General features: G+C 38.8%; 1 protein-coding gene across 5 annotated transcripts; it reads left to right on the top strand.

The window, feature by feature from the left end:
• The first annotated feature begins 26,283 nt into the window (after positions 1-26,283).
• Positions 26,284-265,454, top strand: MID1 (midline 1). Of its 5 annotated transcripts, XM_063392823.1 has the most exons (12): positions 123,525-124,947; positions 168,529-169,244; positions 200,981-201,064; positions 221,404-221,499; positions 234,701-234,808; positions 237,890-238,038; positions 241,301-241,428; positions 249,731-249,874; positions 258,251-258,412; positions 260,405-260,612; positions 262,175-262,540; positions 263,181-265,454. In XM_063392823.1, exons 2-11 carry the CDS (start codon positions 168,585-168,587, stop codon positions 262,521-262,523), a joined length of 2,088 nt encoding a protein of 695 aa, XP_063248893.1. In that variant the 5' UTR covers positions 123,525-124,947; positions 168,529-168,584; the 3' UTR covers positions 262,524-262,540; positions 263,181-265,454. The 5 variants fall into 5 exon arrangements, with proteins under 5 accessions (XP_063248891.1, XP_063248893.1, XP_063248890.1 ...); XM_063392821.1 differs by lacking the exon at positions 123,525-124,947 and adding an exon at positions 26,284-26,480 and having other exon boundaries at positions 262,175-265,454; XM_063392820.1 differs by having other exon boundaries at positions 262,175-265,454.
• Positions 265,455-268,822: the final 3,368 nt, after the last annotated feature.

Raw genomic sequence — 268,822 nt, 5'->3', positions numbered from 1 at the left:
AACAAATTTTGAAATAATGTAATATCTTGCATAAACTGAAAGTGTAGGGCAAGAAATGTAGTCAAGGTGAACCCTGCTATACCATTTCTCTGTTATATTGTTGTAACTCTCCCATCAGTCAGGGAATGGATTTGTTAGGATTTCCCTGCCCTTGAGCAGCTCAGGGAACTATGTCAGTCAAGGAGGTCATTCCCTTGGTTTGGCTTGTAAAATGCACAAGAAGACACAGAAAAAGAGGGAAAAAATGAGGGAAAAAAAAACAGGTGACAAATATTATTGTTGTTGATGTAACCTATTTGAAAGCGTTGGGGTTGTTTTTTAGTTCTTTGAAGATGTATTGTGGTGTTCACAGGTATCAACTTGGACAAAAATTATTAAGGTGCATTTTTATTAGGAGTTAGTGGAGTCTGACTCCACCACTACAAAGTTTTCTGCTGGATTTTTTGTAGGTTTACTAAAACACTGTGTTCAATCACTTAATTCATTACAACTGAGCAAACATCCAGAGCTGTACGTCATCATTTTATTGAAGCATAACAAAAGTGAAAGCAATCTGTGGAAGCAAATAAAATGACATCTGTTTGCTGACCCCAAACTTGCAAAAAAGGGAGTTAAAATTAACTACTAATTTGTTGAGTAAATGCCTATCAACTTCTAAGTATAAAAGCAATAAGACCCAGGATGGCTGACAGGAATTAGCAGTCCTCTCACCACAGAAATAATAAATTAAAGAAGCATAATTCTCAAGTTCTGTACTATGGTATTATTAAAACATGACCTGCAGTATTTAACAATTTTGAGTGGAGGGAAAATGCTTCTGCATTAGTAGTTGATTGCTCATCCGATTCTGAAGTATTTACATATTTCGGATTTCTGTCTCGATCTGCTTAGGAAGGCAAAAAAAAAAAATATTATGACTAATAAATAGATCCTTGTTTGTGCAGGTTATACTCTTAAAAAAGTTGCTCACCCTTGGCATGCAGATGTGATGGGATGTGCTGCAATCCTGTTATACCCTGCTAGCAATATTGACATCCAGGTGACGGTAATAGCAACAGTGCCTTGCCTCCAACTTTTTAAATGTGCACACATCTACCATTCTGCAACCATCAGGGATGTAACCAGAGGTTTTGTGTGATTTCATTTTGCCTGCATTCATCTTCATGAACTAGGGCAGAGAAAAGCATAAAGAAATCTGGGATAAGATGGTGGAGTTGGAAAAGGGGTTAACTATGTTTTGCCTGTATCTCCTGGTACCTCTAGTTTATAACAATGGCAACATCTACTCCCTTTATGTTCCTCATTTTTGAAGCTGTACAAATATCCCCAAGTTCATGCCAGTTTGAAATTTGTGTGCTTGAGTCACATAAGAAGATCAGCGTTGTCTTGTCATGCAATGTCTGTCACTCAGCCTCCCTCAGCTTGGAGTCACTATGTCTGCTTAATGCAGCAAATTATTTCAGCCACATTGTCCTCATCTGTCCTCAACTTCTGCTGCATCCCCTTTGCTGGAGACAGGTTAAAAAGCTGAAATATTGCTAACTGTTGGCAAGTTCTATGTCCCATGCATGAATCAGATCCTCTGCCCTGTTCAGTGAGTTGTGTCTCAGAGTTCCTCTTCCATATGAGGTAATGAAGGGAAAATATTATGAAACCATGGATACTATATCATCTATATCTATATCATCTATACATATATATATCTACATCTACATATAATTTTAAAAAACCAATTATACTAGTGCATGAATGGGACAAAAATTTTCCATCTCATGCCTAGAAAATGGTATGATAAGATGCTTCTCCATAATCTGTTAAATTCATCTCTTTCCTGAAAGAATCAATACTGAGAGTAAAGTTTAGTCTTCATAATTTTTTTAGTGTGTTACTTTTTTGCAATAATGAAAATTGAATGCAGCAGGGAAGATGGAGTGCATTTTCAGACAACTGAAATGAGCCATTCCTTGATATTATTTTTAAATTACTAATGAGTTTTCCCTATTTTCTCAAAATTATGTTACAATAGAAAATCACTGTTACTTATGAAAGTTTTTTTCCTCTCAGAGACTGAAATTTGCTAGAAAGACTTAAGAAAGATTTCCTATTTCTAGCAAATTATCCACCTCTGCTTTTGCTATTTTGCATTACCAGTTTTTCAGATTTACTTAGCAAAAAGTATACCTGTAGTGTCTGCTTAAAAACATAGAGTAATTAGTTCTATCAAATGTATGCAATTTATCCCACCTGCTGAAAATTTTTAAAGTTAAAGTTTTAAAGAAAGGTATAGTTCTCATATTAAAGTAATGGGGGAAAAAGTCATATAAACTAAAGAGAACAGTATCTTGACTCAGGTGTTTATCAATGACAGCTACTTCTATTAAAAAATTAACTCCTACATTCATCTTTGTATGTTCATAGAATTGTATAATAGTTGGGAAGAATCTTTTAAAGGTCATCTAGTCCAACACTCCGGCAAGGATCAGGGACTTCTTCAACTAAACCACGTAGCTCAGAGTCCCATCCAACCCAATATTGAATGTTTTCAAGGATCAGGCATCTACCACCTCTATGGGCAACTTGTTTCAGTGTTTTACTGGAACAAGTTCTGAAGAACCTTCTGAGAACATTTTTGAGGACCTGGGACAATAATCAGGAACTGAGAGTTCTCAGCAAATGTAGAAGCAGCAGTGTTTTAGGTGTCCTGCTGTGACCACTGTTTGTGCTGTTTACCCCTTGCATATTTTGATTCTCTTCAAACGCTTACTTTGGAGACAGCAACAGCAATAATGTTCAATTCTGAACTAGAGCCCAGGAGGTTTCTCCAATTCTTGTCTGTTACTCTGGAGCTTGCCTATGAAGAGGGAAAAAAGACTGTGCTCAACCAGTGAGGTTGAGGGCAGGTTTAAAGGCTTAAAGGTGAATGAAGACACTCTTAACATGCAGTTCTGCAAGTATGAAGGTACATGTTAGAGCACAACTCTAGGTCAAAGGACCTGCCATGTTTCAATTTGGTCTGAAGCTCTTAATCCTAAATCCAGTCTGCTGATGCATACAGGAACGTAAGCAAGTTCAGGGTGTGGGACCAATGAAGGGGAGGAGATGGATAGCCTGAGCAGCAGTTCGCTTTATAATTTGTTGCACATTATCAACACTTCAGTTACACTGATTAAGACTCTAAAATTGATTATGATGGTCTAAAATGGCAATATAACAATATTTATGTACTAATTATACATGTTTATGTCTCTGCCTGTTTTAGTATCTTTGGCCCTTGTGGTCTCAAAAGTTATGCCCAGCTGAATTGATTTCCTCTCAAATTTGTGATGATGGAATGTTTTTCTAAGTACAGTGTTGGGAAAAAGAATCAAAATCTAAAGATTTGTGTAACTCTTTGTTTTAGAGTCATATATGTGTAATACACCTGTCCATTTTTTTTTATCAACTGTTTGGAAAATACATTTATATTTACTTTTTGTTAAAAACATTGATAGCACTTCAGAGTAAAAATACAGCAACATTTAATATGGAAAATATTGTCTGGTGGGAATGATGCCTATAAAGGTTTCATAATGTTCTCATTGTCTGAAGATCTAGTGCAATATCATGTTCAGGCAACACTTTCTATGTAATTCAATGTTCAATGTCCCAACATGGTATAAAAACTCCCCACTGGGGAGGAAAAAAATGGCATTGCATAACAAATTAGATTCACATACAAACTGTTTTTAAAAGGTCAGGGAAATGGAATCTATGCTTGGTTTAGGTGAAAAAACAGGTAAAAAGCAGCAGCTAATCTTGAGAAGGTTGCCTGAAACAATTAGGAAACTTAGACTTTACTGCCAATCAGTTTGACTAAAAAACCTGACTTAACATGAGTCAGACCAAAATATGCTTGGCTTTCTTTGCACCGTGGTCCAGAATTTTGTATTATTTGTACTGTGAGAAAAAGGGTTGTTTTCTAATGCAAAGTACAACATCTCTGCCCTGGCAACTGCAAGGGTAATGCTGTAAAAAGCATATTGATTGTACAATTTGCTCTCAGTAACTTCTGGGGTTTTTTTCTTGCTTCAGGATATCAAATAAAGACATTGTGATCATAGGTGCAGATTTGCTGGTGGAAACCAAGGAATTCTGTTGTGGGATTGCATTTTATGGAAATGGTTTGCTCTGGCTCACCCTTGGAAAATGTATGGTTTATCCCCAGTCTGTACCCTCCCTGCAGTATCCTGTATCTGTAACCTCATTGGCTGGAGAATGTTACCGCGCCCCTTTGAACCTCTGTGATAAGAATGCCAAGGCAGAAGGCTCTGCCCCTCTTGCCCCTCTACCCCTGGAGGCGTCCGGACGCTCCTCTCTCCTCTCCCCCCCTTCCCCCTCCCCCCTCCCCTTTCCCCTCTCCCTCAGTGAATAAACCCTCACCTCATCAGCATCCCACCGGCATCTGAGTCTCCTTGCCTGCCAGCGCGGGAACACCAGGACCCCAAAAGACCCCGGGGGTCTCCGGGGGGCACTCCCCGGGGACCCCCCATAAATTTAAACAACAACATTCTGTCTTTCTTTTAATATTACCTCTTGTGTCCTCTGACTTTTTTGTGACTGAAAATATCGTTACATACCTATATGCTCAAGAAATCTAAATGATGAAGAAGTTTGCCAATGTTGCTCAGCACATGTGCAAAGATTTGGTTTTGTCCAGATCTATTTTTTTTAAGCATGTAAGGTGTCTACCTAGGCCATTTAGTAGTCACACATGCATGTAGTGTTTCTAATTCATGTTCCTTCTTTGGCTACCTTGGATTTTCCAAGTGGAATTACACACAAGATGTGGTCCAGTGACCTCTGTCCCTTAACACAGCCCATCTCCCCCTCTGCCATTCAGACTGTGACTGCATTTTCCCTGATCATTGGCACAGACTGGCTCTCAGCAGGAAGAAATAATGAACTCCTTGGCTTTTCCAGGCTGTCTGTATCCCAAATGCACACTTACTCCTCAGCCACTGCCATCTTGTAGCATATGCTCTTTTTCTTCCTCAGAGTTTCTTGATGTGATCATACAGGCCCCCTGGGCCAAATACTGCAGCTGTTTGGAATGATCTTTTGGGCACAAGGGAAGCCTAAGAGTGATTATAAATTTGGCAGACAAATCCAAGTCATAGCCAAAAATGCTCCAGACCTACATTTTGTTTGGTGAGCTATAAAAATAAGTACCTATGTCCCAAGGAAATATATACAAAAATCAGTCTTCTTCCCAACACTCTTGATTGTTGCGTTCCAAGTTGATACCTCCAAAACATAACAGGAATACAAGAATTGACTGTGTATACATATTATTTAGTTTCTATAGGAATAGATCATGTGAATCAGCAAGGAGTGGTAGATCAAAAATTCAGCCTTAGTACAACACTTTTGCACCATTCTCACAGTGCCTGCAGGTTGGAAGAGTTCATTGAAGCTCATGAAATTTAGTGTAGTGAGTCTCCAGCTTTTTCAAAGACTTAATTTCTAGTGGCCTAGGACAAAGGGGAATGACCCAGAAGTGAGGAGCCAAGTCAAGCTGGAGTGTAACCAATGTCCTGTCTTCCCTATAGGAAATTAATTTTTGTGGAACAATATTCTACTGCTAAAGAATAAACAGCATGATACATTGTACTGAAGTGCTCTTACAGGGCGCTGTGGAGTGATTGGATTCGGGCTGTAACAAGGAATTTACTCTGTATATTGTACCTGAATACTTAAACAGTTTTCCTAAAATACATTTTAGCAGCTAGGTTGTTCAGCTTGAAAACTGCTAAAGGAATTTACGTGTCTGTTTCTATGGTTTACAAAAACACATAAATAGATTTTCCTACTGCAAAACTGCCTGTCAATTAATTCTTCCAATTAAACCTTAATAACATATACTTCTTGAGAATTTGCATTTGTGCCTTAGGCGTGGGACTCATGCACAGTAATTTCATGGACTATAATAGTCCTCAGCCTACCCTGGGATCAAAGTTGTGTCTTTATTTTTCCCCTGTGTTTATTGGAAGCTTTTGATTCCATCAATCAGACCAAGGCAGAGTCAGCTTCGAAAAGGCACTGCTGGGTTACCACAAGTACTATTTTGGTATGTTTGGAGTAGTCTCAGGCAGAGCTCACCAATAGTTATTCTGCTTAATCTTTTTTTCTTCTTATAGCTCTTCAGGGTTCCATCTTCAGACCTTATTAGTCTTTTGTTGTTTTCTAAATGCTAGTATCTAAGTTACAGTAGCCTTTTAAAATATTAGATGTACTATGCAGATGACAAGGCTTCCTTTCTGAGCTGTCCCTTCCAAACTTGGTTTGGTTCCTGAAGTTTCTGAGCTACCCTGAAGACTTATTTCTGAGTTTCAGCCAAAAAAAAGCACATTATTTTGCTTTTGTGACAAAACATAAGCTGTGTGTGTGGAACCCACTATCATGCTGGACTCTTTCTTCACAGTCCCTTTGAGGCTAATTTTTCCATTTCCTGTCACTAGAGATTGCACTCTTGGAGGCAGTTTTAAATCAGTAATGTCTTTGATGTTTTTCTTTCACCATGCCAGGAACATTCCCAGAATGACATTGATGCTCTCCCAGGCTGTCCAAATGTGTATTCATGGCAGGCTTCTGCTAAGCTGCTGTAACACTCTCCCGCTCTGTTTGCTAGCCTGCCAGATGTGAATAAGCTCCAGTTAATTGAAAATACCAGATTTTGAATAGGTTGCAGTTAATTCAAAATGCTATGGCTGATACCAAAATATGATGTGGCTAAACTTTAACCATTGCATCTCTCTTTAGTGAAAATCAAATGACAGAAATATTTGTCAGATGTTTTGAACCTTTTCTTCTTAGGCTTCCAGTACCCTTAAAGAAAAGTGTACAGAGGATCTTTCCAAAGAAGGCTGAGTGCATCTGATGTAACTGGGGGTCAGGTAGACTAAATGGATTTGGTGTTTTTAAATGGCAGCCCAAAATGAAGTGCTAACATGGTGAATTGTTTTCTGATACTGCTGTGGAGTTGCATGCCTACAGATGGGAGGCATTAATGTTCTGTCTGTCACTCCAAGAGCTTCTTGTCTTTTGCTTGTGCCCTCTAGTATGTTAAGCTGGAATTCAGACTTTTTGCATAATTGTACTTTTGTGGTTATGGCAAAAACATCTTAGAAAAAAGATTTCATTTTGTTGTCACTGTTTATCATACATATACTTTATAGTATATATATTCCATCCATTTTGAAGTTGAGTGAGGCTGCTTGCAAAACCAGGTATTAATACTTACACTACTGTACCTTGAATAAAATATTTCTGTGGCTAGGATTCTGAATAGTCATTCTACATTAGAATTTTTGCATGTGCTAGACCCATAGCAATTTTTGCTTTCCATGATGCTACTTCAATTAGTAAAACAGCTATTCAGAAAAAGATTTTGTGAAGAATATGGAAAATCCCATGCATTTCATTATAACTGGATGAATCTATTAATATCATATGATTCAAATAAAACCCCTGAGTAACCAATCTGATGGCAAAGAGGCTCCAGGCAACAGGGTATGTGCTAAGGCAATACAAGTAGCTGAAAAGGGCAGGCAGAATAACTGAAGGTATTACACCAACCAGGCTGACATCAGTCCTAGACAGCAGAGTGAACATCAGAATGCTGATATAGGATTTAATTCTTTACAATTCAAAAGATGGGAATATGAGTCAACCAGCCTTTATGGCTTGTGGATCTGGTTTCATTCCTCTGATAAGTTTGCTTCATTAAGGCAATTATTTAAATACCACAGAAACTGCCTATCATAAAGCCCTGAACTGCACATTGTTGTGATTGGAAGTCAACACTATCTGATGTTGATTAAGTGTAAATTAAATGGATTTAGACACTTGGTTGCTGGTATACATCAAAGAGGTGTCACAGAAGATTTATCATTGAATAGAAGTATTTCAGATAGGATTTTGCTGAGATGAGTTACAGGTCAAGACTACGAAATACTGTTTTATAAATAACTGAAAAAGTAAATATAAAAGCAGTGTGAATAAAATTTATGAGTGATATAAAGCATGTCAAAATACGGAGAATTGGGTGGCCAGGTTAAGCAATCTGGATGTCTTAAACTGGTGGGATGCAAGCAAAAGGAGAACTCAGATGTCAGAGTTCCTGCCCATAGAGACTCTTGCATGAGAAGCTGCACAGGCTGGGGTGCAGCTCTGCTCCTGTTGCTCACAGTCCTCTTGCTTGGCATGCTAGTTTGTCTGAAGAAAACGATGTTCTGGCTCTGCTTCTGGCACCTGAGCCAGCTTCCCTGCCTGGCTGCTGCTGCACACTGGGCTCTCTCTGCAGTTATCCAGTCCTCCTGCAAGTGTGGTTACAGACCAGCAGAAGTGGGTCCCACAAGTTGGACTGAGGTTTGCTATTGACTTCAGAATCATTTGTATGAGCAGATTATGAAAATCATATTTTGAGGTCTTAAGTTATGTCATCATATTAGCTGTAATTTATTTACCAACACAAAGCCTAAAGAAAAGCAAGAGAAAAAAGTTTCATACTGTGTAAAATTCACTATGGAAAACTGAGTCTACAGACATTACAGTGGTTGCACAAGTTGAGTGGGTTGAAAAAGGAATTTTGAGCTGAAGTTGGTACCTATTTTTCAGGATTCATATGAGTTAAAGATGAAGCATTATAAAATCAAGATATCTGGATTTTCAATGTCTATAAGATGTTATGTGTGTATATCCAGAACTACGTATGTGTTTATCTGTCTGTTTTCTCTCTGTCTGGTATCAACTTTTACAAAGAAGAGAAGGAATTTTTAAAAATTCCAGCCAGTTACTGGTTTGTGCAGTCATTTACCGTAGGATAGATCCACACAGCTGTTAAAAGGAGGGTGCACAAATCCTTGTTTCCACTTAATCTCTGTTGTTTGCACCAGCTCATGTGATGGTCCAGAGTGAGGGAGGGTCAAGGAACACTTCTTTCTAAAGCAAATTCATCCAGGAGCATTGTCTTCCAGCTGAAGTGCTTCCCTGACTTGTCCCACTGCGAGGCCATTCGGGCTCTAGTTCTGGTGGCAGGTAAAGCACAAGGGCAGCGCTGCCTCTTCACGGCAGAGCTGCAGACTTGTGGTGGAGCACGGCCTTGAAAAGCCTCAGAAGCTACTCAAAATTGGCTTTGCTGTTCTCCTTGTCATTGTCATGTTTTGCTGCTGCTCTCCTTCCTTACGTGTGGGATTTCCAAACCCGTGGTTTACTTACCCATCCCTTACGTTTTCACACCTGCTCCTCTTGAGGTTGATAGTTTTATTTCTCGAGTGGAACTCAGCTTCCAAGAGGTCAAAACTGTTGTGGGCAGTGTTAAGGGTGACATGCAAGCTTTACAAATAGAAATGGAGTGGGTTTTTGTCTGTTTGAAATGCTCCAGAATAACATAAAGAGAGATTACACCAGAAATGGATCATCTAATTTTCTTTCAGGTTATTACACGTCTGGGTTGTCCTTGTCACATGTGGCAAATCACTCATTCAGAAGAACAAGAGTGAAAAACGGATGGTTTGACTCCCTAAAGCAAATGTAGCCCAAGTGAATTACTATATGGTACAGCGCATGGAGGTATCAGATGAAAATTCTCATCCCAAAACCATATGAAACAAATACCACATTGGCTTAAAAATACATTTTAGGAGATCTCCATATGGAAAACCTGACTAAAACTACAGCTGACTTCATATGTACAGGAAGGTTTATAATTCACACTTGTTGAGAAGTTTAATCCAGCAGTACTAAGACAAATTTATGGTGTTCTGTACGACAGAAACAACTTGCAATAATACTTATTATAAGTAACAAAGAAATTATGGAGACAGGGAAAATCGGAGTAATGTTTACAAGCACAAAGTCTGGCAGCAATGACACTCTGAAAATGGCAGTGAGCTCCACATATTGCAAGTGCAAAGAGGCAGCTGGTCTGCTGAGAGATGGATGTTGTTGCAAGGCCAGGGATGTTCCTGTTATCATCTCTGAGATTAATTAGAAACATGTAAAGAAAGTGAGCTGTCCTGGAAAACAAAACAAAACATTTAATAGCAATATACCTATTTTGCTTTTCACAATAATGGAATAACATATTTGGAATAAAATATTGATCCACCTAAAAAAAATTCAGAAAACCATGAATAATTGTCCCATGGAGACATGAGGGAAGCAAACATCAGGTGCAGAGCTTGTTTTGAATGTGTGGGGGCAGCAGATCCTGGGTTCCCCATCTGTGAGAACCAATAAGGGGAAGTGGAGTAGCTGTGGAAGAGGAGCAGGATTTCCTATCATCCAGTCCCTCTCCAAGCTGCTACCTGGGGCTTCCCCCAGGACCTTTGGAGGCTCAGTTATCGTCTGCTGCCCCACCACCTGTAACCATGATGACATAGTCCCAAAGAAGCCCAGCATCATTCTGGCTGTGACTGACCACAGCTTTCCAGGACAGCCAGGGAAGTGGAAAATAAATTTGAGAGAGACAGTGTTACTACTGCTGCAGGCGGTGAAAAATACAGTTCAGTCCCAGAGAAAGGTCCTTTCTTCAGCCACTTGCAACATTGAATGGGATGGGGCAATTTAAATCTAATAATCTCATTGTGGCCTTTCTCCTTCCTAGTGTAAACAGATGAGAGAAGCAGAAAATGAAGGTAAGTAAAGAGAAGTTTGAGACAAAATGAGGAAAGAGCAGGCTGATTGAAGTAGAAAGCAAGTGTAAATAAATGGTTTCTCTTGGCCTCCCCAGGCGTGCTTTCCACCAAGGTGTAAATTCCAATAACATATGTGTAGCTTGTGAAGTTATTTAGTGGAGAAATTAAAGTACTAACAAGTGGACAGTTAGGAAGTACTACATTAACACATTTAAAGACCTCTAAGTAGCTCTGCATGATGGAAGGCTGGGGGAGCAGCAGGTTTGTGCTCTCTGTTCTCAGGTAGCATGAGACCCTCCTGTGCACTGTAGTCTGAGATGGTGTCTGCTCTGTTTTATGAGATTTCATTACTGGACTTGAAGGTGGCAGAACAGGGGGCAAAAAGATGCAGTGAAGGTGAACCAGCACTCTGATGATGGGAACAATTCTTTCAGTGGCATCTGAATGACAGTGGTCTCTTACTGTGCTGCCTATTGCACAGCATGCTGAAATGACTTTTCATGTTAAAATGCAGTGTTTCTCCTCCTGATACTTAATGTAGGTGGCTTTTTCTCTTGCTTCTATATGATTTCCATGCCCCTACAGTCCCTCAGTATTATTTGTACTCTTGTTTACACAAAGGCTTTTCTCTAACCTTCAGTTTATATTGAATTGCTCAGGAATTGCATAATATTTTTTATCACCTAGTTCTGCAGTCTTTCCATAAAATCCAACCACAGCATGGAAATATATATGGTACATTTATAAAGTCTTCCATATGTAAAACAAATTAGGCTCTAATATTACGCCCCAGGCTATTGTGCTAGTGGGAGACCAGGATTCTGCATTTGCACTCCATGGGAACATTGCTGCTTTTTGAAGTGTACATGTAGGCTGATGTATTATCCACCTGATGAGTGTTTGAAAGTGTGAACTATGCACTACCAGGTCAATAAAAAAGGGGATGTTTCAAAGGACAGGCTGGAAACAGTATGTATTGAAGTCTTAATGATGACAGCTTGTCACTCAGAGCTGCTTCAGCAGGAATATCTAGAGAGCCAGTATGCAAATATGAGGGCATTATGACATTATCAAACTCATGGATTGCAGAGGCCACCAAAACCTAGTAACTGAGAAGCTCAGCTTGATGCACACCTTACACACCTGAGCCACCTCGGTTAAAGGTAGACACCCCCAAGAGAGCAATTCTGCTTCATATATGCCAAATGTGTGATCCTACAGGACTAAAATCTGGACTACAGGAACCAATCATGAGAATTAAATCCTAGTCCTGAGATTGCATTTACAGGTGTCAAGGACTGTTTCATCTCTCAGCTCATTCTAATGATGTTTGTAATATTGGCCTGTAATTCTAAAACACAGAAATTATGTTTCTGCACTTGCACATCACACAAAGCAGTCTTGCTTCTGCAGTGGACAGGTATTAAGTGTCTTTTTAGTGACTGGATCATTCCCACAGAGTTTTTCCTGTCTAGATGTGTCCTATCAGAAGATGGCTTCATAAGTGTTCAGAAACTGTCTGAACTGAGAGCAATGTTTCTTGAAAACAAGTGATGGTTTCCTTCTCTATTTCCACCACTCAATAATTAGCTTCATTACAGTCAGAAAAAGCTCCAACTATTTTCTTGGTTTTGGAAGCAAATGTAAAGAACTGCCATTCTCTTCCCCATTCTATTTTATGGGGGAAAAAATCACCAAAAAACGCCCAAAAAACCCCACCCCCACCCAAGAAACACACTTGGAATACATTTTGAGGATGTAAATTACGTGCAGGCCTGTCTCTCTCTTTTAGTTTTTATGTTTTCAATTTCCATTCAATTTTATGAATTCAATTTCCACTCATATCCCTACCCATTAGGCTATGCATTTAGTAACACAACTAATGCTTAAAAGAATGTACATTGAGGAAATGCAAGTGCTGTATTTTGTAATCAAAAGGCAGTAGCTGTTTTTACACTGGTCTGTTAAATTACGAAATCTTTTCTTTCCATCTTTCTCTTCCAATCAATTAGAGTTTTTAAATAGAAGCCAAAAAGATGGACTCAGTGTTTAGTCTGAGACTATAAAAGATATATCTCTTGTCTTCCTAGCTCATAGCAGAGCACAGTCCTTATGATTGTAAAAATAACCAAGTAATTTGGCAATATTCTTGTTTTTATTCAATGAGAATTTCTTCAGGGTAAACCTAAAAGAAGCATTACAAAATCTTGAATCATTTTGCAAAAAGCTCAATACAGTTAAAGAATTGAATAATGATGCTTTATTTGTTCATGTATATCTGAATATAATTCCAGTGTAAGAAAGAAGCAATCTGATGCTCAGATGATCTTTCTTTTTCAATACAAAAATGAGAGGCAAAATACACTTTTATCATCATGGAAAATACAGTGATCAGTATTTTGGATGTTGCAATTGCAGAGAAATCTTACCCGTATTTAGGATAGCCTGTGCATGAATTTGGTATAGAACTCGAAGGCAGAATTTTCATAATTTTAAAGTTTACGTATCCAACCCTTATAAAAACATAGGTGTCCAATCATGTAAGAGATGTATTCTACATCCAAGGACAGGCTGTGGAAGCTCCTCACTGAGCTCAGCTGTACCATGCCAGCTCCCACAGAGTCCCCCTCCTGCTCAGCACAGCACTGCTGTTCTGGCTGCCCTGCTGTCTGCTGGACACCCCCAGGGGCAGCAAATTTGTGCTGCTTCTTGCCAACAGATTCCTTTTCAGAGGAATGTGCAATGGGCATAACATGGATACAGATTTGACAGCTCTGTATTCCCTACCCAGCAGCTGGCTTTTTCCTTTTTTACAGAAGAGTCCATCTGGAGTCTGGAAAACACTTTCCAATAATTTTTTAGTGGATTTCTTTTTGTTTTTTCTTAGAAATATAACTGTTTCCACTTGTGATGAAGACAGAAGATCCAGCCCAGCTAGCTGCCAGCAGCACAGTCTGAGTGTCCTATCACATCAGACAAAAATCCATTGTATGCTACGATCATATCAGATTTCTGTAGCTGCCATGTCTCACAGGTGGGCTTTACATGGCATTCACCTAGTCTAGGGTGCAGATACAAGGGGAAATTAGGGTCCCACCTTGAAGGGACTGAGAAGACCCCACATTCTCAGAGGAACAGCTGGAAAGCCAGACAATCCCCACAGTGGTGCTAACAGCACTGATCATCCCAGGCAGGTGTTCCTGGTACAAGCAAACCCACTGCTACAACTGGCAGGTAGCTGTAAAGGCTTTCAGCAGAGAAAACAGGAGGTGAATGGCCGTTAGATCTGCATCCCTCCTTGCCCCTCAACAACCAGGCTGGTGTGCTGTGCTGTAGACTGATGGGTTTGGCACTTTCACAGAAAGTATTTTTCTGCACAGGCAGAAAAATAAAGACATTTCTGCTCCTGTCTTTTTTTCAGGCATCTCTTGCTATTTGCCTCTTAGAAGCTGTAGTCTGGTCCAGGGAATTGCTGTATATGTTAAAAGTGTGAAGGGAATAACACAGCAAATGTTCTTTTGCATTTCAGTGTTCTCTCTGCTTTCCTGGATCTGTCAGTCTCTCCAGCAGGAAACATAGCTGTAACTCAGGAAGGGTTTCAATTATCTTCTTGTTTGCTGGTAATAGAAGAAACCTCATACTGACATGTTTCTGAAGAATTCCAAGGGGCGCATACTTCATACCACAGAACCACTGAAACCAGAAAGAAAAAAAAAAAAAAAAAAAAAAAAAAAAAAAAAAAAAAAAAAAAAAAAAAAAGAGAAATTCCTAACTAGCTCTAAAGCCTTCACTGGCCAAAATAAGGGGAAGCTGAATATTATTAGCTTTGTTATCTATTTACTAGCACCTTACTGTCACCCATGTCTTAACACTGTAGTATCATACGCACGGGGACACCTTGCTGTCATGCTAATGAGCTGGCTTGTCACATCTATCATACATCTCATACTTTCAAGAAAAAAAAAAGGTCAGACACACAGTTTGTAAATATAGGCACAACCTACTGCAGGAACATGTGGACCTCAGGGAAATGTACGCTGTGAATGATTATAAAGACATCGGAGTTTACCACCTGAACTGTTTTCCCTGGGTTTTAACAGGGAAATTACATCTCAAAAGCTGTCTTCTCTATATGAGTAACTACAAAACACGGTAACACTTCTTTTTCCTACATGTTAGCACCACCATTCTCCAAAAGCAGAGAAACTTCTGCCTTCTCCCAGCTTTCCTGAAGACATTGTCCAGGGATAAACCTTAAGCCTGGACAGTCCTTGAGCTTAATAATCTGTTACTTCCATAGCTTGGGAGCAAATATGACAAGGTGGGTTGGGCCAACGAATCATTTAATATATAAGATGAATATTGGAAAGTGTTTTTGGGTTAATCCATATAAGTTTCCAAAAAGCCATTGTGCAGCCTGTTGCTCCAGTGCAGGATTTCCCCATTGTTGCTGCTATTCATATGCTGTAGACAGCAAAAAAAGTGCTCCCCCTGATATTTTTTTATTTTTTAGAGGTGTTTTTTATAAGTTCTACAGGAAGCCATAATGTATCATATATGTGCCAGCTGAACCCTGCAGAGGTGAAGCCAATGCCAGCACTATCACCTCCTTTCCAAAGAGTTCAGTGGCCTCTCCACACACAGCTGGGGTCACCCTCCCACCAGCGCTCCTACCCAGCAGTAATGGGTGGCTAGTTGTTCCTGTCCCTGCCAGACCAGAAATGTGTTGCAGGTACATAAAAATGTAAGGGCAAGGAGCTGCCTTTCCACCTTGGACCAATAAGAATCTTGAATCTATATATCATCCTCACCCACACAGAAAAACAGCAGCTCCAGCTGATGAGAGAGCACATCAGCTGCTGAAACCATTTGGGCTGGTGTACTGAGGCTGCTCAGGAGAAAGTACACACTGCTCTACTCCTTGTCCTGGGAAAAGGATTGAATGGGAGAAGGGTGCTGGAAATCCCTTCTTGGAAGTGTGGGAGATGTTACAGACCTGGGAGAGAGAACAATATGGTGCAAAGTTTACTTGTAGTCACAACATGATCTGAAGTGTAATTTTTTGAATAATACTGATACAAGATCACATTTTCAAATGTTGAGAGGTGACTCTCCTGCTGATTTTCACTTTTTAGAAGTCTGCTGTATATTTTGTTGGACACGGCCATTGCATACAGTTGCTCAGGTAAAGAAGTGGAAGGTGATTTGGATGATTGAAGAAAATGCCATGCATGGAGCAGATTCAACTGAACTGGAACTTCCTTTGAGATAGCTTAATATTTCAAACCTTATGAAATTATTATAAGTAGTAGTGCTCAGTAAACATAAACAGCTAAAACTTCGACTTCCTCTCTGCTCTAAAATACTTTGTTTCCAATATCACAGTTGCATTTCTTCATTATTGAATGACCCCAAATAGTAGAGTTTCATATACAAATCTATAGGTACTGGTATAAGACTTAGCTTCTTCTAAGCCTATGACAGATGAAAATGTCATAGTATCTCATATTAGTATCTTTCCTATTTCAGACTTTCAACACCATGAAGAATGAGTAATATCTTTTTCCTTTCCTAAAGTGCAAGTAACCTTCAAGCAGCTGCCTTTTGAACAGGAGGGGAGAGGCCATTGAAACATGGCTTCTTAAAGAAGGGCAAGTGTTACTCATCATCATTTTGTAGTGTGTTAACTGAAGTACGTTTAATTACCTCAACAGTGGAATAAATGATTTTTCAAGCAAAATGAAATCAGCATTTAAATATTTTATGTAAATTCTGATGCTTCTCTTTGGAGTGCATGTTTCAAGTCACAACAGGTCCTGTCAGATTTTTTTCAATCAAATTTGAAGACAAAGCATGCAGAAAGTTTATATTCCAACATAGAAGAGTGAAATTTTCAGGCAATGAAAGTTGTATTCATTTCTCACAGAGATTTTGGTCTTGCTCACAGAGATTTCTCAGCCCTTTAAGTTGTTCTGGCAACTCTAGGCTACAGAGAACAGATGCTTGTTTAAATGCCCCCATTTTTCCTGACTTATGGACTCCCAAAATAAACAAAATTAGTTTTTGATTCCATGAAGGCTGTCATTCTAACATTATTTTAAACTCAAAACTCCTGTGTTGAAAACAAAATAGTACTACCTTCAATTCTGAGCACACTGGTAGTATTTCCAAATTCATTTAAAAAATGTACTGCAGCACTTTCCATAATGGGCTGAACAACTTTGTCCACTTCTTCCTTCCAATTACACCTTCGATATTAGTGGAAGATAAAGTAACAAGAGGTGTTTAAGCAATAGAGGAAATAGGAAAGAAAAAAAAAGTAGATGTTGTTGCCAGGATAATGGAACCCCAAGGACACTGACTACATTTTCCTAGCTATAGATCAGCTCACAGACTGAGTTTCTTAATACGTAGATTTAATTAAATTTCTTTTTTCTGTATCTGCCATTAATTGAACATTTATTCCCACCTCTGTGATTAACATGGATTGGGCCAACATTTTTGTGCAATAGTCTGTAGATTTTTTAACAGAGAAATTATTTTTAATTATTCATGCAGCTCTAATTCCTTTTAGAATTGGTCAAGCTGTGGGTCTGAAACAACATTCACAGACCTGTTAGTTTCCTACTTCTTAGAAAAGAGTGCAGAGTGTTTCAGGAGAGCTTTGAAAAAGAAAAACACAAAAAAAATGCTAGCTTTTTGCTTTTCTCTGCTAATAAGAGTTAGAACAGTCAGCACTACTCTGAAGTTAAACAAAAACAAAAAAAAAAAGCTAAAAAGTAAGATAATCAGCCAACTTCTACCCACCAAATACTTACAAATGTGATTATATTTAGTCAAAAGAACAAATAGCTAAACTTTTTTTATTGCACATAATGCCTCCAGGGATCCTGCAGTGAAGAGATGATTGGTTAGAGTTTATTTGATGATTTACTTATATTCCTCCAGTGACAGATCTGCTGCTTTTCTACTGTCTGACCACTTGCCATAGCTGGTAAGGTGATGCCAAATTTTACAGAAAAATAAATATCTAGAGGTGGGAATCAGCTGACAAAGTGTCTGAGCCAACAATCAATATTCACTTTAGAGCCTCCAGAGAAAAATAGGCACTTAGAGGGCATAATTCCTAAAGCAGATGCCTAAAATAGCTGAGCTAAACCGAGCCCTGGAAGCGCTGATTTCAGAGACAGCAAGAGGCCGTAGCTCAGAAGTGGAGGCAGCTGTATCAGGGATTCAGGAGTTTCCTATCTCAGGAATCTGACTGTAGAAGATGCTGCTGTAGGATGAGGTGGCCTCCAGATACACAGAGCTGATGGTTGTGCCATGTGCAACACACTCACCTGAGAGCTGCCTTGACAAGTGAGGTTCAGCTTAATCCCTCCCCATCCCAGCATGCTACACCAGGTGTTAAGTGCTGCTTGAGAGAGCGAGTAGCTTGGCAGGGCAGTGGTTTCCCTTTGCCTTGGCTTTGTGACTGGAAGTGTAGTTGGTGTGTGGCAGGGCCAAAAGAGCAGAATAGTGGTGGAGTGGTCTGGCATGATAACACCTCCCTCTTTTCTTTCCTGTGGATCTCCTGAACTTGTTATTTAGCAACATTTAAATCTACATCAGAAGAATGTCTATGGGTAAAAGTAATAAAATCCTTGGGAAGAAGGCTCCAGTTTAAGGAAGTCCAGGTGTCACTCAGCAGCACCCCTTGGGTAGCAGGAAGCAATGGAAGAATGGAGAAGACAGTTCCTTTAGAGTAGATGAAAATTTACCTCTATTGTTTCCTGTCTGCTGGTCTTCAGCTGCAATCCTTTGCTTGCTGTCAAAATAATTTTCAGACAATTAGGGAGCATTTCTGGTCACTCCCTATTATATCTATGAACTAAGTTACAATAAACTGAATTCAGAGAGGCTACTTGCATAGCTGTGGAATTTTAAAATGCTTAAGACTTTTCAGAACTGGATTTTTCCTTCTGTCACTAGCCAAATACTGTAAAAGAATTTTTATATGTAAAGTCCTAAACAAAGACTCTGAAGTATAGGCTGAAAGAAGTCAGTATAGGCTGAAAGAAGCTATCTACTCCAGTCTTTTGCATATTTTACGGGTTTATCAGCTGCACTATTTTGAGTATACTATCTAATCTCCCTTTAAGTATTTCCTCTTCTGATATCCCAGAAGTTTCTCTTGGCAGACTTCTCCATTGATGAATAACTCTTATTTGGAGATTTGTCCTCACATCTAATCTAAATTTGTTGTGTTTTAGGTGAACATTTTCCTTGAACAACCACAATCAAGTCTCTCCCTTTTATCTTGTTTCTCTCCAAAACTTCTTAAAAGTTCCATTTTTTGTTTAAACTACATGTCCTTTCCAACTTGTTCCTTATAGCTTGCAGCTTTCCTAATGCTCTTCATCTTTGCTGCTCTCTCATCTTCACAGTGAGAAGGTCAAAGGATATCCTAAGTGAGGCCTCAGCTGTCATGTGTATGCATGATTTATTACCTCCCTACTCTTAAGTACAGTTCTTTGAATATATGCTCTTTGTATACCAGTATTATCTCTGATTTTCATTTGTAGACACAAAATCTAAAAATGCTTTTTAGCTAGTTATTTTCAGTAAGTTTTGGAACAAAAGAGTGCACTCTTTACCAGAAATAGTGACTGGGACAAATCACTTTTTATTTAAAAAGTTTTATTTTGCAGTACACACACATTTCTCCTTTTGTGCTGATGAATGGTTTCCTTCCTTTTCCTCATCTGGGAACTCCATGACAAAACTTGCTGTTGACCAGTGTTTCAGGTTTTCCACATAACAAAGACCTGTAAATAAAAAAATCCACGTTTTCCTTTAAATACTCCAATCTCCTAGAATGGAAATTTTTGTCTGGTCTTTACTGACTTTTCCTAAGTTTTGATGTTGTTATGCACTGAGTTAGGCTTAAAGATATGGACTGTTTAAAACTAAGGGTCAAACTAGTCCATGTGTTCTACCTAGAAATAGTGCTGTTTGAGCCACAATAATCTGCTCACTATCCATTTTAATCAATGTTTTTTAGTCATGTAACTCATTTTCACATGCTCTTTGGCCAGCAGTCATATCTCCCAATTCAAGGAATGTGACTGGCACTCTAAGACATATGTGCAGCCACCCCTGTGAAGGGTTAAGAGAGGCGCACCTCTCTCAGGTGATCCACTCACTCAGGGTCTGAGAAACAGCAATAATTTTCTTCCAGAAACCACAGAAGAGCTCATGGTGGCTGTGCTCCAATTCTCGATACTTCACCTTTGTAGTCAGGTAAAGTGGATTCATGCAGTTGCCAAGCTGTGAGTCCTCCAAAAAGCACTGGGGAAAGTGTGTCAACAAGCCGTGGGTTTGATGCTGCCCTCATGGCAAACAAGGGAACATGCAGCCCTGCATTGCCTTTCCTGCCCACACCTGCTCTGGAACACCTCTCTGGGCTCATTTAGGATTTTCCAGTACACACAGTTTCTTCCATTTTCTGTAGTATTACATGGGATGAAATATAAAAATATAAAAATTCATCTGCCCATGACTCTTTCATTTGCAGCTTCATCCTTCCCGTCCATGTAAAACTGCGTTACTGGTTTAACTAATCTGATAGTTATGTCAGTTCAAACATTAAGGATATTTCTATTACCCCATCATTAGCAAAGAATGATTAATATGGAAGGTGCTGCAGTTAAAGACATCTTGAGAGGACTCTAAAACAAAGCTTCAAGCACAGCTGGTCAGCATTAAGCACCACAGTGCTTACAATCCCCAGTGTTGATGTTGACATGAAGATATTTTTTTCTGCTGTCTGGAATTCTATGGCATTCAGAACTAAGCGTTTTACAAATGTTCTTCTTAGTATAGGTATTCTAAGGAGTTTTTTTCTGGACCCTAAGGAGTCTGAAAGCCTGTTTTATTGTCTGGTTTATTTTCCAACTGCCATTTAAATCCATCTCTAATCTTCATTAATAACAACACTATAATTGCTCCATTAACTTTTCCAGATAAAGTGTTTAAACTCTACAGAAGCAAATAGCTTTTTTTGCTAGATTGTGTGCTAATAGCTTCATCTAATACCACAGCCTTGAGTTTTAAATGTATTTAATGAAATCACAAAGCTATTGTTTAATGTGTATTACTGAAATCTGAAGAATATGTGGCACAAGGGTAAAGATAGCAACTTGTTGCGTTACATTGATTTAAAGATTCATTTTGAAAGACTGGTGAGGAAGAAAGATCAATTCATTTCCCAAGGGTAAAAATAATACCCTTAGTCATTGGCCTTAACTTGTTTTGACATCTTTGTTTCTGTGTAAAGGTTAAGTAATGTGGTCAAATTTTATAAGTAATGCTTTATTAACGAAGTACTTGCATTAAGGCTGTAAAATTGAACACCAGATCAGGAAATAATAAAAAGTAAGGGTTGTATCATAAAGTTAACTGATCCATACAGCTAGTGTTCCCCAGATAAGGTACATTCTCAGCTGCCCACAGTATGTGCAGTTGTGAGTTACTCCTCCTGAGTAACTTAACCTTTTAGTTTCTTCATTTTTGATAATTTTCATTTTCAGCCTGAAGGTTGAATGAATGCAGCTTCTTACAACAATTTTTAGTTTGCCTTTTCTGGAAGAAAATCAAATCTCTGTGCCTTCTATTAGCTGAGAATAGAAATTACAGTCTGTGGCTACATAGAAATTAAGGTCTGTGGCCAGTGTACCTGCTGACCTGGAAATCTTGTGGTTTTCCCTGAAGTTCCTGTGTGCACATGGTTATAGTCCAGGAACTTGTCGCTGTGACACAACAACTTCACCTGTTTCTCAGATGTGTGATTGCCATTTAGATGCCTCTAGTGCATTTCAAGGTGAAGGCAAATTACTACAGTGGGCCACTGCAGAGGGCAGCATAGCATGACAGATTTTTACTTTTCCATGAAATGAGATGGAAGCATTTACACAAGCTGCTCTGAAGTATCTTCTGCAAGGCAAAAGCAGATAACTAATGAGTAGTACAGAGAAATTTACAGAACTTCTCTGCTGTTAGTCTCTGGACTGGACAGTTCACTTTCTTATCCCCACCCCAGTGAGGCAGGGAAAGAAAATATCAAAAACTCAAGTCAGAAAATCCATGGGTCAAGACAAAGACAGTTAATGGGTGAGTGTGGTGGGAAGCACAGCAAAGTAACACAGTCACCACACTGCAAGGCAAACCAATGCCTAGCCAGTCTCCAAACAATGGTTACCTCGGGTTACCCTTTCCTCTTAGTCTATCTTGGGTTTTAATAAATGTTTGTTACATGTTATGAAACAGCTCTTTGGCCAGTGTGGGTCAGCAGTAGTTACTGGTGGTGTCCACTCCCCTTTCCTTGCCCACACCTGACCTTCTCTCTGGAGTGGGGCAGTGTGGGGAAAAAAAAGCAACTTTACATGTGGAGGTGGTGCAAGCACTCTTCATAACAGCCAAACAAAAGTATTTATCAACACAGTTTCAGCCACAAAGCCAAAACATAGAACCATACTGGCAGCTCAGGAGAAAGTTAACTCTATCCCAGACAAACCCACTCAGCTGGGTTGCTCCAGCAGTTAGCTTGCTTGGGGAAAGCTGCACTCAACACCAGAGCAATTTGTTCATCATTTTTTCAGGTCACAAACTAAAAGTCTGAGTGTATCTGTGTATTTGTGTATACTGCCATAGTATCTTAAAATGCAATGTTAGCATTCTGCATGGATAAATTATTTAATGGCAGTAAGGAAATAGCAGCACTTGTGGACTTGTACATAGAAATGTATTCAGGGGTTTAGGTTTTTAAACTAAAAACCATTTGATGTACAGAGATGCACTGTGATATTGCATATCTTTGAAGAGACTTTTATGTGAAACAAAGGCTGTCAGAACTGAATCTACCTCATTTGTTAGGTACTCACTGCTGCCATTCTAGCTGAGCATGTTACTTGATTTGAGGGCTGGGTAATGTAGCTGAGAACAAACAATAAACTATTGAATGAATGATCCTGTTGCACCCACAAAACAGAACATACATTGTGGGATGTTGGTGATGCACATCTCGGAGGGAAACTGAAGATGTAAAGATGCAGATACCAAGATGAGGTATGAAATCTTGCCTGTATCAAAGTGAAAGGAAGTGTTGCCATTGCATGGAAGAAATCAGAACTTTGAGAATGCATTAACAGCTTGATTCTGGAAAACGTGCAGCCGTAGCGCTGGGCAGTGAAACCTGAGAGAGCTCTGTTGCTTTATACTTACCTGGCTAAATTGAGCCAATTTATTTAGCCACTCAAGTGTGGACAATTTCAGCCTACAAAGAACTTCAGAAGCAAACCTTTTTAACTGAGTAAGAATTCAGTGAAAGGAGACTAAACCTGCTGTGTTTCACTCTGAGTATTTAACAGGGAAAATTTGAAGGCAGATATTTAGAGTCTCATTGCAAGATGATTAAAAACTAGCATTATTTATTTCATACACTTTTTTTGGTGTATTGCTCTCACCTATTCCATTCAATCAAAATTCACCATGAAAATTTACACTAGGTTTCCATTTCTGGTACAAAACCACAAAGAGTGACGTGGTATTACAATACACAAAGAGTATTTTAAAAATAGGCAGAAGTGGGAGAGGGAAAATCCATCAGTCTTTTCATAAGAGAAAGTATTTCTTATAACCACTTTTTGACATGAAGCAAGTATGCCTAGTAAAGCACGCAACTGGAAGTAAAGAGAAACGCAGTAACACATTGATCTGTAACCAGGGTTCTGCCAGGACTGTGATTCTTGGCTCTGCTGGACAAAGGTCATTTGGCTTACAAATAGTTACTGTCTAAACAGCAGGGACTAAACCAACGCCCATAAACTGTTTGTATGGATTGTGCACAGGAAACAAGCTAATGACACGCTGAATGAGAGTGTCTGTTTAATGCTGGGCTTTTGCTGGGGGCAGCCTGGAGCACAGTAGTGAAGACAATAACTCTTCATTGTGAATTGCATTAATTTCTAATGAATCCTTTAATTCCTAGCATTAAACCCAACATATTCTAGAGGTCTGTTCAGATCTGTTCTTATACCCTCTGATGCAGAATACAAGCTCAGATCTACTAGACCTCTTCCTGGAAAAAGGAGAGGATTATTTCAGCGTCATTAGTCTTAGCATTACATGCAGATATATATGTGTGACAGCACAGTAAATGGGGGTAATAACTCTAGGTTACTCTCAGCTTCAAGAATTAGCTGAATTGCTTGAGAATTATATGGAGTTTTCTTAAAGAGATGAACTCAGAAATAAAAAAAGGTCAGACTATGACATGTATTATGATTATTAACTGCTGTTGATGCTTTAGCAGAGACGTGCAGTAAAAATATAAATAAATTTTATTCTGATTTATATTTGAGGAATAAATAATTATTTTACTACAAGTATTTTTTAAGCAAAGAAATTCTCTCTTCAAAAGGTAACATATGCAGGACTCGGGGAAACTTTTCATGCCTTTGCCAGCATTCTAATGAAACCACAGCTTGGGGGCCAGCAAGTAAAGCATGAGATTTTATGCCTGGCTGTAAGAGCCTAGATCCCCTGACTGATTCTCAATATGGTGTTTGGGTAAAGAGATGGAGGTAAGCAGGTATGTCGGGAGGTAAAGGGCTCTGTCAGGTGTAGAGTATGAAAGTTAGTTGAGTTTTCAGCTTGAGACTACGGTAAATAAAGCACATGTATGGGCATTGAAAAAGTGGTGGGAAAATCTTTAACTGAGGGAGTATTTTAGATAAATGAATGTGATGTTTATTGTGAGGTCTGGGTTGACTAATAGAAAAGTGCTAGCCTAAGGACAGACTATCAGCCATACTTGAAGTAATATCTACTATCTACTCTATCTACTATTAGCCTAGTAGCCCTCTTAAAATTCCTTTGTTGTTGCAGTTTTGGGAATCTGATGAATTTTAATTGGCTTGACTCATGTGAAAAACCTGATACTCATTCATGAGCTGGTCATGAGATCACTGGTGGTAAGGGAATACTTGGCTGTGTAGTGCACTGCAAATGCTTTGTCACAGGAGCATGAACTTGGAAAGGCCAAGATCCTCTTAGGCAGTGGAGCCACAAGTGAGTTATCTGCCCCAGAAGAGTTGAATGAAGGTCATTACACTAAGCCCCTGGCCACATATTCCTGATTCCCTACATGCTGTATAGAGAGGCTGTTTTAGATGTATTTATTGAGTGTCTCACAACTTTTATTGGTATTGTTTTTCATTTTTCTCAACTTCTAAGCCAAACTCCTTCAGGATCATGAGGCTGAATGTTTATGCCTCAGGGAAAGAGGAAAATTATAACTAAAGAAGTATTGAAACCATTAGGAATGGACATTTGGAATAGCTTTTCTGTGCAGCATATTATTTAATGATCTTCAAGTCCTATATTAGGCATCAATAAGAAAAGCTGTAGTCCACTGGATAATGATAATTTTCAGCTTTTGGGTGGTACACTGTTGTTTCTAACACTCCATACATCACCAGGAAGCTAAATTAGTGTCTCTTGTGCATTTTGAGTTCTAGACAATATATTCGGGAGACAGAATGAAAAAATATATATATTTTAGAGCTCATTGTATTTTTTTCAAGTCAACCTCTCATAATTTTATCAAATCTTGAAAATTTTCTCATTTTCACTCATATTTTTCTGTTCCTCCATCATGTTTTATTGCTTTTTTGCCCTATCCTCATGCTTTTTGCTATCTAATTCCTGCTGCATATCAACGGTGTTTTGGCTTGTAGAAAAGCCATAACTAACAGTGAATCTTGCCTGATTATAATAAAGTGACACATATTACATGATTTTCCCTGTAGTTATTTATTTTTTTCCTGCTGAAGTTCTTCTGGACAAGCAAGCTGTATTTGCAGAAAAGGGTTAGCAAGTAGTGAGCAGTCAAGGTGATGAAAAAAATACATGAAATACACGTGTCATTGCTCTGCAAAGTGCAGCATGGGCTTGTTCTTGGTACTTCCTCTATCTCTGTTTCCCTGTTTAGGTAGGGGTGTGTCTGTTAATATATTGCAATCACACATCTCTGACAAAGACAGGTCTGTCACCAAATGCTTAACTATTATATTGTACAGAAAATGAACCGGGAAAGAGTAAAACAAGCTTTTCTTACACTGCATCTTTCCATTGATACCAGTAATGCAATCTTCATTTTCCAACCTTTTCACATAATGCTTGATATATGATAGTCTTTCCATGGAAACTTCAATATTGTGGGAATTATTTTAACATTTTTAGAAGGTGTGTGCACAAACCTTTGTCACCTTGCAGTACACGCACATACCTTTGTCACCTTTACTTTTCTAGGATGAAAATGCAGGCTCAACGTTCTGTAAAATGGTCAAGTGTGTAATGTAATGTGAATGTAGTACTCAGTATTGCTATGGCTCTAAGTAATGGAATAACTCCATAGGTCCTAAAGTGCTGCAAGGAAACTGTTCTCCCTCTGAACACCCTGCACCACGCACTGCTAAGCAAACTTCAGCACTCGGACCCATTCGGTATCTGTGGAGTTAACTAAATTAAGCTTACTTCCAGTTAGCCTGTGTCACCAGGAATGCAATTTGTGTTTACCTATATAAGGCAGCCTGCTCGCCCCGGAGGAGCTCGGCGGGGCTGTCGGTGCCTGCGGAGGGGCGAGCGCTCCGCGGCGGGCGGGGCAGCGCCGGGCCAGCGCCGCGCCCGCCAGCCACGGCTGTCCCCTCTGCTTCGGCTCGGGAAAAGAGGAAAACACCGGCAGCGGGAAAAATGGAGGAGCAGGTACGTCAGGAGGATCCTCGCAGCCGGGGGGTGGCGGAGTCGCGGTGCGGGGAGGCTCGGAGCGGGGTTTGCCCCTCCAAGTGTTGCTCCCTCTAAAAGCGCTTGTGGGCTCCGTGGGGCTGCGAGCGGAGCGGGCGGTGCTGGGGAGAGCTCAGTAAAACTTATCTGACACTCCGGGTGCTCCCACGGCGGGCACACCTTGGTTATACTGCAGAGATTCCCAAACTTTCTTAGCGCGGATGGAACACGGATGTGAGCTGAGACTGGAAATAAAGCTGAGATGCTTTGCTCAGTGGGGTGAAACTCTGCAAATCCATGGTGTTATCATCCTGGTGTATCTGGGAAAAGAAATTCTTGGCATGTTTGTAATTTGTTTTTTTTTTTTTTTTTTTTTTTTTTTTTGTAATGTTAGAATGTACATTTTGCAAAAGATGCACTCATTTAGCACGTCTAGGGTTTTGGTGTGTTTTATTTGGATGTACGTGAATACAGCCAAATCACCATAGCTGGAATGTGCTTGTTACAATACAGGGAGTTCTTATAACAATAAAGATTCTGCAGTGAGTTAAAAAATAAACTTCAGGTACTGTTATAGGAAATGTAGGCTAAACAGGTTCTACTACAATAGGGATCACCCAATTCAAAACAAGTATTTGTATTTCTTAGGAAGTATTTGCACAGTGTGATAATATTTTTAAACAGGCTTTCATTAAATTCCTCACAAAAATGGAGAATTTTTTCTCTGAAGATTTTAGTCAAGACATAATGAAAAATGAAGTTAGAAACAGAATTCAAGTAGATCTCTAGCTGTAAGAATACTGGTGTGCAGTCTGTCAGGACAGTTACTTTTAAGTAGCAGCATGTTCACTGTGAAACTTTATTTAAGTTTTCTGCCATTATGGTGAAAAACATAGGAATGGAAAAATATTTTCACTTGATCTCTCAGAGTACCTTCTAAGAAAAAACAAATGCAGAGACCTAGTCAGAAACAGGTGGAGTGCATTTTCAGAATGATTTTTGTTTTTCTGACATTAGAGATTAATAGATATGTGATTCCTTTCCTCTTATTTTCATAGTTATCCATATTTATGTGTGCACAGGCATGTGAATGGACCCATTATGGGACATGTAACTACATCTTCCCTAGCAATCAAAGTGGGAATGTAAAAGATTATTTAAAAACTTCTTCCTTCTAAATGGCTGTAACTTTTATGAATTAATTTCTCACTGAGATTAGTAATACAATATTACCTGGTTAAAATTAATTCAGAATAAAGAATTTAAAGTCACTTGTGCTCACAGAGATTATCATTCATTTCTATGTAAGATTTTTGTTAAACTCCTGACTTTGAAAGTTGAGTGAGGTTTTAATGGGAATGACACAGGAAAACTATAGTAGTTTCAGTAGAGACTTTTACAGGAGCTTCAACACCACAAAGTACATAGCAAGTTCCTGAATATCTATTTCAGGGCTGAAGCTAATGGGTTCTTTGTGATGAATCATCTTTGGTTGTGGTGGAAGCCACCACAGCAAAGAAAGCAAGGCTGGTGGACCAGAACTGTAAATTTTACCTGTCACACTTCTCCTGGTGGTTTTGTGGAATATCTTTATTATTTTGAATTGAATTGGAGTACAGAGAAAGGACTTTTAACAGGGCTGTTAGTAAAGCATAAATTTAAAGGGCAAGAGAAAACTCCAGGGAAAAAAGGCTTTTAAATCACCTTTTCCAAGTCTCTGCAGGAAATTGCATTGCCCCCATCAGTTTGTCTAGCTATGTTGCAATCATTAATGGTATTTTGATTTCCCAGTGCCAAGCAAGGTAGAAGCGTGGTTCAAAGTCTCTGCAGGGTATTCTGGGCTGACATGAGCTTGCTGTGTCCCCGGACCTGGGCAGCCAGCAGTGAGGCAGGGCTGGAGCAGGGCTGGCCTGCCTGAGCCTCGGGGAGCCCATGGGTGTGACCCTTTCAAGGGACACAGGGGAGGGGCTGGCTCTCCTCCTTTCAGACACAGTGCCACCTGTCCCTGCCAGCCACAGGAGATGTGTAATGATGTGGCTTCAGGGGTTGCAGCATCAGGGGGTCCTGCCTAAAACCAAATTCTTTGCAGACCCGAAGTGATGGCTGGGAGATAGATCCCAGGGAAATTTTATCCTTGTTTACAGTGAGAAAAGAATTTCAAAGTAAATAAAATGCAAATTATTTTTATCCCATTTAAAATATAAGATTGACCTTGTGCTATATTGAAAATCACAAGAAAATACAGTGGCTATGACTGGGTGACCATTCTGTGGCCTGAGGTCCTGCAAATCACCCTGCTACCCTAGGCTTGGGCCTCTAACCCTTGTTAACAGATGCTGAGTTTTATTCACTGGTTAAAGAAGAAAGAGCTAAAGGCATTCTGACCCTGTTTAAAGATTTTTTTCATTCATTCAAGGATCCCTTTGTATCAATTTTAATGGCAGAACTGTGTTCATAGTGCAGTAATGGTGTTGCGCTGGACTGTTTATTTTGAGGACGAATCTGTTGAAGCCAGCTGAAGGCAATGAACACATCAAACCTGTGCATACACCTGTGGTGCCAGCTTCAGTTGTGTAACTAAGACTGAAGGAAAGCAGAAATCCTTGGACTTGATAGTATTGATAGTGAAACAAAATTATCTTCTGCCTTCCTGTTGTGTTACTGACGGGTTAATTCATGAGAACTATTAATAATTTGTCACTTTTAAATCAGAAAGTGCTTTATGTATTTAGCATATAGTATCATAATATTTTTTGTTCAGAAATGAGAGAACATACTAAATGTCTTCAATGTTTTTCCACATTTAGTAGTCTGCTCATGCTAGAAACAAAGTCAGGGCACTTTTTTTTGTAGGCTTGCTTGACTTACATCCATCACCTCATTTTTGCTTTCATTTTCTGATTTACATATAATTGGAAGCTGAATGCTCTCACACCTTGTCAGGAGGCAGTTTGGTTTATCATGTTTTTTCCTGATATCTTTACCTCATATCTTTACACATTCAATAAAATTAAAAAAAAAAAATACTAACTTTTCAAAGGTGTAACTGGAGAGCTTGAAATAATAAAAGAACATGTTGTACTAGTTGCATGCTCCCTTTACGATTTTGTTAAAGGCTTTGCCATTGCATCATGGTATCATTTTGTAGTGTAAGCATTTTACGTGGCGTGTGTGATTTCATTGCCCTTAAGTGACCTTAGTAAATTCCTTATTTCCCCTGAAGCACATACCTAATTGAAAATTGCCATCTGCAGTTTAAGAGCTCTAAGCAAGAGCTCTAAGAATAACTCAAGATGGAGATGGGTATCTAGAGAGCAGAGCAGAATCACTTTTTCTGTAGAATTCTGTATTGCATGAAGTAAAATACTTGCTTTGAAGATGAATGATAAGGAATTATAGGAAGGGCATCTTTATCTGTCTTCCCAGTTCATCTGCCTAATGCTGCTCTCCAGAGGTCATGTGATCCACCAGAAAGTGTGTGTTGCCTATTTTTTTTAAACCTTTTTCAAAGCTTGCCTCTCTTCTTTCAGCCTTTGGTAAATGTATTTGGAATTTAAAGTCAAAAATATAATTCCAAATCTGAGCTGGGCTTTCTAGTACAGCAGCTGTCTTCATCCTGCAGTGCCTTGCTTGGCTCTGGTGTGCCACTTTCAGGATACAGTTATGGTGATTGCAACCGCAACCTAAAAATGAGAAATGTCTGGCCTAGCATTGCTTTCATTACAACTCCTGTGAGCATAAGTGCTTAAGAGTCATGAAAATGAGGGAGGCAAAAAGCTGGACAGTGTGAAGCTGAGGAATGGCTTAGGAAGGCACTTTCTTAGATGAGAGAACATTAAAATGTGCTCTGGATTAGAAGTCTGTGACATCCGTGTATTTGTTCACTATTGTGTAACGAAATTGTTTAGGACAGGAAAAATGCAAGTATTTTAATTAAAAAGGGTTGGGGAATGTAAAGCATGAAAAGTCTGTGATGAGGATGTGAAGTTTTTATCCTGTCTTCCTGTGTGTTTATTCATTGCAAAAAGTTGAGAAAATGACTGGACTGAAAATTAAGCCTCCACAAATTCTCTAGTCCTGTGTTATCTCGCAAGTAGTCTTATTTAGGAAAGCTTAACCTTTAAATCTATTTTTTAAATTCCAAGTTATGTTTCAAAACCATTTATCAGCTTCGCAATACACACTTCTTTGAGACACATAAGGGGAAGGTATTAAAAATATGCAACCTGTGTTAAGGTCTGAATTTACCAGCTACTTAAGATGTATTTCCCTGCTGTTTTATTTTTTTTCTTTCATTAAAAATATTAGCATTAAATCTAGGTTTTGATGGTGTAGCAATTAATAAAGGAAAGACAAATATTTTATTGCAAAATTTTGTGTGATTCCATATTTTAATATTTTTTCATATTAAATATATTTTATGTTCAGCAAGATATCTAGAAATATATTTGAGTCTAAAAGTCTATACTAAGGCAGATGCATGCCTAATCTATCTATATCTATGACAGTAACACATCTTCAATTTCATGTGGATCTAATAACACTGCTGAATTTTTTAGTAAAGTTACTATTTTCATATGATTGTGTGCACAGAGACTGGAATAATTGGTACTTGCTTTTAGGTAAATCAGTTCATACTCAGGATTTTTCTTGAACAAATTGACATCTTCCATTTACGGGTTCAGTATGGGGTAAAAGTTCAGTTGCACTCTTTTCTTTAGTAGTTTTACTCAATGGTGTTTTTGTATTGATCCTCTGAAAGCTGGATTTAGGAAGATGGCATATTAAAAAAAAAAAAAAAAAAAAAGCAGTTGCTTTCATCAGATATCATTATATGAAGTTCAGCTTCATTTAGCATTCATGATGTTCACATTCACTGTTATAAAAGAAAGGCCATTTTTGACACCTTGTGCACAGATCCAGTCATTGCAATGGGCTTAGGGTGCTCTGCTTGGTGGCACACTGGATTGCAGAGTGCTCAGGGGTATCAGTCTGAAAGTGTCAGGACTTGTCTGCTGTGTTCCTCCAGTGAAACATGTGGTCCTGCTGCTGAGTTTCTAACATTTCTGCTTTGTAGCTGCCTAGCCGGGAAAATTCCATGTAAAACCTCAGATCCAGCCTCCTGAGGTGGATGTTTTTGGACAAATTGAATTTGAAACAACATGAATGAAACAACATTAATGTTCCTGCTGTGTTAATTCTGTAAAATGAGTAGTTGTTTTACTATGCTGTTCATGTCTTAGTTGTCTCCTTCATGGGAAATTCCATCTAATTATAGCTGGGGAGTTTAGGCATTAGCAGTTAGTTATGAATTTTTACCTTAGGTTCAGCAATCTACCCAGGGTGGTTTGGGGTATCCTGGTGGTTGTGTGTTCAAAGTTATGTAGCTGTGCTTAACACTCCAGTGGGAAGTTCTGGCCATGTTGCATTTTGCCTTTGATATCTTGCCATGCCACCACCATTAATGCAAGCTTAGACTGCAAACATCTGTTTGCTTTTATTGCACATGTGTTGCTTAAGATGTTCAGTTTTCAGATGATGTGAATCACTGGACGCAATAAGCATGTATGATTGGTGTAATAAATAAGCCTTAAGTTGTGTCAATAAAGTGCATGTCCTAAAAAATGCTATGTATGATGTACACAGAAAAGTGACAACTTTTCATAAGTATTTCATATTTAAGTGGGTTTTTAATAGTTTGGAGGAAGTAACATAAATGTCAGTACAGAAGGAAAGATTGTATGCATCCATATGTCAGACAAAGATGATGAGATCAGAGAAATGCACCTGATAGGAAACAAAATGATGAAAGCTCTATATCCTCCATTCTAGAATCTCACCATATTTATGGCATGACTGGAACACTTGTAAGAAAAAACATGCATTTTGGTATCCCTACATATAATCTAGAGTGTTCTCTTTAACGAAAATGTTACCTGGATTTGGAAATAAGTTTAGTTGTTGATTTCAGCAGTACCCCATAGGTACATTGATGCTTCAGAGACCTGCCATGTTGATTCTAGTGTGTATCATTCCACATTGCTGGAATGCACAACAGGATTACTTTGGTTTGGATTAACGAAAGTGAGTGAAATGACTTACAGTTGTTAGCTTGTGTTTTAATTTTGGAGGTTAAGCTAATGTGCCTTGAAGGTTTAATTCATATGTTTCTGTATCATGAGGAGTCCAATTTGGACATTTTCTCTGCCACATGAGAACTAAAGCAACAAAACACAAGGAGAAATGGAAGATTACAGTTGAGCAGAACCATCAGCTGGAAGGTCTTTATTCCCCCACAGACATTTTAAAGTTGGTATGCAGATTTGCTATAATATAATAAAAATTAAAACAAAAAGCTCTCTAGAAAGGGTTTGCAAAACCAAAAAGTTTAATTGATGGAGTCAGTATCATCTGCCAAGTTTCCAGTACAACACCCAGGCTGAGGGAGGTAGGACTAAATTTGAAAGTTATTTCTCTAGCTGGCAAGCTGGTCTGAAATCAAGAAGATATAATTGAATCAAAAGAAGCGTTTCTATAGTCAGAGAAGAAAATATAATTCATTTCTAGAAAATGAGGAATAATTCAGTCAGCAGGAGTATCTATGGGCTACTTCAAATTGGAAAATGAATGCAAGTCACTGATGAGGCAAAATGCTGAAATGTGAAAGCCATTCTGGGAGTCATTACTGAAGGCATTATGAACAAGAGGATGAGAGGTAACCATTTTGGCCTGTTCTGTTGTGATAAACAGAAATCCTGAATTGTTCACTCAGTTTTATACATGATGCTTTAAGAAATACACAAACAAACTGGAGAAAAACTAATGTAAAGCAAACCAAAAATTGTATTAGGGAAATAGATTGCAGGAACTGAGTGTGTTTTATTGCAAATCTGTATTCCCAGTGTGTCCTGCACAAGCAACTTACGAACAAATATTCTGTCCCTCTGCCTTCACACAGAGGTCCAAGGAGGAGCTGAGCTTTTCCTGCTGCCCACTGCTGCCTTCATGATCAAAAGGTGAACACATCCAGTTGCTGCAGCTACCCCCAAATCTGGCAACTCATGGGTTTTCCTATCAAAGTGCTACTTGCATGAGCTCAGCTTGGTGAATTGCTTAGAAATCTCTATAAATGAGAATAAATAACATAGACATGGTTATAAATGTGACATCAATTTATTGTTCTTCGTCTCTGAGGATGGAACAAAAGGCAATTTGCAGTAATGGTGGGTTTCATTAGATTCTAGGAAGAACTCTACAGTGGTATTTAGGCACTGTGATGGGTTACCCAAAGAAGCTAGGTCAGTCTTTGGAGGCTTTTCAGGCTGAACAAAATATTCTCTGTGGAGGATCTAAGTGTAGCTGATCCTCACAGTGAGCAGGAAATGATTCCACAAAGACGTTTGCATACTTACAACTGTAGTTGCTTGCTATGACTTTGGCTGTCTCCCTAGCATGAAATCTGGAAATATTTCCCAATTTCATATCCCAACCTGCCTCATGTCCATGTCCCAACACATTAGCAGTGTTTAAGCTGGGCCTGCATTTTTTTTCATGTCCCCCTTATGCCTCCAGTTTCCTCACTCTAACCAGGTGCCAGCAGATCAGCAGTGACACTGGTGTCCCACAGCTGGCCCTTGCCTGTGAAGAAGAGCTGCTTCAGCCTCTTTACTGATTCCAATACCCACTGCTTTAGAATTTGGGACCTCTGAATGACTGTGTCACTTGAGCTTCTACCCAATTATTAGTCTAAAGAGTTATTGCCAAGACTCCCATTTTAACATTAGCATTTAGTAACAACAAATACACGAGAGATTACATGAATGATTATAAAACCTAATAAAATCATGGTAAGAGTGTGAATAGTTATATGAACAAAAACCACTGCTATTAACTCTAAAAAATACACTCCTTTTTCTCTTGCTATGTAGATCTTGTGGTGTAGCCATGAAAACTGGAACAGCACAATCTCTGTCGATGTAAAGTAAGCAAGAATGTTACTGTAAATAAATGTGGGGATTATGTTAATGGAGGAGAGGAAGCTGTTCTCCTCAGTGGTGAATCTAAGTAGGAGGTAGATTGGATGGTGACATGACAAGGTTCTTGTTGGAGAACAAATTTGGTTTGTTGTGTAAAATGTGTTATTGATGTGCTGTGGGCAACTAATGAGTCCATCTCCTCTGTCTTGTGTGGCAGTGCTGAGTCATTGATTACAGTCAATCGATGCTGCTCACTGCAGTGCTGTATCCATTAATCTCTCTGTGAGAGTACAAGGCATAGCATTCAATCAATAAGGTCCCAGATTAAAGGCAATGATCCAGGAAAAGGAGAATGTAAAAAATAGAAAAACAGGGAAATGGAAGCGAGTATAATTTCTTCTACTTGATACTTCCCCATAACCTTCTCATGAGTCAGTATTTCTAAGGTTAGCTACATTGTGAAATCGTGATTCATGAGGTTTGTTTACTAAATGAATTCCTTAATGATGGTTAAATTAATTTTTTGTGTCTAATTCACAAAAAGGCCAATGCTGAACTGTTGACCTTCCTAAAACTGGAAAATGATCTCATATTGTGATTTGGTGAATGTTTTTAGTAGCACTAAACCTTTTTACTTCTCACAGTCATCCATTTGAAGCAGTTTATCTGCTCACTTGTCTTTGAATACTTCACTCTGATTTGGAGGAGGGTGCAAAGGTGTTAGAGCAGAGGTATCTGCTGAAAGAACAATCTGCTTTCTACCACACTGTTCAAAGACACCTCTCAGTGTCAGAGCCTGAATGTGCTTCACTCCTTGTCCCATAGCTGGGGCTGTTCTTCGGAAGTTTTTTCAGGCCAGTGTTTAGCCAGAGTGGAGAGACTGTCACTGTGAATTTCACAGCTCTCTGGCCAAAGACTGTGTGGTTGACTGGGGACTCCATCTTGCAAAAGGGATGCCATAATGCATTCTGTTCATTCCTGTTGGAAACTTACTGTCTTCCACAGTGGTTTCTGTCTTAATTCAATCCTTATTCTGGACACAGAAGAAAGGAACGTTGTCTCAGGCAGCCAATGTGTAACTGTTAGGAAAAATACTTGGTTTGTGATGGCAATAATTACCACAACCATTAATTACTGTATTTTCAAGAGAGAAGCATATTATTTCACATTCATAGACAACATCACTCTCTTTCTGAGGTTTAGAAATTTTCCATCTAAAAATAATTTGCAAAAATTAAATTCAACTAGGCTACTAAAATATTCAGTAATTTTAAGCAACTGTGTGGCTGTATGTCTATTCTAACCCAGCTTTTGACGTATTGCCTAGAGGGAAATACTCTTTAAAATGTTTGGACAGACTACATCTAAAGGTAAAGCTTGTTTGAAAGATGACATTCTTCTAAACAAGGTTCAGTATTTCTCCTAGATCAGGATTGGGTCAATGGCTTTTCATGGCATTATATTCTGAAAAAGAAAATCTGAACAGTAATGTGCAAATATGGAACCAATATTCAACCAAAAAACATTCTGTACTTTCTAAAGAGCCATGCCTCAGCATTTTTGCTCCACTGAAATAACTTAACACTAGATTGAGAAAGATGTGTACTGTAGCCTAGGTTTTGCTGGACTTCAGGGTGTGGGATGTGTGATGTTAAGCCTTGACTGCTGTGCCTGTTGCAGTCACTTCCTCAGATCAAGACCTACAACATCTCCCTTACAGGAGTTCATGGGCTGCCCTCTTCTCATATCCAGAAACTTCACTAACTTTCTTCAGTGCCAGTGCATTGTTTCATTTGCTTGCAATTTTCTTCCAAGTGTGGTTGCTAGTTACTATTCTCTCAAGAGCTGGACAAAGCTCATTGATTTATAAGCCCAAGAAGAGATGTTTTCGGTTTTATCTATCTTTTTATTTCTAACTTGCCCAGGAAATGCAATATCTGTGCTGGAAACCTTCCCTCTCCTAAAGAGGCAGTGCTATGGCCAGGAGGTGATATATCTGTGTGAATATAAACTTACTCCCTCCTAGAGTGCCTGTGTCACTGGAAGAACAATGTCACAAAAATCAGGACTGTGTGGTTCTCCGGGGTGAGCTGCCACCAAAGGAGGGGGGTACCCTGGCTTGTGGGCCTAACTAATGTCAGTCTTACATTTTACATTATGAGGATGCTGACCCAAAAAGCAAGGATGTTTTTCTGCCCACATGGAGACTGTGAATGTGACAGATGGAAAACTAAGACTAAATTAAAACAGGTTTTCAAAAGTCTTAAAAGCTCCATGTAAAGGTAGGTGCCTCCATAGGTTTCTGGCACTTTCATTAACTTGGGTCTCTTGAATTATGAATAGGTGGAGATAGCAACTAGGTACTGAGATGTTTGTATAAGCATATAACCTAATTTGTCTTTTTCTTGGATTTCTAAAAAACAGTTTTGTCCAAATTAATCAGTCTTTCACTGTAACTGTTTGGTACAGAGTCTGAAGAAGTCACTGTTGTTTACCCCTGGTTCCTAGGCCTTGTGTTTAAGTCACTGCTTGTTTTTAAGTAGAGGGTGAATGGGGAAGTATTTCTTGTGCAAAGTGCTGGGAAGGTGGCAGTGTTACACTTTCCCATCTAGGAGAGACTCTTCCCAAGGCCCATTCCTCTGTGTCCTTGAAATCATGTGCTCCAGCTCCCTTGTAGCATTCTTCCTGCTGATACATCAGCTGTAGCTAAGGATTCCTTTCTCAGAATGATCAGCATTTCAAAGCAGTAATATCAGTCTGCCTGCAATTCCTGGGGGAGAAAGGGTTACCTATGCACTATGGGGAGCAGAGAGTCCTGTGTTCTTGGGACCACAAGATTTCAAGGCTCTGAACACATAAATTAAAAGAACAGTCCATTCTATTGGACTGACCTAATTTTTAAAACTTGCAGGTGATATTGAAATCTCTCTCTATTATCAAAATTCATCAACAGTAGCAAACACATGTAAGAACTGGAGGCAATTTCTCTATTGTTTCCTGTATTCACTTTTGAATATAAATCCCACCACTGTTTTCTCATGCTCTCAGATGGGTAGAACTTTTTTCTTATGTACAGTGGTAACCACTAAAGTTTATGTTGAACATTTGTAAATGAAGCATAACTTTTCTGTTCTCAATTGCACTGATTTAATTTGTCTTTTAAATTTCTGTGAAACTGCAGGGAGAAAGGAGCTTTTAAGATACTATAAAAAATGAAAGGATCTTGCCTTTTTCTGTTATAACTTGTTAGAAGCCCACACTTGGTTTTGGACAAAGGATTCCAGAGAGCTGGCTTCTCTCCAAAGTGACTTCCAACTTTATTCTTAAAGGAAGAGATCCCAGGTGCAGGAGACTGAAGTAATAGGAGATCTAATATTAAGACTGTCAATTTTTTTTCTTCTATAGCATGTTTCTTTTTTCTGCCTAATGTAAGATAACTATAATTACAATCTAATTTACAATTGCAATGGTAAGCACACTTTCCTTTTGACTCTTCAGGTGAAAAAACTGCTGTGCTGAACCCCACTGTTCATATGTCCACAAAAAGACAAAACATTTTTCTGTTTCAAGACAAATTCTTCACCATATATGTTGTTCTAGAATTAAGATGCAAGCTAATAAACTGAAGCAATAGGTGATGTGGTGTTGCTTTTGCAGTGCATTGTTTATCTGCTATAAAGAAAAGTGGTTATAAAGAACACAATCGTCTGAAAAGATTACAAAAGCACAAAAGAGGAATTATTTACAGTATTTCATCCCAGCATGTATCAAAAAGGATGTTGAATGAGTATTACAGAAGCATTCAAACAGCACTGATCAGCACACAGAAATTAATGGTTTATGACAATTTTTTGGAGAGATCTGTATCCAATTATAAATTCCTCTTCAGTTTATGACTAACATTTATGGAGTAGTCTTTCGAGGGAAGTGGTAAAGCACTGTGTACTCAACTGTTGGCAAATGAGGTCTGCAAAATGTTTGAGGGCTCTTCAGAAAGCAGATCTGAGAGGAGCAGTGCTGTGGATGTGATGACATGGTGGAGTTTCCATGTCTCAGTTCTGACTTGCATTTTGACAGTTGTGCTGATGCAGAAGCACCAGGTTGTGCCAAGTTTACAGCATTCAGGGTAAATTAACTTCCCCCTCCAACTCTATTATTAGAGAATTTTCAGACTGAGGTGCTTTTTTTGTTGTATTTGATTTGAAAATAGGTATACATTTGAGATTCAGGGGAATTGTGTTACAGTTTAACCAGGAATGCAATCACTGTTCAAAGCACAAGAAACAACAAACTCTGAAATAGCAAATGTCCCACCAATTACATGACTGATCTGTGTTGTGAGAAAGAAAAAAGATGATAGATGTGGTGCCTCTATTACATAGGATGACATTAGAACCCACTGTGGGCTTTGTAGCTTGCCTAGAAACAACATCTCAGCCAGTTACTTGGAAATATGGCAAATAGCCATATTCCATATTTGCTCAAACCCCAGAGAGTTATTTAGATTTTTCTGGTTTGTGTTGTTCTATTATTTTTTCATCTACTGTTTTTGGTTGAAAGCATGAGTTGGTCAAAACATTTTCTTGGAAGGATTGATTGACAACACCTCTACTGTAAAAAGGCTCTTCAGTGGAGGAGGTGCAGAGAAGCTGGCTTCAAAAGTGCATATGAATTTGCTCTGATTCAGTCTCTCAGAGTCATATCAAATTATTGACAATATGAGATTTTAACCCTGAGTCTGTCATATCTTGAATACATGACCCAGTCCCTTGCTTGTTTGAGTTCCTTCTGACAGCTTCTAATGTATATTTTGTGTAATAATCATACTTATTTTTTTCAGAAAAACTCAAAGCACACATCTCAAGTGATTTTTGTAAGTACTTTATCAGAGTCTGAAGTGAGTCTTCCTTTCTGTTGTCTTTCTCTGCTTCAGGTCATCATAAATTTACCTAGGTGTATGATGAGGCATTTCTGAAAGGAAAATATTTTTGTCTAGTTTTAACTTAGTCCATATAAAGGATTTTGTCCAAAAAGTAATTTTTCCTGTGCCTCCTTTCTTTGCAGTAACTTAAAAAAAAAAAAAAAAAAACCTAGTCTTTTGGAATTATGGCATGATGAAGCAGGCAAATGTGGTCCTATAAGGAAAGTAGCCCTGCAGCAACTGCTCTACAAGGAAACTTGAGGGGACCTTGTTTTATGTCAGACTGGTACAAATGGCAGCTTCTTAAACAATGCTGTTATGTTCCTGGAACATGTTCAAATGGCTTTTAATGTGGGGGCCCTTAACCGTGTGAATTACCAGCTTTACTCTTATGATCTACCACTCAAAAGTGACTGGATTAATAACAGGGCACCGGTGTCTCTTTTGAGCCCTTTCTTTTGAATAGGATGGCATCCTGAGCTATCCACAGCTTCATCAGCTTCTGTCCTTGTCTGGGGCCCTGAGCATTTGTCCTCACTTACACAGATGTTGTTTTTGCTCAGGCTGCGGTTCTCTTTTTTAAGAAACCTGACCACTCTTTGCTGAAAGCCTGCTTATTTGGTAAACTCGACCTCTGGCTAAGCAAAGCTTGTAGCCTGTTAGAAATGAGGTTCTTTGAATGTAGCAGCTTTACCTGTTGTTTTTGAGCTGTGTGCAGGCATGGCCATACTGAGAAAAGTAGCACATTACTCCCACTGCAACGGGGTGCTGTGCCTACAACGAGGGTGTCTGCACCAGCTGCATAAGAGATCTGTGATGAGTTCATATCATGGCCAGTTTTACAGCATTAAAGGACTTTCTCTCAGAACTAAGTGGTGCAGGGAAATTACATATCTTGCACACAAAGTTTCGGTGTTTGATAGTTAGAAAGGACTCAAGTTTATTGTGAATATTACTTAATATGTTAGGTTACGTGGACCAGAACAGGGATCTAAGGACCTGAACTTGCAAATATTTACACACTTGCTTTGCTTGACTGTGTAGTATAGCCCTGTGTAGGTTAGTAGGTCTCTCATGACAATAAAAGTAATCATGTAAGAAGGTCTTCTTGGAACTGAAGCCTCGTATTTAATTCTCAATACATCAGAAAACCAGTGAAGAGTATTGCAGGACAGCTTAACAGACCATATTGACAGCTAGATGATTTTGTTAATCTGAATTTTGGACAGATGGCAAGGAGTCTATATATTGTAAACTGAAAATATCAGAGTAATACCTCCCTGTAAGCATAGCAAAGTGTCACTGCAAGGATGCAGAAAGACTAGAACACAGAATATTTTACAGATGTTCCTTTTCCCTTTTGCTCTTCCCACTGTTCTGATATTGCCCTTCCCACAGTCTTGAGATTGACCCAAAAATATTTTGACAATGTTAAAAGTTGTTCGCCTCCCTTTACCTATCACAATTTGCTAACCAGCATTTTCATGCAAGATTTGAGGTGGAATGTTGTAAAATTATGTGCTTTTAGTCTGTAAAACTCTGGACTCTGTCCAACAGACCGTTTTTATATGGCCTGGATCCTTTTCAGACAAACAGGATCTGTACCAGGGTGCAAAATTGTAGACAACTGATGCATTCTTTAAAATAACTACAAGTTGGCTCACTGCCTTTTCTGGGAGTCTGTCAAGACTCCCCCACTGGTGCCTAGGAATGTATTTTTGAAACAGGAATTGCCAGGAGTGCCAACAAAGTAACAAGTTTAAAGGTAAACTTTCTTTCCTGCGGCAGTTTGAGAATTTCTTTGTAACTTACTGGCCTTCTAAGTAAAATGGGTAGGGCACTTAATCCTTCTCAATCTACATATCTGTTATCTCAGCAAATAAATATTTTTATGATTTATAAAAGGCAAATGTACCACGAGGGTTTTTTTTTTCTCTTTAGTGGTAGACCAGCTTCCTAAATCTGTGATGTCATTGCAAAATTTGCAATTTAGAAATTTGTTACTTGATATGTGCAAATTAGTTCAATCAAAACCTTCTCCAGAAATCTTCAACTGTGGGTAGCAACTCCTGTGTATCCATCTGGGTAAAACTACTCCATCTCCTTGCAAGCATTTATTAGTTGCATTATTTCCCTGCTTCTCCACATTTTTGTCCGGTGTTTTTAAACCCAGAACTTCTGGATCTTCACTGTTCTCTGTCCTTTACCTGATGGGATCACCTTTAGCTCCTTCCATGAGGCATCTGTTCTTCACCTTAGCTGTGGCAGTAGCATATGAAAGGTTTTATCTGTCTCCACTCTTGGATTCAGCTAAGAGATACTTCAGGCAAGGAGAAAAGTACAAGTGCTGGTGGTAGCATAGGTAAGAGGGGGCTGGATATGTTCTTTTTGTTCTCTCCAAGGGAAACAGGCAGGTCTCTCAGCTGTCAGTGAGAAGAGGGAAGGCTCATAGCCAAGGGTCTTCTGCAGAAGAAGAAAATGATGAGTGACAGCTGCTTTTTCCCTGACGAGTTAGCAAGGGAAAATTGTTCTAGATTATCTTCCATCAACGTGTCCTTTTAGACCTCAGGTGGGAAATTTGGCAGGACTCTTACAAATATACCTGCTTTCCATGAAGCAGCAGTTTGACTCAACTCTCCTTGCTCGACAGCAATACTAGGGATGCTAGCAGAGACTGAGTGAACAGTGCCAGTGATGTTGAATAGAAAGGGTGTCATATTTAAACTCATACCATTTTTAAAATTCCAAACTTACCTCAAGGAAATTGTGTGAGTGCATGGTGATTTTTGTCCTGAGGCTGGCAGGGGAAAGGTTGGAGTCTTTGGTACTGTTAGTTCTACAAGTGTCCTGCCTATTAGAGCAGTGAATGGGATGTGGCAGTAGCAACATCACAAAATTATATCCCAAATGTACAGGCATATGCATGACAAAGCTTCTCACAGATAAGAAAGGTTGCCTTGGAGAAAGCCCTCTTTGGGTTTCTAATGATACATATTGTGGCTCTAGAAAAATACACAAACTCAGGTTGCCTTTAAAAGTTTAGGAATGGTGTAATCAAAGAGAACATTTGCAGAAGTGTTTAGGTTTTTTGGTTCCTCTAAATAATAGAGAAAGGTACAGTCTACTGCCAAAAAACTGAGAAATATAACAGCCCAGCTGCTTGCCAGCATTTATTATGCCTTAGGAGACATTCCTTTTTGTTCTTTTTCTTCTGAATATAACTCAGGTTTGATGAAAGTAATTATACCTTTGCACTGGCCCTGGCTAGAATAGAATAGATTTTTCTTTTCATAGAAGCTCTGTGTTTCAGAATTTTGACTGAAATAGAACTGATAACGTTCTCAGTACTTTAGCTGGTGCAGAACAGTTTTGTACAGCAGGGAGGTCTCCCCTGTTTCTCACTCTGACACTCCAGTGAGTAGATTGAGGGTGAGGGTTCACAACCAGGCAGATGACCTGAACCAGGCAAAGAGATATCCCATGCCATATAAAGTCATGCCTCTCAATAAAAGGGAAAATAGGGAGATATAGGGTATAAATCATCTTTAGCTCAGGAACTCTCTAGGCATCAGTCTACCCATGGGAAGTGGTGAGTGACTGCTTTTGCATTGCTTGTTTTCTCCAGTCTTCCTCCCCCTTTTCTTTCTTATTCAATTATATTTTTATTTGTTTAATCTTTTGTGTTTTCTTGGTTTTTTATCTTTTTTCCTTTCTTCTTCCCTCATCCAGTGAGAGTGGTGAGTGAGTGACTGGTGCTTACATGCCCACTGGTGTTAATCTGCAACAGCCATACTTTGTAGGATTGAGCTGCTCATCCCTAGAAGATTTTGGTATCATCCTTATCTTGATGTATCCAAATCTTCTGATTTGCACTCTTAAAAAAAATAAATGTGCAGATGGAAATATACAGGTTTGTGTGTGCATCAGTCAAAGAGAAGGAAGACAACTGCTGAAGTGGAGCCCAGCTGAACAGTCTTTTCGTATTAGCAGTCCTTTTCCATTCAAAAGCACTTTGATAACAATCTCCAGCAAAGGGCAAAACACTTTCAGAGGCTTATTTTAAAATGAGAATGGGACTCCTATATTTATGGAACTAACTTTGGATTCCTTTAAGTCCAAAGGTGCCTCACAAGCAGGCCATCTTCCATACATTTTTATATTTTTCCTTCCACCCTTCAAATTGTTATCTGTTTGGGGTTTTAAAAAATAAAAAAGATTTTGGTTATGTCTGTATTCATTAAATGACATCATTTTGCTCCATTAAACTATAGCAGTTTAAATGGATAAAATCTAGATAAGCAGATTTAAGAGGAACATTTGTTGCTGGGTAGTCATCTTAGATTTCAGCCTTTTTGCAGTGTGATTGTAAGAAAGACAAGGAGAGTCTGAAAGCATATTCTTTAAAGTAGTAACATTAGTCATTTTTGAGCACACTTTCTAAGCACTGTCAAGTCAATGATCTGTTTCAAAGCCTGAAAACCAAAGTTGACAATTCTTTTCATTGTTTATAGAGTTATAGAGGAAAGATATGCTTTGAATTATGTTTGAAAAAATCTTAGAATAAATAGGGGTGTGACTTGGCCCTCAGTTCCATTGAGCAGAAAGAGAAGCTGTGCATACACAATAAAATACAGAATTTGAATCTTTACTTCATGAGGGAGACAAATGAAATTTCCATGCTTCTTTGGTCTTTTACAAGTTCTGTATAATAATCATAACAGGAAGTGCTGTAAGTTTCCATAGGCTTTGAGGATAACTATGTAAAAATAAAATGTAACTGAAACAATATGGAAATCCTTATTAATAAACTTGATTAATTTGATTGCTAATTTTTATTAAAGTACCCTCCAAACTGTAGAAAAGAGGGGTTTTATTTAAATATTTAAAATAAAAACATAATAAGTAGTAAAAAGGATTTTCTGCCTGAAAGTAAAATGAGTATCCCTTTATTTTTTTATATACTTTTCTTTTCCCCTGTGAATTACCCAACATATTAAGCAAGCACAATGAAAGAATGTTTCTTGCAGTGTTTCAGCAGGAAATATGTAGCTTTGGCTGTATAAAATGACAGTGCTCAGGAAGGTGAATGTATTGAATTACTCCATTAATAGAAAGGAGACAGTATTACAGTAGTTTTCCCCAGGGCACCGAGTTTCACAGGTGCTGTAATCATGGTGGGCTACAATGATAGTACTGTAAATGTAAAAATAACAATATGCAATTAGATGAATTTTTGTGTGAAATGTGATAAATCAAGGAGTGGAATTTGTCAGACATCAATTCCCTAATAGCAAGAATGTTTATCTAAACCACAAAAACCTCACAGCTGAAATCACTATTTTTTCATGTTTTCACTCAGTTCACAAGAGAAATATTAACAGCACACTTCAGAGAAAGAAGCCTTTTGGTCTCTTTTTGCAGTCATTAAAAAGCACTTGTTAGGTAGGCATGCTTTTGGCAATATCTATACCCTCATTTGCATGCTTTCTGAAAGCTGTCATTTTATGAGTGAAATGACACTACCTGTCATTTATCTCCCAGTTTGGGAAGGGTAGAGTTGAGAGATAATTAAGGGAACTCTTGCAAAGATTTCTGCCCACCCATCATTCTTTGTCCGTGGGAAGTGTTTCTTGGGAGAGGATGCTGGTGTTAAATGAGGTATACTTTCTGGGTATCACTGCATCTTCTTTGGTAATGTTACAAAATGTGTTGTTGAGAAACTGTAACTCTGCAGTGGTAAAAACATTACCTTAACCATGACCTGATACTGGAAATCACAGTTTTCCTGAGAATCACACTTTCTTCAGGAATTTAAATATTGTAGGTCCTAATTTCCTGTTTGCTAAAGAGAGGTGTTTGTTTTCAAATATAGAAGTAAAATTACCAAATGAGTAAGCACAGAAATGTGTTGTGACTGACCCTTGAGCAGTGATGATCTGGCCATAAGGAGGTGCCCTAGAAGCACGACTGAAGTCCCAGAGAGCTGCAGCTGGGCTGTGCCAAGACAAGATGCCTGTCCCAGTTTGGAGAGATCGTTCCTGCACTGATGGTACAGGCCAGGATGGGACCCTCAGCTCAGGAGCTAAAATGTCTGCAGCATCTTTTTGGGTGCATATAAGTTCAAAGTCTGCAGTGTGCAACCCCTGAGCCTGTTGGAGCCTGTCTTCTTAGCACCTTTCCTGGGCTGAGGGAAATCTTCATACGTGTGACTGCTCTGCAGCTTCCTCTGGTATTTACTCAGTGGGTTGTCAGGTGAACTTGACCAGTGGGGTAACGAGTCCATAAGCACAGATGAGGCACACTGATTAATAAAAGTAATATTTATATTTTGCAGCATTAACACTCTTCAGAGATTGCTATGTTTTTGTCACAAAGGAGCTAAAAATTTTACCTTTTTTCTTTGTTTTCCTTCTTTTTGAACTTGATTCCCACTGAAGAATGAATGATTAAACTGATATGGAAGTTCCCCCTATCAAAACACCAGACAGGGCCTCTCCATTTTGTTTTCCTCTTCATGGTGTGTCATTCAACTACATAACATTAATTTTTGTTATTCTGTTGAGTGCTCTGCAGACTCAGGTTTGCAGTACAGAGATTCAAAGCTTGTTGCTATGTCTCCTGTTCTTGTGACTCACTCTGGCAGCCTGGGCCGTGGAGAATGAGGTGCTCTAACTCTCCAGAGGCTGTATGATGCCAAGAGTGCGGAGGCAGAGCTCAGATCCCACTAGATACAGTGCCCCTGGGTTATTTGCCCCTACAACTATGAGGTGCAGCCCAACCCCATGGTCCATCCTGTAGGTGAGTTCAGGGGAGTGAAACCCCAGGGACAAATAGTTCACTTCCTTGGGAGATAGTCCCAGAGAACTGGTGAAGGAGTGGTTGACCTCGGGCCAAGGTTTACTAGCCTGTGTGCTGCTGTTGCCTGAAGGTGGTTGGGTTTACTGGAATGCAATAAAAACACTTGAACATAAAAGGTAGGTAAAGTAACATGGTTAATATGTGAATTGTTAACCAGAGTCAGACAACAAATGTCTGTGGTGGGTGCAGGACTCTCCAGCCAGTGTCTGCAATGGAAATCAAGTTCCCATTCAGTGTGACTGAGTGACACCCAGGATACAGAAGGAAAACAAACAGTAACTATTATCTTTCTTCTGAAGCAGCTCCAAGTGAATATAAACACTGATTGTTTAGAGACCATCAATTAAGCTAAGAAGTGTTTAGAGCAGGTGCAGGAGAGATAACAAATGAAAAGAGATTTTTATAGTCTTGTGTATTTAAAACAGTTTGGCTTTTTGATGTTGTGTTTACGGGGAGGAGTATTGACTTGATTGTTGGAGCCTGGGACTCCTTTATGAACTGTTTTTAGTTTGATAAACACATTGCAGACATCAAGAGGAAAGCCCTAAATGATGGGACTTTAATGCTGGAGATGTTTTATTTATCACTGCAGTAATATTGAAAGAACGTTTGAACTTATAGATAGAGGTTTATGGTCTTGTTAACCTCTGGTTTATTAGGGCAGAGTTATGCAACCTTTCATATTCTGAACTCCCTAGTAGTGTCTAGAGGAATTGCTGAGACAGTTTGTATGATGAGCTTCCCAAGAACTTGAAAGCCATTTCAGATAAAGGGTAGGAGAAAAGGAAACATCCATTATCTTGACTTTACAGAGGAGAATCTGAGAAATAGAGAAGCAAGGGACAGAGATTTTACAAAAAGGTACAGTGTTTCAACCAAAAGAAAATTTAATTGACTTTTTACAAAATAATTCTGCAGATGAAACAAGAAGCTGAACCCTCATCTCCCAGTAGTAATTGAGGATAAATGTGGATCAATGTAGGTCTTTCATCTCTAATCTTGAAAAAGTCTTTTATGTCCCTTCCTAAAATAGGTAACAGTATGATTTTTATCTTTTTGTTTGTTTAACACTTCTTGTCCTTTATTCTTTCAAGATTTAGCTGTCAATATTCTGCACTTTGACACTCTCTACAGTTTGTTCTCTCACTGAAATTCAATGTACTTTACAATAGGTTTCTTAGCTTCTTTGTTTTCTGGAGGCAGCTTTGCTATTCAGGGCTAAAGGTGGTAGTATGAAATACTTCAGGTGTTAATTAGAAGCATGGCCCTGGCTTACTGAATCACTTAGGGAAAGTCACTTGATCTTCTGGCCAGCTCATTTATAAAATCAGTAAACAGGAACATGTCTTCAGTGACCACTAGATCACCCATCCAAGCCAACCATCCCTTGGTAAATGTATTACCATGTTAAAACTGACTGCTGCTAGCAGAGGGAAGCAGCCCCACCAGCAGTGAGCTTTGAGCTGCAGTGGCAATGCAGAGTGCCTGTGTTCCATGACTGGCACTGGGGAGTGCCCTCACGCCTGGGCTGGGGGTACATTTGAGGTAGCCCGTGGCACAGCCATGCCAGGGCACTGATGCACAGTTGTGCTGAGGCAGGACTGCCTTCCAGCACCCCTGGAAGCACCACCTGTCCTGAGCAACTGCACGATGGCAAGGCTGCTCCAGGGAGAGTTCTGGTGGAAACACTGTATGGTGCATCCTATTCCATACGTCATATCTTGTGAAAACTGTGTGTGGGAAGGCCAGCCAATCTGCTCAGAGCGACTAGAAGATGATGTCCTTGCCTGTGGGAGAGTGGAGGTGTGAAAAGGAGGCTGTGGTGTTTGTGAGGAAAAGCTTTGGTGGTGGATGGCTTCTGTGAGAAGCTGCCAGAAGATTCCACATGTCCAGCTTCCTCAGAGATGGACCTGCTGCTGGCTGAGTCCATCAGTGATGGTGGCAGCACCTCTGTGCCAACTTACTAAGAATAGGAAAGCTGTTACTGCACAGAAGCAATTGCAGCCAGAGAGTAGTGAGGATCTGTGATAGAAACAGACCTGCAGGCATCAAGGTCAGTGAAGGAGGGGGAGAAGGTGCCCCAAGTGCCAGAACAGAGATTCACCTGCAGCCTGTGGTGCAGACCACGCTGAGGCAGCTGTGCCCCTGCAGCCCATGAAGGTCCCTGCTGGAGCAGAATCTGCCTGCAGCCTGTGGAGGACCCCCGCCAGAATAGGCAGGGCCCAAAGGAGGCTGTGACCCTGTGGGAACCCATGCTGGAGCGTATTCCTGAAGGGAAATTCACCTCATGGAAGAGACCTACACTGGGGCAGTTTGTAAAGAACTTCAGCCAGCAGAAAGGACCCATGCTGGGAAAGTGTGTGAAGGGTCCTCCCCCTGAGGAGGAGAGAGTGTCAGAGACATTTGATGAATGGATTACAGCACCCATTCTCACCCCCCTGTGCCCCAGGAGGGGAGGAGATGGAGAGTTCACAAGTGAAATTAAGCCAGGGTCAGCCTACTCATGCCAAGAAATTGATGCTGCTGTGGGTTTTTCTCATCCCTCAATTGACCATCTCCCTGGAAAATCCCAAGAAAACCCTTTTTAGTCCTGATTACTAAGGGAGAACTTTCCAATAATGGGAATTTTTTTTTAAAAAATAAATATATAAAAATCAACTGGTGATACCAACAATGAAGCAAATGTTCCCAGTGGATTCATCCCATATACCAGTGGGGAGAAAATAAATCCCTTGTAGGGGCAACCACAGCCCTTGTAGGGTTACCAGAGAATCCCTGTGCTGACCAAGCGGGAAGGACGATGTGAGGATGAGATTTAGGGTGAACAGGAGCTGAAGCCTCACGGACTGGTTAAATTACTTAAACGTCATCTTATCTCCAACACCATCAGACATGCACAAAGACACATAGGAACATACAGCTCTTTACTATGGCTGAACATATGCCTTTATGAATGTAAAAAAAACAGAGTTCTATTTCAGTCAAGCATAATATAGTTTGCTGTTAAATTCACAATTAGACTGAATGAATTTATACATTTGGTTTTAGTTTGTCTCAAACTGCCTTGCCATTTTTAGGCCTCAAATATTTATAAAATCTGTAGAATTTTTTTAGCCAATGAAATGGTTCTGTGATCCTTATCTATTATATTTTTATGAAATAATTTTTTTTACATGAAAGCTACTTCAAATTATTTCTGCTAAATTCTAGTTTCATATATGTAAAGAAAAAGCCAGAGGTGAAACACTTAAGTTTGTACTTTCATTGTTTTATAAACAAGAGATGTGAAACAACTAAAATGAGACAACGTTTTGTATATATATGTATACAAAGTGTATAATTGTGGAGCTTTGAGTTTAGTTTTGAAAGTAAATACAGATTTAATGCACCTTGAATAAAATGTGACAAATAAATATACTATCACTGGTCTCTAAGGTTCTCTTTGAAGTAAAGAGCTTCATTATAATTTCTAGAAGGATGTGGCAGGCCAGGTGTTTATTACAAATTAGTCACATATGCTGATATCATTATACATCTCACCATAAGAATTTGCAAAATATTCTGCTAACTACTGTGAGGATATTATGCACTTTAAAAATGACAAATTATTTACCCTATGCAGTTATTCTTTAAATTTTGAAACACTAAAATATTTAGGGAATTAAGGATTAAATTGTCACAAAATTAGTCTCTTGGTATCATTCTAATATAGGGGTATTTTTAATGAATCTTCCACTGAGGAAAGTTTACTTCTTATGCTTTTCTTGTATCTGTCACACTAATGTTCAGCATTCTTTTTATTTGTATAATGAACTTAAATTTGTATTGCCTTCCTAATATATCTTTCTAAGGCTTGAGGATTTTGGAATACAAGTACCACTGTAATTTGTGTGATCTATTAAAAATGCAGGCATTCTTTTTTTTTTTTTTTTTTTTTAAAAACTTCTCTTTCACTTTATTTTTGAACCAGCAGCAGTTAAAAATAACTGTTTAATTGTAATGCCCCCTGCAAATCCCCTCCCAGCTATGACATGGTTTGGGTTTGAAAAGCCATATAAGGACTTTTCATAACCATTTCATTCCCACAACTTGTACTTACAGAAAAAGCCACTTTTTTTCTTGATGTAGAGTTACAGTCTGTGGTGGAGCTTGCAAGACCCCAGGCAGAGGCAACCCGTGGCAGGGTGCTGTGTGCTGCTACTGCCTCGTGGGAGGGCTGATTTGAGGGAGAGGAGAGCAACACTGAAGCTCATTTTTCCTCCCCTGTTCCATAGGTGGTTGGCACACGTCCCTTTTTGGGCTGTGTCACCAGCTCGTGTTGGTGTGCTCTCCTTTGGTACCCCGCTATAGCGCACCCCAGAAGAAGAGAATGCAGCCTCAGCCACCAGCTTTTGCTGCAATTGCCCCTACATGCAGCTTTTATTTAAAAATGCTAAACTTAGAGGTGACGTTTCTGTCAGGAATCATCTATTGGCTGAAAAATTCCTCGTGTGCTTGTGGCTTGACACAGACCCAGCGTGGACTTTCTGTTTTTCCATGTTTTGATGCTCAGGTTACACGAGGTGGTTCCTCCCTTAGATGGCACTGTGTGTTTTGGCGGTGCCTCTAGTCACTCCCCCTGTGTTAAATGGAAAGTAATTAACTTTTAGGAGGTGTGTTTGTTATAAAAAGCAGCCTCTCCATGTGGATGTGAATTCTTTGTTCTTATCAGACTGAGGAAAACGGTCTTGCTTTCTCTGTATTTTTTTCCCCCTCACGTTTGAATAGCAGTACTGGAAATGCAGAGCAATAGGAAGTACCTGGAAAGTGCCAGTCAGATCAAAGCTGAAATATACCTTTCCTCCTATTCTGAAATCAAAGGATTTTTACCTTTCTTTGGGTGGTTTAATTTGGGTCCCTGTAATTTGAGAAACTAAACATTTTGACTTTTTTTTTTTTCATTTTAATGGCCATGCTGCAGAACAACTCTTTTCTTTCCGTAAATTTGACAGCACCAAAAATTATAGATCTGGTTATTTCTTGCAAAACTGTGAAAGAAGTATGGATAAACCCCTGATTTCTTAGTGACTGAGAAGGAATCAAGTTATTACATTGCTGCAGCTGCTGTTCGATCCATTGGTGTTGTTAGAAAATTGAGATAGAGAGAAATTATCCTTAGCTGGGACAGAAATTCACCCCTGAAGAAGGGGCCTGCAGGAGGCCAGGGCAGCTCTCTGCTAGTGGGGAAGGACCTGAATATGATTTTGACCTGGCAAACAAGCACTGCCTTCCTTATTCCCATGTGTGGTTTGGGCGCTTGGATGAGCCAGGGATAATCCCTGCCAGAGGTCGTGCCTGTGGCCACCTTGTTTCAGAGCACATGAGAAATCAGCAATGTGGATGTGAGATGTTCCATGCCACTTTGCCTTGGTGCCAGAAGACAATCTCCATTTAATTGACTCATATAATTGCAGGCACTGTGTCCCAGCAAAATGCTAAGCAAACAGTGGAATTCACCCACTCTGGATTCTTCAACCCTAGCAAGGCAATGAAGAGCAGTAGCACACCTGGTGAATATTTTACTACACTGGTCTTTGGAAGTACCACTGCTTTTGGCTGCATCTATAATGGTTGTTGTGAGGGGCAGTAAAAACAACCTTAGTCAGGAAAAAGAACAGCAAATGGGTTGGGGGTTCAATATTGTATTTAACTGGGAAGATAATACTACTCTGCAGGATGGACTGGGGTGAGGGAAACATGGATTGCTACCTGGCTGCATTATTGACTCTCAGGGTGACTTTGAGCCAAATACTCCAGTTTTCAGAAGTGAGTAATGAGTTTTCCTGCTAGCTGGACACATTTCACGGGGTCATAATTTCGTCCCTAAAATGGTGGCTCTCTGAACACCTGAGGCTGTAGATTTTTCAGGTTTGAATCTATAACATGGGAAAGCTGATAAAGGCACACAGTTTCCTCATCCTTTTTTTACTGTTCTAATTTACTGTTAATTTTTTGTAACCAGAAATGCTGCCTATTATGTGTAGAAGGTACACATAATAAACACAACTGAAACACAACTTCCCAATCCTGCATTTTGGGTGGCAGAGTATACTTGTGATCCTTAAAATATTGTTCAGGTTATTTATATGAACCATATAATTTCTTTTTATGACTGATGCACATAAATCAACATGCAAATAAAAAAAGTTGAAATCCATAAAACAGACTTCCTAGGTGAAGAAAAAACAAAAATGCATATAATGCAGTTTACACAACAATAAACTGTTAACAGCTTAGTTTTGTACAGCTTTGGAAAGGAATTTAAGCAGATGTAGTAAAATATAGGTTGAAAGTAAAAAACCCTGTAAAAATACAGATTCATTACTGTTTAATTTCAACTGAATTTCCAAAGCTTAAGACTCGGCTTATGTTTTCATTACAAGCAGTTTTTCAAGATCTTATTTAATAACTTCAGTCTATAGGTTAGTAAGATATATGCAGATACAATTTGAATTTTATAAGTCTACTTGAAATGAGAAACTTCTAGCTAATAAAATTATACGGCTAATAAGTGTGATAACTTTTAGACCACATGAGGATTATGATTTTTGTGGTTTTCTTTCATTGGGAAAAGGGATCATTTAGAATAGTTTTGACTAAACCCAAGTGTGGCTGTGCACTTTTGCTGTCTGTTGTGATTGTCAGATGTCATCATGTGTGGGAACCCTGTGTGGTACCAAGAATGTAAGGGGTGGAGGGGTGGCAGTGAGTTCCTCAATAGCTTGGAAATGCTGGTTACTTTCAGCACTAAAAATCTGTGTTGGTGAAGCTTCAGATAAATTTGTCTATTTTTATTTTATGTAAGTCTCTCACTTGTTATTTTTACAGGTATATGAAAACATAATTGCTCATATTATTGGTTTGCCTAGGTAGAAAGGTAGGTCAGCCAGAGAACTGGTCAACTCTTCTGAAGCTCTTGGTGATAAAACTTTATTTCCCTTATGGGTCCTGGTGTAATGCCAGTTGGTCTAATTAAACTGATCTTGACAAATATATTTTCTCACACTTTAATGTCTGGAGCATGATCTGACATTCCTTGTCTAGTCTGTTTTAAATAAAATTTGTTGGAAAAAAAATGCAAAAAATAAAAAACCAGAATTTTTTGAGAAGAGTGCTTCCCTAATAACAACTGCAACAACAACAAAAGGCATTCTGTATTCTTTTTTATCTATGATGTTTCTCCAAAATCTGAGAGATTCTGATGCTGAACTTAATCTGTAGTTATTTACTTAATCACATTTAATTGAAAAACCAGTCTTCCTACAACAACATCATGGCTTTCTCAAGTCAATTTATCATAGATTTGCTGGCCTCATTATCACTCTGAATGTTCTTCCTATAAACCTTTACATGGAATAGGGACAGCAGAAAGCTGTGAATTAGGAAATATAAAAGGCAGTGAAAGAAATGGACATTATGTCCATTCAATATAAGACAGTGTCTAAGGAGTAGCTTGGCACAATTTAATGAGCTTTTGTCTGGATTTGCCTCCTTTTCTTGAGCTGTTGTAGGGAAGAAGTTCAGCATGGTATAAAACCAACACAAGTCTTTCCAAAATGCTTTGCTTTCTGTAGCTTTTCTCATGCCAGCTTTATCTGAAATGGTCTGTACAATTCAAACACAGAGGCAGATGCTAGTGGATGCTAAATTTGTAGAAAACAGTAGTAGAGAACTGTTATTTGCTTAAAAGTATTGGAGAAATGAATAGGAGAAGCAAAGACAAATATTCAGATTTACATAAGTAAGAAAGAAAAAACATGAATCAGGCAAGTCCTGAAACCAAACCCTCATGTCCAGAGTCCTTGAAGATTACCCATGGGTTCTGATTTTGTACATTAATTGAAAGAAGCATGGAGTCTGATTCAAAACTGCTGAAAAGGACCATGAAGGACATGCTAGGTGACCCAGTGGTAAAAAGGAGTGACAGGCACAAAAATGTTCAAGGGCATACCTGCCAGAAGGATGGAAAGGGAACAGGTTCTGCAAGATCATCCACAAAAGGTCCTTGGAGAAATATTTAGAAATAGATGGACATTCAACAGAAGTTCAGGACTAGAGATAAAAACAGAATAAGGAGGGTCTAACAGGCAATACCACTAAATGTTCTGCCTGATAGCTACTTTTATTAGGACTCCTGACAACACAACAAAAGCATCTGAAATGTACAAACAATCATTTCCTTTGAATGGACACAAGTGTAGCACTGGCATTGCTAACTGAAATTAGAAGTGACTCAGTTGTACATTTCTAAGCATGAAAAGAAGTATGAGCTAGGTTTTGCAATCTTATCACATGTAAAGAGAAGATACTGAAAGTTTTCCCTGAAATAATTTGGATTATGCTGTTTATGACTCAGTCACTTAGGGAAGAGACAGATCATTATTTCTCTAGAAAGCAAAATGTCATGACATTTTTATTATCCAGGAATGTTAGGCAAACACTGAGATCATGCCCTTGATCAATGTGTGTCTTCAGGATTTGTTTTGCTGGTAGATTCCCAAGGGGAATTCCCATGCCCACATCTGATACTTTCTCCAAACATAAATAAGATCAACACAAGTGTTTTTAACAAGGGTAATTTTCACAACCTTCTCTGCTAGGAGAGGTCTTTTCCTCTAAGACTGTGGGTAAAAAAGGACATAACCAGCCAGCTGGTCTCAGGAGCTCTAAAACCCTTGTTATCCATCACACAGGTATTAGTGCTCATTGGGATCCCTTCTGGAGTGCCATCTAAGCTTAACTGGGAGTAACTTTTTGCCTGGGGAAGGGGCAGTGGGCTGGGTCTGCTGTTTGAGCCACTGAGATTACCCCAGGTCTTGCACAGCCTACACTCAGTTTAAGTACGTTAGAAATGGTATATCTAATAGAATGATCTGAAGAAAACAATGAAAGGACATTGAAAAGTGCTCTGTGGGCTTTTTTTCTTTTCTTTTCTTTTTAATAACATCTCAATATAAGTTCTATTTATAGTAAAACACTTACTTTGACAGGTCTAAAAATATTATTATTTTAAAAGGCTGACTAGACTTAATGTTGGCTTGGGTCATAATTTTCTTTTTATTATTGCAAGGATATTTCTCTGCCTTTCTCTGTTAAACTAGCTTAATTGAGAATCCAAATAGCACCCTTGAGATGACTATAAGGGCTGAAGGCAACTGCATATTAGAGTCAAAATCATCCTGTTATCAAAAATAAATCATGGTCTTTCTCATTCACAGGGACTCTTTAAGTATTTTCTCTTGGGGCTTTTTTTTTTATGACTATTCTTCTGTACGAAGACTCGGCAAGTGATAATGAAAATCATTTATAGTTCAGATTGCCTGGAGAATGAGGGGGAGACAAACCTTCATTTTAGGAATTCAGCATTTGGGAAACTACCATGATCAAATGCACACTGCACAAAAGGAAAATTTTAAGGACCTTTTATTGATAGTTACGTGGGACATTCAAAAGATGATGCCTGCTCAATATAGCTTTTGTATAAAAAAATGGATCACTTATGATCAGTAAAATCCCGAAACATTCATAAAATGTCAGATGTCACTGGGAAGCTGAGACTTCTGTTTCTCGAATCAGGAGGGACTGATCTTGCAGAAATATTCTCTTTCAACGATTTCTCTTATTTAAGAGAAAATGTTGTATTTAAGGTGCAGTGTTGTAGTGTGAGGCAAGAAAATTATTCTTGGAGATAATTTATTGCTGAAGTGGGAGGTTTTTTCATACTACTCATTGCAAGTAGTATGAGTCTCATTTCTATTAAACCAGATAATGCTTAGTTTTTTAAATGAAAATAAAAATACGCCAACATCAAGAGCAGCGAGATAAATGCGGAAAATTATTTTTTGTCTTTGTAAGGACTGTAATAAACTGTTATGGATTATTAGGTCAAATATTGTCATTCTTTGTGCAGTACAAAAGGGATGAAAGCTGCTCAAGAGGATAAAACTGCGGACGGGAGGAGTGGCCCTTGTGGTCAGTGTGTCCCTGCTGTTGGTGCTGTCCCACAGCAGTGTCCCCTTCCCCAGGGGAGGAGAGGCCCTTGTGATCAGTGTGTCCCTGCTCCTGGTGCTGTCCCACAGCAGTGTCCCCTTCCCCAGGGAAGGAGAGGCCCTTGTGGTCAGTGTGTCCCACAGCAGTGTCCTCTTCCCCAGGCAGCTCCCCAGAGGAGTGCTCTCCGTGCCCACCGCAGGGAGCTGAGCTCCTGACGGGTCTCTGCCACTTCATCATTGTGAGTGGTGTCCGTGCTGCACACCCACCAGCACCACATGTGGAGCAGCTCTGAGATGTGGCACAGGGGAGGGGAGGCCAAGCAGCGCTGCGTGGAAGGATATTTGCACTCTGGATGACACCAGATTTGGGGAGCTGGAATTGGTTTCCTCATGCAGGCTTTTGGTTTCTGTGTTCCCTCTTGCTCCTTCATGTGGCTGCTGTCTTCCTCCTCTCTGTTCACTGGACCAGGATGAAACAGAATGGGATTCTGCTTTATTTCCCCTCCCACGCCTCCACATTAGATGTGGGACTTCCCATTAGCATCCCTTAATCCACCCCTGTGGTTGTGTTCAAGGCATGGAGGAAATGTGTCCCTCACTGAGATGCTGTTTTGCAGAGAAGTGGGAAGCCTTCTGTGGGACAAGCACTCCTTGGAAGGTATGGCCTCTGACATGGCAGTCCTGGAAGGTTTGATTATTCCTGCTTTAATCAGGAGGTTGGCCCAGATGACCTTTGTGCCTAAATCCATCTATGGTATGCAATGCTATAGTGGCTGTTGAGAGGGGTAAAAAACCCACTACAAAACAACAAGATACAGATAAATGAAAGATAAGGACTCAGAATCTGCAGCTGTTAAGTATTAGAATAATAAGGCAGGATTAGTGTTGCTGCACTTTCCTGGGGAATGAAAACACAGCACTCCTGGGTGAAGCCTGTGCTGGGAAGATTCTCAGCATGTCACACAGTACTCCTGGGACATCGACCTAGTTATTCTCACAACTTCAGCCACACGACATTGCTTAATTAAATAATGCAAGCATGTGCATGTTATATCTGTGCACACCATTTGAGGAGCCTTTTCAAAGAGGCTGGCCCTCGAGGTGGGAATTTTGTCATACAATTCTAAACATGAACAGGGAAAAGGTTACATTTTTGAAACATCTGTAATCATTTGTATGCCATATAAGTTAATTGGCTGTGTATGGATTTTAAGCAGTTCACTCCTCTTCTGTTATGTTCTGACAGTCTATGCTTTGCATTCTTGAAACCTTTATAATTTTCCTAGAATTTCTAGAAACAAAACCTGAAATCCAACTAAATTATGTTAAAAATTCAATAATGTAGCTGTTATCAGTCTGCTTTTTATTATTTTTTACTACATCTCTGGTGAAAAGAGAAAAAAGGTATCAATAGGGGTTAAGACCTAACTGTATGACTTTTAGTTAATGCTATAAAAATACTGCAGGAAATTAGTGAAAAAGCATCTTGTATTTCCCTGCATGGGAAACAAACCTGTGAATAGAATTATGGAGTCCAGTCAGAGAACCAGAGCATCTATTCTTACTAAAAAATACAGCTTGGCTGCAGGGCTTGAGGTCAAACTGAGCAAAAATAAAGACAATGTGTTATCACATCAAGAGTGTGTACAAGAGAGGTTTTCTGTGCTGGAATTATTTTGTAAATAATTTGCATCAAAATTTCAGATTTTGGTTAATAAGAATAGTATCTGTATAGACAAACACTGACTTTTTTTCTCTTTTTGTTGATTTATAGTCACTATTAATATGTAGTTATCCAGGAGGTAAAATACTTTCTTATTTCTCATTCGAGTCCCTTTCTACTGCTGATTTTCTTTTTTGCTCTGCCTTTAATCTGATGCTGGCTGCAGTGAAAGATGATGTCTTCAGCTGTGCCATGAGTTCTTTTAAATCCTTCTTTTCCTCGAGCAGCAAGATAATTGATTCCTTCTCCTAAAATGTAAACCTCACAGCTTTCCTTGTCTCAAGTATATCTACAGTCATTTTAAATAGAATAATGTGTGTCCTACCGTGGTGCAATGTACTCTCCTTCCTGGACCTCTTCTTCTTCTGTGTTTTAATTGGCAGTAATCTGACACTGAGCAGTCACTCAGGCATAGTGGGAGTATGGGATTGTGTGCACATGGGCTTATATGGAGTCTGGGAACTTGATTGTGTTCAACATCAAGCTGTAAGATACTGGGAGCAAAAAATAACTGTGACAATTAAGTGCCTCATAAAAAGTCAAGAAACAAAACCTTTCATTGTAGACTTCCCAGTACCTATCAAAATAGATTGACAACACTAATAAACTGATTCCTGCTTGTGTCTCATGTGCAACATGTAGTTATGAACATTTTGCACCATTCTCTTGCCTCTGGCAAGCTCTTGAGAAGGCTGAGTGTGCTGTGGAAATGAAAAGGCAAAGAGCAGAGGTGCTTGCTCATCCTCATCTGGGGATCAGGCATGGAGGCTGCAAGGGGCTGGGGGGGCTGTGCTGCTGCTTGTATGACTAAGATGGTTTTTTGTTGATTTTTTTTGTTTGGTTTGTTGGTTGATTTGGGGATTTTGTTTTGTTTAGTTTGTTTCGCCTGTTTTGTTTGGTGGGGGTTTTATGTTTGCTGGTATGTTTTTGGTTTGGTTTGTTTTTTTGAGTGTTGAACGTCAGTTAATTAGTTAATTTCTCACGCGTCTAAGTGAAAGACAAACTGATTCAATACATATTCACTGCATGAATCTGATTTCATACAGAACAGAAACTGATGAAGAGACCAAACATGGGCCATGCCAAAAGTCAGCTCTAATTCAAGCAGTGAAGATCTATTGAATAAGTTTGTCATTTCCTTAGACACTCAGACCTGACTCTCAGAATTGGAATGTATTTGTCAAAAATTTTTATGAGCTTTCTTGAATGTTTTTAGTTATTTTATTGGGTTTTTCTAATGAAGTATGTAAGGATGATGACTAACTGAAATACTAATATTCTCTAAGTCCCATCTGCTGGTGAATAACTGAAATGATGAGCAGCTGAGCCAAGTTCTTGTGCTGCCTCGTAATTGATCAGGAATATTGTATCTGCCACCAAGTGTTTGTTTTCTCTGGAGTGGCTGATGGCTTCTGTCTGATAATAGGATGAAATCAACCATCCAAAACATTTCAAACTATCAGCAAGAATTAGTGATTAGCTTCTACATGAGCCTAGCAGTAAATCTGCTCTGTTCCTCTTTGGTCTTTGTGACAGCAAGTGACAGAGAGACTCTCAATGTAATTGTTATGACTTGTGAGTGCCCCTGCCTTTTCTCCCTGCTATTTGTTCATTAAAGGTAAGTGCTTTCTCTCTGAGACTGGTTAAATGCAGAGTATCTGCATTTCTGGTTAAATGCTTTCAGTATCTTACTGTTTGTCTTTCTCCTCTTAGCACTTAAAACTTTCACACTCTATTCCAGTTAATAGCTTTTCTCAGGGTATATTCTCAAGTAATCCTTGAAATGTCTCCCTAAATCAGTATTACTTTTGGATTTAATATTGAAATTCAAGATTAGGACACCAAAATGTAAGAGTGAGCAGCGTCTGACTTTGTTCTGGACTCTCAAATAAATGGGCATCAGCAAGAGCAGGAAATCATTTCTCCATTCTCTGTCCTGTCTACTACTCACTCTCAGATACTGAAGCTTTTAAATCCTGAGAAAACACAAGGTTCAATGCATCAATATTTTCTTGCTACCTTTTCAGTCGTGGTCGTATTTCTTAGCTTTATTTCCCCTGAATGATGGGTGACAGGTAACACTGTGGCCTGCACCCCCTGTCCCTGTGGTCTGAGCTGCTGCAGACGCTGCTCCGTGCTCCTGCTCGAGCATCCTCGGCTGCTGGAGCCTTGTTGGTACCTGCTGTGCTCTGGGCAGGACCTGCCTGCTCTGGGCTCTGCTCTCTGTGCCTCTGTGTCCCCAGCTGGAAATTGTGAAGGCCAAAGGGAATTCATCCCTTTGGAAGCACCCCGAGGCCTGTGGAGGAACCTCATGGTGGGGCTTTCAAAGGTCTGGCCGAGCACAGCTTCAGGGCCTCCCAGTGCTTTTCTTACTGCCAGTGGGATTAACTGGGTTTTTATGTCCTCTGTTCTTGGAAGCCAGGAGCAAGGAAAATGGTTGTACTTGAAGTGATGTAGTTGCTATTGTCAATTCAAATAGGATGGCCAGAACGTGTATATTGCTGGCATTTTCCTAAAGTATGAACCCCCATCAAATGCATAATTCTATGGACACTTCTGCTGAAAGCAAAAATTTTTTGGAAACAGAGAAGAGACTAATAATTAAGTATTTCCTAAACTTTAAATTAAATTAATTAATTGCCTATTTTTGTAATTAGTCTTTCAAAAATTACATGACACTAAAGTAAGTGTAAAATTTTTAGATTAAACTGGTTACAGATATTAAATATATTGGTAGAAAATAATTTTTTTTGCTTTCAGAGGTCAGAAGTAATCACATATGGTGTTTTGTACTATATTTCCCAGGCAAAATGAAGGGGTAAATGATAACAGATTAAAAAGAAATTTTATTTATTTACATTTCCAAGCTGTTTAGAAACTGCTGTAAGAATTCCTTAAGTGATACAGTGTAAATAACTCTTTTTCATTTTTAACAAAGATATATATATATATAAATCAACAGAAATTCAGAAATATGTTTTCATTCTATAGCATAGAATGAAAATATAATTCTAATATTTTATTAGGAAGCCTCTAGCTCAATAGCATTTTGTGCAGATTCTAGTAGGTTTTTTCAGATGTTTGGATTATTGTGTTAAAAGTATTCTTTAGTGTCAAATGAGGAAAATGGCAATTTAAGACCAAAAGTCAAAGACCCTCTTCTATGAAATTGAATTTCCAGAGCCAGAAACTGTGAGCCACTTATTCATTGGAACAGGTGTTGGCACTCAAATTCCTTAGAAAACCTTCCACATGCAATCCATCACAGAGAGGTCAAAGTGGCTTCAGTTTGTGCAACTCTTAGAGGGATTTGCAACCTGCTCAGGAAAGGTTTTAACTACTTCTTTGAAATATAGATCTTTATTACAAAGAATGCATGTTATGTGTGTAATGTGGTTCTGTGCAACAGGCTCAATTCTCAAAGGTGTGTTTTTCATGGTCTACACTCTCCAAGCATACCTTTTCCCTTATAGTTTCAATCGCTACAGTAAGATTAAGAAAATCATGCTACTCTTCTTAACTCAAAAACTCCAAATTAATCACAAGCCTTATGTCAGGCTTTTACTTCTGTTGGAACAAACATGTATTTTTCTCAATTTAAATGATTACTGAAATGCAAAATAACAGATGCTTTCTATAGCATATCTCTTTAGCACCATGAAAAACATTGCCAGAAGACAGATAACATAGGGATATACCTCACAATAGTGCAACATAATTTTTAGAATTTATTTGATGCATGCAAAGGGTTGCCCTTTTCAGAAGTGGTGACTGTTTGGAGACAGAAATGGAAACTCAGGTCATTGGGTCTTACTTCCAGGCCTGTACTTGCACTGGTCTTACATTTATCTGAGAATACTTATAGTTCCAAACCTATTTATGTTTAGTACCCTTGGAAGAGAGATGAACATTTTAAAAGCAAATGGAGGTTTTTGAATGACTACAGTGGAGTCAGAACTATGAATAGTGCTCTTGCCAAGATAACTATTGGAAGACTATAATTCATAATGAATTTATTCACAGATAAAAACTGTTCTGTTTAAAATGCACAAACACATACATACACATGCATGTACTGATTTTGTTGATTATATATAAGTATTTGTAAGTTTAATGTGGAAATCCTGTTGACTTATTAAATCACTTAAATGTTTTATGCATGTGAAGCAGTGGATTTTTAGCTGTATCTTATAATCATAATGCATTTTATTATTCTGATTGAATATTCTTGAAAATTAAATGCATGGTTCTTGAAAATAAATGCATTATGAGTTTGGTGTTTGAGTGGGGAAGGTTTCTGCCTTTCTGCACATTTTTCTATCTTGATTGTGGACACTGATCCAAATTATAGGCATAGGTTTTATAGGGTTGTTTGTTTCCAGAAGTTTTAGTTAACATTCTTAAGTGAACAAAAAGGATACTAGAACTGAGCAGGTTGAAAATTCTGCCTCCTCTATTTTGAATATTTGAAGGAAATGCAATTAAATTGATGCCTTCAGGAATTCATGGGGAGGGAAATAACCTCATCGAATTTGACTGAATACACAGATTTTTTCTTTAGTTCACATTTATAACTCCCATTTATCAGTAATTAGACACACACATTAAGGGAAGAATGTCACAATGTTTTGTTTTTTTGAGAATTTTGGCATGAGAATAGAGTGCACATTCATGCAAGCTGGATTTGTTACTGACCACAATAGCTGCAAAGGCACAATTACACTTTATTAGTTCAATAATTTTGCTAAGGAGCAAATATTTGTTGTAGCTCTGTGGATGAATAACATACAACAGATTCACAGCTTCAGGGGAGCATCAGTATTCCCATTCCAGGAACAAGGACTTCACTCTCTGGATGCTCTCTTCTGGAAAAGGCCACTGGCATGGGGCAGAGCAGTGCTGGGAAAAGGCTCTGCATTGGCTTTTTGCAAGAAACCTTAAAGCTGCCTTTTTAGTGTGATGTTGCAAGAGGAAAGAGTGCAAATAGCCTGGTTCAGTTTTTATTCTGTAAGCATCCTAGCTGTTTTTGCTACAGTAAAGTTGCATAAATTTCATAAATAAATGTAAGCAACAAGGGGTGCATCTGTGCCCTGGATCTTGGTAATCCCATGTGTTACCTTATCCACATTCAGGTTGGTAGGACAAGGGGTAAAGGTTTGAACTAACAGTGAGCAGATTCAACACATATATAAGGAAGATAATTCTTTCAGTGAGGGTGGTGATGGTGGAACAGGTTGCCCAGAGAGGTGGTAGATGCTTCCTCCCTGGCAACATTCCAGGTCAGGCTGGATGGGGCTCTGAGCAACCTGAAGATGTCTCTGCTCATTTCAGGGAGGCAGGACTAGATGGACTGAACTGTTCTGTGATTATGACAGTAGATGTGGAATTAATTTTGTTTAATTACAGACATGTACAACTTCAGTGGTTGGTTTCAGCTAGTCTTGCACTGGCCTTTTACAGCCTGAGGATAGAGACATAGTTCTGAAAGGATGCTGAATCTAGTCACAGGCATAGTGGTTGAGCAGGAATGGCTTAGCTGAGGATGCCTGGGTTTGCTCACAGCTCCTTGACTGCCTACTCTTCTGCGTGTTCAGACAAATCAGCATTTTGAGGAGTTAGAAGAAGAGAGATGGGAGAGAGAAAGAATTCTTTGCTTAAGAAAACAGCGTATCTGAAACTTTTTTGAGCAAAGGAGCTGCAGAAGCACCATCCATTCTCCACGTGGTATTCCTGAGATACTGGCAGCATTTTAGTGAAAATTTTAAGTTCAATAAACAGTATAAATATGGAACATAAATAGATTAAAAAAAAAAAAGTTTTGGGTTTTGTAATCTGAACCTGGTAAATGTTGAAATAGTTTGCCTTTTTCATGCTTCCACCATTGTGTTGCCTTGTATTCAGGCTGAAGCCCAAAGTTGGCTTTTTCTAAAAATGACTCTGCCATTTAAAAGCTTGTTGCAGAAAAGGGTGGTATTCTGTCATCTGAACATCACATACAACTGTTTTAGTTCTGGAACGATCAGGCTGGTACAGACTCCTTTCTTCCCTATGCTTTCATGTCATGGAAATTTAGGTTGCTGATTATAAGATACAGTTTAATATCAACAGATTAGTAACAGAGATGTGAATTGTGTAATCAAACTCATCATTTAGTAACTTAAAGGCACGTTGAAGAAATAATAAATTCAAGGGGGTTTAGTCCTCTTAATTTTTAGGGAGGATTTTTTTGGTTGTTTTGGTTTTGGATTTTTTTTTTAAGAGTTTGTACGCTTCAGCTTCCAATGAGGGGTCTCCTGCACTGTTATGATGGTGTTTTGCCCTCAGTAAAGACAGGAGTTATTGGTACACAGAGATGCATTGCACATTCTCTGCTGCAAAGCCTTCAGTGCATGCCATTAGGTAACAGCGTGTGCTCGGCAGCTGCAGTCTCTTAGCAACCAACTCTGCCTCTTTCTTTTGAATTCTCCTTTTGTGACCCAGAGTCAGGTCTTCAGACATAAACCTCAGCCTGCTTTTCTATTTCCAATTCAGTGAAAAGGGGAATGTTTTGGGGTGCTTATGAAAAACCCAGATAGTTCGAGGATATGTCTTTTTAAATCTAATGCAGGTGTTAAAAATAGAAATAAATTTATATCTAATAATTTAATAATAAATGTATCATTAAAATCCTGGAGTTTATGGTATTGTTGATGGTGACATGCCATATAGTTTAACAGGAAATGCTATTTTAAGAAAACACATAATTAAAATCTGCGGATTTGGCAGTATTACATTTATGTAAAACGTGTACTACCCTTTTCACTGATGTAGATATTAAAGTATGTACTTTGGGGGATGGTGGTTTGCTGGTTTGGGTTTCTTTTCCTGTTATATATCTGTATTTGAAACAAGGATGGACAAAAAAGAGCATTCCTTCTAGGCAGGAGATTAGGGGCTGTGCTTTCAAAACAGAGGTTTACATTCAGACCTTTGTGAGTATGCTCCCAAAGCTCCCATTTGATGCGGGTTTCTTTTGGAGATGTTACTTGCCTTTAAGTGGAAATGTGTACTGAAAACCCAGTTCAAGAATTATTTTATTAACCTAAATAATCTATTAATTCAATTAAGGAATGTAAGAGTTACTCTGGTGAGGTGATGGTGAATTGCTGTCATCAATAATGGTCCTTCTAAACTCCAGATATATTTTATGTCTAGACAGGTCTATGGTGTAGAAGTATGATTATACAGAATATATCAAAATGCACTGAAGAGATTTTTCATAATAAGCACTTTTTTGTTGTGGGTTTTTTGGCTTTTTTTTTAAACCAAGGCATGTATAATGTTTAGAAATCTTTCTGAGCTGACAATTCTGGTCAATTCTTCTATGTTAAGCTGATTAACTGTTTCTGACCTTTCCAAGTATGTCATATATAATCCTAGAAGACCACCAGAGTTGAAACTATTCTGTTAGTTTTGACATTCCCATCAGGCTTTCTGTCTGTTTCACAAGCAATCTTAATTCACTTGTTTTTAGTTAATTTGACAGGTCGTTGTTAACATCATTACTAATAGCAAACTGCTACAAGTTACACGTGTTTTGACAAGAGAAGTCTTCAAGACACGGTGATACCCATTAATTAGAAGAGAAGGAAAATACTCATTTCTTTTGCCCAAGAGCTGGGTATTATATCAGTATTTTGGGACTAGAAGAGAGAAAAGTGTATCTTTACTTCAGGAAAAAATTTATACATTTCTGTCCGAAACCAAGTGAGAACCAAGTGGAAACAATCATGACACTTTAGTGCACATCACCATATTTGGAAAATTTCTCTTTTGTCAATTAGATCTTGAGTGCAATATCACTTTTCTATGTAGAGCCACTGCTAGTTTATCTAGCTTGTTTTGATCAAGTTTTTTTGGTGTATAACCAATTTTATCATGGAATGTGAAATAAGAGCTAGTCTGCTGAGCTCTTTTCCTTCCCCAGAGGTAAAAAGTCGAGAAGTTCTAGCAAATGCAATGCAACCCAAACGTGAGCCTTCCAGGAGAGGGATCAAAGACCATTCCTGAGAAGTCTGTTAGGTGACACATGATTTAAGGAGTCGTGTGAGGGAATAGGTGTTTTGTTGCTGAGACAGACTGAAATTCGTAAACAGTTGTGCTGGTTTTGGCTGGAGTAGCGTTAACATTCTTCACAGCAGTGGCTGGTATGGGGCTGTGTTCTAGATTTGTGCTGAACACAGACTGACAATATGGAGATGTTTTTGTTATTGCTGAGCAGGGCTTACACAGAGCCAAGGACTTTTCTGCCTTTCCCACTGCCATGCTGGTGAGGAAGTTGGGGTGGAAGGGAGACTGGGAGGAGACACAGCCAGGACAAGTGATCCCAACTGACCAAAGGGATATTCCAGACCATCTGACATCATGCTCAGTCATGATGCCTGCCCATGGGAAGCACTGAATGAATTCCTTGTTTTACTTAGCTGGTGTATGTGATTTTTGCTTTCCCTACTCAGTTCTCTTTATCACAACCCATGAGTTTTCTATCTTTCACCCTTCCAATTCTCTCCCTTATCCTGTTGGGGGGGAGTGAATAAGCAGTTCCATGGAGCTTGGCTGCTGTCTGGGGCTAAACCATAGCAACAGTAAAGAGAGATAAGAAGGTGGTATGATGTGTGGTTTAAGTGGGATCAAATTTCAAGGAAGAAGAGGAATTACAGCACAGAAGTTTTGGAGAGAAGCTTGCATAGAGGATTCTTTCTACTTTTGCTCACCAACCAACAAAGCATGCAAAAGCTAGACTGGTCTGAAGCCTTAAATCCAATATCTGATCAGTAAAAGTGATCAGATCTTGCTTTGAGTTTCCCATTTTAGTGTAAAACTTACAAGTTATACATGAAAATAGTTTGACTTTAAAACAAGAATGGAGCAAACCTTCAAGAGGAGCAAACTCAGGTAGGAACTATATGAGAAACCAGTATCTGTGAGAGTCAAAGTGTCTTTCTGCAAGGTACTGAATTAAAGACACATCCCACCCAATGTTAATCCATTCCTGATTAAACAAAAGCAATTGAAGGTGGTCTGGGTGAATGTAGCCCTTTACTGTCACAGTTATGATCAGGCCCCAGAGCTTTACTTTAAAGTCTGGGTTGTGTTTCTCAGCCCTTGGTGACGTGGGCCAGGGGACTGCACTGCACCTCCCTCTATGCCTGCATGTCCTGCTTGCTTTCTTCTGGGACCCTCTAGGTGTGTGGGGAAGGGAATTGATGTCTGTAATCTGAAGAGCTAGGGACAAAACCAAATGCCACTTTTCTGTTTATCAGAAGTAATTTCCACCAATGTTAAATGATGGCTCCTGAGCCTGATCTACTTTGCCCTTAGGAACTTGATGGAAATAGGGATCCTGACATAAATGTAAAGATGGAACTGGTGTGGAAACAATCTGGGATGGGAATTTGAGGCCTGACATATTTACCTACAGGTTGTACTGGCCTTGCCTTGTCTCTATCCTGAGAAGAGGAGCACGTATCTGAGGTTGCAGCTGTTTTGTTTGAAAGGTTTTGTAACAAAATGTTTGTGGAAAATGCTTTCAGACAGTAGGGGAGAAAAGAGCAAGCTGATGGCTTCAATGCCTACATGCTTGCATTCTTTGAACTGCAAGGAAATTATCCTAAATCATTCCTGACAATAATAGTGATTTACTTTATGTATTAGGCCATGTCTTTTTCTGACATAAGCTAGAAAGAGCTTTAACTTATTTTATTCTCCTCATCAAGTCTGTTCTTGTTGCAATGTGATTTTTTTAGTCTCTTGTTTTAATATCTTCTTTTGTCTTATGATTTAATTTTATCATTTCCAAGAAAACTCGTGTTAAATGATGCATCTTGATAATCTCACATATTATATCTATATAAGTATACACATACTATAATATTATCCTGTAATATTTGACTTTTAAAATGGAGAAAATTAACAAATCAGGGTAATGATAGAGCAACTTAGAAGAGGGACAAGCTTGAATGGTAGCCTAGGACTAGGGAGTGTGCTATAGTTTGGCATTTAAAGTAAAGAGTGACTCTGAGGTAGCTTTCTTTAGGCAGTAAAGAAAATGCCAGTGCAGCAATTTCTCTAATCACATGGATTGACATTTACTTTGAGACTGAGCCTGCCTGTTGGTTAATTAGCATGGTGGAGTCACATTGCACTCAGCCCTGAATCTCAGCAGGCCCCTATTGCAAGATTTACATTTCACAGGGAAGAAACAGTCTTGATAATGAAATGATGCTTTGTAGAGATATGTGCAAGAGAGCATAGCCAGATTATGTAAATATGATTTATCCAGAGCTGTAGCACGTGGGTCTTGTTACTCAGACAGTGATCTGTAACTGATGGCTCTTGTGATTTCACATATATGTGCTTGGTGATTGGTATTAACTTTTAAGATCATTTATTTTTATGTATGCCATAAAAGGCTTACATCAAAGTTAATATATATCCCCTACGTTTACCCCGATAGCATTTTGCGATGTTTATCTTCTCTGTCTTTTTCATCAGTCACAGTGACATTTTCAAAGGAGGAAGATCCCTACTGAATGCATCCCATTTAGCACCAAAATTCAGTTAGGGATGCTCAGGAACTGAAATATAATGTGCAGTACCTACTTCGTACCTGCTTCATTAGAGTGCCAACATTCTTTCAGCTGAGAGAGCTTCCTATTTTTTTCTCATTATCTGAAAAAAAGCAGAAAGTTGGGAAGAGGAGTTTTGCAGAAAGTTTTATTGGTACCGCTGCAGTAGCTGAAGTTTCTGAGCAGGTTCAGGGAGCCATGGTCTTCGTTGGGATTTGTTCCCAACTCGTTTCACCCATACTGCATTCCTTCAGCTACTCCAGTTACCCATGAAAACCAGGACTCAGAGCTTTGTGCTCGTCAAAGGCAGGGCAAGGTCTGAGCCTTACGTTGTTCTTCTCTTTCTGCTCTCTCGGGTTAATCAGATGTTTTCAGTCTAGTTCCATCTTTACGACATTGCATGCCTGAATATATTCTTTGCCATTTTCCCTGTGGTAACTTCAAAACCTTCATGGCTTCAACCAGGCAGCCCTTGAAGGGGATGCGTTTCTATGGAATTTATACCAGGAATGCCCTGGGCAGAAGAGTGGGACCCGTGTGGCTGCCCCTGCAGGGGCCCAATGGGCTGCTGTGAGCTGCTGCAGGTCCTGCTGTGAGCTCCTGGCAGGGTCTCCATGGGGACCCCTTCCCTGCCTGGGGCAGCAGCTGCAGGGACACACGGTGAGGCAGGGGTGATGCCTGCCTCCCTGAGTGGAAGGGCCAAACTGGAATCCCTGAGAAATCATCTGCACTCACTAGCTTTTAAATTGCTAACAAAACACAATGCTCTTCCAAGAAAAGCCTGCTTGCTCTTAACCTGAAAATTAATATGTGAGTACAAATAGTGTCTCTGTTCCATTAAAGTACTCTGGAGGGAGAAATAAGAGAATCAAACCCCTTGTTTCTAAGCTCATCACTTTGGAGAATTTCCTGAAAGTGATTAAATTGCTACATTCAAACAGAGAGGGAAAACATGCTGACAGCACATTGCTTTTATTCTACTTTTGGCAAGTAAGAAGATTTGAGTATCTAAAGTCCCCATTGCATTTTAGGAATGCAAGATAGGGTCAGGAATTGTGGAAAACAGAAGTCACCATTGTTAGTTGTTGACCTAGGATCCTGTTCTGCTGATTTTTGAACAAGTGGGCAGGCACCAACAAGTCACTGAAAAAAAGAAATTTGCAGATGGTTTGAGAATTGTGGCCACACTGGGAGAAGGCAGAAAGCTAATTAGTCTTGTAAATATGTAAAAAGCTCCCTCCAAAATAAAAACTATATTTAATTGATACCTATATGTGCATTTCTGGTTGAAAAACTATTGTCTGCATAGAGTAATTTTTAATAAAATTATTTATAAACATCAAAATCTTTGGTTTCTACCTTGTTTAAAAAGTATTATAGATTTCAGCTTCTTCCACACATCAAATATGTAAAAATCTTCAGATTTTATTATTCACCTCCCATAGCAAAATATGGATTTGAAAGTGAAAATTTTGAACTTCGATAGTGTAACAGAACTATAGAAATACATTTAAACAATTACTCAGACCAGTTTCAAATCTCATAAATTTGACTTCACAAATAGTAATGGGCATAGGCATAAGTTTGCGATTATCTGTGCTTTTCTTAGAGAGGCAGGGGTCCCAGACATCCTCAGGACATCTGAATAATTACAGACTGGTTCTCTGGGGAATCCCTGTTTGTGTATTTTTGAAAGTACTTCTGAGTAGAAAAATTAAGTGCTTTCCATTTTTCTTTGAACCCAAAACATCTTTCAGCTTGAAATTCTTCCCTTTGAGAAAAAACTCAGCTCAGTAAGTACTTCAGTGGTTGGCTCCTCATCTGAAAATACCGATAGAGCTAAACTGCAATGATGTTCTAGTGGAATAAAGGGCTAGACTCACAAGGGAAGGCTTATGATACTGTAAATTCCACTTAAATCTCAAAGAAAATTGCTTACACTGCATATTGACTGCAGGTTAACAGAAATTCATTCCGCTTTCCCTTCTTTCTCCTTAAACCTGAGTATTGAACAGCTTTTGCTTTTTAGCCCTTTTTGCTTTCTGCGAGGTTGTGAAAGAACTGCTGGACTCTCCACTACATTTTTCACATGGTTTTATGGAGGATCAGCTACACTTATGCATAACTATTCAGAGGTTTTCTTTTTCTTCCCGTGTTGTTTTCCTCCTGGAAGAGTGAAGTGACTGAAAAATGAGACCTTTAGGTCTACTCTTGCCCAATGATAAAGGTCTGTAACCCTTTTCTCTTGAATGAAATAATGTAATGTTCAGCCAGACTAATTAACATTTGCTACTTCTGATTTTCTAATTTTTCCCAGGCTACAAAAGGGCTGGTATTTCACAGCTGGTGCCAATGACAGTAACTGTTGTACCACCTCTCTTTCCTTCAGTTCATCCGTCTCATGTTTCTCTTTATTTCAGATTCTGATTGTACTTCTTGCTACCAGATTATATAGTCAACAGTATTAGTTTCCAGCTATTAAGTATATATTAATATGCAAAAATTAATGTCATATGAAATTATTCCTGACTGGATGGTACTGGTAATTTCCTATCATTCCACTGGATGCTTGAGGTTATTACAGCAGAATGTGCCTCTGACAATATGGTTGTGTATTTTTATTTTCTGCATATATGTTTATCTTGAGGCTTTTGCTTTTTTAATACACAAAAGAATATGTGAATTCTAGAATAGCAACTACAAGGCATCAGTTGGATGGATCCCCACGTGATTTGATTGCCATATTTTCACTGAAATTGTTTCCCACTCCCTCTTTATTTACTCAAGGTATAAACTGTGACTTTGAACTAAAGCAAGTTGCCTAATGCCACACTGACAGTCTGTGGTGGAGGGAGGAACTGATCATACACATACCTTTACTCTGAACCAAGATTTCTCTGGTTTCTTACTACATGTTATTTTGTATATGCTTTTGAAATATTGCAACGTTATGAATAAGCTCAAAACCCCAAATCTGAAACATGATTAATTGACCTTGGCATTACTTAAAGAAAGCCATTAGTGTGTATATCACAGGCTCCTTCCAGCTGCCACTGAAGTTTGTTAAGATTTCTCATTTCTTCTTTCTGACCTGAAGCAGGCTTCAGGAGTGACAGCGTATCCCATCCGGTTGGAATAGCATTCAGTTTAACTAAAGATGTACAGTTTTTAAACAGCGGAAGGAGAAGAAAGGCAAAATAATTTCAAGTGAAAATTACTTGACAAAATGTTCACTGGTGTTCAGTTTACAGTGAGGAAACAAAGCTATTGGCTGAGGAAATTGATAAATAACATTTAAAGCCTCAGAAACTAAATGTGTTAAAAATCTTTCCATTTTATGTCTATATTTTCTGTAGAGCAAAACAAAAATATGAAATAAAGTGTCAAGGATCTTTCACAGGAAAGAATTCAGCTGAGCACAAGTGCATGACATTCAAGAAGTTTTTAACATCTGTGACAGTTTGTTGTGTGCTTTGAAATAGAAAGCAATACTAAACAAGAAACATTCAGTTAACTCATGTTCCTCAAATCAGTAGAACTTTAGCTATGATCATTACAATCCAAACGTCAAAAATTGACAGATATGATGTTTTGCAACCCTGTCTGGTTTTGCCCAAGTCTTGGTCTTGTTTTTGATTCCATGAAAATGAATGATAAAACTCTTGTTCCTGTCACTGGGAGATATCTGTGCCCTGCTGTGGAGTTTATATCCAAAATTCTGACAAGAATATATGGGCAACATTTTCTGTCAGGAAATAATTCAGGGTAAAATTGAACACTTTAATTTTTCTTTGCACCTGCATTATGGAAAACCAAAACTGTCCATCCAAATGATTTGTAGCAGTGGCTGCAAAACCATGATTGTTCTGTTTGGCACAGTTGGTACACTGAAACATGGTGTTGCATTGTTCTGTGATTATAGCTGGGAAAGGATCTGGCACCTCAAACTGTGACAAACGCTTCTATGATTTTCTATAAGATAGTAAACATTGTATAAAAAGAAAAAAAAATGTTTGAGCAGTTGTACTAGCTTTAGCATGGCTTTAGTGACCAGCTAGTAAAATATAAGATGACAATGCATGACCATTTCTGTGCATTGTCAGCTTTAAGCTGCTCAGCCCTGCAAGCTTTCTGTGGATTTGCAAGAACTGAGGTCCAACTTTGCCATCAACCTTAATGATCTCAGAAATGTTGCTGACATGAAACTGCTGCCATTCTTTATGCACGCTTTGTTGTGAATATTTTTTCCAAATATTCTTAAAATCCATTTATTAACTGCCACAATAAAGAAAACATTTCTAGATAATGATCTAGGGAGAACAGAGGAGAAGCTGCTCTTTAAGCTGTTTAGAAACCTTTGAAATTGTGAGCAGCAAGAGGCCACAGATCTTTTACTAGCCCAGGGAGCAGCACTTGTTTTTATTCTGACAAGGAAGAATTCAGGCTGGAAAAGAAGTACAGGGGTCCAAAATATTTTCAGAACAATAGTCAAAAGTAAATTTCTTGGTCACAATAATACAAGAATATAATTTGAATGCACAAGTGTTAGTTATCAGTTGATTTATAATAATCAGAAGAGATCAACAGAAATGGTTATGAAATATGTTTGGGAAGTGCATGCAGTTACAGAGATATGTTGTTTTCTCTCAGTATTTTTGAAGAAAAAAATAAAATTTGAGGAATACTTAGTTCACTGCAAGGGATCATGTGGCTTCCAGTTTTCAAATACAGAGAGCACAAACTCTACAATGTGCATAAATCAAGATCATTTGTGCCAGACAAGTATTCCCTCTCACTTGGTTTAAAGTGAGATGATGATCTGATGGCCAACTCAGCTTTTTCCTGTTTTAGTAAGCTTGGTGCTTTGAAGCACAGGAATCATAAGCTGTGATCAACATGGTACTCTGGTTTCTTATAGCTGGTTCTGTGGAATGTTTCTTTAATTTACAGTTATTTAGGATATTTACAAGAATAAAGTATTTGCCTTTCTTTATTCCTAACCCTTTCCTTGGGAGTTCTATGGGGTTGTTATCATTCTTGCTTTAATAATGTCAGAGTAGTACATACTCTGAATAATCTGAATAAGAACAGTTCATGTAACAGAAGACTACACTGGAAATTTTAGCATTACAGTATTTTTTTTTTCCTTCTCATTAAGGGTAGTTAGTGTTATATCTTCAAATATGTAGCTCTTTTTTTTTTTTTTTTTTTTAGGAAAATTGACTGCTTTTCCGTAACTTTTGCTTTTGATCCTTTTCTCTTGGCCAAAGGAATGTTGCCCAAATGCCATCTCTTTAACCAACCACAAAAGATGTTTATGCTGCTTAATTTTCAAAGGCTAATAAACTATAATATCACAGACCTTTCCTGTTTATCTTCAGGGAGGTGATGTTTGCTTGTTTCTGTATGCTGGCCTTGCCACGGACCTGAACAACTTGTGGAAATACAGGGCTGAAAATCAGGGATTGCTTATACATATTTCCTTTTAGTACATGCAAGACTGTTCACCACAATTTTTTTATTTCTAAAATGAAGAATATTTATTAATTTTACTGAAACCCAAGCTCTTAAATGCTGTTGAATACATTCCTTTGCAGATATTTTTATCTGAAGTGGTTACAAAAGCAACTTTGGCTCTTGAATAAGATATAGTACTTAGCCCTATAATCCTGAACTTACTATCCTGACAGCTGGGGAGCTGGAGAGGAGCAGCTTTGTCTTTATTTGTGTTTCTGTCTTTGGCAACTGTGACTGGTTTGTGGTGGAAACACTGAATTGAGTATATCTTCCTTATGACCCTCTTACTCAGCCAAAAAAAAGATAAAAAGAAAGAAAGGAAATTCAGTAGATTAAAGGAAGAGATTATTCATCACAACTGGAAATTATTCCCTTAGAATTTTAACAAAATTTTAGTTTTTAAATGGTCAAGAATTGAAAGCTAATAACTTCTATCACTGCTTTGAGAACTAGAAAGATTTCTAAAATTAAGTGAATACGAGGTCATCTAGCAGATGAGTAAAAGCTTTAAAATATCTATTTTCACATAGAGTTTGACATCACATTTGGCACTTAACATTTTATATTTTCTCCACAAGATGCAAGTTCATAAAAAAATGTGCTAAGCCATTTAATACTTAGAATTTTAAAACAAAGTTCAATTATAAATAACAGTGACTCTCCAGGAGTTCAGCTCTCACCTCATACCTGTTGGCATCCATGACATTTTCAAAGAGAGCTGTTCTCTTTGGTAAATGCCTATTGGTGTAACTACATCATGCTAAAAAGACATTAGTTTCACAAATATATTTGGAAAAACCTAGGCTGAAACAGAATTCCTGGTTAAAGTTGGAGAGGAGCCTTTCCCACCACAGCTAGTCTTAAACTTGGGTTGTGGCAGATAGTCTGGAGCCATTGCTATGACTGATTTGCTGCATAGATGTGTAAAATCTGGTCATATCCTTAGTGCAAGACATCATTCCTTGGTAAGATTGTCCTAAGAAAGGAACAATTTTATTTACAATTTTAAGTACCTACTGCTGTTGCTCACTTTTTTCCACATGTCTTTCTGTCTGCATATTTACACACTCCTGTGTCTGTGGTTCTGGGGTAGCTGCTAAATGTGCAGAGGCTGAGCACAGAAAGCCATGACTGCCAGGGAACAAACTGCTTTAACCAAGTATCTGCAATGGTGTTTGGAGTACTGAAGAATTTGGATTAACACAGCCAGTTTTGTTTTGGTTGGTCTCTATTCCATCACCATCCTTTTGTTGTTTCTAATTTATTTCTGCGTTTGCAGCTTTGGAAGGGCTTTTTTTAGAGGCACAAGGAATCTGGGAGTTCTGAGAATAAAAGTCAGATTTCCTGGCTACAAGTCATGTTCCTAGACCACAAATTTTCCTTCTCAGAAAATCAAATTTTGTACTAGCTTGTATCCTTGATTATTTCTCCTCTCCTCATATTTTGGGTTGGTTTGCACAATGTTATAGGATACTTCAGAATAATGTCACAGTTGAAAAGTCTTTGTTAAGAGAGAATATTTAAAATTTCTTCTCTTGTGTGTATTTATTTGTTTTCTTAGCAAAGACTAGAGTCATATTTCACCTTTGTTCAGGATGTGTCTGATACATCTGGAGAAGAGAAATGAAGCTGGTGAAGGGTCTAGAGAGTGACTCCTACAAGGAGTGGCTGAGGGAGTTGGAATTGTTTAGCCTGGAGAAAAGGAGGCTCAGGAAAGACCTTATCACTCTGTACAACCACCTGTAAGGTTATAGACAGCTGAGGCTCAGCCTCCTCTGCCAGGAGGACGGGTGACAGGACAAGAGGACACAGTGCCAGACTATGCCAGAGGAGCTTCAGACTGGACATTAGGAGAAATTTCTTCACTGACAGGTTAAAACAGGTTGAAAAGGGAGGTGGTGGAGTCACCTGGGGGTGTTCAAGAAAGGACTGGATGTGGCACTCTGTGTCATGGTGTGGTTGATGAGGTGGTGGCTGCTCAAGGGTTGGACTCATTCTTTGAGGTCTTTTCCACCCTAATTGATTCTGTGATTCTGTCTTCCCATGACAGCTGTTTCATTTTAAGTCATAAGTATATGCATTTTTAAAGGCTATGGAGGTATTTACTAAGACAAGAGGTCCTACAGATACCAGTTATCATGATGTTAGACTGTTAATGAGGCATTGCTCATGTAAGCAATGAAATCTGTAAAAGATAGCTCAATAGGCCATGTAGGCTTTCTTTTTTATTTGAATTATTTTGTTCTTTTTTCTTTTGAGTAACTACTTCTGGACTGTTATAGTTATCTTATTAAAGGTATGTTTTCCATCTCCCACTAAAACACTAGAATAAAGTGCTTCAATACTATCATCTTCCCAGATAGTAACAGGTGTTTCTCTGTTGAAGTTCTAAAAGTCCTAATTAACATGAAATATTTTTAATACATAAATACTATCCAAGTCCTCAGAAGCAATTCTAGAGTCTGCTTTTAGAGTACAGTTTGTGTGTAGAAGGTTAAAGAGGAAATTAAAGGAGCTCATAGTCTTTTTTTTTGCAGTCAAGCAAATCTAAGTACTCAGGAGGGGTTAAAGAATCATGTAGGTACCCCCTAATTCTGCATTTGGTTTCCAAGTCTTGCATACCATTTTTTGGAGGGCTGTGCTCCATAAATACCTGTAATTTGATGTAAAATTGCATGAATAATAATGATGCTTTGCTATTCTACAGTGTTCTCACTTTTCAATGCCTCTTGGAGGTTATTCTGACACCTAGGTTGCTCACACTGTATGTGCTGCTCTGTGGAATACTATTGGTAGGATCAGAAATCAAGACTTCTGGGTATCAACTTTGAATTTCATTATCAAAGACATGGTCTTCTTTTTTAAGTTGCTTTTGTAAAACATATTGCTTATTTCTATTGGATTTCTATTGGATTTTTTTACATTCATGTGCCAAAAACTTGCCTTGAAATGTGAACTTTAAAGGAATACAGTCTTTCATATACGAATATGTTTGAAGACCTGGCTGCATTTGTGAATGGAGTGGAGATGCAGATGTTTAAAATTTGTAGTGCAGTCATTCAATAGCTTATTTGAAGTCATGTGTTATAAAACTAGACACAGAATCACTGTCCCCCCAGCTACCAGGAAGTACATGAAAAATGGTTAATGTGTTAGCAAGAGAGAGAGGTCATTAATTCTTTGTACTAATAAAGACATCTGTTTAGAAAAACTCTATTTCCCCAATTGTTCCTTTCTTGTTTATTACATTTTTAACTGTAATATATATGCATTATATTATACCATGGGCCAGGGATGCCCTCTGCATATATCTTAAGATTCAGAAAAATGGTGAATTATGTCCTGACTGGAGCTTTCAGAGATTAATTCACCATATTTTTAAGTCATTAGTATTGAGTATATAATCAAATTTCCTTCTGTGGTATGCTTACTACTTTAGACAGGTAAACAAAGTAATTAATTTATGAGTAAAAAAATCCAGTAATTAAGAGAGTGGCAAAACTCATATCAAGAGTAGTCTATCTTGCATATACTTCTAGCTTTAGTTGGTCACATTCTCTGGAATGAGAGTAAACATTTCTCTCAGTTGAACCATTAAATAATTCTCTGAATTGCTGAATTACTTCCTGCCATGTATGTGTGCTCTCTAAAGTCACACAAAAATGCTGTATAAAGCAAGGAGTTAAATGCAAAATGTCAGATGTAATTTATTATCATACACAGATAAAGATAATAAAACCATTTCCCCTTAAATAATACATGGTAGATTCATGTGAGATGTGGAAAATACACTAAATATGCTTGTGGGGAAGCAAACTCCATAATTCATTTGCACTGCATTTTCACCCATTATGAGCAAATTTGCAGAAGAGATGCCAATTTGCACCCCCAAATCTCCAGCATGCCCTCTCACTTTTTCCATTGTTTTTCCTTATTCCTCTTTATCTAGCAAAAGGAGATATGAGGTAGAAGAAAAGTAAAACATGTTTCAGGTGATGTATAGATATAAAGCATGGGACTCATGGTGGGGATTAATGATTGTGCAGGACAGCAGTTCATTAGGTTCTCTGTGTCCTGTATATGCTTTGTTCAGCTTTTATTGAATACAAATTTTTGGATCTATAACATCATCATGTTATTTTCTTTTACGTACACAGATCAAACAAGAGCTGATAGGATTCTGTTAACAATTCTTAGTTCTTTGTTTCTCTTCATACTGTACACTTTACCTGAGTGTAAGAGAGACACTATAAGACAAGCTTGCATAAAGAAATTATAAGAACCCCCCTCTGACTGAAGCATTACTTTCCTGCTTTTTCAGTGCTGTTTTCTGTGAAGCTTCTTCAGAAATCTTTCACTATATTGCTTGCAGAGAAAAAGCTGCTGCATTTTAGCTTCAGTCTTCATTATATGCCATTATATAGTCTTGGTTTATTCAAACAGGAAATTAGTATTTAATAATTATAAGGCCTTTTTCATTCAGTGGAATGTTGTTAAATTTGTTTATTAACTGCTATTCTTAGGCATTAATTTTCCACCTGTAAGTGGAAACAAATGTGTCTAGTCCGTTCTTATAAAATCCCGCCTACATTAGGAAATCTGCTCTAAAAGTCCATTTGGCTTATCCAAACCCGCAGTAACATATCCTGATAACACATTCCCAAGTCTGTGAATGGGTTTCCACCCCTGCTCCAATGATGACATTTGTGTAAAAGCTTGGGATCAATGGATGGTCTTTGGCTGCGGCAGGAGGGGTGACACTGTAATAACCCCTGTGGATCTCACCACAGGCACACCAAGCTCCTGCTGCTTGGGTGAGCTGTCCACTTATCTGAGAGGACAAGCAGTAAGGACTGGTATGGTTGTTTTACATGTTGGTTCTGTTGAAATTACTCTGCCTGTTTATCTTCCTTTTTTTTTTTTTTTTTTTTTTTTTAATTACAAGTAATTCTAGGAGTCGAATTTCTAGTTCATTCTTTTCGGAGACTTTAGACTCAAAAACGCCAGTTGATAACGTCCTAGGACAGCTCAGGTTGGAAGGAAATCTGGAAGCCAGTCTAGACTAACCCCTTGCTTAGCCATAAGATACCAACCTACATGAAAAAGGAGTTTTTTAAGCTCTCTTTTTTAAAATTTTAAATTACATATTTCTGTTGAAACAGAACTGATGATATAAAACATGTTATTTAAGTAAGCTTTCAAAACCCCCTCAGCTAACATGACTTTTCCCATGTCTATAAAATTTCAATTTATGTGTGTGTGACTTAGCAAAGCTGACAGTTGCAAAGATTTGTAATATGTTTATGTTTCATCCACTTCTTGATCTTTCATCTGATGACACCATCAGTGGAAAAAATAATAAAACAGCACTTTGAAAATATTGTTCTATTATACAATGATGTGAAAGCACTTATTCTAACCATTAAATCAGTAGTGTGGTAGGATAGATATACATTATATTAAAAATAATGACTTTTAGAAGACAAGAGGACTGGAGGGTAAGAATGCATCTCTTTTGAGTTTGAATCTCTAAATCTTTCTCTAGAAGATGTCTTCTTTTACATGAAGTGATTTTTGCACCAAATGGTGCTGTGAGTGAGATGTGTTAGGCAATGTTCCTCCTAAAAGGAGCTTTACTGTAGAAACACATACTTGTATTTTTAGAAAGGTGTGACAGTGACTTTGGTTTGAAGTACCAACATCTCAGTAAGACATCTCAGTTCAAGAATTTGCTGTGTCTTCTCGTATCTGAATATTTACCTCTAAAGAGAGCAAAGCACAGGTCATTACACATCTAAGTTAATTACAGTGTCATTAATCGATTCATCAATTGGGTGTCTGATGTGCCATGTTCCCTGATATTCCCAGAACTCTGTTAACGCCAGATGCCTGCTCTGGAGTTTGCAAGAAGTATCTTTAATGGTTCTTAGAGTACCTGGTACAGCCACAATCACATTTCATGGACCTGCTAAGTGCAGTGATTGAATCCAGCTGTTTGCAATCTGTGTGTTGCTATCATTTGCCAGCCACTCACCATGAGAGCTGGGCAGGAAGCAATTTTCTCATCCCATTAAAATCTTCTGAGATTCAAAAAAAAAAAAAAAAAAAAGATAAAAACAGAAGAGTATTTTTAGGCTGTTCCCCAGAAGGGGTAAAAACCCCTCAAAATAGCTCATCCTTATGACAGTCATTTTAGATGTGGACATTCAGATTCCAAAATGCAAGCTAGATATCTTCATGAAATGTTTGCCTTTTTGAATAAATCTTTTGAAACAATAATTTCCTGATGAAGTGCATTTAATATCCCAAATTCCTGATTATTTCTGTGTACCAGAGCCACTATTTGCACATAGATGATCCGTCCTAGTTGAAAAATGTAATTTTTTTTCCACTTGAGCAACTGCCAATCCTTTGGGAAAAGTAGACATTGCACACTAATATCCCTCTCACCACCACAGATCATCCATGCTTCATATAACATCATTAGATATATCTGCTGAGAGTATGAATTGTATTTCCTGCCTCTTTTTTCTTTGTAGTCACTGTCAGTGACACAAATCTAATAGGAATAGTAGGATATGTCTGTTCACAGATGGCTTTCTTGTAAAAGGGGAAGATGTAAACCCATATATCTCATTATGTTACTCACCTAAATGTCAGTTTTGGCTTTAGCTCTAGTGCTTTGTTTTATTATTCATAATATTAGACTGCATTATATGATACTATTTGTATATTATATTGTACTTGAAAAGCACATTATTCTAGACACTGTACAAGCTTAGTAGATAACTCCTTCACAGGCTAAAACTGAAGATCTTGGAATTTACAGTACTGCTTTATTTAACCCAAATTCATACTGCAGTGTACAACTTGAAAAGGTCTACTCATTGGAAATTCTGACGTAACACATATTCTGTGTCCATGGAGGTGTTGGGTCTTACGGGATAGTGGGAAACAAGAAGAAAAGGAAAGAGTAGGCTATTTTTTTTCACTGATGTTGTGTCCATTGTGTCCATGTTGGGGATTTTTTGATCTGTGATTACTTTACAATGATTCGTGGGAGATGCCTCTGCCCAAATTAATCTGCAAAGGAGGTCCTATGCTGATGTCATTAATATGGATTTTATTTAACAGAGCAAGAGAAACATAGGAAAAAGAGAGAGGGCAAAGAAAGAGAGTGACAGAGAGGCAGATTAGAGTAGAAAGATAGTCACCATCCCTGTGGATCCAGTGGCACCTGGATCTGTTGCAACATTTCTGCATCACGCTCAGCTCTCTGGTGGAAGGCCTCAGGAATGAGACTGGGGGCACTTAGAGGGTCTTTGATAGTTTATGACCCCTTCCAAGACATGGCAGCTGCCTCTCACGTGAATGTGCCATGTGAATGTGACCTTCCTGGGGTGGAGAAGTTTTACAACTGGGCCACTTTGAGTCAGGGAAGAAAACCGGCATGACAAAAAGCACGATCCCATCTTCTCAGGGTCTGCTAATTTAGCCCAGCTTGTAGCCTCTGGTGGTGGGTCTTCACTTCCTCTGCCTTGTGTGGACCAGAAGTTTCACCATCATTCACTCAAAAACTCCTCCTTCCCCTTGACTGGCAGGGAAAGAGTGTGAAAACCTGGCCTCAGCAAATGAGTCTGTGGGCTATGGCACCCCGGAGCCTTGTTTACTTCTTCTTAGACCTGAGATAATTGGACAATAGTACCACATTCATCTTATCTCAAGGTCCTGTCAGGTGGCTTAACTCAAAGTCCAAATTCCAGAAATCCAGGAGGCAGTTTGGGGTGGGGGGTGGGCTTTGGTAGTTGCAGCTTTTTTATGGTTTGCCATAGAGGGTAAATCCTTCAGTCATCCTCATAGTGTTGAAGACAAATAGGTTTTTTAAGTCTCTTACAGGGTTGAAGGGAAGAAGGCCTAGAGCTAGCTAATTGTCATATGAATGAGAAATAGCCCTGTAACTGTACAGCAGGTAACTATGAACCCTGCAGGTTTTCACAGTGCAGATCAGCAACTGATTGAACACTAGATGTGCTTCAACACCCTCTCTGCTGCTGCTTCAGGATGTCTGTGTGTGCAGGAGTAGTGTTGGCGAGGGCAGTGTGTGCCTGCTTTGGCACAGGAGAGGTGCTGTCTCCGCTGAATGCAACAGTAAGGCTTCCAGCAGCTTTTTCTCTAGATGATGTTTAATCTGCTGGCTATCAGGGATGTCCTCAGAGTGTCTGTTGACTCCCAGATTTTCGTTTGTTGTGCAATAGATGGGGTGTGATGTCTGACAAGAGGCTGCCAGTGCTGGGCAGTGAATGGGGAGAAACTGTATTGGCACATCTGGCTCTGGGGGACCTGACATACTGCTGAGAACTGGGCAAAACTGGGTTACCCCATCAGTGCAGCTCCTGGGTGTTCAACCCTTCTCTTTGAAAATATTCAACAGCATGAGTTGTTGAATATGATTTCAGTATATTATTAATTGTAAGTGAATCGTTTAGAAATGGAATTCTACGTAGGCAAAACTATTGGATACTTCATACTGTGCTAGGTACTACAGCCTATAAATCTCTTTTCTAATTTATGGTTATTTTTATTCATTCCATGAAAAGATCAGCAATAAAAGGAAAACAGCAATGAACAGCTTTTTTTTTTTTTTTTTTTTTTTTTTTTTTTTTTTTTTTATACTTTGCTGACTACTGGTGTATAAATAATTTCTGAAAGATATGGTTAACTTCCCTGGTGGGAAAATAAAAATGCTAAATAATTCTAAAGAGTGCAAGCAGCTCTACCCACCAACTTATTTCTTAAGATACCAATAATAAAGCTGCTAGCTTCATGATTCTACTACTTTCTTTAAATAGTTCAAATGGAACAAGAACAAGAACAGCTAAAAATCAAGGGATATCTGGAAGATATAGACTTTGTAGGGTAATCTTCTCTTATATATATCTTTTCTTTATAGACTCAAAAGACTATGATACTCCCCCACAGCATAGCTTGATATCCCATAAAGCTTAATGGCTTTTTCTTAACAATGCTTATCTTTTAAGGGAACAAAAACTCCACTATAAGGACAGGTAAGGAAGGACCAGCGAGATCAGGATAACCCAAGGTCATGGTGGAAGCACACAATAGCAGTAGAGGTGAAGTGCAAACTTCAAAATGTGTATTAATACCTGGTCTCCACAATATCCTTTTTACTGCTGCACACTGCTTTTATTTGTAAGGAGCATCACATATTGTGTGATTTAGTTTTCTGTTAACGGCAAGGCACCCATAATTATGTCTCTTTTTCCAAAGCTCTTTGAGTTCATCAGTACCCCAAGTGTCTCTGGTGAAGCATTCTTGCTGTCACAGTTGCTGTTCAAATAACAGAAACACACAGAAGAGATTTGCCCGTGTGAATGGCCCCCCAGGATGGAAGGTGACCTCTGCCTGTCAGATCACCGGGCTGGTTCACTGCGTGATGCAGCATAAGCAGAGCTGCCTTGCAGCCCCTGAGCACAATGTGTGGGGTGTGGGGTCACCCTGCAGCTCCCCTGCCCTCTGCTCCCAGGTCACTGACTGACCTCCTGCCCGGGGGCAAGACCCCTGCCAGCCCAGCTGGAATGGGCTCAGCACACTCCCAGCCCCAGCACAAGGCTGTAATAGGAGAAAACATTTGTCTTTGGAGGCACTGCTGCTGTCAAAGAGTATATTCACCCCCATTCTTATTTAAATGAAGTGCATAGTCAAGACTTCACTTGTTCTAAAAGCTCTGTGAATTCTTGAGGAGAGAAAAATAGAATAATGCTGTCAAGCTTCCCTGGCAATTAAAAAAAAATATAAAGGGATGCTTTTTCTACAGTGATTTCTAGTGGAATTTCTGTGATATGGATGCTCATATATATATATTTATATATATATATGTATGTACATGTAGGAAGTCCATGTGTACAGGGGAATAAAATAATGTTACTGGAGTTCATCATCATCAGAAAAAAACCAGAGATATCTGAATTATTTAGTAAAGGTTATCCATGGAACTGGGAAGTTTCATATGGGATTAATCTAGATTCCTCCAAGTACCCTTGTTTCACTTAGGACTAATTGTATGAATGAGAGATGCCACATCTTGGTGTTGAGTTAGTGCCAGCAAGAGGTTACAGTGTAGACTGAAATGACACACAACTGAAAACTAACACATTTTGGATATTTTATATAAAAGTTGCTTCAAGCACTTTCAGTATCATTTCCTTTGCTTCATCCCATGGAAAACAAATCAAATAGCTGCCTAGAAAAGTCAGACATTCCCAGGATACAATACTTACAGTGTTGTTACTTCTTACTGTTCTAATGCCCATGATACCTAACAGTTCAAACTGAATTTCACTCAGAGGAGATTTACAGTCTGAGGATTAGATTCATTTGTCCTCCACAACCTTGAACAAGAGAAGGTGGGGAAGACTGAAAGACTTTGAAATCTGGTCCTTTCCAGATATGAAGGTTTCTATCCAGCAGACTACTTCTTGGAGTCACTGTGTTTTAGAGCACCTCTGTGTAGCTTTTCCCAGATCTTCTGCAATTTCCACTCATGTGCAGAGACCTGAGAGAATATGAAGTTTTCTTGCAGAAGAATTGATTATTTATTTGAAAATTAAAGCTGTTATTTTTATTTTTCTTAAAAGTTGTAATAGTTTAGACTGTACAAAAAAAGCTGGTATGTAGGACAAAAGGGATTTCTTACCACAGCATCAGGGTTGATTTTATATCCCCCTTTTCATTAATCTAAGGTGCCTCAGAGAACTGTGTATGTGTCAGACTGCATTTTATCGTAGAGGTTAATTGCTGCAAAGGATGAACTATCTGTTAGAATTTTTGTTCACATTAATAAACTCTCTTGGTAGTTATATAAACATTTACTGTAGTCCATTAATGAAAAGTGTGCTAGTGCAGGTGCTGAGTATACCACAATAAAATTTTAGCAGTCAAGAGGTTGTTTATTGTACTTGGTCACATACTCTTTTGCACTCACATGTATTGAGACTGAAATGGAACAAATAAAAAACCAAGAATAAAGCCTCTTAAAATGGGAAATAAGTTAAAGGAAAGTATTTTAACCACTGTGCCTTTTTTTTCAGCGGTAAAACAATGCATTATTAATTTAGAGGAATTAGTACTATTTCTCCAAGCACACTATCCGTGATTTTTATTTTTCTTTTACGTGATAAATACTATTGCCATAAAAACAATGGAAACCAAGAACTTGTGACAACTCATTTTAGGTCTCATAGGCTTGAACGTAAGCTGAGCTGCCCTGAGAGAGTTGCTGAAAGAGTTTACTTGCTGTAATTGTAATAAAGGAAATTTAAAAACCACAATCTGTTTCAAGTCAAAAATGAATAACCAAATATTGTCTTAAACATTTTTTCCCCTCTTCTTGGCATGTTTATGTTCTTTAGGCAAGTGGCATTATTGGACTCAGGATACAGTTGTTATTTCTTTTAGATAAGTAAACCTGTGCCTCTGCACAATTCAGTCCAGTAATCCCAAGTTTGCAGTATCAGAACCTTGGCGTTCCAGTGTAAGAAAAAAAAAGTAAAAGTTAAGAATAGATTAGAAGTAGGGATCCAATCACACACATTATTTTTTTTTCTGGTGTTATGCTTCATACATGCTTAATGGGTTTGAAGAAATGTTAAACACATCAGTTGCTTTGTGCAAGGTATCTTCTCCAACTCATATTTATTCCAGAAAGGTGGCCCTTCTCTGACTGCCATGCTATTTTAGCTATTAAAATATTATAAAAGTGTAAAAAAAGTGGGTTTTAAAAATAATTTCTGTAGGGAAGTGTGAGGTGTTTAGCTAGAAAACTCAGACTAATGTCATTATTAATATTATTATTATTATTATTATTATTCATTATAATGGGGGTTTTTGTGTCTGCAAAATATGGATTTCTGGTTTTCAGTTTCCATGTGTCTCACATATATAATAGCGAGATCCTTCCTTCCTTCCTTCCTTCCTTCCTTCCTTCCTTCCTTCCTTCCTTCCTTCCTTCCTTCCTTCCTTCCTTCCTTCCTTCCTTCCTTCCTTCCTTCCTTCCTTCCTTCCTTCCTTCCTTCCTTCCTTCCTTCCTTCCTTCCTTCCTTCCTTCCTTCCTTCCTTCCTTCCTTCCTTCCTTCCTTCCTTCCTTCCTTCCTTCCTTCCTTCCTTCCTTCCTTCCTTCCTTCCTTCCTTCCTTCCTTCCTTCCTTCCTTCCTTCCCTCCTTCCCTCCTTCCCTCCTTCCCTCCTTCCCTCCTTCCCTCCTTCCCTCCTTCCCTCCTTCCCTCCTTCCCTCCTTCCTTCCTTCCTCCCTCCCTCCCTCCCTCCCTCCCTCCCTTCCCTTCCCTCCTCCCTTCCTCTCTTCCTCCCTCTCTTCCTCCCTCTCTTCCTCCTTTTCTTTTTTCTTTTTTCTTTTTTCTTTTTTCTTTTTTCTTTTTTCTTTTTTCTTTTTTCTTTTTTCTTTTTTCTTTTTTCTTTTTTCTTTTTTCTTTTTTCTTTTTTCTTTTTTCTTTTTTCTTTTTTTTTCCCCTTTTCCTATTTCCCTTTCCCTTTTTCCCTTTCCCTTCCCTTTCCCCCGAAGCCCCGCGCTCCGGCGCTGCTGGCCCTTTACCCGCTTTAGCCATAGGAGGGAGCCTCTCCTCTTCCCAAGGCGGCGCCGCTGCCGCCTGGGCCCTGGCGGTCTCTTCCCGACGATTCGCGTTTGGCAGTGTCAACCCTTCCCTCATCCTGTGGGCTGATCCACTGCAGCTTCACAGGCAGCTCCGTTTACACGGCAGTCGCGCCTGCCGGTTCCACAAACAGCGGTGCAGAAACCACCAAACCTGCTCCCCGTGGAAGGGGGGTTAGGAGTTCAAGATCGTACCTGCACGTAAGAGGGGTTCAGGATTTTTGAAAATAGCTGGGTCACATAAATATCTGCCAGCATCACTGCGTCATCCAGCTGGTATAAGAAAGAATTTTGTTTACCTGGAGATGTAGTACTCTGGCCTTTTTCATGACATCCTTCTCTTCATTATAGGCAATAAACTTTGGACAGTCAGTATTTTGGTTTTTGTCCATTAAATCAAGTTAGGTTTGACCTTAGCACAAAGTTTATGCCATTCATAACAAAACTTATGCTTTAGTGGAGTTTCTTTAGGTGGAAGGAAACACATGGCTGAGAATAATAAAATTTCTGACTACTTTGATTATGTTGTAAGCTGCTGTAAGAGAAAGAGAAATTAGTCAATCAAATTAAAAACTACAAAATAAATGCAGAAGGGAAATACATCATTACAGAGGAAAAACAGAATGGTTAAAGAAGCCTGACAGAAAGAATAACATAAAATGTTATAACATATTAAAACCCAAATTAAATGAAATTTTAGGCAATTTGACTGCATAAATCTGTATGTGAGATGTAAAGGAAGGTGCTCTTGAAGTTTACAAGTGATCAGAAATAATTTCCCGGGGTTACTTGTGCTTGGTGATTCAGCTTGTGGTTCCCTTTTGCAATGGTCAGAGGTTTCCCTTATGTTTGACCATGAGGTGTGCCATCCTCTTCCTCATCATACAGGTCTGAGCTGGGGCACTGAGGGTGAAGTGGCCTCAGAAAGAGGGATGGAGATTGCTGCTGAGATGTTACAGAAACACAGCATTCGAGTCCCTGGAATGAGAGCCCCCAGTGTACTCAAACAGGAAAGTGGGTTCTCCAGCCTTGCAGAGCTGCCTTTTCAAGTTCCTCTCCTTCTTATTTCAGTTCTAGGCCATATTATTGTTTTTTCAATCCTCTGCCATTTAATATATGTTCTGAAATCTGTCCTGGATTGTAATAGGTTTATCTTATATTATTTTGCAGAAATAATAATAATAATAATAAACCAAACAGAAAATGTCCCTCATTTTCTCACAGCAAGAGATGTGCATGGTATTAACTCAGGCATTTCTCACACCTAATATTCTACTCATTTTCTTGCATACATTATTGGATAATGTCCAGATAAAGTCATATGTTATTTTTTTCTTGTCATATGAATATGATGATAATTCCTGGGAGGAATCTTTAATGAGTGAGTAAATCTGCAACAGTGCTTATGTTTCAGCTCAGTACTACAAATTCTTGTTGGTATAAGTAGATTTCTTGTGTGGAGTCTGATTAACTGTAAGGCACTGATGATGCTTGTGTTTGCAGCAGTTTGCAGGGCAGTTTCCCAGAAGCTATTTATACCATATGTCAGTACCCCACTTTATCCCTTATTTCTCCTCCCCCTTCCCAAATATACCCTAGTAAACTCTATTAATTTCTCTTTGTTTTGGAAAAATGGGCAAGAATACCACAATGTAAATCATTGTGTATTTGTTTTCACTGTAGTAATATCCAAAAGTTGGAATTCCAGCTGTGCTGCAAACCTCTGAACTACAGGGAAAATACATGTGTCTCCTCCAAAAGACTTAACAGTCTGAGGCTCCAAGCCTAAGAATTTTTTAGCAGATGTTTGTCTTTAAATGCTAAAGGGGTTACAAAAGTCTTGATGGTTGGGCTTTAAAGGCCTCCCAGTCTTCTCAATGCTTGTGTCTGTGTGCCTGCTGATATCAGTCTGTCTGTAACAGAGTTGTGATCACAATATCTCATCTTTAAAAACACCAGGGAATGTCCATGGAGTGGATGTCTCTGCACCCCCTGCTGCCCACTCATCCCTAGGTTGGTGCAGAAAGCTGTAGAGGTGGGTTGGATTATAGGGATTTTTCCTGACTTCAAAAGAGGTGTACCCCACTGCCCAAAATTATAGTGTTGGCTTATCTTTGACCAGCATGGCATATTGTGGGAACTGATAAAGATCCAACACCCTATCTGCCAACACCTCTGAAAAGGCACTCAGTGTTTTTTCTTGCCAAATTTACAGAGAACCTCTTTTTTGCTCCTTGTATCTTATTGCTGAAGAAGGAATGAAGATTTAGAGTTGTGCAAGCCCCATGCTGTTCTTTTACTTGGCTGTTTTAATTTTGCTCTTCTATCTAACTTTAGGAAGACTGACATATTTACTGGAGCTTGCAGGCTGATGCACCAGCGTTGGCTGATGTGCTTTGAAGTTCCAGGCTAGACATCCTCAGCTTCACACATACACTCCTAATGTAAACCCAGCTGCACTGCTGAATCCCTGCTTTCATCCAACTCTGAAAAACTGGAGAGTGGGTTTGGACTGAACCCGTGGAGATCAAACCCCAGAGAAATGTTATTAGATAACCCTTGACAAAGTGAAACATTGACTTCAGTAACATTCTTGCTCAAGCGACTCTAATCATCTGAGTTTTGAACTTCTCTTCCTTTTTACCCATGTTTTTTTACTGTGTTCTCCTCTCCTTGCTAATCCTTCCTTCCTTCTTGCTGGGTCATTCTTCTTCCAGCTTGCAGAGTTGCCACCCCACTGCTGTCTCAGGAGAAAAATCCAGTCAAGTAGATAAAGAATATTCCTGAAATTAAATGCTCATATGTTATATGAGCATAGATCATTAAACAACCTTACCACTGAATAGTAAACTTCTAAAATTAATTGACTGTGTTAAGGATCCCATTAAAAAGGGTACTCTCTAGAGCATCTACTGACATGGAACTCATGTTTAAAAGCCAGATGATGTAACTTTAAAATGTTTATATAAAGATACACCTATCTGTTTATAGAGATATGTTTATAAAGATATGCCATCTCCAGATGACCTAGATGATCGTTAAGGTCCCTTCCAACCCAAGCCCTTCTATGATTCCATTTTCTACACTGCTTTTAAGAATTACTGGGACTTCAGGGTAAAAAATAAAAAATCAAAGAGGTGCAGTAGATTGCACTAATCAGTCACACCACTGAGTCTCAAAGAGCTTAGGAATCTCTAGTTTTGCTGGAATCTTTTCCAGTGCAATTGCATGCACCACTCTGTAGAAAAGATTCTCTAAACTGCTCTTAAGATTCCTATTAAACATGTATGGCTGTTATCCAAATGAAAGCCTTATCCAAGAGGCTTATGCTTTTTGTTAATCCTAAAAACATGGAAAGGAGTAAATTTTGGGCATAAATAGGTGCTTTGGACAGATTACACAGGCAAGAGGATGTAGTTGTGAGCAAGCAGAGCAAAACTTCTGGAGCAATGTTTGCAAACCTGCTGCTATTTCCTAAAGCTCAAACTGCCTTCAGGTATTTATCACGAGTCTGAAAGTTACATTCTGCTGTAAGAATGAGAAAAAATGAGCTATTCTGAAATTTCAGTGCCTGTTGCTTTCGTCCTATTGTGAATTTTTTCTTCCTCTATGCAAGCTTCCAAGTGCAGAGGTGGCTGCATTTTTCATGCTTCATTCTTCCTTTTGATGGGTAGAGCTCATCTCATTTGTGCATAGCGTAGTTAACCACCTGCTGGAGCGTACAAACTTTTTTATTTAGAGGCAATGTATTTATATCAAGTGGTCTCTGAAGAGGCCTTATTCTTTCTAAAGTGTTTAAGGTACTTCCTTCTTTACAATGGGAATGCTCTCAGATTGTTAGGGAGAAACGAAGCAACAGTGGCAGTATAGAAGCTGTTTTGGGATATAAATGGTTCACAAGTACATCTTTTAAAACTTCCTTTTAAAGGGTGAAATTTATACCACATGACTTTCACCATGCTGGAGTCCCCTCTAAGTGCCAGAATGGGGTCACCTAAGCCAAGAGTGTAATTCTAAGGTGGTTCTTAGGAAAAGAAACAAAATAAAACAAAAACAAACTAAAATTTGGACTTGAATTGATGAAACTCAAACAAATACAGACCATATTAAGCTTTACCTCAAACATGAGTAGACCAGTCCCTGTTTTCAGAAATCCTCTTCTAGAGTGTGAGGATCACTGGAGCTGGGGTGAACTGTTCTGGAGAGATTTGGGTTCCTGTCAAAGACATTTTGAGGCAGGTCTTTTGGCCCCAGTATTCACCTGTAAAATCAGAGATCTGACACCCTCCAGTATTCATGATGAACCCATCTGATTACATGAACAATCAGAAACAAAGACCAAAATACATTAACAACCTCTGCTGCTCTCTAAGGAAATTAGAGGCCAGCTACAGGCATTAGGATGTCTGCTAATCAGCTCAAGCCTGCAGAGGTGGAGCCTTATGTTTCAGAGATCATTCACCATCTTTTTTCAACTTTTTTCAGTTGAAAAAGGCAATTTCTTCATGAAGAGCTCTGTGAAATCTGGCAGGATTTTTATGTCAAACATGTTAATCTTGTAAAAAGATTTCTGAATTCATTTTAGCAGAGAATCTGCATTCAAATACTGAATTTGCAGTTTTAAAATCTATGAATGCTCTGATATTTTATGATGTCTTTTAGGTAATAAGTAAAAGACATCACACTGGAATTGTTTGCCTGAGATTACTGCAGTGAGACCTCTGTCCAGAAAAGAATTGTTCAAGATTCATGGTTCAATAACTGAATTAGTACAGTTAAGAGATAATTCACAAAAGTCACAGTCCAAATGTTCTTTGGTCATAAATGAAACAAACCAAATTCTTTCTTTCCTGCCTTCTTTCCTTTGTTCTCTGGTGATGTTGCTATTTTCTTAAACTGAAATATGTCTGAAATAAACAAATTGGATTAATTCCTCCTCTTGAAGCCTATTCCTTCTGCCCTTGGACCCAAACTCCAAGTGGAAAGGGCTTCTGTTAAATTCACATTTTTGAGGTAGGAAAATGTTTTGCAGGCATTTATTGCATGTTTGGTTCACTGCTAAAATGGCTCTGTATGGTGGAAGATTCTCCTCTGCTCCTGTCTCCTCCTTCAGCTAAGCAATAATGGGGAGACAGGGCTGTGAAGTCACAACCCACATTGTGAAAAGAGATCCCATCCATCAAACTGTCACCTTGGTTTTCTCTCCAGGGTCACAGAGGAACAAAGTCAGCTTGTGTCAGGTTGAAATAGCATTGGTAAGTGTTAGTGTGTGTGAGGCTGGTGGCTTGAAGTCTATTTATTTTGTTTGAAAGGCTCAAACAGCATGCTGCCAAGCAGAGGAACAGGCAGGAGGAAGTCTCCTTATAAATTATTACTGGAAGGCTCACAGCCAACATTTAAGATGTGAAATTATGCCATCTGCTTTTCTAGGTCTTTGATTTACTTTGTGGCAGCTGCCTGTTTCTGAGTTTTTTGCACCTTGTGGAGAAGTAAAACTTGTGCTAAAAACTATTATGACAACAGTTTCTTTAACAAAGATTTAATGCATTCTTGAAAAGCAGAGGCTGTGCAGGGGATGTTATCTCAATATCTATCTCATGTTTTCAAGACAATTTGTATTAAAAAATGTTGTCTCTTTTTACATAAACTGGAAATGAAGACAGAATCCTTTTCTCATTGTGAAAAGTGCAATTGATTGTTCTGATTTTAGCTATCAGAAGCATTTCAGAGAGGCACCAGTGGGTTTTTAATATGGTGACTCATAATGTTATTGATTTTGTGTCTGTTGGGGTCTCTTTTCTTATAATTTTGTTATTGATTTTCTGGGGGAACATCTTTGTTGTTGTTTTGCCGTTTGAAATATTTACGATTTACTTGCCCGTTCTTTGTGAAAAAGAAACATCCGAGGCCCAACAAGAGCTTTAGGAAGTCACGTGGCTAATTATAAAAGAAGAGAAAAAAGCCTAATTAGTTCAGGGCAGGCTGGCCGAGATGCGGGCGGGCACTCCTGCGAGCACCCAGGGGTGTTGCGGTTCCCGGAGCGGTGTCCGAGGTGCTCCCGGCGGGAGCGCTCCGTGCCCGGGGCCCCGCGGCTGCAGCGCTCCCTCCCCGGGGATGCCGCGGGGGCAGCGCCGCTCCCCCACCCCCAGCACCGCTCCTGCTGAAGTCATTCCGTGCTCGCTGCTTTCTCCTGTGCGAGGATTAGGGAGCAGGAGAATGGCTTTGTGAGGAAGCTCGGAGAGTGGGAGCTGAAGAGAGGCTGAACAGAGGGGCCGAAAGACTTTAGCCTTTCATAGTTCTTTCAGTCAGTTCTTTCTGAGAGACCAATTGCATGCGATACGGCAGCTGGGGGTTTTGTTTTCCTTTCAGCTGTGTACTGTAGGAGAAGCTGGTAAGGTTATTTTTTTTCCTTGTTCTACTGTTCCATGATGCTATTGTGATTGCTTTATCGAAGGGAGTGTTTGGTGAGGAAGGGAAGTTGGTTAATGATGCTGAGGGTCCCTGCATTGTCTCTGCTTTGTGCAGCTGCAGTTTGGGAGAGGCACTGTTTACAGCACAGGGGCTGGTTTCCTCTGAACAACTTTGCTGCTATTTTTCCAAAGTTGTTTAAACCTTTCTTTCGGCAAAGCTAGGAAAATAAGCAAATAAACGGACCTGGCTGTTTGGAAATGGGTAAATTTATAGAGGCTGCAATTTCTTGAAAAATCTTTTCTGCCTAATTCTTAGTTTCAGATGTTCTTGCTTTGATGTTATCAGATTTGTTACTTTGCTTAATCAGCTCCAAAACTCAGGTTTGTTTGAGAGCCTTTCTTCACTAATCTTTTCATGTTTTCAGCAGGGCCAAGATAAATTGATAGCCAAAGAAAACAAAGCAAAACAAAAGTGTATCTGTGGAAGGTGAAAATATTTGAGGAAAGGAAAAATCCTGGAGGAATTCAGGAATTAAAAAATAAATGAAGAAGCATTACTTCTTGGCAGTAATTTTTACCAGCGTGCTTCTATCAGTGTAATGGGAAGCATGTGGTTAGGCAGAGAATAGAAATGCTCTTTCAGAAGATCCAAGATGCACAGGTGCATATCCTGTCTAACTGCACCTTTCCAAAGGAAAAAGTTGTCATATTTATTGTCTTTAACAACAACAACAAAAAGTTAAACCAGAAGATCCTGGTTATCCTGGCTATCCTGTCCCTTTTGTTATTTCTGGAATAGTGACTTGTGTTGGTCAGAATCTTTTATTTCCTTTCATATTATCGTGGGAAAGTCTTGCTTGAATCGGTCTGACATACGTGAGCGCAGCTTGGGGTGCACCAATGCCATTCCACAGGCAGGCTCTGAAAATCCTGCCTGTGACTCACACGAATTGTAAAGACCATCATTACCAACAAAAGTTTCTTTTGTGGCCATTCAAAAATCACAAACAAGGTAAGAGGGAATGATTGACAACAGTTACACTACTGATTGACAGAGAACCAAAAACTTGGTCTGTGACTTACTATGTTAGTTTTTCAAGAAGTGTTGACCTTTTTCACTATTATTCTGTTCTTTCTGGTGGACTATTCCCAACTCCTCTATTGAGGCTAGAATGTCTATCTAAAATGTGTCTTTGTAATTACTGCCTACAGTCTGCATGTCTCTTTACAATCATATGCTTATTTGTTGATGCTGAAACAAAATTGAGAGATGCATTGCAATCAGACCTCCATGAAAGAATGTGTATCTTTTATATGCCTCGCATGCTTAGCTATTGATTTCAGCTACAGATTTCACTCCTATGAAGTAATGAAGCGCCACATCCAAATCCTGCAGATTTATACTCACAGTTCTAGCTGTTAATAATGGAAGGCCCAAGGATATCAATGTGGTTACTCATGTGAGTAAAGATTTGGAGACTCATTTCCCATTCATGAATGAAATGGTTTGGGAAATGCACAGTTACTATGGTTCTCTTTTGGCTTAAAAACAAAAATCTCCACAAAAACAACCACTAATGACATCTGCTAGAAGGGCCCAAGGATAGAAAAATTCAGTGATTTAATATAAGAATGCAGTATTAATATAAGGATGTGACAGCAGTGTTTTAGGAATTATAATAAAAATGTTCCCCCTCTTCAGCTTATTAACAGCTTTAGAAGGGAAACTTCATTAGTCTCTTTGTGTTGCACCATTAGATACAGCCATGACTCCTGAAATACCACCACAGCTATAAGGTACTCCTTATCTTTAAAATAAAAGTTAATTTAGGATGGTCTTTATCAAGTGTTTGTACCTACTCTTAGTGCCACTCCTAAATGATAATATACTGATGTTTCTGGTTAAGCTTCTTCTGTAGGCAAACGTAACAGTATCTCCAGGGTGCAATGTTTATTTCACATCCTCGGTTTCACTGCAAGCAAACAAGGATGCATCCTCTGGTAATTGATACACCAGTTAAGGATCTTCAGTTCTCTAAAAGAGAAATTACTCTGGTTCAGTGTTTCTAAACTGTTCAACAGCATCCTGTAGTTTACAGAGATAAAAGACATGTATTTGCTGCTACTTCTTTCCTAGTTTTCATGAATTCTAAATTTCCAAATTGTATTTTGGAGGAAAAATAGGCATCTAACTTAAGAGAACTCACAACTGATTTTATAGGTCTGGATAGTAAAGGAACTATACTAAATTTTTTTTGGCAAATAGTCCTGAAGTTACCTGTCTGAAATGGAGAATTGGCTATCCCATCAATTTTTAAAAAGCAGATATACAGGGACTTTTATATGGCCATTATTGTTGGAAAAGGGGCCTTGATCACCACCAACATCACATTTATGCATAAAGAAGTAAATCTTGGCTATAAATGTCTTTTATTAAGTTAAAGCAGAACAAAATTCCAAAGGTGGAAGAAAACATATAAGCAAACATAACATTCACTTATAAAATTAGAGCAATCTAAACATGTTCCAGCAGTCATTAGCTATCCCCTATTTGTCACAACTGAAAGGTTTGTGCAGATCAAAACAGTAATATTGCTTCTCAAAACACATAAACAGTTCTGTAGAGGAAGTTGTGAAGGTGGAGATGCCTCACTGGCGCACTGCTGGAGTTGGGTGATTTTTTGGTGAGTTTTTTCACATTTCTTGGTTTAACTGTCACATAAACACAGTGAAGAGGGAAAAAAACCCCAAAAATCAAACCCCAACAAGAGAAAAGAGTGTGTTTTTTACATTATTTGCATACATATATATATGTGTGTAAACATGAATGAAAATTTATTAAAATGTACTTGTCACGCTGCAGATTTTTTCCCAGCTGGTTTTGTTAGTATTCTTTTAGTCGCACTCTTGCTTGGACCACTGTAAGGTCTGTTGTTTGAACAGATCTGAAAAGACTCATGCAAACATCAAACATCTTCCAATTAAACTAAACACTTTCTATGTTTATTATTAGACAGAGGATTCACAAAGCTTCCACTTAGAGCTGAAGGCTGCCCATCTTCCTAGGAATTACTACCTGAAGTGAATGTCATTAAGTCAGGCTAAGCATACTCCAAAAGAATTCTACTTGTTGTTTTCTTAACAGGAGAAAAAGACACCTGGGCTCTCGTGGGAAGCTGCTATGTTGCAAACAGTAAGCAGCAGGAGGTCCAGTCTGGTGGGAAAGGATAGGAATTAGCAAGCACAGATTCCACTTCACTGCCTGACAAAACAAGAGATTTTGAATGCTGCTTCAAAAACCATCAATTGTCACTTTTTAAAAATGCTGTGAAAGTAGTCAGATACCAGTTCAGGAGTTTTTTACTCATGAAGTAATAGAATATAGAACAGGTGGAGTATTTTTGTCATATATATATATTTGCCAATGATACTTATAGTTTCTAGATATGTCTCTGTGACTTTCAAAACTCTGTGATGGAAATCTGCATGATTGCTGGTGCATCATTCTGTTATGCACATCCTCCAGCACCTCAGAATCACAGTGTGTTCCATATCCTGGGATTTTCTTGGTTTTACATCCATTGTAAACAGGAGATATTGAATTGCTGAGTAGCAGATCATCTGCAGGATGATTGGAGTGTCTGATCTGTGGGAGATTGTAACGATATATGGCTAAGGTTTGAAGAGTTCACACACATCCCACTCTCTTAGTGGGGTGTGCTTCAGTAACATATGGCCATGTCCCTTCATCTCTGAAAAGTTGTAACATTTACAAGCATGTTGTACCTCCTGGCTGGATGTAAGTAATCTTCATCTTGGAAATCTCAGTTCTCTCTAGAAAAGTAGTAGTCACTTTCCATGATAAACTTCCAGGTTTTAAGAGATTGACTTCTGGCCCATTAAAAGTTAAAATTCTGGGCAGAATGCTGCCTGTCATTGCTGATACATAGTGAAATTTCATAGATGTGTGGTCTTATCCAATTAAAAGTGACTGAAATTTTAATGATCTTTTGGCTGACACCTTGGGAAAGACCACCAGTGATTTTCTAAGGGGAAAGAACTTTTAGGTTCCAACAATACCTGAGTCTGTCTAAGCCCAGTACATTATTAGCTATGCAAATCTATGGAGATTTGCAGGAACTTTTGAAATTTTCTGGATTGCATACAGACAGAAAAGAGAAATGGATTATTTTTACTTCCATGAATAGGAGTATCATAGTTCAGTGCTTAATAAAGGAAGCTAAGGGTCAACTTGTCAGTCAAAACTGATCTACATTAGAAAAATGCAGGGGTTTTTTCCTTTATTATTCCTTCTTACCCAGTGCAAACCCAGCATAGAACCGGTGTAAGAACTGAGCCTTTGGGACTTCCAGGACTTTTAGAGCATTAGAAGGAACAATGAATTTTGACTGCTTCTACACCTCTCTTAAATACTAGACTTTGCACTTTGCTCTCTAAGTCATTAAATTGCTTAGAAATTGTTTTGAAATGTCAGTAGCTGCTGAGAGAACAATAAGACTGAAAGCTGAGAGAATGTGCAAAACAACCTGGTTGGCATTCAGTTCCAGATTAAGTTCCTAAAAATTGGGCAACTGTGGGTAAATGTCTACCTGTGATTCAGCTCAAGTGACAGCTGACTCCTCAAGTACAATTCTCTTGCCACACACGGGGATCTAGTGCCATGAGAGATGCATTAAGGTACCTCAGACACCCACATGGCACTGAGAGGTGACACAGGACATTGGGACACATTGCCTTTCTGGAGAAGTAGCTCTGCCAGGGGCTCGGAAATGAGGCCCCTGTACCGACCCCTCAGCAGGGAGGCCATCTCAGCAGCTCTCCTCATTCCACTGCTCGTGTGGACTCCATCATCAGTGGCTGCAGTGCCAGCTTTCACACTCAGCCTGCCTGCAGCCAGCTACCCACAATGTGAATAACTGCTGATTTTTAATACATGGTGTTATTACGTCACTACTGTTGAAGCAAAAGAGTTATTTATGGACTAACATCGAAGTGTTCCTGTTCATTATGATAATAGGAGGAAGAAGGAAAGTGGGAAGGAAGGAGGAAATTGTATTTGTCCTATCTTCTGAAGGCAACTACTTTGAATGCTTAAATTAGGACTCTCATTGACTTTGTAAACAATTGAGACCTACATAGACCTTATCTCAATTATTTAAATTCTGTATAAGCCCCTAGCTTATACAAGGGAGACAGTCTCCTTGAACTGATTCATGTGGCCTTGGTAAGATGCTGAGCTGGTAACATGTAGGACTAGTTGACAGAAAACATCAGGAATGACCATTATATCTTAGGTCATGTGAATATTACACTTTCCTAAGGTTATTCTAAGTTCTGCTAATAAGTGTTCAGATTAAAAGAGATTGAACCAACAGTTCATTTCAAGATATCTATCATAATAGTCTGTTAATCTAATTTTGCATGACTTCTCCCTTAAATGGTTGGAACTGACTTCTAGATGTACTTCTCTTTGTCATCTGTATGGGACCATCACCTCTGATAATTCAAACTGAGGAAAGAAATGCTTTCCTTTTGTTGTGTATCACTCACATGAAGTCCCTTTGCTGACACATCTTTAAACTTTCACATTGTTATGCATATCTATAATGTTTGTCTAATGTATCCATGTGTATTTTGAAACAGTATACATTTGCACTCTACCTCACAATTCCTTTGTTTTCAGAAAATTATTTCCCCACCTGAAACATAAATTACAACTCTGATTATTGTCTGTTTTGGGGCCCATAGCTAGAGTTCAGATGGTAGGGCAATTGTGGAAGTGTTTACCAATTTACATATTAATGAAGCATAGTTTGATAGACCTTGATTAACACAGGCTCAGTCAACATCTTAATTAGCCAGAAGCGCTTCATGAGGTATTGATGCCTGTCTTGCAACCACTGAGATTTTTTGCCAAGCAAGTACAGGTTCCTCAATAGATGTTTTCCATAGCATTGTTAAAGCTAAGACCTTAATCATTGCTCTAATGAGGGAAGTTAGTTAAAAACTGTTTGGCCATGTGCAGAACACCTGAGGTAGCACAGCATCTTCATTAGAGGGCAGATCCCAGCCAATTTGTAACCTGGATCAGGTATGATACTAAATAACACATTTGTGCCAAAATCACATTGAGCACAGAATCTGTTCTCTAGGAGCTGTGGATGTTTTTATCTGATTGATTAGTTCCACATGTATGCAGCCCCAGGAATCTCTCCACAGGAGCCCACATGGAATTGGGATAAGCACGATTTAAGTATGCCTTTGTAGCTGAGTAACCTGCTGGGCAGGACTTCATCTCTGGTAACAATGTCTCTCCTGATATTTTGTTTAAAGGCTTGCTAGTCTGCAGCTAATTTATTTTACAAGTAAAAACCAAGTTTCTCCATACAGATATGTTTTAAAATTCCTTGAATACTATCAAATATTGTTTTCAAAAGCTAGCCTGGCTGAGGACTAACTCCCAGTGGGACAATGAAATGTTTAGAATTATTCCCCATTTGATTCCTTGCTGTACGTCTTTCACTGCTGCAAAATATACACAATAATATGTAGATGGAAATGCTAGGTGTATATTTATTTTTATTTTCAAAAGGAAAATTTTGTTATGAAATGTTTGATTTTAGTGGGAAAAAGGTTTATTTTATTGAATGAAACTAGAGAATTATCTCCCTTATTATATGTTCCCACTATCACAAGTATGCAGAATAAAAGTGCAAATAACATGTACACTGTGTAATTTCTGTTCTTGCTTTCATGATAGCTGATGTAAGAGCTGCTGGTGGTGACAGAGAGAAAAACATCTGTTGTGTTGTGTGGAATTGGTATCTGAGCAAAACAGGGAGCAATTTGTGGTCTTATATTTTCTATTGTCGTCAGGCACAACATTGTGATTTTCTGCTTGGTTTCTGAGAAGAAGAGATAAGAACTATCTTTGAAACCAGTACCAGTCTTGCCTGAGTGTCGGATTCTGTCCTGCCCTTCCACCCAAAGGGATTGACATCACAGCCTCCCATATAGAAAGTCTTCCCTCATTGCAGAAATCCAGGAAAGTTTCCCTAAGATCAAAACCACTTACAAATTACAGATATCTCTTGCCAAAATGGAGAGACTTTATTAGTGGAAAAGATCCAGAAAGCTTCCTTGGTCAATTTGCCTGCCAATGTCTTGTTATTTCTTGTATCCTCTCAAAGGCTGCATTATATGCAATCCATTCCTGTAGGTTTTAGTGACAGTCTGGCTCTTAGAGGTTTATTTTCTTGGTATTAAACATTCACTTCATGCTCATGTTTGTTGTACAATCCTGCTCCCTTCAATACAGGTCACTAAACAAAAGAAGTATTCTGTACATAATTATAAAAACATTTTAATTGCATTTCAAAATATACTATAAGTTTCAGATGAATGTAAGAATTTGTATAGAATCCTTCTGTGAAAAGCAAATCTATAAGGCTATTGAAACCCTAATGTTTGCCATCATAAAATAAAAATTTCATGCCTTGAAATATGGAGTGATAGAAATTGCCTTGACATATGGAACTTGAAATATCTTAGCCTAAAAAACAGCAATTTTAATTTTTGTGGAGCCAGGCATTTGAAAAATTCAGCAGCTATCTGCAGTTGCCATATTGCATTAATGTGGATGCTACCAACATCTCTTGACCTAAGTACAAAGAAATTGATGGTACAATTTCTTTTAAGCCTAAACACACATTGATAGAGCTCCCACTGAGGTTACAGCAGTTTACAGATGTTGTGTGGTAAATGAAAATGGCTATTTGGATGAGTAACATAACTAAAGCTAAAAATCTCAGTTTTTAATGGCTAAAAAATACAATAGAAAGCATCTTATGAGATCTTTAAACACTGAATCTTGAGATGATTTTTGTATCTGGAATTTGGATTTCTTTTAGCTATGGACAATGGCACTGGGAACTGTTCCCCCTAAATCCAGAAGGAAACTTTTCTAACAGATGGTTCTAACTTCAGCCCTACCTCCTCTTGAACATCAACAGAGGAAACTGTGCTTAGTCTCTGTTTCATCTTTTGTTAGATTCATATTACTAATATGTTTTATATTATTCCTTGTAACTTTTCCTTCTGATATCCATTCTGGATAACTAATTTAAAATGAGTATTTATCTTTGCTAACCTCCATGAATCAAAATGACAGATTGTTTTGTTGTTAACTCTAAAGGACAAGTCGTTTCATATATGCCTTCTGGAGGTTGTGTCTTTCTGCATTATTGAAGAAGCTCACATACTTAGATTTAATCCCTAACTTCAGTGTTTAACATGTGAGATAAATCTCTCCTTTAATGACTTAAATTTGGTGTCATTATAATGTTAAAGTCTGCAGAACTATCCTGACATTTAAAGAACATAAAATACCATCCATACACACATAGACTGTAAACGGTTTTAAAGAGGAAACACATCTAAAATACTTAATCACCCTTCAAAATGAATAGTTAGAAATAGTTTGAAAGTGTATATTTATGTGTAACTCGTTTTTTCTCTGGGAAGTTGTAGCACCTATTTTTAACAGTCTTAGAACATTATTTTCTAAGGGTTTCTTGAGTTCTTAGATTAAATACAAAATTCAAGTGAAATCAATCAAGAAGCAAAGCAAAATATTAAAATGTCATGAAGCCATGTGAACAGCATTTTCTTAAATGAGAACTTTGCAAACTGAGTTTGCAAGTCCAAAGAGTGAACAACTGTTCTCTACAGTAGTATGGTTTTTCCATGTAAGTGCTTACAATGAATTTCAAAGAGGAAAAGAGATAAAAATGTTATGTCTCATACACAGAATTCATCATGTTGTTAAATCTCCATAATCAGTCATCCTCCTGGAAGTATTCAAGTAGTTACACTGTAATTAACTTGCATTTGCACAGTATTTTTCAGCATAAGGAATCTGTACAAAGTGCTCCCATTTTACAGACAGGAAAACAAAGAGGTTCAGTGTTTTGATCTGATTCTGGAATTTCTGAGCCTAGTAGGTCTCTAGTGTTCATGATCAGAGGTCAGGACATCTTTCACATATGATCCTCCCTACCCCATGAGAAGAGGTTTTCCCAGAACCAGTCCCAGGGAGACATACTGGGGGAGCAGGTGGGGACTTATTAACACGACACATTTGTTTTGTACAATTGTAGACATTAACAATGCAGCCACTCAGCTGTATATACACAGAAAGTAAATATTTATGTGATCGGTGATCTGGCTGGAAAAAGTAAAAAATGGGAAAAAAAAATTATTTTGTTAGATGTCTGACTCTTTCTGTTACACTATTTCTCCGTTGTCATCTTCGTATAGAGTTGTAGGCTTAGAAATGCTAGATCAAATTTAAAAAATTAAAAGTGAAAAAACCCAACCAACCAATGAACAAACAAACAAAACATACCCTCCAAATACACCGAAAACCAAAAAACCCCCACCAAAACCAAAACAAAACAACAAACGAAATGCTGGGAAAAAGCAGGCAAAAAAAAAACCCAAAACCAACCAATAAACCCAGCCAGCTGTAGCTGATACTGTTCAGCATGAAAAATGTGGTGTTAATTCTATTTTTTTTCTGTAGGAGATCATTAGAGGGCTTTATGGTCTTTCCAGACCAGTACAAAGACATTCGATATCTTGATGTGTCTCTATGAATTTGAAAGATATGACCTCCATAGGGGATACTACTGTTGGTTTTACAGCATTAATGTTTTCCTTCATTTATTTCTGCAGAATACCTGCACCATCTTTTAAAGTGGGAATTGCCTGGGGTGACAAATTGAATCTTGAATCTTTGCACCTGACGCCACAAGAGCCTATAAATTAGTCATGGACTAGGAAGATACAATCCTAAATGTTTCTATTTCTCATAGAAAAAACAACCCTTGGGGTCACTAACAAAGAATGAAAACCTGGACTTGTTAGCAAGAAAGCAATTAATTATTTACACACATGTGAGTATTTGCCATTAGCATCTTTAGAATTAGCAATACTTGTTCTGCTAGATTTGCTTCTGCCCTTGAGAGTGTAGCTGTTAAGAAAAGGTATTCATCGACCCTTTTTAATACTGGGAAAAATAAGCAACAGAAAATATGGTTCTAAAGCAGGGCTATATGTGTCCATTGCTTTCAGTCTTTCAAAAGAAACATAGATTAAGCTATCTTATTGAAAAGCTACAATAGTGTGGAATCACTGGTAGTGACTGTGCTATCCCCATATGGTAGTTTATTATTCTAACACATTCATGGCCAGGATGAAGCAAATAAATTATTGAGTGCTGCGAGTGATTTCATTTTTGTATGTGTGTGTGTGTATGTATGTCATTATTAGAGCAAACACTAGAGGAAAACCTTGCATCCTCATGTGACTCCCGTGGGGAATCTTAATGCCAGTCAGCCAGGTGGAGCTTCTATGTGCTTTTTTTCTCATTCACTGCCATCCACGCATCCATCATAATGCCCTGAGCAGTTTTCATCCATGAAAACTCCTTGCTATAGCAATATATAAGCTTTGTAAATAAAGTCTGGCATCCCTGAGGGGAACAATATTGACTTCTAGGAATTCTCATATATTTAATCTGTTTTAAGGCCTAAAAAGTGTATGTCTGTAATAAAATATTTTAAGACCTTTTTGTCCAGGGAAATTTTTTCCGTGGCAGATGACCCACAGGACTGCAGCGGATATGAACATTTAGGGGTTTCAAATGGATGCCGTATGATGCAGGAATTTTTTAAAAATTACTCCAAGGGGAAAGGACCCCACCCCCATCCTCCTCACCCCCAGTATCTGGGCAGTTTGGAAGCATAAAGGTCCATGTTATCCCAAGGATCCCAGATACAGGGATATATATATATATATATATATATCCAGATATAGGCAGAGTACTCCCAATGGCTACAGCCAAAGCTGCCTGTTTGCATCCAAGTGCAGCATTTTGGTTTTCAAGGTTAACTAGGATATGAGAGAATAGAATAGTGTTTTGTATAGCACCTTTTATATAGCACTTGTTACTGCTCAAAGCACCTTACAAGGACATAAAGGAGATAGTGCTAGCGCAGGGAGCATGAAGGAAGGCTGAGAAGGTATTAGGTGCTTAGCAGGAGATCACAAAGCATTTCAATGAGCAGAGCTTGATTTACTAAAAAAAGCAATAGTGGCCAGAAATACTGATGATATTTTTTTTTCTGCTTCCTCTTTCTCCCTGTCTCTTAGATGCATAATAGATGACACCAAAATTTTGGGAGTTTTTGATCCACTGTCTTAACGCTGTTGACTTCTTCCTTTCCCTCAGGCCTTTTCTTCTGAGCATTCAGCAAGACCTGGATTTAGTTCTGAAAAACAAAATGTCTTCTCAGCTTTAGCCTTACAGTATGAAATGCTTTAGTCTAGTTGTGCTGACATCATACACAGAGCTATGTAGTAGGATACATGCAATCATTTGGAGAGAAAACCCTCCTAAGCAGCTACTCAAGGTGGGCAGTTTTCTAGTACCTTCTTCAGGCACCTGTGCAGCCCGAGCAGAGACATCTGAGTTGGCTCTGTCTCTCCACACTCAGGACTCAGGGGTGTGTGCCTGACCTGAGCTGATAAATCTTGTGAGGAGCTTGAATTCAGATCCAGTAGACATGCTCCACATTTAGCTGGAGCATAGCCCTGTCTTATGAGTGCTTCCAATATGTTGGACTCCTCCTGTGTTGCTGCTTGCCATGGCCTGGGCAAACCTTCTCTGTGCTACCCTAATTCAAGTCCCCAGTAAGCTGAACAGCAAGGTACGTGGATCAAGCTGCATGGAGCAGTGAAGACCTGCCATAAGAACCCAGGCACAGGGGAAATGCTGGGCAAGCAGAGTCCTCTGTAAGGCTCAGGGTGAGATCTGGGGTAGCTGAAAGGAAGCAAGAGTTGATAAGCCTCTTGAGTCCAAATAAAGTTAAGTTTTTAAGGCAAGAGGGTCAGTCATTGTCTGGAGATAATGTATTTAGCCTGAAATTCCTGACTTCACCAGCTGAGCAATTTTTAGAGCTTGTGGGTTCTTGTAATCTATTTCTGATGCAACATGATAGTTGCATGTGCCTGTAATTTCCCCTCTAAATCAATTTGTGAGTAAGGTTTCTTGCAGAGACTGCATACTTCTCGTTGTTTACAAGTCTCTCTTCATATTACTGACATCAAAGTTGGATTTATCTGATTATATTTACTTAATTGTTTAATTTGTTAAAGCATTTAATAGAAGGCTTCTGGAATTATATACTCAGGTTTTTCACTATAAAAGTAAACAACGACACGTGTATCTGTCTGCTACTACACTTGAAATGATAGGATTTGATTTGGGGCAGTGCCAGGAAATTATGACTTTTGTAGTCTGGGTGGAACAGCTTGGATGCAATCAAGGATTTTCTTGCTGTTTATTCCCTGCCTTACAGTACACAGGATAATGGGAGGTATTCTTTAGTAATTATCATAATAATATTACATACCTGCAAGCATTCATACAGACATGCACACACTACTTTTACCACTCTTATATCTGATTATTTAACAGCTCTACTTCCATTGATTCATTGGATTGCTTTCTTGCTTCCTTGCTTGCTTTTTATACATATATATGTAAAACTCAGTTTACATATTCTTCCTGCTTGTTGCCCTTTTTTAGGTGTGGGTGAAGGCTACCAATACTGCTGCCACAGGACCCAGGTTTTTTAACCATGCAGTGACTGGGACCCATTTTGCCTCATTAACTCACCCATGACTCCTTATTAATCTGTAGTTTTGCACTTTGGTGTTGCAGTGGGAGCCGAAATAAAAATAAAATTAATACGTATGATAAGAAGCCCAGAGGTTTCTAAACTGCAGTGTTTTAGTTAGATTTAAGGGAACAATTGCCTTGTTTTTCAGATCATGCCAGCAGTCACAGGCAAAAGCCATCTCATGAAGAAACAGTGGAGTGGGGTCAGGGTACTGCTGCAAGAGGAGGCACTGGGAGAAAAAGAAAAGCTGAAAGGAGGTCAAGGCAAGACCTCTGGGAAAAGGGAGTTGTTGTCTGCTCCAGCTGCTGAGTGAAGGGGCATGAAGGGCCAGATGGGAAGGAGCAGCTTTCCCTGGGCATAGCTGCCCTTCTTTGCTCCTGAGGGGAGCACTGGCACCTCCTGGCAAACCAGGAAGCGAGGTCGAAGTTGCTCTCCTGCTCCCACCATCTGCCTGCTTCCCTTATGTGCCTAGAGCTGGCTGTCATGGTTTGTGTGCTCTGCTTAATACTGGCATAAAAATGGAAAAATGTAACCCCCAGAAATGTATGCACATATCTGAAGAGTCTGTCAGTAGGGCCACAGGGTAACTCAGCAGGGCAGGTAATGAATATCTTAAAATGCTGATAACATTGACTGTACAATTAACTGCTTTTTCCAAAAGGCAATGCATTCAGGATCAGTGTGGTCAGTGTCTTTTCAATACCTGCCCTTTCAAACAGCAAACAGGTGTGGGAAACAGGATAATTTGTGGGTTTTCTTCAGAGAGAGATTTCTATAGTCCCTTCCTCTTAAAGAGATTGCAAAGCCTGAACTAAAACTGATGAATGCCATGGAGTCAGCAGACTGTTTAAAGCAACAGGTATTTAACCTGAAAGCTACCATGCTTTGCACAACCCCCTGCATAGGAAGGGAGATTGCAGCAGCCCTTCTGGGGGTAACAAGACATATTATCCCTTCCAGGAGCTCTCTGCCTAGGCTGGCATATGCACAAATTGAGGTCTTTTTCTACCTGTAAAGGAGAGCTAGCTTTCAAAAAGCATTAACCTCCTGCCAGACTCCACCTCTTTCACAATCATAATATTTTAGGTTAAAATCATAACATGTTAAAGGCAATTCTGCATTCCTTTTTTCTAGCCTCTGGCTTTCAAATTGTAGGGGTTATATTCAGGTCAGACTGTCAGCTCGCTCTCTGTAACAGTCTAAAGGCTAAATCCCTTTTAAAAAAGAAAATAAATCTTCAGTTCTCACATAATGACTTGGTATCTGGAGCTGAGGCTTCACAGAAAAGATCAAATAGCCTAAGCCTAGTGACAGAACTGTAAGGAATAGCAATGCCTCATTATCCCACAGAGCAACATCTCAGTTATAGTGGTTCTCTGAGACAGATGACCAAGAATATCTATAGTCCCAGTGGCAGGAGATGGTACTGCTCCTGTGCTGGCTCTGTTGGGGAGTGTTGCTTGTGCTCCAGATTTCTGTATTGTTATAGCTGCTCACTCAAGCATTGCGGGGTTAATTCAATGGTTGTGGCATGTAAAATGGTAACAAGATGCGAGATGCTGTGCAAAAGTTAATGACTCATGGGCACAGATGGGGCCAAAATTGGTTATGAGTGGCTGCTTGGCATTAATTCCCTGGAAAATTCGAGAATAGAGGTGGAGGGACAATACAGTGAACAGCTTTTTCTTCCTTGGTGATCTTCCTTGAAAAGAGAGCAGGACCCTTGTCCCATTTGGACCCAACCATGAACTCATCTCAGCCTGCACACCCTTCTCCAGCAGCTGCAGCTGTGTTGGAGCAACCTCAGTGCCTGTGCTAACTGGATAAAAGCATTTCCATGTGCTCTTTTCATTCACAAAGCACATGTCCCTCCCCACGGCCTCCAGTGTATCCTTATTCCCTTGAACTGGATCCAACTATTAAAGCCTGCTATGTTTAATTATTGCTAAGTCTGGGAGGAAATAAAATCTTACAGTCATTTTACCATGTTTCAAGACAGGTAGGTGTAAGTCACAAATGTGCAATGAGTAACAGGAAATTCAGAAGCCATCAGAAAGCAGTAATGTGCTCCAAAGACAATGATCATAAAACTTACTTGTGCTCTTCTCAAGCATGTGTGTGGGGTTCTGCAGTTCCTGGCCTGAGGAGTGTCACTCCTCAGCAAGGATATCTCAGTCAGGACCTGAGCAGGACAAACTCGCCTCAGGGCGTGGCATGGTAACACTGCAGATGTTATAAACCAACCCATGAGCAGGTAGATTGCTACCGGGAGAATTTGTCCTAAAATTTTTAAATCCCCAAGATTTCAAATTAAGTGAAACAGAAGAACTTGACTTCAACCCTTTTACCTACTATATGCAATTTATTTTTTTTTTCCTTGCTTGCTTGTGCGTACAGAATGAAACGCATGTGGGGAAGTTTTCCCCATTATATATACCCCTGTTATCCCTCTGCTTTACTTCTCCCACAAGTTTCTGATTTTGGGGAGATACTGCATTATGCATGAACCAACCACTGGACATTACTCTTTGATTCAAATGGAGCTTTTTGTGTATATATGTATACTCATTTTAACAAAGGTATGTCTGACAAAAGCCATTGCTTTCTTTAAGTAATGCTGTAGCAAAACAGCACCAAAACAAGAAGAAAACCATTCAGGCTACACTAAGGGTCAATGCAAAGAAAACAGTACTGAAATGTAGCTGTTCCTGTGGGAGGGCTGAAGAAAGAAGTGTATTTCCTTCAAATCGAAATTCACTGAAAAATTGGTTTGCAATTTAGCATCATTTTCTCTTCTCCCGTTAGAATATCCATGATGATATCTGGCAGCCACAGCAGCAGCAGGCAAGCTCCACTATGCTCTGGTTTTGGGCTCTCTAAAGTATCTACATATTTGTTGAGAAGCAAATAATCAAAATAGAAACCATGGCTTACTTTCAGTTTTGCACTTTCACTACATGCTTTTTGACATTACCTTTTTTTATTAACGAATTATTTCACTTTTCTTCTGATTCACAATCACATTACTCCTTCTTCTTGTATGAATTTTTTCTGTGAAGGTTTAAAGACATTTTTCTGCTAGAAAGCCCTCCTATCTTTTTGTTTCTAAAGCCTTTTTTTAAAGTCTTTTGTACTACATTACTAGGAAAAAAAATTGCTAAGAGATTGGAGAGATATTTCTTGGAAGAGGACGTAAAAAAGCATATATTCTGTTTTGTGGAGGATGATACACCTAGTGATGTAGTTGGAAGAGCTTAACTGTTTTTTTCACATGGAGATGAAACTGTTTGCTAATGCCTGTTGACAGTATGTGTTGATGACGCTAGGCTTCTAGCCTGAGCTCTAGCAGATGATGATAAATTCCAGACTCTAATCAAACATCTTTCAGAAACATTAACATTTGCTAAACAAACATATTTTTCTCTTCGCTATTGCATGTAATGGATGTTTTTAACATTGTTTGCCAGTCTTTTTATAAAGCATAACAGATGGCCACTGCTTCTAATGAAATAATTATATTACTTAACCCTTTCCTTGGGAAAGAAGAGGCTTGGGCTTGCAGCCGCCATCATATTTTCTATAAATGGCCCTGATAACAAAGACAAAGCTTTTGGTTGAAAAATCTATTGACAGTTTTAAATGAAAGAATGGCTAATTCTCTCAGGCTTGATTTTCACATTGGTCACCCTCTTTCTCTTTATAAAATGTGACAGGGAAAGTTTAATCCAAAAGTCTGTGAGGAAGCACAGAGCTGTTAAGAGCCAGCTCAGTGTGATGAGGTAGATCTATGCTGCACTCAGATCTTAGCAGTGGCCAGGAACCCCCTCTTCTTGATCTACTTGATGATACAACTGCTTGAAGAATTTTAGGTCAGTATCCCCCGTGTCCTATTTGTGTGTTCTTGGTGACATGCTAAGGCAGCTGGCTGAGGTACTAAAGTATTATTGAGGTACTAGACTGGCAGGTACACTTATGTATGCAAGGAGCTGTATGTGGTGTAGAGTGGTCTCTAAAATAGGTAAAGTTCAGGCTCCCAGGTCCAGTGTTTGTGAAATACGGGCTGGTGAGCTTAGTCTGCTCTCTGAAGTCAATATTTGTCCTGTTGAGAACCCAAACTCTATCAGAACAGATTCACTGGGAGTGTTCAGGAGCATTCTGGCACGGTGGAGTCCTTTTGCAGCATGCTGCTGTACATACATGTGAATGGCAGATGAGGACAGACTCCTCAGATTCAGAACACACTTGATTCCTAAACATTTCAAGAAAGTATTTGGCCTTTGACATTGATGACATACCAGAGTTTGCTAATAATAGCATGCCTGAACTTTTGTTAGAAAAATAAGCACATCCCTCAGCAATTCCCACACTCCTAGGTTAAGTCACCACAATATCATATTAATGCCAGGGCTGATGAGATACAGAGAAATATTAAAACTTCAGTTGAAGAAAACTTGTTCTCATTTAAGAGGTCTTTTTCATAAGACTGAAAATAAAAGCAGTATGGTATCAGCTAATCATTTGTCAGCACCATTGCTCTTGGACACACGTAAGGGTGGCAGGATGTTCTTGCCCCACTGTCTTGCCCAAAGCTGCTAAAGTTCTGCTGAATTATTGTGGCAAATGCAGTTTCACTCACTACCCCTAAATTAAAGGAAGTGTGAGTAGAAGGAAGAATTAACTGAATTAAGATAGAGGAATTCCTAAGAGGAAATATTGTGAATAGATGAGCTTGGAGACGAAGTTTCATCTGAAGGTTAAGCCATATTGTTTTTTGCACTGGGGGTTGGGAGGGGTTGTTAAGATCAATAAATCTATCTCCAAGAGGAGGTCAGTCTTGGAGATATACTTTTAGGTTTGCATGTTTTTCAAGCACAGTGGTAAGGACTCAACCTGTTCACATCCATAAATAATATGAAACTGATTATACACAGAGGTGGAAATAGGAGGATATATGTCAAAATTTCACAATATTTACTATTTCTATATCTAGGAAGAAATGAGAAACAGAAATCTGAGTGTAGATAGGGAGAAAAGTTCATTTCATTATGAGGAGACCTGGTTTTAGCATGGATCTTGGAAGATGTAATAATTAGCGGAATAATGTTGTTTCCACTGAGTCATTATATATGATAGCTGTCCTGGTATTGAACACATTTCTCATCTGTCTGGAATTGACATTCAAAACTTGTTTTTTTGTCTGATACGAAAATTCAGTGTTTGTGTTTGCTGCTTACCTCTTTTGAAGGGGAAAAAAAAAGAGTACATGTTAAATTAGGAAAGACAGAAAGAATATAAAAATGAGCAAGATAGATTGATATCCATATATTTCAAGTGAATAGTTTGAGTTATCCCAAGGTTTACTTACTGGTGTTTTTATCCCTCCCTCATGCTGACTGTCAGGATATTCTGTTGCTATAGTGGCTAGTGTGGAACACACTCTGCAATAATGGTCAGAGTTCAGTGATTTAATTTAATTTTCACAAGCAGAAAGCTGGACCTTAACAAAAACTCTCGTGTCCCAAGGGGGTAGGCATATGCTGGGAAGAAAATGTATCACAAATTTCAAGTATGCAAACTTGTGGCCTTTTAAGACTCTAAGTATAGAGGAATTATAACACAGAGACTTCATGGTGAGAGTAATGCTGGCGCATAAAGTGTAACATAGCAACTCCTGGAATGCAGCAATAGTGTGCTGCAATAGTGTGCTTCCTCACAGCCATTAAAGCTAGGTGAAAAACAGTTGCTGGTGTGAACCTGTGCTGTCTTCTCTTTGTGGAGAAATCAGTTTTAACATCAGAAAAGTTTAGAAGTGGAGTTGATGTCACCTTAAGAAGAAGTGGATCACACAGTGTTATAGATGCAAAAACTGCCTGCTGTATGTGGCTTTTAAAAATATATTTTATCGTTGCCAAGTTTGGAGCTGAAGCTTACCTGAGAAGTAACCAAAAAGTGTTCAGGTTTTCCCTGCAAATGGAAGGTTTGTGCAGTTTCTACCAGAAGCCTGCCAGGGGGGTTCCTGCTGCTTCCCGAGCCGCTGGATCTGGGAGCGGTGCAGGCTGTGCTCAGCCGGGCGGACTGGGACAGGGACAGGGACAGGCACAGGCACAGGGACGCGGACAGGGACAGGCACAGGCACAGGGACAGAGACAGGGACTGGGACAGGGACAGGGACAGGGACAGGGACAGGCACAGGGACAGGGACAGGGACAGGGAGCGGCGGCCGCCGGGGCTCTGCCGCTGTCACTCGTGTGTGTGCACGAGTTTGGGATACATGAGCTCGCTGTTCCATTTTAACAACGATTAAATGTGCAGGTTCTCAGGCATCAGGACAGGGAAGTGGTGGAGTCACCATCCCTGGAGGTATTTAAAAGTGCACGTGGATGCCTACCCTGCATAGGGACAAGGTTTAGTGGTGGACTTGGCAATGCTGTGTTAACAGCTGGACTCGATCTTAAAAGTATTTTCCAACTTAAATGATTCTATGCTTGTAGTTCCTCCTGTTCCCATCTCTTGGTCTCATAATTTATCACCCATCTACCTTTTAATGTTTATTCCTGCACTGTAAGTGCCACAATTACCCAAATATTGACACCAGTGACAGAATCTTTATGATAGATGACGTCTGTCTTGGTAAACAGAGGATCAGCTGCAGGTTTGAACAGATTTCCTTAAAATTGTTAAGCCTTCTGGCAGATGACTTCACCATCATCTCCAAACTTCCCATGTCAGGTTTGGTGTGTGCTGAAGAAGGAGGAGGCAACAAAAGCCTTTCTTGCACTTCAGAAAGGAGCCCAAATACAGAGTATGGATGGGTTTATTTTGTAGGTAACAAAAGTGGTGATTGTACAACAAGCATGACAATTTTACTTCAGCTAACTACAGTACAAAAACTTGCTGAATGCTTATTGTTGTATTTGCAGACTGGCTTCATGTGTACCACATGTGCTTATTGTTGTTGCATTGTGACTTCAAGCTTTTATGAAGTGACAAGCCACATATTAATAGTTTTAACAGAAAGTTCTCTAGTTGTTAACATGGTAACACCTTGCAAGAACAACATGTTATGTCCATTTTGCATTCTAGAAATATGCAGCATTCTGCACTTCAAAATACATAAGGAAAGTGTCTGTTTAGTACTCTAGATCTGCTCAATATATTATCTTCCATGAATTCCTACCCTGTTGCTCAGACCAGCTATAAAAATTTGCTGCCTCAGACTGCAAAACATTAATTCATTTCCCAGGAATCTCTTTGGATACAAGCTGTGAGAACAGGTCTGGAAGTTGCAAGCACATTTGCTCTTGCTCCATCTTACTCCAAACTGAACTGATTACCAACACTATTGTAGTAACAGGTGCTCAAATATATCCAACTTGTTATTAGCCAAGCTTGGAGGATTCTTTTTGTTTTCTCTGACCCCAGTCAGGTTATCAGTTGCATATGGATGTAATCCTACTCATATTTACCTCAGTAAAATTGGGCCATTTTAAAAATAAATGTGTTTCATAATAGCAGGGTTCTATCCTATGACTGTATCAAATGTCAATGGAAATTTTCAAAATAAGGTACCAGGTAACATAATGATCACAGTGACCCAAAGAAAGTCAAAACATCGGTGTTTTGATGATAATAAAAATTAGGAAATTTTATGTTTATTTACATTCTATATATCCTAACAAACCAAGTCAAATTAAAATAAGTTAGTGTTAAAGTGTGTTAAAACTTCCCATTAATTGCATCACAAAGAGTATAAACAAGTATAAAAGTTTGAAATTTGGTGCCTTTACAATAAATCCACTCAACCTGCCCTTGTAAGTAGGCAGTGCATGAAAGCATTTGCCCATGAGTAATATCTTAGTAAGCTGTGATTTGATGTGACACATTTTCTCCCCAATTTGCATACGTGATTATAGACTTCCTAAATATCACCTTCAGATTCACTGGCAAAAATGTAACCCATCTGAAAGAAACACTGGATGAAATGTTGGTGCTGGGACAATCCCGGGTCTGTGTCCAAATCTGAGACAAAGAGTTCAGACCATTAAAAGCTATATGGTCTATTGCCATGCTAATGTTTTGTTCTTTGTTTAGAGCAGACTTTTAAACTTGTTTCCATGACTCATTAAATCCTCTGAAATAAAAGTTCTCACAATTCTAGTACAGTGGAGCAGTTATTTTTGGACTTAATTATAAACAGGCTAGATAATGAGCTACCTAACTTGTGCCCATTTCTGAAGAAGGAAAATGTTTAATGACCTCTCCTTTCTCTAAACAGTATCAAAATCCACTATATTTTGTAGTTAAAAGAGTGGAAAGTTCATGAAAAAATGAAAGGGATGCATAAGCAAATGCCTGTTGGGCAACTAATATTTTAAATTAGAAGTAAGAATATGTATTTTGTGAACCTACTAAGTATGCGGCTTAAGAGAATATCGTAACCATAGCAACCCCTTATCACCTGTTCGAGACGCTGCAATGTCTCCATGAAATGTGCATCAAATGCCCTGCTAATATTTGTAAAATACTGATAATATTAGCTCTTGGAAACGGTCACACTGAAAGACAAATGCATAAAAATGCTTGAGACTAAAGATGTCCTGTCTATTATCTGATTTCTCCTTGCCCTTCTACTTTATTTTTATATATCAGTTTGATTTTTCAAAAGCAAAAGATTAATAGGTTCAAGAAGTGACTGGAGGGAGAAGGGTGGTGGACACAGATGGCTGCTCACCTACAGCATGACCATAATAACCACTCTCAGTTAAGTGTGCTGAAGGCTTTAGTGGCTCGTGGTGGCCAAACAAACCCTACATAAAGTGAAAAGTTTCCCAAAAGGATTGAACATGAGAACTCACTGGAAGACACCCAAAATAAGGTAAGTACAGATCCCCTCTCTGCAGCAGTTGTCAATCTAAGAAGAATGTGACTTGTGCCATTTACTTTACTTACAGGATTTCAAGTCACATAAAGCTGTAACAATAATGATTTTTCTGCATGTAGAGACAGCTTCTCTTGTTTTAGATGTTGCATTTCAGATGGTCTCCCCTCTTTTTCAGCTTCGAAGCTGCAAGTGGTCAGAGCTTTATACTTATCTAAGGTCTAATATGAGAATAAGACAGGTGAATTTTTCTGTGGTGTTATTTCTGTGCCCTACAGCCTTTAGGGCTAAGGATGCTGGGATGGCCTGGAGAGCTCCCCTGCACCACCTTTTCCCAAAGGGCTTTGTGCTTTGGCCTTTTTTGTGGTATACTCTGTTTTTCCACACAATTAAATACTTAGAGAAGCAGGTAGTCCCAGTGAATTACGAGTTCCTGTGACAAAAGAAATATGGAAATTGTGCTTAAATCAGAAGCCTTTCATTTTTGAATCCTTAGTATGACTTTTTTCTCTCTCACTTCAGTCTGAAGTGCAGTACACTGTATATATGTGCTCCCACTCTGAATAGGTACGCAGAAGGAGGAAAGCAAAATCAATTGTTCCCAAGTGATTTGGTAATTGAGCAACCTGACTGCACAGCTCAGCCTTACTCCTCTGTATGTGCTAAGGGGTGTTCCTGTCTCATTTTGCTCTGCAACATCATATAGTATCAAGTTATTAGTTGTTAATTTCAGGTGGTAGATGGGAAACTGAGAGCACCAAAAGCTTGGATTGCTGAAGATGACAGGGTACTCAGGACATCACTGTGCATTCCCATTGACATAAAGGACCTTCTTTGTGCCCAGGAGATGTGGAAAAGTCTTTATGAAATGAGTGTTGGGACCTTTACATATCATTGCAGTTTTATAGTGAATTACAGCAAAATTACAGCTGAGGGAGATGTCTGAACAAGAAGGAGAGAGAGTATGAGCATATGTGACAGTGTGGCCCTAGGGATCAAAATCTGCATGAAATAGTTGAGAAGGCATGCATTAACCTTCATCACTGGGCTGATGTGCAGTAGCAGCTACTTCTGTGCTTTTTTTTCCTGCTGTTGGTATAAAATAATGATGTTGGAGAGTGTGTTGCAGGCAGGGGTTATAATGGTTCAGTCTCCTTGTAAATAAGCATGTGTATTTATGAAATAAGACACTCTGGACAACATCTGCTAATTTCAGCACTGAAGTGATAAATGTAAACTAATAATGACCTGTGAAAATAAGCAATACAAAAATTAATGCCTAATAGTGAGCATTTTATTTCTGTGTTGAGCTTCACTTTCCATAAGTCTTACCTGAATCAGATTTTCTGGGTTACTTCAGATTTTTTGAGTATCTTCATTAAAATGTTTATCACCAACTATGAAAACATAGTTTTCATGGACCAGCCTGCCTTTTTTATTTTAGTATTTTTATAAGGCCATCTTATAAAATGAGAATCAAAGGTTTGGATTATAAAAGTGGTTTACTTGAAACCTGGAGAAGTGCATTATCTTTGCAGTCATTGTCTTTTATTGCCAGCACCATTTAACAACAAGAGAGGACTGAATAGGTGACACCTCTGGAAATGTGAGCTAAAGAAAGTAAAAATTCTTTTGGAGGCTGGTAAACCTACACTATGTATTCCTGTAATTAAAATGAATGAGGTACAGGGACTCATAAAAGTGCCATCTGAAAATGGTTTAAAAGTTAAAAAGAGCTACTAGACACAGATAGAAGCGTGAGACCCAACCAGACCAGTCCTCCCAGGGCAGTCCCAGTGAGTCTATTTATAAACACACCATTTCAAAACCCTCCTTAGCTGGTTTTAAGCTATGCTCCTGATGAGAAAAAACATTAATGTGATAAGCAAAGACTTTGTGAAATTGTTTCCAACTTAACTTCTGTGACTAATGCTTCGTGATATCTGCCTACATCTTTGAATTTAATCCCTACATCCCTTAATTTAAAATCCTCTCATAAGAAGGTTCTTTTGATTTTCTTCTGAATTCTTTGCCTGTTTTTCTCATTTGAAATTAGAGGAACGTGGTGGTTTTGGTGTTAACCTTACCACATAAATATATTACACAGTCAGTACCAAGGGTTTCTCTGAAGCAATGGGAAGGTGTAGTAATCTGATATTTCATAGGTAATCTGACCTTGATGGTAACCCCAGTGAACTTCAGAAGCTTATGAGTCAAATCATGAGTCACATATGTTAGCAAATTCTCAGTTGTATAAAGTGGTTTTCCTGGCCAGAGTTTAAGGATTTGGGATTTGGGTTAAGGTTTTTGCTCTTGTTCCCCAGCCCACCCCCTCTCATCTCACCACCAACACTGCAGTCCACTGGTATCCTGAGTAAGGAAATATTTTGTTCAGTTGTGGGGAAGAGCACATAAAGACTCAGCTCTTTTCCACTGGAAAAGTCCAAGCATTTACCTTAAATTTTTCTTTAAGAATTCAAACATATTTCTCCACACATGCATGGATGTCTACATGCAAACACATATGCAGACACACACAATTTTCTAGAAACAATTTCAGTAGTGTGTTTGTTGTGTTGTGTGGTTAATACTAACTTTTGCATTCTAACTGCTTAGATTTAGTCCAGAAACTTGTAGTTACTTCTACAAAGATTAGTCTTTTTATGTCTTTCATTCCTGCTCATAGGCTGAGCCTGTGCTGCCCTGATTACAGTAATGCTCGAAGATATTTCAACATTTATAGATTTATTCTCTCCTTTATTATCCTCAACAGTATAAAGACAGCTTGAACACGCAGTCTGAGAATTCCAGTGAAGGAGATGAAACATGTTGTGCCCCGGGCGCAAGTAATGTTCAGGCTGCAGTTCATATTTCCAGTGTTTAAAATATGATTCTGAGTGATGTCACTTCACAAGTTATCCATGTGACCCCCTTGCTGCATAGCTGACATGTAATTTTTGTTGGAATCTCCTGTTCCAACAGGCTGCCTGTTTCACAGAAGCCCTTTTCCCGTGAGGCATGGGTAGCCAGGACACTGAAAAAAAGAGAAAAGTGAGAATTCCCTACAAAAATATTCTCGGGAATTTCAACTGTGAAAAGTAATCTTATTAAATTAAGTTTCATGAGATAGTGCAGACTGCTGACAAACTTTTATGACTAGAAGCATGAAACAATATTTTAGTCTGACTTGAACTTTTAGACAACTTTGGCTCCATTGATCTTAGCTGAAATACCTGATTTGAAGTGAGCAAAATATTGGTTGGTTGTCTTTTCAGTGGCAGCTGGCTTCCTGGGATCTTTAAAGAGATACCTGAGCTCTTTTTTTTACCTCTATATGACCAAAACTGTCTCGTGTCACTCCAGGGAAATACAGCAGAACATTGAAATGTCAAATGTTTTCTGAGAACAAGAAATATGAGGAATTAAAAATTATGCAGAAATATTCCAGTTTTTCATGCTAATGCCTTATCCCAGCTGAGATTTTGAAAACATGTTAAAACACCAGCATTTCCTCTGTTTTGGAAAGTTTGCAATGCAGAGTCAATCTCTCTATAATTCTTCCTGGACATGGCATAGTCTCTACAGTGCTTAGAGTTTCTTACTTCTGGCACACTTGTGCGTGGCATATGATATACCTGACCTGTTGTATGCAGGTTGAATAAAAACTGTTTTAGAGCAGAGTGGCTTAATAGTGAGTGTTACATGGGTTTTTTGCTAAACCTGTGGGTTGGGGGCTTTTATTTCAAAAGGAAGGATTTGCATGGTTTGATGATCTCAGCTAACACGCAGAAAACGGGGATTTGAGTAGATGCCTGCTTGCTTCAAGTGACAATTTATCAGTTTAGGCTCTTACTTGTTTTAGTGAAATTGTGGCCAGGTGACTCTCCCTCGAACCTGTGTGATTGTATGTTTGGATATATCTTCTGGAACAGGAGAAAACTACAGGTTTTGATGGATATTGTTCAATGTTTGACTGACGAGGGCACATATGTTATAATTTCTGCTAGCCCGCATCTTTATTTGTTTATCTTGAGTCACTTCATGACTGACTTTTGCAATTGGTCACTAAATAAGCAGTTGGCACAAAATGCAATGGAATAAAGTTACGCTTTTTTTTTCTATGTTAAGAGAGATTACACATACATAGGGCAAATCTTGTCTTCCTATTTTATCTTTTTTTTTTTTTTTCATGGAGGCTTCTTAGGACTGGAATATTAAAAAAGGTAGTAATTTAACTGTTATCTACTACTAGCAATGAAGTATAATTATAACTGAAGTAGCAACTAATTGTAAAATCCTAGGAAACCAAATGGAGAAACAGTGGTAAACTAATTATGATTTCCTTTTAATTCAGCATTTATATGTACTAGGGAACAGATGTTTTAGAAACTCTGAACCCTTATAGCATCCTTCTTTGTTAGTCTTTTTAGCTTACTACACTTCCGTAGAGTCTTAGAATAGACTATCAGAGTCTTCTGATCATTAATTTATTACACATGACTGTGCACCAGCTTGTTCGGCCTAGCAGATCAAGTATCTGCCTCGTAGCAGATGTAGTAAAATGAAATCCAGCAGACATTATTCTTTTGATTAAAAAGCCTTAATCAAAAGGTCTAGTCAGTGTAGTCCTTAAGGCAAGTGCAGATGGATTGTTGTTTAACCACTTTTCTGTCTGAGTTGGGGATTACATAGGTTGCTTCAGTGATGGAGAAAGAAGAGGTCCTGAAGGTATCTTCCCTTCTCTTGCCTGCAGCCCGTGCAGTCCCAAGTGAGATCAGAGCACTTGGAGTGATTCTGTGAAGGCTGAACCGTCTTCTAAGGGTTGTTCCACCAAGAGGACTGAAGGATGTCCTGATTTTTCTGACCTCTGCCTGTTTTACTGATATGCTTCCAAAAGCCTGAGTCTTGAAAGGCAATGAATTCCCCAACAATCCAACTTAAGGGCACCTTGTGCACTGTGGCTTTCAGTGTGTACATGTACATGTAAGGATGTCTGACACTGCTGGTCCTGGTTGGTCCTGGTTTCAGACATTCTGCCAGCATGGTCAGTTCATCTTCATTGCACTCACTGCAGCAATGTTTATAAAAGCAGCTAAATACTGCTTTGTGAGATCCAGCGCTGTACAGTCTTACATTCACAAATGTTAACTATGTCATTTGAAATCATTGTGTGGTGACACTCACATCCTGAGAAGAGTTTTTCATATTCAGGGTATTTCAGAGTTTTTCCTTTTTTTTTTTTTATACTGTCTTCTCATAAAGTTGTCTTCACCTTATAACCTTACATTTTGTGTCAGTTCTTCTGGAGGTTGTTTTCACATGCCAGTGTTGACTTAAGTATTCTAGTGTTATATGGGGTTATTATGAAGTATTTTGTATTCTGGACATCCTGCTCTTCCTGCAGGTGCCAATTTAAAACTGCCAAGGGAGGGACTATAAAAACTATCAGAAATGAATTTCAATGCCAATAGTTTGGGTGTGAATATTAGATTTTTCTCTCGAAGTGCAGCAGTCTAGCTGCTTGTCTTATATTGAAAAACGTGACTTTATTAGTAGAGTATATTGCAAATGAAAGACAATATATTTGTGATTGACTTCATATCTGAAGATGTTCATTTTCAAACTAGAGTTGTTTCTTTCTAACCTGTATGTTGGGGCATATTTTTCTCTGCTGCAACTCTTTAATTTCTACCATATAATCAGATCCTGGGGTCTACTCTGTCTTTGTTTGGCACAGCTCAGTAAAGAAATAGAGTGGTTCTCTGTCTTTAGCATATATTAAATTCTTTAGGCCCAGAGGATTTCCCTGGCAGCTGGAATTCAGCTAATGAGAGAAACTCCTTTTTTGCTACTTCCTGTTCTGTGCTCCCCCTGCAGCCAGTGCAGACCTGTCTTGGTCTGGACTACGTAAACTGTATTATACAAAAAAAAACCTCCAGCAACTGAGGGATCCCACATAAGGCAGTTTTGCATTTGATCCCAGTTCAAACTATTTCCTGTGTTTGGTAATTTATTAGAAACAATAGAAGTAGGTAAGGAAGGTTTAGTTAAAAAATCAATAAGTAAAAGTTTCAGATTCTGAAACAGAGCTAAATTTTTGGTATCAAGATTTTTGTCTTTGTCTTGTCACAATTTAAAACCTTCAAAACTGCACACTGCATTGATAGGCACTGAAATAAGCCTCATCCCACTAAATTTAGATGAACATTTTAAGAAATAGGTGATGTGCTAACAAAGAGCACTCAACACCTAATCTACTGTAGCTATGTAAAAAATATGTGATATTTTTACATAATGTACGATTTGTAACTGGTATTACATGGTGGTGGGGTTTTCTGCACATTTATAGGAACTCTCAAAGCTTTTTGGCTACATAAATTGGCTCACAACACACTTTAATCATCTTTTTCTTAAGTAGCAAAGGGAGGCAGGATTTTTAGTTAGAACCCAACACCCTGAGTTCTCTCAAGTTCCTGCTGACTACTTTTGCCATGTCAGGAGCAGAACAGCACAAACCACACTGAAGATCTTCCTGATCAATGTTGCAAATAATGGAAGCCCATCTAAAGTTATCCTCCCTTGATTTTGCTTTAGTGAAGGGGAAACGTAATGCTTGAGACATGAGGTTCATGGAGTGCTTGTGTGTGTGCCCTTTGTGTCTGGGAGGTGCTTGGTGTGTGATGAGGAGTGTGGCAGGCATCCACAGTGAGCAGCAAGGTCAGAGCTACTTTGGTACTTCTGTGTCTACTGGTGTCACTCGTAGCTCCAAGGGGTTTGGTAAGACGAATATGTGACCATTACTGCTGATAACCAGTGTTCACATAACATAAACCTGCCCAATGGTTATGTGTGCTTGTAGCCATTTTACTTTACCCTTAGATTATTTCAATACGAATCCTTTAAAACTTCTGTGGTGCTTCCCATGACTTTGGTGTGGCTTATGCAGGTGTTTGCTCCCAGTGATGTCGGATCTTACACCTGGCACCAGCTCCTCTGGCTGCTCCTACCTCCACTGGTTCCACTGGACAGACTGTAAAAGTTTCCTCTCTCAGGGTCAGAATCCTCTTTCACTTTCCTGGGCACCATATGACTTTGTCATGCACACATGTGCCCTTGGGTTATAGACAGGAAATCTGATTTTCAGAGGAAGGTGTAAAAACCAGCACCTGTCTTCTTGCACCCCAGATGGCAATTCCTCTTCCTCACATCTAGCTGTTCATCTGTGTCTTTGGATGCTGACTGCCCTCAAAACCACTTCAGATATAGATCCTCTCTTTTCCTCTTATGCTACTCAGAATACTCTAGGAACTGAAGTGCAGGACTGTTTTCTGAATCCACTGCCTGGGATAATATACTGCACCCCCTGCAGCTGGTGCAGAACTTATCTTGGTCTGAACTGCAAAAATGGTATTACACCAAAGAACTCCACCAACTGAGTCATAAAGTACATTCCTCAAAGATGGAAAGTGAATGGCATAAAGAGAATAGGGACTTTCTCTGACACTGGATTTAAAGAAAAAATAGCTCACACCCCACCCTGAACATAGGTCATCAATTTTAATGGTTTCATATTTTTGCTAATACTAGAAATCAGTTTTCACTTTATACAATCAACTCATTTTGATGCCACATTCTCCTGGGTTTCCAATAAAATGCAGTACCCATCCAATCCTGTAAGTTGTGCTTGTTGTATATGCACGTGTATGTAGGTGTCTGCATTTCCAGAAAAGTTACACAATTGTTTTATCTTTATAATGTTTGAGTTCTTACAGAAACTTTTGCTTTGTTCCCATGTGAAACTCTGAAGCTGTACTAAGAATCCCCTTCTTAAACCTTGAAATCGAATATAGGGGTTTTGTGTGAATCCTTTGTAATCCTTACTAATTTTTTCAGTTTTGAACTTTTAAATACATCCTCTTCACCAGAGTAGTTTACCCCTAATGATCTGATTATTTTGAAAAAGTACATTATGTTTCCTTTGCGTCCTGGAGATGATTCTCCCAGATTTAAAGTAGTAAAAGATAATCACATACCACATACTCATTTCAAGCGACATGTGTCCGCTGAGCTATGCTTGGGGAACAGAGAACCAGTGTTCCTGTTAAGTGCTCTTGATGCACCTCACTCTGCATTGCAGCTGCTTCAGGCCGTTGTGCAAGTGGGCAATATTAGACCATCACTGGGGCATCACTCATCTCCACATTGGCTAGAGAGGATGGTTGGGCTTATGTTTACACAGCATGTTTTATGGATCCTTGGAGATGGTTGGTGGATGGTTTGGATCCTTCCTTCTGAGGACACAGACCAGGCAAGAGTAAAGTTGGACCTGGATAAAGTGCAGTAGTGGTTTCAATCAGGTTTTCCTGCCACCCATGCCATTCTTCTGATTGAGTGTCAATATTATGCAAGCTCCTTTCTTTGTTACAGTTGTGAGAAAAATCATTATTGTCTTTAGATGGGAAAACAAATAAATACATAGTTCAGATATTTTCTTTCTTTCCCTGTGACATACCCACTGCTGGAGCTTATCATAAGTTAAAAGGGAATATATTTTTGGAAGCTTTTAATTAAAACCCTGGAAACATATCATCGTAATTTTTTTTCCTGTAACTCAATTCAATAAGATTACTTGTATTGCTAAGGGTTTTTAGTGATAGAGACTAATTTTTTCATTGGTAGATAACACCATTGCAGAAGTAAATTTGTGATATTGGGACTTTACTTCAGGCATCAGATTTGCCTGATTGTTCCCGAAGATCAAAAGACAGATTCCATTAAGAGTGGAACAGAATGACTTACAGGCTTCTGAACTGATATTAAGTTCAGAAGCCTGCAAGCCTTCTCCACTTTGGAGAAGATTTGCTGGTATCAATTTGCAGGCTTGCACTTCTCTTCGCCCTGTTTTTTTTTGTTTGTTTGTTTGTTTTGTTTTTTTTGTTTTTTTCTTTCTTTTTTAGCTCAAGAAATTTGGAACTAGATGTTCTTCAAGGTCCCTTCCAACCCCAACAATTCTATAATTCTTTGAAAGGTGTAACTCAAACAGCAATGGCACCTCAAATTTGAGATTTTTGATTTTGCCTTTTCTTTGTTTATTTTAATGAAAGCCACCGAGGGGCAGCAGATAGCAGCTGAACTCGTTAAAACAAAACAAAACACATTTTTTTTCCTTTGAAGTTGCATTTCGAGTCCAGTGTTATCTTGCTTGAAAAACTCAGCTTCAGCAATGAGGAAAACACCCTCCCTAACGAAGGGAAAGCAGACAGTGAACTGAGGCTAGGGATGATTAAACGTTTGCCACGGAAACAAATAAAACTTTGCAACAAAACATTTCCATAAACTGTGGATCCGCACATTTATTTTTGTTCCTTCCAACAGACAGGCACTTACCCTTAATGTAAATGGTAAACGGTATTTTACTTCCCGCTTATGTCATTAGGTAATTTTCCTTTTAATCTGACATGAGGAAATCGGTGCTTCTGGAGACGGGATATTGCCACTTTACCGGGGGCTGTCGAGCGTTTCTGCATCGCTCTGATGTTGCATTAGTTTCCACCGGGCATTTACATATCCTTGCTGAAATCCTGGGAGCCTGTTAAGCTTCGAGCAGACCCAGAGCAGCTACATGAGAATGGGAATAATCTCTTACACCGCAAATTGACTTCCCTCTTTGTAGCCCTAGACACTGTTTCCAGCTGCTTTCAGTCTTTTAAACCCTTGAAAGCTTTCCTAATCCCGGTGTAGGCAGCCGCCTTTCTGCGCTGTGCCGCCTCCCCTCCCCGCTGATTGGCGGGCCCGGCTCAGCCGCAGCTCCAGCGCTGGCCGCGGTTTGAAACCAGAGCCGGGCAGCTGCTCCCGCCGCCCTTCCCACAGGCTGGGCAGCGAGGGCTGGGAAACTTGACATTGTCTCAGCCAGGGCTCCCCCAGCAAAGAATAAAAAGGGAGGAGGAAGTAATAGACAGGCAAGAGGAGGGAGGGAAACTTGCTTACGGTGGGAAACTTGATGGATTTCTGCCCCGCCGGCAGCAGCGCGGAGTGAGAGCCCCTGGCCCGCTGGATGGATGATGGGAATCTCACCATGAGGCAGGTAAGGAGCCACTGCCCGCCGCCTCCGGCTTCCACCGCTCCCAACCCCTGCCGACCTCCGCTGCTTTTTCCCCCGCTCCTCTTTAATTTCTCCTTATAATTGTAAGTTTTCGGCAAAACCCCAAACAACTAAGTTCTTTCCCCCCTCCCTGATTCTCCCGGTAGGCAGGGATGCCATGCAAGTCATGGTGCGTTTTGGATTTGTAGGGAGCGTGGAAGCGGTTCGCGAGCTCTGTAAATCAATTCCAGTTTGCCATGGTTTAAGCGCATTGTGTAGGCTGTCTCGCAGCCCTGTTTGTGACATGCGAAAGGAAGGAACTTGCTGTGTTATAAGCCTGAATATGCCAATAATTCAGCCCAAGGATAATTTATTAAATAGCTCTGCATGAGTTCCTTGCCTGCCAGTGCTTTAATCTTCTGATTGTTTTAAAACGTAGTAGTTTCAAGCTGTCTTGCAGCTTCACAAAAGTACTCTAAGATGGGTTTTCTAGGGATTTTTTTCTAAGATTATTCAAATGAGGGGTTTTTTAAAGACTTCTATTCACCTGAGGAGACAAAAGGAGCTTTTATTTTCGTTCTCACAGTTAAAAGGCACAGTGACAAAATGTTTTTGATTCTTGTTTTCCATAGTTTTATAGCAACAATGCACATTTAGAAGAACCTTGTGGGAGGAAGAAAAACTGGCTGTATCTTAAGACTGAATCAAAGATCTGTCCCAGTTTAAAAAGCCAGTCCACTTCCTAAACTTGCTCATAATATGTTATTTTCTGGGTAAACAATGGGTAAATATGAGGAAATGAGAGGTTTTCTAGGTTTTCTGTGTGGGTGTCATTCATTCAGTTCTCAGGGGTACTTTTATAGCACATGTCCAGGAAATGCATGTGTGAGGATTTTGCACCTGTAGCGCAAATGGAACATTTGTTTTACAGTCCCTTTCTGAAACCATGGTGGGAAGTCCCAGCTTCCTTGCCAGTTTTCTCTAACTTGCAGGAGGTGAGGAAGGGTGAAGAAAGAGAAAACACAGGTGATGGGACAAGGAAAGGTATTACTTGCTCCCATTAGCAAAATCACCACGTTTTCTAACTCTTGAAAGAGAGGGAAATTCTTGTCCTTGCAAAGCACAATGAAGGGCATTTCAGATACTCAGGCGGATCAGCTGCATGCACGTAGTCATCAGAAATCATTATCGCCACAAGAGGGTACTTTGGCACAGGGGGTTACCAGCGAGGAGTGCGAAAGAAGCAGAAATGTTCAGGACGGCAAGAATACAGTGTAAAATGCTCTGTGAAACATGCACTTTGCTCTCTTGAAATATCTCCACCTAAAGAATAGGCTTCAGGGACAATGAAGATTCCTAAGCGGTGGGTTAAAAGAGCAAGGCAAATACGTCTAACAGAGAACGGGGGCGGAGGGCCACTGCTCAGGCACACACGTACTCTCCAGAAGAGGAGGAGGGATGGGGGAGGCATTCCATCCTCAGGAGAGGGGCAGGCACGGGCGGGCTGGTTCCTGCCGGGCCCGGCCCGGCCCGCAGCGCTGCCCGGGTTTGTTTGAACACCTGCCCCGGGCGCGCTCCTCTCTCCCGTGCCGAGGGAGCCTTTCGGCAGTATTTCTCTGGGTTCGCTCGGTTTGCTGTGCACAAATAAGTTCAGTTTGGCACGGAGGGTCTGTGGGCACTGCTAGGGCCCGAGGGACAAAATCCAGGGAGCTGGATGTCAAGTGGTGCTGAGCTACTGAGGGCATCAGCTCCTGTCAGCAGAATTCCTTGTTTGGTGCCAAATGAAGGTTGTGATGGGCTATGGAGTCACTGTACAAAACGTTTAGGAAATCCATTACAGCAGACACTTAGAAGCAGGCAAGACATGTGCAGCTGGAGCCCTCATTCCTCCTTCTAGTTGGAAATTGTTAAGGGAAAGAGTTATATGCAGAGGGTGACCTTTCCATGGCCCTCCTATTCAGAGCAACAGAGAGCTCTTTTTTACCTTCTCTTCCGCCTTATAATCATCTCTCCCTACCTGTCCTGCTGCTTTCTCTGTCCCTCTTTGGTGCTCCTTTCCTCATCCTTGCACCAGCTGGGAAGGGAGTGGGTTAACTCCTTCCTCTCTCAGGCTTTGGGAGTGAGTGCTCCCACTTTTCGTGGGACCTATAGCTCAATTTGGTGTTGCAGAGTTACCCATCAAGTACATAGGCGTGTGGCAATGTGCTGCAGGTGTTGGAATGAAACCATGTACTGGGCTGATGGCCGATCTGACCCAAGGACAACCCACAGCTACTGAACAATGGCACATAGAAAGACAAATGCACTAATTTCCACAGTTAAAGTGGAGGAATTAGAAAAGTAGAAACGTAATATGCAGCCAGTTGATAAGATTCAACCTAATTTACTGCTGTGCCAGTCCAATAGTCTTCAGCTGGTCACAGGGGTTGGTGTAAATACTGAGTTGAGATTTGTAAATGAGACAGTATAAAGAAGTAGCCATTTATAGTTGATCATTGAAAACCTCAGCAAGAGCTGTCTTCTTGCTGTCTCATAAAAGAACCTCACAAATAAGATCCAGCAACCAAAATAGGAACATTTCTATCCTATCTGAGAAACTATGCTGATCACAATGTACCAGTAAATGTTTAAGCATCCACAGGAAATATACCCATTGGTGTGTGCTGTAAGACTAGTGGTAGGAAGCAGAAGGGCAGTTTTTGAAGGTATCTTACATAGTTGCAAAAACATAAAAAAGAACTAACAGACAAGAAAAAAGCCTTTGCAAGAAACACTTTTTTGTTTGTTGGTTTGTTGGTGGTTTTTTTTTTTGCTTTGCAGAGTACTGAGTTCAGTTTATTATTTATAAAGTAAGGAAATTTGCAAGTGATGGAAACTCCTGAAGGGGTGCTCAGCCTTCGTGAAGGTGGAGTTTTTGTGTGGCTGGACACAGTTATGTGACTGGATTCCTTGAGTTTGCTGCAGAACTGGAGAGGGCACTGTGGGCTCTGTTTCCTAAGCCTACTTCACAGAAAATCAAATGTTTGATGAATTTTAATACTTCATTTTCATTCCCTTTCAACCACAACATATCCCTGAAGTGCAGCTTGCAGGAGTGTCATTGACAAAAAATGCAGCTCCTTACTTTGGCCTCTTCCCATTGAAGTACCATTGACTTTGATCAAGGCAGTCTTGAGTCCTGAGCCCTTTGTCACATAAAGAGGTTCAACTAAACAACTATTAACTGACAGGCCACCTGAAAATGAAAAACTGTTTCTAAGGCTCAGAAAACCATTACAATTACTTATCATGTCTGCAGTCATATGGCTTTTAGTGTGCATATAATCACGAAGTGAATAAAGGCTGTATACATTTTCAGTGCAAAACATATGCAAAATTCAAAATCACTCCCTTTCCTTTCAGCTGTTTAGGTTCTTAGCATGTGTTTCTTATTTCCTATTTTCTTTTGCATACCTTTTAAAATTCTTAATGCATTCCTCTGTAGAAAAGCTGTGTTCTTTTTGTGCTGTAGTTCTATAATCCTTTGCCTGGCACAAGGAAATTATCTTACAGAGTTCATCCTGGGATGTTTTGTTGTTTGTTTGGCCTGTAAGGGGAGAAAGAGCATCTTGAAGAATGCTGCCTTTTTTTGTGTGTGTACTATGTAGAATAAAGAAAACAAGTGTACAGAGTCCACAGGCTGGGAGTGTATCAGTTAATTAGTGGCTGGACATTGCTCTGTAGGAAGCCTGGTCAAGATTTTTTTGTGTGTGTATGTGTGTTGTCTGCTCCCTTTGATCACTTCTGTGGTAAATAGACATGCAGGGTAGCTATAGCAACAAGTGCTGTAGGTTGGTGGGAACAGAGGGGATGGGATCCCCTGACAAAGGGTAGTTTGTTAGAGTGGTTGGTTCTGATTAGAAAAAGGTGGCACCAATCAGGGCATTTAAAAACATCAGTTTTACAAAAGGCAAATGAATGTTATCAGTTTCAAAGTAATGCTTGTTTCTGTAGCTCTGCAAGAGTAGATCATGTGGAAGATTGGTGAGGAAGGGGGAGGGATAATAAAAAACAGAGCATAACCCATTTACACTTTTGAATGTAAAAATATTCACACTAGATGTGCTTTTTCTTGTGGTGCTGCACTATCTATGCAGTCTGCATTTGCAGAGAGAAGCATTTGCAGGAGCCAAATTCCCACAGATATTGATACAAATAGATGTGTTTTTAAAATAAGGCTTCAGGAGGCACTGATGATAATGTGATGTTAAGGAGTGCATCTGATCCATTACTTTTCCCTGATTTATAAAAGTTCCATGTACTGTTTGCAATCCCAACATCCTGTTCCTATTTCAGCAGCCTACCTGTAGAGGTCAGACTTGAAGCTCTCAAAATCTTCCCATGATAGAATTTCAACCTAAAGCTATAAATATACATATCCATAGCCACTTTTCTTATTAACTTTATGTGGAATTCTCTTAAAATAATGTTGGTTTTTCAGTGTCAGGTTATTAGGTAACGCCACATTCTGCATTGTTGGAAGCCTGAAATACATCAAAATTCAGCTTCATTTCACGTCTTGAATAGAACCCAACCTGAAGCTTTTATTAGATCCTGAATTATTTAGATGTGTATCTCTGTGTCCGTGATCCCCACTAGGCCTCCTACCTTTGATGAGGTCTGTCTCCAGCTCCCTCCCCCCGGCCTGCCCAGCCCTCTGCTGCGCTGGCTGCCGGCTTCCCACTGCTGCCTGCTCTCGGGGCTTCCCCGCTGGCCAGGGACAGGGAAGCAGCAGTGCCAGAGGGTTTCAACAGCTCCTGAGCACTGCAAAAAGTTGTCAGACCTCAGAGTCCCTCCACAGAGTAGCACGAGAGGTAAGGGGTCTGCTGGATCCTGGGGTCAAGGAAAATGAAATGCTGGGAACAAGGAGCTTGCAGTGGTAAATGCTCGCAGGGAATCTGCTGAAGCTCAAAAAATGCTTCAGAATCTGGAGAAACAGTTTGATTTGTCTGTGGGTGAAGACTGAGCTGAGAGAAAGGAGCAGACCAGTATTCACATACAGCTGTACTAATTGCCTTTTGGATGTGCGCTGGAGTTTGTTTGAACTGCATTTCAGACTTCTCAGGGTATTCCATTCTTTAGCCTGTTTTTGGTTCAAAGTCTTTATTACAGTCGTGCAGCTTAGAGCTTGTAATGCTTTAGCAAGCTGTAAGGAATTACTGTATATCCCCGAGATCCCTGGCTTGCAGTGCAGAATCCAGCCTGTCTGAAAGCTGGGGAAAGCGCTAAAGGGTAGGAAGCTGATTTTGATCTCTTTTCTAAACAGTAAAAATAGTTCTTAATTCTTTCAAATTCTTTCCCATTTGCTGTCATGTCATGGCTTTTTATCATTAGTATTTATATCTTCCTGGGGGATGTGGGAGGAGAAAAAAGCTGGCAAAGAGGCAATGTTTGTTTGGCCCAAAAAGTTTTATGATTGAATAAGTGTTGAGATAACAGGGTGCAAGAACAATTTTGAGATAGTAAAACAAATAAAAGAAAGTCCAGGCTTTTATTCCTGTAAAAGGAATAAAAGGACAGTAAATGAGCAGACTGATGAGGCTGACAGGATTTTTTTATTGTAGTGTGAGAGACTTTAAGGAAAATATTTATGGAGGAACACTTTATGGCCTCAGAAAGGAGCTTGTAACGTGCTATGTCACTCCACATTTTGGGGCAGGAAGGCCAACATATTTCTCATGCCTTTGGTGGCAACAACATCTTCCCATCACTCTTCACCCAGGCTGCCTTGTGCTGCCCGTGCACCTGTGGGGCTCCAGTGTCCGAGCAGGTGCCCAGGACAAATGGCACTGACTCATCTGTTTGGGTCTGCAGGTATTTAATTACAGCAGGAGCTCAGAGACACCCCCCTCCCCTCACAACACCGACCCTCTCCCCACACTGCCAGAGTGGGAGGGCAGACTCCTTTGTGGTTCTGGCCAGCTGATGCACTTTGTAGACTCAGGTGAAGCGAGAGCTTACTTAGATGAGACCCTCTCTCCCCCCCACACCATCTCTGGGATCTATCTTTTTTTTTTTTAGTCGAGGCACTAGCTGAGATTGATGTCTTCTTTCAAAAAATACTGAGAAATCAGTATTTTATGGCAAAATTGTTTGCAAAACAATTCTATTTTTTTTTTCAGTAGTTATCCCATACGGAAACACGATCCCTTTTGGTTTTTGTTTTGGTTTGGAGTTTAGGGGTTTTGTTTAGGGTAGGATTTTTTTGGTTTGGTTTTTGTTGTGTTTTTTTTCTTCTTTTTAATTTGGCGTGTTTTGTGTATTAGTTTGGGGATTTTTCTTCCTGAGAGATAATTGAAGACATGAGAAAAAAAAGGAAGAAGAAAACAAAAGGAAAAGAGAAACACTTCATATTTTTATATATTTATATTTAGGATTGGAGTTGCCAAATCTAGCCACTCCATCATAAAAACAGTCAGCATCCCAGTTTCAAGGAACTCTTCATCACCAAGCAAGCTTCAAAAGTTTTGGAGGGGGTTTTGGTTTTATCATTGGATTGTTCTGGTTTTCCCTCCCTAATATGATGCCCTTATTGCAAAATCTCTACGTATTTTACAGGGAAGATGTACGCTCTATTGACAGCTTCTCCTTTGTGGACCACCAAGGTCTCCCTTTGTCTCCTGCCTCTGTTTTTTTCCTTGTTTGTAACCAGCTCCAGCTCCCTGGGCAGTGAGGTCTCAAGCCATCAGCCCAGTCTGATTCCAGCTCAGCTCTGGATGCAGGGATACAGACAGGTCTCTCTCTTACTACTTGTATTTCTGTTCTTGTTGGAATCACAAGAGACTGTAGGCAGAAGCCTAAGCAACTCTGTAAACAATCTCACTGAAAAGTACACGTGTTGTAAATCTGAGGTGCAGAGGAACAAGAATTGGGGAAGGGAAGGCTGCCCTGAGCAAGGAAAAGGACTGCTCCTTTCAGGGCAGTGCATGTGGATAAAGCTCTTGGGCAGGGACACACTGTGAAGCACAGACCAGGTTTGTCCATGTGATATTTGAGACATTGTTCTTTGGTTATGCCCCGTATCAAATGCCATTGATACCAGCATGCATTTCCTCACTGAGGGATGTCAGCTATGTGGACCTTGTCTTGAACAACTTAGGAAGCCTAGTTTTTGACTGTACAGGTAAAAAAATGCCCTATCCCACCAGCACCTACTGAAACAGATAAATGGTTAATGACTTAATTTCTAAATGGAAAACTTCAGAATTATAGTGTAGACAGAGATTTCAAACTGGGATTTAAGCAGTTCAAAAGTGCATTGTATTGTTTTGGTCTAATTAACACAACATGGTGATAAGACATTAAAGCAGAGTGACAACACTATACATTGATAACAGGGGACATTAATGCCTGGAGACACAGTCTACATTGTAAAAATCTGAAAAAAAAGGGCTTATTATGTTAGATAGGTCAATGTGATTTGACCTAGTTTTGCTTTGCTGCTTGGAAATTATGTCAGTATTTGTTATGTCATCTCCTTGGATGAGCAATTTACCATCCTTTTTGCATTGCAGTGTTGTCCTAATATTTTATATATTTACTTACTCTCTAAAAGGATCCTTCAGGCTAATTCTAGAGATCTGGGAAAAACTGATACAAAACAAAAACCTCCTGAAACCAGCTTCCTTTTCATATATATCCTCTGTGCAACGAAAGGGAGTAAATTTAGTAATAGCAAAAATATAGCTACTAATTCTGAAAAGTATCCTGTCCCCTTTGCATTTAGAACTCAACAAAGTTCATGGATATAAAATGACTGTGCTAACTCGTATAGCTATGTACACCTTTTCCATAGAGGTTTTTAATCGCTAGAAACGCAGCATTTTTAACTTTACCTAGATGCTTATGTAAAATAGTGGCTTAAAGGAACCACACCATATACTTCCCTGAAAGGTGAGGTCTCGTACAAAGTCATCACTATTTCTCTTGTGAAAAATGAGGTGGTTGTTCAGTCTTCATCAAAATCATAAACCCTTTCCTTTATATTCATGTTTACGCTGGTTTTTCCCTCTGCTGCCATCTGGACTTGTAAGACATTTGCCAGGGCTCAGATTGTGGTACATCAGGGAACTACCAGGGGATTAGATGTCACTGTTCTTTGGTCTATGGAAAAATTTTGCTGTTACAATATTTTGGTAAATGTTAGCAAAGGAAAGCTCTGTCTCTTCCTTAGCCCTGTCTTCTCATGGCTATGCTTCTTACTGTGTTTAACAAAGGTAGGGTATGGCAGGGTTGCACCTTTTGCTTCTTGACATTTCTTGGTCCAAAATGGGCAGCTTTGAAGCCTGCTTTTGTTTCTGCTGAAGTCAGTGTTATTGGGGAGGCTGGGTGGATCCCCCGTTCAAAATAGTATTTTATTGTAGTTACTCAAATTCATCTTTTGTGATAAACACTAAACAGATCAGATGGTACTGTGAGAGCAAAATCATGCTTTCTTTTCCAAATTTTTTTCCAATTTTTATTTTAATTCCTATTTTCTTGAATAATAAGAAATTTATTCTTGAGTTCCAGCATGAGTTTGTTCCTTGCAGTGTCAAAATATTTTAATGAACTAAGACCTGTACAAGTTCTTCACCATTTCTGTACAAATACATCTAATCTTCAGAAGGTCCTGCTTACTCAATATCTTCAGCTCAAGTAAAATTAAAAATTGTAATAGCCATCTGAATTTTTTGAGCATACTTAGATGCAAATGCTCTTACATCCCTCGTTAACCAGCTCAATTGGAACAAAAGCCCAATATGAATGTGTATTCAGAGGTGCCTCTTCTTTACTATAACATTTGCTCTTGATCCCTAATTAAGCCTTGTTACTGAAGGTTAAAAAATCCTCCCACAATTTAACTCTCCTTGAATGTCTTGACTGCAAAAGAAACTGTCAAGGGAGAAGTCTGCTACTGCCTCCCATGTGCCTCCTCCTTTTAAACAGAACTAGAGTGTAAACTGCTTATGAAGGATTAGCAATGACTGGAAATAAATATCACAGATCCCCAGAATAATAAAAGCCTCATGCATGAGGAAGATGATGATTGTGGGTTGAAAAGACAATTCACATAGCTAGAAAGACTGTGCAGGGATTCATGGGAAGTTCTCACTGTTCTCTGGAAATTATCTGGCCCAACCTCCTTTTAAGCACAGGTTGCTACACCAATTTTCCTCAAACAATATTGAGAATTTCCAGCACATGAGAGTCCCCTGCATTCCTGGGCAGCCTCTTCCAATCTTCTTTTATTCTTCCCCCTCAATCCAGACAGAATTTCTCTTGCAGCACTTCAAGTCCATTGTTTCTTGTTCTGTCAGAAGCATCCTTGTCTAGAGAGCAGCTCTGTTTCCTCTATAACTAACTGCAGATATTCAAGGAGTGTAATTAGATCTCCTTTGAGCCTTCTGTCAGAGTAAACCTGTTTCCTTCAACCTTTCTTCATATGTCAAGTGCTACAACACCCTAATAATCCTAGTGGCCTCTGCTGGACCCTTCTCAAACTCTCCAGCTGAGGGACCACAAGTGGTCACAGTATTCCAGGTGTGGCCTTGTAAGTAGAGTGAAATAGCCACATTTCTTGGTTTGCTGGCTGCACTGGTGCACCCCAGGAGGCTGCTGGCCACCTTCCCTCTCAGGACACACCACTGGCTCCCAGTCAGCTTGCTGCATGCCCAGGACCCTTTCAGCAGAGCTGCTGCTCCAGCCCAATCCCTGTTTGTGCTGCTGCCTGGGATTACTTCTTTCCAAGTACAGAACATTACATTTATCTTTGTTTAGGCTCACATTATGGCTTAGTTGATAAAGTTACTTTACAGTCTCCAGAGGTACCTCCTGGCCAACATAACAAAACAAAAACAAGCCCTTAAATTTTCCCTGTTTAAGTTCATCTTATTGCATGATTGCTCACAAAGGGCTTTAGTTATTTGACAAGCATCATCTGTCTTTCTGGACCAGAAATCCTGGGGTATTAGATCATGGATTTTGTCTAATTTTTCTAATTCCATGATGTTTTCCATTGTGTGTTTCTATGAATTTATACCTCTAAATACTGTAGAAGAGTTAGCTTTAGGAAGACAGATTGCATCATTTTGGTCTTGAAAATCTGGAAACTGTTACTGGAGAAAACAGGTTTATGGAGAAATGCACCTTATTTCCCCATTTGTCTTGAGCTGATGATGTAGGTATGCACCAGAAGAGACTAATAACCAATGGTGCTGATTTTTTTCCTAATGTTCCTTTGAGTTTTCAGATTAATTCCAGCAAACCTTTAGTCCACTGATTTTTTTTTTTAGCTCTTTGTATTGAACCTTGCTGCCCCTCTCCTTGACACTGCTCTAAGTTTGCTGTTACTGCCTCCTTACTTCTCTGTCCCCAGAGGTTTTTTGCTTCCTGCTCCTTCCCCAGATATCTGAACGACACCAAACCTCTCTGAATTGTAAGGTAAACACAGGGGAAAGAGAGAGGAATGTTGTCTCAATCGTTTCTCTTTTTCAAATGTGCATTTAACCTCACAGGGAAGATGTAACTCCTGGCCCTATAAGTGTGAAGCTGGAAACTTGATCATGACAAAGAAGAAATTTGATTTTCCCCCTCTCTTCCAGTCCTTCTAACACTGAACTGGATTTGCAAATTTTTCTTGAAAAATCTTAGGCTAAAACAGATTTTATATCCTTTCTGAGCATCTTCTGGCAGGTGTTTGTGCCATTGGTTGGTGCTATGCCAAGGAATGTCTTAAGAGTGTTTGCTTTTTGGAGGTGCTTGGGTTAAAGAAGGGGATAAGAGAAAGGAAAGAAAGGGGAAGGTCTGGTTGTTTGTGTTATTCCAACATAGCAAGGGGAAGTGGCTCTAATTTTCTTGAGAACAGTACATTTTAAAATATTAAGATTCATTACTGAGATTAGACTAGGTTATTTAGAAAATAAAGTACATAAGAGAGGGACAGAGAGAGGCACAGAGGGAAAACAACTGCATGGGAGAGGAGACCTGGAGGAACTCTGCAGAGAAGGAAAAGATTACTCATCTCTCTTCTTCAAACTGCATTAGGAAAGCAGAGGAAGCAGTCTTTATCCAGAAATTGAGAATGAACCTTGTTTGGCAATCTTGAGGATGAAAATAGGATTTTTCAGGTACAAAGTCAGAACTTGCCTTGGTAAGCACAAATGAGAGAGGAATAGTACAGAAACTTCAAGAGTTTGGAGACAAAGGGAAGGAAGGTAGAAGACCTCTGAAGGCTTACAAAGGGGGTTAAACTTACAACCTCCATTGAAACAGTCTTGCCTTTCTTTGCTTGAAAGAACCATTTCCAATGGTACTCGTTCTTCACATTTGCATTGCAGTGTAAAGGTGTAATGGGACGATCAATGGAGTTTTGTTTCATAAATCCTCCGGAAAACTATTTTCCTAGCAAGCTTTCCTTTGCAGTGTCTTTTTAAAATTCCTAAGATCATTCTGGGGTGTTGGGTATTTTAATGTCTGTAAAAAGCAGCTGAAATATCAGGCTTAGTCTTCTGATCAAACCACAAGGTTTCTGACTTTTTCAGTCTTGAGGTCATTATATAGTGTGTGCAAATAAATTGTCTCTACCAGATTGTGAAAGCTTGCCCATGGGGGCTAGAGGTACATGTAATCTTTTGAAAAATCAAATATACCAATAACTGTAGGCATCTTCATTTCTGAAATTTGTTAGCTGGACTTCTGCAGCAGCATCAAAGTAAAAGATTCTGAGAATAATTTTTACCATAAGATGCTGTTAAAGAAGGGCTTCCTTCCAATTGTAAGAACATTATTCCTGATGAGCCTGTAGATTTTCCACTGCATGAATAAAGACTCATCCTGCAGAAGTGACAATACCAAACTTTTCCCCCACAATTTCATGATTGCAGTTCCATGGAAAAAGATATTTTCCGTGATAAAGACATTTGATGTTGTCATCTCAGTAAAAGGTACTATGAGTTATATAACTTAAGTGGTATCATAATATGGAGAGATGTACAGTGCTGTACTTCAGGGCAGGCATAAGTCCAGCCATTATAGCTGAAAGGTCAATTATAATTAATTTTCCTAGCTTTGGACTGCTTCATTGGAAAGTTTTGGGCAAAGACATCCATAGGAGATTGAAAAGATGTGTTCATGTGCTATGCTGTGCAGATCTACACTAAGCACTATTGGGATGGCATATGCACTACAGGAAACGAAACAAGCTTGGGGATTTGCTCATATTTACAATAGACATTTATTTACTTAGTGTGTTCTTGCTCGTGTAGGGTGAAAAGGTTACATATGTCTTCAGGTGATAATGGACAAATTATTTAATTAATAGGGTGATTTTGCTCCAAATCAGAAGGTCAAGAATCTTTGCCCAGTGTGTGGGAAAGAACAATCCTCAGAGTGATTAACACCCAGAGGAAATTTCTGAGTTTATTTTGGCTGGTCTATAGTTGATAATTCCCTTGGCTAAGGGAATGCCCGGCTCCATGTCAGTCACCATTTCCAGAGCTTAACTTTGAATAGCAGTTATTGCTCACACATGTTGGACTTGTCAACTCTTGTTTCAGAAACAGGATGCAAATTAGCACATAGGTAAACTATGGTATTTGGGGGATTTGTTTCTACTTTATTGTTGTTGAAACACTCGAGTTCTTCAAAAAAGGAAATATAGGAAGGTTCCTGATATAAGTCTGTTTGTATAAATTAAGAGATGTCATGCCATACTACTTTATGTGGACAGAAGAAATTTGACAGTGGTAAGGAGAATGGGAAAAACAAATTACAGTAGCATAGAAGGGAACAAGGAACATCCATTCTCCAAATCTTAATTATACAAGTAATGAAAGAAATCTTAGTACTTCAGAAAATATTTAAGGGAAATTATATAAAAGATCAAAAGCCATAAAAACCTCAGAATAGCTCAGAATAAGGGAGATAAATTGCTAGTGTTGTTGCACTAGCAGAAAATAATTCGGGGGAAATTGCAAATGATAATAGGAAGGGGACAATGCTCATACTAAGAAAGACTGCTCCATAAAACAATCGAAATCCCCAAATCTGACCTGAGAAATTTCTGTCCAGACTCCAAATTTATTATCAGTTTAACTCTGAGCATGCAAAATGCACTGACCACATTTTCCAAAGAACTGGAGCATTTTGTTTCGGTGGATAGAATAATTCACAGATGTTTTACTATGCCAAAACTTGGCTATGGTTTAAAGCATCATTTCAAAGGTTTGGTACAAGGTTATGTTTTTAATATTTTGCACATTTATCTTTATCTTTTAAATGCAAATGTGCTGGGTCAGGAATCATGGAGGTGGGTCAGTCTCCATGGTCTGTTACATTTCCATATGTCCACACTGCAACTGAGGAGTTTATTATTCAGCTTGTTTGAGTGGTGACCTCCAGCTCTCCCAATCTAACAATAGAGGAAGTTCTACTTTCATGTCAGCCACTATATGTCCTTTATTCACCTCAAGGGGAGGACACATTTTAAACCAATTTATGCTGCTAGTTTTCTAATACCTGTTTATACTTCCCTGAGAGTGCCCAGAAGTGCATCAAAGATTTCCTGCAGTTAAGTGGAAAGCATGAGGGAACAGCTCAGATACAGAAACCACAGCAATTGCCCCAGCAAAACTTAGGAACAAACACAGGAACTTCAGTCTGAAAACTGATGTGAAAAATCAATGGAGTGAAAATTTTAAGTACATGGGTTGGATATGAGTTTATCTACTTTACTTAACTGGATTTTAGATGTCTGGGTCTAAATCTGTGGCATATTACTTTTATCAAAAAGGGAGGGGATATATAAGAAGAGACCTGCAGAATCATGTCTTTCCCAAAATACCTCGCATAACTAATCTTTATCATCTGTCTAATCCATCTTCAAATGATGGATGGATTGACATGAAGACCTGAAGCCTCCTGACGCTATGTTGGATATTCACTTAACTGAGGAAGAAAAGTGGTGAGAAGGCTTTAAATAGGTTGTGGTAAAAGATATTTTGTAATATAGGTTTGATCTAGGCAGAACAATACAGAATAATGAAAATAATATTGAACATTTTCTGTTCTCTGAGAAGTCAGAGTAAGTGAAGGGTTACTGTGTTAGTGTTGCAGCAAGGTCAATACATAAAGAAACAGAGCATCGAGAAAAGGCACCTTCAGTAAGTATTTTAAAGGAAGTATGAAAACCTCATGCTAGCCTTAAATCCAATAGTACTCTTAGTTTGCTGTGTTCTCTCTTCATCCTTATTTGAAAATATTAAAATGGAATATGATTTTTTTAAGACAGGAACAGTATTTACAAAATGAGACAGCAAAAGACTGTGCTGCCTATAAAAGACACAGTTTTAAAACCAACTTCAACCGAAAATCCAAATGTGATATTCCATAGATTAAAAAAAAAAAAAGAGACACTCATAGGCATTTGCATATAATTAAACATCTGCAAGAAATTCAGTGACCCATTTAATATACATGAGGGAAGGGATACCATCCAGAGGGAGCTTGACAGGCTTGAGGAGTAGGCCAATGTGAACTTAATCAAGTCAGGGCAACGCCCAGTATCAATAAAAATTGAGGGATGAATGGATTGAGAGCAAGGCAAAAGTACTTCGGGGTACCAGTGGACGAGAAGCTGGACATGAACTGACCACATGTCCTTGCAGCCCAGAATGCCAGCTGCTTCCTTGGCTGCATCAAAAGCAGGTCAATGGAGGTGATTTTGCCCCTCTGCTCTGCACTGGTGAGACCCCACCTGGAGCCCTGCACCCAGCTCTGGAGTTATCAAACCAGGAAAAACAGGCACCTATTGAAGCAGGCCTGGAGGAGGGTCACTAAAAGCATCAGAGGAGTGGAGCACCTCTGCTGTGAGGACAGGCTGAGAGAATTAAGGTTGTTTGGCCTGTGAAAAAGAAGATTCAGAGAAGACCTTATTGTGGCCTTTCAGTAATTAAAGGAGGCCTACAAGACAGCAAGACAGCTGAAAAGTGTGTGGTGATAAGACAAGGGGCAACAGCTTTAAATTGTAAGAGGGTGCCTTTAGATTGGCTGTAAGAAAGTTTTGTGGGTTTTTTTTTTTGTTTGTTTGTTTGGTTTTTTTTTTTTTTTTTTTTTTTTTGTGTGTTAAGGGTGGTGAGATACTCAAACAGAGATGTCCAGAGAAGCTTTGGATGTTCCATCATTAGAAGTGCTCCAGGTCAGGCTCAAGGGTACTTTGAACAACGTCATCTATTGATGTTGGTGCCCATAGCAGAGGTGTTGGAGTATGTGAACTTTAGGTTGGGCTGAAAAAAACTTTTATGATTCTGTGATTTTTTTTCTGTTTTGTTTATTTAGGTCATGTTTTAAGCAATATTATGAGAGTTCCCCTTTTAATAAGACATTCTAAACTTGATTAAACCATGCATGACTGCATTCCAGAAAGTGTACTGATTTAACTGGAAATTCTCTGCATATATTGTACTTTTGTGATGGGAGTCTTCTGACAATATAGTCCCTGGCAATGGGGATATCTATGTCTTAGCATATTTGCTACTAGCTTCTTTTGTAGTCCATGGATATAGGTACCTCAGGAATAAGATTTTTATTTGCTCCAAAACCATACAAAACTGTAAGATAAAATGATTAATCAAAATGCCCGTTGAATAGGAAAGGATCCCAGTATTACAAGGATCTTGTCATCCTTAGACTTCTGTATTTTGGAGACCTCTACTTTATCAGATGAAAGGAAATTAAATTTTATTTAGAGGAGGCTTTGTTTTCCCTGATCTGTTACAGCCCATTCAAAGGTGACTGTGTAAGTCATGCAGCAAAATCTTGCTTTATGTTGTTTTTCTGATCCAAAATCAGGTGAGATGAATTTCAGCCTTTATAGAGAGTGTGACCAGCCAAGGTTAGCAGAATGGTACTGCAGTCTCCTGGCAGCCAGAAATGATTTCTTCACCAGAATTCACACTATAGCTTATTTGAAGTGCTTAATGGTATTTTGTCATGGTGAATTGAGTGAGGGCACAAACTGACAATTCAATTTCAAAAATGTTGGCTTCAGAAGCTTTTCTCCTATCCAGAATGTAATTATGGTTGAGACCTGTATTGCACCCTGGAAGAATCCTAATGGGAACCTTACCTGTAGAAAGAAATGTTGTCTACTTTATACCACACATTTTTATCTTCATAAATCAGGATTGCAGTCATTGATATTGCCTGTCTTTTCCCACCCATTCCCATTATTTCACATTTTTCTGTATATTCTATTTCTGAAATTCTACGTTTCCTACTTTCCAATCTTGCCCATATTTAAATTTTTGGTCACATTTTCCAGAAGGTGAGAAGGTTTTGGCATATTCAGTGCCTGTATTTACATTAACAAGTCATGCTGGGCCAGTTAACAGCAGATCAGGAGAACGAAATGATTGATGCAGAGAACCCCATACCCAAATTATACACATTTTTTCGCCATACTGTACTCCTTATAGTCAGGGCCCAAAGACTTCATTAGCAGCAGAAGGTCATTATTAAGTGCTCATCTAGAGCTCATCATCTGTGCTATTATGTCTGAGAGGATGAGACTTCATGCACTCAAGCATTAGTCAGAGATGTGACTCCAAGCCTGATTAACGGAGAGGATTGGGAGGTTGCTTAAAAATGTTCCCATGACCTGAACGAAAGCACTACCGGGAAGATACAGAGCAAGCACAGCTTCTGCTCTGCAAGGGCACGGATCTCCTTGAATTAGCATTTGTAGTGCTCATTTCCCTAATGCGGCTTTCCCGGCCGGGCTGATCCCGAGGGACGGTGCCAACAATGCGGACACGGCTGACAGCGAGCCACGCTCGTGGGGCAGGCGGCGTGACCGTGCCGCAGGGGAGGAGGTCAAGTTGTACACGGGTGAACTGGGGTGTTCCCAGCACCGTGAACATGATGAAGGACAGGCTTAGGACGAGGAAGATGGGTTTGGGTCAGACTGGGAGAGAGGAGTACTAATGCTAAACAGTGTTAGAGTGCTAATCCTTTTAACTTCCTCTCGGGGCTTTGTTGTCAGACCCCTGTTGGGGCCTGATTATTCAGCCTTTGCTCTGTCTTCCCAGGCACCCATTCTGAGCAGGGCTGTCTCTTTCCATTCTTAACAGGGAGCTGAAATGCAAAAGGCAGCTAGTGTTCCTTCAAGGTGGGAAACAGGTTTTTACTGTTCAAACATTGTAACTCAACCAAAGTTGCAGAATGTCTGCTGAGCGAGCATATGAATGTATTTAGGATGTTATGCTGCTCAGAAGTACAAGAATATTGTATCTGCATTGCATTATTTCTTATCTCAGCTAATCATGGAAAGATCTCTTCTATAGAAAAGCTCAGGAGTACATAAAGGCACTGTTGTTTCTTGGAGTTAGTGAAGCTATGAAACGCATGAACTTTACCCCTTGTCTCTACAAAAGATTTGCAGTTCTATGAATTTTAAATCCATGGGAAATTTTTGCTGCCCTCAGCTGCTGGGTTTCAATGGCTAAAACTCTTTTGAAGTTATGCTTGAATGCTGCTTTCTTTATAGCCTCCAAAATGACACCTTATGTTTTTCCTGCATTCATAACACTGCAAAAAAACCGAACAAGTGTTCCCTGTTCAGTCAGCCATCATACATCATCTGATCTGTTTGGCTGCTTAAATGTAGTGATTAAATGCCCATAATTCCAAGAAATACTAAAACGTGTTTAGCAGTTTGATGTTTTAAAACCCAGGAATAAAAAGGCAGATGTTATAATCCGTGAAGGAATAGTACACACAAACTGGGGGTAGGGCACAAGAAAACTGGAACTGTTTCCTGTGTAATGAGCCATGCATGGCAAAGACTCTGAGGAATGGCCAGCAGCAAAGAGCCACCCACAGCAATGTAATCATTTTATGTTCCATTAAGGCCTCGTTACTTTGGAATTTATACAAATCTATGCTGCAGGAAAATCTAAAGCCTCTTGTACAACTCTAGTAAGGAAGAAAATCAAACTTCTAGGAACTGGGCTATCATTTAGAAGAACTGCATCCATCCAGTTCTGATTTTTAACTGCGTACCTTGGAGTGGAATGGGAGAGAACTTTGATTCAGGAAGGAGATGGTAGCATACTGAGCACTGCAAATGGCATGGCACGCATGGGCATTTGCAAATAGCAGCTTTTGGCTCTGTGACTGTAACTCCATTTTTGCTCACTCAAGATGACGGGCAGGAAGAACATCCTGCATTTTCAAGGTCACTAGAAACATTAAATGGATGTCTTTTTAAAGACTACTGAGAACTTCTCAAAACAATTGGACACAAACTGGTTATATAAAACCAGATATTTTCATATGCCTTTTTTGAAAATAAAAGCTAGAAAGGGAAAAAGTTAATTTGCCTTCAGTTTTCCCACCTGTAGTATAAACCTATATCATAATCTAAACCATTCCAAGATACATCCTGTCTCCTGAGTCAGAAAAAGCCCTAAAGATCCCAGTTTGAGAGCTCAGTTAGGTCTGTGCATCTATATTTTTCTCTCTAAGGAAAACTGTGACTTGTATCAGAAAATTTATCCACCACTTCCCCCTTGGAAATCCAACCTTTTTATCAGTTTAACTTTCAGACATGGACCTAACTTAAAACACATCAGGTAAGACCCATCAATAAGCCTTACGTCCAGGTTTCTGTCTGTAGTGATGTGTCCAGCATGACAGATACAGAAATATCTTCAAAGAGGGTGGTGAGAGAACAGTGCTGTTGGACACCAGATTGGCAAAAGTGTGATTTTTGTTGATTACTGGAGCCATTCTCCCTAACAGCATTCTGCTAGCCTATTCAGTAACCAGTTGTCCTGGAAGAATCAGTCTGTTCCAGGTGCTGTAACACCACAGAACTCTTTTCTTCTCCCCAAGCACAGGCAGATAGGAAACCCAGGGGAGGTTTGACAACACTGACCATAAAAAGACACTCTTCTTCTGTGTCTTAACTACATATTTATACAATGACATTTTTCTGATATAAACAAATACTTGCTTCTGAAATATTTAAGTTGAAAGCAGACCCTCATTCTTTAATATATGAACTAGTAGAATAAAAATATATATGAGAGAATCCTTTAAAAGATTGTGTGTTCAAAATGTTTTGTCCTAAGAACAAGCACCATTCAAGGTACTGGGGATCTGTAGTGAACAATAAACCGATCCTGAGAATTAACTTCATCTGCTATAATGGGGTGATATTTATCTTCAAACTAGACAGAAGAAATCTTTTCAAGCCCTTGTGTACAGATCTGACTGAAAGAAAGATATTTATCAGAGGATCTCAAGTGGATGACGAAGTACTATACTTTGAATTGTTTATATTCTCCTCTCTTTCCTTTATATTATTTTAAACTTTGTTTTGCTCAGCATCAGAAATAGGATATCCATGTTCCTGATGCAACATGAACGTAAGTGACATGGAGTTCTTCTTGTCTGACGTTTTAGGGGAAGAGTGCCACACAAATGTAGCTGAAAAATTTACATCACTCACTAATTGAAGTCTCAGGTTTCTTGTCTGTTTTACACTGTTCAGACCATTAGTGGTAGCATAGACATGAATACTTCTGCTCATAATACTGTCAGATACTTTTCCCTCTTACTTGTGTATAAGACCTGAATAATATAATTTGCTTTATTGACTTTGGTAAGTGAAAATCATTCTGGGTGTTTCAGTCAGTCACTTATTTTGAAATTTTTCACTAGAGTTCTCATTTCAAGGTTCTTTCATACAGCAAGTGTTTGGGGTTTTTTTGCTTTTTCCTTGCATGCACAGAACATGAATTTTTCACACAAGTGAAACAGATAACATCTAACGATAGGCTGATAATACCATGTAGTTATTTATGTGGTTCATAGTTATAAACCACTTTGATCACATTTTGATTATGTACAACTGGTCCAGGCCACCTTCCACCCAGAGGTTGTTGCCCAGTTTGACTTCATAGTAAAGCACTCAGGAAGATAAGGGCTGTGTTTTTCAGAATCACATTTTTGTGCTTTCATTTCCAGGGAATGCTAATTCTTATTACTTCATCACTCAAGTACAAATATAATACAAAGCCATAGATCTGAAAAATCCTTTTTTTTGAGTATTAGCCCTTCAATATTTCAAAATAATATACAATAATACAAGTGCTGAAAGGAATAGAGCTTCTTTGCTAAAGACATTCTGTGCTCTGGGTGTGTGATGAAAGTCCAGCATAAACGCACAGAAAAATGAAGAATTGACTTTCTTTTCTTCCTAAGGAGCTCAAAATGTTCTGCTCCCATGGGATTTAATGTAAGTGATGCTGGATATTTAGTCCACAGCATTCTATTCACCTTTGAAAAGCCTAGGTTATAATCTGATTTAGATGGCAATTGAAAGAGCTCAGCAGTCTCAGTTTAGTTCCCTTTTCATTAAATCACCATCAGCACTTAATACAGTGCTGATCTTAGGAATAGGACTCATTTTCAGGCATACTGGCACTGTTGGAGTAAAAGTGTCACAGAGTATGTACTTGGCTTTAAAAAAAAATGAAATCCACCAAATTCATTCCTTTTAAAAAGTGCAAACATATATGGAAATTTTTCAAAGACAACCTTACCTACTGCATGGGATGCTTTTATTCTCATAGATGAAAGGCTATTCTGCATTACAAATGGGAAAGATATTGATACTACTGGAAAAAAATCCTCAGTAGGAGCAACTGCATTATGGTAACAGTGATTTGCACTGGCTTATCAAAGATATCAGTGTAGCAGAATCTGGCTAAATGGCATACTTTTAGGTGTGGCCATCAAATCAGAAAATATGCTAAGTTAAGATGCTTTGATCAACATTTTCAATCATCTATTTACATCTGATCCCTTTCAAAGTTGTAATGGAGATGATAGGGTAGTATAAAGAGCTGCAACAATAAAATAAATAATTACTATCATTTGATCTAGGAATAAGCAAAAACATTGCCATAAGTAATAAAGGCAACAACAAAAGCTTTCTTTATTAAAAGGAAGCTTCTCATTCTGCATTATTACATTCTGAACAGAAGGGTCAGTTGTTTTTATTTAAAAATGGCATGCCAGTTAATTCCATTTCTGTAATGATCGGTGGATCAAAAACTATACATTGCACCCATCAGTATTGGTTTTTGCAAGATACAGGCTAGAAATAGCAGAAGAAAAATGTTTAGAGTCTAGCACTTCAGGGGGTTAATGTGTTTTAAAGCTACTACTCGAATGACCATAGTTTAATCCCTGTGCTGCCAGTCAAGAAAGTGATTAAAAATCAACCATTCAGGCAGTTGCCTCTGGGTGTTGATGTGCCAGGTTGTGGGTGTGGAGTTAAGGGGGTGGAGAAGAGGAGGGTTTGTGAGTGTATGGCTGATGTTTGACGAGCTGGATTTCAAAAGGAAGGAGGGAAAAAAAGGGAAAAACTCATCTTGCCCCAGGAGGGAGGAAAAAGTGAGAACAAAGCTTCTTTCAGTGAATTCAGGCAGTCTTACAATCGTAATTTCTGAGTTCCTCACAAGAGAGCTCCCCCCATCACTACTCTAAAGAGAAAATAAGATTGTGAAATCAAAAGTCAGCCCTGGGGGAGGTGGGGGAGGAAAAGGGGAAGGAAGCTGGTAAATGAGACAGGATTTATCCTGAAATAATAACCTTAGCAGTGATAGCAAGGCTCCTGGTGAACCACTTGGTGGACTTTTTAATCTGTCTCCTTAGATGCTGAGTGTCGTGTTTAAAGCAGGTTCTTTATGTCAAAGGAGATTAACACTGACAGAATAACATTCTTGAATGTGAATATGAAGAAAAATATTTTTCCCCATCTCCCCTGCTGGAAATTCTGATATATTTTGGCAATTCTGACATAATTTGCTATATTATTTTCTTGTTTATTGTGTAGATTTGTTTGTATACAATTACACCTAAATTACTTCTAAAAATCAATTTGGAAAAAAACCCCACTTATTTTCTTTTTACCTAGAAAAAAAGTCACTGAGGATAGCATTAAATCTTCTTTCAACATTAGACATTTACATAACTGATGGCTGTGCTACTGCCTTTTGAATCCATGCAAAAATATTTCATCTCTCAGGGTTTCTTACACATCACATCCATGCTAATGTGGGGAAGATGCTTTGGTTTCCCATCTTTTACGAGAGTATCTCGTTGAATGCCCAGTACACTCAGCTCCCTGAGCAAAGAGGGTAATGCCAGTGTGAGGCTGGTGCCAGTGAAGCACCAAGCAGAGCAGATCATCTTGAGTGCCATCATGTGGCATCTACAGGACAGCTGGGGGATCTGGCCCAGCCAGTGTGGGTTTAGGAAAAGCAGGTCCTGCTTGACCAACCTGATCTCCTTCTGTAACAAGGGGACGTGCCTTGTGGATGAGGGAAATGCTGTGGATGTTGTTTACCTGGACTTCAGTAAAGCTTTGACACTGTTTCCCACAGCATCCTCCTGGAGAACCCATGCCCATGGCATGGACAAGTACACTCTCCTCTGGGTGAAAGACATGTCTGGATGATCAGCCCAGAGAGTGGTGGTGAATGTCCAGCTGGGCGACAATCACCAGTGACATTTCCTAGCGTTCAGTACTGGGGACAGTTTGGATAGATGTATCAATGACCTGGATGAGGACATCGAGGCCACCCTCAGTCAGCTTGCAGATGACACCTAGTTGGGCAAAGGATGGGAAAGCTCTACAGAGAGATCTGGTCAGGCTGGATTGGTAGGCTGAGGCCAATGGTGTGTGGTTCAACAAGACAAAGTGCTGGGTCCTGCACTTCAGCCACAACAGTCTTTAGCCATGCTAGGGCAGGTTTAGGGTGGACATCAGCAGGAAAGTTTTCACAGAAAGGTAAAATTGGGCATTGAAATAGGCTGCCCAGGGAGGGGTGGAGTCACCCTTCCTGGAGGTGTTTAAGGGAAGACTCAGTGCTGAGGTCTAGCAGGCAAGGTGGTGTTGGGTCATAGGTTGGACTCAATGATCTCAGAGGTATTTTCCAGCCTAATTGATCCTTTGATTCTGTATCCTATGTATCTAGGACTGCAAAAGTTGCTCTTTACACAGAGTTTTTCTCTGAATAATACTTCTGAATCTGTCCTTCCCCCTGCTTTAGGAATCATGTTGTTTCATTGAATCATAGACACCCCAATATGCTCTCCTACGCTTCTTGTCAGGGATTTTATACTTATCTTTATTTTCTAGAGGTGTACATTGTTTAGGAAAGAAAAGCACTCCAGAAAACACTATAAATAAGGTGTACATAGGTTACCCTTTCACATATGTGATATTGATGATTTGAGCTGAAAGACAAGCAAAAAAATAATAGTAGTGGTTTCTATGAGGGTTTTCTAGGGCTTGGTTCTTACAAGCTGGAAATGAGAGCAGCCTTAGCTGGTATTTTAGATGCTGTTTAAAATTGGGTAAAGAAAGATAGTGAAAATAGACCTAATTTCTAGTCCTGGTTTGTGGGGGTATTTTTATGTCATTAAGATGGAATTTCCCATCACCACTGCACTGGAAGTCTTCCAACTGCATTTGCAAGATTAGCAGAAAGAGGAAATGTACGTTGAAACAAGCTTTCTCCATTTCTGTTCAGCTTCAGTAGGTCTGGCCTTTGTGAAGGTCTTGAAGAAGTGTTGGATCATCCTTTCCTGATGGTAATCCAGGAACCCTGAGCAGGGTTTGAAGGAAGTGATACAAACTGGATTTGAACTATGTGTTTGCTGCCATAACACATTCTCATCTCTTCCAGAGGGGTCTGGTTCAGCTGTCTGATGGTCAGGAACCCAGAACATCCTGGCTGTACTGTTTTTCTCTGACTTCTTAGTGGAAGAGATGGTTACCAACAAAGAGACATTCATGCTACCTATTTTGGAGACCTATCCCCCAAGAAAGATTTGTCCCATCCCAGTCTGTAGTGCCTGTTTCACTCAGTTTTCTAAACAGAACCTTAAACAGGTGACTAAAATTTTGTCTAGTGTTTTAATGGCAAAAATTAAGGTTTTGTTCTGTCACGTGTAGAGGAACTTAGCTATCTGTTCTTTGGCACAGGCCACCTGCCTGTCCCATTTGGCCAGCCCCTTCTCCAATTTTCCCTTTCTCAGACTGGTTTCTTGATGATATAGCCACCCTCCGCTCATCTGGCTCATCCTGCCTGTGGCATTAGAGATGACTGAAGTTGTCTTTTCCTAACTGAAAGTGGAAAAAGAAGTTGCAAGAAATCAAATCATGGAGTGAATGGTTCAAATAATGGATTTCTATTCCAGGTGTAACTCCCTGGCAGATGGTTATTCTGACACCATTTTGGGTGTGGATCTCTGCACTGATGAACTTGGAAGGGATAAAAAACAACTACAAAACTCAGTGCAGGAGGAGAGCCCTTAACACATCAGTCTCATAGGATATAACTGATCTGCTCTAACTTCCAGTGGCAGCAAACTCTTCTTTCTGGCATATTGTAGCTACTTCTTTTCTCCAGCATCTCAAGTAACACAATACCTTTTCATAATTTCTTGTTGCTGGAAGGGAGGTGATGAGTGCTCATGTTCTGCTAGGGGAATTTTTTCATCTAGGACAAATGCAGGCAGAAGATACTTATTGGGTTGATCAAGCAGGAAACAAAGGTAGTTAGAAAATGTGACATTTATGTCCTTACATCCACCTATAGGAGTATGTGGGTTTAAGACTAATACAGTAAGTCTGCTGTCAGGAAGAGTTAGCTGCCAGCCAGATTGGTTTCCCAGAAAAGAATTTTCTGTAGGCTGGCTGCTGTTTAATAAGTGCACTATTTCCATTATTCAAGCTTTTGAGTGGATTCCTTTTGCTTATAGAAAAAACTGAATTCTCTCTTTGTTAAACAAAAATCATCACGTTCTTGAATTTATAACAGATTCATAGACATTAGTGCAAAGTAACCCAAAGGTGGTTGTTTTGCCTGTCTTGTCTTTTTCCCCCCCAGTCAAGCTCAGGTGTCAGGTGCTGCTGAACCTGTTTGGTTGCTCTGTGAAATCTGGAGGGGCACAAGCTGCCACCTGGAGCTGCTACCCAGAGCAGCCACCACTACGTCTGACTGGTTCACAAAGACACATTTATTCTGGTTGGCATTAATTAGATAAAGAAGGTAGGAAAGGAAAAGAGAAGAAAAGAAGTTATTGCATTCCTGAACTGGTAATGTATACAGGACTGACAAGTGGAGAGGAAAATTGCAGGGCATAGCGGCCGTCTCTACTGGCAACTGAAAACAGCCCAGTAACTTTGTTTTCAAGGGACTTGTGCTTTGTCTATTTGCTCTAAAGAGGGCTAGGTAGGATAAATTGATGATAGCTGTAGCAAATAAATGTTACCTGGAATGGAAAATTGAATTTGCCTTAAATATTAAAAGCATAGATTCAAGATCTCAATTCTTTGAATTTTCACTATGTAAAGCACTAATAACAATGGATTTTTTGGGGGGAAGGTTTTTTGGTGGTTTTTGTTTGGGGACCATTGTGAAATTATTGCTCAGCAAGTCCAAAACTTAAAATTGACATTTGCTGCAATGGCATGTTATAAAGGGCTAAAGTATAAAAAGGCTTTCAAAGGAGTAACTAATGAAAGATGGGCACATGGATGGCTGTTCCACTGCATCAGAGTGGGTATTTCTGGAAGAGAATCAGTCACTAATAGGTTTATTCCTCAGTTTCCTTTTACCTCACTCATCTTCTATGGGACATAGCCTTTCCATGGCAACTGTGAAGAGAACATTTTGTTAATCTAGTATGACTTCTCCCTATGAAATTGTATATCTGTATTAAAAATCTTAGGTTCAAGGAGATTAAAATTAATGTCTGCAATATGTATTATTCTCAACTGGTATTCTGTGGTATGTTAATACCAGTCCTGTATGAACTTCAGCTTTTGAAATATATTGCCTGTGTGATGACCTGTTCATTAACAGAAACTCAAAGTATTACACCCCTATCAGTTAGAGCACTTTGTCATTCATTTTAGGCTGGAAAATACCATGCTCAAGACCTGAAAGTTCCATAAAAATTCCTCCTTAAAGATATTGCTACTGCTTAATAACCATCTGGCTTGGATTTATGTCTTGAGTCACTGTGGGGACCTTTGTTCTTTGCTTTACCTGCTAGATTTTGGTTTTATTTAAGTTTTTTGTTTCCTCTTGCTTGAGTACAAAAGCACTGTTTCTTATCATGCTTTGGGTTGTAATTTGAATTGTATTTTATGATAGGTTACAGTAGCAGGAGATTATTTTGAAGAACAGAAAGAAATATAATAGTTTCCTTTCCTTGTCTATTTGTCAGCATTACTTTTCAGAAAACTCCATGACATGGACTGCAGTGATAGTGGTACTGAGAGCTGCAGGAGCTCTGGAGAGCCTACAGCTTGAGTGACAGACTCTTCTTTCAGGGTGATGGAAAAGGTGATGCTTGCATGGGTCCCTAGTCTGAAATTTGAGAGTGAGTTGTGTTTATTTTTGTGTAGATGCAGGTGCACCACCCTGAAGAAGACACGGACAAGAAAATAAGGAGTAGAATATGACACAAGAGGAAGGTTGCCAGATAATTAGAGATTTAATAATAAATAGGAGAAAAATTATTGCTGTGCTGTCCAGGACTTGGTGCTCATTTGATTTCTTGCAGATCATGAGTACTTAGAGGGAGCTAGATTGATGGGATTAATTAGAGATATATGTTTAACAAGTGTTCCTGGCTCTTGTGGCTCATTAGTTAAAACTTGAACTTCATAAAAATGCTCTTTGCAATCCATATTGGTTTACAAATTCAAACCATTTTGGTTTTGAATGGAGTAGAAATTAAATTAACAGATAAGTAATGCAACAAAAATAGTATGTAATGGGTTACAATGATTTATATTTCATTGGAGAATCAAAAAAACTGAACCCATAAATCAAACATAATTGGCAAGGCCTGCCTTTGTGGAGATGTTTTCTCTAGCAGTCTCTGGTGGTCTGTGTTTAAATTCATCTTATGTGACATTACTAGAATCAGTCTTTGAACTAACTGTAGACTAAGTATATAACTTTTATGTTTTAAGCAGTTTGTTTCCCATTGAGAACATTGACTATCCAGAATCTTTTTCTTTTATACATTTGCATTTGTAAATAGTTATATCTCTTCACTTGAGAAACTATTAGAAAAGTAACAAAAGGGTGTATATGTTTCTCTGCATGTCGAGGCTGTCTATACTGAAGTTTTGGAAATCTGAAAGGCAATTAATTCACTTAACAGGTCCTGTGCTGGTAAGTAAGGATTTGAGTTCTCTTATGCTTTGTTAGTGTTCTTTATTAAAAGGCACAGCTTTCCTTTACTAATACTTTTCAAGGCTATTCATTTTAATTTGCTAATGATCCTCATTTCTTTTAAAATATACTGATACAGTTAATATACGAACATCACTGGAAGACAATAGACAATACCCTCAGGACCAAAGATTATTTCATTAGCATTTACTTGTTTGGTTCTAATCCTCTTTGTCTATGTACTCAACTTTATTTACCATTCCCAAGAAATTCTTGTATCTGATGCTATCTCTCAGTGTCTGTACAGCAAATGCCACTGCTGTTTTCAGTAAGAAGATGCTCCCTTCAAAAGAAAGCTGATGAACTATGGCTTTAGTTGGAAACAGAACTGAAGTTTCAGCAAAACTGGGAGCTGATTGTGAGGCTAAAATACCCTTGTAATTACTGAAACTGTAGATTCATACTGCTACTCATGAATACCACATAATCCTCCCATAATACTAAGGGCTATATTTCAATGCTTAAGAAAACAAATTTGAATTTCTTCTCTCATATAGTTCCTTGTGGCCATGGTGTAAGAACATGAACAAATTCAGGCAGTGTTTGTCAAGTTTGTTAGAGTGAAATCTATCCCAGTTTTCAGAATTGGATCACATAGATGTAAATCATAATCAGACATCCTCTTTGTAAAGCATCTCCACCAAAACACTAATTTACCTGTTATGCTAAAAATCCGTAATTTTTAAAATATAAAACAGTGGAGGATTTAGATGTAGCCAAGAGCCTCAAAATGAAGACTGATCTCTGAAACTTATAGTTTTAAGGCTGTCTAGATAGTAGAAGCCATTATTCTCTCCACAATGTAGGATTTCTTGCCTTTTCAAATACTGTGGAAGAGAATTAGACTTCAGAAGATGTGTTTAGAAACTTTAGACTTCATATTTAGTGTCAGCTCAAGTTTATTTTGGCTGCTAAAGTTTATTTCATACTGCTAAAAAGCAGTTAACAATAAAGTAAAAGAAAACAATTTTCTTATCTTTCCAATACAAAACCTTTTCTGTGTGATGAGATTGAAAGGATAAACAATCCTTCTGGATATGCTGCAGGAGAAGACATAAAAAGGATTGAGTTCCTGTGCTTTTGACTGGGTTAGTTTTATTCCCCTTCCCCCCATTTTTAAACCTGTCTTTGCACACTGATATCCTTCAGACCCTATTTTGATGGTCAGGTTCAACTGATGTTTTCATACTCCTGCTCTGATCATTCCCTCAATGTCCTTCTGGGGCTCAGATTGGAATTCAGTGCTGTGTTGTTAATCTAACAATTTAGAACAGAGCAATTAATCTTCTTTCTCTATCCAAAATGCAGCACTGAGCAAAAGGCTTCATTGATCACAAGGCATTGTTAAAAGCAAATTCTGTGTAGTAATGGGAGTAGCTTTTTTTCCCCTTTCTCTGCCTCACCTACCCCCAAATTTACAAGCAGCTGCAGTATATTCTAAGTAAGGGGATTTTTTTGTTTGTGGCTTACTTTGAAGTTCAGAAAACAGCCTTTTGTTTAAATTGGGGCAATATGATATTTAATAGAGCAATTTATAATCTCTTCAAATATGAATCAATTTCTCCTTCAGCAAGGCATGAAGTATTTTACAATCACATGCTGCTGTTGAAACAATAGTTTTGCCTTTCTCCAAAGAGCCTTAATAGTGGGTCATTTATAGTCTGGCTTATTGGGTCAAATTCAAATGATATTTAAATACAAATGAAGCACTAGGGGGAAAATGGCACACCTGCATACAGTGACCCTTCAATGTCTTAAGAGTTCTACCAATGAGGCCAGAGGAGGTTTATAGCTCACAGAGCCATTAATGTGAAACAACTATTTGAGGAAGAATAACACTTAGCATTCATATGAAACAATTTCATACTAAGAAATTGCTCAAATTGTATCACATGAATCACTCTTGGTGACATAATATTTCTTAATTTTTCCTAAAAGCCAGACTGCTTTTTTTCTTCCTTTTATGTCCTTAGTGTTTAAAGAGCATTGCAAGATGGAGATGCTGACTTAAAGGGAGGAGCATCTGTATTTTCTCCACTTCCTTCACTTGGGGTGAGCAGAGGCTGTGGCTAGTCAGAAATGTACTGAAGATATTTGCCTGGAGCAGGAAAACCCCATGTCTCAGACCTGCTGTTAAGAACAGCAATGAGGCTGCTCTTACTCTGGCCCTGTTACAGAAAAATGTGAGTTGCTCATGTCATTTGGATCAGCCCCTCTGTGCTGACTGACCATATGGCAAGAGAAGAAGGACTGGGGACATACTATTTTTAACCAATCCACTGTTGTTGGTTTTCATTATCATAGAATTCTATAATTAGCTGTATAGAACAAGTAATTTATGTGATTGTGCTTGCCTGTGGAAAAGTTACAAACTGCAGACATTAGCATATTTGTTCCATTTGTTAATATTACAGTTTCAATATGATCCATTATACTACACTATGTCATCTGCTTTCTGAAGACAGTGGACTGATTGTTTGGAATAAGTGCCCAGCAGCAGCACCTACCAATTTAAAAAGTGTATGTTCCTTGTCCATCAAAATAAGATAAAATTGCACAGATAATGAACTAGAAAAGAAAGATCATATTTCTGTTCTGCACATTGAAGAAGTGGCATAGATAATTCTCTTTTGAGGGCAGAAGGCAAAGCAGTAAAAATGAGATTTGGAAACTGCGTCTTAGTATTTCCAAATTAGCAAGAGAAAAAAAAATCTCACTTTCTAGCTTTCTTAAAACCACATGGACCAATATTCAAGTCCAACTGTTTTTACAAAGATATCTCTGCGTGATTCACTAAGGACTCAATGGAACCCAGCAAAAGCTGTGCTGGACGCTTGTGGGTCAGTGAATTTCAGGATTCACGTTGGGTTATGATTTTGTGCCCCATCTAAGTTGCTTCTCCCAGTCAGTCCTGGTATTGTCTTTTTCTAGCACTTTGAATATTTTCTGGAAACAGGATTTCTTGTAACCTAACTGGGCACTTGCTTGTTTCTATTCTATTGTTGGTCTGCTTCAGCTCCTAAGGTGCTCTGTTTCTTGCTTGCCAGGAGCATTGTAACCAGGATAACATGTAACTGTACAGCATAGCTGCAATGCGTGCAGAATATGAAATACGATACTCGATACTCCCCTAAACAACAGGATTGTGCTGATCAAACTTTTACCATGAAGACCTGGCTGTGAATTTGGCAGAAACAGTGGCTGCACAGCAAATAGACACAGTTTAGACACTCTGGCTTCAGAAATACATAGTTTTAGAATCCACACATGATGAAGGAATAATTTTACAGAGGGTCAATAGATGGATTTTCATTATAGCCTTAAGCTATATTAAATTTATATACAGTAACTTAGCTCTCTAGTAATATATTAGCTCAGAGTCTTAGACTGAATTTCTTCACATCCTGTTTGAGCTAGGGACGTTGCCAGTTGATATCTAGTGAATCTTTTGACACAGTTTAAGAAATTACTGTCACAAACTACCCCGTTCTTTTTGCTGTAACTTACTGCAACTATACACACCTTAAGCAATCATTTTTTATAGTTTATACTATGCAGAGAAACACACAAGCTGTGGTTCAGTGCTTAATCTACTGATTCTGTGGTGAAGGCAGTAAGTTTCAGCAGAAAGGAGCTATTGGTGGCTGAAATATCTTTTGTTTCCTTTGTAACATTCACTGAAGCTCTTGGTGGGTATTATAAGAACACAAATACACAACTGTGTTAGCTCTGAGCACTAGAGATGATATCTTGTTAAACTGTGGTAATTTGATTATTTTCAGTCATGTATCTCAGTCCTTCTGCTATATGAGAATCCAGCTTCATGTCTAAAGACACCTCTATTGAGGTTTTCATGAGTTTCAATAGGTATTGAAGAGGAGGAAGGCTAGAAGACATCTATTTTATAGTTCACACTTGAGTTCAAAATTGGAAGAATGGAAATTAGTGTGGTAGAGGATATTCATCAGATGACTTCATTATCTTTAGATAAGGTCATTGAACTCAAACAAGCTGGCATCATGAGTGACAGAAATACAGCTTTATGAGGCCATAGGTTTGAACTCATAATCATTCACTTGCATGCATGTGTGTATGTGCATATATGTGCACAAGCAGTGAAAAGTATTCCAAAGCCTTTGCTGAAAAGCCATCACATAGAGATACTCAGCTCTAGCTATGAAATCTCCCCCAGTGTTGCCTATTGTAACACATGCAGTGTGTTACCCACAAACTGAAGTAAAACTGGTGCAGGAATTCAGGGAGACGTATCAGCAAAATTAAGATTATTGGAATCTTAATTGTATCACTTTTATGATTGATTAAGAAGATTTAAATAGAAAAAAAATGTTTGTTCATTGAAACAGCTTCAGACTGTGGCTGGTTGTCTGCAAGCAAAGGGCATGACAAAGCTGACTAACTATAATGTGGACAAAGAGAGCAGCAGGACACCATCTGATCACAGAATCAAGAATCATTTGGGCTAGTTGATGACAAATACATCTGGATGAGTATAAGCCAGCATGGCTGGACAGTCAATCCAAGGAAACTACGTGAAACTGTTTAATGAAAGATCAAGGACAGGATATGTGTTGAGGAATCTAAAATTCTTCTGGCTAGGACTTGTGCTGTGCCTCCTACTGGGCTGCTTATAACTTGACTTGACTCTAGGTTATCCATGGACATTTAATATTGTGGAAAAGGGTTCTAGTAATCATAACCCCTCTACACATCTGTCTTGCTTTCTGCATACTTAGTTTGCCTCTTAGAATCTGCTATTCCACACACAAGTTAACAGACATTGCCAGCAAAAAGCTTTAAAAACCTTATGAAGAACGTGCATTTGTATGAGGTCTCTGGTCTATTGTTTCAAGGAAATGAAATGAATAGGAAATTAAATAATCACAACAGTTGTTTATTGCCTCAAAAGAACAAAGTACAGGCTCTTCCATGGAAGAAAAACCTAATACAAATGTGGGTTTGCAATCTTATGCTCAGATGTCTGAGGTATGTTTTGTTTCACTTTGTTGTCTTACCATTGTATGAAAGAGGGCATCGCAATATGAAAAAAGGAGAACAGAAGGAAGCAATTCTTTCCTGCTGTTTCCACTTTGTGTGACTTTTAACACCTTTGTTGGAGACCAAATGTCTGGTGTGACTCAGTCAGGATTCCTCCGAGGCACTTTGGTAAAGCATTTGCAGTTTCCTGTTGCAGTTTGCTGCTAATGTACAAGATAACGTAAAAAATTTAAAAAAATAAAATTAAGCAACTGCTCTCATCTTGTGTTTCACCTGGTGAATCTCAGACAGTAGGGTTTGTAAGAAGAGAAGCCTTTCACACAGGCATTGTACTTTCTCAGATTGTCCCCACTTTTAGCATACTCCTGCTAGACTTTGCACTGTTACATTTTTTGAGTAATATTTGGAGAAAACAATAAAAAGAAGTGATTATTTGCTGCAAGTCTGTTGTGCAGAGTTCTGCCGTTCTGGAAAACAACAAATGCACAAATGTTCCCTTCGAGCGTGGCGGGTTTGGCCAGTCCAAGCCAGCCCCGATCCAGGGCTGGGTGCCCCCAGGGCTGAGGCCAGCCACTCTCACCCCAGCCAGCCCTGCCAGCACAGGCCTTGCCCCGCTGGGATCTCTGCCAGAAGGTGCGGATTTCTTCCTGCCTTCACCCAGCCGGGCTGGCCCCGGGAGGGACGGAGGTGCTCTGCAGTGGGTGCAGCACGAAGGGCCGGCTTTGGGAGCAGGATCCCGGCGGAGGCGGTTAGGTGGAGCGGGTTTTCCTGCCATTGTAGGGGAGATTTTCCTGTTGTGTTTCAGCCACCAGTGTCTTGCAGTTGCAGGCGCAGTCAGGATCGCTGGGACAGGGGCTCCTGCCCGGGCTGCCGGGGGTTCCCGAGGCCAGCGCGGCCCGTGTCCGCAGCGATGCTCCCCACAGAGGATGCGGGGCGGGATCCAGCGGTGGGTATGCGGCTGGGGGGCTCCGGGGGAGCGCAGCAGATGCCTGTGTGTGCGCTTGCCATTGCCAGTAATTTAGGAAGTATTTTATAATGTGTTTAGCAGTCGCAGGGAGGAGTTGAGGTTTGCTCTGTTGCTGTGATGAATTATCTTTTTTGGTACTAGAAAGTCTGGAAAAAAGGGAACATTATTCATCTTGTGTTTTCAAACAAGAACTTATTGTCTTGTTGGTTGTCATAAAACCAGTTAGAGAGATAAAGAAGCCTTAGCATCTGCATAGTGTTAACAACATCTGGAACATAATAATTCTGTTTTTAAAATAAGAGATGAAAGCTGGAATAAATGTTTGCATCGGAAAAATTAAAAAATACAATCATTCCCTGAAGCCTGCTCCAGTCCTTGTGCAAAGTCTTTCAAATTCCATTTATTTATTTGTAAATGATAAAGTTACATAACCTAAAGCAGTGACATGCTTCAAGTGCAATGGCTGAGGGGCGATGTGCTTTCAAAGGATGTGCATTTGGCAGCAGAACACTCAGACTGATGGTCTGCTCACTGTGGTTATTTTGTATGCAAATTCTCTATCCACAAAAGCCCACAAAATGCAGCATACATTTAGGAGAATCAACAGTATGTGTAGCTCATAGGTACAGAATCATCATGTGATTTTCCCTGTAAAATATTTCAAGACAGACAGTTGTCTGAGGATAAGATGACACTCAGTGATATTTGAAAGTAGGTATTTATAAAGCTGCTGGAAGCTGTGCAGATGCATACCAGTAACTCTTTCTCAAGTGCTACTCTAGTTATTACAGTAACACTGACCTGCTGCCAGCTGACAGGAAATGTACAATTTTGTTTTATTTTTTTGTGATAAACTGTGAGACTTTGTCATTGATGAAGAACATTTAAAGGGATATAATTAAGCTATTTTTTTCTCTTTCCATTCTCTCTTAAAAGCTACTAAGCTATTTTGAGATTGATATTGATGGCCTTTTATTTGCAAGGTCTATTTGTGGTATTGATACAGTAATTCAGAAGCAGAGCTATCCAAAACTAGAAAAATCCCTGCTCCCTGGAAAGAGGTTGCTCTGGGATTTTTCTCCTGCAACTCAACTTAGTTTTCTGTCTCTCTTCTTGGATTTTTATCTAGAGAATAATAGAAATTGAGCATATTTGAAGATATTTATTGGAAGCAAATTTGGCTAAACAAGTGATTGTTGAGAACCTAAGAATAAAAAGGAATAGATGTTAGAGTTTCTATTTTCTCTTTTTACAGCTCAAGAACACTAAAAAGAGTTACTCATTAGTTGATGTAGTCTTAATTTCTTAGATTCTTAAGTTTCTTTCGTACTTGAAATAAAATAAATGTATCTAGAAAGCACAAGTCACTTAATACTAAAGATAATCTCAGTTTAAATCAGATGCCTTTAGAGATGGCCACTTCTTTTCATTGATTTCCAAGGGGCTTTATAGAGACCTGTTCAGATGAAAGCCACCACTTGCTTTAGGAATTTAGGAACCACTATGCCACAAGAGAGAAGGACTGTATTCGCATATTTTCTCACTTAGTGATTTGCTACCAGGTACTTGCATATTTCTGTTCTGGTCTACAGAGCTGAAGAATGGTCCTAAAAATTATTCTGCTAAGGGTGAACAGGAGCCTGGTACCCCAAGCTGTGGTGGCAGAAACATGCCCATGACATGTGACACCAGTGAGACAGGAAATGTCCCCACTCCTCTCAGAGGTCAGGGTCTGGCAAGGGCCTGTGTGAAGATTCTCTTTCCTAATGCAGTAGTTGTCCTGCTGATTCCCATTTTATTATTCTCAGGCCCAGGAAGCCTGAGCTGGGGGTTTCCCTCACCCAGGTGACAGGTTTCTGTCAGGGGTCTAAAACAAATAACCTTCAGAGCACAGATACAGTTTGTTCCTTATCATCCACCTTCCCACAGTTCATAGCTAATTTCCTCTTCTAAGGACCTAATTAAAATCTTGATTTTTAAATACACCGTTTATCTTAGGGAGTTGAGTGTACTGAGAGTACAGCAGGCATAAATTAGAAGGAGCCTACAATGTTAGACAGTAGGGTTTGGGGGTTTTTTGCAATAGTCAGAATCTCTTTATAGTCTTTGTAAATCTGCAGAGTAGAACTCTGAGAAAATGCATCCACTTCTTTTAAAAAATCTTTTATAGACTTTTTTAAGCATCACAAATGAGGACCAGGGCACAGGACAGTGAGAGGTTAACACTGTGCATTTTGTAATGTGATTGTAAATATAAGGAGCTTTAGTTCATCAGAAATACGTCTTGTAGGTAAAGTTCAGAGGTCTGTGTGGTGGGTTGAGGTCACACCTTCATACCTGTACATCTATTGCTGTTATTTTAAATTCTCTCTCTGATAAGAAAGCAGACCCTGCTATTCTTCCACAAGAAATTAAAATATTCTTATCTAGGTGAAGACAATGATTGTGAACTTTGATACCCATGATTCCCTTTACTTAGCTGTGGGGAAAGAGCAACTTGGTGGGAAGAGAATGCAATAATTTCTTTCTGCCACCCTATGACCTCCTCTGAAAACTCACAGTAGCTTAACAACACCAGAGTTTCCCAGCCGCACTAAAGTATCTGTGTGTGACCTCTTGTGACTGGAAGGAATGTGTTGGAACACATAATTTCTGAGTATTTCTGTTGCTGTATTGTCTGTTAAAAATCAGGCTGTACTGTGTCGCCTAAGGTGTTACCCAAGCTGGGGAAATGTGGGACATTTCCAGCTCTACCATGCAATCAAAGCCGTATGAAAGCTGGTGGGTTTGCGTGGGTGAAATTATTTTACCTTCTTTTTGTTGTGGAGTGGCATCTATATCAAGGAAGCTCTTAGCTTGAAATGAATGAGGGTAAAAGAGTGATGTGGTACATAGCAATTTGTCTCCTTTGGTAAGTTTTTGAGGTTGCTCCAGTTGTTGTTTTCCATGTTGCCAGCATCAGACCAAGATGTGAACTTGATATTTGTTCCTATATAGCTATGATATACCCCAGAATAAATACCATTTTCTCAAATGAAGAGTGCAAATTTAGTTGAGGAGATTTTTGGAACAGACCTTCAACCATAAATTTAATTGGAGGTCAGTGCTAGTCACATGTGCTAAAGATTAAACAATTCATTGCTTTCCTTTCCCTGAAGAATTTTGAGGAAATATTAAATCTTGTATCCAAAGAATGTAAAGCTACAGGATTACAAAAAACTTAAAGAATAGAGACCAAAAAGCATTCCAAGTATATAGTAGTATAGGTTTATATACATGTGTAATATTGTACCTAATATATTACTATATATAATATTAAATCAGCAATTTATTGATTGCTTTGGGATTTACAGGTCAAGATTTCTTTTTCTAGTCTGTTAGTTTTTGAGCCTTAGTTATTGTTTTATGTCCCTTGATAAGGAATATGTGATGTTGTGCCAAAACCCTTAATTCTGTGAGATGCTCTTGTCTCACTGAATAATATAACAGGATTCCTCTTTTTGAAAATATATTCTCCTAGTAGCATATGTTCCAACCAGAAAGGGATGTTGTCAAGGCTCTATAACACTGCAAACAGCATAGCAGACGTGCCTTTGCTGTATTGATATCATTTAAATGTTACAAACAACTATCTCAACATTATGGAAAGACTGCATGTAACTTCTAGACAAGGCAGATGATCATTCTTCTGTAAATGAATGAATAGGATGAACTAGTAATTTTCTTTCATGCTGATCATTTGTTTTTACATATCAGGAGCTGTTGAACAGACACTATCTTTTGAATATTTATTTATTCTCACTGCTTTGATAAAAGCCAGTGGGAAAACAAACATTTGATTGCTTCAGGGTGTGTGCAGCTTGCTTTCTTTACTGCTACAGAAGTTTCCATTAAGCATTTCTAAAAAAAAATTCTGATGTTGGATTATTACTTCTTTTTGCACTACTCACACAAACTACACTGTTTACATGAATATCTCACTAGCTGTGCTCTTGGCAATTGCTAAAATCATGAGTACTCATAAACTTCAATATCTGCGCTGCAGAAGGTAAAATCTGTAAAGGACTGGGGATCACCTGGGCCATGAAGGAGTTCATGGGTTTGATCACATTTGAAATGTTGATTGAATGGGCTCTGGAACAGTCACATTCATTCGTTGGAAAGAAAAGTTGTTCCCCAGACAATTTTGTGTATATTCTAGAAAATTATAGAAAATGGCAAAAAGAATAGTATTTCCTCTTTTTTTCACTGTTAAATGAAGAAATTGAAAACTGAGGGTGTTTTTATAGCCTGTAGCTGGTTTATTACAGGAACAAAATTTAAAAATGTTACTTTTACTGTGCACTTAACAGAAAAACGTTGCAACTTTGAAAACTACATCTCTGTATTGTGGTAGTAACCTGCTTAAGCATTCCATAGATCACTCAGAATAGTGTGGGTGCTGACTGCAATTCTCCTTGTTCTGTAAATCTAGGATACATACATATATGGACACACCTATGCATGCACAACTCATTTTATTGCATTTCATACTTACTTGTATTTTGTATTCCATTTCTTTTCATATTTGTATAATGGCAGTTAATACACTTCATTTTCTATTGGAAAATGTTGCCAAGTGTTTTCAACAAAAATACTTAATCTTCAGGTGTTCAGCCTTTAAATCAGCCAGTGGTCTTGTCTCCATGAGTTTGGAGGACTAAGGTTGAAATGGCCTTACTGTAGCAGCCTTTCCATAGTAGTCTTAACACAGTAAATTGTGAGAAAACATGACTAGAAGAATGCTATTCGAGCATGCTTAGGCACATTTTGGCTATAATTCACCAAACCACTGCAAACTGTGATTTTACCAGAGAGGAATTTCAAGGAATTTTGGAACATGTCACAAGTACAATTCTTTTGCCTGGTGCTATTTGTTAGTAAGATGCTTAAAGTTTCTAGAATGGCCTACAGCTGCTTCCTCCTACAATGGGACTGAGTTCACTACAATGGAAATGAAACAGCTTTAATTCATGCCATGAGCTCCACCTTTACAAGAGTGGAAAGTGAAGTTTTCTAGGACATTGTTTTCCTCTGCTTTTCCACTTCTGATAGATTCTGTTCTCACTTTTCTTAAAGGCTGTAGGATTAGCTGGATATAAGAAGAGCAGGAGACACTGTGTGGCATGCTAAAACATTGCCTGCTAACTTTATTGTAATAGCTAGGGATTTATTCAGTGTGGGGAGAATTCTGTAGTGTTTTGCTGACCAAAAGTGATCTCAATACACTAGTATTTTTGATACATTCATTTATAAGTGTAGTTTTATACTTGTGGTGAGTTGACAGTGGCTGGATGCCAAATGCTGACCAAAGCTGCTCTGTTACTCCCTCCTCAGCTGAGCAAGGGAGAATAAATATAATGAAAGGCTGATGGGCCAAGGTAAGGGCATGAAGAGATCACTCACCAGTTACTGTCATAAGCAAAACAGATTCAATTTGGGAAAATTAATTCAACTTTTTACCAACCAAATCAGAATCAGGTAATGAGAAATAAAATACCTTCCCCTCCACCCCTTCTTCCAAGGCTTAATTTCACTTCTGATTTTTCTGCCTTGTTCTTCCTAGCAGCAGTGGGAGGTAGGGAATGGAGGTTGCAGTCAGTACATCACACATTGTTTCTGCCACTCCTTCCTCCTCAGATGGAGGACTCCTCACACTCTTCCCTGCTCTGGAGTAGGGTCCATCCCGTAAGAGACAGTAACTCCTACAAGAATTTTTGCAACATGAGTCCTTTCCACAGAGTGCAGTTCTTCACAAACTCTGCAGTGTGGGTCCCTTCTACAGAGCACAGTCCTTCAGGATCAAGGCTGTTCCTACACAGGTCCCTCACAGGTGACAAGTCCTGCCAGGAACCTGCTCCAGCATGGGCTTCCCATAGGATCACAGACTCCCTTTGGCATTCACCTGCTGTGGTGTGCAGCCTTGCAAGGGCTGCAGGTGGATCTCTGCTCCACCATGAACCTCTGCAGGCTGCAGGGAGACAGTCTGCCTCACCATGGGTTTGTGCGGAAAAATTCACTTTGCCAGAGGTTTATGTCCAGAAAGGAGACAGAGGAGTCCTGTAACTTTATTTATGAACAAAGGGAGAGGCCATAGGGAATTTCTCAATGGGGTCTCTCAGACTGTTGGAGGACGCAGCCTCCTTTTCATCCCAATTTTCCTGGCCTCTCCCTTTCCCCATCGGCTAAGGCACTTGGACGATACAGATTTCCCAATTCACCTATTATATGTGCCCTTTAACCTGCACACACAAACACAGAAACACCATTTGTACTACATAGCTCTATTAAGTCTTTGTTCTTATTCTCAAAGTTGAGAAATTTAGCACGACCTTGGCTGAGCAGCAGTCCCCATCAATTAGTAACCTTTTCTGAAACTCATGGTTTCTCCTGTTACTTCCCTACCTGCAAGTCCCTGGGCCCTATCTACAAGCAGATTCACACCATCTGCTTGCAAAGACACATTTGTCTTACTCCTTTCGGGCTGCAGGGAAATCTGCACCTGGAGCACCTCCTCCCTCTCCTTATTCACTGTCCTTGTCTGCAGAGCTGTTTCTCTCACATATTCTCACTCTCTTCTTCTCTGGCTGCAATTGTTTCTCTGCAGTTTTGGTTGGTTTTTTTTTTTCTTTTCCTAAATCTGTTATCTCAGAAGTGATCCCACTGTTGCTGCTGGGCTATGGCTTGGCAAATGAAGGTGTTAATGCCACCTACAAAATAAGTCATGTTTGTAAGCAGAGGTACAGAGATGCTAATTCCACTAGTGTTAACAGAAGTCTTGCAAGGAACTAGATTGATGTTGGGATTTAATTTAGTGCATGTTTACAACATACTGCATAACTAATCATTATGTGCCTGGGGAGATGTCACAAATTCAAAGTTACTTAAGTATATTTTTGTTGTTTAAATAACGTTTGTTTTGACAGTCACTTCTATTTTGATATCTGCTCTTAAAATACCTCCTGTGGGTAGAAGAATAATACTTGTCATTTCAATGCCATTTTGGTAATAATATAATTTTCTGCCAGTAATTCCATATTTTTGCAAATAGGAAATTATGTACTTGGTATTTCTTCACTCCTTTCTGTGTCTGGTGCCTTTGAATTTTTGAGCTAGGTTGAATATGAAATACAACCCTATGCATATATAAACCATGCATATTTTGTGTCTGCCTAATCTTCCAGTTTCCTGTAGCTATGGATTCTCTACCATTCTCAAGAAAAAAGGAAAAGTCCTAACTCAATATGAAACCTTAAGGCAAGGGCCAGTGAGTTTGAAAGTTTTTGTAGCTTGATCATCAGCCCACTGATCTGTACTTTAGGCACCTACTTAAAAGTGAAAGCAGAATTAGTGGATTAATCATCTGATTGCCCAGAAAATGCAGCCCATCTTTGGTGAGGAGCTCTCAAAGGATTCATTATTCAGTCCTAGATGTGGTGTGTTTTGGCTTATTTGCAATGCAAAAGAAAACAGGGAAATGTAATTTTTTTTTGGTTTCTATCAGTGTGCTCAGCTTTGTTTACCTTGGAAGATAGGTTCTTATTCCAAGACGTTTACAGTCTGAGATCAGATTTTGGCACCCTTGCTCATACTGAATAGCATTAGTTAAGGCTCAGCTGCTGCTCATTCAGGTCAGATAGATTAGAGTTAGTCATCAATTGAGATGGTATTTGTGTAGAGCCCCGATGGTGATTCAAACATCTTTCTATGAGGCAGTGATGCAAATGTTTTTCTGCTGCTTCTAGCTGTTTATCTATACTTCTCTTTTATATGAGTACCATAAAAAAGACTTTGCTTAAAAAAAGTGCTTTAAGAGGGAAACAGAATGAATAAAACTGTTTGGCACATGGAGGAGCAGAAGGAATTTTGTACAGAAAGATTAACATAGAGGAAAGCCCTGTATTCTGAACACGGTCCTAAGAAACAATCCTGAAAGGCTGGAGGGTTTTCACAGGGCTGCCAATAGATGAGCAATGATTAGTTTGTCTTTTTAAACATTGTCTCCTGCCAAACCTAAATCCCCTTCTCCCTTTTCCAGTGCAACATTCAGCCTGTAGGATAACGGATGATGAGCTAGACAGTTGTGGTGTGGAAGGGATTCAAACAATGTGAATGAGATTTTGATCTTCTGGGACTTCTGTGAGACAGAGAGTGAAGAGGAGGAAAGACAAACTGGTCTTCATTTGCAGAAAAGGCTTTAATCTCTTTTGTGCTGTATAGCTATGGCTGAGAGGGGAGTTGTCTTCCTGCTTATATTAAATTTCCAGACATTTAATTTTGACCAGATGCACTGTGCAATTATGGCAGCTGATGGATAACTATAAATGAATTAGTCTTTGGCAAACTGAACTTTATTTCAAAAAAGATCAGCATCATGGAAGATACAGGAAAGCAAATTTTGTGATGGGGTCAGTGCATTTTTTAAATGCTCAAATTTCTTGGCAGAATAAAAGGACGCATTAGTGGAAAGAGAGAGGCAAAGTATCCTCATTTCTAGTCATACGTCTGGAACAGATGCCTTGCTGCTCTTCCCACACAGCAAGGAGGACTAAATACCAATGGTGGAGTCTGAACCTTGCCTCTGTTTGCTGAACTTTCCTTTCTGCTTTGGTTCGTGTTGGGGTTATAGGTAGCATTCCTGTCACCGCCACCACGCTCCCCACACTAATTGTCATGAACTACAGAAGATTCAAGCATGCTTGGTTCCCAAGGCTGCTAATGAGCCCTGAGCTTTTCTCACCCTTAATGAATCAAGGTTTGTTTGTGGGGGATTCTTGTCCTTCTGTCTTTTTCCCTGGCCAGGGGAGGAGTCAAGAGTTCACACAACTGAACAATGACTTTACAGTGTAAAGACCATGCAGCTGTGCCATCTGAAGCCATCCTCAGTTATGAGCAACAAAGCTTAAATAGATTGTACTGTGAAGAGGTACAGCTCTGTGAGTGTGAAGCATAGCTTTTGCTTCTGCTCCACTGACCTGTCTGCTTGCGGCAGTGACGGGCCCTTGACGGGAGCTTAGGCAGGGAGAGTCGCGCAGGGAGACTCTTTCAAAACCATCCTCTGTAACACTGAGCGCAGGAAAAGAAGCAAAATGAAGTTTCAGTTGATCTCTGATGGGGGTGTACTGCTGCCTTCTCCAGAAAATCCCATGCCCTCCATTCAAAAATCGTTGATTCTTGTCCAAATCCTCTTCAGGGGTTTAATAAGGTCATTAAAGCAAGCCATAGTTCGAATGTTTTAGCAGTAGAGAGTACTCATTCAAAAGTGGATACGTACACAAACTCTTCCTAGGCAAATCACACATTTTGCTATCTTGCTGTCTAGAGGCTTTTCTTGTATTAGAGGTTGGGATCATAATTAATTTGGGCTAAACTGGTTTTTGGCATCTACCTAATTAATCTTCATTTAGACATTTCAGTTACAACTCTGTGTGCTCCTGTGGCTATATTAATCTTACTACAAACCTGTCTGTGACATACTTTTTGGCACGTGTATACAGGTATACATGCACAAAAATAGAGGTCCACATAAATACAGCTGCATGTGTTCTTGAAATATATGAATATATCAGTATATGATATATATCATACATATATGTAGGATATCCCATGCTAGAAACATTATTCCTTATGTTTATATCCAAATATAGATATTTACACAAAAAACACAGACATGCACTCTAAATGCTGTGCTATTACAATAGTAGCAAGTGAAAATTTCAATATGATGAAATAACTTTTTTAATGCTAATAGAGATTTTAAATTTGTGAGTTGTAATACTCTGGACTAATTCTTGCACAATACCATACAAAGTTGAAGGATTTTTTTTAAAATGTTTTACTAATACATAAGTGAAGCCAAAAGCAGCATCTGCAAAAGAAATCTAATTTTGCTGTAATAAGCTGTTTGAAGTTCATCATTTTGGGTTTTAATAATGCACAGAAACATCTGCTGTTTTCTTTGATGGCATGAAAGAGAAAGAGAAAAAGATAAAGAACATTTGGGTTTTTTCATACTTAAGCGAACAGAGAGGGTAAATAAAACAGTTTAAATACCTTGATGTGTGTATGTGCAGGTTCAAAACTTTTGATTGCTCTCCCGCCCGGCATGGTGGGTTGACAGACCAGGGAGAAGTGGCGAAAGCTGACAACCCCCCATGGCTGACCCCTCATGTTTTCTCTTGCCTAATCGAATCTTACATGTGTTTCCAGATAGCTGATCAGCTTCCCTGGATTTCGCTGACGCCACAGGAAAGCTTTGCCTGAAGATGGAAACACTGGAGTCAGAACTGACCTGCCCTATCTGTCTGGAGCTGTTTGAAGACCCGCTGCTGCTGCCTTGCGCTCACAGCCTCTGCTTCAACTGCGCGCACCGCATCCTGGTCTCCCACTGCGCCACCAACGAGCCGGTGGAGTCTATCACCGCCTTCCAGTGCCCGACCTGCCGCTATGTCATCACCCTCAGCCAGCGCGGTCTAGACGGGCTCAAGCGCAACGTCACCCTGCAGAACATCATCGACAGGTTTCAGAAAGCCTCCGTCAGCGGGCCCAACTCCCCCAGCGAGACCCGCCGGGAGCGGGCGTTCGACAACAACAGCATGTCGTCCTGCGAGAAGGTGCTCTGCCAGTTCTGCGACCAGGACCCTGCCCAGGAGGCGGTGAAAACCTGCGTTACCTGCGAGGTGTCCTACTGCGAGGAGTGCCTGAAAGCCACTCACCCCAACAAGAAGCCGTTCACTGGCCACCGCCTCATCGAGCCTATCCCGGACTCTCACATCAGGGGATTAATGTGCCTGGAGCATGAGGATGAGAAAGTTAACATGTACTGTGTGACTGATGACCAGTTAATTTGTGCCTTGTGTAAACTGGTCGGGAGACACCGTGACCATCAGGTGGCAGCTTTAAGTGACCGCTACGACAAGCTAAAGGTCAGTGTTACCTATCAGCTTTTTAGCCAAGCAGTGTGTGGTTGGGAAGGAAAATACCCTTTGGCTGCATGCTAAAGTCTTCATTCCGGCAGTGGTTGGGAAGGGCAGATGTGCAGTCTCTAATCATATGAGATACATGTACAGATCTGTATGTGTGTTTGTTCACCATATACAAGGTGCCAGATTTTACTTAAGAAAATATTCCTCACTTGTGTTTGGGTTTCTCTAAAGCTCTCATAAGGAATATGCAGCGTAAATTCCTGTGTAGGTGAATTTTCTTATCTACCTGCAGCTGGCAAGGTTTAGCACTGACTACACAAATACAGATGCTGGTTGAAATGTCATGTATTCTTTGCATACATTTGGTGTTGATTATTTTTCATTATGCTGCTTTCATTGTGAAAAGCCCTTCACATCACCACTAACAGGAGGTGCATTTATTTGTGCTGGCTTCAGGAATGTCAGCTGCCCGTCCAGCCAGGGAAGCTGAACGCCGGCTCTGCTCGCCCCGCACTGCCTCCCACCAGCCTCGCAGGCAGTGCAGTCCTAGAAACAAAGCCAAAATTGTTTCTGATCTTCTTGCAGCATTCCCACAGTTCAGCAAGCTTCCTGGCATACCAGGAAGCTTGGAGGCTTCCACAACCTGGCCCTGTGGAGGACACCCTGGGTGAGGCAGCAGTGGGCAGCTGGGTCTCAGGGTGCTCTTGAGGCTCTCCAGCCTGCCAGGAGAGGTAGAGCTCCTGCTGGACATTGAGGCCAAGGCAGGCGACCTCACACCCACTTGGGTGTACATTTCTGTCATGCTGATTCCTGTGCTGCTGCAGAGCCAAGGCAGGAATTAGGCATCCTGCACTTTCCTCCACCCACTCCCTCTGGACGGTCTGCATATGTCTGTGTGCAGCTGTGGGGAGAGTTTTTAAACATGGACTGGAATCCAGAAATCACAGGCATAGAGAGCAAGGTTTATCTGCTTGAACGTGGAAAAGAAACTGAATTAATTAATTAAGTTTAATTACCTTAAATACTTTCAGATTAAACAGTGGGGCTGCACTCGTGTCTATGATAACTTAAGGTACTCTCTGGAGTACCTTATCTGCACACACATTCTGTGTAGGTTTTGTGCCTCTGTGCTATGCAAACATGGCATCATGTTCTATGATTATATTAACATAATGAAAGACACTTCTTTCCCTGGACCTGATAACTTCCTTTCATCTCTTAAAGACTTTTTTACTTACCAAAGAGTTGTTGTTTTTGCTTTCTTCTTTTCTGAACTAATTTTTTATTTTAATAGTTTTGTTATCGATAACATTAACATGGGCCATAAATGTGAATATCTGCCTGGATTTACTGTGCTTTTTATTAATCCAGTGAGTTTACATCTTTAACAGGTGCTACTATTTAGTGACATAACAATGTATTGATTACCAACTGGATCATCACTAGTAGGAATATACTGCTTAACATGAAAGACCTTCAACATTAAGTACTGGATAAAGTAATCATATTTTTGATGATGTAAGAAAAAAGCAGTAAACATTTCCTAGTGTTGATGTACATAGATAATGCAAGTCTTGAAAGAAGACTTTAAAAGGCCTGTCTTCTCCCTTGTGATCTTTGACTCAATACTGTTGATAGGAAGAAAACGAGTGTGTTTTTTGCATGATCTGTGTCTTTTCTGTGCAAAGATGACTAAGCAAGCTCTGAAGGTGTATCTTAAAAAGACAAATAACACTTACATTGGATGGTCACCTTGTTTGGCTAACCTAAAAGTAAGGCAACTGAAGTTCTAAACCTACTAAATTTCTTCACACCAGCTGCCTTGAAGACTAATTAAAGTACTAATTTAATATACTTGACCCAAATAACTCTTGTCTCAGAATGAGAACTCCTAGCATTATTTATATGATTTGTGTGATTTTTTTGGGATGCAGAATTTCTTTATACCCAAACTCTACAAAAGACCTTTGCACACAAAATTATTAGTCTATGTGAAATCTTGTTCCTATCATCTTAGTCATGTAGCAGCCAATTTCATGTTGCTAATGCCAGTGATGACATCAGTCATGCCAGTTATGCCACATATACAACACATTTATGCTCTGGTTCAGGAACATTAGCCAAAGATCCAGCCTCCCTTCACTGTTCACAAGAAGGTAATCTGAAAGTAATATCTTCCTTTTCTTCATTACCTCTCCCACCACAGCAATTAGTTCTGGTTTACAAATCAATCTTAGAAAATGAGATTTTCAGTTCTGTAGATTGGCATTTATCCCTCAGAAGTTAAGTAACAATACTAGTTCCACCAGCATTTGGTAGCTGATGATCAAAAATTTCAAGTCCATTTTCACATTCAGGCCTCTTCTTCCTCCTTCCTTAAGGGTGATAGGATCTCCTGATTTCTGTAACATAATATTAGGCATGAGATTGCAGATGGTCTTTATTAACTTACAGGTAATGTGCACACACTACTGGCAAATTAAATACTGAAATGGATTAGAAAATCCCCACATGAGAAAATGGGTTGCTGCTTTCTATATTGCTGCTGTGGCTTTTTAGTATAATGAGATTTGATATATAGGCTACCCCAATCTTAAAAAAAAAAAATCTGAAAGAATGAGATAGGCAATAGTATAGTGGATTAGTTAAAAAATGTGTTTAATGTTATCTTTCATTAAAAAAGCTGAAACACTTAAGGTGACTCTTTCTTTTGATTTTTCTTTTTAAATCGATGTGCTACTGATATCAATAACAGCAACTGGTGCTGTTCTGGGTGTTAAGCTATGTTAATTATTTCCATTTTCTTGCAGTGGTGTTGGTAGTGGTTTAAACAGTCTCTGTCTTGAGGGGTGCCTCATCAAGCATAGGACAAAAGAGGCCATTACAATCTATCTCCTTTTGTGGCAAAAATAAAACTCCTTAATTAGGAGCTCTGTGCCGTGTCCAACAGAGACTTCTATGCTCAAGTGTGTTTAACAGTGAGTGTAACAACTATGGACATCTCAAAATGAGGAAGTGCTTTCCTTTGGCAACTATATCTCCACCACTGAGAGGTGCTTCTGTTTCTCAGCTTGTACTGGGGCAGAGAGGATTGAGGGCATTTGTGTTCCTTCAGGAGCAATCCTTTCCTGCTTAGCTGCACAACCGCGATACCACCGTCATGCTCGCTGTTGGTGTAGTGTTCATAGATGCACTTTGGTTTTTGCTCTTCTTTTTGAAGTTGATCATAGATGCGTATTAGTAATGGAAAAAGCTATAAGCCATGTTCAAAACAAAGGACAGGAAATATAGTGGTAGTATACTAGATTTATGGTGTGGTGATCAAAATTGTGATAAAAATAATTTTTAACACTAAAAACAATCAAGGTTTTAAATATAAGAAGAAAAAATGCCTGTGCTTACCACACAATATTACCTTAAAGTAAATATTTATGGCTAATTACTTTTGATATTTGTTCTTCACTTTTTGTCTTGTTGCAAGAACAAGAAAATATAAACATGCATTTTTTTCCAGAAAAAAAATTGCCATTGTTTGATAGATCTATTTAAACTCATGAACATGAGTGAAAACCCAGTAAGATAAGATTTATTTTGAACAATAGAGAATATTTGCGGAAGAACAAAGTTATAAGGTGTAGATGGAAATATATCACTAATTTAATATTAGCAAAGAGCTATGAAAAGGTGTAACAAAAGATAGATGGTAAAACGTATTTTGAAATGGTGTAAAGCCACCATAACACCACTGAAACTAATTTTTTTACTTGTCTTCATATTTACTTAGAATTTAGCCTCTAACATACATCTTCTTGCCAAAAAATAGTTGTGGCACATTTTTTCTAATTCTTGGTCAAGAAAGGTCTTTTACTGAATCAAACTGTTGCAGCTGAGCTTTGTTTCACCATATTTTTGTTTGAAATTTATTAACGCTAAGTTGTTTTGGACATGTCTATGAAGTCGGGCAGCTCTCTGAATAGCACTCAGCAATTCCAGAAACAAAAGGAGCTTCTTGTTTGTCTGGTTTCCAGCTGGTTTTAGTGGTAGAATCCATACACATGTATTTTTCCTACTCTGTTGATGCAGGATGCAAGGATTACTTTTTCTGTTGTGTGTGTCAATTCAACTACTCACGAATATTAAAAGAATAGGAACTGTTTCCACATAGGGAAGAATGAATTCATCTTTTCTAAACTTTTGACAATGTAAAGGTAGGAGACTTTGTCAAGTCCACAGCTATTACAAATAAAATCCAAGAATATGTCTGCTTCCCTGCTACATACAGATTATAGATTAAAAAACTTTTCATATTTAAATAACTTTGCAAAGATTCTGGAAAAATACGTGTGGAAGCTTTCCAACTATTTTTCTATGGCATTATTTTGTAATGTCAACTTGATAATTAATTGATATAGTGATATTATAAGAATCCAGATTTAAAAATATGTATTCCTGTAAACAGTGGGCTTGACAATCCAGGAACATTGTTTTCTGGACTTTCATATAAATATATTATGCACATATATGTTAATATATGTCTATATACATCCTATGCCTGTATTTACAGTGCTTGTGTCGGCATATAAAACCAATACTAAAATTGCACAATACAGAATGTTGGTATTTATGTCTATGTAGAGTTGTCTAGTATAGAAATATGGGTAATTTTCAGTAATGTCTAACTTATGGAATAGCTATAATCTTGAATTTGAAGAAACACACATATCCTGTGTTTTAAGTAAAAATGAACAGTTTCATATATATGTGCAGGTCAATAAAAGTATAATCATTGTTAAAAGTTTAACCATATCTATAAAAACAATACATCAATAGCTTTACTTATTACCTTTTTTTACAATTCTATGTATATATCCTTTTTAGTAGCTGAGTATTTTCATGTCTAGGGTTATAGTTTCTCTGCACACCCTTAATTTTACTTTCTATTTAATGCAAGCAATTTTAATAAAATCCAACGGATATTGATGCCTTTTTGTTTGTGCTAAAATCACAAGCCAGACACAGCTAAGAGATAAAAAGGCGTTACTTTTTTAAGCATCTGTAGATCCTTAGGTGCACAGTTCTCTAGATGGAAAGCACTGAACATGCACACGTAACACAAAATGCATACCATTTTTGTGTTTAGCAAATTAGCATAACTGACAAGAATCCCCTATTGGAGACATAAGTGATGAGGTAATTCTTCCCTGGTTCTACCCTTTTCTGAATTTCCCCCCACTTTAGATAGGAACTAAATTTTGTTTATGAAAATGTGTCTCCAAGAGCTGGTTTTGACCTTGACTTCCCAGAGAATCTAAACTTAGACCCCCAGGGCCTGGAGCAATTGGGGAATTTATTTTGTCTTTCTGTCTAATAAAGTAGGTAAAGTGCTAGCTATGACTACAATAATTGGCTACAGAGCTACAAAAATATATGTAAAGAATATGAAGAATATATAAAAGCAAAAAAGCAAAAATCAATTCTGCATCAATATACAAAGACACAGTATGTCAGTGTAATAGTGATATGTGTTATTAAACATTTGGATAAGTGGCATTTTCCTTTACATTGTTCTTAACAGATTGAGAGTAGTGCCAGTTTTGCAAGTTTAACATGTATTTAGAACATCATAATCAACCTGGCAAAGTGTAGAGCTCATGGACTTTCATTATTATTAGACCAGCTGCATCTTGATATTATCATCATATTATTATTAGATTAGATACTGATTGATAGATATTTCAGTGTATAATTTTTAATGAAATTAAAATGATGAATAATCACAGTGATTATTATGGAATATTATTTGATATTACTTAATTATTTAACCCAGAAATAGATTTAAAAATATACCTAACTTGCTATGCTTCAGTATTTGCAAAGATCCAAAAATACAAAGATGTTGCATGGAAAAAGATTGATGTAGGAGCGAGCTCTTTTACTACAATTGTTTTGTATCTACACTTGTTTTATTACATTGAAGTATAATTATTAAGAGAGACTTCAGAAAATTCTCTCTTTAGGTCAGTGTTACCTGCATTGTCTGTTTCCTCCACTTGGTATTTCTTTTCAGAGTTTAGACAGATAACAAACAGTATTAATACAGAATACCAAAATCTGTCTTTGATGGGGGATAGTGTCTGTATGTGTTTATTTTAGACAAATTTTGAAGTTCTTCATATATCTGACTGTGGATAATGAACTATGATTTTACAATTATATAGTGCAATATTAATATGAGATTAGGGGGTTTTATCTGCCCAAGTTCCCTTAAATAATATAATCCATAGGTTTTTAAAACATAATTTCACGAATTTAATAGTTGGCAAGTCTTTCACATACTACTTATTTCCTTGAACCTTAGTGGAAATTATGGTGTTTAAAGTCTAATCTATTCCAGAAGAACAAAGGAATTAAACAAAATTATAAATAGAACAGCATTACTATCTTTGTTCTCATGACCCTGGTTTCCAGGGAAGCCAGACTAGAAGTTAAGTAAAATACACTGTCATAGTTTTTCATGGTTCTGATCTAAAGTGTTCAGAGAACAGACTTAAATCCATGTTCAAATTCTAAACTGGTGTTTTGTAATGACCTCTTGGCTGACCCTTAATTGCTTATGTGTTTTTAGACAGTACAATGCTAGAATGTCATTGGTGGAATATAATCCACAGCAAAGACTTCCTTGGAATGAGGATTTGTATAGAAACACTAAATAATAAAGTGATAAATGTGGATGTCCTACAAGTAGATGAGTACAAAGACAAACCAACAAACTGTTGGTTTAATCCACTGAGCACAGGTTTAGGAAATGTAGTCTGCCTAGCAGAGTAGCAAAGGTGGTGTTGGCAACAGAAAAAGTAGCAAACAAATGGTCTTCAAAAGCAGAATATTTATGGGTTTTAGCATAACAGTGTGTTCTGTTACAACTGATAAATAGAATTCGTCAGTAAATTGTTTTAGTGCTTTACTAGGGAATGATAAAGATAGTTGGGAGTGTAAGGTTAAAACTACTCAATGTGGACTGTAGGCTAAAGCACACAGTCTTCAGTGGCATTGGGAGGTGTATGAAGGGCATAAATGTATATGTCTATACCTAAGTATGTATATTCTGAATTTATTTTAAAGCATAACCTCATTTGAATGAAAATATTTTTTAAAATAATATGGCAGCGAATACATTTTCAGACAAATATGAAAGTTGTTAACAATAGATTTTAAATGGGAAAAAAACCCCAAAATCTGGATGTAAATGTCTCCCAAAGAAGCCCTGCAGAACACTCATTATTCAGACTTTCCCCAAGACTTAATTTATTATGCTAAATTGCTCAATGAAGAGAAATACAAATTATGTTGACTATGACCAGTAATGACACATAATTTTAGGAGCACGAGACAGAGAACTAAAGCAATTTAATTCTCCATCTTACGTTGAATAATTTTCATTACCTCTTTTATTTTTACTTTTTCTGATCTTAAAACGTACACTAATTTAGCAATGACCCCACTATATCCCTTCCAATGTTGGGCTTTACAATTGTATATCTGTTATGTTTTACTTTGACCTTCTTTCTTCAGTAAAATGTACACTTTCTATCAAAACAACAATACTTGTATGTGTCTTTAGCACTGGGAACCTTACAGAGAGTTTATAACAAACAGAAATGGTGCCTAATTTGTAAAGTCTGAATAGTCCACGGCAAGGGAATCTCCTGCAGAAGGTCATGGACTGGAAAGGCATGTCAGGTTGCTAAAGCACCCTTTGGACTCAAAGCCTGATATGGGTGATAAGATTGTGTGTTCCCTTTCTCTCCCACCCGTGTTTACCTCTCCCCAAAGCCAGTCATCCAGGGCCCTGTCTCTGTGGGCGTCCCTTGACTGTACAAGCAGGAAGTGTTCTCTTTTGCTAGGAGGACGTTTTTGCCCTTGAGAGCAAACACCCACATCAAGAATTTGAGGCAAAGGATTCCTGCCCTTCACAGCTTTCACCTCTCATTCTCATAGTGCTGCTCTCACAAATCTGTTTTCCAGTTGTTTCAAGTCAGTGAAAATCTAAGCAGGAACAAAGAAAAAGTTAATTTTATGATAGTGTGACTATACTGAGTTATTCAAACACCTTCTGAAAACACATATTTAAATAATCCTTACCATTTTACAGATCAACTACTTAGTTGAAAGTACATTGTTTTCACCAGTAGAATGCTTAGAATATCTTGGTTAACTAACAAACGTGTAATATATCACTGACTTTCTTGATGATGGGCCTTGATGGTGACAGCAGGAACAATTTTTATAATAGCCTTTTCTTCTTTAATTTCTACAGGCTGGAGTTGAAGTATTACTTTTTTACATATTTCTCCTTTGTGTGGCATGTTGATCCTATGCAATATCTCAGTTTACAAGGGTGGAAGGGGAGCATCTACAGGGTTATTTCAGTGCCTCAGACAAATGTGATTAAAAGACTGGGCCTTTGGGTTGCTTTTGTACCTTACAGATCGCCTTCATTAAAGATGACTAATCCCTTTTCAGCTGTTCCCAGTTGCCAAGATGTGATTCTTTGTAGTAGCTAGAACTGCACTTCAAAATTTAGAAAATTCTGTGCCTCCTACTAGCCTCTGTGTTTGCACATGCACTGTGACTTCTCCATAAGAGCTCCCTGATCACTGAAAATTGGAGAGGGTTAGAAAAAGACAAAAGCAATGAGTCCATATACAGGCACATGGTTATGCAGAAATGTTTTCCCCCGTTCTTCTCAGTTATGACTATCACACTTCCAGAATTTTCGGCTATTTATATTTTTGTATTTATTACATTAATAAAGTTCTGTCAGATGGAAACCAAAAGGGTGGAGTGGTTTGGGTTTTTTCCCATGCTCACAAACTTAGGATTTCTTGAGAATTGAAAATTTCCTGCCTTAATGTAGTCTCAGTCTTATTTTTTTAAACTTTGCAATTTTTAGCTTCCTTACAGTATGTTAGCCATATTAACCTAAAGTAGCAGTATGATCTCGTAATTATATTTTACATCATGAGAGAGATCAAATTCAGCACAGATGAAAAAAGTAGCTAGAGTGTATATGACTAGCTTTTTCCTTTGTTATTTATTTGTTCAATTAGTTGTGATATTCAGAATGGTCTTCTAAACTACCCCAGACCTCTTGTCCATAACCTTTTAGTGGTCCAGAGAAATTTGGCTGCACAAATCAAATACTGAAAATTTGAAAGTCAAGGATAACTTGATGGAATAACATACTATATAAAATTTCAGATTTACGTGAAAGTTGAGGGAATTTTTAAGAAAAAATAAATAGAAAATCTCTGTGAGTATTTGTGACTTTTAGACAGTTCCCCTATAGTATCATCTCTACTAACCACATCAGTCAAGTATAGAAATTAATTTACTTATTTTTACTATGGTAATCCCCAAAGGCTCAATTAAAACAAAAATTCCTATAATCTAAAGTCATGTACAAGTACTTGAGATGTAATTCCAGCTTCAAGGAATATTCATTCAGCAATCCTTAGAACAAAATACAACAGCAAGCATGACAGGTACATACATTTTATATGGTCACAGTAATAATCAAGTGAGCTGTTTGCATCGTGTAACTGCCAAGATTAAAAAATGTTTGAAATTAATATTGGCTAGTTTCAGTAGTCAGTAGTCACTACTGCTTGATTTAATATAATTATTTTGGTTTTAAATAAAATAGCCCCACCTCCCCTTGTCCTTAAGTTGAAAAGCCTGGATTCTTGTCTTCACCTAAAAGAAGAGGTGCCACTGCAGTTTCTGGCTCTGTATATCCTGCCTTATGTGTCAGTCTAATAAATTAATTCTAATGTTGAAACTGATGTTGGTTACTGCTATAACAGTACTCTCTCTCTCTACTGACTGAAATCTAAACATCTTAAATTTGAAAAAAAAATAAATTCCAAAATATAAGGGGATCTCTTTTACCCTATGAAATAAAGATTCTCTTTTCTCTTGTGTTTCAGCTTTAATTCCTTAATGAAATTATGTTTTTGATATCAATTTTTTCTGAAGGTTTTTTCCAAATAAAAGCAAAATAAAATCATAGTACAATGAAATCTTTAATGTAAAGTATCTATCAGCTCATTACAATAAATAGCAAAATGCTGCAATTACATTTTGATGCAATTACTTCTTAGTGCCATACGGCATTAATCATTTCTTTCACCATTGTTCACTGAAGGCTCACCAGTTGCTAGTGATAAATCATTGCTAATACCAGGACAGAGGAAGATGGGAGCACCAATCTGCTCCTAGGCTGAGTGAAGGGATGGGAGTGAAGGGCTGGGGGATGGAGCTCTTGTATCCTATGACTTATATCAGGATGGGATTGTTAATACACCCCTTGTTTCAGGGGTATGCCTAAAACACTAAGCACTGCAGCATTTTTTTTAATATTGTTTACGGTAATTTTGCCAGTAATTCATGCATATTTTGAAGTACTTACTTTATAGTTTTTAAACTTCTATCTCTGCCTCAGAAGATAAGCATTATCCTGTTTGACTACAAATTAGCTGGAACATCTCTGAAGGCAGATAGTACTGAAAGGTTACCAAGATACTCAGACTATCAGTTGGGCAAGGCAATGGCTAATTTGAAGCAGATAAAAAAAAAAGATGTGCTTCCCCAGTCAAAAAAAACAGCTTTTCTCTTTTCTTTTGAACTAGCCACACATATACAACAAAATGCAAGACTTGTAAAACTCTCCTGTTTACCCCATGCAGGTCATGGTAATTAAGATGTCATGCTGTCTATGAATAATAATGTCTGTTCAAGCTTGTAATGTGTTTGAATGTCAGAGAAATTTTCTACATGTAGATCTGGTTGATAGTTAAAATTAACAGAAGTAAAATAGAAAACACATTATCTTTCATTAGCTACAGGAGAAATGAAAACATCCTGTGAGGAAGTAAAAGGGAAGAAGCTATGTTGCTGTGTTGCTTATACAGGTTAATATTCCCTTGGTAAGCACCCATTGCGTTGCTTTGAGACGAGATGGAACTTCCATGGGTTCCCACACTTCAGTAGCCTTCCCCCTTGAAACTCATCTCTGCATTTCTGGAGATGTCCTGACTCTTCTGAAATGTGAGACTACAAACCCGAGTTTTGTTATTTGTTAGGACACTGTCAAACTTTGAAAGAGATTGAAGATGAGCAACTGTTCACAACATGTGTGTCTTGCAGTAGAAGCATTAGGCAGACTCATTAAGCTATATCTAATGACAGTGTGTGCAAAATTTATTTCCAAATTAAGCCAGCAGCATATGGAGATTATAACTCATGCAAACTGAATTTGAGCAATATCTATCCTAATAATAAGTTACTAAAGAGAAGAGAAAATTCCTATCAGTGTATGAATGAAGGTTCATCTGAATAAGTATTTAAAATATTTTATTTCTTGTCCAAAGGCTTGGAACACATGCATGCAAGAAATCCCTTCAAAGGAATAATTCAAGTAACTATTGAAATACTGCAAATAATATCTGAACATAGTTAAAAAAAACTTTAAAATTCTCAATCCAAAAATAGATGCTTTCAATGCCTTTCCCAATATAATAAACTGGACTATATTCTGTAAACTATAGAAGGGGGGGAAAATATATACAGATAAGTAAGTGAGGGATAGAAGTGAATGGTTGGTAGTGAAATCTCCCGTGTTTTTCCAGTAGTCATGGATCTCCTTGTGAAGTGTAGTCACTCCTGGCCCCCCCGTGCTGGGACAGTGGGTCACTGCAGGATGACCCTGTCTGTGCTGGGGCTCTCCCATTGCACAGGGAGCTTGTCAGGGGTGAGCTGCATTTGCTTTGTGAATAAGTGTTTGCTGTTGGAAGGCTGGCAGTGAGGGCTACAACTGATCTCATTTTAAAATAAAATTCATTTCAACTACATTGGAAACTCTGTCATGTGAGAGAGCTCCTGCACTGAGGCCCTTCTTCAGCCCAAGGGTCAATAAAGTGCCCATGTGCCAAAAAGGACCCATGAGTTGCCTGCTGAGGTCATGCAAAATTTGGGTGAATTTTTGTGATTATTCAGACCTTTCTTGCCTGTGCCCCTCAAGTATAGCCAAACATTGTTCTTTCCCCTGCCTCTAATTTCAACCTTCAAAAATATACTGAAGCTTGTGGGGGGGAAGGGCATTATATTAGCCATGCAGAAATGTTTTCACCCTCTTTTGAGCAATTCCTTATGATCACTCTTGAGGAAAAACTGCCCTTTCCAGTCAAATCCACCAAATGGAGCAGCATCGTGAAGCCTTTTCGTGGTTTTTGTGGGGTTTTTTTGCCTCTACTGAATTAGCTTTCTTCTCAGACTTGGTAGACACACACTTCTGAAATTTTGATGCACTGAAATTCTTATGTAGGCAGGATGCAATTAATTACTGCAGGCCTAAGAGTATTATCAGAGGAACCCTTTTTTGCCCCATTAATTTATTTGATTACTTCCAGCTTTGTTCATATTTATACTAGTTGAAAACCTTTGTCTGAGCATGCAGTGAATTGAGTAAAACTACCTCTTTAGGTTAATAATTTTCTGGTAATGTGTTTTGTTAGAAGAGGCTGTGTAAAAGAATGAGGAGATACTAAAACATTTTTCTGAAAAATGAAAAACATTTGAATGAGGTCTGAATTTTGAGTAGTTTTAAATGGGTTCTTGCTCTGCCTAAATCATTTAGCATACTTGCACTTGAATGCAATGTAATTTTTCTGTCAAATAAGTCACTGCTACACTTTAGGAAAAATAACAAAAAAATCCCCAGCAAATAAAACAAATTTGGAGTTCTATTATTAAATGTCATAATACTTCCTTTCAACAGTGAAGGCTTCAGATTTTGATGTGCACAATATCAAAATAATTTTGAATAACTTAGGAAGTTATTTTAGTCTAGTTTTCCATCTATTGTGTGCAGAGTTGAGTGTTTGCAGTATAGGGGTACAAGTAAATTGTTGTGTTACAGGTAAATTATTGTCATAAGTTACAAACTCAGATGTGGGAGAGCTTATTTTGTAATGACTCTGATTATAGTTTGCAATGAAGCTGTCACTCCAAGGAAGAAAACAACAGAAGGTAAAGAGGGGGATGCTTGTTTGTTCATGTAGTTTGGTTTAGATTTTTTTCTGACAAGTTGTAAGCATGGTAGGAACCCCGGCTCACCCTGAGCTTTGAGGCTGGAGTGCCTCACTGAATGACTCTTGCTTGCTGAATCTGCTGCCGCGTGTTTTCCTTGGAGGAACTCATTTCCTTCCCGAGGAGTTCTGCAAGGTCAGGCAAATAAATATCCCATCTTGGAAGCTGTGTGTCTCAAGGCTGGTCTTTCTGAGTTCTTATTTCTGCAGAAGAATTCATAGGGAAAGTCTGTCAAAAAACCCTAGAGAAGCTAAGTTCTTCCATAATGGGATGCTGTTTTAAACTGGGCATACCAGGCACAAGAGAAGTGTTTTGAAGCTTTGATGTTTTGTTTTCTAATACATTACAAACATAATTTCAGTATTCTTGTGTAAGATTCAGAAGTCATGTAATTCTAGTACTGTGAAGAAATACCACTTTGGTAGTGGGAGTAAAAGGTGCCCTGTTCAATCTTTAAAATTTGTCCCTATTACTATTTTTGCTTTATATTATGTTTACAGGGTATATTGGATTCTGGCCTCAGGGAGACCACCAAAATCCTACATTGTTTCAACAAATTTCATTGGAGTTTTAACTGTTATTTACTGTTTTCTTGCTTGTTTATTTATTCATTCATTACTTATCATTGACAATTTAGGATTTGTGTTACTTTTACTCTTAGTGCTAAGGTGTATTATGGGAGAACTGAACTAATTTAACAAGCCTCCTGCCACCAAAAATTGTTCTTTCTGATTATGTTGCTCTCCCTGTCTTTTCTGCATGCTGCTGTCATCCCACTGGAGAGCTTCAGTAGCTGTGCAATCCTTTGAACTGATTCCCTGCATTTTCTGCTGGCCACCAGCAGCCCCACCAGCGCAGTGGTGCAGGCACACCTGAGGTGGGAGCACTGAGTCTGGCCCATTTTCTCCCTCCTCAGGCACCCAGCAGTCTCCATGGACTGCACAAGTGTACTCTAGGAAGACTGCTGCCCCAGATGCTGGTAGTAAATGCACAGATTAGGTGCCTCAAATACAATTTGCCAGCAGCTATAACAATTTAATGGCTGGTTTCCATGCACCCTCCATTTTCCTCTTCCTGTAGCTGTTCATCACTACCTCCTCTGCCCTGCCTGTTCAATCCCACCCTACCTCTGCCAACTCTCAAGAGCAATAAAAAAACCAACTCTGCATAATAAGTGAATAATTTCCTGGATGTCTAGCTACTTGAAATTATGCAATGACGGGTCAGATTTAGTCTGGTTCTGGTACAAAGTAAGGACAAGGATTTGACATGTTAGGACAGGAATGAAAAGTGATTGAACTTTAAATATTATCCTAAGGAAGGAGAAGCAATTCCACCTACAGCCCTTAACAGGGTATAACAAAAGGGAGTACAGCAACTTCTCGATGTCCAGCTCTGTTAAGGGTTGTTCCCTTTATCAGCACAGACTGGTTAAGATGTACAAATGTGACAGAATTTTATGAAAGTTGAAAACAGAAACTTTCTTTTTCTTGTGTTTTAAAGTGGCCTAAAATTATTTTTGCCATTGAAATTACCATAATCGATAAAAAAATATAAGCTAGAGATAGAAAAGTGGTATTATAATTATATCTAGATCTATATCTATAGCAAGGCATCTTTCAGTACAAAAATTCCCTGCAGAAGTTATGCTCCTCCCATGATGTTGGCATTCTGGCAAAAGCTTCTAGTGTGAAGCTCAGGCTTTTATTTAGAATAGTGGTAGAAGAACAAACTTGGTCTTAGGAGGTGTTTACACCCTAGCTGTGTATTTTGCCCTCTGGTTAGGCTTCATGTCACCCCTAACTTCCTATAAATCCTCCAGAGCGTTAAAAAAGAAATATTAAACAAATATTTCACAAAGTTGGCTTAAGTTTGAGCTTGGAAGCAGTTGTAGAAGTCATTTGGTTTTGATTTCCTTGAGAACCCATACTAGATTTCTGGTAGGGATATAATACTTTTCTGCAGAAAAGATTCATCAGTGAAAAATATGGGCAAGACTGAGGATTTTTATTATGTATTTATTTTGTTTTATACACATGACTGGAAATAGTCTTGTAATATTCTTTGAAATATGGTAGAATGTATCTGTCTAGTCATTCTCTTTTAACCACAAAGCAGCAGGAGTTCAACAGCTGAGCTGCAACAGGTGTAGATATATCTGATTTTTAAAAACTTTTGTCAAAGCTTTCCCACTTTCTCACGGACTGCAGGATCAAATGGGCTTGGGAGTCATGCTCACTAAAACAAGGCTATTCTAAACTAAATAAAGAGCAAATTCTGAAACACACCAGAGCTAATTTGCCATTGTTTTCACCATAAACCGTAATGAATCCTCATCAAATGAATGCAGCTGTTATGGTGCTGTATCCAAAATAATGTAATTAAATTGCTGCTTGGGGAATTTTAGAGTATAAATTTGGCAGAAACTCATTATTGGCAATTTGACAGCGAGGCATTTATAATCTTATCCAAAGAGGTGATCCTGTGTTCTGTCATTCTAAGAACAGAGAGGAGAAACAGAACCAGGATGACAAATGGCCAGACCAAATCTGAAACGAGAAACCGCAAGAACTTAAGGCTAATCCAAGCCATGCTGGAAAGCCTGTTGGGATGGCAAGGGGAAGACAGGATGAGAAAGCTTGAGCATGTTACATCAGAAAAATTCCCCACCACTCTCTGCAGTGACAAGGTCAACACGGGAAGAGGGCCCACCCCAGGGAGCCTGCGGGAGCCACAGCTTTGCCACCACCAGGGTCACAAGAGTCACAACCCCTGATCAGGCAGGGGTAGCCCTGGGGCCTCATGCCCAGAGCTGGCTCGTCCTCCCTGCCTGCTCCCTTACAAAAACATTGAAACATTGCCCCCCTTCCTCTGTCAGGGCTGTGTGGATGCTTGACTGGAACTGCAGCAGCCTCCTCCATCTGGGGGAAAGCAGCAGTGTTGGCCTCTTGCTTGATGAGTTTCCCAGAGCTGTCAGGACCCGGGCTGGCACAAGGAGAGTCAACATACAACTCAAACAACTATAAAAACTTCCGTGATGAACACACCATTGTCTTTGCTGAGGCTGTTCAAGATCAAACAAACTGCCACGAAAGTGCTGAGAGTTGTCATGAAGTGACTACTACAATCATTTTTGTGATTACAAAACTAAAACTAAAACTGGAGTCACCCTCTCTCATAAAAAGCAGATTGCGTTTCTAATTTTAAATTGTTTTAAAGGTGAACACAAATTAAATTCTAATTTCAGGAAAGAGAAATTTGCATTTTGGCCAAATCTGAACCTTTAAAAGTTTATGTTTAATAAACCTTCATATACCCATTCTAATTAAGCTTACATAAAAAATTGCAGGTTAGAGCATACTTGAATTTAACAACAATGTTTGCGTTCCTTCATATGCTAAGCAAATTTCCTGGGGTTGTGTTTCCAATATGAGTATTCACTATTATGGCTTCATAATTGAATATCCATCAGTATTTAACATTACCTGTCCCTAGAGTTGCCTAACACTTCAGCCCAGGGATGACTGATCAGATGAAGCCAACAGAGTCCTTCATGTTTGTTGTTTGTTTTTGTTTGGTTGGTTGGGTTTTTTTGTGGGTTTTTTTTGGTTTTTGTTTTGTTTTGTTTTGTTTTGTGGTTTGGTTTGGGGTTGTTTTTTTTGGTTTTTTTTTTATTCCTTAGTGCATAACAGTTACTGGGAAATTTGCAGATGCAACAGCTGCCAGCAGAAGTAATTGAAAAGGGGGCTAGGAGAAAGTGGCAAACAGAGAAATTTCAGAGTCTTGATGAAAACCAAAATAAATAATTTGCTAAAGATAGAAAGAAAATGTTGAGATTAAAGATAAACATGTTCAATAGTAAAGATCTCAGCTTTGATGTAGAAAGAACATTAAAAATACTAAAAGGAAAGAGTTCAAAGTCAGGTGAGAATTCCTATTACATATACTTGCAGAAAAACTGTATTTTGAGACTTGAAGAAAAAATGAGCCTGCTATATCGTTCTGTTGCTCAGTATTGACCAATAAACATCCTTTTGCATGGAAATAGAAAATAGTTACTAGAGCTAACATTTGACCTCAGGTGAGTGTCCCAGAAACCTAAATCTGCTCTAGCAACTGATGTCTCCTGAGTTTGAACAGCTACAAAGTGAAGTTAAAGAGAAATTGGCGGGTTGATATTTGTAGATTCATCATGGATTTCACGAGTTTCATTTATTTATGCAGCTTTGCAAACCCGAAGCTATCTGAGACCTAGAAAAACAAATATTCATGTCTTCTTAGAACTCTGTGAAATGAGTGCTGGTAATCTTAGTGAGGGGCTGAAATAATTTGTTGCCAAGCTCTCAATAAGCTTTATCCTGGATTTGATACACAGCACCTTCATCAATGCAGGAGACAATGAAGGGCCTCTACCCTGTGCCATACCCCCAAAAATGTTGTAGCAGTTGCTTAACAACTTCACTGTGATTTTTTTCACTTTACTTGTTGATGACTTCACCTTTGGCCTCTTTGGTCAGATTATTCGGCTGTTGCAAACTCTGTAAAGTCACTGAGAAAATGCTGCCATAATCAGTAGCTTAATGGAAGGATCAGACTGGCCTTATCCTGCCATTTGGTCAGTAGAGTTGGGTAACATTTTTAGTGTCTGCAAATTCATCACAAATGGAGTTCTGATCCCAAAGCTGTTTCCACTTTTTAGTAGAATGGCAGAATTTGTCTGAGGTAAAGAAAAAGTAGCCTGGAGATAAACTCTAATCATGTTACCCCTCTTTTACCCACTAACTCAGGGATTGTGGAATTTGGTTTTTAATCTCATCATGAAGGTCTTGGAAACAAGACCTCCCTCTGCAAAAGGACAGTGTCTCTGAGGAGGAAGTTGGAGGAAATTTGGAGCGAGCTCTTCTTTTTTCTGGCCCCATCTCTTGGGCCCAGCCAGAGGTGATGGGCTCTGGGGTTCTCAGCCTGCTGGGCTGCTTTGGCCCACAAAGCCCACACAGCCTTGGCACTCACACTGCTGCTGACACAGCTTTAACAGGAGAGGCATCATTGCCCATCTTTGCCCTCCTGGTTTGATTGTCCTCCACGCCTGGAGGTTCATTCACTCCCAGAGAAATGGGAACCCCAGGTCAAGTTTGTTCTTTTCCCAGTCCAGAGCAGGGACCAAAGAAACAGCCACATTTTGTTTCCAGTATTTCAGTTTGGCTGCTGACCCAGAAAATCAATTACAGTCACAGCCTTACATAGTGCAGAATCAGTTAATATTCAGTATGACAATGAGTATGACTGGCCCATGTGGAGCTTAGACACCTGCAGAGGTTGCTTTCTCTGCTTTGTCTTATTTATCTCTTCACAGCCCTTTATATTCTCCAAATGAATCTAGCTCTCTGTGCAAGTTTATTTAAAACAGAGATGTAGTGAGTTAAGAGAATACCAACTTTTTTTTTTCTTTTTGGCACAGTAGTTCTACAGACTGGTCTTAGATGAAGTTCAACTAATTTATTTAACAATAGTGAGCTGATATTTCCTCTGATACTGAGATTTGGCAGAGAGGACCAGAAGGAAGTGTTTCAATCCCATATATAAGACAACAGTAAAAGGGAAAAAAGAGATTTCCTTTTTATTATATGAGGAGAATAATATATTACAAATAATTTCCACCCATTAAAATGCTCTTTTGTTCCTGCAGCCTCGCTTGGGATTTGTGGTCAGTTCAGTTTTGATCACTGTAATATCTTTGCAACATTCCATCTTTGTTTCCTCATATCCATAGCTTGCTTTTGCTTGTGTTCCATCTGATCCCAGCTGCTGACATTCAAAGATCATTAACCAGGACACTTATTACTAAAGAGCAATGGTCAAAGTTTGGCGTGTTCCAGCCCAGCTGCTGTGGCTGAATTTTTGTGGTCCTCAAATCCAGTCATTCCTGGATAACTCTCTCTTTAATCAACTGACCAACTGTAATTTAGTCACAACACTAGTGGGCAAACTTCCTTAAACAGGGCTATTTAGATCATTTTTGTGTAATTTTGCAAATCCTAAGGTTAAGTCTCAGGTTCAGAAGCTTCCCACAGAGTTTGCAGAAAATAACTTTGTGATGTTCTATCAGTTTTTTTAGTGTTTGCTTGAGCTATTACTCTGATCACTGGATTCTACATTTTGGCACTACAAATTAGGAGTAACTGGAGAAAGAAGAAGGAAATATTTCACTTTTCTTTTTTTGCACACCAGCAGCAACACAGAAATGCTAAATAAGTTCATGTAAGGCAGGTTTTCTTTACAGAACCACATGGCTGCTTTTGCCTGGTTTGTACCACAGACATTAGGAAACTCTATTAGCAACTCATCCCTGCAAGCATTATTTCAGCCTCAGAGCTCCAAAGGGCTTCTGTGGCTTGTGAACCACACACTAAAGAAAATCTGACTTGCTCAGAGGCGTCTCCACGGGAAGTGTTCCGTGCAGCCTGATGTGTGCCTGATTCGGACACCGCAGGGCAGCGCGCAGTTAAACAGCAGAAGGGACCACGAGAGAGGCTGCCAAGTCCTGTGAAATGCAATACCAGCTCCTCAGCGTGGTAGAGGAGAGGGAGATTTTTGGATTCCAAGGTTTTCAGAACAATCAAGAAATGGCAGTAAGTACTGCGATGCCTCAGGAAAGGGCTGATTCCCAACTACTGATTTTTGATAGCTTTAGAACCTGCCAAATGCTGAAAGAATGCTTCTCTCCACTGTGTTTTCAAATTTGTTGTAGCTAAAATCAAGAAGCCTAGAGGTCTGAACACCAGACCGTAAAGTAAAGTTCTGGGAATTAAAATTATCCAAATAATAAGCAATATAAAAGAATTTGTGTTTCTGATTAGTTTGAATTTTTGGTTGATTTATCTCATTTAAACTAACTGCTGTCATAATAAACCTGTCTTTCTGAGAAGCAATGGACTCTAATTCCTATCTAAAATACTATTGTTTGTTTTTTTTAATTTAAGTAGAAATTTACAGTGGCAAAATTTTGTTCACAGAATAAAGTTAGAATGGGCAATTAAAAAATTTGTTCAATAATTATTGTGTGTGAGCCAGGGGTCCATTCCCAATGAGGGATCTTGTGTTGTAAGTTAACTCTTCTCATGAGATACTGATACCTTTGTAGATAATGGATGGCATTTATCTATTTCTGCAAAACTCCTTACTAGTGTATGTAGAATTTTTTACTGATGAGCAAGCTACAGTATTAGTTTTTACTCAGCTTTTCTTCCGAATTTAGTTTGTATGCTAATAATGCACTTTTTCTGTGTCAGCTCTGCATCAGATCATAAGAACGTTTTCTATTAGCCTTGTCCATTCTGCTCAGGTGGATTTCACAGATTCAAGGAATCCTCTGTAGTTCCCTGACTCTGGCTAACTGAAGTTCATCAGTATTCATGATTAGGATGTCTTTTTCACATTCTTAGCCTGGATAATTTTTAAATAAAAAGCTCCCATATACTCAGATTTTCTGAGATGAGTCTTCTCCTGGATTATGCAAATTTTTAAGGTCAGAATTTCCAGATGGTAACTAATGGCTCATATGTGTTAATGTACACGCTAACTATATTGTGTCCCTTATAACTCAGTGACCAGATATAATAAGACATTCCAGAAATTCAAATTCCTACTGAAATAGTGTTGCATGAATTGGAAAATCTGAGTGTTGCATGAATTTGGCTGCTCTTCATCTCAAACCATAAACATCCTTGGATTTCCAGCAATCACTACCCAGGCATGTCCGTGCTGCTCTTCACCTGTGCATGGGAATTCTGATGCTGTCAGGACATCCCAGTCTTCCTGAACATGAATATATATATATATTATATTCAGTTTCAACTGTGTAATAAACCTTCAGAAGGTCCCTGGCAAGGGTCACAGTGCCCACATGGCCTTTGTAGCCCCAGAAATTCTATATACCTTCAATATTTGATTTATTGAACACACAGCCAGTGCTCAGAACTTTTACATCAGGAAATTTTGCCTAGAAATGATTCTTCTACATAACCCAAGCTGCTGACATCCTGATTGCCTATATTATACATTAGACATAGGTGGAAACAAAACCATCACCAACTTTGTAAGTGCAATGAGGTTTTTGCATAGTAAAAGTGGTCCACTATATTTTTGCTGACTGACCTAACACTGTGTTGTTGCTTCACTAGAAAAACTGGCCCTGTTGAGGAAATCTAGTGAATATTTAAAGCTTATATAAATGCATATCAGTGTGTAGTGCAAGGAATTATGTCACTAAGATACTGTGCATTTGATCTTTACTTAATTCTTTATTTCTCCATTTCATTCTTTTTATTTCATTCATAAACTAGTAGCGTAGCAAGCTAAGGTAAAAATTATTGGAAAATACATCTTATCTTCCTGCTAATGTTTCCAATTCATGCAACACTATTTCAGTAGGAATTTGAGTTTCTGGAATGACTTATTATATCTGGTCACTGAGTTATAAGAGACACAAAATAGGTAGTGTCTACTTTAAAGTACAAGGATCAATGTCTCTTTAATTTTTTTTTCCTTCTGAGACAGTATTCTTTCCTCCTGAGTTAAGATAAACCTACTCAACTACTTTAAGTTTAACAGTATATAATTACATTTCTTTTGAGCATCCTAAGGTATTTTTTGCTTTCAGATTTCATGTGAAAAGCCAGTAATTGCTGTGTTACAGAAATTCCTGGTTCTAATACAGATGCTTAATAATAAGATATAATAAGTTATAATAATAAGATGCTTCTGAGACAGATATTAGGAAGGCCTATTAGTTATTTATTGACCTTTTATCTGGAAAGCATCAGGTTTCATGGTCCTGCTGTAGATCTCTCTGAGCATTATAACTTGCTATTTGTCTTAAGTGAAGGGCTATCTATTTTTATGATATATAAATTAATTGGTAAAAGCTCTTGTTTTACTGTAATTTAAAAGTATTTAAGAACTTATATTTTGCTTAGTTAATTAGTAAAAAAATACAAAAGAGAGAAAGAGAGGAAAGAATGAAAATCAGACTCCAAAATATGTAAGAAAAGAAAAGGTAAATAAAAGCTGTGTAAAGGTCCCAGTCTTGCTCATGGAAATTGTGCTGTTCACTTAAATGGGAGCAGGAACTTGCCCTGTAGCAGAATGCCCTTTTGCTTACAAGACATGGGACTGTCATTATGTAAAATGGTTTTGTGTATTTGCCATCTTTTTTTCATGTCACTCAAGAGCTAAAGACCCCCAGGCTAGCATTAATGTCTAATAGAAGTTTTGTAAACCTTTTACTTTCAGTGACAATCTGTAGTCTGTTGCAGCTCTCATTCTGCTGTCAAAAAAAGGGTCTTCAGTGAAGTTAAACATGAACTGTTCATGTCTGAGAACTTGGCAGAGGATGAACACTGGAGTCTCAGTTTGGTTTCTGATGTACAATAGGTGATTTCACAAAGCACCTTTGCAATTTGACAGCTTTGTTTGCAGGAGACCTCAGGATTCAGTGAGCCTATAGTTAATTACTTAACATTACCCCACAGAAACCTGCCTCTGCAGGTCAAATTTAAAGCTAATTCACTGACAGTACCACACTTGCTGTGCTGCTTTGGCACTAAGAGTAGAGCAGGAGACTTCTAGCTCAACTCAGTACCCATTTCAGTCTGTAAGGTATCTCTAATGTGTGTACCTCTCTGAAATCCTGAAGAACTTGGGGAGTATAGACATGACATTTAATGAGAAACTTTTAAATTACTTTTTTTAACTTAACAAAAATTATCAAAAATATCACTGTAAGTACTGTAGGTTATATTTGGGGAATGACAACTAATACCACCCTGGATTTTTCTACTCCGGCTGTAACCTCTTAAAAGTACCATCCAGTTTTTATCATCAATTTTCACTGGAGATTGCAGTGTCTGTACCATATGCTTTTGAGGCTGGTGGCTGAGCTGCAGAAATGGAATGAAGGCTGCACAATGCCAGGGACACTGGGAAGGAGTTAGGCAGCTGGTTCCATTTGCAGTATGCAGGGAACCCACAGCCTATGGCCAAACAGGCCAAGCTCCCCTACAGCACACACACAGAGGGGGCAGTAATTCAGAAAAATGGAGGTTTAAAAGGCAAGGACCTGCAGGAGGAAGAGACTTCCCCTGAAGTTGAGGTGTGTCACAGACCCACTTTGCTGCTCTGGAGAGTAAACACCTGTCAGATCAGGATTGCTGCTGGAACTGACTAAGGCAGCTCCATCTGCTCCCTGTGGAACACCTGTGCAGCTGAGAAAAGGGGGCTGGAGATAGCAGGGGGTGACTCTTTGCCAGGTGCAGAGGGAGGCACCCATGGGCTCTAGAGAGAGGTGCTGCTTGCCGGGGTTTGTGTCACAGTGTCACTGCAGACTCCCAACCCTTGTTCAGCCCACTGACTGATACCTGCTGCTGCTGCTTCACACTGGCACCAGCCACGAACAGCTGGAGGGGGCCAGAGGGGATCACAGAAATGGTCAGAGGGCTGGAGCACCTCAGCTATGCACACAGGCTGAGAGAACTGGGGCTGCTCAGCCTGGAGAAGAGGAAGCTCTGAGTAGACCTCAGAGAAGCCTTCCAGTACCTAATGGGAGCCTACAGCAATGCTGGAAAGGAACTTTTTACCAGGGTATGTAGTGATAGGACAAAGATAAATGGCTTTAAACTGAGAGTAGGTTTAGCTTAGATATCAGGAAAAAATTCTTTTGTATGAGGTTGATGAGACACTGGAAATTGTTGCCCACGGAAACTGTGGATGCTGCATTGCTGGAAGTGTTCAAAGCCAGGTTGAACAGGGCTTTGAGCAACATGGTCTAGGGGAAGATCTCCCTACCCGTGGCAGGGAGGCTGGAATAAGGTCCCTTCGAACCATTCTGTGATTCTGTGAACATCGTTCTGAAATGTAGATCTCTGCTTTGAGACTCTTAAAGATAGATGTTTAGTTGCAGTATTTATTTGATAAGTTAATAATTAATTCATATATTTTATACTGCACTTGTACAGGATGAAAGCTATCAGGATTAAAGTTAATTCAAGACATCATGAAAAAAGTGTTTTATTTTCAAAAAATAAGCTTCTTTCATGCATTCATTGGATAATTTTTGATATTTATCTGTTTGTTGCTCTAGGTTAGGGAGTAATGGGAAGCTGTTTTTTCAGCACTTATGCATAACCTGACCCTTCAGTGTGCTTAGGTTCCACAAGTGGGATTACTGTGATGGGACCCCGGTCTGGAAGAGATCACTGCAATTCGATGCATGTTGCTTGTAAATAAAAATTATCCTGCATTTTGTGATACCATTTAGAAGGAAACTTTTAAAGACTGAAAATGTTATGTCAAAGCTTTTAAGAAGGAAGAGGCATGAATAGTTAAAACAATACAGTTTCTCAACCCCATGAAATGGAAATATGTGGTAAATAGTGTTTCTCTGTCCAGCTGTACTACTTGCAGGAGTAAGGATCACTCATATGAGGATTTAAGGGATAAAATCCAGGGCTGCCATTTCAAAGCACTAAACAGAATTATTAAACAATAGTGTTTTGCAGGAATGTCTCCAAACAGCACTTTTTTACCACAGTACAAGAAAAAACAAACTGAAAGCATACCTTTCTCTTTGGCATTTCTTCCACATGACAAACCTACTTATATATGTTAGGAAGAAAAGGACATAGTTTTAAGTAGAGGGATATGTTAAGGAAGACAGATTCACGTGAAGAATGAAAAAGAGAACAGTCTATTTTTTTGATTGTTTAAATTTCTTGGTATCCTAAGTTTAAATAAAAAACTACTGAGTCTTAATAATTGTCTGGACCAGGATTCTTTTATGGTATTACATTACAGGTAGTACCATCCTTGCAAAGTAGGAGCATAGCATGTCTCAAATTTATAAAAAACCTGAAAACCAGAGATGCAGCCTGTTACTTCTAGCTGTGACTATTTATTCCCCTATGTCACCATCAAAATCTGCAGCAGAGATCACAGAGATCATACAGGTTTTGTACTGCTTCATGGATTGTACCTGAAAATCAACTCTTTCACTCACTGGGTTAGCACTGCTCTTGGAGAATTTTGGAGAGTGAAAATTACTTTGAACATTATGACAGCCACAGCCATGATTTCTTGACTTTTTTTCTGAACTTTTTAAGGTGGATTCTCTATCCAAACTTTTGAATCAAGGTGCTAGCAGGACTTAGGCAGCATGAGAGAAAAGTTTTGTTAGAACTTGAAAGAAAACCACAGTGTGAAGCGAAAGCAACATGACACTGCAGAACCACCACAAACATTCTTTCAGTGCTTCTATTGTGCTCTCTCCTTGAAGAACTTCAAAACCATGTCTATTCCCACAGTTTTTGTGACTGTACCCTTAGTTCAAAGCAAGAACTGAAAGCATTGTGTTTGTCTCATGCACAGATGTTGCCAGATCTTGAGATGGAACCCAGGGTTTTTACCTTCTGTCAAGTACAAATATTGCGTTCATATTCTAGCTAGTAAACAATGCTGCCTCAAGTAAAGGAAAAAAAATCTGAATTCCTGTCTAGGTCTCAGATTTGGATCACATATTTTATTCCAAAGGGCTCAGTGTTTATTTCAAAGAGAGAAGCTGAACAAATATTTTATTTTTAATTGTGTTAGATAGAAATATCTTAGAAGTTTGACAAAGCATTATGCTTTACTAGAACAAAAAGAGCAACCTGAAACTTTAAAAATGATGAATGCTGCAGTGCAACTCCCAATAGAAAATCTTAGTATAGGGCACAGACAGATCAGATTATGTTTATCTTTGATCAAGAGCCAAAAACATCAGGAGATAATGATAGTAATTTTGTATTCTTTTATTTTCATAGAGAACATGAGATAAGCATTGGAAACGGTTGTTATTTATATTATATGAGGAATTAATTATTAAATTACTTTATTTAAAACAAAGCTGTCTGAGTGAAATAAAATTGGATACTGTTCTGCCGTTCTTACTTTTAACATTCAATTAATTATCTTCTATTATTCCATTCTTCAGCCTGAAAAAAAAAGACAAAAAACCCACCAAACCCCAAAAAATGCCCAAAACCTTTCAATTAAGTATAGTCTAATGCCTGGACATATATCCACTTTTAATGCTGCAATTCACTTCCACAGTTTTTGATAATTTTAGATGCAGTAACCGAATCTCCTTATCACTTAAACACAGTATGAGGTCACAAAGATTCAATTTCCATTCCAGTGTAAACTTTCAAATAGAGATAACTTGTAGTTTTTTAGTTGATTTCTTTTTTCTTAATTAATGCATTCCAATCTGTGCTGCAAAGAGAAGAGTCCAAAGGTGAACCTTACCTATCTTTACAGAACTGTTATTACAGATATCTATAGGTATCAAGGTGACAGGATCCTGTTTGGAACTGGAAGCAGGGACAACTAGAAATTTGAACATGAACTTTCTCTTGCTGTAGGGGTGGGGCTTTGTTTGTTTGTTTTGTATGCTGGTAGTTATATTTGTTTTTTCTCCAGGTATGGTCCATTTTTTAAAAATTCAGGAAAAGACAAAAGGGGAACCAGATTAACCTTTGTATTCTTCAGTAATGATTAGGGAGAACTCAGTGTTGGAAGTTCAAAACTGTTTCTGTAGGTGAATATATATATAGGGGGGAATTTTGTGAAAGACTATGATTGGAACTGCATGCTCCTGTTACAGGTGGACTGCTAATTGACATTGAAGGAAACTTATTCATATCATTAATATGGGATGTCAAAGTTCAAGTATGTGTTCTGTACACTATGTGCTCAATCTACAACTATTTATAAACATTGAAATCACAGGAACATGGATCTCTCACATTAATATATTCATACATTACAAAAAAAATCTCTGGAATTCAGGAAAGAAAGCAGAGTTTCTTGTGCACGTAGCTGTGTTAAAGGAGTCATCTTGGGGCCAATAGAAAATGTAAAAGCTAAATCCCATATTTTGCTTAGCTCATGAAGTTTCTGACCAGTGTATTCAGTTAATTCAGTTACTTTTCTACCATCATTCTTATAAAGTTCTACATCTTCATTCATTTTTTGCTAGAACATATTCAGCCATGTGTGTTTTCTCTCATGTTCATTTGGTCCCACACTTTCATTTGGACCCTGTGGTCCCACGCTTTCTTTTGTTCTTTAAACTATGTGGGCTTTCTTCCTCAACAATGACAACTGTTTCCTTGTCCCCATCTGTCTGCTACTCTTTGAGACTTCCCCTCAGAGAATGTGCATCTAAGAAACTAATTTTTAAAATTTTTGACACCATGACCTTTACTGACATTTGGGAGGTTGACATCTCTCTCTGAGTCGTATCTCAGCATCCTGTACACTCAGGCTGTACTTCTCATCAGCATGCTCAGCTTTAGGTTATTGAAGTTGAGATCAGTCAGGAACAAGGTCTGAAGGTGGAAGAGCTGGGCAGAAACAAACACAGCTCAAAACAAAAATAAAAATAACTGCAACCTGCAGAAGTACAGGCAGTCCCATGGGTTGAACAATCAGCATTCATGGAATCACAAGAGGACAGGGCTGGAGTTTGAAAGGACCTAGCTCTCTGACCCCACCATGGGCAGGGATGCCTTCCAGTTAGGTCAGGTTGCTCAGGACCTCGTCCAACCTGGCCTTGAACACTTACAAGGATGGGGCATCCATAGAATGGGACATTCACAGAAATATTTTTCATTCTGTCAAGATACTTTTGACCTGACACTGACAAGTGTCTGTATATATACAGACATGTGCAGGTAGATATATTTTTATATATCTGTGTGAATATGTATGTGCTTATCTAAAACAATCTTTTCAGACAGGCTGATATTTCTCCTATCTTTAGCCTTTCATTTTCTCATACATGTGCTCACGTGCTCAAGTCCTTGCTTGTCTATACACTGATCATTCCCCATTTAGGCTCCTTCTCTTGCCTCTTCATGAATTTGATTGTTGGCTCATTTTGTTCCTTATTGTTGAACTACTGTCAAAATTGTGTCCCTGGTATTGATTCAGCCATGTTAATTTGCCATCACTTCAGTATCTTTCTGTTTTGTTGTTCCCTGAGTTTCAGCTTCCCAGGGTTCCTTTGAACAGCCTATATGGTGATACTTTGCTGTTGCTTCTCCCTTGATCTTGTCATTGTCCCAGTGCTGCCATTTTCCAAATAAATATCCATTTTTCATATTTAATCCTCACACCTAGAGCAATGCACAATGTTTCAGGGCAAGGTCACTTCACGCTCAAAGACAGCCGTTCCAAATCAGTGAAGTCTGAATTTTTGGTTTTTTTATAATATTATAAGTCAAGGAATTTTAAAATAATGTTAATAAAAGATGGCATCAGTTTTTGATCTTTTAGTGCTAGGCTCTTTGCTTGAAATGTTTAGCTACTTTTGGGGTGAGACTATGGTTTTGTTTCTTGTATTCATACAGTATCTAGCAGAGCAGACTTCTGCTATGGGACACCACTCTGTAGGGAGACAGAGGAAAGAATGCAGTATGTCACTTCATTTTCTTATAAATTGAATGCTTTAGCACTTCAAAACTAATGACTAATTTCAGCTTTGGATTCACCATATAATAATATAGTAAGTATTAAAAGCTTCAGGAAAAAATTCTAAATGTTAGTTTCATGATTTTTTGGCTTATAAACATTTGGGACAGTCCCCTAATAATGAATTATGGTTTTAAAAGCATGCTCTATAATATTTATATATAAAGTTGATGAATTAGTTTAATTTTAACCAACTATCACTCATCAATAATCAATTAGTCATCTGTGAGCTATGGATAATTATCATTATTTATGTTTTAGCCTAAATTCTCTAACCTTTTAAAAAGACAGTATTTGAATAAGTGTCCCTGGAGGGAGTATTTCAGTGCTCAGCTCTGCATTTAATTACTACAAATTTCTTTTAATTTCACAGTTATTCACTAGTGATATTTTATTTACAGATAAATGTCTTATACAGTGAGGAAGAAAAGAGGCATTAGCAGGCTCAAGATTTAGTGTTTGGTCCTTTCTTATGTGTTGTTAATTAGCATATTAATTGATTACTTGTCTATTTATTTATTTTCTAAGCTTATTTTTTTGATTTTGCATGTTGTAGAGTGGTGTAGTTCAGGTGGATTCCTGGTGCTGAGTAACAGTCCTTATAATTATGAAGGAATTCAAGAGAGATCGCATGCTTATCCAGCTTGATGAATTCCAGCCTAAGTCCTCTGAACCGTTCCAAGAGGTGACAAAAAGGCTTTTTCCCACCTGCAATGTGAAAATGAGGCACTATCATCACAAATGGTGGGGTCTCCCTACCAAGATTTGATAAATTTGCTGAGTGCTTGTCATTACACTTTGAAAGGAATTAGCTAAAGAATTCTGTAGGATAGAACTGTTCTTGTGAACCTTCTTTAAAAGTGCTTAAAGGAAATGTGCTGGTCCATAGATCTAAATTCATTGTTCTGATAATTTAGACTTTTGTCATTAATTTACTTGTTTCCCAAATTTGACAGGCACACAAAAATTGCAAATATGAGTGTGAAACTGCTAATACAAAAATGTGCTAAAAATGTAAAGCTGCATTCACTTGTCCGTAATCCTTTCCAGGCCATAAACTGTGCTTTTACTTATCCTGTTGCAGCTAGGGATACTGCAGTAGCATATTGCAATATTGCAATGTAGAACCCCTTGTAATAATGCATAGCTTACAGTATCATATCTATTTTGGTGTGCTATGCAATTATTTATATTGGCACCCTGCAGTATTTTTGGGATACAAGCAGTATTTACTGTAGCTCTTTCCAGCTGGGCTCAACACCACGCTTCCTGCCTTGAGAGCAGTTGATGCTCAGGAATTTAGACAAGAATTTATTCTTTGCTTTTTCTTCTCCTGTGGCCAGAGGTTATTTCCTTTCCTGGTGTTCATAACCCAGCCCCAGTCCAGTCTGGAGTCTCTGGAAAAGTGGCAAGTGCACTACAAAGTAACCTGTATGGGCAGCAGGGCCAAAAAGGTACAAACAGAGAAGCTTTTACCTCCATTACTGCTCTGAATAAATCCAGTTTCTTCTCTTGCTCCACAGGTTCAGTTTTCCCTCCTTGCAATGCTTTCTTAGAAACCCTGGATGTCCTCAATACCTCTTCCTTTGCACAGGCTACCAGCTGGGCAAGCAGCTGGGCAGCACAGGGGATGTGTCCAGGGCACTGCTTCAGCAGGCCCTGAGTCAGCTCAGTTCTCACATGCTTTTCCTCCTCAGCAGGATCACTAACAGAGCTCTCACTGCAATTCAGCAAGGAATTTTAATGGAATTTGTAGGACTTCAGCCTATCTAAGGCTTCTGTCTCTGTTTCTTTAAAGTTAGACATTCAGTTTGCAGCTATGGTAGATATAGAGGATAGCTGCATGGAGGCATTATAGGCAGTCAGGACAAAGTTAGAGAGAAGGTTGAATTTAAATGAAGTCCTTTTGGAAGCAAGGGGTTTTTTCACTATCCACAATATATTGTCTCCCTCTAGAATGCCAAAAACCTCTGCTTTTTCACTCCCTCTTCTTCCCTTTCACCAGGACAACTCTACACAGTCGGAAACTGTTTTTACGGGGAGCAGCTGTTTAAAATATTTCTGTAGTTTCTGATTTTTTCTGAGTGACCCAGTACTTCAAGAGACAGGTGTTCTAAGAATATTCACCATTCTACAGCTGTAGTTTGCTTAGCCAGAGAAATAAGTGAATGATAACACCATGCAAATAAAATACTTTGAGTACCTGAAGTGTAACTTTCCCTTTACTTTTTCCAATCAGCTTTTAGTTTTTATTTTTGCTTTGTTTTTTTGTTTGTTTAATCCATGCCTCGGAAATGTGTCCTTCAAATCCAAGGCATCTCGAAAAACTAGACATTAACATTTCTAAGTAAAAGCTGCTTGGTTTTCAGAGGGGCTGCAGGACTTTCAACAGTCATAAGCCTAAAGAAAATAGTGTAGGCTCTAGAAACTTCTGAGGAAGTTGTCACTTAGAGAAGTTTTGTGAGTAATTTCAGGTAATTTGACACTTCATTAATAGGAAATATGGTTCTCTTTCACTAGTTGCTCCATGATAGCTTGTTATCCACCTCCTCACTGGTGCTGGCTGTTACAGTCACGCACCTTGGAGAAGGATTTGCTCTCAGTAAGAGTAATATTTTGATGTACTTGGCTGTATGCCCCCACATGCTGTAGTGCTGATGAAAGGGTGAGAGTAAGAATGACCCTTTTAACAATGGCATGTTCTGAAGTTATTTTAATGAATTCTGAAATTAAGTCACTAGCTGCCAAAAAAGAAAAAAAAAGTAAGGTAGATAAAGTTAAGAGGGTTTTTTTTGTCTGCAGAAATGAGCTTAAACAGAGTTCTTCCTCTACTCTGAAAAACAGTGTGGGTTTTTATACTGAGGGAGCCTTTTCTTAAATTTCAGAACCAGTCTCTCAGTCACATACCACACACTGACTTTGCTATCTAATTCCTCTCTTTAAAATTGCATCTACCATAAATAAAAGATGCGAGGATACCATAAACTCCATCTGTATCAATTCATTTCTTTCTCACCAAGGAACTAACCCCACCCTGGAGTCCAGACCTTGCTGAGAATTCAGGAGCTGTAGCAGTATCATTCTGTAGTGCCATGGCAGGCCAGGTAAGGAAACCTGCATTCATAATTCAGTTTCCTGAACACAAGTATATACTCATCCCATAATGAATACATTCCCAGTTGTCATGTGAAACAAGTGGTGTCAGTAAATGAGAGCATTCATTTTGTAATTTGAAGCTGAGCAAACCTTTTGGCCCCATACATAACTTTAAAATAGAAAGGAAGAAAGACATTGATAGCAGAAATCATCATGCCAATTCAAAATAAGTAAATAGAACTTCATTAAATTATCAGATTTAATGAGTAAGTAACATTAATTTGCATCTGGAGTTGACTGGCTGTTTTGCAAATTGAATAATGTTTGACCAAAGAGATGATCACACACCTTGGCATGAGATTTCCTGAAGACTGCCAACAGTTGTACACTTCCCCTATTCCCTCCTTTTTTTTTTTTTTTTAAATCATCATATGTAGTATCAGGTGCTGACTTTTCATTTTTTGTTAGTGAATTTCTCTCCTTTCGATATCACAACATCAGAGAAAATAGTGATATATGTGAGTGCATTTTAAAGTGCTAAAGGGACTCAGTGAGTCAAGATTGCCTTGTAGTGAATCCATGAGATGTTGCCCTTGGCATGAAGACTGCCTGGCAATTTCTGACCCTTCAGCACCTCACTCTTCCCTCTCTGTCACAGCTCATCAGCTTCTCAGTTTTTCTGCTACAAGTGTCTATGGAGATGGCACACTACATCTCTTATAGATGCTCAAAGGATAATTCTTATTCCCTACTTTGTTCCCAAGGATTCACCCACACCTGGCTTACAGTGCAGCTGCACAGAGTGGTGCCAGCAGGATTAGAATAGTGGTGGGGGCAAATCAATATTTCTTAAACTGGCCTTGTCATCACAGCCAGAAAGTGACAGTGTCATGTTAGAGACTACAGGACTCCTCATATTCAGTGTTGTTTGTATTCCTTGTACATGACCAGTCCCATTCAATAGAGAGATTTAACACGTGAAGGCTGCCAGGACATTTGCAGTGCCTGTTCCCACCCCAGGGAAACCACCAAGTCCCAGTACATGAAGGGTGACTGTGGAAGGCTCTGGGTACTGCCCTGAGACCAGTTTTATATTGTCTCATGAAAGAGAGTTAAGAGAGTTATTTCTTTTCATTTTATTTTATAAATGAAAAAACCTGAAATACTCAGTGATGTGAAGTGGCAAAGGCCACAGAATAAACATCACTCCTAGGCATAAAAGTCAAGAAATAACTTACATGAAAAACTTGATCTGTAGGGTTTTTTTTTTTCTATCAGTCTGTGCTCAAAATAACACAGCTCTCATAACAATTTCTTCATGTTTTCTTTTCTGGATGTTATCAGCCAGGAATGAATCTTCCTTAAGACTAATAAGAAAAAAACCTAGTAAACCTGTTGCTTTTAAAAGCATGCTCATTATGCCATGTGCACTATGCCATTTTCAGAATCTTTTAAAGTGGTAACTCTTTTTATACTTAAGTATTTTTTTTCACAAGAGAATTGGGATGTGCTAGGATTTCTCTGTATGGGTTAAGTCAGGCATATGAATTTTGTTTTCAAAACTAGCTTTTCTTCCACACAATAACTTATTCCTTGAACAAACAGCAATATCTAGCAGGGTAAGAGAAATGGCTAGCACTGAATAAACGTATTGGAGGAGAATATTCACCTTTTACATATGACAGGTGTTAAATACTAAAATATCTTTAAAGCCAGCTGGCAGAGTCAGGCTGGTACAGTGCTAAATTTTGGATTTAGTGTGAGAAAATTGTTGATAACAGGCTGATGACTTGTTGTTGCTAAGTAGTGCTTTGTCTAAAACAAGGATTTCTTTACTCTTTCTCCAGTCTTTTTTAAAATTGAGTTTCTATCGGATGTACTGATTAGGAGACCCATATTGTATATCCCCAAAAGAGTTGAGTATTTCACTCCAGCTAAGTGAGTTTGTTTAGCCTTGTGAAAAGACGGCTTAGGGCAGACCTTCCCATCATGTTTCAGTATTTAAAAGATGACTACAAAGAAGATAGGTACTTCTTTTTACAGGCAGTCCAATGAAAAAATGACAGGTAATGGATACAAGTTACTGCTGGGGAGATCCTGATTAGACATGAAAGGAAAATTTCTCACGATCAGCAATTGGAATAATCTCCTCAGGGAAGTGGTGTTGGAATCCCCAGTGTTAGACAGTTTTAAGATTCTGCAGGTCAGGGTACTGGACCATCTTGTCTAGACTGAGCTTTTGCCAGGAAAGTTTGGAACACATGATCCTTGAGCTCCTGTCCAACCTGGCTGCTGGTACTTAGACAACAGCTAGAAAGCAAGAAAACACATTTTTTGAAATGATTGTGTTATGAGAAATGAAATCACTTTAGCTTCTTCTTTGATTGTAATGTCAGAAAAGAAAAGAAAAAAAAACCTACAAAAGATATCAAAGTCTTGATACTTACACTGAGATATCCTTAGCAAATGAAAACCCAAATAATCACATTAACATTGCAGTCTTTTGTTAATTAAAAGCTGGACTGGGAGAACAACTGCTTTATTTCAGTTTCCTTTACAATGAAGAGGTGAAATCCTACCTAAATCAAATCAATGGCAAAACTCATAGAAATCACAAGTTAATAATTTAGATGAGTAAAGGATCCTTTGATGTTTGCCTTTTTAAGTGCCTACAAAAGAGCAGCATTTCCAAAGACAACCATTGGACCATTTCTGGTTTTTACTTCTCACATTTCGCATGTAAGAAGTATTCCCAAGGTTGCAAAAAAAAGATTTGTAAGAAACAATAAAACCAGACTCTCTGGTGAGAGACCAGTTGTTTCTGTTGGTCTCATTTATGTGATTCTATTGTAATATATGATTACACATCTGCAGGCAGATGGAAATGTTTTACTAAATGGGAAAATATAGCTGATATCATAGGGATCATTTGAGATTTATTAGAAAGTTATCTGGTGCAGACTTTTTTCCCTGTAAAATAAACCCACACAATGTCCTGCTAAATTATTCAACTAGAGGCCTATTCCTCTGACAGTCTAACTCCTTTCTTCCTTCCTTAGACTTTGTCTTCCTCTTTTCTCACACCCAGTCTCCACCTCCTTGCCTGCTCAGATCCTTTTCAAGTTGTACATGCTTAGCATCCATGTCCCAAGATCAGTGTTTTCCTGCTTCAGGTCTGTATTTATTCTGAACCTTTTCCTTTGGTTCCCAGACTGCTCGGACCTCCATGGATACTCAACTATATTCGGTAAGCCCCTGCCATCCCACAGACCACTGTTCTGCTTAGGACTCTGCCCTCTCTGCTCTCTTGCCCTAGTGGTTCTACCCTGCAAGGCTTTATTTTCCCAGCTGTTTCCCCAACACAGAAATTCCCATTTGTATATTCTCATCTTGCTATGCTGACTTTTCCCTGGTCCTTCTTCTACTGTTTCTTCTTCCCATCACCTTATCCTTCCACCATCTCCACCCCTTTTTTGTTCCTGGGGTTATAATTTACAGCATCTGTGTTGTTATTTTAGTCTCTCATTTGAGGCTCTCATTTGATTCTCCCATTTGATTGTACTTCTGGAGAGGCTTCCAGCTCACCCATCTCCCCGTGTCAGCACCTTTTTTCATAGTGATGCTTTGCTCGCTCTGCTTTTCCAGTTATCCATCTCCATTTCTTCCCAGCACCTCCTTCCAGTCTAGTCTCACCAGGAGCATTTTTATCCACTGCTAGTCTACCTATTATATATATTTGTCATACTCCTTTCTGTGTGTCTAACTTACGGTGCTTGTTTCATTTCAATTTTCAGTTGAACTTCTCTGTGTTAACAATTGTGTTCTCAAGGGAGGGGAACAGGGGGCACAGGAGAGACAAACTCTGATTTTAGATCTGGAATATGACCCTGCCTTAGGTCATCAGGTGGGAGAAGTCATTACAAGGATATTGTAGGTGGGTTCGAGTAGCCCTGACCTGTACCATGATAGTACACATCCCATCTGGTCAGCTGGAAGTCTAGAGCTCAGTTAGTGTTGTCAGTCTTCAGAATTTTTAGCTGCAAAACTGTAATGTACAGTTTTTTCAGATCTTTGTTTGAATTTGGAAGGACTGGCAGCTAAAGGCAAAAGGAATGCACTTGGCACAAAAACATCTCCTGCCAAATTTAAATGCAGATTTCAAAGCACTGAGGAAGCAGAGCACAACTTTTTATCATTGATGGCAGCATATTTTCTGTAACTTGTTTTGTGAAATTAGCTGGTGATTTTATCGGACATTTTTATAAAAATGAAAATTAAATAAAATCAGGCCTAGGAAATACTGCAACTGGGAAATTTAATCTGACATAACTGAAGTTTGACGTTGCAGTATGTGAAATAAGGACCTAATAAGGGGAAACGTCAAATACACATAATCATAGATGAAACTACAATCCCTGCTGATATGAGTAACAGCTTTAAAAAGTCTGAAATATGTTTTAAATAGTTGAGGATAAGTTATGAACTGAACTACATCTCTTGGAACTGATTCTTAACATTCAACTAATGGCTGGATTTAGCCCTTTGTGTATAGCAAAACAATTTTTAAAAACTTGTTGCAGGCAGACATTATAAATTCTCTGCTTTCTAAGGCCAGGTATGACCACAGTAATTGCAGAATCTGACCTCATGCAAGACAGACTGCAACATTCTGCATATTAATTCTTTTATTTCACCTGTAACTCACAGAGGAACATGATAGCTGTTAGTGTATCTGAATCCAGCTATCCATATGCATGGATTCCGGATGGCTCTTTCCTGGGTTGGGTTCAAGAGAAGAGGTCAAACCTAATGGCTGTGATGACAAGACTGTATCATAATGGGAACACACCACTAGCAAAACTTTCCAATTAACAGGGGATGTACTGAGCTGAAATAAATTGTTTCAAGTGATGATCAGCCTGGTGTGAAATTATAAACTCCTTGTTATTATCAAAATGACTAATTACAGCCTCTGATGCAGAATAGCACACCATTTTTTTAAATCTGGGAAACTGAACTGAAAATGCATCTAGTCTTATGCAAGACCTCTACAGAAAAATGAAGAGCATACAATTTTTAGCTTGTATTTTTATTTAGTTGAAGCATTATTTCAGTATAAAGTATAATGTAGTATTTCTTCCTCCTTTTTTCCTTCCCAGTCTTTTTAAAATGTGTGTTTCTACAGGATGTCCTAATTAGGAGACCCATTCTGTATACCCTCAAAAGATTTAAGGATTTCACTCCAGCTAAGTACCATTTTTGACTGTGAAAAAACAAACAAACCACCATTTTAATGGGGGAGAGAAAACCAGGGCAGCCAGGCTATTCAGGGAAAACTGAGAAGTAGGCTTAAGTTTTATATAAGCATTATAATTCATGTAGGTGGTTCTATCTTTACAGTTTTCTAACACTGTATAGGACTAAATTATGTTAATTTCTTTAGTACTTCTATGTGAAGCAACTCACACACATTTTAAGGCTTTATCTTCCTTTTGCCCTACAGCTTTCATATCAAGCAAACACATGTTAAAAGCAGTTAAAAGCAAGTCTGAGTCTGTCCTCTCCATTAATAGGTTTTAAATTTAAAGCTCTTTGAAACTTTCATCCCCGTTAGCTCAGCCCAGGAGCACTGAACCACAACTGTCTGCCAAGTGCTGGCAGACTGTCCTGAAAAAAGAGTGGCAGTTCTTCCACCCCTGGTTAGACTCCTCAACCAATGCTGAATGAAGGAAAATAAGTTAGATTTCTCTATTTAGTGGAGTACACGAAATAAGTAAGGGTAAGATGCCTTGAAATTCCAGTTCTTTTCTTTTTTTTGTCTTTCACAAGTGCACTGAAAACTGAAAACATCCCTTAATAGATTACAGTCTGTTCTTTGTCAAAGATTCCAGGTGAAGCAGAAAAAGTGTGATATTTCTGTAACTGTACAATACCCAAAAATAACTGTATTCACTGGAGCTTGATATCATGCAGAAAATAAAAACTAAAAGAATAGATTAACTGAAGGTAATAGAAAAAGCTATGTCTCTATATTATTCACTCATGGTTTGCAACATACTTTGAATAGTGCAGTCAAAAGTACAAAACATTGTCACTTATACTATAAGTCATATATGATAAACATAGCTTCTAAAAATACATTTCATTAAGTTCTTTATATAAAAATTATTTATGATTCAACTAATTATGTATAGGTTTTCAGGATTTCAGTAACATTTATGATTTATAAAAATAAGGCTCTTAATTACAGAATTAGAGAATAATTTAGTTTGAAAGAGACCTCTGGAAGTTATCTAGTCAGCAGCCCCTTTTCACAATGGGGACAGGTTGCCTAGTGACTATTTTGACTGTCTTCAAGGACAGAAACTCACAGCCCCTTTGTGCAACCTCTTCATCATTTAAACACCTTCAAGGCAACAGCAGCCACCTTTGCTGTGAGAGCACATGGTCAGCTCCTTGTCCACAGGATCTGTGAGACCTTTTCTGCAGTTGTCAGAGTTAACAGATGTTTTTTCCAAAATAAAGAGTTTGCTTAAAGAAAATCACCAAATTGTGAAATCCACTGCTTTTGCTGTGATTCGTTTTTCTTTCATCTCCCTTTTCTTTATTTCATTCACATTTGATTTTTGTGCCAGTTGTTTGACCCTGAGTCTCAAAAGCATTTTTGAAATACAAATTTCATTTGTACCTAAGACATTTCTGAGGTTACCTTTAGGGAACTCTGGAGGATGAAGCAAAGCAGACTTCTATTTACTTTGAAAAAGCACCCAGCAGCTAGTGTCATACAGTGGAGACATACCACAGCACATATTTAATAATGAGAATGGACAACCCTAAAGGTCTGGACAAACACATCAAGAACCATTGAAACCCTCTTTTTTCAGACACGTAGTTTCCAAATTACATTCAGCAGCAAGGCAGGTTTGGGGGTGGAGGGGGTTGGTTTAGGTTTTTTGGGGACGTTTGTTTGGGGGTTTGGGGGTTTTTGTTGTTTTCTTTGGTTATTTTGGGGGTGGGATTTTTTGTTTGAGGGGTTTTTCAGGGTTTTTGGTTTGTTTGTTTATTTAGCTGGCTGCTTGGTGGGTTATTTTTTTTGTAACATGTTTCTAAGGGGATAGTTTTAAAAGTGTGAATTGAGAATGTTCATCCAGTAAGGTTTTACTTTGATCCTGTCAATGGACTACAGCATGGGCAACATACCAGTTATGTCAAACCTAAGAATCTTTGCTCTTGCTGTCTTCAGTAACAACGTATAGATTGTTTGAGAAATAGCTGATACCACTCTAACAAGTAATAATCATTATCTTGAGCACCCAGATTACTTGCCTGAACAAAAATTTTACCAGCATTTAGTATCTATAATGGGAGGGGGCTTCTTAACTTTACTGGCTTCTGATGACTTTCATTCAAAGCCCATTAACTCAGTAGGAAAACTAGCACAGCCTTTAGTGCATATTTGATTAAAGACATTTGATCTTCAGGAAATTGAATAATCTGTAAAATAAGGGTCAGGATGTTTTTTCTTGTAAAAGTAATTGAAATTCATATAAGGAAAGAACCAAGTAGACATTATTGCTCTTTATCTCTATTAAGAAATTTTGTTTTATCAATTTTTTTTAATTAGTTATAGGAGTAATTAAAGCATTTTAGGGCCTCAAGTATGTGGCACGTGATTTGGTTCTTTCTGTTGAAGCAAGGTGGTTACTATGGAAACAAAGACATTGGAAGATTTGCATCACTATTAACTTCAGGAACAAATACATTATTATGAAAGCAAAGAAAACTTTGAATTATGAAGTAAAATAAGTTCCTTATTAATTACAAAATCATGGGTAAAAGCTAATTTTATATATTCAATAGGAAGCACTCTCACAAAAACAAACAAAAAAATGGAATTTAATGGAACAGTCATTTCAATATTCAATAACATTATCTAGAATATGTAATTCCCAAAATGTAGATCCCATCTTCTGCACAAATAGTTACAACAAGGTGAAGGACTTACCAAAACCAACTTGTTTTTCCCACCAGGGTGTAACAGTAATTTAGAGAGTAGAGCTTCTCTTGACATAGTTACTCAGGCAATATAGGGGATGGTTCTCCTGGCCATTCCTCAACTGTTTACACAATTCTTTCTAGGCCATCTCACAGCCTGGTGTGTTTATGCACGGGGTGAACCAGCCCATGTACAGAACTAAGGAGTCAAAGGCCCCCACTCTGGGAGAGCCTGATATCCTGCGGGTTTGCAAGCCTTGCCAGGCTTTGTTTTCCAAGCATCTGGAGATACAGGAAAGTGTTGCCCAGGCCAGTAGGAATTAGAGAGATGTCAGTTCTCCTCTCCTGTACATAACTCACTTTTAACTGTTAATGGCACTGTAATGTTCAAAATCAGGGAACAGTTGCATAATTGAAATATGTCCAGACTGGGCAAATCAGCTCCAAATATAGCCATGAGGCTCAGAAGCTAGAACAAGAGGCCAAGCTAACCTGTAGGCTGATTTCACTGGAGTGTTTGCTAAAACACATCCATATATACATATGGATACATATATGCATGCCCATGCACATGTGCACAGAGCCATGCTTAATGAATCAGGTACAGCTCTTTAACTAGTAAGAGTGGTCAATAAATCATCAATTGTACACCCCACACTTTGGAAGGGACCTCCCAAGAAGATTTGTTTCAACCTTTTATGTAAAAGGGAGCCTACATGACTATATAGCCTATTCATCTTGAAAACTTCCAGTGATGAGGACTCTCCCTTGTCACTGGGGAGGCTGTTTTAGTAAATGACTGTTCCCACTGTATTACATGTCTTTTTTACCTTGAAGTGAAATATCTCCCAGTGCAACTTGTACCCATTGCTCCTTGTCTTCTCTATGTGGCTGCTTGTGAAGAGACAGTCTGTTTGTAGATGACCTTTAAGTAGAGGGATATTCTTATGCACCCCCTTGAGCCTTCACTTATCCAGGGAGATCTTACTTCAGTCAATGAAAAAAGGAGGAAATTGAAAAGCTGTTGTGCAAGAAATCAGGCTCAGCACTCAATCAGTATTTTGTGACCTCAAAATGTTATTGATGGCCATGCACAGAAACACCAGAGAATACTCTGCTCTCTCTCTACACCCCTTGCACATTGCATTACTCATTCTTTTCACTTTGCAGAACATGCATGAGCACCTGTAGAGATGCATGCTTTTTTGTGTGTGTTTTGTATGGCTAAAGTGAGGGTATTTCTCACATAGTCTATAGGCTCATCTCTCACAAAGCATGGATGTGGAAAATACATGAAATAATGCACTGGGTAAATCAAGTTCATATCTTTTCTCCAAAGAAAACTTTGTCTGAGATCAAAATCAAACCGAATTAATTGAAGGCCTCAAGTTTAAGCTTCCATGTGCTTTACAGTTTTTGTATCCTCCCAAAGTGCCGTGAAAAGCATACTTATATAATCAGTATTGACTCATGTTTTCAGCACAAAAAGTTTGGTAGCCTTGATAGTAGGCAAAATTTCAAAGGCTGTCATAAATTGAATGAATAATTTGTCTGAAGGAGTCTGTATAAAATGGTCACATTATGTAAATGTGTCAAATGAGATGCTAAGATCTCCCTCTCTCTTTCTCTAGGAATAATTGGATTTGCACTTCTCTCTAAATTGCTAGTCTTTTCAGCAAAATGTCAGGTCATTCATTTTTCATTACCTGAATTCCTGTCATATTAGGGTTACAATTGTTACAGAAAAATAAGCAAAGCTATATGGGAGGGTTCAGGCAAGGTGTTTCTACATTTTACTACTGTTATCCCACCTGATGTAAAGATGGTCAGGAGGCCATGTAAGACTAGCTCAGTTTTGCATCCTGAGTTTAGGTATGCTGGAATGGATAAGATGAAACATATTAAAATTCTTTTAAAATCATTCAAAGGTCATAAAATCATAGAATATGCTGAGTTGGAAGGGACCCAAGATGATCATTAAGTCTAACTCTGGCCCTGCACAGGACACCCCAATAATCACACCTTGGATGTGCCTGAGAGCACTGTTCAAACAGTGGTTGATCTCTGTCAAACTTGATGCTGTGACCACTTCCCTGGGGAGCATATTCCATGGCCCAGCCACCCTCTGGGTGAAAAACCTTTTACTGATATCCAAACTAAACCTCTCCTGACCCAGCTTCATGCTGCTTCCTTGAGTGCTGTCACTGGTCATGAGAGTGAAGAGATTGGTACCTGCCCCTCTGCCTCCCCTCCTGAAGATGTTGATGACCACAATGAGGGCTCCCCTCAGCCTCCTCTTCTCCAGGCTGAACAGAACAAGTGACCTCAGTTTCTCCTCATACTGCTCATACTGCTTCCACTCAAGGCCCTTCACCATCCTTATGGTCATCCTTTGCTCTGTCTCCAATAGCTTGATGGGGGTTTTTTTTAATATTATGATGGCCAAAACTGCCCCAAACACTCGAGTTGAGGCTGCCCCAGCTCAGAGCAGAGGGGACAATCCCCTCCCTTGCCTGGCTGGTGATGCTGTGCCTGATGCCCTCCAGGACAGGGTGGACCCTCCTGGCTGGCTCATGTTCAGTGCTGCTCACATTCAACTTCCCATCAACCAGGACCCCCAGGTCCCTTTTCATGGCTCTGCTCTCCAGCCTCTCATTTTCTAGTCTACACATACAGCCTGGGTTGCTCTGTCCTAGGTGCAGAATCTGGAATTTGCTTCATTACTCACACCTCTAGAAGACCATCAATTTTGCATTTGGCATTTTGGAGGAAGAAGAGGTACCAGGAAAATGGCCCTTTAAAATTATGATTATTTATCAGAGTTTTTGAAGAGATTAAAGAAAGGTTGGTCTATACCTGTCACTTGCTGTTCTTATAGAAAAGGGACTGTGGATTCAGGTGTTTCATTCTCTATTATTCATAAGTATTTTGCTCTTAATTGAGCATTTATTGAAATCTAGTATATACACGCACTTACAAATTGCTTTTCTTTTCTGAGGGTTAAATACCCTCTTTTCTGATGACAGATTTTACTAAATTTACTAGTGCAAATTGATATGCTCAATATTAAGGCAATAAACAAAGAATCTCATCCTTATTTCATTAGTAAAATGTTCAAAGTCTTTTCCTGTTAGAAGATGCAGAGCTGTTATTGATTGCTCCAGTTCTCTTCAAGAACACACAGGCCTTTCCTTTGTATTTTGCCTTTCAGCTGAAAATCTGAAATGTCAAGAAAGCAAAGTTCTAACTCAGAAGGGCACAAAATAATGTTTTAGAAATTGAAACAGACCTGTGTTTGTGAGTCTGAAATCTTACAGTTGCACATATCTGGGCTTGTACTTGCACTTTTTTCCCTAAAAGCATCCTTTGATTTCATACAATATGATCTATCACCTTGCAAACTACAGCAGATTTATTTTAATGTATTTTTAAATGTCTTGTGGGACCAGAGTTCTGTGGTGATATCACAAACATTCTGACAGAATCCACTAATTCTTAACTCACAGAAGTTTTATTCCAGTTTTACCTTTCAAGCTGTGTGTAATCAGAAACAAACAATAATGTTTGGTATATAGTCATGGGATCTCAAATTTTGATGAAGTAGAACTGGCTTGAGTTTTATGGTTGGACATGCTGCTAGGGATTATATGAGTGCAGTAAAAAACTACAAGAGTACTTGCAAACATACCTTCTTGAGCTAAAACTCACTACTTTAAAGTTTCCTCATGCAATTGTTCATAATAGCATGAACAACTCAAGAGTTTATACAAATTGATTAATTCACATTAATAAAGTGAAAAAAGTCTGTGATCGTCTGCAAAGCTGAGCTAAGTGAACATGCAAATGTACTGTGGCTTCCACGTGGAGTGTTTGCTTCTGGCTGGTTTGATTTTTTAACATTGCATATACATTAATGAGGACTGTTGAAAAATAATGTGTCCCTGCACTATTGACCTCTCAAATGATAGTTGGATTGACACTGAATTGATTATTTCATTTCTTTGTGAAAGTACACTCCATTAGGGAGTGAAAAACAATATCTTAGCAGGGGAGGGAGTAATTTCTTTGGCTGTTTTGCTGTCTATAGCATGCATCTCTCACCCCCTGAGCGTTGTTCTTGAACATCCACATTACTTTCAGGCCTTCCACCCAGAAACTCTTGGCACATACACTGCCAGCAAAGCAAGAGCCAGAAACAGAGTTCAGCTCAGGTTCATAAAGTCTAGCAGGAGGTGAGGGGCATGTTGTAGCAGCAGCTGGACAGGTCACAGCATGACCAGAAAAAATGGAGCATAAATACAAGCATGTTTTGGAAGTAGTAGTGAAGGAGATCAGGATATCTGGGAATGGAGTTGGATGCACTGATGAGGTAAGGGAAGGAAAAACCTTTAGTATTATACATTAAATGCTGTTAAAGAAATAAAAAAAACCTGAAAGACTCGTGACCATTGTCCATCTTGGGTATAGCCTCTGAGAAGCTTTTGCACTGCCCAAGGTATATCTATTGAAGACCTTTAATAAATACCTACTTTATTCTCTGTCTAGTCTCTGTTCTAGGTAGCTAGTCCAAGGCATCAAGAGAATTATTTTAGCAACTCCTAAATGTGAGGTCTGGTGCTTGGTCAAAAGCTTTGTATAGAAAAATACTGATAAATTATATTATCAGGTCAGGTTGACAAGTATTTTAGATGAATGTTTAAGCCTTTTATTCAAAAAAGTTAAGCTTATATCTAAACTTGAAGACTGTGGGAAACTCAGGTTCCCCACACCAAAATTCCTTCAGGGCATTTGTTCAATCTAGTAGATGGTTTTAGTTGGCTGAGTAGGAAGTAGAGCAAATGAGGAGAAGAAAACTGAGAGATTTACACTTCTGTCTGGGGCAAGCTCTAACCATGGGCAGCAAGCATGTGACAGAATGAGCACCAAGCTGGGCAGTTGCCAACCTTTTTATGGTATGTAGTCTGCAAGGTATGGTATTCACTGCAAGGAAAAGGTGGAGCCATCAATGACTCAAGCGAGGAAAAAGCAGAGTGCTCCAGAATGTGGTAATTAGCCCATGGTGCGCTTGTCAGCAACATTTCAGAAGGGTCATAAACACAAAACCAAACCCCCATAAAACACAACTGTAAGTGGTGCTTTGGTTAGTATAATTCACCCTATGTCAGAATTGGGGTTTCTGCTCAGCTGGGTGACACTTGCCTCATGCATCATGACACTGGACAGTGGGATCAGCATTTTCCAAAAGAGGTGCGGCTCTCTGGCTTCCCTTGGGTTCCCCAGTGGTGCCTGCATGGCTCCTAATGTGCCAGGAGGGCAGCAGCTGGGAGTATGTGGTGCTCACAGATGCACCTCTGTTCTCCCTGTAGTGGAACTGCTCTGACAGTCCCTCCCATTCCTGGAACAGGAGCTGCTGGTGCTCTGTGTTAGCCCAGCTGCTACAGGCTGCCTAGAGGCAGACAGAGCCAGTCAGTGAGAGTCCTGGCTGTGCCAGGCCTTCTAGCCATGCCAGGAGGTGGACTCACAGCTTCACTCTCAGGAGGGCAGTCAATAAATATCCTTTGATGTGCTGTTTGCTGCACTGAGAAACAAATGCAGAAGGGTGCAGCTGTCTCTAGTGTCAGCTTTATTGCAGGCCAGCAGAAAGAGCTGAATTAGGCTTGTGGCAGCTCCACCGCTGTTACCTAATGCAGGCCAAATCACCACATTGACCTGCTCCATTTCTTACCTGTCTAGCTGCCCTTTTTAACCTGCCAGCTTTGCATAATACTGGATTGTTTTTACACATACCCGCTTAGATAAGATGGAATTTTTCAACCACAAAATGCAGTAATATGTATTGACTGATTAAACCCAGATTTTTTTCCTCAATAAAACCTCTTAAATAATTACAACTTTCAGAAATGTTTAGGCAGACATCTGCAGAAATCACGACTTTAATAACACTGCATAAATTTGGCTCTTTAGATAATATTTTGTTTTGTTTTTGTATAGATGCCTGTCATTAGTTATGTAGAAAACCGAATTTCAGGTTTTGGAATGAACACTTCCAGGATCTTGCTTGAGCAGAACTATGTATCTCATGGGCAGGAGCTCATGTTGAAGTACTTGGTTTTAAATACATTCCATGTCCTGAGAGGCTGGAAGTACACTTAGCTAGGGTGCTGCAGGACAGCTGTGCAATAGTTCAGGTTGTCCTTAACCCCCTTCATTGCACTGGATTAGCCCATGGGGAAAAGAATGAGTTTATAAGCCCTCTAGCTCACTACAATAAGTCTTTAATAACATGCATTAAAATCAGGGTGTCTGGTATTTGTTGTGCTCTTTTAACACTTCAGCTTCCGGTTTGACTCCTCCATGGAGGCAGGAAAATAAAGGTCAAATATATTGTGGCCTCAAATATATTCTTACACTTTTGCAAACCTTTATTAACTCACATATCAGTCCAAGCTGTGTTTTAGTTTTTAGTGTGGTCAGATGCTAAATCTATTCCTTCTTGATCCTTGATTCCTGATTATTGTTCTAGTCCTTTTTTGATTAATTACTCATTAAAAACAGAACTGAAACAACACCCAGATCCCAACCAAGTTAATAATTTGGGTATCTTCTAATAGCTTAATTGAAAAGAAAAAACAATAACTTCTTCTATATAGTCAGTGTTGTCACTCTCTAAACAGGAACAAAATTCTTCTAGTAAGTTTGAATGCCTCTGTAAAGAGAAAACGTTATTTCCATTTTTGTATGTCTTCCCATTACAAAAACAAAATAACTGTGAAAATAAGTATGCAGTGAAAGTTTCATTGACCTGTGTTCTCAGTAAACATGGTCCTTGTTATGGGCAAACAGTTTTTAAGTATATATAATATTTCTTTTCCAAACTTATAGTACACATCAATGGACAACTCTTGCTTTATGGTGCTATATATATAGCTCTTGTCCTATTGTTTTTCCTCAAAGGCCACAGGTATGAAATTTCTGTTTCTCTAAAGGAGAAGAAGCAGCAAAGGAAGAGCAACCCACAAGACAGATTAGTTTAGTTAAATAAAAGGGCAGAACTGCACTTACAAACTGCAAGGTATATTGGTATATTTGATGGCCTGGCTTTGCAGAGACACAAGAGTGTAATTGGAGGTTCTCCTCAGAATATTGCTTTCTCAGTTAATAAAGATTTTATGTGGTCAAGAGTTTGAAGTGCTTGGATTTCCTTTAGTTTCCACAATGTCCCATGTTAAAGAGAGATTAATAAAAAATTGTGACATTCCTACGAAATATGGAATTATTCAATACTCAACTTAGTTAACATCATTGGAGTCATAATGGTTTCCCATGGAGATATTTTCATTGCACTTTTAATAGAAAATAGTCCTGGACAATTAATTAACAGTGTAGTATCTCATGGGTCTTTCCTTGTGATATACTATAATCACTTGAGGCAAAAATCCTAGTCCCCAGGAGTCTATCAACATCATAGCTGTTATTTCTTTACACATAGGAATGTGGAGTGCAGTTGTCAGGCTCTGCACATTTGAGACTTGAGGTCAATCATTCCTATTAAAATGTTACCATTCCTGGCTGGAGAAATACAGAGTTGACCACATGAATTCTGCAGAGGAGTAGGCATCTGTTTCACGACAAGTACATAGAATAAAAATTAGCTTAAGTTTTTCCATGTGCACCTGGCATGTCCACTTAAATAAAGAACTCCAAAGGAAGTTCACACAATACCCCAAACCTGTCTCAAAACCACGCTTGATAATCTGGCAGTTATTCTGGATTTGATTGGCAACTTTTTTAATAGGTCAGACACAACTCCTGGAGGCAACAAGACTAGTTGGATATGTCACTGTGATGAGGTGAAAATATAACTGCAGCACATGCAGCATAATGCCTTTGAATTAGAAGGAAAACATTTCAGTGGAGATGTGTTTGCATGGACTGTGTTAGTGACAGGGAGTACATCTTGATCTCTAACCAGCCTGCAAGTACTAAAGATTGATCTGCCATGTCAGCACCACTCTGATCTCCCTGCTGGCTTCCTTGAGTGAGTTAGAATGCCACCACACTTCTGCTTTGTGATGCTTTATTCCTCATCTATAGCAGTGTAGCTGTGTGGCTTTAAGTTACACACTTTAACAAACCCAGTATGGAAGTGTATAAGCTGTTTCATTTTGACTGTTGGAAGGAGGTGATTGGAGGGGGGCAGTGGTTCTCAAGGAACATATAACTAAACTTAATTTCAACTATGCAAAGTTGTTTTCTTTAAATCAGGAAATAGCCTCAAAATATGCTTTACTCTGGTCAGTTCTACCCCAGGATCAAGGGAAATGCAAAAGTGACAAAAGCAGTCAATGCTTGCTGCTGAAATGCTTTGGTCATGGTGGATTTGATAAAAATGGTGATCAGGACTATTGTTACATATACTGTCCCATAGGATGGGTCTTAACACATGCAGCAGTTTCAAAGACTGGACCAGTTCTCAAAGCTTTCCAGCAAGCAGTGAGGGGAAAATTCAAATGACTGCTTATATTAATCAGTGTGAGAAAAAAAAATATTTTTAATAAGAAAAATACAGTTGTTTTACTTCAAAAGGAATTGAAAATCTCATTTTACCTGATAAATATCTGGTTTAGTTTTTGGCTTTTTAAAAAGACATTTTTTATGGACGCTGACTCTGAGAAGATGATCTTGGGAATGCTTTTTTTTGTCTTCTCTGACATAAAGCAGGAGCACACAACTCAGTATTTCTCTTCTTTAGAAGCTTACATTAATTTATTTTGACAGCATTTCCAACCCATGTAGTAGTTTAGGATTATCTGTTTGTGCTACCTTCTTATTATAGACAAGCAATGCTTTGCGTGAGACTGTTAATTTGGCAAAGGGCACGGGTTCACATTTGGTTTTCATAGACTGATAGATTTAAAGGCTAGAAGAGACCATTATGATCATCTAGTCTGACCTCCCACTTCAATCAGGGCACAAGCCTCATGCAGTCTTTGCTGCAACATGATCATGACTTCAGCAGCAGCATGATCATGAGCTAGACAGCAGCCTAAAAAAACGTGATCAATACTGAGTTGCCTTCCTCTAGTTTTTAGCATTAGTTTTTCCAACTTGGACTCCTGTCCCTGGATCATATCATTTTATAGGCATGCAGAATCAAAATGAAACATCATCCTTAACTGTCCTTTTCAATTACATGTCTGTGGTTTCATCTACTTGGATTTATCCCAAGATTATAGGAATATTTATGTTGTATAATTGTCAGACCATGCTAAAGGGACAGTAAGCATTCTTTTCACTTTATACTGGATGTTGTAAAAACAGTTTCAAAGCATGCATGGAATGTAAAGATCTTGGGCTGGATCTACATAATTAAATCAGGAAGCATTCAGCCTTGCTTTTGCTTTTTGAGAGCAGTTGGCATCTACTGAGTTAACATACGTGAAGCCTGTCCACAGAGCAAATTTACAGTAATTATTGTGCTTCTTTAAAAAAAAAAACAACTCTTTAGAGTTTCAAAGATTAATTTTTAATAGACAGTTAATAATGAAAATTAGCAACTGACAAAAAAAGATAAGAAAAGGAAGGTGTGGACGTTTAAGAAATTATAATTTACCTAGAACATTATCAAAAATACCGTTGAAACTTGGTTTGCCCAATAGAACAGCAGTAGAAGATTAGGTGGGAAGAAGGAAGATACTTGGAATCAGGTTACTCTGCTCATTTTCACGTGCATTCATCATAGTGTGAGAGCACACTTTCTTCAGACTTCCAACCTGGCTAAAATTCACTCTCCCAGGAACTCTGGTCTACAACAACTAGATTAATTTTCCAAGTTGGCCGGACCTCCAACTCCAGCACTGTCCTCTTACGCAACTGGGGAAGTTCCTGGTGTGGATGAAAAATGAGGTTGCAACACTTTGGAAAGTCTCTGAGCAAACATCTGTTTCTGAAATTTAAGTGTTCAGGCCTTTTCTGTGTCCCCCTAAATGGAGTAAAGAAAGAGGGCAGAGCTCAAACACTGCAACTTTACTGTTACATGGTAGCTAAAGTGGCTCCATGGTCTGTCTGAGAAAATAATGGGGAAAGTACTCAAGGAAGATACTGCCAAGAGAAAATCTGGGTAAACATACTGCAGGAATTGATCGAGTTTTATGAGCTTTAAAACCTTTGAATCAGGCCACTTTTAAGAGCTGCCATTCAATACTGCCCTAGTGGAAATGGAAAGATTGACATTAATTTCAGACTAGCAGCCACCAGGCTCCTGTTGTCTGGTAAAGTGTTAATAGAAACCAATGTTCTTCAACAAAAAATTAACAAAATTCTGATTATTCTTGACTTTAAAAACCCCAATCTCTCGCATAACAAATGGCATGGAAACAGAATTCCAGGCTTCCCACACTGAAAATTACACAGTTCAAGGATATAGAGCATGGGAATGGATTAACTCCAGTTTTTCTAAGGCAACTCACATGTTTCATAGTTTTCTTCCATTTTCATGGTCAGGAATTCAGAAGAAATCCAGAGACCTGTGAAGCCATAATAATATGTATGGGATTATATTTATGGTCACTGGATAGGAAACTTATTATAAGATTTTATCGAATACATATATATATATATATACAGGAATATAGATTATTGTATCCAGATTTTGGAAATATCCTTAGTAGAATAATCTATATATAATCTATGGGTCAATACATTTCTGTTTCAGAGAAAAATGCTGACTCTTCATATATTAATGGACTTAGCTGAAGAGAAATAACTTTCAGTTATTTAAAATCATTGTGGTGTTCCACAACCATTTTGAATACATTTTTTCTTCATAGTATATATAGGTACCAACTGCTATTATTTTATATATTCAATAATACATTTTAAATTAGATAACCTCAAACAAGAATACACAATTTTCATTGGAATTCTTAGTGTAAAATAATAAAATATTTTAAAAAATAATATATAGTATTAGAAGTTTTATAAATAAAATTTCAAGAGTATTTGCATAATTGAATAACATTAAGGAACTGTTTATTGAAGGCAAAAGTTATCAGATATTGTAATTACATGTATTTTGCATGTGAGTCTCAGCCCTACAAAAGGACATCTGACAGCACGGCCAACATGCCTTTGCAATTAAGATCATTCACAGTACAGCTTATGGAAATGTAGGATCCAGCACAAACAGTTCTGTAAAATGCCTGTTCTTGTTACTCTTTGTTTTAATGAGATATAAAATAAATGTAGTGTAGAAGGTATTTTTACAGCCAGAGCTGGTCATACACAATATGCATGCCTGTGCTGGGAAGGAAATGCCAAAATTATGTACTTCAAGCAACCATCACGCTTCTTGGAAGGGTCATATACACAAAGCCATAAAAATGTTTTGCTTTCCTTAGTGGCAGTAGTGTGAAGAGAAGAAGGTCATTAATAAAATATGAGGAGGGTTGAAGTTAGTGAAAGTTGTGCAGAGACACTTGCAGCCCTTGTCAGGAGAAGAGCTCAGGACCCACTTCTGGCATTCTCGTTCGGGAGCTCCAGGGAATGGGTCAGAGCTGTCCCAGACCTGCTCCTCCTGTGCTTGGGTTTCCCTCCTCTGGACACAGGGAGGAGAAGGAGGCTTCAGCATTTGTTGCTAGATCTCAATCTTCCATGCAGTTGCAGAGAGCCAGGATGTAGCCTCAGATCTGTGATCTGGAAAGGACTTGGCTCTACCACAGTTGCAGTGGTTTATGTCAGTTTATCTGTTGATAAACACAGAAACATGGCACAAGTTCTCTCGTAAGAACAGTCAGTGAAGGCAGAGTTTGTGAGTAGGTATTTCCTTCTTACCCATAGAAAGGATGTTTCTCTTTAGAATTATTTATTAAAAGATATAACTCTGCTGAACTGCAGAATAAAATTAAATAGATCAATCCCCCCCCAACACTTCAAATCCTAAGAAGAAAGTGCTGACCAGTTCTGAGACCTCAGCAGCAGGCTTTTAAATTCATATATCAGACTGAAAGCAGGAAATAAGGTTTCAATAATGTTCTCAGTTAAAATAACTATTTCTTTTGGGGAAATGTTCTTGTCTTTTCTGGTCTTCTCCTTACTATTTTTTTCCTCCTGAATAAAAATAATTGCTTGATCTAATTATTATTAAGTCCTTAGAAAACTGTTTTCCAGAATTCACTCTTATCTTGACCTTTTTTGGTCTTGTCTTGAATAGACAAAACATCTAATCCAGTCAAACATTTAATGGAACATATCAATATAGAAGTCTCATATTCATATCTGTGTAATTAGATATTTCAAATATTCACCTAAGTATTAAATTCTTTGCAACTTTTTTTTTCTTTTATTTTAACAGCAAAATTTGGAGAGTAACCTCACCAACCTTATTAAGAGGAACACTGAACTGGAAACTCTTCTGGCAAAACTCATTCAGACCTGTCAACATGTAGAAGTGAGTACTGATCTCCATGAAAAATGCTTATAAACTTAATTATATTCATTTCTAGCATCCAGGAGCAAACATTTAAACAAAAAAACAACAACAACAAAAAAATGAAACAAACAAGTGAAGAAATTAATTTAAATAATGATAAACTGACTTAAAGCTTTTCACTGATAAGTGGTGTTCTCAATGCAGATAACTTCCTTTACATTCCTTTCTGTTCTGTTTTTATTATGGTGTGTTGGTATGGCCTCCACCTCTACCATACTTGAACACATCCCTTGCTACCTGTAACATTTGTCTTTCCAGGTCCTTTGTGAGATAGAGAAGTATTTACAAGTGCAAAATAAAGGCGAAAAAATAGGAACACCCAGATTCCCAGCTTCATTTAGGTTTCTGTTTACCGCTGGTTTTGTCACACACAAAATATATTTATCTTCCAAAGAAGACAGGTTCTTACAGGCCTTTTAATTACTTCACTTACATATTCCACTCTGAGTATCAAAAACGTCTTTACCACGGTGGGATCTGAACCTATAATTTCTACCACCAGAGAAGGTGAAAAAAAGTTCACCCAAAAAAGGCAAAGAAAACAAAACAAAGCAGAACAAAACAAAACAGAACAAAACAACACAAAAAACCACCAAGCCCAAACCAATTGGCTAACCAAAGCCAAACAACTCCCCATTCTTCCAAAGAGATCATTTTATCTATGTTTCTATCTGCTCCACTTCTCTAGAGCCTCACCAACTTCACAGAGATCAATAAAACCATAAAAGTCCATCCACAGTAAGAGACATTAGGTGAATGGTTTAATTTCTTTGTACAGGCACCAATAACACCAGCCAGAACAGCTGGAATGACATTAGTGGGTACTGAGAGACAGAGATAAGGCACAATTTCTTCCTCTGCATCTAAACCCCACGAAGCAGATGGGCTCAGGACAGCATAAGGCCTCTTCTTCTTTGGTGGCCTATGTCCAAGATGTGCTAGATCTGAAAAATTTGAAATTGCTCCTCATCTCTGCAGTTCTGCAAATTGTTACCAGCTCTAAGTCTCGTATTAGAAAGAATCCAACTTGTTCAGCTGGTAACAGATGTGCTACTGTCCCTAGAGTCCTGTTTTAGAATATTTCTCTGTAGACACAGAGCAATTGCAGCAGAGTTGCTAATGAATTCCTAACATGTTTTATTCGTCAAATTAGTCTAATTAGCATTTAAATTAGCTAAATATTAAGAAATGAGCTTCAGTCAAAACCTTGGACCTCGGCTGAGCTGGAAATTGGGCAAATGGGGGTGGTTTTAAAGTTATCTCTGTTTCTTAGAGCCTTGTGAAAACTTCAGATATAATGTACATTTCTCCAACATTGGAGAAACTGTGGCTTAGATGGATTTTTGAAAAGTTGGTACATTCTTTTTCTTTTTGCTTGTTCAGGAGAGAAATTCAACCCAAGCCAGGAACATGAATTAAAAATTAAATTAAACGATATATTGGCTAAAACATTAACAATGCAGATTTAAAAATACAGATATTAGGAAAAGTTTCCAATGACTGTGTCTGTTTTGATGTATGAACTCACTGAAATGTTGAAACTGATCAGGAAGTTAGTTTTGCAGCAAATACTTTCTTTTTCATTTTTAGATATATCACAGATCATTAGATAAAATACATTGTACATAATTTGTAAACATAGAAAAACATAGGTAGTAAATTTAAAGACTTCTGTTACCTACTTTGGTTTTCCTTACCTAATTTGAAATAATTTTGATTTAGATTTTTGGGGACTTTAAAACTACTTTAAAAAAAAAAAAAAAAAAAAAAAAAGCTTTCAGTTTCATGTATAATTTGAACTTTGAAAAACAAGGAAGGAAAGGAAATTATTATTATTCCTTGAAATAAAGTTACCAAGACTTTACTCTGAGATATATAAACTTTTAAAATGCATGCTCACTAACATTTATTTGTAACTACAAACAGTAACTTTTTTTAAGCTTTTATCATGTCATAAGCCAAAAAATGCAATGTTACATGAAAAATGAAAAAGGAATGGTTTTTTTTGGTTTGATATGGAGCAGAAGCTGATATTTCCAAAAATAAACTACAAACAGGCTCCGTGTGTTTTGAATAAATGTATCTCTGCCAGTCAAACCAAATGTTGTCACAAAGCCACTGTTTCTCATCAATCAAGTGAGCTGTTAATGGCTTCCCAGGAACCAGTTTATGGCAGATTAGTGATCTTTCCCAACTGTACTTTCATCCACAGCAAAGGCCAAATCCCAGTCTCTCTATGTTTAAAAACTAATGCTTATTCCTTTCTGAAATAGCTATTTTCTTTTTTTTTCTCCCATGAGCACACGAGGATTGATCAGTGATGTTGGTAATCTATAAGATGGAGGCCTTACAGCCATTGGGGAGGGGGTATCTGGTTTGGTCTCTCATCAGAGCAATGGAAGCAAATCTTGCCTATTTTTAGATGGAGTTTATCAATTTATTATAGGATTTATCCTGATGGAGAACTTAATCTTGGGAGACTCAAAAAGTTCCCTTCCACTCTTGCATTCCTATGGGTAGTTCTGCTCATAAAAGCAGGAAAACCTTTGTGAATAAATCAAGCCAAACCTGTATTCTTTACTGCTTTAAGTAAGATATAATATCAAGCATTTTATTATAATAATAATTTTAGTATCTGGATTTCTGCTTTCATGCCTAACATGGGTTAGCTTATTAACTTATGGCAACAATTTTTAAAATTCCATTTTCTCAAACGGAATCACACCCTGAAATGTGATTGCTTGAGACTACAACACTTTTCTGTCCAAAATCTTTCTGTTTCTTTAGGAGCATGCTGACACACTTGTTCAACTCATCTTTCAGACACATCTCTAATATGTTTTTCATCTTACGCTAATTTTTCTGTCTTTCCATTCTCCCTTCCTCCGTAATCCTGTCTGTCATTACTTGGTTTTACAGAAACCCCAAAGGCTGTTAATCAGGAAAGCTTTGTTTTCCTTCCTTAGAAACCATGACAAGTGTACAGCCTCGTACTTTTGGCCTGGCTGCTTTCTGCAGAGCACCCCTCACTCGGGGCAGCTCTCTGGGCTCCCTGGTGAGGCAGCTCTGCTCCTCACTCTGTGCAGGGAAGGCAGCTGTGGCTGCCTCCCTTGGGACAGCAGGGTTGGCTGCATAAAAAACTGATTCACAGGATAAAATAGAGCTTTCTCCACAAACTGAGAGAATGGACTAGAAACAGCTACTGCTTGGATATGTATTTCTTTGCTGTCCTAGTTCACATCATTGACACTTCTGACAGTATCTGTAGAAAACTCTTTTAAGAGCATTAAAAACTGTCTTGGATAAATTCATCTTGCATAGGCCTTGTACAAGTCTTCCAAACACAGTGTTGTGAAATTGGGATGGACAGGCCCAGGGTAGGGCACTACAGGTGAATCCCTGGGTGACAGCACCCCTGTGGCCACACCAGCCCACCTCTGAGTTTCCCTCCATCCTGCTGTGTGCTGGGGGCCCCAGTGTGGGCTCTACCACAGCTGCCCTGCCTGTGAGCCCTGCAGCCCTGCCTGTGAGCCCTGCAGCCCTGCAGCCCTGCCTGTGAGCCCTGCAGCCCTGCAGCCCCGCCTGTGAGCCCTGCAGCCCTGCAGCCCTGCCTGTGAGCCCTGCAGCCCTGCCTATGAGCCCTGCAGCCCTGCAGCCCTGCCTGTGAGCCCTGCAGCCCTGCAGCCCTGCCTGTGAGCCCTGCAGCCCCGCCTATGAGCCCTGCAGCCCTGCAGCCCTGCCTGTGAGCCCTGCAGCCCTGCCTGTGAGCCCTGCAGCCCTGCCTATGAGCCCTGCAGCCCTGCAGCCCTGCCTGTGAGCCCTGCAGCCCTGCAGCCCTGCCTGTGAGCCCTGCAGCCCTGCCTATGAGCCCTGCAGCCCTGCAGCCCTGCCTGTGAGCCCTGCAGCCCTGCAGCCCTGCCTGTGAGCCCTGCAGCCCTGCCTGTGAGCCCTGCAGCCCTGCAGCCCTGCCTGTGAGCCCTGCAGCCCTGCAGCCCTGCCTGTGAGCCCTGCAGCCCTGCAGCCCCGCCTGTGAGCCCTGCAGCCCTGCCAGCCTCCCCTGCACTCCTGCCGCACGCAGGGTGACGGGAGCTGCACCGCGCCGCTGGCTGTGCCTCCTGCAGCTGAATGCAGCTCGGGATTCAGCACTTCTTAGCTGAATCAGGGGAGGATATAATGCTGTCAGTGTTCAGGTTCTCCCTTTGGGCTTGATATTACAGGTTGCTGTGACTGGCAAAGTGCTGTGTCACAGAAAATTTGGTTCTTTGTTATAATTTCCACTCTACGATTGTGAGAGGTTTCGTTTAGACCATGGCATTCATTGACATAAGGCACAAATTTGAGCATGAGACTCTTACGCCAGTTACTTCCTTTCAAAGCAATTTGCGTTTTGTTTTTTGATTTTTTCCTCATCTCTTCTAGGAAACGCATGATTAAATGTCTGTTGTATAGTCAATACCATGAAGCTTCTCATCTGTTAGACAGAAACATAATCTGAACTCAGCTGGAGGAGAAATTGGAGCAATTATCTAGGAGGGAGGAGAAAGGAAATAGGTTTTGCTTGCAGATAGTTTTGTAGCATCTGTATCTCAGTCTTTCTGTTTGTTTTGTTTTGTTTTGAATTCACCAAACGTCATAGGAAGCAGATTCTGGACAACACTGTAAAATAATTTTTGGTTGTATAAAGAGGAGGCATTTTCCTCCAGTTGTGTAACCCTCAAACTGCTGCATCCTTTGCTCTTTGTATGTAATAGAAATGCTCAGTTTCTAGCTCACTTCTAAAGATCTGCTGCAGGCAAAATTTCAGGTTAAAGTTCCCAGTCAAAAATTGGGTTTGTGTGTGTCAAATGGTGGTTTTTTATAGTCATGTTATATAATCACCTGAATAAAAAGTAGCATATTGAAAGAACCTTTCTTTCACTGGCGCAGATACTCAACACTAACACTTATCAGATACATTTTTAATCAGTGTAAAGCCATACTGTAAAACCAATGAAGAGAAGATGGCAGCACCTAAAAAAATCCTGCTGTTGCTATTTTTATGTAAGGCTGATAAAGAAGAGATGAGTCAAACTGGAAAATTTTATAATAATGGAATTTTGAGTCTCTAGTAAGACTTTAGCGACAAGATAGCTCCTTCAAATTTTGCAACAAAATGTCTCCATCAATTTTTGTATGGCATTTCTGTTACTTGAGAGACAGCAAAATCAAAACTCAGTTGTCAATGCAATTCCCAAAGCACACTTGAAAAATAAAGATGCTTTGTCTGTCACAATAAAAGACAGTGAGTACTCTGATTTCACAAATTTTCACGGTACTCACTCCTTGAGATTTGGGATTATTTTTGTCAAAACTCAAGTAAACCAAGAAGTTCTCAATAGGAAAATTAAGTTGGAAAGCCTGTATGTAAATCCTGGTGTCTGAACTGCAGCAAATGGCCTTCAGAGTCATACAAAGTCTTTGGAATAAGGAATTGACTTTGCTGGGGATTCTTTTTTTCTGGGAAAGGAGCAATGGGTTAGAAAAGTATGTACCATCACTGTGAAATATGTGTGCTAACTTAGCAGATAACTTGGAAAGGAACTCCACAGAAATTTGCTTTTTCCTCTGCCTCACTATCTTCCATTTTTGTGAAGATGCTTATTCAGCAGCTACATTTATTTGCTATATTTAAGTGCTAAAAGTAAATGGTATTTTTTGGTTTCTGAAATAGACAGAAAAATATGCGTTGAAGGAAAGTAGTTCTCACTCTCAGTAAGATATTAATAACAAACCTGATGACATGCATAAAACCTTAAGATGGAGTTTGCAGCATTTTTTCTAAGACAGTTCTAATGGGAGAAGGTAAAAGATGCTCTCTATTAACATTATTTTTATTAAATATGCGGCATGGTCTATTTTGGTTTTTAATAACTTTCATTCTACTTTTAACTCCACTCTTATAAAAGTTGATTTCATTCAATGGAAATCTCAGGTAAGCTTTAGTCAGAGTCTTAAATTTATGTAGCATCTGAAAAGAGAAACTTCAGAAATAAAACCTGACAAAACATGCTGCATAGCATATGGTGATAGAGAATATTCATTCATGGATGTCTTAAGTTGCATGCCTAGTGAACTGTAGCCTTGTAGTCAAATACTATTTCCCTAAAGAATTATTAAATTGATTTTAAAAATCACTAATTAAATGTATAATTGGTCTCATACAAATATGGAACTGCAGCATTTATGCATACATTTTATGTAGAGATTAAGCACGTGCTGGAACATGTTATTACACCTACAACTGTTTTGTACCTTCTGTAAATTGGAGTTGTAGTTATGGTAAGAGGTCACACAGATGTATATAACCCAAGAGCAGAGCTTGCCACTGCCTGCTCAGGTGGCCAGCTCTGATTTGCGCCATCTCTCCCTTTCTCTCCTATCCAGATGTTCAGATTTTTGATGAAATTATATTCTTGCAAGACTTTCTCCTTACACTAGTAAATGGACCTTGGTTCACTATTAACCACTGGTTAATTAATGCAGTAGGTAATATTTTGTGCCTGCTATCAGAGACTGTAGCTTGTCAGTCAAAATGTTGTCAATTTATAGAATCTTCTATCTCAGGGACATTTATTGTTATGGAAACAAAATACTCTTGAATTCTTCTTTTTCTGCCTAACATAAGCAGCTAAAGAGCAATTAGAGCAGCAGGGAGACCAAAGGCACTGGTCCTCTTTGTCAGTGTTTATGTTAAACACTAAGCTAAAGACTCTGGCTCCTGGATGACAGTTTTAAGTGTTGAACTATTGTTTACAAGTGCACTGGTTTCAACATCATGAAAGGATGGGCAGCCCTTTGAACTTCGGTGATTATTTGATAGTTTTTGTTTTTCTACCCTAAGTGAAACACATGAAGTGGAATAGTTTGCACAATATGGAACAAAGGCTTAATGTCAGCAGGAAAAACAAAAATAAAAGTAATAAATAATTAAATACTGCTCAATTTAAAAGTATTTTCATTATTTAGCTACAAAGAAAGGTCTGACATAAAGTGTAAAAATAGAGAGTGAAAATAATGACATTCCTATAATTTTTTTTTTCCTCATGAAATTCTGGTGTTTTTTTGTTTTAGAATGAGATTGTAAATGTCACTAGAGAACTTCTAGGTGTCTTGCTGGTTTAGTTTCTCAACAATGTGCTTCAAAGCACAGTGTGACAAAAAACTTAAAAACAATAATTTAGTAAGTAAAATGAGTACTTCAATCTCCTAAGAAAGGTTTACTTTTCGTCAAGATTGGGCAGATAGTCTTATCTGCTGGACCCAAAGTGGTTTAGCTATCCTGGCCTAATTGATCCTTCATTCACAGAATTCCTACATAGCCAGAGTTAGATGGCATATTTTTACACTGACCTTTGTTTAACCTGCTCTGAGACTGCCTCTAAACACAGGTCTCCTGGTTAGAGATAGATGTGGAATGTAAACAAAAACAAAGCCTCAGGCACACTTGAAATGGAAGATGACCATTTCTTTTTTTTTTTTTTACCATTTCAAAGTAAAAAAACTTGTAAATGATCCATTCAGATGGCAAGCTGATTAATATCACATATTTCCAAAGGCCAGGTTTGTCATCACAGATAAAATCAGATTTATGCTTAGACTAGGGAAAACCTGAAAAAGTTATTTTCCAAGAGTTCTGCTTTTGCTCTGTAGAATACTATATTCAACACCAAATATCTAATAGGGATATGAAATAAAGGAAGTTTGAATCCACGACTCATAAAAAGAAAAAGAATTTTTTTCATAAATGTACATTATTATTCTTTGTATTTTCATTAAATAAATAGATTACATATGGATTATGTTAATCTAATACTTCAGTGTACTGTGGCTCTGTGAAGAAAAGTTACTTTACAACACGGAATAAAATAAACAGGCCTCTCTCTTTACAAGAGTATAATCCTTTAATTCATCTAGGAACACTAATCCAAGAAAATGTGTCCCACATCTACATGACAATGAAAAAGGTTTTCCTAGAGCAAATAGCTATCGGTCATTGTATGCTAAAATGTTAGGGTATTCTAATCTCAGTTTCTGGGTTTGATGTAAGAAGAAATTCAGGCTCAAATCAAAAATGAAATATGTGGCAATGATGTAAAAGGTTTTCAGTGGAATCATTCAATTTACTTTGCTGATATTTTTGTCTTCTTTTGAGTATACAGTAATTGTTATGAGTATATAGTCATTCTACAGCTATAGTATGTAGCCATTCTATAACTATCAACTCAAACATGTAAAGGAAAATTCATCCCTGTACAGTCACAGATGCAAAGAATTTATTTTTTTAAGGAATTGAAACCATTTTTAAATCATGAAGATAAAACTCAAATTCATACCTCAATTTCCAAAGATAAGACTCTTTCTATGACCTACTTTCTTCCATTTTGCATAATTGATAGATGACTAATAAACACAAAATCGCTCTGGTTTTGATGAATTTATCACAGAGAGCATAGCCTTAAAAATCAGACCCTTTCTAATCTAAGATGTCCTTTTTTGCTTGTCATTTAGAGATTTTTTGCCAAAAAGACACTTGAAGATTGCCAGTTGTGGAGAGAATTGCCTCACCTGTAAGGAATCTCAGAGGAAGAGTTTTGCTATTGCAAGGAAAATTCTTCTGAGACACTAAAAATCCTTTGCTTCAGTGTATTAGTTGAGGAAGATGGGTATGAATCTAGCCCTCTGATTCTGTTTACCTTTGAATTAACCATAGAAGCTCCACTGTAACCTCAAATCTCTAACCATTCTGTAGTTTTGTGATTTCCCAAACATCTGTTAGGGACTTTGAAACCACCACATTCATTTTCTTACGAGCTAAGCTGCAATTTACCTCAGGTCTCTGAAGATGAAAGCCAAAGAAGCCTCTACAGAGAGCAGAGCACTTTCCAAATCAGTTCTCAGCTTGTGGAGCTGGGAACAGCTGGTCTGCTCTCCCCTTTGGGTTGGGAGGGTGTGTTGTTTCCAGCTCCCTAACAGACATCTGAGGAAGCCCCATTTGTCTTTTTTTTTTTTTTTTAACTACACCTACTTCCTGAGGCAAAGGGCAACAGTCTCTATCCATATGTCTGGAAAACCTGGGAAGAAATCTGGAATTTGTAAGGTTGTTGGGTTTTTCAGTAAACTATTTGAGGATGTTAAAGTTTCTGAATAACAGGATGGGACTGTCGGGAGACACTCTTTGAGCTTTTATTGCAACTTCAGCTTCAGTACAGGGTGAGACAATTGAAAGATGGCAACAGCTCACATCTTCCTAACAGCAGGTAAAACTCTTTGTGTTACAAGGCTTTTTAAAAGTTTTCTAACTAATAATAAATTGTCGAAAGCTTACAGACTTCTGCATAAACTAATCATTAAAACTACATGTATACTTTATATCTAATAATAGGTGCTTGTTTCAAAATTCTTATTACTCAAGAACTTTTTATATTCCAAATATTTCAAGACCTAAAATTCAACTCTGTTTCAAACCCCTATCTATGTAAGCTTATTGCAAGGATATGAAAGTCCTCTGCTTTGTCAGTTCCCACAATATTCCCACACTCTGTGTGTTACAGAAATGGGAATAAATTCCCCACAAAAGCAGGTGAACCAGAATCTGTCTTTCTTCTTTGTAGATGTCATAGTTCTTGCTAAATCATAAGACCTCCTAGTCAGTTTAAAAACTGGCATGGAAAAGAAGTTTATAAAAATGATACCAATAGAACAGCTTTAGGTTCAAAGTATTTCTGGACATGGAAGTTTAAGGAACCAGTTGATGCCAAACTAAGTGTATTATTGTCAGTGAAATTTTCCATAGAAAGATGTCCCCAAGTCTAGCATAAACTATCAGACAACAGATACCTCAGATTAAGGAATCAATCTTCATCTTGGGTGGAGGAGGCCCAGACTGAAGTCAGCTCTCTCTATGACTTGGAGACTTTCACAAAGTGTGTGACACAGTCGCCAGACTTTATAAGGCAGCTCTCAGTCTCTTTTAACAAACTCCTTGGAAAGAGGGCTTGTATTTTAGTGTGGAAAAAATGTAGAATGTAAAACCTCAAATATTTTCACCAGACAGAACTCACATTCCTTGGCCAGCCCAGCTGGAAGCTGTTGTCAGGGTTTCTATTTGTCAAAGGACTCAAGCAGAAGGAAAAGCCTTTTTCTGGTATTTTTTAGCACCTGTACAGTGGAGCCCTGATCCCTGCCTCTGGCTCTTTAGTCTGACATATGACTCCTCAGGAACATACAAGTAAATAATATTTAATGGTAATCTCACAAATAGTCCCTTTAGGGCCACAGCTAATGTAGTGCACTTAAAATTAGGCATGTGCTCAATTATAAAGTTATTATTGAATCAGAGGCTTTGGGGGCTGAAAATATGATTAAGGAGTATTTCAACTTGAGAAAAACCTCTAGATTAAATGTTGAGGGGTTTTTTTCGTACAAAGCTCAGATGTATCATATAATTTTAGAATATTATTTTCATTTTTAATAAGCTTGTCCAAGCTATAAAGTTGGAAATGTCTTCAAATGGAGTTTATAAAAGAGTATACATTTCAGATTTCAAAGAAAAAGAGAAGTCTGCAGTCAATGCATTAAGAAATCCAGAGATTTTTTTTTCCAAGCATTTTGTTTTTCTTAGTCCAGAGCTTTTTAGGTTAAGATCCAATTAATACATTATTCAAATCAACCAGAGTATTAAATGAAGCAATGTTGACTTAACTTTCCTGTAACTTTATGTTTCATGACAGTTATCCCAAAAATTAATTAGGTCTTCTTGACAAAGCAAAGTGGTGCTAGAAGTAACACTTTGAGTGGAAGCTACTCAAAAATCCGGTGAAGTGTTACCATAATTAGGTGCCAAAAGTGTTTCTGTAATTAAGTGCTGAAGTTGGCTGTGGCGTGAGCTGACCTTGGCACTGACGCAGGAGCTGCGCCCGCGTGGATTGACAGCAGCCTCGGGCTGAGCCTGAGCAGGGCTCCCTGCTCCTCGGTGGAATTTCAGTCCAGCAGTGAAACTGAGATTAGGGCAGGGAGACTGGTGCATGGCACAGCTTGTTGAAAGCAGCTCTGTAGAGCTTCATGCCAAAGAAAGATGCGTGATGCAGCTGAGGTGGTGGGATGACAGGAACAGAGGGACTAGGAGGGACAGTGCGGATTGACCAACTTTTCTAGGCTACCTGAGCTCTCAGTAGAGAGACAGTGGCACTGCTAGAGGCTTTGGGTGGGCTGTTTCGTGCTCTCTCTCCTCATGGACCGTGGTGAGAAGGCAGGCAGAGCAAACAGCAAATGTAAGGAGAACCATGGGCACCCAAAACAGAACCATAGCAATACCTTCTACATCTTCACCAGCATTTGCAGTTACCTCTGACCCCTTCCAGAAACAAATGTATTCTCTTTATAATCTTGATATCTTAATAATTAGGCCTCTAAAATGTGCAAACAAACTTTAATTTTATGAAGGTTTGAGAAAGATAATCCAAAACCTTGATGAAAGCAGGTCTTTATAAACAAGTCCGCTCTTTGCCTGGAGGATAGTGCATTCCACATAAAGAGCTTATTTGTAAAATTGGTTCTAGACCAAATTTAGATACATAAGAATTTGCTTAAGCTTAATGAACTCTATAATGTGCTTATAGATAAATGCACGTTTAAACACACTGTTGGAAGGAAAGAATATTGATGCAAAGTCACGGGGCTCATCAGACTGAAAAAACAAAAAAGGGGGGAATATCGTTACTTGTCACCTGGAAGTATTCCCTGCTGTTGCTCACCACTGACTCTTACCATCCCAGGGGGAAAGGTGACATGGCTGTGGGGCTGAAAGCTGCTTTACTTTCTTACCTTCTTTTAGCAAAGTGCAGGTGGAAACATAGCTCTGAAATAAGTAATTTCATTTTTTTTTTTTAATTCTAGACATGATTAGAACTTTTTACCTTTTTTCTGACTCTTCACATCTATATGTAAGCTAGACATGCAACTGCTAGAGGGGAAGTACTTTTTCTGGTTGTATAGACTGTTGACTTTGCACTGAAATAATCAGTCTCCCTCAGAAACAACATATTCATCTGAGAACACAAACTTTTCTATTGTAAGTTTTCTTCTTTTTTTAAAACAAAGGTCAACATTTTCTACAGAAAGCTAATATTTGTGAGGGGTTTCACACTAAAAAAAATTCATTTCCTCATATATTTATACTCTACAAAACTACATAAGCACACTATTTTCTATCTGATTTATTGCTGAGGCAAAGCAGGAATAATTGAGACAGTCAACACACGTCTTAGTATTGTCACTTGGATCTTTGATAACTTGAATCTTTTAGAAACCAAAATGTGGATATATATGGGTTGTATAACAGCAGTTCACTGTCCTTTCCAGTAAAAGGACCAGGGATCATTAAATGCAGCTGGAAGGAGATGGGTTCAAGTCCCTCTAAAAGGAGGCAGTCCACTTCACTGTGAGTTAGGCTGTGGTGCTCATTTCTGTAGAATAGATTCATAAGGTTTCCAGGATTTGAAAACTAGACTAATCCACGCTATTTAATTCCTCTGAATATCAGTAATGATGTATAAAGTGTGTCTGTTTCAAGAACACTGAACTACAAATGGCTGGAGGATGAGAAAGCGTTCACGGGGGTCATCATACGTGTTGGGACTTCTTTCCTGCCAGCACTCTTTACTATCAGACACTGGCTGTGGCAGCAGGGAGAGGGGATACTGCCCCAGAGGGACTCTGATCCAGCACCCGTGCCCTTGGGCACGCTGGTGCTCACCGCAGTGCTGTGGGTGGCTGCAAACCGTGATGTGTGGAGCAGCTCCTGAAGAGACCTCGCCTCTCACTGGTGTGTGTTAGAGCTGACACCACTCAATACTCACCAAACCAGACCTTTCTCACTCGAGTTAGAAATACCTGATTGTCTATTTGCAAGTCCCGCCTCCTGCAAACAAGACATTGAGACTCAATTCAGTACTTCACAAAAGCCAAAAGAGGGGACTGAAAATAACACATTATACACAGAAAGGAGGGGGTGGGGAGGAAAGCCAAACCAAATATTTTAGAAATTGCAATTTTTAAATTAGAAGACAGAAAAGGAAAATATCAAAAAAAGGTATTGCTAATCATAGCTTTTTCTTTGTAGGTAAATGCCTCCCGCCAAGAAACTAAGCTGATGGAAGAATGTGACCAACTCATTGAAATAATCCAGCAAAGACGGCAAATCATTGGAACCAAAATCAAAGAAGGAAAGGTAAATTTTTCTTCTTTAGATCACAAGTAGCTCAACACTGTTTCCTCTTGAATGTAACTTTTTTGACTGCAGATATTAATGGCAGAAAATTGTAAAAGTCCTTATGTAGTCCTTGGCTACTGACTGATACTTTCATGTAAAGAAGAATGAAATCCTTGAAGATTAGTATACTAGACCTCAACTTGTTATTTGGTATTTCTCTTACTACAGGTGATTATAAATTTTAAGGATAAAACCAGAAATATCATGATCGGTAAATGACAAATTATGTCCACTTAATGTTTCCTTCACTCTGTTATGTCCCTGACAGTATTTCCCCCAAAGTGTTAACTTTCACAAAATGTCACAGCATGTAGAATCATGTCTGGCAATTATCTTCTTTCTTTTTTTCTAAGTACTTCAACTTTTTATTCAAATAATATCACACAAAAATTTTGTTCCAGTCATTGTCATTTATGAGAATATGAAATCTTTAGTTATTTACTAAAAAAGATATTCAAACGTGTGCAAGAAATTAAATTAGGTGTGCATTCTAATTCCTAAAGTTCCATGATTATTTGTAACAAACACACTGAGCTGGAAAAATCTCTGATACTCAATTTTCAACATATTTTGCTAGCTAACTTTTAACTCAGAAATGCATTAGAGTTGAATTAATGTTTTTATTTTCTAGGTACAAGGGGTTTACTGTTTAACTCCTAAACTAACTAGTTCAGATATTCATTCTTCTTGTGTGGGAAAAGCTCAGGAAAGGAATAAAGTCAAGAGCAGGTTAAATGGTTCATGTGGCTGTCAAGATATTCCAATTAACTTGAAATGAAAAGCCTGAAGGCAAGGGCTAATTTAAACACGTTTGAAACACATCTTGTGCACTGTGTGAAAAACCCTGAATTTCCTCATGGTGTTAACAAAATATAATTCCCTTCAAATGAAATAGATAGCCTTCATTTTTGTTCAACTCTTCTTCTCTATGCAGAGAGACCAAGTGTGCTACCAATGAAGTAGAAAAGCTACCATTCATTTGGATTTGTTAAATATACACATTGCTTTTAAAAACCCTGTTGCTTGCAAAAATGTATTCTAATTTCCATTTGCATGGAACATTTGTAATACAATTGACTCCAAAGTCATTTGAATAGAGCTGTTATAAGAATCTGTCCCCATTCTTTTTTCTATTTTGTTGAGTTGAAAGTTATATCAGTGGAGGTCCAGTCAAAGTCTGGAATGCTTTGATTCAAATGTGGTATATGTTGAAAGATTTCAAGGTCTCAAGAGAGACCCATGTGAAAAGCCACAGGAAGTTCTGTCCAATGTATCTTCCTTTAAGAGAACCTGTGCTAAGAGTCTTTCTGGAGGGTAGAGCATGACACATTTCTCTCTATGACTGTAGGTGTGGCTACAGAGCTGGAAACACATACTAAGTTCTAGCTGTGCCTGCAAGGCTGCAGGTTTAGTTACACAAGTCTGAACATCCTGTGCAGCTCCATACTTAATCTCACCTATCACCCAAACCTTATAAAATTCCACAGAACATGTAACAGGAAAGCAGTAAATATCAACCAGGTAAGAAAATCCTAGGGCAGATGTCATTCCTACCATTGCAGAAGTAGGTGGAGACTGACTGAGACTTCCTTTTTCAATTTATCATCTTCATCTTCTTGAGGATATAAGAAAGAATCAATCAAGTGAGAAGTATAGTTCATATATAGATATCACAAATCACGGTATGCCTTCCACTGCAAAAAACTCACAAGTTAACATTTATTTTGGTTCACTGTTTGCTTGTTAATTAATTAATAAATAAAGAGATAAACTTCTTAACACTGCAGTGAGCCTTTCCCTGGTTAGGCTGGTGTAGACTGAATTGTAATATCTGCAAGTGCACAGTTACAGGAAACATTGCAGCATAAGTTCATCCTAGGAGCTGATCAAATCATTTGCATTACCAAAATCTGTGCATTCTCAGCATCTTCTTCTATTTGCTGTTTCTGTCTTTAAAGAGATACAAATGTTACATGACACAAAGCATTTTTCCAAAACCTTTTTTGGAGAGTTTTTCAAAAATATTTAATTTTCTGCTTGTTTCTGTTGCCGGATAGCTGCACTAAGACACCCTTGTCACTGCTTGCGATGCAAATATATCTGAAAGTCAAATCAACAACTTCATAGCTTGTGCCCTAATTCCTGAGATTGGGAATCTTTTCTTGACTATAAATTTGGACATTTCTGCCAACCCACTTGGTTGTTAGTTTCCTCATTTTGCATGTAACTGGGTCTTAATGTGCCTTTCTAAACTCCAGAATTACTTAATTTCCTTCCTATTTCTTACTCCTGTGCAAACTATGATCCTGATGTGATAACAAAGGGAAGGACTCCCAGACCTTTCAGGAACTATTGTAGTTCCTGAAAGTTTTGTTAGCCAACATTGTCTTTAAAGGGAGGACTGTGCCCTTCCCTAACCTTTCAGCTAATGATTACAGTCACATCTACTGTGTTTATCTCCAGCACATATGTTTGCAGTAATAATAAGCAGCTCCCCAGCACTACTGTGCTTTTGTCCAGTTAAAAATATCCAACAAGAAAACACCCTGTTTTACTTAAAGCACATAATGATGTCAGACATGTATTGTTAACAGAATTGAACAGTCTTTTTCTTTTAACTGTTATTTTCAGTTTTTTTCTTTTTATGAAACTCAGCTAAGCAATAGGAAAAATGTAGTTAATCTATAAGTAGCCTTTAACACAGATCTCATCATTTCAGGGAAATGGTTATCTAAATAGACCTTAGTTATCATGTAAGCAGAAATTACCAGGAAATGACGTTCCTTCTGCTGGAAAATAGGCCAGCTGTGCTTGTTTTGGCTCTCCACTGTTGTTTTCCATGTGGAAAATATTCAGGCAGAAAGGCTGTGCCTGTCCCTTATTAAAAATGTTACATGGCTGGATGGAGTTCACCACAAAGCTTGTCACCAAAGCCATTCATCTTAACTCCTCCTTTGCCCAGCTTTGCCTCTGAATTGCAAACCCAATCATGATTTGTGACCTTAGAGACATGACTGCTTTCCTGTGTTTGCACTCAAGGTGGTGAGGCTGAGGAAGCTGGCTCAGCAGATTGCCAACTGCAAGCAGTGCATTGAGCGCTCGACATCCCTCATCTCTCAGGCTGAGCAGTCCCTGAAGGAGAACGACCACGCCCGCTTCCTGCAGACAGCTAAAAATATCACTGAAAGGTAAAGGGGACGTTCCTCTCAACAAAAAGAAAGACCTCAACTTAAGGCAGCTGAGTTGTCACATTTGCTCTATTGTCTTGTCACATCTCAGATGTGGTCAGAGGCAGGAGGTAGTCGACATATTCCCCCAAAATGCTACTGCATGCTATTCCGGAGTGGGAAGAACCTCACTGTAGTGCTGAATCAAAACAATCCTTTTAAGAAAAGAAGCAGTCAAAAAAGGGTGCAAATTAAGGGTGCAACAATAACAGCATACACAAGTGAAAGAGTTAGAATGGTTGCCAAGCAGGTGTCTGACGTTAAACACACTTTAAAAAATGGGTTTATGGCCGAAATTCCTACTTCATGAAAAATTCTGAGACTGAGAAACAAATTAGGCAGTAAGTACATTCCTTAGGAGAAGTTGAGAATGATCTTAATGGATTCACAGTCTTCACAAAATAGCAAGCTACAAGATAATGTAATGTGTGACTTTGTGAACCTGCACTATGCATGTTGAGGAGATGGAGATTCAACAGTCCAGGGCGTTTGGAAGTTACAGCAGTTGTTGTGTTGGGTCCCTGGGTGCAGGGAATTTCTACTCCTTTCAGGATACTGGCTCCTCTTCAGCATGCCAGATATAGCAAGGATCCCAAAGACAAGGACCATGCTATCAGAAGATTTGGTCTCGTTTTCAGTACATACCTGTTGAATTTCAGCAGGATTTTCTGATGAAAAAATATTCTGGTGGAATATCAGCTGTTCAGCAATCAGAAAAATTCTTTTAAAAATTTAAAAAGTTTTAAGAAAGGAGGATATGGACAAAAAAGAAAAACATCAAATGTATGCTCTTTTTAATTCTTTTAAAAATAGCTATTTCTTTAAATAGTTTTTTTTAATTATTATTATTTCTGGGTTCACATTATATCTTCACATTTTCCACCCAATTTCCCCCAAATCCAAATCATGAAATTCTCTTCTCCTATTACATTTTTTAAGTGTTTTACTTACTCAGGTGTGCGGCATCTGTCTTCATCAAAGCTAATTATCAATTTAATAATAATCCAGCAACACTGGATTCAGATAATTGAAAATCAGTAGAAAAAGACAAGGCAAGGCAGTGGGTGATATGTTGTCTCTCAGACTGTGGTTTATACTCTGTCATCAAACAACATTGTGGCATCTCAGTTGAAGCCAGTAGTAAAACTACAACCAGTATCAAAAGCTGAATGTGGGGGTCTGCCCTTTTTGTCACTATTCAGCAGAACCAGCAGTAGGGCAGAAACTTATGGAGACACAGGGCTTTCTATCTGACTACCACTGAATATTCAGAGAAGCTCCATTTTGAACTTGGAAGCATGAACATTTGCATCATAAATACAATCACAGGAGAGACACTGGGAGTGCAGAAATGAAACAAGCTGACATATGTGCCCAATCAAACTTAGTTCTTGGCTATCACAGACTGCTGTCTGTAATGGAATGGCTGTGAACACCCTGAAAATCACAGAATCATTCCAAGCAGTGAATAAAACAGAGAGTAAAAAAACAACACCAAGTGCTTGTAGACAAATTGCAAATGGAAAAAGAGGCTAAATAGAATTAATAAATTATTCCCCACAAGTACTCTCTTTGTTCTCATGTGGAGAGCAACATTTTGTTTGCTTTTAGAATGCTCATGAAACAGTCTCACCAGGGCTCTGAGCTCCAGCAGCTAAAGCAAGCTCCTGAAATCATGCTCATTGCATTTCTTCCTCCACACATTTCAAAGTAATTGCAGTAAAATATTTTCTGTTGTAAGCACAGGTAACTGCACTAGCGAAGTCATTACATACACTCTGATGATTAAGTTGTGCATTATTTACAGTGGGTGAAAAGCATTTATCCTAGAAAAAAACTTTCCAATCAAGTAGTGTCATCAGTGGGCAAAATTACAGAACAAAATTCAATCCTCTGAACCTAATATGGTGACACAGCATCTGAAATTTTGAATTGTTGATCTCAACAAAAACTAACACATGTAAATACAGAGCACCCAAAAGGCCTGGTGATTATATATACATATATATATCTCCTAGGATCTACTTTAAACTAAGTTCTACATCCATAGCTGCAAGAGAAACAATGCTGAAAACTATCTAACAAGAATATTGACCAGGAAACCTCCTCAGCTCAGCTTTTGAAAGCTATGCTGAAGACAATGAGATGTACTGCTCAGGCTTTGACTTTATCGTATTTTCCCAAAATACTACACAAAAAAATATATGAAAAAGTAGTCCTTAGTAAACATTTGTCCTGGAGTTGTTTCAGTCCTGTCTACAGAAAAAGAATAATTTGGGAAAATTTTAAATTCATGCAATCAAATATTTTGATCAAATGTGACAAGAATGACAGATAATGGACATAGATTGCATGTATAGTTGTCTGTTTACTTCCAAACAGAAACATTTGCCCAATTTCTGTTGAATACCATAAGGTTTAGTGATCTCTCTCCTTAAACCAGTCAAACTTTCTATAAACACATGCAGTATCCAACTTTCTAGAAGTATGCACTTTGAGAAACCAGGCTGAAGGGTCTGAAAAATGCTTCCTGGTGGCATTTTTCTTGTGAAAGTTCATCTCTTTATATTAGTACAACTGGACAGAGAAAATGTAAAAGTAGCTCCTGAAATGAGGCAGTGAGGAAACTACAGTTTTGGAGGAAATATAAGTATGCACACATGCTTTGCAGGGAAAAGCCTTTTAAAATAAACCATGCTGGCTTCTATTTGTTTTATCTCCCTCCTGTGCCTTTTGAAGTTAACAGCAGCGTGCTGTGGTGAGCAGCTGAGGAGGTGTGGGGACTGCACCAAGCCCTTGGGACAGCAGTGCCAAGGCCTGCCTGGAGCAAGAAGCTGCTTGGGAAAACAAGGGTTGGGAGAGATGCAGCATCTGTCAGGATTGCTTAAAACACAGCTAATTATAGTGCTCCTTCTTCTTTGGTTCAACGGAAGTTTAAAAAGAGGAATTCAAGGGATATTGCTGCTTGGCCAATGTTTTGTTAAAATCTTATCTAACAATGCATGATAGGCCTAAGATCAGTTGAAAAAATCATTGGAAATCTTGCTGTCAAAAATGTCTAAGTGGCAGGAGAAGTTCCTAACTTAAACCATATAAATAAAATATGTACATAAGCTTTTATCAAGCTTTTTGAGAAGCTATAACAACCATATTGATCAGATCCACCTTGATATGAAAGCCATTGCATCTTGAGTGCTAAAAGACATTTTTCTTTTCATTACAGGGTTTCCATGGCAACTGCATCCTCCCAAGTTCTAATTCCTGAAATTAATCTCAACGATACTTTTGATACTTTCGCACTTGATTTTACCAGGGAGAAGAAATTGTTGGAATGCCTTGATTACCTTACAGGTACTTTTTTTTTTTTTTTTTCCTTGAGGTGCTACTATTTTATAGTCCTCATAAAATAGTAGTGATAGTATTTTCTTGAGTTCTCCCTATGGTTGTAACTTTGGTTGATTGCCAGATGCTCACCAAGCTACTCTCACTCCATCTCCTCAGTAAGGGGAGAAAATGAGATGAAAAGCTCATGGGTTGAGATAAGGACAAGGAGATCACTCAAGAATTACTGCTACAGGCAAAACTCAGCTTAGGGAATATTAATGTAATTTATTGCAAATTAATTGTAAAAGTAGGACACTGAGAAATAAAAATAAATCTAAAAAAAACTTTCCCCTACTCCATCCTTCTTGGGCTCAACTTCACTCCCAGCTCTTCTACCTGCTTCCCACCAAGTGGTGCATGGGGATGAGGAACAGAGGTTGTGGTCAGTTTATCACACATCATCTCTGCCACTCCTTCTTCCTGGTGCCCTTCCCCTACTCAGGCATGGGCTTTCTCCCACGGAATGCAGCTCTTCATGAACTTCTCCAACATGGGCCCTTCCAACAGGGTGCTGTTCTCCAACAACTGCTCCAGAGTGGGTCCTTTCTGGCCAGTCCTTCAGGAGTGGACTGCTCCAGCGTGAGTCCCCCATGGGCCACAGTTCCTGTGAGAGACCTTTCTCCTGTGTGGTCCTCTCTCTGCAATCTGCAGCTTCCTCCAGAGCATGGAGGAAGTCCACAGAACTGCTCCAGTGTGGGTCCTCCATGGCTGCAGGTGGATATCTGCTTCACTGTTGTGTTCTGTAGGCTACAGGGAAACAGCCTGCACCACCATAGTCTTCACCACAGGCTGCAGGGGAATTTTGCTCCAGAACCTGGGGCACCTCTTTCCCCTCCTTCTTCACCAATCTTGACACCTGCGGGGCTGTTTCTATCACATTTTCTCTCTCTTCTCTCCCCTCACTGCTGCACGGCCTTTCTTACCCTTTCTTTAAAATGCTTCCACAGAGGCACCACAAGCACCAGTGATGGGCTCAGCTTTGGGCAGTGGCAGGTGTATCTTAGAACTGTGTGTGCCTGATACTGAGTCAGCTCCTGATCTCTTCTGACAGAGATAACCCTTGCAGCTCAGCCACTTCCAAAACCTTGCTACATAAACCAAATACACTCTTCCTCTTAATACTGAATATATTACCTCTAGCAGTCCCAGAACACCCCAGGAAGCATTAGCTACTTCAAACAACTGGGATGCATTTCCTACCTCTTCTCTTTGCACTCTTCACCACCAGAGTGTGAGGAAGTAGGATTGAGAAATGGTTAAAAGCCACTGCAGCAGAGTGAAGTGAAAGAACAGCTGGAACTCAGCCTGGAGCAGCCAGAGGAGGGAGAGCAGGGACCAAACCCTATTTCCCAGGAGATGGCAGCTCCAGGTGTTGCCCTCTCCCTTGGGGCTGCCTCCTTGCTGCAGCAGATTGCTGCCTGGAAGAGTTCCCATGAGAACCAGAAGCTCTTCAAGCAATGAACATCACAGCTCAGCAGTGAAAGATGTTTTCTCATGTCAGTGACACTGTGTTTGCTCCATCACAGAACTGGAGCACCTGGCTGTGTCTGGAAGCAGGGAATGTGTGGTGTGCTCTGAGCCAGGCTGTGGGCTGGCTCCTCCACACAGCAGAGCCCCACGTCGCCTAAGGGAGAGCTTTGGCCTGAGGAAGCCCACAGGATTAGACCCTTACTGAAAGCCTGAGTAATGTGCAGTCTCAGAGTGTACAATGACTCACAAAGAAAAACAAATTACTGTAATTTAGGGTGTTTTGATTTCAATGCCAGAATTAGAACAATTCATTCCAGCTCAATTGAAAACAGAAGAGACGTGGTAGGTTTTTATTCTGCAGGGTCTTTAAGCATCTGCTGTTAGCAGCAAGAATTTGCAATGAAAGGCACAAAGCACTGTTAGAAAGCATTGAAAAACACTTCCTGGGTCCATTCACTTGTCCCAGTTTTCAAAGGATATACTTGTGTTAGTTCTGGAGAATGGGAGGGCGCAGTCTCCTCTTTGCCAACCCTTATCTTTTCCAAGCACAGGACTGGCTTCTGGCTTTTCTTCAGAGGAAAGGCTGAGAAAGTTAGGGTTGTTCAGCCTGCAGAAGAGAGAGCTCCAAGAAGAGACCTTATTGTGGTCTTTCAACACTTTAAAATGTTTTAGTAGTGTCTATTGAGAAAGGACAAGGGGTGATGGATCTAAACCAAAGGAGGGTAAATTCAGACTACATATAAGGAAAAAAATCTTTAAAATGAAGGTGGTGAGACATTGGAACGGGTTGCCAGAGAGGCCGTAGAAATCTATCCCTGTTCACTGTCTGGAGATTGGCCCAGGTGACCTTTAATGGTTCCTCCCAATCCAAAGTATTCTCTGATTCTGTGGTTCTATGAATAGTGAATAGATTAATACTTGGAAACACAAGACTGGGTGCATGCACAGGGCAGCAGCACTCTTGCGATATCTAAAAGAGAAATTGTATCTGCAAGGAGTTTCTTTATCACTGTGTGACAGATGAATACAATCAGTGTCTAACACATATTCAGATAAATAAAACACAACATATGATCTTATCATAATAATGTGATAAGAGTAATTTCAGTTTCTTATACAGTACCAGTGAAAGGTTATAGTGTCTGCCTCTCCAAATCTGCAGGAATTTTGCCATCATTTTGAGCCTTCACCCCAAATTTATAAAAATCCAAGGAAACGAAATAAAGGATTAAAACAAAAAAAGGACTGATTGACCTAATCTAGCAATCTACATCTAAAATAATCAGTCCCATCTTCCTTTATGTTTGAAGAGGAGAAATAACCATCTCAGTCTTAAGCTATGCCAAGGGAAATATAGGTTGGGTATTAGGAAAAAGTCTTTTACAGAAAGGGTGATAAAGTACTGGAATTGTCTGCCTGGGGCAGTGGTGGAGTCACCATCCCTGGATGTGTTTTAAAAAAGACTGGATGTGGCACTTTTGGTGCCATGGTTTAGTTGAGGTGTTAGGGTGGGGTTGGACTCAATGATCTTGAAGGTCTCTTCTAACCTGGTGATTCTGTGTGTGTGTGATTTTGAGGCACATATACCAAGGCATTGACTCCATTCTGGAGTTGCCTGTTTCTCCCAATTGTCTCCAAACAGGGGATAGATATATTTATTTAACTGCAGATAGCTGTGGTTTAGATCTGTAGAGTTAAATGAGATCAGTGCTGTCCGGCAGTCTGTTCCTGCATCCCTCAGGTCTTCTCCCCTTTGTACATCATATGTCAGTATTATCAACCTAATTGCTGCACACTGCAGGAAACAAAGGTTATATCTGTACCAAAATGAAGGGTTATCTTGCTAGAAAGATATTTTCTGTGATCCATCATGATGACTGTGTCATTTACATAGCTCCTTCTCTGCCATTTTCCTAACTCATCCACAGTCTTAAAAAATTGCTCACAATGCAGCCTAAGGAAACTTAGTTAAGGAAACTGCATATATATCAAGCAGTTTAGCTGTATTTTTCCGAACAAACCATTTTTATGCTTGCCCTTGATGCCCAGTGAAAAACAGTTCTAACTGGCTTTTCTTCACATTAATAAATAACATATGGCTGCAGTGGCAAAACGCAAAGCTCCTGTCCAAATTATCTGAGCACAAAATGCGACCTATGCAGGCAGTTAAAATACATTTATGTAAATATATGTATATAGGTATACATTAGATATATATATATATATAAAATCCCAAGAGTAAAATGGATTTGATTATTCTCTACTGTTGTCTATAAACTCCACAAAAAGATTTCTATTACTCCTTTCAGACTGGTGCATGGAATTTTCATAGATCACAAACTGAGCACTTTGTGACAGAGTGAATTAGGCTTTACTTTTATCACATTTCACAGTTAAGTAAAACGAAGACCATTTGTACATCCTAGTCATAGATCTATGCTGTGAACTAAGTGAAGAAGCCTACCTTATGACTATCATCTGTATTGCATCTGAACAAAATGTCAAAACCTAAATTCCAGCTTCATTATCTCTGCTGTCAGTTGCTTTTGAAACAATTGGCTGTCTCCTGGAGATTTTTTCTCCTTTGATTCTTCCCAGTATAATATTTGTCAGATCTTCCTCATCCTCCATCTCCCCAACCCCATCTTTCTTCCTAGGCTATTTCTTTACTGAAGAAATAAATTTAACTACTATGTGCTTATCATTTACGTAGATGTCTGTCCAAAGCTTCTGCTATCCAAATGAAATCTCTGATATCTTTCTGGAAGCTGCCAGCCAGACATTGAGATATCAAGCTCAGTATATTAAAACAATACTTTTAATCTTCATCTGACTGTTCTATTCTCTGTATATATAGCCTTGATAGTCTTTTGAAAGCGTTCTTATCTTAAGTTGCTCAAGCTCTTCATCTGGAAACCATCTTTCTCTAAACACGTATCTAGCTGGATCCAGCAATACATATGACTTGCAAAGTCTCTGCACAACATTACTGTCATTAGGATTGGTTTTGTCCTTTGTGAATCAAAAATGCTTGGTTTGTGTCTTAATACTTTGAAGTCAATTGCAGGAACATCCATTCTTTGACCTTGCAATATGCCCTACTTCAGAAATCCCATCTGAAACAATGATACGTTTTCTTCATCCATCACTTCACCTATGACTGCACGAAGAAATTTGTATTGCCTAGCATATGCCACCAATTTTTTCACACAGAAACAACTTTGCTGTGGAAACTCTGTACAACCTGTCTTACTGTTTAACTCTGTCAGCACTGAAAGATCAAAGTCCAATTCCAGACAATACTCAGTCTCATGGTTTGGGTGTAATCTCATTCTGTTGGTTTTTAGCAGTCCTGGTCTGCCCAAGGACAGGTTGAGATGATTTGTATGTACGACCAAGCCCTTGGTACCAACTCACACATGATGAGTTAATAATACATAAAATTTGTATCCACATCTGATTTAACTGTGCCTTTCCAATTCCTCCGTGCTGATTTCAGCCCAGTGTCATGATACAAGGTAGAATCAGTACTGAATATGTAAAAGAGCTTCAGCAACTCCCTCATGGTCATACCAGCAACGTGGGTATTTCTAGTACCACTAATTCAAGCAGACTCTTTAGGTCTTCTTCAGGGTCTTGGTACTCCATATCAAAATCCATAAGGAATCTTTACAAAGTCAATCACTGCATGACAGCAGGGAGAGAGAAACGGAGCAAACAAAATTAATTTGAGGTGGTTTTAGTCAATCTCTGTGACCTCGTGCTGAGAGGATTTAGATAGAATCTCAATGGGCACCCAGGAGGCACTGTATTAGTGCTGGAATTCACCAGGGAGAGGTGACAGTGCCCCTAAACTGTTCCTCAGCTGTATAGACCTTGTGTGCCATTCATTCTGCTTCAGAGCAAAAGCCATGCAGAGGACATGGAAAGGAAGGTGTGTTAAACTAAATGGATTGAAAGGGAGTAGTTATCCTTGTGAGATCACTTACCCCTGAGAGCAAATTTAAGAAACTTCATTTTTAATATTAGTGCCTTTCAGGCATTTTAGGTGTTACTGACTTTTAAAGTGTGTTTACTCAGTTTTGAGTCAAAATGAAGTAAAACAGCCTTCAGCAATGATTTTTCTGTCTTGTGATAGAGCGTTGACTCACAAAAGCTGGTGAATGAAAGTCTGAGTTTCTGGAGCAGTTACCACTCCCAAATATTTGCTCTGATCCTCTGTGGAGAAGTGCATTCTGTGTTCCACTGCTGTGCTGGAAGCATGCTGGGCTTCCCTCTGGAGCAGTGGTGAAGCACACCCGAGCCAGGGAGGGGAAGTTGCTGGTGCAGCCTTGAATCACTGGAGCCTTTGAGGAGGCTTCCCTGTGGCACAGAGCTCTGTGACAGTACTGGTGAATTCAGTAACCAAATCACACACTGCCAAATGCAATACTGGACCTAACAGGCTGAGGTCAACCTCTTTAAGTTGCATTACAAATTTACACTCTCTAAAAGAGTATGTGCTGCGGAATGATGAATTTGGCAGTCAGACTGCTACATTATTTTGTCATAACAAAGCATCTGAATGTAGAGCTGCCTGCCTTTTTGTAGGAGAAACAGTATTTGTTTTGTTCTGAGTGGTTTATGAAGTGAATGTTGCCAAAGAGCTGAATTTGTGCAGTATAGTCTCAGGTGAGTGTGGGTTCATCACAAGAGCCAGGGAAAATATGTCTTTCTTAGGTCAAATCTCTTTCAGATATTTTCATTACATAAAGGCCTGTAGATTTCCAGCTATAATCCCAGGTGTGCATATGAAGAGCAAACTTAGGATGCAGTTTTCAAAGAACTTGATGATGCTTAAGTGTTATTGAAACACAGTTTACAATTAATTAAACCTTCAGTAATTTAGGATTTCCATATATTAATATTTATTTTCTGTGTTGAAATGATAACAAGTACATTTTTCAAGTAAAATATTTTACTGTTAGGTGCAGGAGATGACAGAAGAAAACTTTAGGTGAACACCATCAGACAAATAAAAATAGATCTTGTATATTTGTTATTAATACTTGTTCCAATTTTTTGTTTGGCCTTTGAAGGACAGGCAGAAGATTGAAATGAAGCCCCAGATAGGAATAAAAAAATTGAAACCTCCAGTGATTATTCCACAGGATACATTTTTGAAACATACCTGATATTACCATCAATCTTTTCATAAAACTGTGGACCCTTTTTTCCCCATATTTTGATTATATTCTCACAGATAGCTGTTTTTATTTGAGTTTATTTGCATTTCTTTTCATTAATACCCTTCTGTCCCAAGGATTTCTCTGACAAGTTTTAAAAAAAAGCATTGTTAGGCTTCTGTGATTCAATATTTAGAGCATCATAAATCATGGTTGTATCATGAAACACATTTGAACTTTTCCTTATGCTCCTTGGTTGAAAGTGGCTGCTTGGGAACCTGTCTGCACTTTAATCCTTGGCAACATACATCAGTAAGCCAGAGACATTATCTATAATAATTCTTGAGGAAAAAAAATAGATGTTTCATAAAAATAAGATCTTGCAAGTAAAGGTGGAATTCCTTCAGAGGGGCATTTTGAGGCTATTGTCTGTGGTTATCAGAGGTTAAGGAGCTGACAGAAAAATAAACCCAAAATGAAACCACAAACATTCATATTTGCCTTCCTTTTTTTTTTAATACAGACATACTTTAACAACTTTAGTTGTTTCAGCTTGACTGCCATCCTTCACTCTATGACAGCTGGGAGAAACACTATTAAAGCACAGGAATCTGTGATTTTTCTTTTCATGATGTGGCTTGTAGGGAAGATGATTTGGAACGAAGCTCCCACTGAGACAAGCATGCAGGAAGATCCTTCAGTCTTTCAAGCTCATTTCTTTCTTATGCAGGTGTTTTAAAGATTGCAAACAAGAAAATTTAGACCCCAGTAATTTGCTTCAAGTTTTACTTCTTTGAATAGGTCTTTAAAACAAAGCTCATGTGTTAATATGGGAAAGATTGTATATCTTGCCTGTTGATAGAAAAAAAAAGAGACACAGAGGGCTCCTGGGTGACTATTTGCTTATAATATTCATACAGTCATTCTGTTATAATAACAACTTTTTTTAATGCTGAAAATGTGAATTTTGTAACCAGCAGGAATTGTATCTATATACATATATGTGTGTAGATGTATCTATATTAGAAAGGATAGCTAGGAGATCAGTAAAAATGGAGTGAGGACAAAATTAAGCATGGAAGTATGGGCGTTTGAAGCTCCCCAAAATTACATTTTTTAAATCCTGTTGCTAATGAATGACAGATCATAGTGCAGCCCAGAGCAGGGCCAGGAGGGATGCACCACCACAACACCACTTATGGCATTCTCTGGTAAGATAGGCTGGGCAAACACTGCTTTCAGGTCAACAGTGAAGAGTGTTGACCCTCCCTCTTGATATGCATCAATGAAATTTTGATATGTTTGGTGAAATGATCAGAACAATCTTAGAAAAAGTAACTTGTCATTGTATCCATCTAATGTGACTACATACATCACTTGTTCTATGGCATCTGAAACTAAAGCTACTTTAACACAAAATACTTTCAAAATCTGGAGTTCCTAGGTGGTTATGTTTTTATGAATTCCTTCCTAACAGTTAATTGACAATCAAAGTTAGTGCTGGAATTAGTGAAGAGTTGTTGAAAAGTCTGTTGGATGAGGTCTCTACAATCTTGTACATCAACTACATCCCCTAATCTCAGGGGAGAGGGGAAATACTTCCCTGACTGTGCCTCCTGTGTTGTGTCTCACAGCTCCCAACCCTCCCACCATTCGAGAGGAGCTCTGTACAGCCTCTTATGATACCATTACTGTGCACTGGACATCAGACGACGAGTTCAGTGTGGTCTCCTACGAGCTGCAGTACACCATCTTCACTGGACAAGCCAACGTTGTTAGTGAGTATAAAACTTCTCTTCGCTTGTTGTTCCCTTATGGTTTGTATGTAAACCAAGTGTATTTGAAGATAAATATACTCCTATGTCAAGAACAGAAGGAAAAAAAATTCTAGAAAGAGTTAAAGCCAAAATTTTCAATCCAAAACAATAAAGATTTTAAAAGGGTTTGAAATTCAGAATTACTTCAGTTAGAATTTCTTGTGTTTTTTCTGGCAGTGCCATGTATTGAAAACTTTTGAAGACTAAACCCATCACAAGTATTGTCTATATTAACAGGACTTGTCTCTTGTGTCCCAAGTCCCTTTTTGCAGGTGTAGCAAGTTCAAAGACCTCTGTTCCATTCTCTGCACTAGTCAGGCAGTGTGCACGTGGAAGCCTGTGTTGAAGTGGACATTAGTTAGAACTGCAGCCCCATTGTCATTTATATAAACTTGACATCTGGACCTCTGTCTGAAGTACAGAAATCAAGTCCTTCCCTCTGATTTTTATTGTCTTCAAGGCTACAAAGCATAGTGTAGCTCAGAGAGCTACAGACTAAGTCAGAAAACATCAGTGGAACAACAATTTATAGGGTAATTTGGTTTTACTTAAAATGAGATTAACAAATATTGTATATTTTCTAGTATAGCACGTTTTTTGAGTATACTCTATGTTTTGAATCTGTGACTTTCTTTGATGACCAAATTTACTTAATTAAATTTTGCGTTATTTTATTGCTAAGTAACTACTCCTCACAGAAAAAAAAATATTGTCTAATCTTTGGTCAGGAAGTTGTTTCTGGATTCAGTGTTCTGCAGTCATTGGGGTAATTGACTATGAATTTGGAGAAGTCATTCAACTTCTTCCTGGTCCCTGTATATTTAATGGGAATACCACTAGCTGACACATTCTTTTTTTTTTTTTTTTTTTTTTTTTTAAACAAGGATTCTGAAATGAGCTAAATCAATCTAAATGTGGAGTTTGCTCAAGTCAACACATATTTAGATAGGGAACAGATCACCACAGAGGGTTAGTGTGTTTTTCAGTTCAAGAGATGCCTGGACACATAGTTTAAGAAAAATACACAGAGAGCAATGAAGTGCAATGAAGTGACTTGGGAGGTCCCAGAGCTGTTGATGTCTGGGAGAGCAAGGGGAGAGATGATCAGTGTGTGCTTTCCCTGTTCCTTGAAACTTTCCTATGCCCTCATCTTTGCCCATCATCAAATACCCTGGCCACGCACTGAGCTAGATAGGCTTATTTGTGAGACAGGGCAGAAATGTTTTTCTTCTTGCAAAATTTTTTGTAAGAAGAAAATTTGTTGAGACACTTTGATGAGAGTGCTGTGCGTGTGTTTACATGCTTTATACCAATGGAAAAATGGTATGGTCTATGCCAGCTTTGAGTACTGAGCCAAACTGTCCCACTGACTCCTCTGTTACTGTGTGCACCTCATCTTCTCCATCACTGAGCAGGGGTTTATTTTCCAAGCCAACTGAAAGGACATCTGAGGATTCATGTGCTGGCATCTTGATACCCTTTTTAAGTAGCATACTATGAATGTGCTATAGTATTCAAGACTGACTGAAAAAAAGATGGATTATTTAAAATTTGATGAATGTTTTGTCAAAACCTCCATTTAGTATTTCCCTTAAGAGTCTGATTTTGAAAAACACACTGCAAAATTTAAGGCTGTTGAAAAGGCCAAATAAATTTTAACACATGCTTCCACATCTGAGTAAGCTGGATAATAAAAAAATCTAATAGTAGTTTTGCAGAAATTGGAGCAAGGTAGATAAGGAAGGAAAACCTTCCCTGATTAATCACTTAACCACTTAATTACCAAGCAGAGAGGACTTAAGGATAAGCCAGTGTGTTGCTTGTTTTCTAGTCCAGTTTTATCTATGGCTTTATGCTGTGCAAGTCAATTATTGGCATTATGTATGAACATGGCAGCAGCAAAAGGTGTACCATTTCCACAACATGTGGAAATGTGGGATGTGGGATTTTACTCCATGCTTACTACTGAATAAATAACAAGGTATTTCTATTTTAGGCTGTACTGTAGATTTCCCATGTGGAGGTGAAAGCTTTGATCTGCAAAACATATATCAATAAGTCTGCTTTCAGGGATTAAATACAGTTTCCAAGCATGAAGTACTCAGTATGCAGTCTGAACTTTCATATTATCACTTTGCAACAATAGGTAATTAAAGCTTTGAAGAGAAAACAAATTAACACTGTAAGAAACTTCGTTTAGAAAAGGTTCTGAAGACCTTAAATGAAAGCAGAAAAAAAAAAATGAAGGAATGGCACACTTCTTTGGTGGTTTTTGGGTTTTGTTTTGTTTGGGTTTTTGGTTTGGGGGTTTTTTAACAGAGCTAGTTCTTATGCAAATATCCTGGTTTAATTGAAACCTATAATGTTAACCCAAGTTAAATATGTACATGTATAAGTATATGTGAAAGGTCTTTCTAAAGACTGTAAAGCTTTTTTAAAACCTCATTATTTAATATGGACTTGAACACCTCCAATGGTGATCTTCTTGCCAACATGCTACAAATCTGCCTGGGTTTCTGAAGTGTGAGACTCCTCCAGGTCATTCCAAATTGCACTGATATTGGAGATTTGCCCACTAGCATCATAGAATCATAGGATCACTTAGGTTGGAAAAGATCTCTGAGATCATTGAGTCCATCCACTAACTTAACACAGCCAAGTCCAACACTGAAACATGGCCCTAAATGTCACCTCCACATGACTTTTGAACACCTCCTGGAATGGTGACACCACCACTTCCCTGGACAGTCTGTTCCAATGCTTGACCAGCCTTTCCATGAAGAAATTTTCCTAATATTCAATCTCAACCTCCCCTGGTACAACTTGAGACCATTTCTTCTTGCCCTGTCAACCCCATCCTCATTTTACTCAGAGTACTGCTTGGATATTTATTCACTTTGTTACATTATATTATTGGTCCTGCAGAAGGATTTAACATCACACTTGTGACATATGGCTTTGCTAGGCTGTTCTTAGAATATCACAGTGTACCTTGGCAGTGTTGTTGAACACAGAGAGCTACTCTCACTGTAGGTGGCATTAGAGGGGCTGCACTGCAGCCTTCATGCTTTGATGAACTGAAGATAGGTTTGTGTTTTGTTTTTTTAAAACCCTATGTTAGACTTTGTGTTAGCAAAAATTTCTTCCTATTTATGGCATATGCATGCTGTTGCACATAACTGCATTTTTTATTTCTCTGTCATTTCCCAAAAATTTCCGTAGGTATTGTGTGTTGCATGTAGCAGATAATGTTAACAGGCTCAGAGATTGACTTCAGTTCCATGGTTTTTTAGCTATGAATTAGTCACCAGGGAGTAGCTCGAGTACTGCATTAAACCAACAAGGTTTTTCCCTCGAGACAATAGGAATCACTTTGCATACATACCCACCTACCGTGCTAATGGAGGCTGTTATTTTGGAATCTGTTTCTTAAACCACATAGCCAGCCTGACTGCAGTTCCACTCACAGTACATTTCCCCCACCAGAGGCATATATCATCCAGAGATTGCTAAGAATTCAGTAACAAAAACAAGCAACACTATGTTTTTTTAGTGTATTTTCTATCCAACATAATCAACTATATTCTTTTTTATTAACTGAAAAATTGGAAAGTTAGCATTTGATGGCCAAGGTCCAAATAGAGTATTTCATTTGAATCCTATTTCATACAGGAAAGATTATTTCCAAATGTGGCCAAACTTCTTGGCTATTGAATGCTTGGCAGACCTGCTCTGTGCATAAGAGCAATACGGAACTTTAGATTATGCAGGCTTTTACTAAAGCAGTTGTTCTCAGAGTTATACCATTGGTACATTTGCATTTCTGAGAGGCAGCTAATCACCTGCAATCTGAATATGGCAAAAGCTTTTAAAATTACTTTGTCACTAGCTAACATGCATTATAATTTCATTATCCCGTTTCAATAGATTTCTAAGTATTCATTGAGTATGCCCTTTTTTAACATCATGGATTTGTTATGGTGTGTTTCAGGATGGTTCAAATTTTTCTCTAACTCTGATATAGGATTCTTCAGGAAAAATACATCTCTCCCTTCTTGACAAAAAGCAGTAAATCATTCTCGCTTATCTGGAAAAGAAATCAGGGTTAATTATACAGTCTAATTTCTGAAAAATCACTCTGTCAAGGATACAGTGTACTACTGTCAGAACCTTTTCACTGTTATAGGACTTATCTTCCTCTGAGAGAGGACAAAAGTTTTTGGAAGGACCTAAGACAGTCAGGAGCCCAAGCTTCCATGAAAACCAAAGAATTTATGATTCACCAATTATTTTTTTAATATTCTAGACTTTGCCTCTTTCTGGTAGTTTTATTTTAATAAAAACTGATTCCATACATCTTCAGATTTCTGCTAGAGATTTTAGTGAGAATCTTTAATGGCAAATTTGGGATAAAACCAGGAAAATTTCTGCATCTTTAAAAGTGTGAAAATAGTGTATTAAAAAAAAGAAATCAATGCATTTTGCAGAAATCCTGCATATTTTTTTTTTCAGATGGGAATGAAGAGTGGAGGTGGAGAGCTATCTGTTACTTTCACCTACCTTATTTGCTCTACCAATTTGAATTGGTAATAATTTATTTAAATAAAACATTTTACAATAATTAAAATACTGAAGAGATTAAATAACCTTCCCATGACTTTTGTGCTCCTTTTCCAGTTTTCAAGAAAATGTATTTTATTAAAATCTATCAGTGTAAATTTTAGGAGTATTTACAACTTGGGGTTTTTCCCATCTGTTCTTTAAAGTGCATCAACAGCCAACACAAGGGAAATAGCTTTACAAATTATTACCTCCAGACTCTGAGAAACTTGTTTTGAAAACATCCTGAACGGACATCACTGTGCTCACTGCACCATTCCAGGATGTAATTTAAATTCTCTTCATTTTTGTAGGCTACAGTTTTAAAATACATTGCTTTGCCATCTGCATAACCCTGTAAAAAGCCCTGGGTTTTTGAAACAAGAACCCTGAATGTAGCCTGGATTAGGAGTGGGTACAATAGGAGACCCTTGGGTCCTGCTGTTGCACCAGTGAGGAGATGTGTACTTTTCCACTTCACCTGCTGCCACCGGCAGGGAACTGAGAGGGCAAACACTTCCTCTGGATGCCTGTGTGATCAGGCTGCTTGTTCATTTCCCTGAACTTCCTTAATCATATTCTTTTGTATTCAGAGAAGAAAGGCTGTCCTGACAGGGCATAACTGCAGACAAATTCCTTTGATGCAGTGACAAATTATTCTTTCATACGTAAAACCTTAACTTGGCGCCACTAATAACTATTCTCCCTTTTGAAGGAGTTTGGGCTTGTAGTTTGGCACCATCAATACTTCATTCCCAGGATTTTTGAATCAAAGTACAATTTAAAGCCTGTTATTCAAGAGCTTACAGTCAGAAAGCACAAGAATATATCATTGAGCCCCTTGGTGCATAGGCAAGAGCTGAGCTTGTTAAGACAACAAGGTTTGTTAAGCACAGTAACCGTGTCAGTCACTGCACATCCAACATTTATTGCTCATCAGTAGTCTGGGATGCCTAAGAGTGGAAGGACAAAGAATAGAAACCTAAGGTGTATTCTGGCATCAATGAGGATAGAGCTTTCCTCTAAAACATGAGTCAGGTCAAACAGGAGGTGTCTGACTCTCTCTATTGACTGTGCAGAGAGTTTAGGATAAGGCCTTTAGTGATTATTGGGTATGTATAAATCCACACACCCAGGAAGAGGGATGAACTCAACAGGAGACTCATAGCAATGCAACAGTACCTTTACTGTCCTTTATGTACTTATTTGGATCAAAGTTCTATACTTTATTAAGGAGCAATCAGCCTCTAGAGGGTATCATAAAAAGTCTGATGCAAGTTTTAAAAATGTGCCCACTAGAGAGTTGTAGCGAATAATACAAAACTACTTTCAAGATGTGTTAGCAAAACTCTGGGCATTTCTGTGTCTACATAATGGTCAGTTTATATATGGCTTATACACACCACAGAACTGTGCTTTCAAAGTGTGATTGTGATTAGAGAAGACACTTCTAGGACCACTGCCTCTATCCATCCCAGTTATTGTCATATGTTATTTGGTATCTCATCAGAGGCATCTTAGTTAAATCCAGTGCTTCATTTTGTTTTATTTGAACATACTTTAATTTATTTTGCAATAGCACCTATGCATCCAGTAAGGGATAGTCTCAATGCAAAATCAATGTGGTAGTTCAGGTAAAGAAGTGTACGTCCAGTATCTGTGGCAAACTGGGAAAAGATGAGATTTCCTCTGAGTAGTCACTGAAATATTTTATGTCAGGAAGCTGCTTCCTTATTTTCTTTCTTCCTCGTACGAAATCCATTCACACAGAGACTAAAAAAATAAATACAATATGGTGTGTGTGGCTCAATGAGAGAAGACATGGATGGATATTGCTTTAAGCAGTTCACTACAAGTGCTGGGCCCAGTTGGGGTTACCATGGGGTATAAAATGGGGTTCTTTTTCTTCATGAGAATGGCAGATAATTGTTCTATACAATCATGTGTGTGTATGTATATATATATATATATATAAATTATCTACAGATGGGTGACTCATCTCAAAACATTTTAGATGTAAATGAGAGATCTCACCTATGCTGGTCACTTAGGCTTCCTCTGTGGACAAGAAAAGAGAGGCATTTGTGGTTGGTAGGATGTTCACACCTGGCGAAGTGGAAGAAATTACTTACTGATTTCTACCTTTCCTCAGAGTCCAGAAAAAGAGGTTAGGCATTGCAGCTCTTTATTAGGTGGCAAGATAGAATTATTCCAACCTGAAACTGTACCACAGTTACCCATTTACACAGCAGGATGAATCTGTTCTACCTGCCTCTCAAAAAGGCTTTGTAATGCAAGAGAATTTTGAGACACAAACTTCATAATACTTAGATTGAAATTTGGAATTTAAATTCTGTTTCTAATGATCTTTTGTTATGAAAAGCACATATCACATTAGGAAGGAATCTCACACTATGTCCATGAATTGTATATGAATCTGCAAACCTGTATCACAGATCCAGGTTTTGTACCCAGTAACCTTTAAATTTTATTTTACATAAAGTTTTCATATTGTCTGATATGCAGAACTGAATTACTACTGAGTTCTAAAAGACTGTCTTCGTGAGTGGTTTGCTGGTAGAACATCAGTTAAAAGCTGAAAGCTGTCTGTAAACAACAGCTTCCATAATGTGTTCTATGCCCAGTGAAGACAGAGGCCAAGAAGTCTGTCAGGTTCTTAATCCAGTCAAGACTTTCTCTGTTAAGTTTTCCAACATTACATATGAGCATACATGCATACACTTCTACTTGCATCTATCTATTTCTGGCTGTATAACCATATAAAATGTTGTGAATAGATGTACTCTTCATGAATGTTAGAATTTTCTTTATGTAAACATCTACAAGAAGAGGCTGGAGAATCCATTAGACCAGGAGCTGTTCCAAATACACAGTGATGGAACTATATGTATGGGTGATTGATTGCCATTGCATTTATATCACAGTAGAAAAAACTTATGTAGATTTAAAAGTTCATTTTAATAGTATATTTTCCTGTTTTGTTTATGATATTGGTACTTCTTTATTTTACCTACTTCCTGTGTATTATACTTCTGTGGTAGGTATCAAATGTAAACCAAATATAAACTAAAAAGGTTTATAAATGGAAAATTTTCCAGCTCTTTCCCAGCTGGCATCTCAGCATGAGGACATAAATCAAAAAGTTGCATCCATTAAATTTACTGGCTTAGATTATTTTCTGGCAAAGTCTGAAGTGCAAGAGCCAAAGGTTTCCCTGAAGCCCATGCTCTACCCTGTTTGGCCTCCCCTGATTTGCTTCAGGTTCTGAAGAATGCATACCTGGGGACTGTCAGCAAAGGTGCCTCCCCAGCCCTCCTGGCTTTACTGCTTATGTTCGTTTTCTGAGGTTTAAACTGAGTTCATTAATCCAAACAGTAGATTGATGGGATCTCCATAATCCTCCAGTTCTTAAGCAATAAAGAATGCCTTGTGCTGGGATATGAAAAATCTGACTGCTAGTGTCTCCACTGAGCCATTTCTTAAATGCCCACTTTTTATGGTTCACTTCACATACCAAGAATTTAAAAGGAACCTTGGCTGTGGGTTGATAAAATGAATTACTGGCTTTAAGTAGTGGCTCAGTAAATGTAACAACACTTTAAAAGGTACAGAAGCAAAGTTCATACTGGCTGTTGGGTGCCTGGGAATGCTCTAAATGTCCCTCTGTTACAAGGTGTTTTGTGTATTATGACTGATGTGCTCTGTTCAAAATTGCAGGTTTATGCAACTCAGCCGACAGCTGGATGATTGTCCCTAATATCAAACAAAACCACTACACGGTGCACGGGTTACAGAGTGGCACGAAGTACATCTTCATTGTCAAGGCCATCAATCAGGCTGGCAGCAGGAGCAGCGAGCCTGGCAAGCTCAAGACAAACAGTGAGTAACACAAGATCAGGATGCACAAAGTCTTCTCCTTTCTGGCCTTCCTTCTTAGGTCTGACCTTTGGAAGATGCAAGAGGGCAGAGAAGTTCAACGCTTTTAAAGTGCTTTCCAAAATGAGAGCTGCATATTTAACATAATTCAAGATTGCCTGAGTCTTCTGTAGTGCAGAAAATATGTTAGGCTTGATTTGAGAGATACATCTGTAGTTTGGTCACTAGAAATATCACATAAGAACAAGGCCATCATATGTGAAATAGTTGAAAATACTCTTTTGTGGTTTTGTTTTAATATCATCTCTATGTTTTTCCCTCTACAAAGCAAAAATTTTTCTTATGTTTGCAGTAAAACATTTTATTTTTGTGTAGTGTTCATAAGATAATTGCTAGTCTAATTTTATCCTTCAAAACTATTTCTTTTTTAGGACATTGGAAAACTTCTTAGCTTCAACGCCCTCATTTTTATAGAGTTCAGCAAGGTGATAGACTAGTCAGAGATCCCACTTCAAAAAAACAATGGTTTCTCAAATTATTAGCAGATGTAGAATAGCAATTTTAAGACTAGTTTCCAGCTGGTTTTTTTCCTCTTGTCCCAGCTAATCCCTCAGTCATGTAGTCATCATGGGCAGCTCTGAGGGCTGGAAAGGAAACACTGGGATTTGTGCATCTTCTGAAACCTGCTTATTGAAGGGGAGGGTGCTTGAAGAAGGGCGATACTGAGTGGTGAAAGTAGGAGTCTGAATAGAACGGCATGTACACCTTCCTGATTTCCTCCCGTTTGCTGTTAACCAGACACAATTTAGGACAGAGACATCCTTCAGACACTGACCCAGCACACAAAGGCTACTAAGCAGTAGGGAAGGCAGGCAGGAGGTTATGTTACTGCTGTCAGGCAGTAAGAAATAGTCCCCAGATACTTTCCAATGGGTTTATTCTATATTGTTCATAATAGGTAGCTAAATGCACATTGCAAAAGTAGATAACCCTGAACAGTCTACATCCTATTTTTAAGTACATGTGCCAGTGCCTCACACAGGCTTCATGGGAGATCTAATTTAAATATTCTGTGCATGCCATCAAATCTTCTGATTACATGTTTTTAGCCCTTGATATGAAAGACAGTAAGAAGAGAAAAGTGCTTTGCTGGAGTTGTACTTTTCTAGTTGTCTCTTGGTGGAGGTAAATGATCGTTCTGCTTTACGACACAATGAGCAAGCCTGTCAGAATTGTGGTGGGCTTTATATATCTACAAGGCTTGGTTTACCAAAAAGCTTCCTGTTATTGTCTACAAACCTTGTGCTACAGCTGAAGGTATTTGCCAAGAGCAACAGCCTGAGTAATTTTATTGCACCATATTATTTGGACTAAGTTACAGTTCACTTCCTTCCTTTTAATGCACAGTATCCAGCACCACATGGGAATCCTTCCAAAGCAATCCTGAATTGTTGACTGTGCTTGTTACAAGTAAAGCTGTCAGTGAACAAAGAGAGAAGTCTAGTGCTTCTTGTTTTCAAACTCATTTTGTGGGATTGGAAATCATACTTTTTCTAGGAATGATGAAGATGTTATTACGGAGTTTTATCCCCAGAGAATTAATAGAACACAAGTTATTTTAAATCTAATATGCTGTGAAAAAAGCAACCCTCAGACCTTTATTAGCATGTATATTGGTTTCAATTACATGCAAGAATTAGAGTATTCTGGTTACCTCTAGGTCACAGATAATGGACGTGGTGATTATGCAGGACTCTTTTCAGGGATTATCGACACGGGGAAGTTAGTGCACAATGAAGTTGACAGTACACTGACAATGCAATGGAAACTAGCTATTGCACGGAGCAGGATAGGTTAGTCTATCTCAAGAATGCTTGAGAGGAGGAAATTAATATGGTTATGTAATCTTGTGGGCTTAGATATTTGTTAATCCTCTCTCCTTTTAAAAATCAAAGCCAAACCATTCTTCTGTCATCTTTGTCTCTGCATCTCTAGGTCAGCCTTTTAAGCTGGACCCCAAATCTGCTCATAGAAAATTGAAAGTGTCTCATGATAACTTGACAGTGGAAAGGGATGAAACATCCTCCAAAAAGAGTCACACGCCAGAGCGATTCACGAGCCAAGGGAGCTATGGAGTAGCTGGCAACGTGTTCATCGACAGCGGGCGGCACTACTGGGAAGTGGTTATAAGCGGGAGTACATGGTAAGTATCTAGACATGTATGTGAAAACAATCACTAGTTCCCACCACACAGGTGCTGGCACAGCTTCTCTGATCGAGACCACTAGCAGAGACATCAGGAACAGTATGAGCAGGCCAAGCATGTATTTTCAAATAGTTTGTCAGATGAGTTTCCCAATCTCCAGCACCTTTGGACTCCAGAAATAAATCTGTCAGATTATGCATCTTTATATTTAGCAGCCTTCACAGGACTTTTACTCCACAGCTGGGGTTGGTTTTTTTGAACCCACATACAGTATGTTTTAAGATCTTTTTTTTCATTGGAGGGATCAAAAAGTTTCCTCTTGTTTACACAGAGATAACTCTGTAAATGTGATCACTTCTCTACTAAATGTAAAAGATTTTCTGTCCTTCACTATGAAAAAAATAAATAAAATTGAGACAACTTGATGATCCAGTTTAACAGGGGCAGAGGTCAGATTTGCTTTTGGGAAGGGGGCATGAAGCAGCAGAGCTGTAGGTCTGTGCCCCAGGGAAAGAAGCAAGTGGCAGGAAACAGAAGACTGTTTTCCTTCACTTCTGAATGATCCTCTGTGTCATACAGGGGTGTATTTCAGAGGGCCTTTAGTCAATGGAAGAGATGTTATCCTTTGGTATTCAAAGACATCATGATGAAAGTTAATGGAGTGGAAAAATCAGTAGGGTCTTCAGGTATTTCCCACTGTCTCAAAGAAGTAAAATGCTGTTTGTCTGTGCCAATGCTAAGGAATGGGGAAAAAATCTTATGGCACATTAATCTCTGTTGCTTGAAAGTCCAACAAATACTGCAGTTTCTCTAGAATATGAGGAACTTTTAAATTTCTATTATGTATGACAAATCAGGTATTTTTCCTCAGTATCTGTTAATGAGAACATTTTCACAATCCTGCTGCTCTGCACATCTTGCCATATATTATGGTTTGCAGAGCAAATGTCTTAACCTACAGTTGCTTAACTTGGCCTGAAACCCAGTCTCAAAAATATTCATTGATGTTGAAAACCACACCAACATCTGCCAAAACATATTTGAAAATGGCAAAATGGGGGGATGATGGGGGAGGGAGGATGTTTAGTATGTTCTTTGGTGTTTACTCTTGCATTCCTTCTTCAGGGCCATGTATTAAAGGAGCAAGGAAAGATCAGATTAGCTCACAGAGAGCAGTGTATTTTAAAATCAATGAATTCCCCTGTATTCATCTGTTGGAAATTGAAATTTGAGGTCCCGTGATTTAAACTCTGTGTTGTTGAGTACTCAACAATCTTCCTTTTCAATACCAGAGGCAAGGCCTCAAAAAATTTGCCATAGCTGCCAAACTAGAAATAGTACTATGAGTTTCCCTGACCTCTCAGACCCAAAGAGAGACAGAGAAAACCGTTAATTAAGCCTGTGCAGATGTTGTGGTGAAACGTCATTTAATTAGAGCTTAACTCACAGCAGAGAGAGGCGGGTGCATTCCAGTGAGTCGTCTGGGCTAACGTTCGACTTCATGAGAGACAAAATGGCAGGAAGCGTTTGTTTCCTTGAGATGTTCGTTTGTTTTGCAGGTATGCTATTGGTATTTCCTACAAGTCAGCGCCGAAGCACGAGTGGATTGGGAAGAATTCTGCCTCCTGGGTGCTGTGCCGCTGCAACAACACGTGGGTGGTGCGGCACAACAGCAAAGAAATCCCCATCGAGCCCGCGCCCCACCTCCGGCGGGTCGGGATTTTGCTGGACTATGACAACGGTTCCCTTGCCTTTTATGATGCTTTGAACTCCCTACACCTTTACACTTTTGACATTACATTTGGCCAGCCAGTGTGCCCCACGTTCACGGTGTGGAATAAATGTTTGACCATTATAACTGGCTTGCCCATCCCTGACCACCTAGACTCCTCCGAGCAGCTGGCGTGACTGCCAAAAGCCGAAAGGTAGGATGACACATCTTCCCAGGGAGGCCAGGCGGTGCCACCAGGAGCTTACCCGGAGCTGGATCCATGTGGCATCCCAGACAATGCTGCCGAATCTGGGCAAAACTGACGAGGAGAGAAAATCTCTTCCTGTGTACTTTGTACTGAAGGACAAGAAGTGGCTTTAATGATATCTTAGGACTTTTTTTTTTTTCAGTTGCTTTTGTTTGATTGGTTTTGTATTTCATCTCTTACAGGAAGTTTTATAAATTATTTATAAAAATAGAAAAAAAAAAGATAAAAGTGAAAGCCTAGTATGGACACCTGGGAAATGACTTACTGTTGTTTTAGGGGAGTTTTTTTGCACATTGGTGGTCCTGTTAATTAAACTTTCATCAGCCTTTTGAATAATTTTATTTTACAGTGGATGATAGCAGGAAATTGGAAAAATGAAAACTGCATAGTGGACAAGTCAGTATACTGCAGGTTTTACTTGTACAAGCATTAGTGGTCTCATTACCAGCCTTGTTGAGTGTGAGATCTCTCCGTTTCTACTTTGCACATGAGAGTGTGCAGACCAAAAGAACAAAAATAAGCAAGCAAGGAAGTGAAGCTCACCAACACAGCAAAAGAATAAAGTTTAATTTACTTCTGTTCACAGGGCAGTGCTCTCTCAGTTCATAAAAACATGTGGAATATCTCCTAGAAATGGGAGTGGATAAATCATCTGGTGATTTATTTTATTGATGGCAATATTCCCATCTACCAGTGCTTCGCTTTCGTCTTTGGGAAACGTTATAGAATCACTGAGGATGTGGAAGACCGATACCATCCCTGAGAATCAGCAACACTGGAGGAGAACAGCCCATCCAAGGTCTGACTGTAGACTAATTTGATAGAGCAGGGCATAATTTAAGGACTGATTGTAACAGAAGATGTCATGGTTCTGATGGTAGACATGTGAATGCTTATTGATGATTTTACAAGGTTCAACATAGCAAGCCCAGCCAACAGCTCGGAAGTGAGACGTGCGCCGCTTTACCACTGGTTTTAAATTAAATACAAATGTTTCATTGTCATGCACTGTGTAGTGTCTATAACAAAGCAAGGAAGTCTGTTTAACATGTGCTGTATGGAGAAACACTGCAGATGGAGTTTGCTCACAGTTATCATTGCCCTAGGCTGTTTGGGAAAGCACAGCTCACTTTGTGAATGAAAAGTAAAGAGTAAGCTCTCAGCAGCAGTAGAAATCTGCATAGGGAGACCCTATCTTCATCCTGGTGTTGGAAGAAGAGCTTCAGTGAAGGCAATAGAAGTTTTATGTACTTTATCTCAGAGCTGAATCAGGTGCATTTTTTTTCTCTTTCCCTTTACAAATAGAAGCTTTTTGTAATTATTGCAATGCGTGTGTATAAATTATCATTTTGGGAGATGCTTGAGGCATATGACAACTTTAAAGAATGGTTTTCCTACAGTGTTTTGTTGTTACTATGCAAGTGGTGAAAATCTGCCTGTATAGAGAAAAGATAAACTGAATATCAGCTTTAAAGATTTGCTCAGTAATTTATAACCATGCTTTAGGTGTCTTTTGAAAAAGATGCCTTAATGCACTTTCTTCAATAATGGGTCCAAATAAAATGGTCCCAAGCTCAGCTTCAGATTTTTTAAATACTGATTCTCCAGGTACAAAGCTCTACTACAGTTTGCCTTATGATTATATCAAAAAATTATGAACAAGATGAGGAGAATACTTACATGGCCATTTGTTTGTTTGGATTTTTTTAAATAGAAAATAAATGTCTTTCCATGTTTCTTTGATTTCCCTTTACATATCCTACTAAGAGCTGAATTAAATGGAAAAAAATCTGGCAGTGCATTTCAGCTGGACAACATCCCATAGTTCACAGGTAGGAGCCACTGATCTTTCCTGAGTACACAAAAAAGGCAAAGTGTGTACATATAGTGAACCTCAGTGTTTATCATAGTGTTATTAGCAATCAAGAAATGTATACCCTCAAAAATGAAAATGTAAATCAGTCCCCAAGCATTAAATTTTAAAACCGAGTAAAATGTTAGTGGTATAATCTGATATACAATGCCCAGATGATGTGGCCTAGGATGTTTGGGAGCTAGCTGAGATGGAATGAAAATTTTGAAAATGAGTTGACAGAAGATGTCTGATGCAAAGCAATGATAAAAGGATGCATGGAGAAAGGACTTTTATTCTAGGGTTATCGACAAGTTTCTGCCTAAAAGGAAAGAGTGAATTACCAAAGTATATGTAGCAAGGCTGTGTATTTTCTCTTTTGCAAGAAATATTAGATCTAGAAGCTGATTTCAGTAGTGGATAAACTTAAAACACTGTTCAGTGTTGGTTATACAATGTTGGCAGAGATTGAGCTGGATGGAAATAATACCATGAATTTGGAGAGGTCCCAAATGATTTCACGTATTTTCATTGTAAAGATAGAGCATGAGTCTAAAGACAGATTGTGGTTTTGGGCAATGGAAAAAGATGGTCTGTCATCTACAGACCTTGCTGTATCATCTTTGTTTTAACACAGAATACTTCACTTGGAGCTAAGCCACATTTCTCCAGTGTCCTATTAACTCAGTCAGTACTCTTTGTGCATATATGTTTGTGTAAATATGTACACATATGTATGGGTATACACACACCAGCATATGCACAAATACAGTGTGTAATTTGTGTATACACACACGTATGTATATACACATTCCAAGTGGCAGCAATTAGTCAGGTGTTCCTTTTTTGCTTGTTTCTTGGACAATTTCATATTCTGTATGACAATGAGGTAACAAGTTTGCTATGAACAGTATTCTTCTGGACATTTTTTAACAAACAAAATCTGTTTATTTTACAATACTTGATTCAATGCCTGATTAATCAATAAAAATTCCATTTGAAAATGTAGCTTCTGTGGTCTGTGGCATTTTGCATGGTCCATAGTGATGAATTGAAATCTGGGGGTTACAAAGAAGTAATCCTTGTATAAAAATAAAAAATGGTGCTTTGATGTAGCATGTGGTCTTAGATGAGGATTTTTCCCTTTTTTTGAAAGTTTTGTGACAAGGAATGAGGTGACATTGTATAATGTGTGTAGCAAATGCAGATTTCTGAGGAATAATCTGCTGAGATGCAAGCAATGAAAGTGGTAGATAAAGCCTGTGTTGGTATAATGATTGTTTCAAAAGTGTACTTAAAACCCAATTTGGGCTTCAGCAGAATTAGAGCAAACAATGACACAATCTCTTTAGAAGATAGTAGCAGCTCAGAGTAGCGTTGAGCTTGAGGAAATGGAAGGGTGGGGACTATTTTTCTCTGAGACCAGGTAAGATTTTCCATGTGTTTGACTTTTATGTGTTAATGCACACCTAATAGAGAAAAAAAAAATCATTCTGAAATGGGCTGTATGTCATAAATTATTTAGTAGAATGTCTCCAGTCCACTGTATTTTCCCATTGTTGGCTTTCAGAGAGCAATAAAGTTGCTGCTTTTTCTGCCATTAGTTTATTTTTTATCGGTTTTCAGAATCCCATTTTTCAATTGCTCAACAAAGGGACTCTCAGTGAGCAGAGGGTCCCAAGGGTAGGAAGCATAAAATCTCTCAGGTCTGGGTACACTGTGAAAAGAAGGAAATCTGCAAGCATAGGTGAAAACACGTTCTTCATTATTTTAGCAATAGTAGGTCATTAAACAGCAGCGTGCATCATCTGTTTTAGGCCTGTGCCTTAATTGCAAACACTATATTCTTTACATATTAGAAAATAAAACAGGATGCTATTGAGAGCGCAAATTAAAATGTCAGCTCATTAACCAGTTCATTTTAAGATGGCCAGCATTTATAGCACCGTGAAGGACTGTGGGAGATTCCATTAAGATATTATTTAAGAATACAGTAAATATTTCTTTTTTAATTATTATCATAAAGCAGATGTCTAGTAGTTAGCATATTCTGCTTTTAGTTGCAGCAGCACAATTTTCAGATAAGCCCATGCACCAAAACAAAGTGGGAATTGCTAGTGGCTCTCATCTGTGTCACTAAAGCTGAGAGTATTCATTTGAGTTGGAAATGCTGTTTTAATTTGTGGTTTAGGAGTGAAGGAGTGCTGGACCCACACAGGAAGTACCCACCAGTACCTCAGGAACTGGCCCGGGCACACCTGGCCTGAGGGCCTTCAGTGGGCTGGTGATAAACAAAAATATGCACAAGTTGCTTATGGAGTGATGTGCTGGAAGTTTAACTGTTATACCATTTCTGATAGATTTTCACATACTGATCCTTGTAATAGTCGAAGTGTGTCTTGAGATAGAGGGATGTAAAATGTAGTATTTCCCTGTCTTACTGAGTTGGTTACCCCTATAGAAATGAGCACAATGTTTTTGTCTTCTCCACACTGAGAAAGTCCAGCTCACTTCCAAGTGATGTTGAGCTATTTGTATTTAATGTGCTTTCTGAAATGAAAGACACCCTCTTTACATTTTAACTTTTGATTTCATACTCGATTTCTGTGTAAAAAATTAAGAGACTAAAGAGCAATGATGCTAACAATGCTTTCAGTGTGGGCTAGACTCTTGGTTTGGACTGTGATGTTTAGGGCATCTGTGTACATAAATCAAATCTCTGTGCCAGAACAGACTAATTTGTCATTCATGTGGGAGTTGAACAGTGCAGGTGCAAATGTTTTCTTCTGAGGCAGGCTTTTGCATTAACTCCGCTCTTTGAGTGGAATATTCTGTTTCTTTAATTTTTTTAATTGGTTTTCTGATTCAAGTGCAGGCTCATCAGATTTGCAGTTAACGAGACTGCAAATAATACAATCATTCATCATGCTACTAATTTTAGCAAGCCCTGCCATGTCACGTGCCTCTGGCAGGTCGCAGAACACCTCAGCTGCAATCACAACCTTTACAACCCCACCTCCAACATCAGCACTGACGCTGACCAAGTGTGTAACTTTCCCAGGTGGGATTCATCCGGCTTTGAGTAAGGAACTCCAGCACAAATCATGATACCATTAAGGGTGAGGGACACATATATTGCACAAGGGGGATATAGGAAAGATATGGGCTAGAAAAGCATCACTGTTGCAGCATTTCTGGTTTGCAAGTGCAACAATATATTAGGAAGTCATTAAGTCTTCTACTACAGTGTGATCAACAGTGGCATTGTTACTGCTGTCTGAGAAGAATGGAGTAGCAAAAGAGGGAGTTCTGGAGCTGTGCTGAGAGAGATCACTCAGAGTGACAGGGCAGATGGAAACCTGCCACCACTGCCTGCCTTGGCACCATGCTGCAGCTCTGCAAAGCAAGCCTACACCTATTCATCGTTTTGTTCCAGCTCAGCCTCAACCCACATTCCCAAGTGACAGGAAAAATAATATTGTAATTAGATATTTGAAATCCTAACCTGAATAAAAGCAGCAGGGCAGAGATGACAGCCCCAGGCCTTGATCTTCCTTTATTCACCCAGATTTTTACATCTGCTGACTTCAAAGGAGATAGTCCTGATTTACACAGAGGTAGGTACAGCCCCATGAATCTTCACTTTCCAAAGAGTCAAACCCAAGTGAAGCAGGAGCCCCTGTGAGAACAGCTCAGACTTCCCATTAAATCATGTCTTTGGAGCAAGCACTTTAGCTGCTAGCAAAACTGCAGTTTCTCATGGGCTGTTTCCCAAGGCCAGCACAGGTGTGTTTTAAAATATCTGGTTCTTTTAAAATGTAGGGCTCAATAACATTCCTCTTGGGTGAATTGTTCAGGCAATGCCTTGCTGTTTCCTCCAAGTATGGGAACAATTCTCTTAGCAGGTGCTGTGTTACTTTTTTATAAAAATCTTGAGAGTGGCAGATACACAAGTTATAATACTCTAGCATAAGACTATTGTTCTTGGACTTCCATTTAAAAATGCATACTAGCTAAAAAGTTTAGAAATCTGCTTCCTTTAACTGTCCTAATTTATATAGCTATTTGACTTCATGGAGGTGTTTCCTCTTAAGGAATAGCACCTCATTTCTTATTAATACACATGGACAGAGTGTGATTAGGAGTATTCCTGAAAATTATGAACCCTTACAATTGTTTATAATCAAGCCTTTAAATGGCAACAAATGGAAGCTTTGTGTTTTGTATAGTTATTGAACAGGAAAAAAGGCTGTTTAGATCACTGAAACTGCTACATGACAGGATGGGAAAAGTTTTCATTAGCAAGTTTTTACTTCAACCTCATTTTTATTTTACTTAGAAAACAGACAATTGCACTTGAAAATGTTTCTCTTATA

This window comes from Prinia subflava, chromosome 3, assembly GCF_021018805.1.
Source record: "Prinia subflava isolate CZ2003 ecotype Zambia chromosome 3, Cam_Psub_1.2, whole genome shotgun sequence".
Taxonomy (NCBI): Eukaryota; Metazoa; Chordata; class Aves; order Passeriformes; family Cisticolidae; genus Prinia; species Prinia subflava.
This window is presented reverse-complemented; position numbering and strand designations above follow the sequence as displayed.

Excerpts from the sequence above, each read along its gene's own strand:
- MID1 (XM_063392821.1), top strand. The coding sequence starts at position 168,585 with ATGGAAACACTGGAGTCAGAACTGACCTGCCCTATCTGTCTGGAGCTG. Across the intron at positions 221,500-234,700 it reads AGACCTGTCAACATGTAGAA|GTAAATGCCTCCCGCCAAGA; the intron begins GTGAGTACTGAT and ends TTTTCTTTGTAG. Across the intron at positions 238,039-241,300 it reads GCTAAAAATATCACTGAAAG|GGTTTCCATGGCAACTGCAT; the intron begins GTAAAGGGGACG and ends TTTTCATTACAG.